Consider the following 288,358-nt stretch of genomic DNA (forward strand, 5'->3'; position numbering starts at 1 on the left):
CCTCCATCATCCAAGCCTGCGAAGAAACTATTGGATACCAAGCCAAGAAACATCAAGACTGGTTTGACGAAAATGACATCGAGATCCAACAGCTAATCGACAAGAAAAGGAAAGCCTTCCAAACATGGCAGAGAGACATCAACTGTGCTGCTAAGAAAAAGATCTACGCCAGTGCAAAAGCTGAGGTCCAAAGAAGGACAAGAGAACTCAAGAACATCTGGTGGACAAAGAAGGCTGAAGAAATCCAACACCTGGCAGATACCCATAATGCTCAAGGATTTTTCAAAGCCACAAAGGTCATCTATGGGCCAAGAAACCATGGCATACAGCCTCTACGCTCATCAGACGGAACCAAACTCCTGAAGGACCAAAAGTCAATTGCACTACGTTGGAAAGAACACTACCAAAGCCTCCTAAACCGCAGCTCCAGTGTGGCCGAAGAGGTCCTCTCACAAATCCCGCAACAACAAACCAGGGATGAGCTTGCAGCATTGCCTAGTTTGGAAGAAGTCAGCAATGCCATCAGCCAACAAAAGAACAACAAAGCCAGCGGACCGGATGGGATCCCTGCTGAAATCTTTAAAGAGGGAGGACCTGCGCTGACACACCAACTCCACCAGCTCATAGTAAAAGTGTGGGTGACCGAGAAAATCCCAGCAGACTTCAAGGATGCCACCATCATCACCCTCTTCAAAAAAGGGGAAAGAACAGACTGCGGAAACTATCGAGGTATCTCCCTTCTAACCTCTGCTGGAAAAATCCTCGCAAGAATCCTTGCAAACCGCCTTCTGCCCCTCTCAGAAGACACCCTCCCAGAATCCCAGAACGGCTTCCGCCCCTCCAGAGGAACTGTGGACATGATCTTCACTGCACGACAGCTCCAAGAAAAATGCAGGGAACAAAACCAACCTCTGTACATGGCATTCATCGACCTTGCAAAGGCATTCGACACAGTGAATCGCAGCGCTCTCTGGACCATCCTCCAAAAAATCGGGTGCCCAAGCAAATTTGTGAACATCCTGCGGCTCCTCCACGATGACATGATGGCAACAGTCTTGGACAGCAATGGCTCCCAAAGTGACCCATTTAAGGTGGAATCGGGTGTCAAACAGGGATGTGTTATTGCCCCAACTTTATTCTCCATCTTCATCGCCATGATACTACACCTTGTTGATGGGAAGCTTCCCACCGGAGTGGAAATCATCTATCGGACAGACGGCAAGCTATTTAACCTCAGCAGACTGAAAGCCAAAACCAAGGTCACAACAACATCTGTTATAGAACTCCAGTATGCTGATGACAATGTCGTCTGTGCGCATACAGAAGAAGATCTACAAGCCACTCTCAACACCTTTGCAGAAGCATACACAAAGCTTGGCCTGTCACTGAACATCGAGAAAACCAAAGTGCTGTTCCAGCAGTCACCAGCCGCCCCCTCTCCAATGCCAGAGATACAGCTTAATGGTGTAACATTAGAAAATGTCGACCATTTCCGCTACCTTGGCAGCCACCTCTCCACCAAAGTCAACATCGACGCCGAAATACAACACCGCCTGAGCTCTGCAAGTGCAGCATTTTCCCGAATGAAGCAGAGAGTGTTTGAGGACCGGGACATCCGTAGGGATACTAAGGTGCTTGTCTATAAAGCTATTGTCCTCCCAACCCTGCTATATGCCTGTGAGACGTGGACTGTCTACAGACGTCACATGCAGCTCCTGGAACGATTCCATCAGCGCTGCCTCCGGAAAATCCTGCAAATCTCCTGGGAAGACAAGCGGACAAACGTCAGCGTGCTGGAGGAAGCAAAGACCACCAGCATTGAAGCAATGGTCCTCCAACATCAACTCCGCTGGACAGGCCACGTTGTCCGGATGCCTGACCACCGTCTCCCAAAGCAGTTGCTCTACTCCGAACTCAAGAACGGAAAACGGAATGTTGGTGGACAGGAAAAGAGATTTAAAGATGGGCTCAAAGCCAACCTTAAAAACTCTGGCATAGACACTGAGAACTGGGAGGCCCTTGCCCTTGAGCGCTCCAGCTGGAGGTCAGCTGTGACCAGCAGTGCTGCAGAATTCGAGGAGGCACGAGTGGAGGGTGAAAGAGAGAAACGTGCCAGGAGGAAGGCGCGTCAAGCCAACCCCGACCGGGACCGCCTTCCACCTGGAAACCAATGCCCTCACTGCGGAAGAAGATGCAGAGCAAGAATAGGGCTCCACAGCCACATGCGGACCCACAAGGAAACCCATGATGGAAGACCATCTTACTCGTCCAACAAGGGATCGCCTAAGTAAGTAAGTAACCCCGCCCTTCTCACCCCGAAGGGGACTCAGGGCGGCTTACACATCCAAGGCACAATTCGATGCCCATAGCATACATCAATAATAAGCAATAAAACAAAATAACAAATTAGCAAACAACAACAACAACAATACATTGCATCTAAACCCGTTAAAACCAATAAAACCAATAAAATTTCATACAAACCGATACAAACCGCTTCTTCCTTATTGCCAGTCAATGTTCGCTATCTCATGGTTCAGAGTTTTCTTCCACATTTATCAGTCCACATATATCAGTCCTGCCAGTCCCAATTGCCTGGTTGTCCTATCTAGTTAGCAGATTGCCCGAAGGCCTGGTCCCACAACCACGTCTTTGCCTTTCTCCTAAAGGACAGGAGTGATGTCGATGCCCTGATATCCACTGGGAGTTATGAATATTTGGAAGTATTTCAAAGCCTCCCTTTCTATCTGTCTTTGGCTGCATCTAAGCTTTTATGGTTTGGACTGCATTAGATGGTCAGTGTAGACCCCTATGATACAGTTCAAACTACATTAGATGGCAGTGTAGATTCAGCATTTGGAAGAAAATATGCAATTCACGCCAGCCCACTTTCCAAATTCCTTTAATCCTCCCCAGCCCCCAAGTTTAATGGGTGTGCACCCAACTACGTGGTCCTTAAATCCTTCAAGGATGTTCTACAAGTTGTATTTTTGCATGATGATGAGCTTTTTTAGCTTTACTCTATTTTTTTAAATTTTATATTTTACTAGCTGTCCCCTGCCACGCATTGCTGTGGTCCAGTCTGTTGATCTGGAAAATAAAATAATGAGAAAATATTGGTTTCTAATATATGTAATTTCTTTATGTGTTGATGTGGAGAGTGTCTGGTTTGCCCACCCTGGAACATGAAAGAGACCTTTCTTTAAGGGTCCCTTTCAAGTCTATGATACTATATCTGTGTATGTATGAATTATATCTATCTATCTATCTATCTATCTATCTATCTATCTATATCTATGGCTTGATGGCTCTTTGTCAGGAGGGCTTTGATTACGTTTTCTTGCCCTGATGAAGGGAGTTGGATTGGATGGCCTTGAGTATTTTCTGATAGTCATGGTGTTCTGTGTGGGAAGGGTTGCCCCGATTCTGTTGTTCGTGGGGTTCAGAATGCTCTTTGATTGTAGGTGAACTGTGAATCCCAGTGACTACAACTCCCAAATGTCAAGGTCTATTTCCCCCAAACCCCATCTGTGTTCATATTTGGGTGTATTGAGTGCTTGTGCCAAGTTTGGTCCAGATCCATCATCGTTTGAGTCCACAGTGCTCTCTAGATGTAGGTGAACTACAACTCCCAAACTCAAGGTCAATGCCCACCAAACCCTTCCAGTATTTTCTGTTGGGTCATGGGAGTTCTGTGTGCCAAGTTTGGTTCAATTCCATCGTTGGTGGAGTTCAGAATGCTCTTTGATTGTAGGTGAACTATAAATTCCAGCAACTACAACTCCCAAATGACAAAATCATAATTTTTGAGTGATGGTCACTCCTTGTATAGCGAGACATTTTGTTGCCAAATTTGGTGTGATTTCGTTTATTGGTTCTTTTGTGCACTCATTATGCACAGAACATTTATATATATTCTAGGAAATATTGCTAGGAAATATTGGCTCTTTCCAGGAGTCTGTTAAATATTCGCTGCCTGTGCTCCATTGTTAAGCAATATCCAATAGCATTTTCAGTTTGCTGAATTCTTTTAAGGAATTGGCACCCATCCCATGCAAGTTCTTCCCAGGGTCTTTTACGATCTTCCTCACTACTTATATAATACTCAATAACTTCTTCAAGGAAGGTCACCTTTTTCTTCCTCTTAACACTTTTCTCTAGAAATAATGTCACACTTCACAGTCTCTGTAGCTTCAGAATTGCTCTTATCAAGCAAATGGACCTGACAGCTGAACAAGATGCTACTTTGAGAGCCTGGTGGCCCTTTCAAGTCACATCTTCCTTTCTTTTCCACAGACTGAAATTGAGTTGTGAAATTGAGAGGGTTATGGGGATCTCCCAGGTTACAGAAGGTGTTCCCCAATTTCAAATTGGCCGATTTGTCTATGCTGGCATCGCACTCCCATTCTTCGTCCCCCCAAGAACTTTCTGTCCACGAGGAAGAGTCATCTGCGCCCACCTCTACCTCAGGCAGCTCAGAGAAAGGCCTAGTCCAGTGATGGGCAACCTTTTGAGCTTGGTATGTCAAAATTTGCTTTAAAATCAAGCATAACTCAGTTGGTGTGTCACTTTGAGGGGAAAAAAACATATAATTTTGTGGTATTTATAGTTTAAATTAAAAAAATGTATAATTGTAATATATAACTGTATTTAATAAACCAAAAAGTAATTATTTAACTTACCTGCTTTAACTGATGCTGTACGTTTGCGTTCAGTCTCATTTTTCGCACTTTTATGATATTTCTACTGAGTGGCAACTCAGAATATTCTCTGAATAATTGCATCTTTATTCTGCATATCATGAAATAGAACTGGTTCACATCTTAGGAGAGTTTCTTTAACACATTCTCCCTCACTGAGTGCTTTTCCATGCTGAGCAACGGAGTGAGCAATGCTCAAACTTGCAAATGTTAAATTTATAGAGTATTTTACAAATTTAAGGATGGAATTAATTTGGCTCTTATAAAGGTGTAGCTTCATGAAATGTATTCCTTCCTTAAATCCTCCCTTTTTTCAAGAGCTGGGAATGATTAGTTTCACAATGTCTATTTATATTCCACATTCAGCTTACTACTGTTTCAGTACATAGAACGCAAAATGATCTGCCATTTTTTCTCTATAATGCTATACATCTTGGTCCATGTCTCTTGAAAGGGTTGGCTACTGCTACTACCACTTCCTTTACTTAACCTTGTTTTTTTTTTAATTGGGGGAAGGGGTCTCCATCAGGGGGGCAGTGACAGATGATAGAATTATAGATAGCCTGTTAGTCCTGCAGGTAATTAGTGGTTAACTAGCCTGACTACAAGATGGCACTGTAACTGTCTTTTAGGAAACTCTGCAGTTAATAAGCAGAAATAGGGGTCAATAAGGATGCACAACGGTAATAGTGGTGAAATGGAGTCTGCACTATGCTACAAGATGGCATTCCTTATGTAAATTAAGATGGTTGCATTCCGCTGCTCCCTTATCCGCCAGCCGAAAGTGAGGTCAAAGATCCCCTAATGGCCTAACTCAGTGGTTCTCAACCTCCCTAATGCCGCGGCCCCTTAATACTGTTCTCATGTTGTGGCGACCCCCAACCATAACATTATTTTTGTTGCTACTTCACAACTGTAATTTTGCTGCTGTTATGAATCGTCATGTAAGTATCTGATATGCAGGATGTATTTTCATTCACTGGACCAAATTCGCCACAAATGCCTGATACGCCCAAATTTGAGTTTTAGTGAGATTGAAGGGGAGATTGATACTGTCATTTGGGAGTTGTAGTTGCTGAGATTCATAGTTCATATACAATCAAAGAGCATTCTGAACTTCACCAGCGACTGAATTGAAGCAGTTTTGGCACACAGAACTCCTATGACCAACAGTAAATACTGGAAGGGTTTGATAGGCATTGACCTTGAGTTTTGGAGTTGTAGTTCATCTTTATCCAGAGAGTACTGTGGACTCAAACAATGATGGATCTGGACCAAACTTGGCACGAATACTCAACATGCCCAAATGTGAATACTGGAGGAGGTTAGAGAAAATAGACCTTGACATTTGGGAGTTGTACTTGCTGGGATTTATAGTTCACATACAATCAAGGAGCGTTCTGAACCCCACCAATGATAGAATTAGGTCAAAGTTCCCACACAGAACCCCCATGACCAACAGAAAGTACTGTTTTCTGATGGTCTTTGGCGACCCCTCTGACACACCTTCACGACCCCCCCAGGGGTCCCGACCCCCAGGTTGAGAAACACTGGCCTAACTGGATGTCACACCAGGCGCTCTGTGCCTGAGTTCTGTTGTTTTGGCCTACAGACCTCCAGTACAGAGTGTCTACACTACACTACAGCAAATGTTTCATCCTCGGCTATTGCACCTGGCTGTCCAGGAGCCAAGGATAAAACGTTATCCTCGGCATGCGGCCCTATACTTCTCTATATGCGGTCATATGTGGCTGCGTGTCATCGAAAATGGCTATGCGTGTCAGTGCTGACATGCATGTCATAGGTTCACCATCATGGGCCTAGTCTCTGGTGCCCTAGTCTGAACAGGGGCAGTAAAGTTTCCAAGGTCGTAAGGATCCAAGCTACAGAAAGAGTTCCACAAATGAAGGCTTTCCCCATCCTGGCTGGAGATATCGGAATCTGGGAGAGATCCTTCACTATCAAACCCATCTTCTTCCTCCTCCTCCTCCCTGCTATCCCAATCTACTTCTTCCTCCTCCTCCTCGCTACAAGCATCCCCCAGTTTGTTACTACAGGCAGGCCAGGCCTCAACAGGTAGATCTTGTTCTATGTCAGAGTCTTCATCATCGCAGCAGGACTCAAGCTCAGGCAATCCCTCCTGGCAGGGACTCCCTCTAACACGGTCTTCCTGCAATTCCTGGCCATACTCCTCCGCCTCAGCGGCGTTTGTATCCCATGAATCCGGCTGTGTCGGTGCCTCCTTTACTCTAATTTTTGATATCAGCAGTTTATGATCTGTGCCACAAACTGTTCCCATTCTTCTTTTTTTTTTCCAGAAAGAATGGAACTTCTCCATATTCTGCTTCTAATGATATAGTCTGACTTCCACATTGCCTAAAGAATGTGTCTACAACAGAATAAATTCAAAATGAACAATTTAGACTAAAGCCAATAATATTAAGTCCATCACTGAGTCAAACTTGAACTTGAAGATCAGCTCTGTAGAATTTAAAGACAATGCAAAGCCAGATTCCTACTACTAAATCTGACTGAAAGAGAACCAGAATTTTGGATCAAAACCAGGAACGTTGTCATGAAAAAAATGGCACCTTGTGGGCCATCCAATCCAACCCCCTGCTAAGAAGCAGGAAAATCGCCTTCAAAGCACCCCAACAGATGACCATCCAGCCTGTTTTAAAAGCCTCCAAAGAAGGCACCTCCACCACACTCTGGGGCAAAGTGTTTCATGTTACTGTATCACAACTCCCATCCGCTCTAGTCATGTCTACTGGTTAGGACATGTGAAATCATCTGGATGCTTGCTCAAAGATTTATCTTGAACTCAAGCATTACCATGGCTGATGTGCTCTTTGTGAAAAGGGACTCACAGTTTTGATGTATAGAGAAAAATTGAGCCACATAGAATCATAGAATCAAAGAGTTGGAAGAGACCTCATGGGCCATCCAGTACAACCCCCTGCCAAGAAGCAGGAATATTGCATTTAAATCACCCCTGAGAGACGGCCATCCAGCCTCTGTTTAAAAGCTTAACTGACTGGATCAACACTTCTATCAGATGAGTTGCTTATGCTAGGAGCAAGCTATGCTTGAGATCAGACATCAAACTCACTGGTGAGAAAGGTTAAAGTTTACCTAGCTAACGGTTACCTTGCTTTATTTACTTTTGTTGGCATAGAAATAGTCTAAAGAACGACACAAACATGGTATTCTGATGTCATGTATGATGTTACAAACAGACTATGTCCCAAGCCTTGATAGTTAAAAACAAAGTGAGACATAATACAGACGGTGATGCTCCATCTTCATGATGGGTAATAAAAAAAATTTATTTTAGAGCTATCTGAACTTTCAATGTAGAGGGAATATTGCAGGTTTGTGTGGTCCTGATTAGAATTTTTGGTAATGAAAACTTCAAACTATTTTTCTACTTAGTTTCTTCTGTATACTGTACTGCAAACTGGAACTTGTGAATCTATAAAATCCATGTTTCCTCCATCAAAAATATACCTATAGCAAAATTACTATAAGGGAGGAAACATGGGTTAAAAAAGTGATCAGGTATTTGAAGAAAAATCTGCAGAAATAAATACTGATATATTAGGTATGATAGGAAGGCCAGGAAGTACTCTTAGAGCACATCTCCAATGACACTGATTCCCATTGAGGAGAGAGGGCGGTCTAGAAATAAAGATGTTGACGATGATGATGGTGATTGTTGTTGTTGTATTCTATATACTGTATTCTACATGCACCCTTCCTGTGCCCTTAATGAATTTAGAGAAATTTCGAGGGGTTTTTAAGTTTTCAAGGTTTAGATTATGCAGTGTCTCTTGATGCTTTTTCTGTTTTGTCCTGGTGCATACAAAGTGAGAGAATAACAATGTATTCAGAAGCAATGAAGGAAAAAAAAAGGATGATCAAGAACAACAGAACTCAGGACTACTAATGTTCAGAATGAGAAGAAGCAGAATCAACATGGCACTTTTTCCCCATTTTTAAGGTACAGGTAGTTTTTATTTGCCAACATCTAAATATGTCTATAAGAACAGCAGAATGAGCATCAGGTTCCTAGAAGAAAACAGGCAATTCATAGCAGACCTTTATGGAGATAGTTAACAGGCAATTCTCTCTTTCAGATTATTGGGTTTGCTCCTCTGTCAGAAAAATAGGTTTGTACTTCTCATCAAAAAGTTTCTCATTGGCTTCTGAGTGTAAGTTATGAAAAGAAATTGTCCGGAGATGCTCTGGCAGATGCCGAAATTCCTCCTCATTGATGTCTGAATCCTGCATTTTGGAGTGCAAAACCCACCAGCGCCCCCAGAAGCCCACATCAAGGATGCGGCCCGGAAACTCAGCCCAGCGGGGCTCCAGATACTTGCAGTGTACCTGGTAAAGGTCCGCGCCTTCGTCGAAAGGGACCTCGTAGATGAGGGAGAAAAAAAGCAGGTTCTGGAAGCGCAGCTGGCCCTGGTTCCTCAGCTTCAGCAGCCGCTGGACATGACTTTCGGCGGTGGTGCTGCGGTTCCAGGGCGAGAGGAGTAGGAGGACGCCCGAGGCTTCCAGCAAGCTGGACTCAAAGGAGGTGTCACAGGGGCTGCGGAGGCTGCAGCTCACCGCTCCGGCCAGAAGCGAGGCGTAGAGCCCAGCGCGTCCTGGACGGTTCCGGATGCCTTGGACTACCTCTTTGCAGGCCTCAGCGTAGTCGTGAAGGAGGCTCTTGAACCACAAAGCTAGGAGGAGAAAGAAAGTGAAGTGTCAAAGGCAGGGTGCAGGAAAGTTAATTTGAGAACTGCACCTCCCAGAAACCCCACCCTTCTTCTTTTGTGTCACTCACTCACTCACACACCCTCCCTCCTTCACTCACATACAGATATTCTCACACACATTCCCTCTTAGGGCCCTTCCACACAACCCTATATCCCAGAATATCAAGGCAGAAAATCCCACAATATCTGCCTTGAACTGGGTTATCTGAGTCCACACTCAGATAATGGATTTCATGCCTTGATAATTCTGGGATACAGGACTGTGTGGAACGGCCCTGAGTCCACACTGCCATATATCCCAGTTCAAAGCAGATAATGTGGGATTTTATTCAGCTGTGTGGAAGGGGCCTCAATCACACCCAACCCTTTTATGGCCCCATCTACACGGACAATTTAATGCACTTTCCTTTTTTAAAAACAATTCATTTTCATTCAAAAGTACAGAAATACAAACATATGAAAATCAAAAAACAGATACAATAACAGAGCCACATAAAGCAAGAACAATGTTCCCCCATGAGAACTAAAAAAAATGTTTTCCTTGAAATATAAAACTAGACTACAACTACCGAAACTATATCTAAAACTATCACCCTAAACGATACCACTCCACACTAAATATATTCTAAACATATAGATAGAACCAATCTACAAGCCTCACATTCATTTCCTGTTGCACTTTACTTTATTTTGTTCCCTTAAAATATTGCTATACATTCACCCTTCTATTTTTAATAACACCTTTCTAAATTAGAAAAAAATGAAGTTTGTACCCATAATTTCTGTAAGAAAATGACATTTATATAGACTGTACTATACCATTATATTGTAATATTATCTAACTATATAAATAAAAATGTAATGTTTGTTTGTGGGATTAACAGAACTCAAAAACCACTGGGGGAATTCACACCAAATTTGGACACAAGACACCTAACAACTTAATGTATGTCCTTCACTCAAAAAAATGATTTTGTCATTTGGGAGTTGTAGTTGCTGGGATTTATAGTTCACCTACAATCAAAGAGCATTCTGAACTCCACCAACAATGGAATTGAACCAAACATGCCATACAGGACTTCCATGACCAACAGAACACACTGGAAGGGTTTGATGGGAATTGACCTTGAGTTTTGGAGTTGTAGTTCACCTACATCCAGAGAGCACTGTGGACTCAAACAATGATGGATCTGGACCAAACTGGTCTGGGGCCGATGTACCTAAGGGACGGTCTCACCCCCTACCAACCTCAGAGATCCCTCCGTTCTGAGGACCAAGATCTATTGGAAATTCCCAGTGTCAAGACCTTGCGTCTAACAGCAACCAGACGCAGAGCCTTTACAGCAGTGGCACCATCACTCTGGAATACTCTGCCACCTGAAGTTCGTGCCTTGCGGGACTTATCAGCTTTCCGCAGGGCATGTAAGACGTATCTGTTTCGACAGGCCTTTGATTTTTGATATTGTTGTTTTTAAATTGTTTTAAATTGTGTTAGATTTTAGCCATTCTTGTAAGCCGCTAATGGCGGCATATAAGTTTGAATAATAAATAAATAAATAAATATACAGACTGAGCCACAGCAATGCGTGGCAGGGGACGGCTAGTTAGTAATATCATGTAAATCTTTTAATGTAAAAATATTATGTCAGAAATGTAAACCTGGCCGCCTGCTGCTCACCCACGCGGCCGTTCCGCAGCCGTTGTCCCAAGGGCCGCTTCTCGCCCGCCGGCCCCGCGTTGGAGGGATCCGACATCGTCGCTGGGGAAAGAAAGGGCTGAGGAAGCGTTTCCAGCCGGACGGCAAAGCGCGACGCGCCGACCTTGGCCCCGCCCCTTAGGTGAGGCCGTCGAGGGCGCCTCGCGCGAGTAGAGGTAGCCATGCGAAGAGTGATGCGTGCGCATGCGCAAAGACATACACCTTCCCTCTTGGGCGCCTTTTGGGCCTGTGGTGCCGCCTGACGCCTGTTTGATGAAACTCGAGGCAAGTCCCAAAGAACTGGAAAGGGAATGGCTGCTGCAGGACTTTGAAGCATTATTTCATGTAATTTGGGCCTGAAACGTTCGACTGTAACTGTTTTTCTATACCTTCTAAGTCTATGGCCGAAGGAAAGGCCGGCCACTGTGAGGAGGAGGAGGAGGAAGAAGAGGAAGGGCACTTCCGGGGCTTCCGTGGCAGCCACCCTTAGGCCTTACTCGGTTATTGGCTGCCCTTCCGCCGCTCCAAGAGGCTGTGAGGCGGGATAAAAGGGGGTCGGGGCAAGCCAAGCCGGCCCCCTCAGTTCCTTTGAGGTGTGGGCGCTTTGAGGCCAACGCTTCCCAACCTTGTGGGCCTGCCAAGCCCTTTGGACTTCGACTCCCAGAAGCCCCGGCCTACTTTCAGGAATTCTGGGAGCTGGAGTCCAAAGCCCTTGGGGCCCAAAGGGTGGGAAGCACTCGCTTAGGCCACGAACCCCTTAAGACTCCTGTCAAAACCAGCTCCACCCCTTTCCCTTTTCAGGATAATCCGTCTCCGGCATGGCTGCTTCCGAGGAGCTCAAGTTCCACGGTGAGTTGTTGTTTATGTTTTAAACACGTAACTAGAATTAATTCAAGTTGAGACAACCTTTAACGGTCAAGGGGCCCTTCCACACAGAATATAAGGGCAGAAAATCACAGAATATAAGGGCAGAAAATCCCACATTATCAAGAGTGTAGACTCAGATAATCCAATTCAAAGCAGATATTGTGGGATTATCTGCCTTGACATTCTGGGATATAGGGCTGTGTAGAAGGGCCCAAGGTTCAATGCTATGGAATCCTGGGAGTTGTAGTTTGGTAAGGCCCTAGAACAGTGGTTCTCAATCTGGGGTCCCCAGATGTTTTTGGCCTACAACTCCCAGAAATCCCAGCCAGTTTACTAGCTGTTGGGATTTCTGGGAGTTGAAGGCCAAAAACATCTGGGGACCCCAGGTTGAGAATCACTGCCCTAGAACTCTGTGGCAGAGAAGGCTAAAGGCTTTAATAATAATAATAATAATAACAACAACAACACTTTATTTGTACCCCGCTACCATCTCCCCAAGGGACTTGGTGCGGCTTACATGAGGCCAAGCCCAAATACAACAATACAGGCAATAATAACAACAATACAAGCAATTAAAAAACATAGACAATAAAATACACAACATTATCAATAAGACAACACACAATAAAAAACAGTAGAAGGGCCAAATGTAGAGTTAAAATTGGAAATAATGCTGGGACATGGACGAAAGATGATAGTGGAAGGGCATATGAGCAGACCTAAAGAAATGTAAAATGCTTTGGAGGACAAATGAAAAGTGTTTTGGAGGATAAAGTGCTATGGGATCATTATTCCGGGAAGGCACAATGGAACAGCCACATCTTCAAGCTCCTCCTGAAGACTGACAGAGTTGGGCCCTGCCTGATGTCCTTAGGGAGTGAGTTCCAGAGTCGAGGGGCCACCACCGAAAAGGCCCTCTCTCTCGTCCTCACCAATCGTTCCTGCGATGCTGGTGGGATCGAGAGCAGGGCCTCTCCGGATGATCGAAGGGATCGTGTGGGTTCGTATACAGAGAGGCGGTCACGCAGGTAGGCAGGTCCCAAACCGTTCAGGGCTTTGTAGGTAAGAACCTGCATCTTGAATTGGGTCCGGTAGATGAATGGCAGCCAGTGGAGCTCCTTGTCAAGTTATACAGGGTGAGCCAGCATGACTTCCTTTTTTCAAAACGTAATAAAACCCATTGTATGATACAGAATTTTTTTAGATATAATGTAAGCGCATACCTAAAGTTTTGTTTTACGTAGCTTTGAAGATCAAATTAGGTCGGTGACGTCCTCCATTCTCCATACATTGAGTAAACCGATTTCTGGCGTTTGTCACGACTCTTTGCCAGCATAGCAGTCATTATGTTGGCAATTTCTTCCTGAATATTGGTCTTCAAATCTTGTAGGGTCCTTGGGCGGTTCACATAAACACGGGATTTCAAAAAACCCAATAGCAGTTTAAATGGGTCCGAAGTTTATTTGTGCACTACTTTAGCCTACCTGCAAGTCTGTTTTTATTTTGTGCTGTACCAACAGAGTCCCTTGAGGGCTAAATTGGTAGGCTAGTAGTGATAACTTGATGTTTTAAATGCAGAATTCGACGAGGCTATGGATTTGCTATCGGTGAATGCCAATGCCACCACTTCTAGTGTTGGTGAAAAGCAGAGCCACACAACTCTGGATATGTCTTCCAGCTATAATGAAGAGCCTGAGCCTGAGGAAGAGGATGATAAAACTGAGGTGAGTCTCTGCCAGATGCTACCCTAGCTGCTGATGAATAGCTATGCTTGTTTCTGTCATTGGATAGGGAAACTGGGGGCCTGGTTTCTTGGCTATGAAAATAGTGACAATTACCAGGACTGCTTTACTCAAAAGAGTCTTACAACACTTTCTCCTGACCAAAGGCAAAACAGTAACCTACGCTCTTTTCTTTGCAGCTACTGAGTTTCCAGAAGAAACAGTCCAGTTTCTGGACATTTGAATATTACCAAGCATTCTTTGATGTTGACACATATCAGGTAACATAACTTCTTTGGCTCTGATTACAAAAAGACAAGAACCAAACGTATTTGGTGAGAGACAATAGTGTAGGGCTGAAGCCTGCAAATGTACACTGGGAATTTTAACAGAGTTTTGAGCCAGTGTTTGAGAGGTTCTTTTTTTTTTATTTACATACAATAACAACTTACAGAATAGACAAAACACAAAACAGTGAACATTTTACAAACACATAACCCCACCACCAAGGCCTAAACATGTATAATTTCCTTCACCATGTATTCATAAAGCAACCCTTAATCAAATGCCATCTCCAAAATTCCTGACCAACCAAATTCTGTTGTTTTCCATTTTCACTCTCTAAGACATATTTAATAAAGACTGACCAGTATGCCTCAAAATCTGACCTGTTAATTTCCCCCCTGAATACCCTCATTTCCATTGTTAGTTTGTCATTTAAAGCTACATTCCAAACTTCCCTGTACCATGCGTCCAGTGTTAGATTAGTTATTATTTTCCAGTTCTTTGCTATTATAATTCTTCCCACTGTGAGCAAAATAGTCACCAATTCTTTCTTTCTTGTTTCTACATTCAGCTTCGTGGTATCCATTAATAGTGCAACCCTAGCATCCAGCGTAATATTTGATCCTATAATGTTGTTTATTTCAGTAAATATATCCTTCCAAAAATTCTTCACTTGGGGGCATTCCCACCATAAATGAAAATATGTCCCTTTGTGTTTGCCACATCTCCAGCAGAGGTTACTTTGCTTACTATCCATCTGATGTTGTTTAACTGGCGTGGTATACCATCTCCATATCACTTTGTATACATTTTCTTTTAATCTTATTGATAGGTTCTTAGCCACTCTCCACTTCAGGACCCTTTTCCAATCAAAATCTATCAGAGGCCCTAGGTCTCTCTCCCATACGTTTTCTAACATCTTCAGCCCTATTTCTTCGCCAATTAATCCATTATATATTTTCCTGTTTAATCCTTTCCCCATTATTTCTTGATTTTTAAGCTTACTTAACCATTCCTCATATTTATTCAGTGCTCTACATCTGGGATTTTTGCTTAACCAGTCCTTTCTCCAATTATACAGCTGTTGTCTCTCAAACCAATTCAGGGCACCTTGTTCTTCTAAGTTATTAAACTTGCCCTTCGAGTTTTGTGTCCACTCCTTCCAGGAGAGAGCAGTTTCCCCCTCCACTATTTTTTTATGTTTAAGTTTAATTCTCAGGTCTTCTGGAAAATTTTCCAGTAAAAGTATTGGAGTTAGGGGGAAACTCCTGGAAATATCTTATTTTTTAATTTAACCCATGTCTCCATGACTTCTTTAGCCAGGTTATTTTTACACCCCTTAATTTCTTTGCCTATTTTTGACCTAAAAAACATTTCTGAGGCTTCAGTCAATCAAGAATGGGCAAAGGGAAGTCCCCTTTTCCAGCTGTTATTTCAGTCTCCAGAGTTTCACAGATGCTCCAAATGCTAGGGCAATAATTTCTTGGTTTTAAAACTGCTCTTCATTAGTTGCATGAACGGGGGGAATCACAGGGCTGCACCAAAGCCCCCTTACTTACTTACTTACTTAGGCGATCCCTCATTGGCCGAGTTAGGGTCTTGTTCAGCCACCTCTAGTATGTTTAAAACCATTCTGGTTTAACTGTCTGCTTGGAAGGAAACCTCCTTGGTTTCCATGTAGAATTTTTCCATGCCTGAACACGTTTGTCTAGCGCAAGGCATGGAACATGGGTTTGCAACACCCAGTAGTTCTTCTGTCAATTGAAAAGAAGATAACCCTGGATCAATGAGTATTCATCGCACTGTCCTTGGGAGTCATGTTGCTTACTAAGGAGTCCCCGGTGGCGCAATGAGTTAAACCTGAAAGGTGGGCGGTTTGAATCCAGGGAGTGGGGTGAGCTCCTGTCTCGCAGCTCTAGCTTCTCATGCAGGACATGAAAGGAGCCTCCGTGCATCCCCTGGGTAACGTCCTTGCAGATGGCCAATTCTCTCACACCAGAAGCAACTTGCAATTTCTCAAGTCACTCCTAACACAAAAAAAATGTTGCTGATGCATGCTCTTCCAATTTATCAGGTGCTGGACAGGATAAAGGGGTCAGTTCTTCCAGTGCCGGGGAAGAACTTTATATGGCACCGCTTGCGGCACAACCCTGACCTGTATGGTGAGTATGCAGAAATTCTTACTTTAGCAGAACTCGCTCTCCTGATTCAAAGGCTTTCCACCTAAGGGTAGTATGAGGGCCCAAGACTAAGAGTGCTCCTTACTCCAAAACTGTGCAGCATGTCATTATCCTGAGCTGTCAGAAAAACAGGCTCTCTTAATGTAGTTCTTTTCCTTTTAGTTCCTTCATAGCTAGCCTAGAGCCTCATCAGAGGACATCTGCAAACAGGGATAGAAAGGGTCATGGACATCTGTTGCCATTCAAGGCAGACAATATAGGATGGATGGAATAGTGGTCTAGTTGTAGGATGGCTTCATCTTTCAAACACCATTGGGACAAGGGAGAGGGCCTTCTCGGTGGTGGCCCCCCCGACTCTGGAACTCATTTCCCAATTTACATCAGACATGCCCCAACTCTGGCAGTCTTTAGGAGGAGCCTGAAAACGTGGTTGTTCCAGTGTGCCTTCCCAGAATAAGGAAAACTCTCGGCAATATGCCCTCAACATGCACTTTACCACTGATTTAGGACTGACTGCGTTCCCCTCATCTCTCTTTGAAAACCCTATACCAGTTATATCCTGCCTTGTTCATGTCCAGCGTTATTTTTTAAATTTTATATTATTACATAGGTTATTAAATACTTGTGTGTTACTGTTTATTGTTTATTATTTATGTGATTTATATTGTATTGTATTGTGTTGATTGTTTTTGTTATTGCTTTTGTTATTGATGTACTGTGGGCTTGGCCTCATGTAAGCTTCACCGAGTCTCTTGGGGAGATGATAGCGGGGTATAAACAAAGTATTATTATTATTATTATTATTATTATTATTATTATTATTGAAGGATATGGATTTTCTTCGACAGCACCCTTAAATGCTATGCTGCGTTGTCTTCCCTTGTAGCTTTCCTCATGTCTGGATGTGATGAATGAATCCAATAATGCTATACCTTTAAGTGGCGACATTCTGTATTCCTTGTCTTTTTCTATGGGGAAGAATCCTTCACTCCCTCTTTTTGATCTTCTGAGCTTGTCCTTCTACCTGTTTACAGGACCCTTCTGGATCTGTGCCACCTTGGTCTTCACACTGGCAATCAGTGGCAATTTATCTAACTTCCTGGAGAAAATGGGCAGTCCTTCCTTCCACTACAGCCCCCAGTTCCACAAAGGTGAGGGTTTTGACATTGAAACACTTTGTACATAGTCTTTAATTTCGTGTCCAGTTTAGCCTCTTTAATATTGGCTGTTGTAGACACAACAGGCAGGGCATTAACTTGCAGAAGATCTTTTTACAAGGAGGAAATACTAATACTGTATTTTTTCAGTTCTAAGATATATTTTCTTTCCTATGTAAACATCTCTAAAAATGGGGCATGTCTTAGAATCACAGGTGTATCTTCTGTAGTTTTATTAGTGACTAGCTGTCCCCTGCCATGCGTTGCTGTGGCCCAGTCTGTGTATATGTGTTTTGTGTGTGTACATATGTGTATCTGTGTGGTTTTACGCATGTGTTGTAATGTATTTTTTATTTTTTGGTTTTTTAAGTCTCTTCCGCTGTGTTTTTCAGTATTTTTATGAGTGATGGTCATTTGTTGGCCTGATAAGTGTACTGTATCCAAATTTGGTGTCAATTCATTCAGTGATTTTTTAGTTATGTTAATCCCACAAACAAACATTACATTTTTATTTATATAGATGTTACTGAAATGAGGCTGTGTTTTACAATCAATTATGTCTTACAAATGAAGAAATATGGTAGTAATGACTTCCTTTCTTCTCTGGGATGTGATAGAGAAAAAACATATGACATTGAGATGTCAAAGTCATAGAATCATAGAATCAAAGAGTTGGAAGAGACCTCATGGGCCATCCAGTCCAACCCCCTGCCAAGAAGTAGGAATATTGCATTCAAATCACCCCTGACAGATGGCCATCCAGCCTCTGTTTAAAAGCTTTCAGCCTCTACTTCCTTTATTTCATTCTCACATAGTTAGTAGAGATATATGCACATACACCTACCTGCTCTTCGCCTTTTGTATCAGATGACTGCTTTAAAGGTTTCTGGACATTTTATGGAGTAGTTTTAGGGAATGCCTATGCTTGCCCCCTCCTGGAGTCTATGGAAGGTTGCAATAGAGTATTTTTAAGCCATACTACACTTTAGTACCATCTAGTGCTACTCATCTAGTTCACTTTTTCTTACACTGTGGGTCCTGACTCCAAATGGGGAACCCTTAGCTTAGTGTTGGAGGCTGTTTCAGACATTGACAGGAACCTTTTGTGCAGTGTTTACAGTGTACTCTTGGATCTTGGAGTCATAGAATCATAGAATCAAAGAGTTGGAAGAGACCTCATGAGCCATCCAGTCCAACCCCCTGCCAAGAAGCAGGAATATTGCATTCAAATCACCCTTGACAGATGGCCATCCAGCCTCTGCTTAAAAGCTTCCAAAGAAGGAGCCTCCAACACACTCCGGGGCAGAGAGTTCCACTGCTGAACGGCTCTCACAGTCAGGAAGTTCTTCCTCATGTTCAGATGGAATCTCCTTTCTTGTAGTTTGAAGCCATTGTTACGCGTCCTAGTCTCCAGGGAAGCAGAAAACAAGCTTGCTCCCCCCTCCCTGTGTAACTCTATCGAAAGAAGAGATCAGATTAGTCTGGCATGACTTGTTTTTGATAAATCCATGTTGACTATTAGCAATGACCGCATTTGTTTCTAAGTGTTTGCAGACCACTTCCTTAACAATCTTTTCCAGAATCTTGCCTGGAGTCCTCGTGGACAAGTTAAACATGTGCCAACAATGTCATGCGGCAGCAAAAAAAAAGCCAATGGGATTTTGGCCTGCATCAATAGGAGTCTAGTGTCTAGATCTGGGGAAGTAATGCTACCCCTCTATTCCGCTTTGGTTAGACCACACCTGGAATATTGTGTCCAATTCTGAGCAACACAATTGAAGAGAGATATTGACAAGCTGGAATGTGTCCAGAGGAGGGCGACTAAAATGATCAAGGGTCTGGAGAACAAGCCCTTTGAGGAGCGGCCTAAGGAGCTGGGCATGTTTAGCCTAAAGAAGAGAAGGCTGAGAGGAGATATGATAGCCATGTATAAATATGTGAGGGGAAGTCACAGGGAGGAGGGAGCAAGCTTGTTTTCTGCTTCCCTGGAGACTAGGACGCGGAACAATGGCTTCAAATTACAAGAAAGGAGATTCCTTCTGTATACGAGGAAGAACTTCCTGACTGTGAGAGCCGTTCAGCAGTGGAACTCTCTGCCCCGGAGTATGGCGGAGGCTCCTTCTTTGGAAGCTTTTAGACAGAGGCTGGATGGCCATCTGTCAGGGGTGATTTGAATGCAATTTTCCTGTTTCTTGGCAGGGGGTTGGACTGGATGGCCCATGAGGTCTCTTCCAACTCTATGATTCTACTCTACAGAAGATGCTCCATAAAAAGGAAAATCAGCCTGTTTAGCAAGCCTTGCATATGTTGATTTGTTATCAGTAAACGTTTGGTTTTTATACCCATTTTATTTATTTACATAACTAGAGTCACATACAAAATTCTTGGTGAAAAGGGTTTGCAAATGGAAAAGTTTAAGGAGCCTGGAGTAGTTTTAGTGAATGCTGGCCTTTGTATTGACAACTTGCCCTTTCTGCAGTGACAATTGCAGCAATAGTTATCTACTGCTATGCCTGGCTCGTTCCTCTTGGCCTGTGGGGCTGCCTGCAGTGGCGGAAGGGAGCTCATGTCCACACAGACGCCTACACCTTTTTGGAGATGGTGTGCATCTACGGCTACTCCCTGTTTGTGTATATTCCCACAGCGGTGAGTAAGGAAAGGAAGTGTGGAATGGAAGCATGAGGTATTTATGAATACTATATTTAAAAACCCTGCTTTGAGGTACTTCCCTCAATGTTTCCAGTTTTCTATAGCCTGAGTATGAATTCCTGAGAGGTGTGATTTCCTTTTAATACGCACCGGGATTGTGGCGCAGCTGGCTGAGTGTCAGCTGCATTAAGATCACTCTGACCAAAAGGTCATGAGTTCGAAGCCAGCCCGGGTTGGAGTGGGTTTCCAACCAATTGTGTGTAGCCTGTTGTCGACCTTTGCAACCCGAAAGACAGTTGCATCTGTCAAGTAGGAAAATTAGGTACCACCTTAAAAAAAGTGTGGGGAGGCTAAATTAACTAATTTATGAGGCCATAAAGACTTCAGCAAAAGCATGCGGGGAATGCGGAAGTACTTCATGCAGATGGACGATGAAAGCGACAGCTCCCCTGGTGGCCAGAAAAAGTTAAATATAGCCTCTGTCTATGTCTGTATATGTTGTATGTCAAAATTGGCATTGATTGTTTGCCATATATGTGTACACTGTAATCCGCCCTGAGTCCCCTGCGGGGTGAGAAGGGCGGAATATAAAAGCTGTAAATAAATAAATAAATAAAATATTTTGCAGTGAGTTTTACATTCAAGCTGACCGTATCCCCACAGATCCTGTGGCTGATCCCAGTCCCGTGGCTGCAGTGGCTCCTAATCGTATTTGCAATGGGGCTGTCCGGCTCAGTTCTGGTTCTCACGTTTTGGCCAGTTATCCGTGCGGATACGAAACCTGCTGCCTTTGCCATATTGGCTATCATTATTTCGCTGCACGTCCTCCTGGCCATTGGCTGCAAGGTATGCTTTCTTTTATTTCACCTATGTTGGGATGGGCAACTGTTAAGCCTAGAGCAGGGGTGTCACACTCATTTCCACCAAGGGCCACATCAGCCTTGTGGTTGCCTTGGCATTGAAAGCCTCTTGGGCTACATAAAATGGTGTGGTGGTCGGATTTGATCTGTAAGCCTAGGTCAGGGGTCCTCAAACTTTTAAAGCCAAGAGTCAGGTTGTGGTCCCCCAGACTGTTGGGGGCTGGACTATAGTTTGAAAAAAACAGAAATAAATTCCTGTACACACTGCACATATCTTATTTGTAGTGCAAAAAAAATGAGGAAAGCACAATACAAGATTTAAAATGAAAAACAATTTTGATCAACACAATCAAACCAGGATTTCAATTAGACGTGTGGGCCTGCTTTTGGCTGATGGGATAGTCAAGTAAAATAGAATTGTTGTTGTGTGCCTTCAAGTTGTTTGAAGGCACACAAGAGAGAGACAAGTTCTTACCTACAAAGCCCTGAACAGTTTGGGACCTGCTTACCTGCGTGACCGCATCGCTGTATACGAACCCACACGATCTCTTTGATCATCTGGAGAGGACCTGCTCTCGATCCCACCAGTATCGCAGGTGCGATTGGTGGGGACGAGAGAGAGGGCCTTTTCGGTGGTGGCCCCTCGACTCTGGAACTCACTCCCTATTATTACCATTATTATTATTATTATTATCATTATTATTAACTTCATTTGTACCCAGGCCCCAACTCTGGCAGTCTTTAGGAGGAGCTTGAAGACGTGGTTGTTCCAGTGTGCCTTCCCAGAATAATGATCCCATAGCACTTTGTCCTCCAAAGCACTTTATATTTTAGGTCTGCTTGTATGTTTTCCACAAACGCCACTACCACCTTTTTGCCCATGCTCCAGCATTATTTTCAAATTTAATTTTACATTTGGCCTTCCCATAGTTTTAATTGTGTTGCCTTATTGTTAATGTTGCATATCTTATTGTCCATGTTTTTTTAATTTTAATTGCTTGTATTGTTGTTATTATTGCGTGTATGGTTATATTTGGGCTCGGCCTCATGTAAGCCGCACTGAGTCCCTTGGGGAGATGGTAGCGGGGTACAAATAAAGTGTTGTTGTTGTTGTTATTGTTATTATTATTATTATTATTATTATTATTATTAAGTCTAAAGTCTGAGGTGGGGGAGCACCAAATGACCTTGGGGACCTGCTGGACTCTCTAAACGAAATGTTGAAATCTTTTCCCCCAGATGTACCATAAATGTACCTCGGTGGTGCAGTGGGTTAAACCCCTGTGCCGGCAGGACAGGTTGCAGGTTCGAATCCGGGGAGAGGCGGATGAGCTCCAGCTCTTCATACGGGGACATGAGAGAAGCCTCCCACAAGGATGATAAAAACATCAAATCATCCGGGTGTCCCCTGGGCAACGTCCTTGCAGACGGCCAATTCTCTCACACCAGAAGCGACTTGCAATTTCTCAAGTCACTCCTGACACGACAAAAAACAAAACAAAACACATTGTTGGCTAGCTTTGTCCAAGGACAGGTCTTTTCCAGAAGTCTTTTCTTTTTCTTGACCTAAAAGTCTGGTGGAAGGGCAAAAAGTGGCAGAATTGTCTGCCACATCTCCTAGGGCCAGTTAGGTTGGTAGAATATATTTTTTCAGACATACATTTGACTATGGAGGCCACATACAGCCTGCTCTTTTCTCATCTTTAGTCAGGGGAAAAATTAGTCAGAGTGAAATGCTGCTTACACTAAATGGCTGCTTAGCTCCACTTGTTGGTGCTGAGGGAGAATGTCCCAAAGGAATATTGACAGCTGCCGGTATCGTTTTTAATGTCTGCTAGGGAAGATTTAAAAACAGGTTAGCAGGGATGCGTTATATTAAGAGTGATGGCAAAATACTCCATGTTGGAAGTAAAATGACATTTAAAAAGATGTATACCCTCCTCACTTTTAAATTAGATGTAAATGGGCTGTAAAATAAGGACCAGAATTTCAGGGCTATGAATGGTTGGTTAAACTCTTAAAATAGTCACTGATTTAAAATAATATTGTTATTTTCAGTATGACTTCTTGTAGAAACATCCAAATGGTTAATATTAGACATGTGCATAAAACAAGTCAAATAAACTAAGGAAATAGAGACAAAATCTGAAAAGGCAGAGGAACAATAAGGGGGGGGGGGGAGAATAGGGAGTGAAAAAAACAGCTCTCGTCTGGGTGCAATCAAGAAAAAGAACGGAAAGCTAAGATGGCCAAGCTGGGAAGGATCAGTTTAGTCTTTTATTCAGATATCACAAAACTTCAAACTGCCCCCCTCCCCGGTGGCACAGTGAGTTAAACCCTTGTGCTGGCAGGACTGTTGACCCAAAGGTTGGCAGTCCGAATCTGGGGAACAAGGTGAGCTCCTGTCTGTCAGCTCCAGCTTCTCGTGCAGGAACATGAGAGAAGCCTCCCACAGCATGGTAAAACATCTGGCCGTTCCCTGCACAATGTCCTTGGAGATGGCCAATCCTCTCACACCAGAAGTGACTTGCAGTTTGTCAAGTTGCTCCTGACACCAAAAAAAACCCCCAAAAAAACCCACCTTCAAATCATTCCCTTCATTCCTCTGGGCAATGGAAGACATCCTTAATTCAGAGAAGGCCTGGAGCATAATTATAGCATTATATTACTGTTCCCACTTTGTCCAAAGATGAAAACTGAAATTTGAATTGGGATTCTGCATACTATTCACACACACCCCACCCTCCATTATCCAACAAAAACTGTGTATTCCTTAGACCTTTTGGGTGAAGTCATTATCCAGTGAATAGGAAAACAGTGTAGTCTGTTGGGAGGCAGCATAGATTAAATGACCAAATCGGAATTTCAACCTTTTTTCCTTTTTGGACTTCAGTCAGCTCCTAGAAGGGATATATTAATTGTACAATGTGGTGATTGTGTTGTCCTAGAAGACAAGTTATGTTCTGTAAACAAAGCTATTTACTTATATTGGATGTGATTCTGGATGATCTACTTTATCACCACACTATCTTAGTTATTAGGCTAGATAGCAACTCCCAGCCTTAATCACCCATCTGGATTTACCAGTAAGTAACAGGGATCTGTTCTTCTGTCAACTGGGATGCAGCAGATTCCTGTTCACAGCCCCCCTCCCCCCTTACAAGCAATCTCCCCTGCAAGTCAGTAATTAGATAGTATTTTTTTTTCTTCACACCACTTGCTGAGGTGTAGAAACATAATTGTGCTGCATTCTGATCAGTAGGACCAATTCTGGTCATCTGCAGTGGCTGCTGTTCAGTATCTCCCGATTGGCTTTTGTGATCCCTACACTATTAAATACTTAGTGGGTAATGAATAAGAACCTTTCATGAATGTATAACTCCAGGTTACACATTTGTAATGGTGAATTCCAGCTTTATGTATATTTATAATGGCACGCTTTTTTATTGTATCAAACTGGAATAGGATGGCAACATGTTAATTAGTTGTACAAATGGAGAAAAAAACCATTTGTACAACTAATTAACATGTTGCCATCCTATTCGATGTGTCCAGAGGAGGGCAACTAAAATGATCAAGGGTCCGGAGAACAAGCCCTATGAGGAGCGGCTTAAGGAGCTGGGCATGTTTAGCCTGAAGAAGAGAAGGCTGAGAGGAGATATGATAGCCATGTATAAATATGTGAGAGGAAGCCACAGGGAGGAGGGAGCAAGCTTGTTTTCTGCTTCCCTGGAGACTAGGACGCGGAACAATGGCTTCAAACTACAAGAAAGGAGATTCCATCTAAACATGAGGAAGAACTTCTTGACCGTGAGAGCCGTTCAGCAGTGGAACTCTCTGCCCAGGAGTATGGTAGGGGCTCCTTCTTTGGAAGCTTTTAAACAGAGGCTGGATGGCCATCTATCAGGGGTAGTATATCTATCAGGGGTAGTATGCAATATTCCTGCTTCTTGGCAGGGGGTTGGACTGGATGGCCCATGAGGTCTCTTCCAACTCTTTGATTCCATGATTCTCCAAAGTGCTGTACTACTTTTATTTGTAGCGCATGAGTGAAAAACCTTCCAGAAGCAGAAACTGGAGTATCTCTCCATAAAATGGGAAATACGGGGTGATGCTCCATCATCCTTTTAAAACTGAGTAATTTGCAGAATTTGGGACATTGGCACTGAAGTATGGGCTGCTTACCTGTAACCATGTTTCTCCAAGTGGTCACCTTGTCTCTAGAATTTTCCGAAACACAAGCACGGGAGTAACCATATGTGATTTACACTTGATCACGAGGGAGAACCTACTACTTCTAATGACATATCTGAAAATATCTTTTGAAACCTTAGTCTCTCGCTGACACTTATGGGGATGCATCAGAATTTTTTCCAGAGGCCTAAATACATGTGTTTGGGTTGTTGTAGGTTTTCTGGGCTATATGGCCATATTCTAGAGGCATTTTCTCCTGACATTTCGCCTGCATCAAAAAAATGCCTCTAGAACATGGCCATATAGCCCGGAAAACCTACAACAACCCAGTGATTCCGGCCATGAAAGCCTTCGACAATACATGTATTTGCTTTTTTGTTTTTTGATCAGTCACTTCCAACTCTTCGTGATCTCATGGACCAGCCCATGCGAGATATCACATATTTTAGAAATGTAGACTTTGCTTTTATTTTTTGATATTCGAGGTTTTTTCTTACTCCAATGAATTCTTCGAACTGTTTGGAAATTTCTGAAAAACTGACATTAATTGTTCTGGGCGGGTGGCATCTGTTCTATTCCGAGTTCAGCTCTAGCCCATCTTTTTTTTTTCTCTTCCAGCTGTATTTCTTCCAGAAACCAAACACCACCATCATCCCCCCTGTCCCCCAAACAACAATAGCCCAGCATAGTAGAAGCACACATCCTCACCTGAACACCTCAGCCCACCTGTCGATATGAAGGAGGATGCTGGCAGGAGTCTCAAATGGCATACAGTACGTTCTGAAAAATATTGTGACTCTCAAATGCTGTCTTTTCCTCTAAAGCGTTCTAAGAAATAGCAGAACCAGAGTAATGGGTTTCTTTCCTCTAACCACTACGCAACTTACAACCAGAGAGCAACACCCTGAGAAGCTGTTGAGGGAGACAATAAAGCTTCTACCTACATAATGCTCTACTTGTGTTCCAGGTTTGGATTGTGAATGTCCAGCCTCAGGGGAAAGCTCATGGACAGAGGAGAGTGCACAAATGCTTAAGCACTCCATCTCAAGGGGCATGAAACACCTGGCCTGGGATAAGGAGACTCCAGTGGACCGAGAGATGTCCCACTGCCATTTATTTCCAACCAGAGCAGCAAGGTGTCCAACTTAATTCAGCAAAAGGCTCTGCGAACTGCTACTTGACTGGGTCAGCAGTCCTTTGCTCCCCTATAGCAGCATGGGACTGTAGCAGCAATATGCGACTAAAGAATGGAGCTGTGTGGAGCATTGGCTGCCGTGCCCCTTTGAGGTAAACCTAAGATGTTGATGTAGTTGGTCTCTTAATAGTAAGGAACGAGGTGACAGTCTTCAGATAAATTTGTGCACATCTTGCTGTTTGGTGAGGAATGACAGATTGCCAACTGCAGAAGTAACGGCATGTCTGCGGGTGTTTTTCTCCCCACTGATGGGAAGAGGGGTGATTACTATAAGGATTACTTTAATGAAGTGTTTTGATTTTTGTTTTCTATGCAAATCTAATTTAAATTAAACAGTTCTGAAAGCAGATGGCCTTTTCCCTAACTTTCAGATAAGTACGTAACGGGGCTTACGACTTGGGAAATTGCATACCTATTCAAAACTTTGTACCCTGTCCTCTAGCCAGGTCTTCTCTGTGAGAGAAAGCAAACACATTTTCATCCTGCTGGGCTTTTCCCAATCTTTGAATGGCCATAAAACACACACATTTATTTAGAGGACTGGACTCTGTAACCAATTCCTAGGACTGGAGAAGACTTGGACAAAATGCAAACCTTTTAAATACACCTCAAGAGCACGTTTGTCTTGTGCAGTGAGTGGAAGGGAAAAGAGATTTGTGCTGTTCCATCCCATCTTGGGAATGGGGGAAACCAGCCACTGCAAACAAGTCTTCAAAACCCTCCCAATTTTATTCAATAGTCACAAATTCAATGATCAGTCAGACCTAACAATTGGCTCTGTGTAGCCCTCACAACTGAGCCCCCGCAGAACTTTTTCCACCACGTCCCTCCCGCCTCCCCCCAGATTCAGCCCAGCAACCCCATATTGGGAGCCAAAGGATACTGCCTAAGTAAAACACACTTTTTATCCATAAAATGGGTCCCTGCCAAGTCCTTTCAAAAATGCCAGTTCACGGCCCTTCAAAAGGAAAAAGAAATACCATAATGGTTACAGGTTACACATACAAATACAAAGGGGCTTCCATAACAGATGCCAGACCCATCTACTCTATAGAGTCCCTGGTAGCTACTGCAGGGAGCAGGCAAGTCTACATACTAAGCCACTTGGCACCCAGTACCACTGCCTACCCAGGTGAGGAAAGGGACGAGAGACAGCAGCAACAGCCTAAAGAACACAGGGTGGAGAATAGGGCTTGGACTGGGCACAGCCATCAAGATGAGCAACAGGAAACCAGTACACAAAATGTTCACTTTTAGCCAGCAACCTTTTTTTGGTACATTCATGTTTCAAATTTTTCAACCCTTTGATGCTACATCAAGATTTCCCAAAAGACAGGCAGTCATCAGACCTGCTGATAAGATGCTTGTGGCACAATAGTCCCTCTTGTCTCAGATGGTCTTCCAAAGGCTCTAAGCCGACTGATAAGATGCCAGAGCTCCTCCAAACAGACAGGAGGGGTTTGGGTTTCCTCTTCCCTCGTAACAGGAGTGGCACCTCCTAAGTCTTAGGCAGGAAACAATCAGAAGCTGGAGTGGATGGGAAATCAAAACGGGCATGAAGGATCTGCTGCTGGGCTTTCCCCCCACCTGTGCCCACTCTACAGCCAGCTGCAGCCCCGTCATTTAAAGCGCTGGGAGCAGGGATGATGGCTCCGCTTGCTGGTGCTGCTGGTCTGCCCAGAGCGTGCTAGCAGCCCTGTGACAGTTTTGCTCTACAGCCTGTGCCTAATGCCGACCAGTCACAGAATATTGACGAGGGATACCATTAGCGACATGATTGGTTGTAAGACACAGTGAGTGCAGGACCTCAGTCATGGTTGAGCAAGTTGAAATTGTCAACATTTCATAAAAAAGTGTACAAGTCTGCTATCAAAGAACCAATGGGGGCGGACTTCTATGGTACAAGGGTTGGATCATCTCTGGCAAGCCAAATTGGGGCGGGCGGGTTGAAGAGATCCAGAGAAGCGATTGCCAAACTGTTGAGGTGCAGCAGGCAGATGGGCAAGGAGGACTTTTCTTCATTTGGTTTCCTGGTGCTGTCAGTTCAGAGAGGATCAGGCATGGGAGTCTCTTAGCTCCCATAATGCATTGTGTTGGTGGTGATGGACATAGGAGATGCCATGGAAATGGCCGGCCCTCCCATAGTGAACTGACTGTTGACAGGGTAGTGAGTGCTTGAGGTTCCTCCACTCTGACCACTGGATGAGCCTGGAAAGTAGAGAGGAAGGAGTCAGACTCACCTTCATATGAGCAAAAAGAGCCACCACAGTCATAAAAGAAAGCATAAATAGAGGCCCCAATAAACATAGCATATTTGGAAACAGGATTTCAGTACTATTTGATTTGGAGAGAACCCAAATCAAATTGGTAGAAGTCAAAAAGTAAAGAGACTGTGCTGTGGCTCCTGAGAACAGGCCTTCGCACAACCTATGGCCCACCAGATGTTTGGGACTCCAACTCCCAAAGCACTAGCCAGCTTGTCCGATTGCCAGGAATTCTAGGAGCTAAAGTCCCAAATCCCTGGAGGGCCACAGATTCTGCAAGTCTGCCTCTTACCTACCTACAGCCTAAAGCTCCAGGTAGGCAGGAGCCACATCCTCCAATTGTCTTGATAAGCAGCGTCAACATCTTTTCTTTGTCCACTTTGTGAATCAGAGACAGTAAGGCGATTGTGTATGGAAAGCTCATATGATAGTTAGGTAGCTAGTCACCTCTCTCAGATACTCACCTGTTAAAAACAGGAATCTAAGCCATCTCAAGACATAGTCCAATATCTAAATTAATTGCTGTAGATATTTACTACTCACATCATCTGTACTTTTGGGATTTCAAGCTTAATTTTAATTTGCACCACAAAAGCTGGATTGCATATAAGCCCAAATCATCACAAATAGTAATCAGTTCAACATGTGAAATTAGGAGCTTTGTCTTTTCTCAGCTTAACTACATGTAAAGGTGAGGTGCCGACTACTGTCACAGCAAAGCTCTGACAGTAATAATAATAATAATAATAATAATAATAATAATAATAATAATAACAACAACAACAACAACAACAACAACAACACTTTATTTGTACCCCGCTACCATCTCCCCAAGGGACTCGGTGCAGCTTACATGCGGCTTACAGTAGTCTCAATTCCCACCAAGGCTCAATTCCCACCTCAATTCCCACCAAGGCTCAATTCCCATCTCAATTCCCACCAAGGCTGGAGCAAATTTACCTTGGACAATTCCTGTGCTCATGATGGATCCCATCCGGGAATGGGTGTGATTGACAATCCCAGTGTTGGCTGCTTGAGAAAAAAGAAAGAAAAACACTCAGATAGGCCTAATCTCCCCCAAAAAGCTACTTACTCTTAAAATCTGCCAAGCCCCTTAAGTACATTTTAATTCCTTCGCTACTTCATCTTTCCATAAGGATGTCTGATACACTGTTCCTACTGGTAGCTCTCAAATGGACGACATGCTTGGAAAATACCTGCCTTTGCATGCAGTTGCTAGTACTTTCGTAGAGGTAGGAACCTTCAAGTTCAACTGAAGCATCCAGTTCAAAAGTGCTTTGAAAAGAAAACCATATTGCACACGAACCCAACCACATGGGTACAACAGGCCACTTTTTGCATGAGGAAAGTAACAATAGAGGTGGAGAAAGCAGTTCCTCATTGGTGGGAGAACACATGCTTCCCAAAACCCTGAATGGTTAAATATACAACAGAACACTTGAGAGGTGGGAGGCAGGTTAGAGGCAACCAGAAATTATTTCCTGTTATGACAAATACGGATGAAGCACATATTTACAAAACCTTTTGATCAAATTACATTCTGTAGCAGCTTTTAGTAATTCTTACACAGACGTAACTTATCATGGGAATTATGTGTATGCTCTTATGAAAGAAACCAGTTTTGGATCATCTGTCTGCATTTTGTTGATTGATGAGCAAAAATGCCTGGATTTTTGTTAATGCAAAGTTCAAGTACCAAAGAAAGATTTTTCTGTCCCGTGTGTGTATATGTATGTGTGTGTGTGTGTATGTATAATGTATATATGGTGTATTTTGGGGGTTTTAAGTCTGCTGCACTCGGGTTTTGTGTGTGTGTGTGTGTTTTAGAGGTGATGGTCCCTCTTTGGCCTGATAGGTGCCTTGTGTCCAAATTTGGTCTCAATTCATCCAGTGGTTTTTGAGTTATGTTAATCCCACAAACTAACATTACATTTTTATTTATATATAGATAGATAATATTACAATATAATGGTATACTAGTCAATATAAATAAAAATGCAATATTCGCTTGTGGGATTAACATAATCCCAGCAACTACAGCTCCCAAATGACAAAATCAATTTTTTTTAGTGGTGGTCACTCTTGGGTTAGTAGGTGTCTTGTGGCCAAATTTGGAGTCAATTTGTCCAGTAGTTTTTGAGTTATGTTAATCCCACAAACGAACATTACATTTTTATTTATATACTAGCCGTCCCCTGCCATGCGTTGCTGTGGCCCACGTGGGGGTTCTGTGTGGGAGGTTTGGCCCAATTCTATCGTTGGTGGGATTCAGAATGCTCTGTGATTGTAGGTGAACTATAAATCCCAGCAACTACAACTCCCAAATGTCAAGATTCTATTTCCCACAAACTCCACCAGTGTTCACATTTGGGCATATTGAGTCTTCGTGTAGAGTTTGGTCCAGATCCATCATTGTTTGAATCCAGAGTCATCTTTCGATGTAGGTGAACTACAACTCCAAAACCAAAGTACACTGCCCACCAAACCCTTCCAGTATTTTCTGTTGGTCATGGGAGAACTGTGTCCCAAGTTTGGTTCAAATCCATCATTGGTGGGGTTCAGAATGCTCTTTGATTGTAGGTGAACTATAAATCCCAGCAACTACAACTCCCAAATGACAAAACCAATTTTTTGAGTGAAGGACATACATTGGGTTGTTAGGTGTCTTGTGTCCAAATTTGGTGTCAATTCCTCCAGTGGTTTTTGAGTTCTGTTAATCCCACAAACGAACATAACATTTTTATTTATATAGATGGCACTATTCTTTCACAATTGAATAAGGCTAATACAATCTGCAAAAAGGAACAGGAAAGAGGATTCGGTCACGGCAATTGCACCAGACAGTCAGGGCGTCCAGCAATCAGATGAAGCAAGGGTGTCTCTCTTTCAAAAACCTCCTTTTAAGCCCTGAGCCCACTAAAGGCACACCCCCCAAAAACTGAGTGCTTAGAACAAAACAGGGCCTTCATCCCAATGGAGAAGACTGTAATCCATTGGGATACAACCGGCTCCGTCCTGCAAAGACACTCACCTAGAGGAATAAGGTTGTTGTGGCCAACATTGGTGCCACCAGCAATCACACTGCTGAGGTCATAGGCTGTAGGCATCCCTGCAACACAAAGTAGAAAGGGAAAAGGTGAACAAGGAAGGCACGATCCAAGACATACGCCCTTACTAGATCAAGAAGGACCCTGCCCAGCCCCTCTACAGCAAAAGAATAACAGACACATGAGACTCGGGGTGAATACATGCAATGTGTCACTTCTCTCCCCACACACAGCTTCTCAGAAGGAGCAGTTGGCTCCCAGATTTTGCTTTCATTAGGAAAGACTAAGATGAACTGGGTCACAGAGGCTCTTCCACTTGCTGCTGCTGTAAGCTCAGGCCACACTCTGGTTCATATGTAAGAGCAGAAGAGGTGCTTCCTCACTTTTGCCCATAATAACCGGAAGTTTTCCCTTTCTATATGTATCTGTGTGTGTGTGTGTGCGTGTGTGCACGCTCACAGGCAGGAGAAAAAGGAGGGAGGGAGATACTGGATTTCCCCCATGGCAAGATTATATTCGAAGATCACGGGACATTTGTAATAATGAGTAAATAAGATGAGAATATCCCAACATAAGGTCATCTTCAAGTTACTCCCTCTCAATAGACCAGGAGATTTGATGCAGGACTGCAGTGTTAATTTTTACTGCACTTCTATTCAACATTTCTTCCAAAAAGCACAAAGCATCTTAGTTCTTCGAATTATCAGATCGCCATGTTCTTAATGTCTCATTTTCACCAATGCCTCTGAATCAGATGCTCCCTGGACTGGGGCAAAAGGATAAGACAATGGCTGAGAGAGGAGATTCCATCTGAACATTAGGAAGAACTTCCTGACTGTGAGAGCCATTCAGCAGTGGAAGTCTCTGCCCCGGAGTGTGGTGGAGGCTCCTTCTTTGGAAGCTTTTAAGCAGAGGCTGGATGGCCATTTGTCAGGGGTGATTTGAATGCAATATTCCTGCTTCTTGGCAGGGGGTTGGACTGGATGGCCCATGAGGTCTCTTCCAACTCTTTGATTCTATGATTCTATGAGAAGGTCATGAGTTTGAAGCCAGCCCGGGTTGGAGTGGGTTTCCAACCAATTGTGTAGCCTGTTGTTGATCTTTGCAACCCGAAAGACAGTTGCATCTGTCAAGTAGGAAAATTAGGTACCACCTTAAAGTGTGGGGAGGCTAAATTAACTAATTTATGAGGCCATAAAAAAGACTCCAGCAAAGCACTCCAGCAAAAAAGCATGTGGGGAATGCGGAAGTACTTCATCAGTGTCGCAGATGGACGATGAAAGTGACAGCTCCCCTGGCGGCCAGAAAAAGTTAAATAGCCTCTGTGTATGTCTGTATATGTTGTAAGTCAAAATTGGCACTGAATGTTAGCCATATATGTGTACACTGTAATCCGCTCTGAGTCCCCTGCGGGGTGAGAAGGGCGGAATATAAATTCTGCAAATAAATAACGTTACATAAAACAATCCATTTGGTGGAATGCCATGAGCAGCAGCCTTTAGAACAGGGATCTTCAAACTTTTTAAACAGAGGGCCAGGTCACAGTCCCCCAAACTGGTGGAGGGCCGGATTATAATTTTAAAAAAGCATGAATGAATTCCTCTGCAAACTGCACATGTCTTATTTGTAGTGCAAAAAAACCACACTTAAAAGCAATCTAATAATGAAAATGAAGAACAATTCTAACAAATATAAGCTTATTAATATTTCAGTGGGAAGTGTGGGCCTGCTTTTGGCTGATGAGATAGGATTGTTGTTGTTGTGTGCTTTGAAGTCGTTTCAGACTTAGGTTGACCCTGAGCGAGAGCCGGTAAATGACCTTGGAGGGCCATATCCGGCCCCCAGGCCTTAGTTTGAGGACCCCTGCTTTAGAATGTGGATATAGCGGGGACTCTCAGCATTACTTTAAAAGGGCTTATGGCCCAATAAAAGGGACTAAACAGCCCAGATCATGTTCCTGTGTGACAAACCAGAAGAGAGACTATAGTAAGACTATTTACAATTGAAAGAATACATAGGAAAGTGTTGGTATCCCCCGTGAAACAGGGAATCTTTGGGCTCCGCATCCCAAGCAGAAGAATGTGGCCAGTAGTCAATCGCCACTGTCAACGTGAAGATGGAGGCTACTTCACTTATAACTCCCCAACTGCTCACATCTCAATCCACAAAGAGACTGAGGAAGGGGAGAGCCCAGGACCTGAACCCAGGAGTGACAGACATGAAGATACAGTACCAGCAACGCCCATCCCTGTGCTCATGTTGTAGGTGCCACCTGTATTCCACATATTCTCTGAAGGAGAGGTGTAGTGCGAGCCTGGCGGAGGTGACGGAGTTGTACCTGTGTACCTAGAAAGCAGACACACACACACAAACACTACTAAACCCCAGTCCCAAAACAATATGATGGCAAGTACTGCCCCAAGCAATTCACATCACAAATATCCTTTCGGCATCCACATGAGGTGTCACAAAAGAATTAGCTGGCACCTTGGCTACACACTATGGAATTCCCTTTTGTGGGGTACAGACTATTTCAGATCCACACAGATATGCACACACCCAGGAAGGGGGGGGGGGGGGAGTAGCCACATAGAACCCAAAAGTCACTTAATGTCATTTATTCTGTCTGTGACATTTCTGCATAATCTTTTGAGTTTATTATAGGGTCAAAACCTATTTGAGAGCACAAATTCATATGCCAAAAAGCACAGAAACTATACATTATTGTCAGGCAGCAGCAAAAGAGTAGCACGTGCAAGGATTGCTTAAACAGACTCATTTCCTTTTTGTAGAGTACAGCTGAAGCATTTTCTGCACAGTCCACTATAAATATTGCATGTTACTGCTAACAAATATGTGTAAAAGGGTAGCTTTCAGAAACCTATAACCATTGCCAGATTTTTCATGCCCCCAAAACTGAGCTAAGTGGACCCCATTTGGGGACAGGACCCATACTTTAAGAAGCCCTGCTCTAGAGACCAGGGGACAAGTTCATGTTTTTATACACTCTTAGGGGAGCCCTTTTTAAAAAAAAACCCAAAACTGACCTCCAGTAGCTTTAAAAAAAAACTATCCTTGGATTACAATGGCCTGGGAGGCCTAACAAAGTAGCAAAAACCCTTCCACAGACCCAAAAAACATGGTTTTTTAAGCTTTTCCCCACTTGCGACTCCTTTTCGACCCTTTTTTTTCTTTTTTTGTCGTGTCGGGAGCAACTTGAGAAACTGCAAGTCGCTTCTGGTGTGAGAGAATTGGCCGTCTGCAAGGACGTTGCCCAGGGGATGCCCAGATGATTTGATGTCTTTTTTATCATCCTTGAGAGGCTTCTCTCATATCTCCGCATGAGCTGGAGCTGATAGAGGGAGCTCATCCGCCTCTCCTCGGATTCAAACCTGCGACCTGTGGTCTTCAGTCCTGCCAGCCACTGAGGGCTCCAGTGGCGCAGGTAAATTTTTTCATGCTCCAGGTAAATAGGTATATAAAATTGGCATAAAAATCAAACATTTACTGATAATAAATCAGCATTTGCAAGGCTTGCTAAACTAAGCCAATTTCCCTTTTTTATGAAGTACAACTGGAGCATTTTCGGCAGAGTCCACTTTTTTTTTTTTTTTTTTGGTCGTGTCAGGAGCATCCTGTTGTGAGAGAATTGGCCGTCTGCAAGGACATTGCCCAGGGGACGCCCGGATGATCTTGATGTTTTATCATCCTTGTGGGAAGCTTCTCTCATGTCCCTTCATGAGGAGCTGGAGCTGATAGAGGGAGCTCATCCGCCTCTCCCCGGATTCGAACCTGCAACCTGTCAGTCTTCAGTCCTGCCGGCACAGGGCTTTAACCCACTGCGCCACCGGGGGCTCCAGCAGAGTCCACTGTAAACACTGCATGTTGTTGCTAAGATTCATACAAATATCTAGATGGCGTTCATAAACATTACGTGTTGCTAATTTTTTGGGGACTGCAACATTGAGCTAAGGGGATTTCATTGGGGGTCAGGGTTTTTTTTTTATTTTTTATTTTTGGTTTTGGGGTTTTTTTTGCACTTTACCACAACCCTGGAACACAGTACTTGGTAACAACTTCAAAAGGCAGGGATGTCAAAGCATACAGAGTAGATTGTGTCCATGTGCTAAACTCAAAATTACATCTGAATCTGCAAAAGGACTTATATACTTCCCTCCAAAATATTCTATGCACAGACACTAGAGCACCTTTTAATGCAAATTAAACCTGGGTTAAAATATAAACGAAACAGCAACTTAATAGCAGAAACAACCCATCACATAAGACAAATGCAAGGGGAGACTGCAGCATGGAACTGATGAAATCAGAATTATATAACCTTAAGTGTAATTTTACTTATTTAAATTTCACTGGGACCAGCATCTGGTCTCCCATTGCTGATGTTTACTTGGTTGTGTTGCTGGCGTCTTTGGTCCCACTATTTCATTTATTTGTCCTCTATATCCAACCTGTATATATCCTATACAAAAGACTTGCCAACCAAAGTTGTGCACAAAAAGTTTCTGCCATGAAAAAACTCTTGGTCATAATGCCTTTGGAGGATGTTGCAATACAACACAAACATTTCAATGCTGGCAAAGTACACAATTAGGGTAGAAAGAAATATCATGGCAGACTCTGCAAAACTACTTTCATTATAAAGTCAGTGACACAGCCTCGAAGTCTCTAACCAAGCTGAGCGCGCAGACAAGCAAAGGAGAGAGAGTAGGTATCGCTATCTTGGATGTGTTTTACACAGAGAGATTTCATCAACATATTTAGAAAAACAAAACCATTCAATTCATAGCCCACAGAGACAGTCATACTACTGCCTTGCTAAGGCACCAGCTGCCACTAGGTGCCTTCAAATTGTTTCTTGCTTATGGCAACTCCAATGCAATATTGTGAGGTTTTTTTGGCAAGACTGATTCAGAAGAGCTTTGTTATTACAGGTTGAACAACTCTTGCGTATTTATTTATTTGCCGCCCTTCTCACCCCAAAGAGAACTCAAGAGTGGCTTACTTCCATCTCCAAGATGCCCTATTACTTTTATATGTGCAAATACAAATATTTCAAATCTGAAAAATTCCAAAATATGTTTGGTCTCGGACATTTCAGAGATCTCTCCTGATGTAGTCAAAATTCCTTCAAAAACAGGTAAACAGCGGGAGGGAGCAATTATGGATCAGTCAAACACAACTGTTTACACTTAGGAACTTTTACAGCTAGGTATAGGGTGAGGCAGCATAACTTCCTTTTTTAAAATGTGCGCCATTCAATCAGTTGAAGACGTAGCGGAGCGCTAGTGCTCTCGTTCGAGAGGCGGGAGTATAAAGTTTTGTCCTGACACAGTTCAGTCGCCATCATGCGTTGGAACAGTAAGGAGCGTGCTTTTGCCGTTGAGGCCTATTTTTCGAGCAGATTTGGAGTGGCCAGCCCACTCTCCAGATTTGGCCCCTTGTGACTTTTTTCTATGGGGTTTTTTGAAATCCCGTGTTTATGTAAACTGTCCAAGGACCCTACAAGATTTGAAGACTAACATCCAGGAAGAAATTGTCAACATAACGCCTGCTATGCTGGCAAAGAGTCATGACAAACGCCATAAATTGGTTTACTCAGTGTATACTGCTACTAAGGAGGCTGTTCAAGCTTGGCCGCTGTAACGGGCTGGATGAAGGACAACAGATTGAAACTAAATCCAGACAAGACAGAGGTACTCCTGGTCAGTCGAAAGGCCGAACAGGGCATAGGGTTACAGACTGCGCTCGACGGGGTTACACTCCCCCTGAAGGCGCAGGTTCGCGGCGGCGGTCAGGGGAGCTTTTGCACAATTAAAACTTGTGCGCCAGCTGCGCCCGTACCTTGGGAAGTCTGACTTGGCCACGGTGGCCCACGCTCTGGTTACATCCCGTATAGACTACTGCAACGCTCTCTACATGGGGTTGCCTCTGAAGACTGCCCAGAAGCTTCAACTAGTCCAACGAGCAGCAGCCAGATTACTAACAGGAGCAGGGTACAAGGAGCATACCACTCCTCTGTTGCGCCAGCTCCACTGGCTGCCAATTAGCTTCCGAGCACAATTCAAAGTGCTGGTGTTGGCCTATAAATCCCTAAAAGACTCCGGCCCAGTTTACCTGTCCGAACGGATTCTCCCCTATGAACCATGAAGGTTGTTAAGATCTTCTGGAGGGGCCCTGCTCCCGGTCCCACCACCCTCGCAATTGCGTCTGGTGGGGACAGGGCCTTCTCGGTGGTGGCCTCGGCTCTGGAACTCTCTCCCACTGGAGATTAGAATTGCCCCTTCTCTCCTGACTTTTAGAAATTTGGTGAAAACCTGGCTCTGGAATTTAGCATTTGATGAGTGAGTCAAGAACCTCTGACCACACAGACGGATGGTAATGAATTGTGACTTCTTTTTGGACAACTTGGCTTTATGTAATTATATGATTGTTTTTAATGTATTTTATGTATTAGCGTGTTATAGGGTGTGATGTTTTTAAACTACTGTTTATGAACCTTGTTGTAAACCAGCCTGAGTCCCTCCCCGGAGGTCGAGAAGTATATAAAAGTTCTAAATAAATAAATAATAAATAAAATATGGAGAATAGGGGATGTCACCTACCTAATTTGATCTTCAAAACTACGTAAAACAAAACTTTAGGTATGCGCCTACATTATAATTTTTTTTCTGATTCATACAATGGGTTTTATTAAGTTTTGAAAAAAGGAAGTTATGCTATAACCCTCACCCTGTATCTGCCATAAAATGCAGCACAGGAAACAAGACACAATATAGTAGAAGGATGGCAGTAGTATATTTCAATTGAGTCAGCACAGTGTAATGGTTTGTTGAAAGACGTGTTCTTGAACAATGTGTCTGAAGGCTGGGTTTTGAATCCCAGTTCAGCCATAGAAGCTAACTGGGTGATCTTCACCATCTCATAATTGTCTCAGCCTCTGAGAAAGCAGAGGCAACCCCCATCTGAAGAAATTTTGAGGGAGGGGGGAATCCACCCCATAATAGGTTCACCTTGGTTTTGCCATAAGTCAGAAATAACATGAAGACTCACAAGAACAGTTGAAGTTAGGGTCATGCCATTTGAAACTGAAGTGCAAGAGACTTTCCTCACATATCCTCGCATGTATCACACTTCTCATATCTTGTTACAAGCCTGGAGAAAAGGTTTTTAAGGGTCAGGCTAACATACCTGAAAAATGGGTTCTTCAGGTCAAGGAGGTTGCTAGATTTGGAGCCTGTCTGATCCACTTGAGCAACAATACTGATGTCATAACTCTGCCTGAAAGAGATGGATTAGAAATGCCAGTTACACCGCTGCCCATTCTCTCTGACAGTCCAGACTGCCCTGCCTGGAAGGAGGTGCAGCACACCATATCCCAGTCACTATCCTTCTCCCACCACATTGTTGCAGCAACTTCAACGTCTCTGCCAGCAACATCTTGTCAACAGGAAGCTTATTTCAAAGTTGCTTTCAAGGTGGATTACATTTTTTAAGAACCAATCTAATATATTGTCGAAGGCTTTCATGGCCGGAATCACTGGGTTGTTGTAGGTTTTTTCGGGCTATATGGCAATGTTCCAGAGGCATTTTCTCCTGACGTTTCGCCTGCATCTATGGAAAGCATCCTCAGAGTAATGAGGTCTGTTGGAACTAAGACAATGGGTTTATATATCTGTGGAATGACCAAGGTGGGACAAAGGACTCTTGTCTGTTGGAGTTAGGTGTGAATATTTCAACCAGTGGCTACCAGTATTAAAAAAAACTCTAAAATTACAACAGCAAGACAACAGAGAGGAAACAATCAGGCACTAATCTAATCACCTCTCAACAAAAGAGTGCCTACAAAAGGAGAAAAAACTAATAATACTTTATCAAAATTATTAGAATGGGATACGGAAAAGGACTTAATAAAAGAAATTATGGTCAAATGGGCTATAGACCTTGGACATCCCATTCTTTTTAAAGAATGGGAGCAGGTTTGGAAGATCCAATCAAAATACACAAGAGCGGTTAATATAATTGAAAGTTGGTATAAAACATTTTACTGCTGGTATATAACACCTTCGCAATTATCTAAATATTACAAATATAATAATAATCAATGCTGGAAATGTGGCAAAGAATTAGGAACTTATTTCCACTCGTGGTGGAGTTGCAAAATAGTTAAGAAATTTTGGACATTAGTACATAAACACACTCAAAAAATCATCAATTACAAATATGATATGAAACCAGAATATTATTTAATAAATGTAATAAATTTTGAAATGGGAAAAATGAAGAAAAAATGTTACTTTATCTATCTGCTGCTGCAAGAACTAGTGGCACAAAAATGGAAAAAAATGACCCCCCGCTAATAGAAGACTGGATATTTAAGATAGTTGAGTATAGGAATATGGACAAACTATCACAAATATTAAAGAATGCAAACAAAAAGAATCAAATTAACTGGGATCCACTTAGAAGATATTTGCAGAATGAAGTGAAACTCCAAAGTAAATAAAATAAGAAGGGGGGAAAAATGAACCAGAAATATTTAGTGAAGGAATACAAAGAAGAAAAACTCAATTCAAAATTGTCCCTCTGCAGATCGAGCCAGAAGAAATTTCAATCCTTTCTCTTCCCTTTTCCCCTACTCCCCCACACTCCTCTCCTCAAAACCCCTTTTCACCTCAACCTACCCATCCTTTCCCCCAATTATTGCTCCCCCAATTCCTCTCTAGATTTTCTTACTTCTTTCCCTCCAACCTTATTGTTCCTCCTCTTTCATTGTAATTTGAAAAAGTCTATAATAAAGATGATTAATTAAAAAAAAAGATTGCTTCAGGCACTGCCAGGCCATCAAATACTAATCAAGGTGGTCAGTCGAAACATTCACACCTAGCTCCAACAGACAAGAGTTCTTTGTCCCACCCAGGTCATTCCACAGATATATAAAACCATTTTCCAATTCCAACAGACTTCACTACTCTGTGGATGCTTGACACAGATGCAGGCGAAACGTCAGGACAAAATGCCTCTAGGACATGGCCATATAGCCCAAAAAACCCTACAACAACCCCATCTAATATAGCCATAGAGTGAGCAGGCAATAAAATGATAGCTGAAAAGGATAAAGACCTAAACAAACAATCGTTTTGAAGAACCCTTTTCCTAGATTTTTCACACTCGTTTCATAGCTTCGTGTCCATTTGGTGGTAGCAATCAGTATGACTGATGGCCATCTGTCAGGGGTGATTTGAATGCAATATTCCTGCTTCTTGGCTGGGGACTGGACTGGATGGCCCATGAGGTCTCTTCCAACTCTATGATTCTATGATTCTATGACTGGTCTGCAAGCAGACCGGCTAAAAATCAACTCTGGTTCTCATATGGTCCATCCCCTTAGCAACAGATAGACAAGCAGGGAAGCGAATGACCCCTAGGAAGGACTAAAGGATACAGCCCAAAGGAAAATGATCCAAACAGATCACTCCTGAAATGCTGGCTATGCACTGAGTCTAAAAAGTTGCACCACGTACCACCAAGGCACCCATGACCAAAATAAGCTGGGCAAAAGGAAGAGTCCAATATTGTTCACAATATTGTTTGAAGTGAGAGAGGGTCAGTGTACTTTGGAGTTCAAGAGGGCTAGGCCTGGATTCTGCTTACATTTGCTTTGAACCAAGTTGCACCCTTTCATCACGTAACTATTGCTCCCACTTTACATATAAAAGCACAGGCTGAGTAAGGAGCTCATGGCAAATATATCTTAATGAATCATTATGTGATTGAAGCTCAATCTGCTGTAAAACCTGACCCTGAATGACTGGAGAAAACCTTTCCCAACATAGCTGAGAAAGACACAGTCCCTCAGATCCTTATTTATTTACAGTATTTCTATACCGCTTTTCTCACCCCTTGGGGGACTCAAAGCGGTTTACACATAACTGACAAAACTTCAATGCCATACATTGGACACTGACACGATGCCAAACCATAACAACCACAATAATAAAACCACAATTAAACATAAATCATAATTAGACAGTACATAAGCAATCATTTAAACAATCTCCTTCCTTCTTCCTTTCCTTCTTTTCCTCCCTCCCTCCCTTTCCTTCTTCTTTCCCTTTCTTCATTTCCTTCACCTTCATTTCCTTCCCTCCCTCCTTTCTTCATCCCCCCTCCTTCCTTCCTCCTTCCTTCCTTCTCCTCCCTCCCTTCCTGTCCCTTCTTCTTTTTTTCCTTCCTTCCCTTCTTTCCCTCCCTTCCTTTTTCCTTCCTTCCTGTCCCTCCTTCCTTCTTCCTTTCCTTCTTTTCCTCCCTCCCTCCCTTTCCTCCTTCTTTCCCTTTCTTCATTTCCTTCCCCTTCATTTCCCTCCTTTCTTCATCTCCCTCCTTTCTTTCCCTCGTTCCTTCCTCCTTCCCTTCCTGTCCCTTTTTTTCCTACCTTCCCTTCTTTCCCTCCCTCCCTTCCTTTTTCCCTCCTTCCTGTCCCTCCTTCCTCCTTCCTTTCCTTCCTCCCTTCCTCCCTCCCTTTCCTCCTACTTTCCCTTTCTTCATTTCCTTCCCTCCCTTCTTTCTTCATCTCCCTCCTTTCTTCCTCCTTCCTTCCTTCTCCTCCCTCCCTCCCTTCCTGTCCCTCCTTTTTTCCTACCTTCCCTTCTTTCCCTCCCTCCCTCCCTTCCTTTTTCCTTCCTTCTTCTCCCTCCTTCCTTCTTCCTTTCCTTCTTTTCCTTCCTCCCTCCCTCCCTTTCCTCCTTCTTTCCCTTTCTTCATTTCCTTCCCCTTCATTTCCCTCCCTCCTTTCTTCATCTCCCTCCTTTCTTTCCCTCCTTCCTTCCTTCTCCTTCCTCCTTCCCTTCCTGTCCCTCCTTCTTTTTTTCCTCCCTTCCCTTCTTTCCCTCCCTTCCTTCCTTTTTCCTTCCTTCCTGTCCCTCCTTCCTTCTTCCTTTCCTTCCTTCCTCCCTCCCTTTCCTCCCTCTTCATTTCCTTCCCCTTCATTTCCTTCCTCCCTCCTTTCTTCATCCCCCTCCTTTCTTTCCCTCCTTCCTTCCTCCCTCCCTCCCTTCCTGTCCCTCCTTCCTTCCTTCTTCCTCTCCTTCTTTCTAAGATAGAAAATACAATATTAAATGGAAGGGACAGTCAAGAAATAACGAGAGAAGGAGGGGAAAAGGGAAGGAAGGAGAGAAGCAGGGAGGGAAAGAAGGAAAGAAAAAAAGATAGAGAAGCAAGGAAGGAGAGAAGGAAATTAAAAAGGTGAAAGGAAAAAGAGGGAAGGAGAGAAGGAACAAAAGATAGGGAAGGAAGTAACCAAAGAGCAAAGAAAGGGAGGGAAGAAACAGGTAGAGATGGAAGAAACATGAGAGATAGTGAAAGAAAAAGAAGAAAGGAAGGAAAGAGGGAAGGAAGGAGAGAAAGAGGGAGGGAAGGTTGGCCACAGCAATGCGTGGCGGGTACAGCTAGTAAATAATAAAAACAGTCTCGCCAGTCGTATTGTCATTCTAGTCCATGTCCTTTAAATTCTACAAACATCTACTGTCCGAAGGCCTGATCCCAAAGCCATGATTTTAATTTCTTTGTAAAATCCTACCTCTTGTTGGCAATAAGCAAGCATGTCCCTGAGAGGGTGTCACCAGCCTTAGCAAAAAGTGGAGACTGAAAAAGGCACCGAACTTGGTACCAGTGAGTAAGAGGTTCTGTGGGAGCGGTTGACAGCCAAACGGTCATTCTAGTGGAAAGAGGGAGGCAACAAGGTTACGTTCAGACACAGAAATTGGGTTTCACAAATCTACAAGATCACTCTTTCCCATCGTGGTCAACTATGAATCGCACATATGGTAGTTTCTGCGCCTGAGCAGACAGCTTTGGAACCTTCTAGATCAGTGGTTCTCAACTTGGGGTCCCCAGATGTTTTTGGCCTACAACTCCCAGAAATCCCCGTTTACCAGCTGTTAGGATTTCTGGGAGTTGAAGGCCAAAAACATCTGAGGACCCCAGGTTGAGAACCACTGTTCTAGATAGATTTGAAAAACTTTGACGGTTGGCCCCGCCCACTCTCCTCTTGCAAGTATAAGTAGCAGGTGGGCGGAGCCACCGCCTCAGTTCTTTTCATCCGCCGCTTATGCAGCAGTTATGGAACCTCCCTTTGACTTATTATTATTATTATTATTATTATTATTATTATTATTAAACTATGTTACTGTATCAATTGACCTCACGTATAAGCTGAGGAAAGGTTTTGAGGTCAAGAGCATGGACATGTGTATAGGTTGAGGGTCATTCTGCAGAGAAGGAAAAGCCCTAGCATCGCTTCAACGGGGCAGCTGACCACCATTTTTTTTAATATAAATGGGTTCCTGAATAAGTACATACAACAAAAATACCACTTATATATAGAGTAAACAATAATAGAATTCAACAAACAGTTATATAGGCATGTTGTACTGTACAATTTCACAGTGATGCCAAACAATATTGTGTAAATTTTGGTACAGTCTCTTTAGAATAATATCAAAACAATAATGGAATTCAACAAGCAGTTATATGGACATGTTGTACTGTTCAATTTCACTGTGATGTCAAACACTATTATGTAAATTTTGGTACAGTCTCTTTAGAACAATATCAATGTCGTATCTTCTTATGTTGAGTAGCTTATAGATCAGCCATCCATGACCGGTTTTGGCCTTACTTCAGGCCTTCTTCTGGTGGACTGAAATTAATGTATAAATCAATATTTTGCTCCAGTTGCATACATATAGAACATCTTATACTAAAATGTACTCAAAGAAATTTGTTAAGTCTTCACACTTGTTATTACAACAATATTTGTTGAGCATATCCATTAAACACCATGAGTTACAACACATTTAAGTACTTACAAAGTTATACCCTTGAGAATTTGTTCTCCTCAGAAGATACAGATTTTTGGCTCAGTGGTATCTACATCAAAGGAACGAAATGTGGCTATGAGTGTTTGAAAATTACTATGTTAAAAATGATTATTTTGTAAAAATATTAAAGTATTTTACACATTAAGAGGGTACTCACATATCACTGAGGAGAACAAATTCTCAAGTGTATAACTTTGTAAGTACTTAAATGTGTTGTAACTCATGGTGTTTAATGGATATGTTCAAGAAACCCCAGATTGGGACAGCTGTGCATCCGGGCGGGAGGCAGACTGCGTTGGATAATACAGAACGTTGGATGAGCAAAAGTTGGATAAGCGAGACTCTACTGTAGTTTCTGGAGTATAACAACCACTTTCAAAGTAACTACCTCACAACTGAACAGGAAATAACACTTTCAAACCAGGAAAAGAATTTTTTTTAAAAAAAATCTTGTTTACACTAGGAAATCTATTAGTTAAAGCTTCAATTAATTAACAAGAGAGAGACAATTTTAACTAGTAAGTCAAGAATCAAGTACATACTTGTTATTCTTTGATGTTATAGTAACTGGACGTTTTTTAAAAAGTTCATTTTCTCTACAATGGTACCTTCTTTTATGTATCAATAGGTCTTGAAAACTATCGCTCCCCAAATGCATACATATTCAAGTTTAAACTAAATCATAAAATACACAAAATTGAAGCCAGAACAGCTGATTTCTATAGAAAGCTCTCCAAAATATCCAGCAGAACAGAACGGTCTGCAAAGCAAGTAAATATCTCAGGTGACTTCCTGAGATCTGGGGCAATGGAAAAAAAGATTCAGCTGTAACTCGGTACCCACAATGGGGCCTATTTAGCTGACCAAATCTGATATTGGAGCTAGCTCTGTGCAGGCAGGTACTCCAGGATCAAACAATACAGAAGTTTAAAACTAATCACAAGTTTAATTAAGTCTAAAAATAAAAGAATAAGAATGGTGCCAGATTCCTCTACCAAGCTGTGCATTCTCCAGCTAAGTAAATATAATTGTGGTTTGAGGAAGAGCCAAAAAAAATCCCACTTTTTTCCAGATTTTTTCCTAATTGTTCGATGGCACTAGCAGAGGTAAATATTTGACTATTACTGTATATAGAGACTGACATTAGAAGAAAATGGACTGTATAGAATAAGTGTGATACAGAGTTATTTTCTACAATCCAAACTCAAGAGCATTTCATCCCCACGTACATTGAACCGATGAAGGCTACATCAAACCAGAAAGCCAATCCATGGACTAGACCTGAATGCAGCATGTGGAATTTGAACGGGATTTCTATCCTAGAAAACAAAGGGAAAATATAAGCCACACAAAGCCATGCGTTTTCTTATCCATGGTTTCCCCATGCAGTAGGTGTGGACAGCTAAAACAGCCCCGTCAGACAAAACGTTAGCAGAGGTAACATATGCTATCTAGGACCTTCAGAGCCAACTTATTAGCTGCACCCAACACTTTAGGCTCATTTTTACTCCAATTGCCATTGCAACTTAAGTGTGTCAACAGGACAGGTTGGTTTGAGTTTTAGGGGTTTTTTTTGCAGAAGGTGATATGATAGCCATGTATAAAAATGTGAGAGGAAGTCACAGGGAGGAGGGAACAAGCTTGTTTTCTTCTTCCCTGGAGACTAGGACATTTATTTATTTATTATTCGAACTTATATGCCACCACTCCCCTGGGGCTCGGAGCGGCTTACAAGAATGGCCAAAATCTAATACAATTTAAAAACAATTTAAAACAATTTAAAAACAGCAATATCAAAAGTCAAAGGCCTGTCGAAACAGGTATGTTTTACATGCCCTGCGGAAAGCTGATAAGTCCCGCAAGGCACGGACTTCAGGTGGCAGAGTATTCCAGAGTGATGGTGCCACTGCTGTAAAGGCTCTGCGTCTAGTTGCTGTTAAACGCAACGTCTTGACACTGGGAATTTACAATAGATCTTGGTCCTCAGAACGGAGGGATCTCTGGGGTTGGTAGGGGGTGAGGCGGTCCCTCAGGTACATCGGCCCCAGACCATGCAAGGCCTTAAAGGTGAGTACCATCACTGCAAGATGCCAAGCAGCTGTATTTTGTACCAACTTGAGCTTCCGGATCACCAACAGAGGAAGGCCAATGTAGAGGGCGTTACAGTAGTCCAGTCTTGAGATGACCGTAGCCTGGATCACCGTAGCTAGGTCGTCCCTGGACAGATAGGGGGCCAGCCGTCTAGCCTGCCGCAGATGAAAAAAGGCGGTTCTGTTAACGGCGGAAACCTGGGCCTCCATCGTCAGCAGAGGGTCCAAAAGGACTCCCAGACTCTTTCCCAATGATGATGGGCGTAGTGCCTCCCCATCCAGGGTAGGCAGCTGGATATCCCCACTGGAACAATGACTTCAAACTACAAGAGAGGAGATTCCATCTGAACACGAGGAAGAACTTCCTGACTGTGAGAGCTGTTCAGCAGTAGAACTCTCTGCCCTGGAGTGTGGTGGGGGCTCCTTCTTTGGAAGCTTTCAGAGGCTGGATGGCCATTTGTTAGGGGTGATTTGAATTCAACATTCCTGCTTCTTGGCAGGGGGTTGGACTGGATGGCCCATGAGGTCTCTTCCAATTCTATGATTCTATGACCAACCCTAATCTCAACAGATGGACAATGAAACAATATGCGACAATAGAATCATAGAGTTGGAAGAGACCTCATGGGCCATCCAGTCCAACCCCCTGCCAAGAAGCAGGAATATTGCAATGATGAGTTGTGGCAGACTCTGGCATCATTATTAAGGACTTAACATGATCATCCACAACTCATGCACATCTTGCAGTAGCCTATATAGTAGGGACAGGACAGGAGGTGTCTGTCTTGGAGGTAAGAAAAAATGATCACATCAAATTGGGAGCTCCTTGAAAACCCCACTTTTAAAGCGGCAAGAAAACAAATGAAAAATATACTTCTGTTTTAGGGAATGAAACAAATTATACACTGCCATATTACAGCAAAGATTCTCTCCATTCTACATAGGACAAAAGGTCCAGAAAGAAAATAATGAGCACAGATTGGAAATCAGAAATGGGAATAATATGAAAATCAATGGATGAACCATAGTTGCCAGACTATCACATCACAGTTTTGTTTTTTGTCATGTCAGGAGCGACTTGAGAAACTGCAAGTCGCTTCTGGTGTGAGAGAATTGGCCGTCTGCAAGGACGTTGCCCAGGGGATGCCCGGATGATTTGATGTTTTTATCATCCTTGTGGGAGGCTTCTCTCATGTCCCCACATGAAGAGCTGGAGCTGATAGAGGGAGCTCATCTGCCTCTCCCCGGATTCGAACCTGCGACCTGTCGGTCTTCAGTCCTGCCGTCACAGGGGTTTAACCCACTGCGCCACCGGGGACTCCATTGCACCACCGGGGACATCACAGCGACCATTCTTGAAGTGGGAGACAGGCATAAGAATGCATACAAAAATTGCAACAAAACCTCCTATGGCGTAAACATGGATGATGCACTTCATTGCCTGTTCTCATTCAATGCGAACATTACACTTCACTGCATGTTTTATTTCTGCAATGAAATAATGTCTGTACTATCTCCTAACGGCTAATCGGTAATGACTCCTATCGGGTAATTATCAGTTTCTTACATCTGCATTTGAATCTCTACCCTCCTAAGGACACCCCCCACCAGTTCACCAAAGCAAGCGATGTGTAAATAATCTGCCAATTGAGTCAATACTCCATGTGCTTGATGAACGTGGCTGTAGTTCACAAAACACAAAATAAAAAGGTGTTAGTTTTCAAGGTGCCATGAGACTTTTTGTTGCCTTTAATGCAGACCTGATTGCTAGCACCTGAAAGAAAGGGAACAGAGTTTTTGGCTCCTCCTGTTCCTCGGGACACACAGCTAAGAACTGAAATATGTTAATTCTGGCTGATAGAGAAAAGTGTTACCTGTGCAAATCCGCTTCTTTGGCGTCTAAGAAGTTCACTGTGTATTTAACAGATTTGGCCATTAGAATCCTAATATCAAAGGTATCCTAGAACCAAAACAAAGCAGAGCAATGAAGACCTTTAGTTGAGACAATACTCAAAACTGGAAGCTGAGTTACAATCAACTTAGCTCTACTTTCAGTCAAATGTAAGAGAAGAAACAATATAATGAAGAGCCAGGTTTTAAGGTTCTTTTTAAAGGTTTCTAGGGTAGGGGCTTTCCTAATATCTCCAGGAAGTGAGTTCCAGAGTCGGGGAGCTACAGAGGAAAAAGCTCTCTCCCTTGTACTCATCAGGCTGGCCTGTTTAACCATATTAAACTAATTGAAATGATGTCACACTGTGAAAGGGCAAGCTTGTTTCCTGCTGTTCTAGAGACTAGGAGATGGAGCAATGTATTTATTTATTTATTTATTTATTTATTTATTTATTTATTTAGAGTTTTTATAACCCGGTCTTCTCAGCCTCCGAGGTGGGACTCAGGTCGGCTAACAACATAAGATTCAATACAATAAGAAACATTATAAATCATCCATATAAAATACATTAAAATACAATTCATACAATTCATACAAGTTACAGCAAAAAATCAGTTCGTCAAAAAGAATCCCAAATTCATCGCCATCCACCAGAAGGGTCAGCAGTTATTGACTCTACAAATGCAGTATCCCAAAGCCATGTTTTTACCAGCTTTCTAAACATCAGGAGGGAAGAGGCAGATCTAATCTCCATCGGAAGGGAGTTCCAAAGCAGAGAGGCCACCACCGAAAAGGCCCTGTCCCTCGTCCCGACCAAACGCGATTGCGAAGGCAGTGGGACCGAGAGCAGGGCCCCTCCAGAAGATCTTAACAACCTTGATGGTTCATAGGGGAGAATCCGTTCGGACAGGTAAATAGGCCCAGAGCCGTTTAGGGATTTATAGGTCAACACCAGCACTTTGAATTGTGCTCGGAAGCTGATTGGCAGCCAGTGGAGCTGGTGCAACAGAGGAGTAGTATGCTCCCTGTACCCCGCTCCCATTAGCAATCTGGCTGCCGCTAGTTGTACTAGTTGTAGCTTCCGGGCAGTCTTCAGAGGCAACCCCACGTAGAGAGGGTTGCAGTAGTCTATACGGGATGTAACTAGAGCATGGACCACTGTGGCCAAGTCAGACTTCCCAAGGTACAGGCCCCCTGACGGGGTTACACTGCCCCTGAAGGCACAGGTCTGAGCTTGGGAGTGATCCTGGACTCATCGCTGAGCCTGGGACCCCAGTTCTCAGCAGTAGTCAGGGGAGCTTTTGCACAATTAAAACTTGTGTGCCTGGCACACAAGTTTTAATTGTGCAAAAGCTCCCCTGACTACTGCTGAGAACTGGGGTCCCAGGCTCAGCGATGAGTCCAGGATCACTCCCAAGCTGCGAACCTGTGCCTTCAGGGGCAGTGTAACCCCGTCAAGCACAGGCTGTAACCCTATGTCCTGTTCGGCCTTTCGACTGACCAGGAGTACCTCTGTCTTGTCTGGATTTAGTTTCAATCTGTTAGCCCTCATCCAGTCCGTTACAGTGGCCAAGCACCGGTTCAGGACTTGAAATGGATTCAAACTGCAGGAAAAGATAATATTCTTAAGCATTAGGAAGATCTTTCTGACAGTTAGAGCTGCTCAACAGTAGAATATGCTGCTTCAGAGTATAGTGGAGGCTCCTTCTCTGAAGACTTTTAAGCAGGGGCTGGGTGGCCATCTGTTGGGAATGCTTTGATTGTGTTTTCCTGTATGGCAAGAAGGCTAAACTGGGTGGCCCTTTGGGGGCCTCTTCCAACTCTATGAGTGTATGATTCTAAGCCGAAAACTAATCAGTGCTCATGCCTAGACCAAAATCACCACACTTCTTCCAGTGAAAATGGCAGTAAGCTAATTTTTTAGAATGAATGGGTTTGCCAAAGTGCAAAACTGGATAGGTAGAGTTTATACGAGGGGTATTTTTAAAGTAAGGTCCGTTTTGTTGTAGACACTAGTAGTTCGCACGCATACCGCAACGAGCGCATGCGTCGTGTACACTTCACAAATCTGTCGATGAATTTCTGCAGCAGGCAGGTTCCTTGCTGCCAAAAACCGTATCACTGAGCATACCTCACATGCGGCGGGTGAGTTGATAGTCTTAAACATTTTTAAAGCACAAAACAGAACCGTACAGGTTAGCTACAGAGCGGAAACTGAGCACAGTTGTTCCCGAGGCATGCCGATATACGACGCACGCGCTCATTGCGGTATGCGCACGAACTACTAGTGTCTACAACAAAACAGACCTTACTTAGAAAATACCCCTCGTATATGGCTGTCCAGATGTTCCATTCACACTACTGAATCACATTTCATTCTTTCCTCTCACTGTGCCCTTGTTACCACCCCCAAGTAATACTGATCTCTGCTAAAATTGATGTGAACTTTATGGGAAAACTTACCACAACAGGCTGCCTAAAATATTCATCTACTGCTGCTCCTCGAAGTGCTGACAAATCTACCCCATGGAAGGACGGCTGATACCTGCAAGACAAAGCAGAGGAGTCTGGATGACCTGAGATAGCATGAAGAACAGACATCTGGTGCAGCAGTGTACAAAAAGGAATGCCTTGGCCTCAGGTAAATTATTCTTGCTTCAAAAAAAGCCCATTACACATCTCCCTAGATGTGTGTCTTACTCCGTTCTATGCAATGAGACAGGTCAAACCTTGGCATGGAGAGCTATAACATTCTGGCTGCATGTACATTTTCAAGCAGACCCCGACAGCTATATTTTCTCTCTGCTATCAGATTTCATTTCAAAATGGTATTTTTTGATTATCAGAAATATTGAAGCAATTGCCCGGCCATTGGAAGCATTCTTAATGCTCACAAATGTGGAATTCTGCAAGTCAGTCAAGAGTCAGATTATGAATCTTGACATTCATAATCTGACACTTGCAGCAAAACCAACCTATTCCCCTACCACATCACAAATTCCATGCAAGCGTGGAGTCATGGGAAAATATCTTCACATTTTAATTAATCCCACCCAGAGGAGAGCATTGGTGACTGCAAGATGTAATGTGTTGCCATCAGCTCTTTTGGATGGGAAATATAAAAAGTAGAATTTTCCAAAAGAGTTTGTTCTTGTGACTTAGTCTATGTTCAAACACTTCATCATTATCTGTTTGTATGCCCCAAATATGATAAGATATGGATGAAATACAGGAATGCCATTTTTTCAGTGTTCTAAATAGAATCATAGAATCATAGAATCAAAGAGTTGGAAGAGACCTCATGGCCCATCCAGTCCAACCCCCTGCCAAGAAGCAGGAATATTGCATTCAAATCACCCCTGACAGATGGCCATCCAGCCTCTGCTTAAAAGCTTCCAAAGAAGGAGCCTCCACCACACTCCGGGGCAGAGAGTTCCACTGCTGAACGGCTCTCACAGTCAGGAAGTTCTTCCTAATGTTCAGATGGAATCTCCTCTCTTGTAGTTTGAAGCCATTGTTCCGCGTCCTAGTCTCCAAGGAAGCTTGCCCCCTCCTCCCTGTGGCTTCCTCTCACATATTTATACATGGCTATCATATCTCCTCTCAGCCTTCTCTTCTTCAGGCTAAACATGCCCAGTTCCCTAAGCCGCTCCTTATAGGGCTTGTTCTCCAGACCCTTGATCATTTTAGTCACCCTCCTCTGGACACATTCCAGCTTGTCAATATCTCTCTTGAATTGTGGTGTCCAGAATTGGACACAATATTCCAGATGTGGTCTAACCAAAGCAGAATAGAGGGGTAGCATTACTTCCTTAGGGTAAATGGCAAGGATGCTATAAAATCTTCTTAATAACCCCGATGCATTCTTTTGTGAGACAATTGCAAATTTTATTCTTGAGATTACTAACTTTTAAATATGTTTTCTTTTTGTCTGTGACTTCCTCTTGTTGCATAAACCTGTGTAATTATTTTGTTGTTATATGCCAATAACGGCTCTGTGCGTGTGCTTATTACACTATGGAACATTATTTTTGTTCCCGGGTTATATATGTAATTTCCTAATTGGATAAAAGTGATGACATCCCACAGCACAGCACGGGATTGTGGTGCAGCTGGCTGAGTGTCAGCTGCATTAAGATCACTCTGACCAAAAGGTCATGAGTTTTTAAGCCAGCCTGGGTTGGAGTGGGTTTCCAACCAATTGTGTAGGCTGTTGTCGACCTTTGCAATCCGAAAGACAGTTGCATCTATCAAGTACGAAAATTAGGTACCACCTTGTGTGGGAGGCTAAATTAACTAATTTATGAGGCCATAAAAAAGAAGACTCCAGCAAGCACTCCAGCAAAAAGCATGCGGGAAATGCAGAAGTACTTCATCAGTGTTGCAGATGGACGATGAAAGCGACAGCTTCCCTGGCGGCCAGAAAAAGTTAAATAGCCTCTGTCTATGTCTGTATATGTTGTATGTCCAAATTGGCAGTTAATGTTTGCCATATATGTGTACACTGTAATCCGCCCTGAGACCCCTGCGGGGTGAGAAGGGCGGAATATAAATACTGTAAATAAATGAATAAAAATAAAATATGCCAATAACGGCTCTGTGTGTGTGCTCATTACACTATGGCACATTATTTTTGTTCCCGGGTTATAAATGTAATTTCCTAATTGGATAAAAAGTGGTGACATCCCACAGCACATTTTGCTATAACTTTTCACTGAATACTTGTAGACTCTCAAGCAATTCAACATCGTTTGAGGCAGCCACAAAAATGAAGTTTCTGTAGTATAACAACTACTTTCAAAGTATACCGCACAATTAAACAAGAAATAACACTTTTAAACAAGGAACAGAATTTTTTTCAAATATTACATAGTGTTATAGAAAGCAACAATGTCATTACAGAAGATTACAGATGTTCTTAATGCCTCCTAACTGGAATAGATCCATAAAGGGTTCTTGCTGCTGAAGTCTAAGCAATCCTGAGCCTTTTTTGCAGATATCAAAATTAGAGAGTGCTTCCCCTGCAACTGTTCCAACAACTAGTCTTAGTGTCTTGAATTCATGAGCCAAATGACTCACCAAAAGTTAGCTTTGGTGAACTGTTCCATGTAGAGCTGTTCATCTGTGAATGGTGCTAGGTGGACATCCCCAATTGTTGGAAACATATTTCCTGCAATAGAAAAGAAGATGGAAATAGTTCACACACACACTTTTTCATTTCACATATTTGTATCCCATCTTTCTCACCCCCAGAGGGGGACTCAGAACAGCTTCACAAAAGATATTCATTCAATGATATAAAGATGTTTAACCCATCTGTTCGCTTTAACAAAACATCCAAGGAGGATCTTTAAAAAATTAAACAACTAACACATTTATGAAAAACATAACGATTAAAAGAAAAGCTGGCCAGACTGCTTAGAATTCGGAGCATTTTAAAGACCAGACAAATATAATGATAAAAACACAAGTTAAATATGCATACCACCTGCTATTCCCAATAATAACTGACCTATCGAATTGCCAGTAAAAGATTTCATTGTGTTTATTTATTTATTTATTTATTTATTTATCAATCAATTTAATATACCGCCACTCCCCGAAGGCTTGGAGCGGTTCACAATATACACATGTAATACATAACATTAAAATCAAGGAAAAATTCGATCAGCAAGATTCAAATGCCAGCCTAAATAAATAAGTTTTACAAGCTCTACGAAAGGATAATAAATCTCGGAGAGCTTGTGTCCCCGCTGGCAAGGCATTCCACAGGTAAGGAGCCACCACCGTAAATGCTCTACGCCTAGTAGACATCAGGTGAAAGGTCCTAAAATTGGGAACTTCAAGTAAATTCTGGTCGTCTGAATGGAGTGATCTCTGGGGTTTGTAGGGGATGAGGCGGTCCCTCAGGTATTCCGGTCCCAAACCATATAAGGCTTTGAAGGTTTTGTTTTGTTTTGTCATGTCAGGAGTGACATGAGAAACTGCAAGTTGCTTCTGGTGTGAGAGAATTGGCCGTCTGCAAGGACGTTGCCCAAGGGACGCCTGGATGATTTGATGTTTTTTATCATCCTTGTGGGAGGCTTCTCTCATGTCCCCGCATGAGGAGCTGGAGCTGATAGAGGGAGCTCATCCGCGTTCTCCCCGGATTTGAACCTACGACCTGTCGGTCTTCAGTCCTGCCAGCACAGGGGTTTAACCCACTGCGCCACCGGGGGCTCCTTGCCTTGAAGGTAAGAATCAGCACTTTGAAGGTAATCTGATACACAATCAGCAACCAGTGCAGTTGCTGCAGGATTGGAGTGATATGACACCTCGCTGAGACCCCTGTGAGAAGCCGGGCAGCAGCATTTCGCACTAGTTTAAGTTTCCGGATCACCGATAAAGGCAAGCCTATGTTGAGAGCGTTACAGTAGTCCAACCTTGAGATGACCGTAGCCTAGATCACCGTGGCCAGGTCGTCCCTGGACTGATAGGGAGCCAATCGCCTAGCCTGACGCAGATGGAAAAATGCGGCTCTGCTCACAGCAGAGGCCTGGGCCTCCATAGTCAGCATAGGGTCTCAAAGGACTCCCTGACTATTTACCAAAGATGACGGGCATAATGTCACGCCATCCAGGGCAGGCAACCGGATCACCCCTCCGTCCGGGCGACCCAGCCAAAGGATCTCCATCTTTGCTGTATTCACCCTCAGTCTGCTGGCACACAACCACCCAGTAACAACCTCAAGGCATTGATGGAAATTATCGGGTATGGAGTCTGGTCAGCCTTCCATCCTCAGAATGAGTTGAGTGTCATCAGCATACTGATAGCATTCAAGCCCAAAGCCAAAGACAGGAATCATAGAATCAAAGAGTTGGAAGAGACCTCATGGGCCATCCAGTCCAACCCCCTGCCAAGAAGCAGGAATATTGCATTCAAATCACCCCTGATAGATGGCCATCCAGCCTCCACCACACTCCGGGGGAGAGAGTTCCACTGCTGAACGGCTCTCACAGTCAGGAAGTTCTTCCTCATGTTCAGATGGAATCTCCTTTCTTGCAGTTTGAAGCCATTGTTCCGCATCCTAGTCTCTAAGGAAGCAGAAAACAAGCTTGCTCCCTCCTCCCTGTGGCTTTCTCTCACATATTTATACATGGCTATCATATCTCCTCTCAGCCTTCTCTTCTTCAGGCTAAACATGCCCAGCTCCTTAAGCCGCTCTTCATAGGGCTATTGGGAAAATTGAGATCGCCCAGTCAAGGGAGAACAAATTGACAACCTTTTGTACCGGGTAAGACTGCTGCCACATAAAAACACTCTCTCAGCTTTAAGCTATCTAAGACTTACAATCCTTACAAACTTCACAGAATCACAGAAGCAGAGAAACAAGGCCCACCCAGTCCAACCTTCTGCCATGTAGAAACACACTTCTTGGTTTTGGGTGACAAAGGAAATCTTGGAGAACACTCTGATGCTTCTGCTACCCCATAAGTGCCCCACTATCATAAGCAGATGTCACTTACCACCAGGCTTTAAATACTTCTTGGCGTGCAGGTAACTCTCCAGCATACGTTCATTGAAAAGCATGTAACCCATTGGCTCAGAAATAATGATGTCCACCTGTTCTGGGAGTGAGATTTCTTCTACCTTCCCAGGAATGACCACAATCCGGTCAGTGAGGTTGTTACTCTTCACTAAAACCTGGCCAGGAAGTGGGAAAAGCCAAAAAAACCATGATCAACCCCAAACATTTCTACCCAGTCAACAGATATTGGTTAATTAGAAACGGATTGATGTTTTAAGTGGTACAAACTTTTTAAGTTTGTACCAAACACCCAGCCACCCACCCAAAACCCAATCCTACAGGACACCGAAAGATAAACATGCCGCTTATGTTACTGTCAGGGGTGATGACCTGCAAACAAGCCAATGGTTTGGCAATGGGTTGCATAAATAGTTCACACTCTGAGCTTAAGCAGTAAATTGTTATGGCAGCATCAAGGGTTTTGTTGTCTTTGGTCACCTAATTCCTGGCCGTGGTAGCACCACTTTTTGAACATTGGTAGCATTGATTCTGCTGTGGCATACAAGCTGTCATGGCCTCACCGGGGAATAAGACCCCAATTCAAGAACCTGGGAGCTTACAAGTTTGTTTTATTCTGGGCAGCAATGGCCCAAGTACAAAAAAGATACACAATATGGCAGTTTATGGATGCAGTGTGTAGAATATGTGATTTTGTTACTGTTTGTTAACATCCATTCATTTATATCCTGCCTTTTCCCCAGTACTGGGATCCCCCATTCTCTTTTAAAATAAAGGTAAAGAAAGACAACTATTATGCATTAAAATAGTTCATTGTTAAATGTCCTATAGGGATATAAGCATATTATTTTGTCACAGAACGAGCTACGACAAAATTGCATCAAAAAGTTGGCTGGCTGAGGAGGGTTATGAAGCACGGCAGTCTTAAATATACTGTATATAGTCGAGTATAAGCCTAGTTTTTCAGCCCCCTTTTTAGGCTGAAAAAGCTCACCTCGGCTTATACTTGAGTCAAGGTTATTTATTCTTTTGCTCTGTTATTAATATTATTTTATTACATTTATTATTTTACTCTATTATTATTATATTTACATTATTTTGCTCTATTATTATTCTATTTATTATTTTGCTCTATTACTATTACATTTACAGTATTTTACCCTATTATTATTACATTGATTATTTTAATCTATTTTATTATTATTATTATTATTATTATTATTATTATTAATATTATTACATTTACAGTATTTTACCCTATTATTACTACATTTATTATTTTACTCTATTATTTATTTATTTATTTATTTATTTATTTGCAGATTTTATATTCCGCCCTTCTCACCCCGCAGGGGACTCAGGGCGGATTACAGTGTACACATATATGGCAAACATTCAATGCCAATTGACATACAACATATACAGACATACACAGAGGCTATTTAACTTTTTCTGGTCACCAGGGGAGCTGTCGCTATCATCGTCCATCTGCGACACTGATGAAGTACTTCCGCATTCCCCGCACGCTTTTTGCTGGAGTGCTTGCTGGAGTCTTTTTTTTTATGGCCTCATAAATTAGTTAATTTAGCCTCCCCACACTTTAAGGTGGTACCTAATTTTCCTACTTGACAGATGCAACTGTCTTTCGGGTTGCAAAGGTCGGCAACAGGCTACACACAATTGGTTGGAAACCCACTCCAACCCGGGCTGCTTCGAACTCATGCCCTTTTGGTCAGAGGGATCTTAATGCAGCTGCTATTTATTATTTTGCTCTATTACTATTATTACATTTACAGTATTTTACCCTATTATTATTACATTTATTATTTTAATCTATTTATTATTATTATTATTATTATTATTATTATTATTATTACTATTATTATTATTACACTTACAGTATTTTACCCTATTATTACTACATTTATTATTTTACTCTATTATTACTGTTTTTATTGCATTTTCATTATTTCACTATTTTATTTTTATTATATTTATTATTTTAATAATAAGTACATTTACATTGAAGTAGGTTAGCATAATGGTTTAATAAGAGTTGGACAGTCTTATCTTAAATTACAGTTTTATGTAAATATTCAAAAACATTTAGCCTATTGATGCCTCAATTAATGTAATTCTATTGGTATCTATTTTTATTTTGAAATTGACTCATAATGGATGCATTTCCCACCCTCGGCTTATACTCGAGTCTATGTTTTCCCAGCTTTTTGTGATAAAATTAGGTGCCTCAGCTTATATTTGAGTCGGCTTATACTTGAGTATATGTGGATTCAAGTTCAACTGCAATATAATGTAACTATAAGACAGTTACAGAACTCTGTCCTCACAAAATATTAGCCGATACTATTCATCATCGTGCTCCAAAGAATTTAGAAATACTGGAGTCTCCCAACAAAATTTTCACATTCACTTTGGGAGTGAACAACTATTCCAGAACAATAAATTCCACACCCAATGCCCTTTCAATGTGTCAATTTTTCCCTATCCTGAACTTTAGGGATACTTTGACCCAAAAGAGTAAATGCTGTACACATAAGCACAGCAACAGATTGGGTCAAAGGCTTATTCATTCTAGCCTTGTTTACATGCCTTAACTGACAGTATATTTTCTTTATAGATAGAAAAGCACAAGATAGGGAAGGCAAACATTCTAATCGACCGTAACATCTAAATATTTGTGGCCCAGGGAAGGTTGGGACCTGACAGAGACCATCCTCCCCCAGCCCTGCAACTTCACTGACCTCTGCATGTTGAGCCATTGTGCTGGCTTCCACTGCATAGATTTTTCTTGCCCCAGCCTGGGCAGCAAAAAATGACAGGATGCCAGAACCACAGCCAACATCTAATACAATCTGGAAAGGAAAATGAAAAATCCCACCCACCCCCCAGGAAAAAAAAAATCAAGTCAGTTTGTCATAGATATCATAAATGAAGAAATAACATTCCACACTCAAAATAATCACTTACTTATTAAATCACTAATCATTTAAATGGGAAATGATAATCAAGTTACTTTGGTAAGCAAACTACAATATACTGAAGAGTGGAACTCTTCCAACCTTGAAACCTGCAGTTCCAACTCTCAAAGAGTTTTTTTTTAGATATGTATATATATATACCTTACTTCCAGGCAATGTCAGTTCAAGACACTTTATAAAATTAAAAGAAAAAAAATACTGATTGTCATTTTGTTTGCCATTTATAATCTTATAAACAGGACACCGTAAGTGTTTAAATTAATGTTTACAGTAACTGCAGCCAAGAGTGTCTCCCAAAACTCAGGTTAGAAGGCAGGTAGTGCTACCAAAGTAGAGATTTCAAAGGAACTGGGGAGTGAGGCAGTGTATGAAGAAGTGTCCACCCATCTCCTAAAGCAGTAGGTCTCAACCTGTGGGTCTCCAGATGTTTTGGCCTTCAACTCCAAGAAATTCAAACAGTTGGTAAACTGGGTTGGATTTCTGGGAGGTGTAGGCCCAAACATCTGGGGACCCACAGGTTGAGAACCACTGTCCTAAAGTGAGATGGTTTGTGACAAACAGTTGTAGTAGTTGCCTTTGGGGTTGCCTTTGAAGACTGTTCGGAAACTCCAACTAGTCCAGCGGGAGGCAGCCAGATTGCTCACCGGAGCGTCATACAGGGATCACACCACCCCCGTGTTGTGTCAGCTCCACTGGCTGCCAATCCAATTCCAAGCACAATTCAAAGTGCTGGTTTTGACCTACAAAACCCTATACGGTTCCGGCCCAGTGTATCTGTCCGAACGGATCTCCCTCTACGTCCCACCTCAGAGTCTAAGATCTTCTGGGGAGGCCCTGCTCTCGACCCCACCTCTTTCACAAGTGAGATTGGCGGGGACGACGAGCAGGGCCTTCTCGGTGGTGGCCCCCCACCTGTGGAATTCACTCCCCAGGGAAATTAGATCAGCAACATCCCCCCTTTCCTTTAGGAAAAAAAATTGAAAACATGGATTTGGGACCAGGCATTCGGACAATCTGGCAGATAAAGAAAGGACTTTGACGATGGACAGGAATTGACTAATGGAATGGAATTATGGAGCTCTGAAAGACGAACACTGAGCATGAGATTAGTTTTATTGATGTGTTATATACCGACTGTTTTAACTGTGATAACTGTTTTAACTATGGTTTTGTATGTTATGTGTATTTTGTGTAGGCATCGAATTGTGCTTTTTTGTAAGCCGCCCTGAGTCCCTCCTCGGGGGTTGAGAAGGGCGGGGTAGAAGTACTCGAAATAAATAAAATAAATAAATAGGCCTCTGTGGCTGCCTGTCTGAAGATGCCTTGTTGCTGGGAATGCGGGTGGCCACTTTTAACTCACAATCTCACTACCCAAAGCATCAGAAACCCCTATAATGGGTAGCACTGTATGGCTTCTAAGATGTGCTCTAGGGCAGGGGTCTTCAAACTTTTTAAACAGAGGGCCAGGTCACAGTCCCTCAAACTGCTGGAGGGCCGGATTATAACTTGAAAAAAAAATGAATGAATTCCTATACACACTGCACATATCTTATTTGCAGTCCAAAAAAACCCACTTAAAACAATACAATAATTCAAATTAAGAACAATTTTAACAAATATAAACTTATTACTATTTCAATGGGAAGTGTGGGCCTGCTTTTAGCTGATGAGATAGGATTGTTGTTGTTGTTGTTGTGTGCTTTCAAGCCATTTCAGACATAGGTTGACACTGAGCGAGGGCCGGGTAAATGATCTTGGAGGTTCGTATCCGGCCCCTGGGACTTAGTTTTAACTATGTGTTGCTTTCTTGATAACGTTGTTTTTTATTGTCTATGTTTTTAATTGCTTGTATTGATGTTTTATTGCTTTTGTTGTTGTGTTTGGGCTCAGCCTCATGTAAGCCGCACCGAGTCCCTTGGGGAGATGGTAGCTAGGTACAAATAAAGTTAATAATAATGATGATAATAATAATAGTTTGAAGACCCCTGCTCTAGGGGGTTGCATCAAGAGACCTGGCTACAAAAATGGAGCTCCACTGTCATGCTTGCATCCTCCAATACAGGATCACAGTCAAAGGCAGCAATAATTTAAATTCCTCAACTACAATTCAATTAAAACAATTTAGATTAAACATATATTCAAATAGGCCTTTAGATCGTGTTTAAAAGCACTTGAGGGAGTTAAACACAATTCCCAAGTTCCGTAACAAGTTCCATCTCCCTTATTTACCAGATCTCATTGATAGATAAGTAACAGCCTTCATGGTCAATTATAAGACTCAGGCAGGTTCATACAGGTGTAGATGGGTCTCCAAATAAAAATTCCCAGGCTATTTAGAGCTTTGAAGGGGAAAAGCTGAACTTCAATCAATTGTGATCAGAAATGCACCAGCAGCCTAGGGAGTCAGCATACAAACAGTATTCTATAGACTTACCACATGATATCCACAGGTAACGAGGCAGCTACATTATTATCAACAAAATCTTACAACTGATCTTCAACTCTTAAGACCTGGCTTTTTACTAGAACTTTTGATCTATGTTAATTTCATCAATATCTGTATGTATGTATTTTTATCCTTTACAATTTAGCTTGTAAATCGCCTAGAGCATCTTGGATGGAGGGCGATTAATAAGTAATTAAATGATGGTGGTGATGATGAAAAACTGCCCCAAAAACTCCATTACAATGGTCCAATTTTGATGGACTAAGGTCCCGAATAAGCGTGGCAGGGTCTGTCCTTTCCATAAAGGTGGTGGAAGACATGAAATGCATACAAACCATTTTCAGCCACCTGTATCACTTGTGGTTCCACAGAGAGAACCAGATGCAACTGGCCTTACATGGAAGTTCAAATATTTAAGATCAGCCGCACAGCTTCTTCCAAATCTACAACAAAATGTCCACCTCATCTGCAGTAATAGTTCCTTTGCTTTTACATCCATTGCTATACTGGGTCCTAATTAACAGTGAACACGTGGATCAAAGAACATGACGCCCTGGAAGCTTATACAAGGGTATGACACCATGCTATGACCAACTTTGAGGTCAGAACTAATGCCATTTGACATTTCTTTGCTGATCATTCTAGCAGTATCCAGGCTGAAAATCTTGAGACCATGTGTGCAAGGACTGCATACTAGAGACATGTACACAAATATAATTTATGCTCATTTTGTTAACATAAAGAAGTTTACATATAGCAAGACCTTTTCTTGTTGAATTCTATTACGATTTTACCGTTTTCATTGCTCTTATTTGATTGAATCCATATTTATCACTGCAAATTGCTTTCCAAACTGAGAACTCCTTTCAAAATATTCTAAATCAAAGCACAGATGCGAAACGTACACACACATTTTCAAGGAGTAAGTTCGGCCTTTGCCTTTTGCAATCTGTTAGGACAAACCTGTACTGTTTGGACTTGCTTCACAATACAGAGTGCACCCCAAAAGGATCATTAGATTACCTTATCTTTAAAGTCACTATGGTTTTGCAGGATCGCTCTCTGGTATGTGCCTGTTCTGACATAATCCTGCATCATGTTTTGTTGCTGGGACAAGTATCCATAAAACTGAAAAGTAAAACAAAAAGCCTCTGCTAAAGCCCATGCATTTTCACATCAGAGAAATAGCAGACATTCTTAAGCATCCTTAATACTAACAAAGCCTGTAAATATTCTGTTTCTGGCTAATGCAAAATCTTTCCACAGCATTGTGGAATTCATTTGGAAATATTAAATTATAATATGGAACCTTACCCTAGAGTTTCTGTAAATGGTTAGGCATGCAACTAAAAATCTGTACAACTCCCAGTAAAGCCTATGATTTCTTGATTTCACAGAAAGCCTTGCGTACTCCTTGAAAATATCTTCACAGGTTTAATGTACAGCACACCAAGGATCTCTTTGAGACATTAACAGACACAGCCCATCCAGTCCCTGAAGCATTATTGCTACCCTCTGTTTTCCAGAATTTAAATTTCCCAACATCTAACAGTAGGGAGCAGTATTACATACCAATATATTATTTCTGTAGAAGGAAGGTGCCAAGAATCGTTTATAGTATACTGTTAGTTGTATACTCAATCATAAATTAAGCTTATATCAGCACATGCATATTTGTGGTTGTTAAAGAGGTGGTATTCCCTTCCTCCACAGCACCTCAATTGCTCTGAACTAACCATAAACCCAAAGAAGCCCCTAAATTCATGGTCATTGCATGCTACATGCAGAAGAGGGGAGATCACAGAAGTATCTGACTATGTAGCCATAACCAGATGCTGTGAGCTCTGGAGAACCCTTGTAGATGATGTGTCCAGCTAGGGGGCATAGTCACATGTGTTCCTCACCACCGCCACCAGCCACAGAAGGACCATGAGCAGTAAGAGGCTTGAATGACTACACAGTAGGCCCCAGGGTGGTAAATGGCTTAGGACAGCAGCAGTGCAGAACCATACATGATGGCAACCATGATCTGCGGAACACAGATTTAACAGTCTGGAGCTTTTTACGGTCTCCAAGTTGAAGAAAAAGTAGCCTAGGCAGTACATACAAGTGGGTTTCCATCCCTGATCACTGACTTCCAGGGAGAACCTCAACTATGATCCCACCTACCTGGAAATACTGCACAGCAGAGGATTCTTCTGTGCGCTCACTGAACACTGATTGCTCCACGTTGTGGCCCCGGCAGTTTTTCAAGATATTATAAAATGAGCAGAAGTCTAAAAATAAAGCCAAGCATTTCCCCTTTAGCATTCAAATATCTTTGTTCAAAACCCACCCAAAAAAGGGAGAACGCAGGAGAATATTTGAGTAGCAAGCAAAACCCTTTCGGATGAGAGAGACCGGAATGGAAGGAAGAGAAAAACAAAACCATCCCATTGCCACTAGGGCTGTATATATATTTCTGGACAGAAGGACCTCTTTCTCACACTTCCACCTTTTAGTACATGAGATATATTAGCAGACCACTAAGGTGTCTGGACTATGTAATTTCCACAGCCTCAGTGACAACTGTGTCAGATAAACCCAGGGCTAGGCCATGATGCATCCCAAAGAGCTGTGGCTGAGAGGCCCGTGGCAGTCTACAACAAGTTAAAATATTGTTATGCAAAACTTCAGAAACAAGTAAATACACAATTGTATTAAAAGTGCCTAGTTAAAACCATTTAAACAGATTTTTTTTGTCGTGTCAAGAACAACCTGGTGTGAGAGAATTGGCCGTCTGCAAGGACGTTGCCCAGGGGACGCCCAGAGGATATGATGTTTTTATCATCCTTGTGGGAGGCTTCTCTCATGTCCCAGCATGAGGAGCTGGAGTCGATAGAGGGAGCTCATCCGCCTCTCCCTGGATTCGAACCTGCAACCTGTCAGTCTTCAGTCCTGCCGGCACAGGAGTTTAACCCACTACGCCACCGATAAAAATGCAGGACACTAAAACATCCTTTTGCTACATGAGCAACGGGCCTGCCTTCATAAAACTATCTTTTCTTCCAGCAGAAATACAACAGAACAGAGGCCAACCAAACTCTATATGGAAGGGCGTTCCACAGTCTGGGAGCATTCACTCTCACACTCTGTCTCCTACTTTAAGTATATGTAGACTCCTGTCACACTCTCCTTAATATCATTAATTTTAGCATATTTGCCCATTGTGTTAGCAAATAAGCAGCTTCCTGGGCTAGCAGTATTAAAATACGTTTATGCCCATTCTACACAACTGCTGGACAGAACAAACAAATCTGGAACACTGGAACATAATTTACACCATGGAAACCTCAGTTTTCAATATAAAAATACCTAGGCCTCAATATGACATTGAAGTTAAAGGCAGGGATTTCAGTGCCCAGAATGGGTTCAAGATAACCCAGTTACGTTTTCTTCGCAAAACCCTTCTCTTCTACAGGTCCCATCAGAAAGAGCAAAGCCCAAGGGTGGGAGTAATTTCTTTAAAACCTCATGAAATATTAGTTTTATAATGTCTAATTAACTGCATTATCACAGGGACTATTCCTTTGAGATTGTTCTCTATAAAAGCTGAACTTTGTGATAATTCCTCAATCCAAGAAATGTGATTTTTATTGGGTATCATCATTTTCACACTGTTTTTAAACTCAGCAGCAATATTAATTAGTTTGCAAAGCTGTTTGCAGTACCCTACTGGATAGATAGATATGATTGAACATTAGATATCTGTATTTATCCTTTTACACCAGGAAAAACATGCATTAAAGTTGTATAGAGGTTAGGTCTAGTGTGTTCTATGGGGATTACTCCAAAGATCGCAGCCTAAAACCTTACATAAAATGTTTCATCATTTTAAAGAATACAGAAAATGTAACACAAATAATTATATATTTAAATAATAAAAGATTAAATCTGAACATTATATAACTCTGTTAATTCCAACAGCTGGTAATATTCAATCTCCAATGAGAGCTGCTGGGGATATATTAGATATAAGTGGTGATCTGGCCTAAGGACTGGATTATTTCACTGGCAGGCTCTCCAACTTCAAAATGTAATGTATTGGCTGGACACACCATTATCTCTAAGAGTCCAAGCAATGCAATCAGTTCACAATACCCCCAGAAGCATTTCTCTATAAACCAAATAAAAACCTTTTGGTACCTACCACTCGGCGTTGCAAACTGTATAAGGACACTATTACATCCCAGCGTGATAATGAAGGACTGTTTGCCCACTCGACTGCATTCTGTCTCCTTTGATACAGAACACTTGAACACACAAACATCATCTTCTGTGGAAGGAAAGAAAGAAAAGAGCATCAATGACTCAGCCAAGATCCTGAGACTTTTTGTTTAATAGGTGTGAGTAGGAAGAATTTTTTTATCTTAAAAGCAGGCAGGCAAATCTATGTCAGTGCAACACACAATACTAAAGTAGATTGTAAACAAACCCCAAAACCAAAATACTGAAAGTTCTAGAGAGAAGAAAATTGATATTCATGCCCAAGATAGTAGATGGCTAAACAGATCAAGTATCCTGCTTCTCACAATAACTAATCAGATCTCCCTGGGAAGTTCACAAGCAAAATTTAAGGCCAACAACTACCTCCCACTGGCTTCCCAGCAATCGGAATGAGAATGCATATCACCTCTGCACCAGCATACAATATAAGACCATTATGACTTCAGTAGAGGAACTATATATTTCCTCTAGGTCCCTATTGTGCCTCAGGTTGAGTTTTTTACACCAGTCATAGTATCTGGCAAAGTTAGTGACTTCTGAACAAAACACAAGCATATAGTTCCAACAATAAAATCCTTAATATGTACTTATTGACATTATTGATATTTCAGATTATTTTCTTTGGAAAGCTGAGTAGGCATCTATTTACTATGTCAGTATAAACTTCTACATGAATTGATCACAATAAATTTTTTTGCATTCCTTGCATATTTATTTATTTATTTATTTATTTGGCTTGTATACCGCTACTCCCAATTTGGCTTGGAGCAGTTTGCAGCAGTAGATTAAAACAATACAATTAACTTTAAAATACAATAAAAACAAGAACAGACATAGTCCCGAGTTATTCACCCATCAAAAGCTTGTCAGAAGAGAAAGGTTTTACAGGCTTTCCGAAAAGCAAGTAGGTCTCGGATAGTTCGGGTTTCAACTGGCAAGGCATTCCATAAATAAGGGGCCACAATCGAGAAGGCTCTCTGCCTAGTTGAGGACAGATGGTAAGTCCGGATGTTGGGGACTTCAAGCAAATTTTGTTCTTCGGACCGAAGTAATCTCTGGGGTTGGTAGGGGGATAAGCGGGCCCTCAGATACGCCGGCCCCAGACCATATAAGGCCTTAAAGGTTAGTACCAGCACCTTGAAAGTAATCCGGTACTCAATCAGTAACCAGTGCAGCTGTTGTAGAATTGGGGTGATACGACACCTCGCTGGCACCCCGGCGAGAAGACAAGCCACTGCATTTTGCACCAGCTTCAGTTTCCGGATCACTGACAAAGGAAGGCCAACATAGAGGGTGTTACAATAGTCAAGCCTCGAGATGACCGTCGCCTGGATCACTGTAGCCAGGTCGTTCCTAGATAGGTAGGGAGCCAGTCGCCTAGCCTGACGTAGATGGAAAAACGCAGATCTGCTCACAGCAGAGACCTGGGCCTCCATTGTGAGCAGAGGGTCCAATAAGACACCAAGACTTTTTACAGAAGGTGACGGACGTAGTGTCTCGCCATCCAGGGTAGGCAGCTGGATCTCCCTCCCACCCGGACAACAAATCCCAGATTTTTCCTCATCTAGCTCACCTGCAATGCCAGTTTACGCCTTAGGTAAAGGTAAAGGTAGTCCCCTGACATTAAGTCCAGTCATGTCTGACTCTGGGGTGTGGTGCTCATCTCCATTTCTAAGCCGAAGAGCCAGCATTGTTCGTAGACACCTCCAAGGTCATGTGGCCGGCATGACTGCATGGAGCGCCGTTACCTTCCCACCAGAGCAGTACCTATTGATCTACTCACATTTGCATGTTTTCGAACTGCTAGGTTGGCAGAAGCTAGGGCTGACAGCGGAAGCTCACGCCGCTCCCCGGGATCGAACCTGCGACCTTTCCATCAACAAGCTCAGCAGCTCAGTACTTTAACCCACTATGCCACCGGGGGCTCCAGTTTACACCTTAAGTGTCTCAATTCCTACATTACTAAGGAGGTTTTAGGCTACTCTTTGCTTGAGGTAGAGGTAATGGGAGTGGGTAAAGCAATGGTTCTCAACCTGTGGGTCCCCAGGTGTTTTGGCCTACAACTCCCAGAAATCCAAGCCAGTTTACCAGCTGTTAGGATTTCTGGGAGTTGAAGGCCAAAACATCTGGGGACCCACAGGTTGAGAACCACTGGGGTAAAGGAAGGAGGATGTTCTCTCCATATTCTCTCAACGAGCCCCCTTCCATTTGCTGTGTCAGAACCAAGAGTCTGAAAGGTTTCTGGAGCACTTAGGCATCACCACTGCAGGCCTACAGCACTTGATACCATGAGGTCTCCTAAACAAAAAAAGAGTTATCTTCAACTATTTGCTCTTTATTGCCTTTTCTTGTTACCTATCTCTATTTTGAGCTCAGGGTTAGGCAGCCTTGTTTGCAGAGATCAAACTTGAAGAACCTCTTTTCACTGACATCTAGAGCTTAAGCTAGTTATTCCTGAACTGTGTGCCAGGGCACATTAGGACACCATGAGAGAAGTACATGTGCATCACGAGAAAGAAGAGCAAGGCTATGAGCCTAGAATACTAATCAACGGTTGGATGATTCACTGATCTAGCTTTGCCACCTCCAATTAGCCTACACACAACAGAGTCAACCATTTTTTGACATCTGCCCCCAGCCTTCTCAGGCATAACCTACAAATACTTTTTTTAAGTAAGAGGGAGCAGTCATCTTTAAACATTATGAAAAAGTATCTCATAAAGGCTGCGCATCATGTTAAGTACTTCCATACCCACTGAAAGTTTCTTAAAATGATCCAAGTAGTAAGGCATTACTGGTTTAAAAAAAAAACACACAAATGCCCAGACTAGCTCCTAGAACTAGTCTCTAACAGTAGTTTTCAGAAAGTGTCACTTGTTTCCTTTAACACGTATCGATAAATTATTTAAATGTCTTTGAAGAAAAATATTATAAATTGGTTTGGAAATGGTACTTAACACCAGTAAAGATTGCGAATATTAACAGGAATGCCACAAAAAATTGTTGGAGAGGTTGCCAGGAGGTGGGTACATATATACACATGTGGTGGCAACGTAAATATGTAAATTAATTTGGGGGGAAGGTATTTGGAGAGATAGAAGCTATAATGGATATGAAGATAGGGAAAAGTGCAAGCATTGCACTGTTGTCACTAAATAATGTTAGGAAATTGAAAAGAACAGAGAAAGATGCAATAGATAACATGTTAACTGCAGCAAGATTACTGATAGCAAAGAATTGTAAAGGTAAAATAAATATATCAATTGAAGAATGGTATATAGAACTATGGAAAATAGCGATAAATGATAAATTGACATGTAGGTTAAGAGTCAGGAAAGGGGTATGGAAGGAAAACGACTTTGATGAAGTTTGTGGAAAATTTATTGAGAATTTATTGAGAAGATGGGAAATTACCTCCACAAGAAGAAATGGTTTTTGGAAAGAGAATGTAAATTGAAGTGACTTGGAAGGGGGGGGGGGCACAGAGGCAAACGCTGAGCACTACATTAATTTTATTGATTATGATGTATAATTGATAGTTTTAATTGTTTTAATTGCTGTTTATATGTGTTTTATCTTATTGTTTGTGTTGGCATCGAATTGTGCCTTTTGTAAGCTGCCCTGAGTCCCCCCCTTGGGGGTTGAGAAGGGAGGGGTAGAAATGCGTGAAATAAATAAAATAAAATAAGAGGTGAAAAAAAGTATACAAGATATTTATACATTTATAGTTGATGTAATAAAAAAAGAAAAGAAAAAAAAGAAAGTGTCACTTGTATTGTCGAAGGCTTTCATGGCCGGAATCACTAGGTTCTTGTGGGTTTTTTCGGGCTATAGGGCCATGTTCTAGAGGCATTTCTCCTGACGTTTCGCCTGCATCTATGGCAAGCATCCTCAGAGGTAGTGAGGTCTCTACTGACCTCACTACCTCTGAGGATGCTTGCCATAGATGCAGGCGAAACGTCAGGAGAAATGTCTCTAGAACATGGCCCTATAGCCCGAAAAAACCCACAAGAACCTAAAGTGTCACTTGTTTCCTGTACTTCGTGAAGCTGACCTGTTAGGTAAATTCTAATTTTCCTGAGACTATGACTTTTAAAGTCTCTCTTTGTGACACTTTGTGCCTTTTCCACCAAATAGCATCCATTCTTGTCAGATCTGCTCTCATACCTTGACTACATATAAGTACAGTTGAAATAATCTGGCAGACAAAACAATGAATCTAGACCCATGTGAATACCAGAAGAAGAAAAAAGATTAAAACAAACTGGCTGCAGTGCAGATTACGAGACAAAAAAGCACTATTAACTGCCCCCTCAGAACTGGTGTTAATGCAGCACCAAGATGTTGCTACCTTCATGACATGAAGCCGTTCAGCAGTGGAACTCTCTGCCCCAGAGTGTGGTGGAGGCTCCTTCTTTGGAGGCTTTTAAACAGGCTGGATGGCCATCTGTCAGGGGTGATTTGAATGCAATATTCCTGCTTCTTGGCAGGGGTTGGACTGGATGGCCCATGAGGTCTCTTCCAACTCTTTGATTCTATGATTCTATGAGCATACAGGGCTGAATTCCTTGCTTGTGTATAGAATATGACTGTATAGTTTCTCTCAAGTGCTACTCCATATCAGTACGTAATGGTTTTTGTTTGTGATCAGATCCAAAGTTTTGATACTAGGGTACAAATATCAAAGCAACCTAGAAATAGGAACTTCATCACGCGCAAGATCCCCTGTTTCCACACACTTCTAAAGCAGTTCGCAGACAACGCAACACATGTCCCAACACAAGGGAACTTCAGCCTCTGCCCGTGCTGTCTGGTCTGTGAACTGTCTTCAAAGTGTAGGGAAACAGGGGGAGACTGGAACCAGTTAGAAAGTGTCTTCTGAGCTCCCGATGCGATGCACAGGGAAATAGGAGAACACAGGGGAAAACACATGGGATGGAATCTGTCAAATTTGCCCATGTTGAATCATAGTGCCTGCTAGGTTTTGGACTTTCATGATTAACAGTGAGGAAAGGAAAGAAAGGAGGAGAGGAAAAAGAAGGAGCCCATGGAAAGAAGTGGTGTCTGACTTAAAAGCGATGCCTCCTGTCTCCTTGAGAATAATGAGACTGGGAGGGAAAAGGAGGAGTCCATGGAAAGAAGTGGTGTCTGTCTTAAGAACAATGCCTTTGGACTCCTTGAGAGAAAGGAGATTGGGAGAGAAAAAAGAGCCTATGAAAAGGTGTTAAGAATGATGCCTCCTGTCTCCTCTAAGCAGATGTGTGAGAGGGGTATATAAATTCTCCGTCTTCTTTAAAGACGGAATGCCATGCAAATAAGATTCCACACGTAAAGAAGACCATTTCTCCCATTTTCCTGTTTTCCCCAGCTCTCATGAAGTCCTAGGTTACCTGAGAGCATGGCTTCTCATAGAATCAAAGAGTTGGAAGAGACCTCATGGGCCATCCAGTCCAACCCCCTGCCAAGAAGCAGGAATATTGCATTCAAGCCACCCCTGACAGATGGCCATCCAGCCTCTGTTTAAAAGCTTCCAAAGAAGGGGCAGAGAGTTCCACTGCTGAACGGCTCTCACAGTCAGGAAGTTCTTCCTCATGTTCAGATGGAATCTCCTTTCTTGTAGTTTGAAGCCATTGTTCCGCGTCCTAGTCTCCAAGGAAGCAGAAAACAAGCTTGCTCCCTCCTCCCTGTGGCTTCCTCTCACATATTTATACATGGCTATCATATCTCCTCTCAGCCTTCTCTTCTTCAGGCTAAACATGCCCAGCTCCTTAAGCCGCTCCTCATAGGGCTTGTTCTCCAGACCCTTTATCATTTTAGTCGCCCTCCTCTGGACACATTCCAGCTTGTCAATATCTCTCTTCAATTGTGGTGCCCAGAATTCTCACTTATCATCCAGCCAGATCAGTTCTGAGGCACCAACTGTTGGTAACACAGAGGTCTGAAATGCACTCTCCACAAAGAGGAGAGTCTTCAGTGCATTTGCCTAAACAAATGTAGCTCGCCTTTTAAATTAATGTATCCTGTTTGTATGTCCTCACGATTGTTCACCCCACTGAAATCTCCCTTCTCAGCCATGGAAACCTAGATAATGACTTTCAGCGACTTACACTCTCAGCCCTAGGAAAACCTGTTATAGGGTTGCCATATGACAGAAATGACTTGAAAGCACACAACAAAACCACATTCAGAAAAATATAAAAGGCTTTAATTCTTAAAATCTCTGGAAATCAAAATTAAGCTTCCTGAGGGTAGGACATGTGTATCAAAGGAGTTCAATAAAACTCAGGAGAAATCACAGTAGTTACTAGCCAGGCATGTTCTCCCTGATCCCTGGTAGGCTATCAGCCTAAACTATCATATATGAGAAATTAAAAAGTGAGAAATTAAAAGAATAATAGAGTAATAGTGTATTGGAGGGTAGAAGGAAAGATGGGGTAGGGATGGGGAGGTGGGATCTACAACATGACTTGGCACCAGGATTGCGGCACAGCTGGCTGAGTGTCAGCTGCATGAAGATCACTCTGACCAAAAGGTCATGAGTTCGAAGCCAGCCTGGGTTGGAGTGGGCTTCCAACCAATTGTGTGTAGCCTGTTGTCGACCTTTGCAACCCGAAAGACAGTTGCATCTGTCAAGTAGGAAAATTAGGTACCACCTTAAAGTGTGGGGAGGCTAAATTAACTAATTTATGAGGCCATAAAAAAAGACTCCAGCAAAGCACTCCAGCAAAAAGCATGCGGGGAATGCGGAAGTGCTTCATCAGTGTCGCAGATGGACGATGAAAGCGACAGCTCCCCTGGTGGCCAGAAAAAGTTAAATAGCCTCTGTCTATGTCTGTATATGTTGTATGTCAAAATTGGCATTGAATGTTTGCCATATATGTGTACACTGTCATCCACCCTGAGTCCCTTGCGGGGTGAGAAGGGCGGAATATAAAAGCTGTAAATAAATACACCTCACTACCTCTGAGGATGCTTGCCATAGATGCAGGCGAAAAGTCAGGAGAGAATGCCTCTAGAACAGGGGTCCACAAACTTTTTAAACAGAGGGCTGGGTCACAATCCCTCAAACTGTTGGTGGGCCGGATTATTTTTTAAAAAAACATGAATAAATTCCTAGGCAGACAGCAAATATCTTATTTGTAGTGCAAAAAACATTTTAAAACAATACAATAATTAAAATTAAAAACAATTTTAACAAATATAAACTTATTAGTATTTCAATGGAAAGTGTGGGCCTGCTTTTGGCTGACGAGATAGGATTGTTGTTGTTATTGTGTGCTTTCGAGTAGTTTCAGACTTAGGTTGACCCAGAGCGAGGGCCGAGTAAATGACCTTGGAGGGCCGCATCCGGCTCCCGGGCCTTAGTTTGAGGACCCCTGCTTTAGAACATGGCCATACAGCCCGAAAAAACCTACAACAACCCAGTGATTCCAGCCATGAAAGCCTTTGACAATACACTGTAAATAATAATAAAATAAAATAAATAATCCAGCAACCCAGCTATGAGACGTATGGAAGAGAAACTTCCCTCTATTGTTCCAATTAAGGCAAGAACAAATCAAATCCTTACTCAGATAATTAAAACAGATATAGTACCTGTCGTTTTCTTATAAAACAAGGTTTCAGTTGTTTGAACTCCAAAGAAAAAGGCTAGCCCCTTTTCTGTGTGTTCAAGAGGAAGCAAAAGAGATGTTTCTCCAGGTCATTGTATTTCCAGGATTTCTTAATGTAATGCTGGGACACCAAAGATTTGTCATGCTAAAGTACAAAGGCATGCTGCAAACTGGGAAAATCTACTCACCATTTCCTATGCTGTTATGGAAGAAAGCCTTTGGGCATATAATCCCAGATGGCTCCCCACAGTCCTCACTAGCATTCAGAACATGAGCAGAGAATGGTAGCGCTTCCAGCTTCATCAAAAAACATACTATTAGGACAAAGTGTAATACTACCTTTTTATATAAAAATGTGATTACAGGGGCTACTTCAAACTGTTTGCAGTTGAACTGCCAATGAATAATGCAACTCAGTGGAACAAAAGTCACAAGGGTCCAGCAATTTTGAGCTTTAATTATACAAAAAATCTTCTTTCTATCTCCACATCCCTTTTCTCTTGGGCAGTATATGACTCATTTGTGCTGGGTGCAGAGATCTAGAGGACATGATGGAGAAGATCAAGAGTTCCACCAAGCAATATTCCTGTTCACCAAGAGCTTGCAATTCAATGATGGGTCAAAGACGAGGCCATGAGCCCAGCGGGAATCATTTTACTACAGAAAATTAACACAATGAGCCTTTGTCTCCTGAAGACATAAGCAGCTGGACCAGACACGAACAATGCCCGAGACTGAATTTGATTGGAAAAGCAAGGGTTAGCCCAACACCAGGAGGGGATAAAAAATCCCACAGCATTTGTGTGCCTTGCAAAGAACACAATTCAGAACCTAGAAAGGAGACCCCTGCCTTTTCAAGATAGTGCTTTTGAAAGCTATTCAATGCAAATGTCTCCCATGCACATTAATTAGGCTGTCAAGCTTGGGCCTCCGAGTCCTTTGTAAGTAATAAAAGGGAGAGCAGATGTGCCTTGGCCTTCCATACACACAGCACAAAAAGGCTGAATGCCTGGTGAATTCAAGGGATTCAAAAAAGCCGCCGGAGCAGGGTTGTCACATCAGAGCTAGTTTCATGAGCTGAGAGATGCTTCCCTCAGTTCTGCAAAGTTAAGTTTTCCAAATGTACAGCTAATACAAAAATACCTGATTAGTGGTATACACAAAAGACATTGCAGCAGGGGAACATATTTTGTCTATGATATTTTCTATATATACTGAATAATCATTCAAAAAGATTTCATAGAAGACTTAATCCTTATGAACAACAGGACAGAGTTTTCCCTCCAGATCATATTTTATTTCAGAATCCAGAAAACTAGACCCACTGTTTCTAACTTACACAGTTGGAAACAGTGCTTCTAAATAGAGCTACTTATGATACAGTTTTCCCTAAACATATGAGACAAAAATATATCCTAATATTTTGATTTTTCTCACCACTGGGATACTTTTTGGTCCAATCAATGAAATAGAAATAACAAAAAAATCTATATAAATAAAATGTAATGTTCATTTGTGATATTCACAGAACTCAAAAACCACTGGGGGAATTGACATCAAATTTGGACACAATACACCTAACAACCCAATTTATGTCCTTCACTCAAAAAGAATTGATTTTGTCATTTGGGAGTTGTAGTTGCTGGGATTTATATTTAATCAAATATATTGTATTATATACAATTGTAGTATTATATACAATCAAAGAGCTTTCTGAACACCACCAATGAAGGAATTGAACCAAACTTGATCACACAGGACTCCCAGAAAACACTAGAAGGGTTTGGTGGGCATTGCCCTGAAGTTTGGGAGTTGTAGTTCACCTACATCCAGAGAGCACTTTGGACTCAAACAATGATGGATTTGAACCAAACTTGGCATGAATATTCCATATGCCCAAATATGAACACAGATGGAGTTTGGGGGAAATAGACCTTGACATTTGGGAGTTGTAGTTGCCGGGATTTATAGTTCACCTACAATCAAAGAGCATTCTGAACCCCACCAGCAACAGAAATGGGGCCAACTACCCACACAGAACCCCCATGACCAAGGGTCCACAAACATTTTAAACAGAGGGCCAGGTTACAGTTCCTCAAATTGTTGGAGGGCCGGATTATCATTTGAAAAAAAAACATAAATGAATCCCTATGCCCACTGCACATATCTTATTTTTAGTGCAAAAAACACTTAAAAACAATACAATAATTAAAATGAAGAACAATTTTAACAAATATAACCTTATTCGTATTTCAATGGGAAGGGTGGGCCTGCTTTTGGCTGATGAGATAGAGTTGTTGTTGTTGTTATTGTTGTGTGCTTTCAAGTAGTTTCAGACTTAGCTTGACCCTGAGTGAGGGCCGGGTAAATGGCCTTGGGGGGCTATATCCAACCCCCGGGCCTTAGTTTGAGGACCCCTGCCCATGACCAACAGAAATACTGAAGGCCATCCAGCCCAACTCCCTTCACCAGGGCAAGAAAACGTAATCAAAGCCCTCCTGACAAAGAGCCATCCAGCCATAGATATAGATAGATAGATACAATTCACACACACACACAGATATAGTATCATAGATTTGAAAGGGACCCCTAAAGAAGGACAATTATATGTTGCATGTTCCAGAGTAGGCAAACCAGACAATCTCCACATCAACACTGACAAAGAAACAGCAAGAAATACTGTTTACCCACAAGGATAAAGAAATTACATAGATTAGAAACCATTACTTTATTTTCCAGATCACCAGACTGGGCCACAGCAACGTGTGGCAGGGGACAGCTAGTAAAAATAATAAAACTTTATTTATACCCCGCCACCATCTCCCCAAGGGATTCGGAGCGGCTTACATGAGGCCAAGCCCAACAGTACATCAATAAGCAAATGCAATAAACAAAACAATAAATACAATACAATTAATATAAATCACATATAAACAATAACCAAAAAACAGTAACACAAAAAAGTTAAAAACCTATGGCCGGACCAAATGTAATATGTAATGCATCAAATGCCATTCCACTATAAACCAGAAAGAACAAGAATTTGTCAAAGCCACAAAAGTGCATGTTTATAAAGAATGGTGTCACTGTCCAACACCTGGCGTCATCCACCCTAACACTGTAATACAGCCATCCTCAAACTGCAGCCCTCCAGCTGTTTGGGCCTCTAACTCCCAGAAACCCTAGCCAGCTTGTTCAATGCTCAGGAATTCTGGGAGCTGGAGGCCAAAACAGCTGGAAGGCCCCATTTTGAGGATGCCTGCTATAATGTAACAATGACTTCCTACACACTTTCAAAACCAAGAGGACTTTTCCAATATTCAGTTTTAGTATAAAAAGACAAAAATAAATTCAGTAGCTCTTCTGAGACAAACCAGGGAACAGAACATTGTAGTGTAGGTTTTCATGTACTACAGTCCACTTGCTACATCTCAGGAATTGGACTGTGGTTCACAAAAACCTATCCTAGGATTCTTCTGAATCCATTGACTGAAAAGCATTTTTTTCATGCTACCCAGAGTAGGCCTGCAAGTAAACCTAACTGCATTCCATGACATCAAAGCTTGGCCGAAAACAGAAGTAAACTTATGTCCTTGACTATCTATATAAATAAAAATTATACCACAATTGAAGAGAGATATTGACAAGCTGGAATGTGTCCAGAGGAGGGTGACTAAAATGATCAAGGGTCTGGAGAACAAGCTCTATGAGGAGCGGCTTAAGGAGCTGGGCATGTTTAGTCTGAAGAAGAGAAGGCTGAGAGGAGATATGATAGCCATGTATAAATATGTGAGAGGAAGCCACAGGGAGGAGGGAGCAAGGTTGTTTTCTGCTTCCCTGGAGACTAGGACACAAAACAATGGCTTCAAACTACAAGAAAGGAGATTCCATCTGAACATGAGGAAAAACTTCCTGACTGTGAGAGTCGTTCAGCAGTGGAACTCTCTGCCCCGGAGTGTGGTGGAGGCTCCTTCTTTGGAAGCTTTTAAGCAGAGGCTGGATGGCCATTTGTCAGGGGTGATTTGAATGCAATATTCCTGCTTCTTGGCAGGGGGTTGGACTGGACGGCCCATGAGGTCTCTTCCAACTCTAGGATTCTATGATTCTATGAAATGTAATGTTAGTTTGTAGGATTAACATAACTCAAAAACCACTGGACAAATTGGCACCAAATTTGGACACAATACACCTAACAACCCAATGTATGTCCTTCACTCAAAAAATTGATTTTGCCATTTGGGAGTTGTAGTTGCTGGGATTTATAGTTCACCTACAATCAAAGAGCATTCTGAACCCCACCAATGATGGAATTGAACCAAACTTGGCAGACAGAACTCCCATGACCAACAGAAAATACTGGAAGGGTTTGGTGGGCAGTGTCCTTTGGTTTTGGAGTTGTAGTTCACTGTGGACTCAAACAATGATGGATCTGGACCAAACTCTACACGAATACTCAATATGTCCAAATGTGAACACGGGTAAAGTTTGGGGAAAATAGAACCGTGGCATTCTGAATCCCACCAACGATAGAATTGGGGCAAACCTCCCATACAGAACCGCCATGTGGGCCACAGCAACACGTGGCAGGAGATGGTTAGTATCTCAATAAATCTTCTATAGGCTCAATTGCTAGTAGACCCCATCCATCACTTACCCACCAGCTGTCACTACAGAGCCAGTTTACTAAGCAGCTGACTTAAGTCTGGCAAAACCAAATCAGTGACTAATGAGAACCCAAGTGGATGTAGACAAACGGCGTGAATCCTGGTTTCACCCTCAACTGAGCCACTCAGTGATGGAGCATTTCTATACCATCCCCTTTCCTCATATGCCATGTTTTTAGATTGTAAGCCCAAGTAAATAAATGGCAATAATAATATGTCAGTAGTGAACAAGCATACAAATGCATATTGCTCATATTGTTGTTCATACAGGTTTATATAGACAGTATGCATTTATATAGAATGTAAGCATTACACATAGAGAAGAAAAAAGAAAGTGAGTGAACCAGTCTTCCAACATGGCCACACAACAGTCAACCATCTACTCTTTGCCCTGGGATTCTTTTAAATATAAAAACACAACATTCACTGTGTCACCCACAGTTGAAGAAGGAATGCTGGAAGGCACTGTACAGAGAATAATAAGTCATAAGTACTGTAATACCCTTGTTATCAGTTTTAAAGAATATCTTGTCCTTTTTATTAGTTAGCAGGCAGTCTTTACACTAGGCCCTAGTATCCAGACTTAAGCTTGCTAGGCAACCACAAACCTAATTACCTACCCCCAAATGTCATATTCTATTATCCCTCCATTCCAATGTACCTCGCAGTATTTTGCAAAAGAAAAAGGAAACATTACACAAAAACTTCAAAGAAGCATGTAGATTGACAAACACATATTTCATTTAACATAGCTGGCATCTAGACTATTTTTAAATCCTTTGTTCAAAATACACATTATTCTACATACAAGCATCCATAAGCTTGATTTCACGGCATAAAATCACGAGGCTTTCTCAACAGAGAATATTAAGCAATAATACAAAGTAGTAATCTCATATACCAGTCAACTGACTGCCTTCAAGGAAGCGGTCAATTACTGAATGAAAGGAGAATGTCCTTCCTTAGGTTGCTTAGATTGCATCATAAGACCATCTAAATTTAGATGACTGGTAGAAGGAATTCCTTGCTTCTCATCCATGCAGAATTATGGCTATCCAGATGACCTCGCAAAACTGCATAGATAAAATTAAATACAGGGTGAGGCAGCATAACTTCGCTTTTTCAAAACTTAATAAAACCCATCGTATGAATCAGATTTTCTTTATATTTTTATAATGTAGGTGCACACCTAAAGATTTGTTTTAGTTTTGAAGATCAAATTAGGTAGGTGACGTCCCCCATTCTCCATACACTGACTAAACTAATTTTTGGCGTTTGTCATGACTCTTGCCAGCATAGCAGGCGTTATGCTGGCAATTTCTTCCTGGATGTTGGTCTTCAAATCTTGTAGGATCCTTGGATGGTTCACAAAAAAAACAGGATTGGAAAAAATCACAAGGGGTCAAATCTGGAGAGCGGGCTGGCCACTCCAAATCCGCTCGAAAAGTAGACCTCAAAGGCAAAAGCACACTCTTCACTGTTCCAACGCATGATGGCAACTGAACTGTGTCAGGACAAAGCTTTATATTTCTCGAACGAGACCACTAGCGCTCCGCTACGTCTTCAACTGACTGAATGGCGCGCATTTTAAAAAAGGAAGTTATGCTGCCTCACCCTGTATATGTGTCTGTATGTCTTTTAAAAGGGTTGGTTTAACTTCTGGGTTGCTAATAAAGCTGAATTACTGTGTCGCGAAATGCTGCATATAAAAAAATGTGTCATCCACATGAAATGTTTGGAAAACTGTACTCTACAGCATTGGGCTGCATGATTCATATGCACCAATTCAATCCATCGTCTATATAAGCTTCAAATAACCTGTGTTAACAGTATACATAAATATAGGTCTGTCAATTCGTTATTCTTCAAAGTGGACAATTCTAGTTAACACTTTTGTACATTCAATGGATTTAATAATTCTACTCTAGTTTAGACAAACACGTTTTTGGGAAAGATACCATTCTCTGATTTTCTTCCTAGACATGTATGATTTATTCCAGAGCAATTATTTTAGAAATGAACTTCTGTACAGAAACTCATGCAAGCAATTCTCAGATCCTTGAGGTAGGAACTCATTATTTATACATGTAGTAACTTATCTGGAACATCTGTTACATCTGCTAAATGTCTGCTAGGATATTGACTACACATGCCACTGTGTTGAGTTTCTGCCTGGGGAGTTATCATGTTTACATTCCTGCTTCAATCTTTAATCTGTCCTCTTAATATAAAACTGGGGGGGGGGGGATCACATGAAAAATGCACTTAGAAAAATTTACATCATGATACTGTAAAGACACACAACAATGATGACTGTAAGGACACACAACAGACACAAAAGGAACATTACAATCCAGGGTTCATTTGCAGATTATATGTGGTGGTTCCATAAGCATGGATGGTGGCATTCACCTAACATATAGATGCAGTAGAAGTTCAAGTTTGTATTTTTTCATTTTTCAAATACAATTTTAACTGCTATTTTTATTTTTAACAGTCTGAGTTTTTGTCATACCAAATGTCATCTTCAGAGAATTAATAATTCTTTAAAAAGGAAAATACCAGCAATAGTTGCACCTTGATTACACCCCTGCTCTCTCATTTGTATGGTCAGTGAATAGCCGAGCAACATGAAACTGTCTGGATTTAACAGCAGTGCTTAGTTCAGAGGACAGCATCCTTAAACATGTGTCATAACTCTAGTGATTGCTAGGAACTGAATGCTTCATATGACTAGGAAGAATTAGGAGAAGCTTCTCGGGGTGAATGTATGCTTGAATCATCACTGCACATCATTTCTCTTTTGAAACATCAGCTACAAAGGCAATGGGCAAAATGCACCCCAGATAGCCAGTTCTACCATTCCAGATTTCATCTCTTCTGGCAGACAAGGACACCCCAAATTGCTCCGCTGTCATTCAATCTCTACACATGAAAATGAAAGGAAAAGAAAAGTGATATATTCTATATAGTAGCTGAAAAGCTCAATTAATAAAGAATTTAGGATGATGGAAATAGATTGAACAAAGAGGATAAGTCTGCATACAAACAGAAGGGACTCTATTTGTTCATTAACTGAAAATGAATCTGAAAATAATGCAGAATAATTGCTTAGTTTGCACCAACCTTCCAATAAAGTCTACATCTCTGAGCAGATATTAAGATGGCATAAACAATGACTAAAAGTGATGTTTGACTATAATCTTCCTCACTACTGACCCAAACTATCATTAAATCACTACTACAGGGTGAGGCAGCATAACTTCCTTTTTTCAAAACTTAATAAAACCCATTGTATGAATCAGAATTTTTTTTATAATGTGGGCACATACTAAAGTTTTGTTTTACGTAGTTTTGAAGATCAAATTAAGTAGGTGATGTCCCCCATTCTCCATACTCTGAGTAAACTGATTTCTGGCGTTTATCTCTTGCCAGCAGAGCAGGAGTTATGTTGGCAATTTCTTCCTGGATGTTGGTCTTCAAATCTTGTAGGGTCCTTGGACGGTTCACATAAACACCCCATAGAAAAAAATCACAAGGGGCCAAATCTGGAGAGTGGGCTGGCCACTCCAAATCCGCTCGAAAAGTAGGCCTCAACGGCAAAAGCATGCTCCTCGCTGTTCCAATGCATGATAGCGACTGAACTGTGTCAGGACAAAACTCTATACTCCTGCCTCTCAAACGAGACCACTAGCGCTCCGCTACGTCATCAACCAACTGAATGGCACGCATTTTAAAAAAGGAAGTTATGCTGCTTCACCCTGTATCAACCCTTCATATACGCAATTTAAAATCAATTTCACATAACTCAAACCATCCTTGGTGTTAAGTACTTCCAGTGTGATGATGCTAGACATGGTAGGAACCTGATCTCCAGCACAGAAATAAATCTGTATGTCAAAATATACTTGAGAGTCCCTACACAACTGTCAGAACAACAAATTGGTCCCAAAAGGAGAAAAAAACTCTATTTTAAAATTGACCCTTTTTACGCAAAAAGCACTAGCCATCCGTGAGAAGATGGAAGCAGAGAGAGGTGACCTTGCTGCCATCAACAAAATTCAAACTTAAAAACTTAATATAGACATGCCACTAGTTTTACCTACCTGAGCTCCTGCCCAAACCCTACTTTAAGGAATTAATCAATTTTAATCTTTTAATTTTTTTATCTTGTAGTTGCACAATCATTTAGGAGTGGGTTGAAAGGCCAGTAGGCCGGGATGCCTTGTACTCATATATGGTTTTACTGTATGTATGGGCAAGTGTGTATGTTTTGTATGTTTTGCATGTTTTGATATGGTCAAAATTGACTAATCAATAAAGAATTGTTGTTGTTGTTGAAGTGTACTACTTCTTATCTTTAATCTTACTAAACCTAGAAATTTTACAATTTTAATAACTTGCTTGGTTGTACCTCTGTTAAAGGATGTTTGGTAAAAGAAAGGAAAAACAAAATTTGTCCGAGTTCAGAAAGATTTTGAGGCCACACTTTAAACGCCAAGAAAGAGCTTTATATCTTTTTGAAGAAAGACAAGGGCTGATGATCAAACTGACATTCATTCCTATGCTCTTGGCCAAGCCTTTCCCCAGAATCTAAACCAGGGGTCTTCAAACTAAGGCCAGGGGGCTGGATACAGCCCTCGAAGGTCATTTACCTGGCCCTCGCTCAGGGTCAACCTAAGTCTGAAACACCTTGAAAGTTCACAACAACAACAATCCTATACCATCAGCCAAAAGCAGGTCTACACTTCCCTTTGAAATACTAATAAGTTTATATTTGTTAAAATTGTTCTTCATTTTAATTATTGTATTGCTTTTAAGTGTTTTTGAACTACAAATAAGGTATGTGCAGCGTGCATAGGAATTCATTCATGTTGTTTTTCAAATTATAATCCAGCCCTCCAACAGTTTGAGGGACTGTGACCTGGCCTTCTGTTTAAAAAGTTTGAGGACCCCTGATCTAAACTTTAGAATAGCCTCTCAGTAGATCAATCTTTAAAACCCACTGCACAAAGAAACAGGTCACTACTGCAGAAACCAACATTTTTAAACTGCTTTCTGGCATCCTGTAGCAAAGACCAAAACAGCATTCCCAAGGGCCATTCTGATGGCTCCTTAGTCCTTCCAGAGTCTAACAGCATTTTACTTTGAGGTCAGATCCTGTTATAATAAAAACCACTGGCCCAAAATGTGGCAAAATTGTCCCCATTTCCAAAAGAGCATCTGGTAACCAAAAACATTTGAGGGAATGTGGGGGAATGGGGACAAAGTACCCCCCCCCCAATTCCTCAAGAGTTGTTCTCATACAGGGGTCCTTAAACTAAGTCCCGTGGGCTGGATGTGGCCCTCCAAGGTCATTTACTCGGTCCTTGCCCTAAATTTTAGACTTAGGTTTGATCTAAGTCTGAAATGCCTTGAAGGTCCACAACAACAATCCTAATTCACTTGATGATCTCATTGCCCAAAAGCAGGCCCACACTTCCCATTGAAATACTGGTAAGTTTATGTTGGTTAAAAGTGTTCTTCATTTTAAATATTGTATTATTCTTTCAAGGTTTTTTTTCTGCACAACAAATAAGATACATGCAGTGTGCATAGAAATTCATTCCCAAACTACAGCCCACCCCTGCAACAGTCTGAGGGACTAAGACTTCTGTTCTAATATATGACTTTTAGTGGTGCTGTTCACATTCCCCGCTTTTCATTTTTCTTTGTTGCTTTTTTGAGGCAATAATTTATCGTTTATGTATCTTTATATACTTTACATAAATATAACCATTTTGAAGACAGCATGGTTGAAGATGAAAACTATAAATGACTGCATGAATAAACAATGGCAATCAATAGCATAGTATGAGGTTTGCAAGATGGCGTGGTAACTGTCTTAAAGATCTGCTAGCGAAGAGGAAAGGACAGAGAAGGATACAGACTTAATTTTTAAAGGAAACAATTTCTTCTTTTAGGTTCTTTTGTCTGCATCCTTTTAGCAGGATACCGGCACACTAAAAAGAAATGTGGATGAATATTAGAAAGACAAGGAATCTGAAAGAACCATAGCAAACTGACTACACTGACTACACAGAAAAGATCAAGACATGCACTGTCAGTTTTCCAATATTGCAAACATGCAATGTTTTCTGTAGATTTATGTTACATATAATCTATATATATATAAAGGCTCTGTGCATAATTAGTACCTTAAAAACAAAAGAACCAATGAACAAAATCACACCAAATTTGGCAACAAAATGTCTCACAGCACAAGGAGTGACCATCACTCAAAAATTATGTTTTTGTCATTTGGGAGTTGTAGTTCCTGGGATTTATAGTTCACCTACAATCAAAGAGCATTCTGAACCCCCCCCCTCCCCCAAAACGATGGAATTGAACCAAACTTGGCACACAGAACACCCATGACCAACAGAAAAAACTGAAAGGGTTTAGTGGGCATTGACCTTGAATTTTGGAATTGTAGTTCACCTCCATCCAGAGAACACTGTGGAGTCAAACAATGATGGATCTGGACCAAACTTGGGACAAGCACTCAATACGCCCAAATATGAACACAGATGGAGTTTGGGGGAAATAGACCTTGACATTTGGGATTTGTTACTGGGGTTTATAGTTCACCTACAATCAAAGAGCATTCTGAACCCCACCAATGACAGAATCGGGGCAAACTTCCCACACAGAACCCCCATGACCAACAGAAAATACGTAAGGCCATCCAATCCAACTCCCTTCACCAGGGCAAGAAAACGTAAACAAAGCCCTCCTGACAAAGAGCCATCCAGACATAGATGTAGATAGATATATATGATCCACACAAAGAGAGATAGAGGATCATAGATTTTATAGGGACCCTTAAAGAAGGACAATGGTATGTTGCATGTTCCAGGGTGGGCAAACCAGACAATGTCCACATCAACACTGACAAAGAAACAACAAGAAATGCTGTTTAACCACAAGCAGAAAGAAATTACATATATTAGAAACCAACACTTTCTCATAACTTTATTTTTCAGATCAACAGATTGGGCCACAGCAACGCATGGCAGGGAACGGCTAGTATTTAAATAAACCAACCACAGTCTATCAAAATAATAAGCTGCCTTTGGAGACTATCAGTTATGTTTCAATAAACTAGCATTTTACAATTTCGCAAGGTGGACTGAGTACTCTATTAAAATAAGATACAACTGTGGTGAATCAGCTTATGGACAATTTTTCCAGAGTATGTGCAGAAAGGGAGGAACATATTTCATGAACATCTCTATGGAAGACTGACTCTTCAAAAGTATTTTTTTAAAGGACCAAGATTTTTATAAAGATAAAATCTGCTTATGTGACCACAATTTGTAACCTCAAATATCACTGCAGCACAAATATGCATGTGAGCATTATGTGTGTATACGCTCCCATCATTAGATGGGCCTGCTCCATACATTAGCTTAGTAATGTATCCCTCTTGCTTTTTCCTACAACTCAAAAAAGCAACCCTCTAACTTCACTCAGACTTTTGTTTCCATTTCTATTCAGCACTTTCCCAAACCCTGAGGCAGTTAACAGACTGGCTGTCTTGGACATTATACTGCTCCAAGCCATCACTAAAGTGTGAGCTTGTACATCGCATTTTCCCACAACCAGCTTTCACATAATTTCTCAGACAAGCTCAACCAGTTTAAGCAAGCTCTCTGTAGTTAAGCAGAGTGTCCAATTATAAACCAGTTGAACCCCCTTGCCATACTACTTCTGTTGGGGATAGCTGCACCCATTATGATGAACACGTTTAATAATAGCTACATGCACCCAATAATGAGTAGATGGCTCAACAAAGTTTGAAGCAAGGGGAGGCTGGCCCTCTTTTGTTCCAACGTTTACTTCAAATTTCACCTAATTCATTATTAGAATGGCCATCCGCCAATAGTGAAAGGACCAAAGCAGTGACATCTCCAGCTCATCCCTTGTTTAAGTATCAGCCAGCATGTCAACGACTTAAATCAAGAAATAGTTCTCAAAGATCTACAGAGACACTCGCTGGAACACTCCAGCAAGCGAGAGTCCAAAAGTGGCAGGCTCAAACCCAGAACCTCAATCAATGGCTGATACCAAATGAGAGACTCTCTCCTGGGCACACAGAAAACTGGGCGACTTGGAAGGCGCTGAACAGGCTGCGCTCTGGCACCCCGAGATGCAGAGCCAACCTTAAGAAATGGGGCTACAAAGTGGAATCCACGACATGCGAGTGTGGAGAAGAGCAAACTACAGACCATCTGCTGCAATGCAACCTGAGCCCTGCTACATGCACAATGGAGGACCTCCTTGCGGCAACACCAGAGGCACTCCAAGTGGCCAGATACTGGTCAAAGGACATTTAATCAACTACCAAGCTTGCAAACTTTGTGTTCTGTCTGTTTGTTTGTTTGTTTTGTTAAAAATGTAATACAACTGTCTGGTTGCTCCTGACACGATAAATAAATAAATTAGAACGGCAAGGCTGTATCTGTTAACAATGTGGGGATAACATTGGCTAGGCTGTCCTTAAAGTCCGGGGTTTCGAAAACCAGTGTAGCATAGCAATACTGGCAATGGGTTCCGATATTCACATTGGTAAAGCAGCATGTAAGCAGCAGATGTTACAACACATCTGGTATCAAATAACTTACACTGCAATATTTATTTATTTATTATTTATTTATTTCATTTGTATACCGCTCTTCTCAGCCCATAGGCGACTCAGAGCGGTTAACAGCAACAGTTACGGCATACACAGTGCAAAATTATTGGACATTTAAAAGCAATAACCTAGCAAATTAATTAAACAGTAAACATCAATACAACAATATTTCCATAATAAAGCCAATGGCTTCTCTTCACATTTACCACAAATAGATATAGAACTACTTAAAGTCTCCCAGTGAATTGTCTCAGGATGCATCTACACTGACAAATGAATGCAGACTGACATAACTTTCAGTATCATCATGCAATACTATGGAATCCTGGGAGTTGTAGTTTGGTAAGGCACTGGCAGTCTTTGGCAGAAAAGGCTAATGACTAAGAAAACTACAACTCTCGTGGTTTCATAGCACTGAGTTGTAGCAGAAAAAGCAGTGGCAAAGTGCATTCATTCCAAAGTGTGGGTGCACCCTCTTTGGGAGACATTTCCCACAAGCAAGTGACACAGAAGGCCCTTCCAGGTGTTCTGCTTTAAACTGGATTAAATGAGTCCACACTGCCAGTTAATCTGGGAGAAACAGAAAACCTGGGATCTGATTCTGGGATATAGGGCCTGTCTGGAAGAGCCTATAGACTCAAATGTAAACAGTGAACCAGCCCCCCCCCCCAAAAATGCCAAGACTACCCATTATAGTTATCTGCAGCTGCCAAGCCTTCCCTTCAATCAAAGGAGCTGTATGAAAGCCTTCACATAGCAAGCAATAGCTTTTGCTAACTCTATAGAAACAAGACTTCCTCTTTGTGACACGTGCCCAGGTTTCTTTCCACTTTCCCTACAGTGCTGGAAGCCCCTCTTGTCTAAGCAGCATGCCTAGAGAACATGTTGCATTTGAAGTTTCAACTGCCTTGCCTTTATGCTGATTTAATGCAATTTGATACCACTTTAACTGCCATGACTTAATGCTATGGAATCCTTGGATGTGTAGTTTGATGAAGCACCAGCATTCCTTGGCAGAGAAGGCTACAGACCTTGCAGAACTACAATGCCCATGGTTCCACAGCATTGAGCCACGGAAGCTTAAGTGGCGGCAAACTGCATAAATTCTTCAGTGCAGATGCATCCTATAGACTCTTGGCAGCTTGGTGCCACAACCAAGTCTCTCCAATTTGGATGATGTTCCTAAATATCCCAAATTCTATACAATTTGGCTGGAATTGGCAGTGATTTAAACCTCACCGAAGACATAATCCATTCAGTGACTTCTGACTCTCACTCTCAGCTTCAGAACAACAGTACTAACAGGACCACATCTTAGTGAATTGTCATCAGGATTACAGGCAGTGATAAAATTTCAGTAGCGACACCAGTGATAACTTTCAGGAGTGAATTTCCCGATCTCCTCCATTCTTAATTATGTCGGTTGTAAGTCGGGGACTGTCTGTACTGAGATAATGCACTATGTAGCTAGGCACAGATACTATTACTTCTTACAAGAGTAGTTTTCCCTTGGCAGTTACAGCACTACTTGCATAAATAAGCACAATTTTAAAAGGCCATTTTGTAGCAAGGGTAAAAGTTCCACATCCCAATTCTCCAGTTTACAAATGGCTTTGTAGTACCTGCTTCCAATGTTCAGGGAAAGGCAGGTGAGTCCAAAGGTAACACTGAAGGATTTTTTCTAAAGGTGTTGGTTTACCATATTTTTTAAAACCCACCATTTCAGTTCTCACCTCATCTATCTGCTGACTCCATTGTATTGTTCTACTTTTATTCCATTCTCATCCTAACTCTTCTTAGAGTTACCTGTCTACTCCAATCCATTTCAACACTGTTGTATTGCTTTCTCTTCTAGCATTACAACAGGGATTCCCTACAGCCTTCACACCCTTGTAGTTTTATTTATTTATTTATATTTCAAACGTATATGCCGCCACTCCCCTAGGGCTCGGAGCGGCTTACAAGAACAAACTAAAATCTAACACAAATTAAACAACATATCAAAGATGAAAAGCCTGTTGAAACAAATATGTCTTACAAGCCCTGCGGAAAGCCGATAAATCCTGCAAGGATTCTGCCACTTCTGGTGGCAGAGTGTTCCATAGCGATGGTGCCACTACTGTGAAGGCTCTGCGTCTGGTTGCTGTTAGACACAAGGTTTTAAAACTGGGGACTTCCAATAAATCTTTGTCCTCAGAGTTGTTGTGTGGCTTCAAGTCATTTCCCAGCCATTGAGACCCAAAGGGTGATGTGGAGGCCGAGAGTGTATGACTGGCCTAAGGATTCGAACCCTGGTCTCCAGAGCCAAAGTTCAACACTAAAACCACTGCATTGGACCTTTCCAAACTGTGCATCGCAACACGTTATTGTGTTGGCCACATTGTGTAGGAGTCACGTGGAGCAATAATTTCATTATCTAACAAAATTTGAAAAATGTTCTCTTCCTGGCTTGAAAGTGTTATTCCTGTTTAATTGTGCGGTACTTACTTTGAAAGTAGTTGTTATACTCCAGAAACTTCATTTTTGTGGCTGCCACAAACTATGTTGAATTGGTTAAGATTCTCACATATTCATTGAAAAACTGTAATAAAATGTGCTGTAGGATGTTTCACAAAAACAAAGTTTTTGCAGCTTAATAAACTTTCTCCATGATTTTATGATATAATCAATTAGGAAATGACATTTATAACCCAGGAACAAAAATCCTGTTACATAGTGTTATTCATTAAAATAGAAATGAGGTGTTTGTGAGATGTGTTGTGTCCTATACATTTTGTCATTAAAATGTGTTGCCAAAACGACGCATGCCCCAAAAGTGTGCCACCAACATGTAGGGTATGGAGAAGGGCATGCACTACAAACCCTGTAGCAATCAGATAGTGACATGATGATTTAAAAAAATACCCTATTTACTCAAATCTAATGCTCACCTTTTTTCGCTAAATGACCTTGCCAAAATTAGAGTGTGGATTAGATTCACCCAATACAGTAATCTCAACACTGAGCCAACTGGGAAGCTGCTTTAGAAGCTGCACCTGGAGCTCCTCTTTGAGGGACTTCATCTGTAATTTAATGGCCACGGCTCAACGCTATGCAATCCTGGGATTTGTAGTTTGGTGAGGCATCAGCATTCTCTGGCAGCTCAAGATCTTGTAAAATTACAGCCCTCATGATTCTGTAGCATTGAAGGAAGGCAGTTAAAGTGGATTCATTCTACAGCACAGATGGAACTCAAGTGTTTCCTTTCCTTTGCTGAACGCTTTGGTGTCCTCGCACTTTTGTTTATAAAGAGGGAAATCTTAAAAGGCAGCAACTGTCGTGGTCCAATGACAAAGGGTGCACTTTCGGCCGCCGCAAATTACATTTGGCAACTACTCTTGGTCCCGCCTTCGTCTCAAGTACGTTTGGCAGGGACGAAAGACAGGGCCTTCTCAGTGGTGGCCCCTCAGCTATGGAACACCCTCCCTAGGGAAATCAGATCTGCTTCCTCCCTCTTAACGTTTCGGAGGCAAGTTAAAACATGGCTGTTCGAACAAGCGTTTACAAATGCAGAATAGCTAATATAGGAAATCGAACGATTTGACAATGGAACTGGACAATGCTTGATAATAATGAGACGCTAATGATGTTGTTTTTATTGCTTTTGTGGTGTTTTATATTGTTTAATGTTTTAATATGTATTATGTTTTTATATGTACTGATTTGTTGGAAACCGCCTTGAGTCGCCTATTGGCTGAGAAAAGCAGTATACAAATACAATAAATGAATAAATAATATATATATATATATATATATATATATATATATATGGATGGTTTCAGGGTTTTGAACATTGGGGTGCGCATTAGATTTGAGGGCATAAAATATGGGAAAATTGGGAGTCCCCAAAGGGGAAGTTTTCACACGTGTGGCATCACAAAGCACCGCAAAACCTCACCCCCTACCAACTCCAGAGATCCCTCCGTTCTGAGGACCAAGATTTATTGACCTTCCTCTGTCGGTCATCTGGAAGCTCAATTTGGTACAAAATGCAGCTGCTCGGCTTCTTGCGGGAACTCCGATGAGATGCCACATAACACCAATCTTACTACAGCTGCATTGGTTACCAATTGAGCACTGGATCACTTTCAAAGTGATGGTACTTACCTTTAAGGCCTTGCATGGTCTGGGACCGATGTACCTGAGGGAGCGCCTCACCCCCTACCAACCCCAGAGATCCCTCCGTTCTGAGGACCAAGATTGATTGGAAGTCCCCAGTGTCAAGACCTTGCGTCTAACAGCAACCAGACGCAGAGCCTTTACACCAGTGGCACCATCACTCTGGAATACTCTGCCACCTGAAGTCTGTGCCTTGCGGGACTTATCAGCTTTCCGCAGGGCATGTAAGACATACCTGTTTTGACAGGTCTTTGATCTTTGATATTGTTGTTTTCAAATTGTTTTTAAATTGTGTTAGATTTTAGCCTCTTCTTGTAAGCCGCTCCGAGCCCCAGGGGAATGGCAGCATGTAAGTTTGAATAATAAATAAATAAATAAATAAATAAATAAGAAACGCCTGATTGTGGGACATTTCTTAAAGAGTATAACGCTTTATAACGCTGTATGTATTGTTATGTTGTTGTTTTATTGAGGCCTTGGCCTTTGTAAGCCGCATCGAGTCCTTCGGGAGATGCTAGCAGGGTACAAATGAAGTTAATAATAATAATAATAATAATAATAATAATATAAACTGTTTTGGGACCAGACTTGGCGTCATATGGACCGGAGATCATTTTAATCTAACAAACGCGCCAGCTGCGCCCGTACCTTGGGAAGTCTGACTTGGCCACGGTAGTCCACGCTCTGGTTACATCCCGTTTAGACTACTGCAACGCTCTCTACGTGGGGTTGCCTTTGAAGACGGCTCGGAAGCTCCAACTAGTCCAACGTGCGGCAGCCATGATACTAACAGGAGCGGAGCGCAGGGAGCATACAACTCCTTTGCTGCACCAGCTCCACTGGCTGCCGATTTGCTACCGGGCTCAATTCAAAGTGCTGGCGTTGGCCTTTAAAGCCCTAAACGGTTCTGGCCCAAGCTACCTATCCAAACGTATCTCTGCCTATGAACCCACCAGGACTCTAAGATCTTCTGGGGAGAGGCCCTGCTCTCGATCCCGCCTGCATCACAGGCACGGCTGGTGGGGACGAGGGACAGGGCCTTTTCTGTGGTGGCCCCTCGGCTGTGGAACGCCCTTCCCATGGACATTAGATCAGCCCCTTCGTTAATGGTGTTTCGAAGAAAACCAAAAACCTGGCTGTTCGAACTGGCGTTTAGTTAAACAATTGCAATGTACACGATTGTACATTGCACGATTCTAGTTACAAGACGTTAATGTGTTGTGATGGATGTGTCATTTTGTATATTATGCTGTTAATGGTTTTTAAATTTTGTATGCTGTTGGATTTGACTGTGTGGATCATAATAAATTGTGGCAAGTTCTTGGTGGGATGGGCATCCCAAGCCACCTTGTCTCTCTCCTGAGGAATCTGTACAAGGACCAAGTAGCAACAGTTAGAACTGACCACGGAACAACAGACTGGTTCAAGATTGGGAAAGGCGTACGGCAAGGCTGCATACTCTCACCCAACCTTTTTAACTTGTATGCAGAACACATCATGCGATGTGCGGGGCTTGATGAATGCAAAGCTGGGGTGAAAATTGCTGGAAGAAACATTAACAACCTCAGATATGCAGATGACACCACTCTGATGGCTGAAAGTGAGGAGGAGCTGAGGAGCCTTTTAATCAAGGTGAAAGAATAAAGCGCAAAAGCTGGGTTGCAGCTAAACATAAAAAAAAACCAAGATTATGGCAACAAGAATGATTGACAACTGGAAAATAGAGGGAGAAAATGTGGAGGCCGTGACAGACTTTGTATTTCTAGGTGCAAAGATTACTGCAGATGCAGACTGTGGCCAGGAAATCAGAAGACGCTTACCTTTTGGGAGGAGAGCAATGTCCAGTCTCGATAAAATAGTAAAGAGTAGAGACATCAGACTGGCAACAAAGATCCGCCTAGTCAAAGCCATGGTATTCCCTGTAGTAACCTACGGATGTGACAGCTGGACCTTAGGGAAGGCTGAGCGAAGGAAGATTGATGCTTTTGAACTGTGGTGTTGGAGGAAAGTTCTGAGAGTGCCTTGGACTGCGAGAAGATCCAACCAGTCCGTCCTCCAGGAAATAAAGCCCGACTGCTCATTGGAGGGAAGGATACTAGAGACAAAGTTGAAGTACTTTGGCCACATCATGAGGAGACAGCAAAGCCTAGAGAAGACAATTATGCTGGGGAAAGTGGAAGGTAAAAGGAAGAGGGGCCGACCAAGGGCAAGATGGATGGATGGCATCCTTGAAGTGACTGGACTGTCCTTGAAGGAGCTGGGGGTGGTGACGGCCGACAGGGAGCTCTGGCGTGGGCTGGTCCATGAGGTCACGAAGAGTCGGAGACGACTGAACGAATGAACAACAATGCTGTTGGATTGACTTTTGCTCTTGTTGTAAACCGCGTTGAGTCGCCTACAAGGCTGAGAAGCAAAGTAAATAAATAAATAAAATGGGTTCAAATGGGATTTGAGGGGAATCGCCTCCTGCCATAAAAGGGTGGATCTACACTGCCATATAAACCAGTTCGAAGCAAATTATTTGGATTGTGTGGGGGGCCAAAGGGAGGACCACCCAGAGCCTGGGATTGCAGGAGGCGTTTCTGAGGAGAAAGAGGATGGTGAAGGGGGAGGGAGGGGGCTGAAGGCCTAGCAGCTCCTGAGCCGCACTCTGCACATGCTCAGAGGCTCCCCACGCGCCCTTTGTGTGGAGAAGAAAGAAGCGCCGAGGAGGGCGAGGCGGGAGGCTCCCACCCAGCCGCCCTTCCTTCCCTTCTTCCTGCCTTCCTTCCATTCATTCTCCTGCTTGCCTGCCCGGCTCGCACGCTGCCCTGCCGGCCTGTCCCCGGGAACCTGGGGCTGTGGACTCACGGCTGTAGAGGGCGAGGCAGGCGGCTTCGGGCGCCGTGCGGGCCTCGAGGCGGAGCGCCTGCTGCTCCTGGTGCCGCTGGATCTCGCCGTTGGCGTCGCCGATAGTCAGGAGCCGCACGCCGGGGAAGACCGACACCGCCGACGCCATCTTGGCATCCCAGGCCCGCTCCTCCGCGGCGAAGGCGGACCAGGCAGCAGCAGCAGCAGCGGCGGCGGCGGCGGGAGGAGGACGAGGAGGAGCGGCAGCCGGAAGCGCCTCGCGCCGCTACTTCCCGGCTGCGCCGCCTCAGCCCAGAGGGGCGCCCTCTGCCGGCCGGGAGGAGCAACACAAGGAGGCCGCAAGAGAGCGAGGCAGGGAGGGAGATAAGGAGGCACGCGCCTCGCTCCTGCTCTCCCGTCCCGCGAGCGCCCCCTGGCGCTGGACAGGAGCACGGCGTTTCCGCCAGAGCCTGAGCCACGCTCAGAACTCACCCACCCTCTCAGTGAATGGAAGGCAGGAGAAGGGACAACACACGGAAAGATGTGATCATGGACTCATCACAGAGCCTGGAACCTCAGGTTTCAGCGGTGACCAGGGGAGCATTATTATTATTATTTATTATTTATTTATTTACCTTACTTATATACCGCTGTTCTCAGCCCGAAGGCGACTCACAGCGGTTCACAACAAATACGAACAGCAAAAATTCAGTGCTACAGTATAAAAACAGCCAACAACCCAACACATTACACAATTAATAAACAGTTACTACAATACCCATTCACTGTCGTCTCGTCATCAAAAACATGTTCCAGATTCATCATCCATTGTTCCATTCCAGTGTTCATTAACCAATCATTTGCACTAATTATTGCAACGCCTGCTCAAACAGCCACGTCTTCACTTTTTTGCGGAGTATCATTAGAGATGGTGCTAGTCTAATGTCCGTAGGAAGGGCGTTCCACAGCCGAGGAGCCACCACCGAGAAGGCCCTATCTCTCGTCCCCGCCAGCCGAGCTTGAGAAGCAGGCGGGATCGAGAGCAGGGTCTCCCCGGAAGATCTCAAACTCCTGGTGGGTTCATAGGCAGAGATGCGGTTGGATAGGTAGCTTGGGCCCGAACTGTTTAGGGCTTTATAGGTTAACGCCAGCACTTTGAATTCAGCCCGGTAGCAGATCGGTAGCCAGTGGAGTTGGCGCAACAGAGGAGTTGTATGCTCCCTGCGCTCCGCTCCTGTTAAAATCATGGCTGCCGAGCGTTGGACTAGTTGGAGCTTCCAAGCTGTCTTCAAAGGCAACCCCACGTAGAGAGCGTTGCAGTAGTCTAAACGGGATGTAACCAGAGCGTGGACTACCGTGGCCAAGTCAGACTTCCCAAGGTATGGGCGCAGCTGGCGCACAAGCTTTAGCTGTGCAAATGCTCCCCTGGTCACCGCCGAAACCTGGGGTTCCAGGCTCAGCGATGAGTCCAGCGTCACACCCAAGCTGCGAACCTGCGTCTTCAGGGGGAGTGCGGCCCCATCCAACACAGGCTGTAACCCTATGCCCTGTTCGGCCTTGCGACTGACCAGGAGTACCTCTGTCTTGTCTGAATTTATTTCAATTTGTTCGCCCTCATCCAGACCGTCACAGCGGCCAAGCACCGGTTCAGGACCTGGACATTATTAACTTTATCATTATTAACTTTGTATTGTCGAAGGCTTTCATGGCTGGAATCACTAGGTTCTTGTGGGTTTTTTCGGGCTATATGGCCATGTTCTAGAGGCATTTCTCCTGACGTTTCGCCTGCATCTATGGCAAGCATCCTCAGAGGTAGTGAGGTCTGTTGGAATTAGGACAATGGGTTTATATATCTGTGGAATGGCTGGGGTGGGGCAAGGAGCTCTTCCCTGCTGGAGCTAGGTGTGAATGTTTCAACGGATCACCTTCATTAGCATTTGAAGGCCTGACTGAGCCTGGGAAAATCCCCTGTTGAGAGGTGTTAAGATGTGCCTGGTTGTTTCCTCTCTGTTGTTTTGCTGTTGTAATTTTAGAGTTTTTTAAATACTGGTAGCCAGATTTTGTTCATTTTCATGGTTTCTTCCTTTCTGTTGAAATTGTCCACATGCTTGTGGATTTCAATGGCTTCTCTGTGTAGTCTGGCATGGTGGTTGTTGGTGTGGTCCAGCATTTCTGTGTTCTCAAATAATATGCTGTGTCCAGGCTGGTTCATCAGGTGCTCTGCTGGACCACACCAACCCCCCCCCCCCCCCCCCCGAATCGAAATCCTGGCTACGGGCCTGATGTAAGGCATGGCATCCAGGCAGGAGGAGAGGGGACAACACACGGAAAGGTCAATTGGGTATGCCTTGACAACACTCCCGGTGAAAAGGCTCAAGGAGACATTCCACTTTCTTACGTTGAGGAATTTCCCCCTGTAGGAGATTTCAGCCTCTTATTTGTTTATTTAAAACTTTTGAATCCCTTTTGAATCTTCTCTACCTCCATGTTGTGGCTGTAGCGTACCTGGATTTCAGTAAGGCCTTCGACAAGATCCCCCTTGACCTTCTGGCAAACAAACTAGTCCAATGTGGGCTAGGCTAAACTAGGTTAGGTGGATCAGTAATTGGTTAAATGGACGAACCCAGAGGGTGATTCTCCCCAATGCTTCCCCTTCATCCTGGAAAGAAGTGACGAGCGGAGTGCCACAAGCGGGGTTCCGTCCTGGGCCCGGTCCTGTTCAACATCTTTATTAATGACTTAGACCAGGGCCCTCCAAGGTCATTTACCCGGCCCTCGCTGAGGGTCAACCTAAGTCTGAAACGACTTGAAAGCACACAACAGCAGCAGCAGCAGCAGCAGTAACAACAACAATCCTATCTCATCTCATTACACGCCAAGAAAAAGAGCTCTATATCTTTTTGAAGAAAGACAAGGGCTGATGATCAAACTGACATTCATTCCTATGCTCTTGGCCAAGGCCTTCCCCAGAATCTAAACCAGGGGTCTTCAAACTAAGGCCCGGGGGCCAGATACAGGTCATTTAACTGGCCCTCCCTCAGGGTCAACCTAAGTCTGAAACACCTTGAAAGCACACAACAACAACAATCCTATACCATCAGTCAAAAGCAGGCCCACACTTCCCATTGAAATACTAATACGTTTATATTTGTTAAAATTGTTCTTCATTTTAATTATTGTATTGTTTTTAAGTGTTTTTGTACTACAAATAAGATATGTGCAGTGTGCATAGAAATTCATTCATATATTTTTCAAATTATAATCCAGCCCTCCAACAGTTTGAGGGACTGTGACCTGGCCCTCTGTTTAAAAAGTTTGAGGACACCTGCCTTAGATGAAGGGCTAGAAGGCAGGATCATCAAGTTTGCAGACGACACCAAATTGGGAGGGATAGCCAATACTCCAGAGGACAGGAGCAGAATTCAAAACGATCTTGACAGATTAGAGAGATGGGCCAAAACTAACAAAATGAAGTTCAGCAGTGACAAATGCAAGATACTCCACTTTGGCAGGAAAAACGAAATGCAAAGATACAGAATGGGGGACAATGCCTGGCTCGAGAGCAGTACGTGTGAAAAAGATCTTGGAGTCCTTGCTGGATAGGAGCATGGCGTTTCCGCCAGAGCCTGAGCCACGCTCAGAACTTACCCACCCGCTCAGTGAATGGAAGGCAGGCATGTAGCCAGTGGGGGGCTTGAGGGGCTTCAGCCCCCCCCCCCCCCGAAATTCTCATGGTGGTTCGCGAAAAGACCTTACTGGTGCATTATTTAAACTGTTATGTTTATTCATATCATGATCTGATCACCATACTCAATATATCCCATATGGATGGGGGTATTGGGATAATGATACAAAAGGTTTGCTAGGGTAGACACTCTTTCACTCAGACTCAGCCCCCCCCGAACCCCCCCTGAAAAAAACTCACACCCCCCCCCCCCCCCCGAATCGAAATCCTGGCTACGGGCCTGATGTAAGGCATGGCATCCAGGCAGGAGGAGAGGGGACAACACACGGAAAGGTCAATTGGGTATGCCTTGACAACAGTCCTGGTGAAAAGGCTCAAGGAGACATTCCACTTTCTTACGTTGAGGAATTTCCCCCAGTAGGAGACTTCAGCCTCTTATTTCTTTATTTAAAACTTTTGTATCCCGATCTTCTCTACGTCCATGCCGTGGATGTAGCGTACCTGGATTTCAGTAAGGCCTTCGACAAGGTCCCCCATGACCTTCTGGCAAGGAAACTAGTCCAATGTGGGCTAGGCAAAACTACGGTGAGGTGGATCTGTAATTGCTTAAATGGACGAACCCAGAGGGTGATTCTCCCCAATGCTTCCTCTTCATCCTGGAAAGATGTGACGAGCGGAGTGCCACAAGCAGGGTTCCGTCCTGGGCCCGGTCCTGTTCAACATCTTTACTATTGCCTTAGACCAGGGGTCCTCAAACTAAGGCCCGAGGGCCGGATCCGACCCTCCAAGGTCATTTACCCAGCCCTCGCTGAGGGTCAACCTAAGTCTGAAACGACTTGAAAGCACACAACAACAGCAGCAGCAGCAGTAACAACAACAATCCTATCTCATCTCATTACACACCAACAAAAAGAGCTTTATATCTTTTTGAAGAAAGACAAGGGCTGATGATCAAACTGACATTCATTCCTATGCTCTTGGCCAAGGCCTTCCCCAGAATCTAAACCAGGGGTCTTCAAACTAAGTCCCAGGGGCCAGATACAGGTCATTTAACTGGCCCTCGCTCAGGGTCAACCTAAGTCCGAAACACCTTGAAAACACACAACAACAAGAATCCTATACCATCAGTCAAAAGCAGGCCCACACTTCCCATTGAAATACTAATACGTTTATATTTGTTAAAATTGTTCTTCATTTTAATTATTGTATTGTTTTTAAGTGTTTTTGTACTACAAATAAAACATGTGCAGTGAGCATAGAAATTCATTCATATATTTTTCAAATTATAATCCAGCCCTCCAACAGTTTGAGGGACTGTGACCTGGCCCTCTGTTTAAAAAGTTTGAGGACACCTGCCTTAGATGAAGGGCTAGAAGGCAGGATCATCAAGTTTGCAGACGACACCAAATTGGGAGGGATAGCCAATACTCCAGAGGACAGGAGCAGAATTCAAAACGATCTTGACAGATTAGAGAGATGGGCCAAAACTAACAAAATGAAGTTCAGCAGTGACAAATGCAAGATACTCCACTTTGGCAGGAAAAACGAAATGCAAAGATACAGAATGGGGGAAAATGCCTGGCTCGAGAGCAGTACGTGTGAAAAAGATCTTGGAGTCCTTGCTGGATAGGAGCACGGTGTTTCCGCCAGACCCTGAGCCACGCTCAGAAATTACCCACCCGCTCAGTGAATGGAAGGCAGGCATGTAGCCAGTGGGGGGCTTGAGGGGCTTCAGCCCCCCCCCCCCCCGAAATTCTCATGGTGGTTCGCGAAAAGACCTTACTGGTGCATTATTTAAACTGTTATGTTTATTCATATCATGATCTGATCACCATACTCAATATATCCCATATGGATGGGGGTATTGGGGTAATGATACAAAAGGTTTGCTAGGGTAGACACTCTTTCACTCAGACTCAGTCCCCCCCCCCCCGAACCCCCCCTGAAAAAAACTCACACACCCCCCCCCCCCCCGAATCGAAATCCTGGCTACGGGCCTGATGTAAGGCATGGCATCCAGGCAGGAGGAGAGGGGACAACACACGGAAAGGTCAATTGGGTATGCCTTGACAACAGTCCTGGTGAAAAGGCTCAAGGAGACATTCCACTTTCTTACGTTGAGGAATTTCCCCCAGTAGGAGACTTCAGCCTCTTATTTCTTTATTTAAAACTTTTGAATCCCGATCTTCTCTACGTCCATGCCGTGGATGTAGCGTACCTGGATTTCAGTAAGGCCTTCGACAAGGTCCCCCATGACCTTCTGGCAAGGAAACTAGTCCAATGTGGGCTAGGCAAAACTACGGTGAGGTGGATCTGTAATTGCTTAAATGGACGAACCCAGAGGGTGATTCTCCCCAATGCTTCCTCTTCATCCTGGAAAGATGTGACGAGCGGAGTGCCACAAGCAGGGTTCCGTCCTGGGCCCGGTCCTGTTCAACATCTTTACTATTGCCTTAGACCAGGGGTCCTCAAACTAAGGCCCGAGGGCCGGATCCGACCCTCCAAGGTCATTTACCCAGCCCTCGCTGAGGGTCAACCTAAGTCTGAAACGACTTGAAAGCACACAACAACAGCAGCAGCAGCAGTAACAACAACAATCCTATCTCATCTCATTACACACCAAGAAAAAGAGCTCTATATTTTTTTGAAGAAAGACAAGGGCTGATGATCAAACTGACATTCATTCCTATGCTCTTGGCCAAGGCCTTCCCCAGAATCTAAACCAGGGGTCTTCAAACTAAGGCCCAGGGGCCAGATACAGGTCATTTAACTGGCCCTCCCTCAGGGTCAACCTAAGTCTGAAACACCTTGAAAGCACACAACAACAACAATCCTATACCATCAGTCAAAAGCAGGCCCACACTTCCCATTGAAATACTAATACGTTTATATTTGTTAAAATTGTTCTTCATTTTAATTATTGTATTGTTTTTAAGTGTTTTTGTACTACAAATAAGAGATGTGCAGTGTGCATAGAAATTCATTCATATATTTTTCAAATTATAATCCAGCCCTCCAACAGTTTGAGGGACTGTGACCTGGCCCTCTGTTTAAAAAGTTTGAGGACACCTGCCTTAGATGAAGGGCTAGAAGGCAGGATCATCAAGTTTGCAGACAACACCAAATTGGGAGGGATAGCCAATACTCCAGAGGACAGGAGCAGAATTCAAAACGATCTTGACAGATTAGAGAGATGGGCCAATACTAACAAAATGAAGTTCAGCAGTGACAAATGCAAGATACTCCACTTTGGCAGGAAAAACAAAATGCAAAGATACAGAATGGGGGACAATGCCTGGCTCGAGAGCAGTACGTGTGAAAAAGATCTTGGAGTCCTTGCTGGATAGGAGCACGGCGTTTCCGCCAGACCCTGAGCCACGCTCAGAACTTACCCACCCGCTCAGTGAATGGAAGGCAGGCATGTAGCCAGTGGGGGGCTTGAGGGGCTTCAGCCCCCCCCCCCGAAATTCTCATGGTGGTTCGCGAAAAGACCTTACTGGTGCATTATTTAAACTGTTATGTTTATTCATATCATGATCTGATCACCATACTCAATATATCCCATATGGATGGGGGTATTGGGATAATGATACAAAAGGTTTGCTAGGGTAGACACTCTTTCACTCAGACTCAGCCCCCCCCCGAACCCCCCCTGAAAAAAACTCACACCCCCCCCCCCCCCCCGAATCGAAATCCTGGCTACGGGCCTGATGTAAGGCATGGCATCCAGGCAGGAGGAGAGGGGACAACACACGGAAAGGTCAATTGGGTATGCCTTGACAACAGTCCTGGTGAAAAGGCTCAAGGAGACATTCCACTTTCTTACGTTGAGGAATTTCCCCCAGTAGGAGACTTCAGCCTCTTATTTCTTTATTTAAAACTTTTGAATCCCTTTTGAATCTTCTCTACCTCCATGTTGTGGCTGTAGCGTACCTGGATTTCAGTAAGGCCTTCGACAAGATCCCCCATGACCTTCTGGCAAGGAAACTAGTCCAATGTGGGCTAGGCAAAACTACGGTGAGGTGGATCTGTAATTGCTTAAATGGACGAACCCAGAGGGTGATTCTCCCCAATGCTTCCTCTTCATCCTGGAAAGATGTGACGAGCGGAGTGCCACAAGCAGGGTTCCGTCCTGGGCCCGGTCCTGTTCAACATCTTTACTATTGCCTTAGACCAGGGGTCCTCAAACTAAGGCCCGAGGGCCGGATCCGACCCTCCAAGGTCATTTACCCAGCCCTCGCTGAGGGTCAACCTAAGTCTGAAACGACTTGAAAGCACACAACAACAGCAGCAGCAGCAGCAGTAACAACAACAATCCTATCTCATCTCATTACACACCAAGAAAAAGAGCTCTATATCTTTTTGAAGAAAGACAAGGGCTGATGATCAAACTGACATTCATTCCTATGCTCTTGGCCAAGGCCTTCCCCATAATCTAAACCAGGGGGTCTTCAAACTAAGGCCCAGGGGCCAGATACAGGTCATTTAACTGGCCCTCGCTCAGGGTCAACCTAAGTCTGAAACACCTTGAAAACACACAACAACAACAATCCTATACCATCAGTCAAAAGCAGGCCCACACTTCCCATTGAAATACTAATACGTTTATATTTGTTAAAATTGTTCTTCATTTTAATTATTGTATTGTTTTTAAGTGTTTTTGTACTACAAATAAGACATGTGCAGTGAGCATAGAAATTCATTCATATATTTTTCAAATTATAATCCAGCCCTCCAACAGTTTGAGGGACTGTGACCTGGCCCTCTGTTTAAAAAGTTTGAGGACACCTGCCTTAGATGAAGGGCTAGAAGGCAGGATCATCAAGTTTGCAGACGACACCAAATTGGGAGGGATAGCCAATACTCCAGAGGACAGGAGCAGAATTCAAAACGATCTTGACAGATTAGAGAGATGGGCCAAAACTAACAAAATGAAGTTCAGCAGTGACAAATGCAAGATACTCCACTTTGGCAGGAAAAACGAAATGCAAAGATACAGAATGGGGGACAATGCCTGGCTCGAGAGCAGTACGTGTGAAAAAGATCTTGGAGTCCTTGCTGGATAGGAGCACGGTGTTTCCGCCAGACCCTGAGCCACGCTCAGAAATTACCCACCCGCTCAGTGAATGGAAGGCAGGCATGTAGCCAGTGGGGGGCTTGAGGGGCTTCAGCCCCCCCCCCCCCCCGAAATTCTCATGGTGGTTCGCGAAAAGACCTTACTGGTGCATTATTTAAACTGTTATGTTTATTCATATCATGATCTGATCACCATACTCAATATATCCCATATGGATGGGGGTATTGGGGTAATGATACAAAAGGTTTCCTAGGGTAGACACTCTTTCACTCAGACTCAGCCCCCCCCCCGAACCCCCCCCTGAAAAAAACTCACCACCCCCCACCCCCCCACCCCCACCCCGAATCGAAATCCTGGCTACGGGCCTGATGTAAGGCATGGCATCCAGGCAGGAGGAGAGGGGACAACACACGGAAAGGTCAATTGGGTATGCCTTGACAACAGTCCTGGTGAAAAGGCTCAAGGAGACATTCCACTTTCTTACGTTGAGGAATTTCCCCCAGTAGGAGACTTCAGCCTCTTATTTCTTTATTTAAAACTTTTGTATCCCGATCTTCTCTACGTCCATGCCGTGGATGTAGCGTACCTGGATTTCAGTAAGGCCTTCGACAAGGTCCCCCATGACCTTCTGGCAAGGAAACTAGTCCAATGTGGGCTAGGCAAAACTACGGTGAGGTGGATCTGTAATTGCTTAAATGGACGAACCCAGAGGGTGATTCTCCCCAATGCTTCCTCTTCATCCTGGAAAGATGTGACGAGCGGAGTGCCACAAGCAGGGTTCCGTCCTGGGCCCGGTCCTGTTCAACATCTTTACTATTGCCTTAGACCAGGGGTCCTCAAACTAAGGCCCGAGGGCCGGATCCGACCCTCCAAGGTCATTTACCCAGCCCTCGCTGAGGGTCAACCTAAGTCTGAAACGACTTGAAAGCACACAACAACAGCAGCAGCAGCAGCAGTAACAACAACAATCCTATCTCATCTCATTACACACCAAGAAAAAGAGCTCTATATTTTTTTGAAGAAAGACAAGGGCTGATGATCAAACTGACATTCATTCCTATGCTCTTGGCCAAGGCCTTCCCCATAATCTAAACCAGGGGGTCTTCAAACTAAGGCCCAGGGGCCAGATACAGGTCATTTAACTGGCCCTCGCTCAGGGTCAACCTAAGTCTGAAACACCTTGAAAACACACAACAACAACAATCCTATACCATCAGTCAAAAGCAGGCCCACACTTCCCACTGAAATACTAATAAGTTTATATTTGTTAAAATTGTTCTTCATTTTAATTATTGTATTGTTTTTAAGTGTTTTTGTACTACAAATAAGATATGTGCAGTGTGCATAGAAATTCATTCATATATTTTTCAAATTATAATCCAGCCCTCCAACAGTTTGAGGGACTGTGACCTGGCCCTCTGTTTAAAAAGTTTGAGGACACCTGCCTTAGATGAAGGGCTAGAAGGCAGGATCATCAAGTTTGCAGACGACACCAAATTGGGAGGGATAGCCAATACTCCAGAGGACAGGAGCAGAATTCAAAACGATCTTGACAGATTAGAGAGATGGGCCAAAACTAACAAAATGAAGTTCAACACTGACAAATGCAAGATACTCCACTTTGGCAGGAAAAACGAAATGCAAAGATACAGAATGGGGGACAATGCCTGGCTCGAGAGCAGTACGTGTGAAAAAGATCTTGGAGTCCTCGTGGACAACAAGTTAAACATGAGCCAACAATGTGATGTGGCGGCAAAAAAAGCCAATGGGATTTTGGCCTGCATCAATAGCAGTCTAGTGTCTAGATCCAGGGAAGTCATGCTTCCCCTCTATTCTGTTCTGGTTAAACCACACCTGGAATATTGTGTCCAATTCTGGGCACCACAATTCAAGAGAGATATTGACAAGCTGGAATGTGTCCAGAGGAGGGCGACTAAAATGATCACGGGTCTGGAGAACAAGCCCTATGAGGAGCGGCTTAAGGAGCTGGGCATGTTTAGTCTGAAGAAGAGAAGGCTGAGAGGAGATATGATAGCCATTAGACCTGGGTAACAACGGAAAAATTTGTTTCTAAAATCGATTCGTTTTTTGGGGGGTTTTGCGTTTCGATATTTAAAAGAATTCCGAAATTTTTCTTTTAAAAAGTTCGATATTTACGAAATTTCGTAAATGTAAAAAAATTACGAAACATTAACAAAACAAATACGAAACAATAACGAATCGATTCGTTAATGGCGGACGCGACCGCGCAATACGCTAAAAAACCTCCAAATGGGACAGGGGGAACTTCTGAAGCTTCCCTCTCCCTCTGTTGTTGACTGTTGGTGTGATATTATAATTTTTTTTCACTAATTAAACAAAAAACAACTATAAAACTTGCCCCAGACATGCGGAAATAATAACGAAACGACCTCAAACCGATAACAAAACGAATACATAACAAATCCGAAGCATTTACGAAACGAATTTAAAAATTCATTTCGTTTTTAAGTTGCTCCAGAATGGTTCTTTATTGCTTCGTTATAAAAAAAATAATGATTTTTTAACGAATTACGAATTAACGAAACGAAACCGCCCAGCCCTAATAGCCATGTATAAATATGTGAGAGGAAGCCACAGGGAGGAGGGAGCAAGGTTGTTTTCTGCTTCCCTGGAGACTAGGATGCGGAACAATGACTTCAAACTACAAGAGAGGAGATTCCATCTGAACACGAGGAAGAACTTCCTGACTGTGAGAGCCGTTCAGCAGTGGAACTCTCTGCCCCGGAGTGTGGTGGAGGCTCCTTCTTTGGAAGCTTTTAAACAGAGGCTGCATGGCCATCTGTCAGGGGTGATTTGAATGCAATATTCCTGCTTCTTGGCAGGGGGTTGGACTGGATGGCCCATGAGGTCTCTTCCAACTCTTTGATTCTATGATTCCATGGAGGGACTCTGTTCTGTCGCGCGCTGGGCCTGTAATCGCTGTACTATTTATAGGACGTATACTTTAAGCCCAGCGGGAAGCCAGGGGCGCCTCAAAGAGAGATTCTCAGGGATTTTTCTGAAGTGATGGTCTTTAGAGTCTTGATACAACAAAGTCTTTATTAGGGAACAGACAATAAATCTTCAATGGTTCATATAATAATATAATTGACTGGTTGCCCTGACAAAACAAATATATAATGGTTCAAACAACACTTCAAGGCTCTCTTAGTCTACTCCTCAATGGACTGGTATCTGACTTTGATTAACTAAACTTTTTCTGTAGGAAAAAAACCCTATTTAACCTCTCCCAGGCTGCTTACTATCTATGCCTCATCGGTGTGGGTCTTACTACCGATTCCAAATGCGTCTGGGTATCGAGTAGACCTACCAGCCGAGGCTTGAAGATATTTCAGCTGGAGTTCAGTGGATCTGTAATGCTGTCCTCCCTCTGAGAATTCTTTGAAACTTCAGGGCTGTTTTCCCTCTGATGCTGTGAGGCTGAGAGGCTGTGAGCTCTCAGCCAGAGCCTTGGCACCTTTTTTCCTGGAATTTCTGTTTCCCCGGATGTTACTGAGAAAGGATGTTTTTCTACGGGACGAGCAGGTCTACGTCCTATAGCTTAGCTTCCTTATGTGAGACTGCCCAAAAAAAGGCTCCTTTCCCTCCCAGAGTCCTGAACAACGGGTGGAACCAAAGCTTAATTATGACTGACAGGTAGCCTGCCCTATGATTGCAAACTTTAACAGAAAGAAAATAAAGTTGGAGCTCCTGGTGCAGCCGTACCAGCACAGACTCAGACCGGCTCACAGCAAGAATTCAATGCCAACAAAAATCTGAAATATCATACATCAACAATAGAATAAAATATATATAAGCCATTCGCCAAGATAAAATAATGTCCAACTCAGTCCTTATATTGTAGTCAATAACTTTGGTCAGTTGCCATTATTCTGGGAATGCTTCGTTCCATAGCCAGGATTTCACTAGCTTCCTGAAGGTTAGGAGGGAGGGGGCAGATCTGATCTCAATTGAGAGAGAGTTCCATAGCTGAGGGGCCACCACCGAAAACACCCTGTCTCTCGTTCCCACCAGACACGATTGCAAAAGTGGTGGGACTGAGAGCAGGGCCCCTCCAGAAGATCTTAACAGCCTTGATGGTTCATAGGGGAGAATATGTTCAGACAGGTAAACTGAGCCAGAACCATATATTTATTTATTTACAGTATTTATATTCCACCCTTCTCACCCTGAAGGGGACTCAGGGTAGATCACAATGTACATATATACAGCAAACATTCAATGCCGTTTTAGACAGACAGACAGATAGCCAGACAGAGGCCGTTCAGCAGTTCTTCCATTTTGGATCCTAGAGGTTGCTCGATTCATCGAGCCTTTTTGATCATAGCATTTCCTCCTTGCGCTCCGGCATTTTTATGATGTCATAAATTAGCTTTAATCTGTCCCCAATTCCTCTACTCACAGTTCACAGCTGGGCATTTTTTAAACAACTAATTTTTTTAGCAGCTATTAACAGTCGGGCACTCAACCCTGACTCGGGCTTCGAACTTGCCACCTTTCGATCGGTAGTGATTTATTGCAGCTGATTAACTAGTTGTGCTACCAGCCCGGCCCAGCTCAGGGTTTTGTAGGTTAACACCAGCACTTTGAATTGTGCTCGGAAGCTAATTGGCAGCCAGTGGAGCTGGCACAACAAGGGAGTTATGCGCTCCCTGTACCCCACTCCCGTCGGTAGCCTGGCTGCCAAGCATTGGACTAATTGCAGCTTCCGGGCAGTCTTCAGAGGCAACCCCACGTAGAGAGTGTTGCAGTAGTCTATACGGGATGTAACCAGAGTGTGGACCAAGTCAGACTTCCCAAGGTACGGGCACAGCTGGCGCACAAGCTTTAACTGCACAAAAGCTCCCCTAGCCACCGCTGAGACCTGGGATTACAGGCTCAGCGATGAGTCCAGGATCACTCCCAAGCTGTGAACCTGTGCCTTTAGGGGGAGTGTAACCCCCATCCAACACAGGCTGTAGCCCTATGCCTTGTTCAACCTTACGACTGACCAGGAGTACCTCTGTCTTGTCTGGATTTAGCTTCAATTTGTTGGCTCTCATCCAGTCCGTTACAGCGGCCAAGCACCGGTTCAGGACCTGAACAGCCTCCTTAGTACAGGTGGGAAGGAGAGACAGAGTTGGACATCATCTGCATACAGATGACACCGTACCCCAAAACTCCGGATGATCTCCCCCAACAGCTTCATGTATATGTTAAATAACATAAGAGACAATACTGAGCCCTGCGGGACCCCACAGTACAATGGCCATGGGGCTGAGCAGGAGTCCCCTAACAACACCTTCTGAGAACGACCCTTGAGGAAGGACTGGAGCCACTGCAAGGCTCCAGTACCTCCAAGGCCCATTCCAGTGAGGCATCTCAGAAGGATACCATGGTCGACGGTATCGAAGGCCACTGAGAGGTCCAGCAGAACCAACAGGGACACACTCCCCCTGAGTTGTCACCAACTAAGCATTGAATCCTTGCTGTAAGCCGGTCTGAGTGAACCAAATACATCAATCCAGCAAGGCTTCTCTGAAGATTCAGGCTACCAGAGCAAATGAACCAACCTGCATTGATATTAAAACCTATTCCTACACATCGTATTGACTGTGGGCCTTTCCCCCACAAAGCAGTTGTCTCTGGAAACCATATTATGATATAACTGTGGCACTTCCAAGTGAGCTGGTAAAGTTCTGTTCCTCCTTGAACCTATCTGTAGAAGTAGACATGCTTCATTCAGATAAGGTCAAAAGCAAGGAGTCTCCACTTTCTGATTTAAAGGATAATGATTCCATTGTGTCCTTTTGACTGAGATAAACAAGACCTTGAGAATGTACGCCAAGGCTAAGTACACCGGCAAGTGGTTTTTGTTGCTTCCATACCACTTCTTGAGTCAGATATAACTGCAAAAATTCTCCAAAGGGAATCTGAGGCACATGGAGTACAGCAGACGAAGGCAGTGAAGGCCCCTGTCTCTGCTGCCACCAGCACACTAGTCTCTGTTGTCATTCGCAGCATCAACGGTCCTGGTGACATCACAAGACCATGCTCACTTCCTACCAAAGTAAACAAACATAATTTCAAATCCAAAAGTTCTTTGAAGAAACAGCAGATACCTAGTTAGATTCAGAACCAAAACACAGAGATGGTATTCAGACACAAGCACCAGTTGCTGGCAAGCCACAGTCTACAAATTATGAAAATCTCCACAGTAACCTCTGCATCCCACAATTTGTGTGAAGTGAATTCAACACTCTCTGATCCTATAATTACACCAAATGCCTACATAATCTCTTTCAAGGATCACCAGATGCGGATAGCATTGTGCAAACATAGTTCCATGCTTTAAGATGTTAACAGTGCAATTATATACACATCTATTTGGAAGCCAGACCTGTTGCAAAAGGCACAATGTAAGATTGCATGTTTGCCATTTTTATTATACTTTGGAAACTGCCCTGAGTACCTTTGGGGAGAGAGGACAGGGTATAAATAAATTATTATTATTACTATTATTATTATTATTATTATTATTATTACTATTATTCCTTGCAGAATAGGATGCTTTCAGTTTATTGCAAAGTGAGTAAGTCAACAATCTGCTTCTCAATGGCTTTTGGACTTTCTGCCTAAATTCCTGACCAAGAGGCTGTGTGAGAGGCTATGTCAGTGGTGCTATTCCTGGAACAGGTTGCTGCTTTCTTAAACTTTGCAGAGGCCCAGCAGGCCCATTTTAGGCTGCAAGTTCAAACTCAATGGGGGAAAAAACAGTCTAAATTGTACATAATCCTTACAGATGTTTATAAAATCTTATTTCCCACATATAATAATAATCATCATCATCATCATCATCATCTTTGGGTTGTTGTAGGTTTTTTCGGGCTGTATGGCCATGGTCTAGAGGCATTCTCTCCTGACGTTTCGCCCGCATCTATGGCAAGCATTCTCAGAGGTAGTGAGGTCTGTTGGAACTAGGAAAAAGGGTTTATATATCTGTGGAATGACCAGGGTGAGGCAAAGGACTCTTGTCTGCTGAAGCTAGGTGTGAATGTTTCAACTGACCACCTTGATTAGCATACAATGGCCTGACTGTGCCTGGAGCAAACTTTTATTGAGAGGTAATTAGATGTCCCTGCCTGCTTCCTCTCTGTTGTTGTGCTTCTTCTTCTTGCTTGCCTGAACAACACAACAACAGAGAGGAAGCAGGCAGGGACATCTAATCACCTCTCAATAGAAGTTTGCCCCAGGAAAAATACAAGACGTCACTGATTTTTGTCTCCTTTCTGGAAGTGACTTCAGAGCCAACTGCTGGCATAGTCACATAGGTTAAAGAAGAAGTTATTTTATGAGGATCTGCATTTGTCATTGACTGTAGTCTCTCTTACGTACGTTACTAACTACAGCATATATAATATATTTTAATACCTAAGATCTGTTACCTAGGAAATGCAGTAACAGTAGATCAGTAAATTCCATTATCCCAATTAAAGTGGTATGGAACTGCATTATTTACATCAGTGGTTCTTAACCTGTGGGCCATGGACCACCAGTGGGCCGCAAGGACAGAAATCGGGTCCACGACCCTCTTTCTTTTCTTTTCTTTTCTTTTCTTTTCTTTTCTTTTCTCTCCTTTCATGCCACCTGCCACTCCCTCCTTGTCGCTGACCATGGCATATGTTCTGTATCAGAAACTGGACCTGATGTGGTCTATCCAATGCAATTCTCTGAATCAGCGCACCAAACTGGATCTAAACTTGACCAAAAACTGATTTGTAATCCTTTTGGTATTAATGTTGGAGAGAGGTTCCTTGTCAGGTTTAACAATGTATTGTAATGTAATATATCTGAGCCATGCACTGCTAATAGGCTTCTATTGGAAATGTTGAGTCATGCATTAACTGTATATAGAACTCCATTTGGGGAATGTGTTCTGGCCTGGTCCAGGTGATTGTGAATGATGTAATCCTGGGTCTGAGTTAAGTTAATGATTTGGGAACCAATCAGAGATTGCTATGTGTAATTGTATAGAATTGTATATAAGGAAGTCATGTAGAGTGTATACTCTCTCCTTGTGCTTTGATGCTGTTCGTCGAAGGCTCTCTGTAATTGATTAAAAGAACCTGTCTGCTAAGACAAGATATAACTGTGTGCTGTGGTAAGTTTGTAATGTCATCTAGACTGGGGGAAAGACAATGGTAAAACTGACAATGGCCGGGCATGTGCTCAAGTGTCTATAAAAGAGTTCCAGAGTGGCTGCAGTTTGTGGGAGCAGTTGACTGAAAATACTGTGCAGGAAGAAGCTACTGGAAAGCACTGAAGTTGTGCAACTGATCTGCTGCTGAATTGTGAAATTAATCTCAACATTCCTGGTCAAAGTGGTCCCTGGTAAAGTGGTCCCTGGTCAAAAAACGGTTGGGAACCACTGATTTACATAGTTCATATTCACCTCAAATCTGCTTTTAACAGAATCAATATTGCTGATACGTTAACGGAACCAGTCCTGTTGATATGCACTCTGATATTTCTAATTTCACTTCTTCCCAACTTTTTCCTCTGTATGCATGGATTACTGTCACCTGTGGATAACCATGCTGTTGTATGTTCAGAAGAAGAGCGCTTTTAAAACACAACTACAAGGGAACATGTTTTCTTAATTCTTAAATACCACAGAATTCTTCACTGCTTTTGAGTCATTCAGAACTTCCACCTGCAAGGGCAGATCAAAGCATCTGATTGTGAACATTTAAATAAAGTGTCAAACAGGATATGATCCAAATTATTTTATGTCTCTACCAAATGTAGTAAAAACTATTTTGCCTCCTTGGACATATAAATATATGAACAATGGTGATAATTACAGAGATTCAATCACCAGTTTCCTGTTTAGGTCCTCCTTCCTTCCTGTCTTTGTTGCCACCATTCCAGAAATGAAGGACTTTTGGAGCTATATCCATTCTACTAAGTCCAGCTAAGGACACAAGGGAATTATTATAGAAACTGATAGAAATGGACAGAGCTTCTCTTTTCTTCAGGTGATTCAAGTTCAGAGAATCTGGTGAGGAATGCTCTCAGGAGCACCGCAAAACATGATGGCTGCATGCTCCATGGTGATGACCAACAAGTATCTGGTCCAAAATGCCAATTGTTGGTGGTGGTGCTCTGAGAGAAAAGGCATAGCAGTCAAGGATGTAAGAGAACAAGAAGTTACTCTGAAGCTCTGAATGTAAAGAAGTCTGGTTTTCCCATTGATTTGATTGACGAAAATCTTGTGCCCATGGCTCGGGACCTCCAGGTACCTTGGTTCTCTACAGCATCTTGACCGGAGTTCTTGCATGATGAAAAAGTCAAGATGGATGAAAATGAAGGAGACGAAAAAATACTGGTGAGGGGAGTAAAGCATGAAGATGAGCATCACATTTAGCCAATTCTCATGGACACTTTCTCCTACTTGCATTATCTGGTGTGCCATGATATTTACCTCCTCCACAACATTTTCATGAATGCCTTTGAGTGGTCCCCATCTGTGGAGCAACCTGTGCACAATCATCCACAGGTCCTCCATTACCACTGGATAATAATAATATAACTTACCACGGAAACAGTGTACATGCTGTTATCAAAGGACGTCTCTGTGAAAGAAGCCATATGGATACGGTGACTAAGACGGGCTACACAAACATCTTAAGATCTAAACAGATGCACACTGTCTTTATACATATTTTCCAGGAATTGTTACCAAGGAAGTATTCATGCCACAAAAATGCAGAAGTAAGGTTAGCATTGAAGACAATGTACATTCAAAGTTTTTTTTGCTGCCGTGAGCAGATGAACAGCTGGCAATGAGACTTGTTGCAACAGCAAGTTTTCAATATAAAATAATTTTTAAAATTCTTTGTTTCTTTTTAGCATTCCCAGTCTCTTTACTGCCCCCAGCTAGCCCATATATCTTCTTATTATAGGTCTGGAACTCATTTCCAGACCTATAACAACTGCCAGAAGACATCTACATTTTGGGTTGTTGTAGGTTTTTTCGGGCTATATGACCATGGTCTGGAGGCATTCTCTCCTGACGTTTCGCCTGCATCTATGGCAAGCATCCTCAGAGGTAGTGAGGTCTGTTGGAACTAGGCAAAATGGTTTATATATCTGTGGAATGACCAGGGTGAGACAAAGGACTCTTGTCTGCTTGAGCTAGGTGTGAATGTTTTAACTGACTACCTTGATTAGCATACAATGGCCTGGCTGTGCCTGGGGCAAACATTTGTTGAGAGGTAATTGTTCATTTTCATGGTTTCCTCCTTTCTGTTGAAATTGTCCACATGCTTGTGTATGTGGACAATTTGTGTATGTGTACACAAGCATGTGGACAATTTCAACAGAAAGGAGGAAACCATGAAAAGGAACAAAATCTGGCTACCAGTATTAAAAAAAACTCTAAAATTGCAACAGCACAACAACAGAGAAGAAGCAGGCAGGGACATCTAATTACCTCTCAACAAAAGTTTGCCCCAGGCACAGTCAGGCCATTGTATCCTAATCAAGGTGGTCAGTTGAAAAAAAAGTTGAAACATTCACACCTAGCTCCAGCAGACAAGAGTCCTTTGTCTCACCTTGGTCATTCCACAGATACATAAACCCTTTTGCCTAGTTCCAACAGACCTCACTACCTCTGAGGATGCTTGCCATAGATGCAGGCGAAACGTCAGGAGAGAATGCCTCTAGACCATGGCCATATAGCCCGAAAAATCCTACAACAACCCAGTGATTCCAGCCATGAAAGCCTTCGACAATACATAGATCTACATTTTACATACCTGTTGCAGGGTAGCTTGTTTCTGTCCAGCAGGAATCCAACACCCTGTGCAAACCAAAGCATATATCTAATTAATGCAATTCTTTCACAAAATTAAAATACGTGCCTCTTCTAAAGCTCAGCTGAGATACTGCTTATATTAGCCTCTTTAGGACCTAGAGAAGAATAAAGATTATCCTCTCACAAGATGATGATGGTGATTAGAGTTAACATACCATTATTATTATTATTATTATTATTATTATTATTATTATTATTATTATTATTAGCTGTACCCAGCCACGCATTCCTGTGGCCCATTGTGGAGAAATGGGAAAGAAAGAAAAGAGGAAAACTGTCAACCTAATACAGGCCCATTTCAGTTTCCTCGAGGCCAAAGGGTTATATGGATGTGTGGAAGGGCCCTGGGTTACCTGAGTCCACACTGCCATATAACCCAGTTCAAAGATTTTATATAGGTATTGTTGTCATTATAGACATATAGATATTATTATAGACATATAGATATTATTATTATAGATGCAAATATTATTATTAAATTTATATAGGTATTAGTATTATAGATGTTATTTTTTATGAATTTCATATCAAAAGCATTGCATAAATTAGTATAAAACTGACAAAAAATAGAAGGAGCATAGGGCTCAATATCTTTCGAGCAAAAACAGGCAACAGATATATGGATATTATTACAGACCTATAGATATTATTATAGACATATAGATGTTATTATTTTTATTGTTATTTTATAGATATTATATAGCTATTATTATTATAGATGTATACATATTATTATACATGTATATAGATGTTATTATTATTATAGACATAGATATTATAGGCATATAGGTATTATTGTTATAAATGTTCAGATATTTTTGACAGATAGATATTATAATTATAGACATATGGATATTATTATAGACCTGTAGGTATTATTATAGGCATATAGACATTATTACAGGCATATAGATATTATGATAGAAATGTAGATATTATTGTTAAAGACATGTAGATATCATAGACATATATATTCTTATAGATTGCTAGATATTATTATGATAGATATATAGATATTATTATTATTATTGTAGAAATATTATAGCCCAGGGTTGCTATAAAGTAAAAATGGATGGCCATCTTTTGGGAGTGTTTTGATTCTGCCTTCCTGGACAGTCTTTGCTAACTCACAGAGCGTGCCTTTTTGTCCCTTCTTTGAATACTGGACTTCATTTCCCAGAATGCCTTTCCATAACTCAGTATGGGTGAGGTTTCTGAGCACACACACACACACACACACACACAGAATCCCTGTGAGTTCCCAGCAGCCCAGCGGAGGCAGCGAGGCAAGAAGGAAATGATCTCTCTCTCTCTCTCTCTCTCTCTCTCTCTCTCTCTCTGAATCCTTTGGGAAGAGAGAGGCAGGGAGTAGCCACCTTTCCCTCTCTTGTGCCACCTCTCTCTCTCTCTCTCTCTCTCTCAGCGGTTGCAAGGGGTGGGGGAAGGGGTTCTTTTAACACAGGCTCTATATAGACATTTAGCCTTGTGAGGGGTAAGTTCTTGCCAGTTAATTATTATTTTAAAAAATTGAGTGGAGAACATAAATGGGGTTGTTAGGTGTATCGTGTCCAAATTTGGTGTCAATTCCCCCAGTGGTTTTTGAATTCTGTGAATATCACAAACAAACATTACATTTTTATTTATATAGATTAAACATAAGAAATAAAATTATAATCATTATAATCACTATAATTATTATTATTTGTCATCAGCTCTCCTTGCAGCGCTCAAAACGGGGTATAACACCGTTAAAACAGATAGGCACATTATTAAAATTCATATACTGAAGACCTATCAGTATAAGACAAACACACCAATAAAATGCATGTTGAAATTCACAGTTTAAAATTGACTGGGTTGGCCTGCCAGAAGAGATAAGTCTTCAGATGAATCTTGATTTCTGACAGTTTAATTAGCTGACAGGTCATTCCACAGTTTTGGGGTGGGCGATGAAAATGTTAGATTACAGGTGGACATGAAGCCCCTATTCCATGGCAGTCATAGATAGTAAAAACATACTGGGATGAGAACCTTTCACATTGCGCCTCTCTTCATTCATCCAATTGCATTGATTTGACAATCAGTGGCCCTGTAGTCATACTTCTGGATACCCTCACAATCCCACCTTCTCGCTGCTTCATAATTTCAGCAACAAAAAACAAAAAAGGACATATATAACTGTAAAATAGAAATTAAAACAAAACAGACTTCTCGGGAAAAATTATGGGAAGAGGAAGGAGACATCCTCCACCCCCTGAGATCACTTTACTATTGGCATGCTATCACTGATGGAACAGAGACATTGCAGGATTGTGAGCTATTAATGGGTTTTCCCCATCAATAGCAAGGGAGGAGTTGATGATGGAGAGGAGGTAGACCAGCACTGGGATGCATACAGTGTCTTGTGATAGGGATCATCAACGAAGGTGCTCTAACCAGCTACTCAATTAACTTTTGGCCTTAACTGCTCTAAGTGGAAACAGTCCTGCCTGATGTTGAGCTCTCACCTTTTTTTCTGTCTTCTTTCTTTCACTGTCAAAAACAAAGATACATAAGTGAACAGGTCTGGTAGAAAAGGAAAGGCACTCGTAGCTTTACCAGGCATAATGAAAGCCAATGTCTTACTTGTCCAGTGAAACCCAACAGTTTTATTGATCAACTAGCCGTCCCCTGCCACGTGTTGCTGCGGCCGTCTGTGTATATGTGTTTTGTGTGTGTATATGTGTGTGTGTGTATTTCTGTATACATTTGTGTGTGCGTGGGTGTGTGTATATATATATATATATATGGTTTTGCACATGTGTTATAATGTAATTTTTGTTTTTTGGCTTTTTAAGTCCCTTCCGCTGTGTTTTTCAGTGTTTTTATGAGTGATGGTTACTTGTTGGCCTGATAGGTGCATTGTGTCCAAATCTGGTGTCAATTTGTCCAGTGGTTTTTGAGTTATGTTAATCCCACAAACGAACATTACATTTTTATTTATATACGAGGGGTATTTTTTAAGTAAGGTCCATTTTGTTGTAGACACTAGTAGTTCGCACGCATACCACAATGAGCGTGTGCGTTGTGTACTGGCATGCCTCAGGAACAACTGTGCTCAGTTTCTGCTCTGTAGCTAACCTGTATGGTTCTGTTCTGTGCTTTAAAAATGTTTAAGACTATCAACTCACCCTCCGCATGTGAGGTTTGCTCAGTGATACGGTTTTTGTCAGCAAGGAACCTGCCTGCTGCAGAAATTCATTGACAGATTTGTGAAGTGTACGGTGATACTGTTATGAGTGAAAGCAAAGTGCGTAAGTGGGTACGACAATTCAAAGATGGCCGTGACAACATCCATGATGAGGACCGCTCCGGTCGCCCTTCTTTGATTACAGACGATTTGGTTATCAGAGCAGGCGGCAAGTTTTTATGAAGAGGGTATTTTAAAATTGGTTCAGAGGTATGATAAGTGTTTGAACAAACTTGGGAACTATGTCGAAAAATAGAGTGAAGTATGTACTTTCTGAAAATAAATTTACTTTTTTGAAATAAACTTTCGTTGTGTACTTATGTTCTTAAAAAATACCCCTTGAAGATAAGAAACAAGAGGGTTCAGAATGCATCTATACTGTAGAATGAATGCAATTTGACATCACTTTAACTGCCATGGCTAACTATTACGGAAGTGTTAGGACAAGGATTTGTGTTTATTGTGTCTCTGTATGCTTGTTAGATGCATTCTCTTATTGTGTCTCTGTATGCAGTATAGATGCATTCTGAACCCTCTTGTTTGCCTTTTACTTTTGATATGGTCAGAGGACTAATCAATAAACAAATCTAGCTATCTGTCCCAGATCCAAAGTTTGGAAAAGGATGGCAGCTCTAAATAAAAGAGGTATTGAAAAAAGGCAAAAAAGAAGCATTTACCTCTTTACATTTTGCACCCAAAATGGAGATCAATTCCTTTTACTATTCCCCAAAGAAATTCATACAGCACAAATGTATATATGCTGCTAAGTAACAACAACAGAGAAATGACTCAAAAATATTTTTCTTTGCACAAATAAAATCCAAATCATTCCCCCTCTCCCCAGTGGCATATTGTTACGTAATTTTATTGCACCCAATTTTATTGCAGGAGCATTGAATGCAATATTCCTGCTTCTTGGCAGGGGGTTGGACTGGATGGCCCATGAGGTCTCTTCCAACTCTTTGATTCTATGATTCTATTGACATGATTTATTCAGCACAGCTTTGCCTTTGCCCTTCTTGAGGTCAAAAGGGTATGACTTGCCCAAGGTCACCCAATGGACCTGCATGTCTGCACAGGGAGCCAAACCCGTCTCCAGAGTTGGCGTTCAATGCTCAAACCACTACACCATGCTGGCTCTCATGGTAATGTTCGCTGAGTCTAATTAATGCTTTCCTACCTAACAATATAATCTTCAGTAAACAACAACAATATTCATAGAATCATAGAATCATAATTGGAAGAGACCTCATGGGCTTGGCAGTCCAACCCCCTGCCAAGAAGCAGGAATATTGCATTCAAAGCGCCCCTGGCAGATGGCCATCCAGCCTCTGTTTAAAAGCCTCCAAAGAGGGAGCCTCCACCACACTCTGGGGCAGAGAGTTCCACTGCTGAATGGCTCTCACAGTCAGGAAGTTCTTCCTCATGTTCAGATGGAATCTCCTCTCTTGTAGTTTGAAGCCATTGTTCCACGTCCTAGTCTTCAGGGAAGCAGAAAACAAGCTTTCTCCCTCAACCCTGTGGCTTCCTCTCACATATTTATACATGGCTATCATATCTCCTCTCAGCCTTCTCTTCTTCAGGCTAAACATGCCAGCTCCTTAAACCACTCCTCATAGGGCTTGTTCTCCAGACCCTTGATCATTTTAGCTGCCCTCCTCTGGACACATTCTAGCTTGTCAATATCTCTCTTGAATTGTGATATTCATTTGATTATTCCTCTGAACTCTCTAAATCCCCCTTATCTTGTTATAACCGCACATCTTTCATGACTATAGTGTCTACGGAAATATATCTCATCTGACAAGACAGTGTCACTGAGTCATAGATAACTGAGACAGATACTCAGTCATTTTGACAATCGGACTCTTGCACAACTACACATTGAGGATAAAACATTTCTCTTTACTTGCAATGGAAATATGCTCTGGGATCTAGGCGGGCCTGTAGCCAGGATTTTGATTCCCCGGGGGGGGGGGGCTGAGTTTGATTCGGGGGGGGGGGGCTGAGTCTGAGTGAAAGAGGAGCTACCCTAGCAAACCTTTTGTATCGTTACCCCAATACCCCTATGCATATGGGATATATTGAGTATGGTGATCAGATCATGATATGAATAAACTTAACAGTTTAAATAATGCACCATTAAGGCCTTCTCGCAGACCACCATGAGAATTTCGGGGGGGGGGGGGCTGAAGCCCCTTCCACCACCACCCCCCCCCCCCCCACGGCTATATGCCTGGATCTAGAGAATTGTACTTTGGTAAGAAGTAACAGGGGAGGATCCATTGCTTTAGGGTTTGGCTATTCAGGAGGATGTCCCCTCCTAAATAACCAACCCCAGGTTTCTATTGGATGGCACCAGGGCGGTCAAAGCAGGATCATAACACTATAATTCTGTAGAGTGAAAGGCCTATGGTTACTTCAAGTGAAATGAGTCCTAAGTATTCCATCCTAGAGCTAATCTGTGCTCTTAAGCAGAGCGATGAAAGATCCTCCATATATTAATTCTACATACATCGTCCAACTGCGATCACAGCAACCACCAGGATCAAAATCAGCAGTAATACTCCAGTCACACTCAAGGCAGTGGGAAGAACCCAAGCTGAACCTGGAAGTGATAGCAGGAAATCATTTGGTGACATTCAGCAAAATATTAAGTCAGCAAAATATAAAGTAGCAAAGCAGTGCATAAGTAGACTAGTTCGAAAGGGTCATCAGTTCGAAAGGGCTTGTGGGTCATCAGTCAATGAGGGCCACAAAATGTGGCCTCTTTCCCCAGTCCCAATCACAGCAAGGAGTAATTTTTCTAGCGGTTTAATTATTATGATTATGGTTATTTGTATGTCCCCTGAAAGCTAAGAGAGAATGGCATCAGCCTTGTCTCTCTATAGAGAGCGGCTGTAATTGTTGTTTTTGAAGAGTAGAGCATGCAGCACTGGCTACCAACTTTCTTTGGGGGTTTTCACCTTTCCAGAATGATTCAGCCCTCAGCCCTCTGAATTATTTCCTCAAATGCTTTCTTAAAGCTGAATGCTACTCACCTTTTGAGCCAGAATTTGGAGGATCAGTTGGAACTGAAGTGGTTAAACTGTACTCTAAAACACAAAAAGAGATGACGACTGAGCAACTTAATCTTTGGAGAAAATGAACAAATGCAAGACAAAAAGTGGGTGCACCAGAGGCAGCCCCAGATAATTTTCAACAGTAAGCAAACAGTATTCCCCCCCCCCCCCCCCAACCAATCACTGATATATATTTTCTGTTCGTCGTGGGAGTTCTGTGTGCCATATTTGGTTCAATTCCATCATTGGTGGAGTTCAGAATGCTCTTTGATTGTAGGTGAACTATACATCCCAGTAACTACAACTCGCATATGTCAAGGTCTATTTCCCTCCAAGAGCACCTCAAGAGCGCCCCTGGGCAAAATCAACTATACTGCAAATGCTTACGTTGTGTAATGGGTTAAGCCGCCCCTGGGGTGCACTGAAGATGCAAGAACAAGCGTAAGGATTGCTAGATCAGGACTATCCCAGAAATGTATAGCCCAGAGATAGCCCCTGCTGATATCATTTAGATGAGTCTTATTTAGTCATTATCAAATACTTGTCACCTACGGACCCCCCAGTACACTTATCTTGGAAGACTATCCTACTCGGACAATGAGGGATCACCTAAGTAAGTAAGTAAGTACGTAAGCAAGTAAGACTCATCTTATCTAAACAATGATCTAAGCCTTGCTAATTGTTGTACTGGATATATATGTGTGTGCAGTTCCGTAGCCAGGATTTTGATTCCGGGGGGGGGGGGGGGGGCTGAGTCTGAGTGAAAGAGTGAAAGAGGGTCTACCCTAGCAAACCTTTTGTATTGTTACCCCAATACCCCATGCATATGGGATATATAGCACCGGGATTGTGGCGCAGCTGCATTAAGATCACTCTGACCAAAAGGTCATGAGTTCGAAGCCAGCCTGGGTTGGAGTGGGTTTCCAACTAATTGTGTGTAGCCTGTTGTCAACCTTTGCAACCCGAAAGACAGTTGCATCTGTGAAGTAGGAAAATAAGGTACCACCTTAAAGTGTGGGGAGGCTAAATTAACCAATTTATGAGGCCATAAAGAAGACTCCAGCAGAGCATTCCATCGGGGAAGCATGTGGGGAATGCGGAAGTACTTCATCAGCGTCGCAGATGGTTGATGAAAGCGACAGCTCCCCTGGCGGCCAGAAAAAGTTAAAATAGCCTCTGTGTATGTCTGTATATGTTTGCATGTCAAAAATTGGCATTGAATATTTCCCATATATATGTGTACACTGTAATCCGCCCTGAGTCCCCTGCGGGGTGAGAAGGGCGGAATATAAAAGCTGTAAATAAATAAATAATAAATATATTGAGCATGGTGATCAGATCATGATATGAATAAACATAACAGTTTAAATAATGTACCAGTAAGGCCTTCTCGCAGACCACCCTGAGAATTTCAGGGGGGCTAAAGCCCCTCAAGCCCCCCCCCCCCCGGAAATTTCAGATGATCCAACGGGCGGCGGCCAGGTTGCTAACTGGAGCGGCTTACAGGGAGCGGTCAACCATCCTGTTCAAGGAGCTCCACTGGCTGCCGTTCATTTACCGGATCCAATTCAAGGTGCAGGTTCTTACCTACAAAGCCCTGAACGGTATGGGACCCACCTACCGGTGTGACCGCATCTCTGTATACCAACCCACACGATCCCTTCGATCATCCAGGGAGGCTCTGCTCTCGATCCCACCAGCATCGCAGGCGTGGTTGGTGGGGACGAGAGAGAGGACCTTTTCGGTGGTGGCCCCTCGACTCTGGAACTCACTCCCTAAAGACATCAGACAGGCCCCAACCTTGGCAGTCTTTAGGAGGAGCTTGAACACGTGGTTGTTCCAGTGTGCCTTCCTGGAATAATGATCCCATAGCACTTTGTCCTCCAAAGCACTTTACACTTATTAGATCTGCTCGTATGCCCTTCCACAAACACCACTATCACCTTTCATCCATGTCCCAGCATTATTTCCATTTTAACTTTACATTTGGCCTTTCCACTGTTTTTAATTGCGTGTTGTCTTATTGATAATGTATATTTTATTGTCTACGTTTTATTTTAATTGTTTGTACTGTTGTTGTTTTGCTTGTATTGTTGAATTCGCGCTCGGCCTCATGTAAACCGCACCGAGTTCCTTGGGAGATGGTAGCGGGGTACAAATAAAGTGTTATTATTATTATTATTACTATTATTATTATTATTAGGGACATAGGTGGGGGGAATAACAGGAAAACAAGGGGAAATGGTTTTCCTCCTTCAACCCATAAAATGAAGTATCCTTCTCTCTCTAGCGTACCTTAGTGGCTTCTGCCCAAATAATGGAACATTACTTTTTGTATGTGTAAGGTCTTGTTGACACATTTTACCAAATATAGAATGCAATTAAAAGCCAAATAAAATTCAGGAACTGAATCACCATTTGGCAGTAAGCGTGTATGACTCTTCTTCTGTACCATTTGCAATCAACATATTATGATGAATCATGATGAATTCTAAATAGTGAAAATGAGTTGGATATATGCTTACCTTCCACTGTGATCTCCAGAACAAAGCTGAGTTCAGACATCTGCAACTGGCTTCCATTATAGAGGCCATATTGACACCTATATTGGCCCCCATCTCCAATAGTGATGTTCTCCAGATGAAAGGTAACAGCGTGTTGGGCTTCTGCAGCTGGCTGAATCTGAACTGGCTGGGCTTGTTCCCCTTTGAGCAAATAGAACCAGGCATCCACATAGGCCCTGGGTGCTGCACATACAATCTTGATGGAGTCTCCTTCTTTGATGCCATCAGAGGGCACATCCAGGACAATAAGTGGATAAGGAAAAAGTCTGGAAGCCCCCAAAGAGCCTGAAAAATAACAAGGTGGGAGGTGTAAAGAAAGGAATTTTTGCAATGGACACAAGGCTGCAATATCGGTTTCTGTCATTAGAAGTTATGTAAATATGCATGTTTTAACCTTGAATGTATTTTAATTATGTTTATTTGGCCCAAAGCATGTCCCCCTTTTGCTATTTGCGGACGACGCAGCCCTATTATCCCTCTCTTATGTGGGCTTAAAAAGACTCCTGCATAAATTTGTTGATTTTTGCGAGGCGAACGAACTGCAGGTGAACTACGACAAAACCAAAATCTTGGCGTTTGGGAAAAGCAACAAAAGACAAGTCTGGAAGATAAAGGGCCACTATATTGAGCAAGTAAAACATTTCAAATACCTAGGTCTCTGGTTTAGCAACAACTTGTCATGGTCCACCCACTTAAAATATACACTGGCCCGGGCCAAATCGAGTGGCATTGCGACCAGGAGGTTCTTCCACTCCAGGGGAAATCAATATATCCCCCTAGCTCTGCAAGTCTTCAAAGCAAAGGCGATGTCACAACTTCTCTATGGAGCACCCATCTGGTTAACCCCCAATAACAGCGCCATCAGATCTTTTCATTCGAAATTCCTCCATAAACCATATGGTGCCCCCAACTGTGTCCTGTATGCAGTTCTTTGTCTTGAATCTGGGCAATATTCTATTGAGGCTACTATCTGGCTAATCGTCATTAAATTTTGGCTCTCTATACACTATCAAAGTCCCAGCGACTCTCTGACTCAACTCACCTTGAGCGAACTCCACCACTCCAAATGGTGCTCAACTGTCCTAGCAAAGATCGGGGAATTGGGCTACGACAGCGATTTCCTGACTCTACTATCTTTTTCCGAGATTTTTACTCTCATCAAAAGGAGGCTGCTAGAAAGGGACCATAACCAATTGTTGAGCTTGGCAAACAAATCCTGCTCACCTATTAACTTGGCAATTCCATACACACAGGGAAATCCAGCCTTCTACATCACAGAGCTCACCAACCCCTCTTACAGAAGAGCCTACATGCTGGCTAGATTTAACATCATGCCATCGCCGCTCCATAGAGGAAGACTCAACGGCCTCCCGAGCGACAAGAGGGTCTGCCTCTGCAGCACAGGACAGCTAGACTCCATACCGCATATTCTCCTGCACTGTCCACTCTACCAGGAGCTAAGATCCAGTCTGCTAACACAAGCTATAGATTCACTGAAGAACCGCAGCGATTCTGACAAAGTGATTTTGCTTTTAAATTGCCAGGACTTTAGCTGCTGCCTTTCAGTGGCAAGATTCCTGAATGAAGTCTGCAAACTGAATGTGTAGCAAACGAGAAGCCCTTTTTATTACGTGTACTATGTTTTATACTCTCTGCCATGTTATGCCAATAATGGCTTATTGTATTGTTGTATTGTTGTTAATTATGTTTATTTATTTATTTACGATGTTTATTATGTTGTCATTTTAATCCAAACCATTTTAGGTGAATTTTGTATGTTTTGAGACACTGTGTAAGTGTCATGCCACCCCGCTACCCCGGAGTAAAAAAAAGGCGGGTTATAAATAAGGTAAATAAATAAATAGTTTCTACAGATGTTTCTATTGCAGGGATCACCTCTTGTTTTGTAAATTCTTAACAGTAGGTTCTTGATTAACTGTACGAGTTGTAGGCAATTTAAAAAAAATATCTTTATTATGATTTTACTTACATATAGTTTTAAAAAAACAATCGAGGAGGGTGGGGATTGGTTAGGTATGAGCAAACCAAGGGGTGGAGGGGTTGGGGGCATTCAATGGGGAGAAAAAGAAAAACAATTGTGTGGAAGAGGGGGTAGGGGTGGGCAGACACAAACGAAAAAGAAAAAAGGGGGGGAAACCAATGGACAAATGGTGGTGACTTCCATCTTCATCTTCCCTACGCCGTGATCTTCTTGTTCTATCTCAGTTCCATTGGTTAACTATGGGACACTTCTCTATGTTTCTTGGCAGAGCCTAGACCTGCATGATCCCTTTTTGTCTTGTAGTTTGGCGTCATTATGAGCTTTGTTGGGCTTTCATGTAGTCTTTGAATAATATCCAATCGGTAGGATTCAGTGGTTTTCCCCCCGAGTCCATTATTTCCCATAATTTGTTCTGCCTTTTCTTTCATTTTCCATTTTCTAGCTAATACTATCCGAGCAGCAGCAGTCAAATAGGTGAACAGTTTGTCTTTGTTTTTATCAAACTCAATGTCTTCATCTGTAATTCCAAGTCAGAAATATTCTGAGTTGAGTTGAATTGTGGTTTGTAAGATCTTCTGGCTGGCTTCCTGTATCATTTTCCAATATCTTCTTAGTTTAGGGCAGGACCACCACATATGATACAGTGTTCCTACCTGCATTTTGCATTTCCAACATTTGTTTGAGGTCTCTTTATACATTAGGCCCAATTTCTGTGGAGTGATGTACCAACAAAAGAACATCTTGTACCAATTTTGTTTTAATTCAATTGCATACGTATATTTTAGTTTTACCTTCCAAATCTATTTTACCTTCCCTCAACTTTGATCTCTCTACATTCCTGGACCATTTAACCATGCACTCTTTTACTAACTCAATCTCCATGGACCATTCCAATAGTTTGACATAAATCTTGGTTATGTTTTTCTTGTCTTTTTGTATTAGGGGTTCCCAAAACTTGTGTTTTTCCATAAAACCTACTTGAGAATCTTTTTTGAAAAAGTTGTAGGCAAATTTTCAAAGAAATATAATTTGGACAATAAGTCTATACCAAGATGTCACAAATAAAATTGGGTCCTGTCACCAAGCTACATCAGAAAGTGATCAAGATGGCGAAAGTTATTAATGAAGATGAACATACAACACCTAAGACAAGGTTGTAGCAGTTTGGTTTTTCTTGAGAAAAGGGCAAGGTTCTGTTCTCTCCTCTTCCTGCTACTGAGTTAATTAAATGTAAACTACTTTAGCTCCTTAAACTGTGAAACAAGTGGAGGGCAAAAGGAGAAAATCAAAATGGGGTATAACAGAGGAATAACTGGAATTCCCCCTACCAACTAACAACAGTTGGATGTATTCCTGTTTCTTGGCAGGGGGCTGGACTGGATGGCCCATGAGGTCTCTTCCAACTCTTTGATTCTATGATTCTATGATAGTCCAGCTAGTTATTATTGTAAGGATACATCCAGAGTGACATCTCCCACTAGCATCCAAATATTACTCTTGCAATGTAAGAATAATGAGAAATTGTAATTAACTTTCAATGTTTTGGAAAACGTATTCTAATCCGTCCTTCTCCATCCTATCAACAGTATAGTAAACCATGAAGCTGAGAATGGCACAATTCATCTAAGCATGCCATTTTAACCACTTCTTAGAACCATATGTTTGAAGTACTTCTACAATCTAGTATTGTGTCAAAGACAACGAAAAATGTGAAATGTGAAAGGCAGAACTACTTAATGCCTTCTTTGCCTCGGTCTTCTCACAAAAAGAGTCATCTTCAACTTCAGCAAGGTGGAGTGGATGAGGGATTAGAGGATTTTAACACTTCATAGTGTTGTTTCATAGTGTTGTTTCATTGATTTTTGAAAGCGTGTTCTCCCTTTTAATTTAAAATGAATTAAACTCTGTAAATAAATTGTTTTCTAACATATATACGAAAAACGAAAAAAATATTTTTGTGTGCTTTTAATCAGTACTGTGCTTTTAATAAAGCACAGTACAGATTAGAGGCTCCCATATTAGGAAGAAAGTAGAAATAAAATCACTATCACAATATGACAGAAATATGTAAAGCATGGTAGATCTTAAACACAGGGTTCTGACATGTTACTGGCCTTGTTTTTGTAGAGAGAATTAATTTCTCAATCTACTGCTTCCAATTAATTGATTTCTATATCTGTCAAGATGTAATGTTTATGTATATAGTCATTTTGGTTGCTTGAAGAATTTATACAAATAAACTGCTGGCCTTTAGACAGACATTCTCCTGCTTCACTTCTTCTTCTTAAGTCAATTTTTCTTACAAGCTTTGCTTCTGTGATGTTTCCTACTCTCACATTCCAATTGCCTATGATTAACAAGACATTCATTTTGGGTCTCAATTTCCCCATGGACCCCAGCATATAACCAGAGGCGGCCCTAGGTAATTTTCAACAGTAAGCAAACAGTATTCCCCCCACCCAAAACCAATCACTGATATATATATTTTCTGTTCATCGTGGGAGTTCTGTGTGCCATATTTGGTTCAATTTCCATCATTAGTGGAGTTCAGAACGCTCTTTGATTGTAATGAACTATACATCCCAGTAACTACAACTCTCATATGTCAAAGTCTATTTTCCCCCAAGAGCGCCTCAAGAGCGCCCCTGGGCAAAATCAATTGTACTGCAAATGCTTACTTTGCATAATGGGTTGAGCCGCCCCTGCATATAACCAATTTCGTTCTTCTTCTCCACTGTAGATGGAGCTACATCTTGATTTATAGTTATTTAAATAATTTCCCTGAAGTTTTATTGATATTCGATCAGATTTTGTAGTACAAGCAGTCCCCGAGTTACAAACATCCAACTTACAAATGACTCATAGTTACGAACAGGGGTGAGACAACAGGAAATGAGAGAAGTCTACCCCTCGGAAGGGAAATGCACTCCTGAAAGAGTTATTACAGGGAAAAGGTGTCTCCACTGAAGCTTTATCACTGATCCTTGTTTCCACAACAAGCCAATTTTTTCAGGATCCAGTTCTCACAGAGACAGAAAGTGAGGTGAAATCTTCGGAACAGGGGTGTTAATACTTCCCAGTGCTATCCAAAGCACTATATTACAAATTCGACTTAAGAACAAACCTACAGAACCTATCTTGTTTGTAACTTAGGAACCGCTGGCATGTGATTATCTCTGTTCTAATAAGACAGATCATAAATGTCATCAGTGCTGGATTTAGGACAATGAGGCCCTGGTATCCGTAGGGATAATAATAATAATAATAATAATAATAATACCAACAACAACAACAACAACAACAACAAGACTTTATTTGTACCCTGCTACCATCTCCCCAAGGGACTCAGTGCGGCTTACATGAAGCCGAGCCCAAATACAACAATACAAGCAAAACAACAACAGTAAAAGCAATTAAAATAAAAACATAGACAATAAAATATACATTATCAATAAGACAACACGCAATTAAAAACAGTGGGAAGGTCAAATGTAAAGTTAAAATGGAAATAATGCTGGGACATGGACAAAAGGTGATAGTGGCCTTTGTGGAAGATACAATAGCATGATACCAAGGTGCTTGTTTAAAAAACTATTGTCCTCCCAACTCTGCTATACGCCTGTGAGACGTGGACTGTCTACAGACATCACATGCAACTCCTGGAACGATTCCATCAGCGCTGCCTCTGGAAAATCCTGCAAATCTCTTGGGAAGACAAGCAGACAAATGTCAGCGTGCTGGAAGAAGCAAAGACCACCAGCATTGAAGCAATGATCCTCTGACATCAACTCTGCTGGACTGGCCATGTTGTTCAGATGGCCAACCAACGTCTCCCAAAGCAGTTGCTCTATTCTGAACTCAAGAACAGAAAACGGAATGTTGGTGGACAGGAAAAGAGATTTAAAGACGGGCTCAAAGCCAATTTAAAATCTCTGGTATAGATACTGAGAACTGGGAAGCCCTGACACTTGAGCACTCCAGCTGGAGGTCAGCTGTGACCAGCAGTGCTGTAGAATTTGAAGAGGCACGAATGGAGGGTGAAAGAGAGAAACGTGCCAAGAGAAAGGCGCATCAAGCCAACCCTGACCGGGACCACCTCCCACCTGGAAACCAATGCCCTCACTGCGGGAGATGATGCAGATCAAGAATGGGGCTCCACAGTCACCTACGGACATACCGCTAGCACACTGATCTTGGAGTACCATCATCCTTGGACAACCCTTGCAGACGGCCAATTCTCTCACAACAGGAGCAACTCCTGACACGACAAAAAAAAATCCATGGACAACGAAGGATCGACTAAGTAAGTAAGTCTTGTCTGATGTCAATTTCTTATTTACTCTAAAATCATTTTGATTTTTGTCTCATGAATTTTAAACCCATTCCAATCACATCTAAAGCTCCATTCTGTAGTTATGACAACTGACCTCTAATGTCCCTCCACTTTAACTCTCCTCTTGTGGAAATAGGTCTTCTTAGAACCACAGCCTGTGATCCAAAAACACAGAAGAATTTGCTTTACCCCAGAGGTTGAACTTAACAATAAACAGAACAGTGTGATTTTCCCCCCAGAAGCACTCTATAAATAACACTCCTTCCCCTGAAATCTTTCTCTTTGTTTTATCCAGAAATGTCTAGCAGGTGATATAGAAGAAAAGAGAAAACATACCAGCGAGAAGAAAGAGAATTTTCAGATTCGTGCTACCGTGGAACATCTTGCATCTTTTGCAGACAATGGAGAAAAACCAACTATTCTTAACAAATTACATTCAAGATGTGGACAACAAAAAGGAGAAGGTTCTTGCTTAATGTTGAGTTTCATGTGCAATGAGGAAATTGCAATTCATCCCTTAATGGGGAAACAGAAATTTTCCATTTCCTATTGCACATTTCAAAGGCGCTGCTTCAACAAATGCCAAATTCGGGGGGTGCGGGGCGGGGTTGGCAACTACAGTCCAATCCAAAATAAGCTAATCTAAAGGAAAGTATACATGCTGACATATCATCTGTATCTGTCTGCCCATCCAGCTTACTCTTTGGACTGAAACCACTGAGAAATCTAGGACTAGCTTGATTGCAGAGGACTTTCTGGGCCTAATTTGGACCCAGTTCTGGGGCAAAAGTGCATTTTCTTGGCACTCGTCGGTCATATCATTAAGCCAGAAAGGTGAGAACGCAGTAGAGTTACTTATTTATGGCAACTTGCACTTATGGTATCAGGGCTGTCGCTGGGTTATGTGTATTAATATTTCATTATGTGTATTAATACTTCATGATACCTTACAGGCTGCGGTACAAGATTACGCAAGAGTCAAGAAACACTTGTACATTGTGTACATATGACATCTGCTAAGAAAGCCCCTCCTAGTGGTGTATTTACATTAATGGGGACACACACGATGTCTTCTTTTTCCTAGGTTCTTGTGGGTTTTTTCGGGCTATATGGCCATGTTCTAGAGGCATTTTCTCCTGACGTTTCGCCTGCATCTATGGCAAGCATCCTCAGAGGTAGTGAGGACTGTTGTGCCCCACCGCAGTCATTCCACAGATATATAAACCCATTTTCCTAATTCCAACAGACCTCACTACCTCTGAGGATGCTTGCCATTGATGCAGGCGAACCGTCAGGAGAAAAATGCCTCTAGAACATGGCCATATAGCCCGAAAAAACCCACAAGAACCTAGTGATTCCAGTCATGAAAGCCTTCGACAATACATCTTCTTTTTCCTGTTTAAGCTCTGGAAACTAAGTGTCCAAAAATCATCCCAACTTTCAATGAAACATAATAAATTGCCAACTGATTCCCAGATTAGCTGTATTGTGGTTATAAAACAAGAAAAATCCAATTTCCCAACATTTCATTGAAAAGGCAGTAAGATTCTTCATTAATGACTTAGATGAAGGGTTAGAAGGCATGATCATCAAGTTTGCAGACGACACCAAATTGGGAGGGAGAGCCAATACTCCAGAGGACAGGAGCAGAATTCAAAACGATCTTGACAGATTAGAGAGATGGGCCAAAACTAACAAAATGAAGTTCAACAGGGACTTCAAGATACTCCACTTAGGCAGAAAAAAACAAAATGCAAAGATACAAAATGGGGGACAATGCCTGGCTCGAGAGCAGTACGTGTGAAAAATATCTTGGAGTCCTCGTGGACAACAAGTTAAACATGAGCCAACAATGTGATGTGGCGGCAAAAAAAGCCAATGGGATTTTGGCCTGCATCAATAGGAGCATAGTGTCTAGATCTAGGGAAGTAATGCTACCCCTCTATTCTGCTTTGGTTAGACCACACCTGGAATATTGTGTCCAATTCTGGGCACCACAATTCAAGAGAGATATTGACAAACTGGAATGTGTCCAGAGGAGGGCGCCTAAAATGATCAAGGGTCTGGAGAACAAGTCCTATGAGGAGCGGCTTAAGGAGCTGGGCATGTTTAGCCTGAAGAAGAGAAGGATAAGAGGAGATATGATAGCGATGTATAAATATGTGAGAAAAAGCCACAGGGAGGAGGGAGCAAGTTTGTTTTCTGCTTCCATGGAGATTAGGACAAGGAACAATGGCTTCAAACTACAAGAAAGGAGATTCCATCTGAACATGAGGAAGAACTTCCTGACTGTGAGAGCCGTTCAGCAGTGGAACTCTCTGCCCCGGAGTGTGGTGGAGGCTCCTTCTTTGGAAGCTTTTAAACAGAGGCTGCATGGCCATCTGTCAGGGGTGATTTGAATGCAATGTTCCTGCTTCTTGGCAGGAGGTTGGACTGGATGGCCCATGAGGTCTCTTCCAACTCTTTGATTCTATGATTCTAAGCCTGTGCTTCCCATTTTGGGATGTCCTGAGAAGATGCCTTTCTGTGGCTTTGTTTAAAAATGCAAGCTCATAATTCCTGAAGGCTGCCAGTGCTCTTACATGTGCTCCAATAAATTATGCTTCTTGGAAGAGGTTTGGACTGAATGGCCCATGAGGTCTCTTCCAACTCTATGATTCTATGATTCTTCCAACTCTATGATTCTGTGTGTCATGAGATGCATGCCCAGTGTGGAACACATCTCACCATGCTAAAACAGGGGATGTGGCTCTTAATGAGACATGGTGCATTATCAGGGGGTGTCTGCGCCCTACACCACTGGAGAAATTACACTGTTTAGCCGGTATTGCACCACCTGACATCTGCTGGGAAGTAGCAGCCAATAGTGAAAGGACCAAGGCAGAGACATCTCCAGCTCATCCCTTGTTTGGGTATCAGCCAGCATGCCAACGACTTAAATCAAGAAATAGTTTTCTAAGATCTACACTCGCTGGAACACCCCAGCAAGCGAGAGTCCAAAAGTGGCAGGCTCAAACCCAGAACTTCAATCAATGGCTGATACCAAATGAGAGACTCCCCCCTGGGCACACAGAGGACTGGGCGACTTGGAAGGCGCTGAACAGACTGCGCTCTGGCACCACAAGATGCAGAGCCAACCTTCAGAAATGGGGCTACAAAGTGGAATCCCCGACATGCGAGTGTGGAGAAGAGCAAACCACAGACCACCTGCTGCAATGCACCCTGAGCGCTGCTACATGCACAAGGGAGGACCTTCTTGCAGCAACACTACAAGCACTTCAAGTGGCCAGCTACTGGTCAAAGGACATTTAATCAACTACCAAACTTTACAAATTTTGTATTTTGTCTGTTTGTTTGCTTTATTCTGGGTTTTTTTGGGGTTTTTTTGTCGTGTCAGGAGCAACCGCTCTTGTTGTGAGAGAATTGGCCGTCTGCAAGGATGTTGCCCAGGGGACGCCTGGATGATTTTTGATGTTTTATCATCCTTGTGGGAGGCTTCTCTCATGTCCCCACATGAGGAGCTAGAGCTAATAAGAGGGAGCTCATCTGCCTCTCCCTGGATTCGAACCTGCGACCTGTCGGTCGGTCTTCAGTCCTGCCGGCACAGGGGTTTAACCCACTGCGGCACTGGGGGCTCCTTTATTCTGTTAGAAATGTAATATATTTGACTGGTTGCCCTGACACGACAAATAAATAAATAAGTCCCTAACATCCAGATTTATCATTTGTCATCCACTAGGCAGAGAGCCTTCTCGATCGTGGCTCCTTATTTATGGAATGCCTTGCCGGTTGAAACTCGAACCATCCGAGACATACTTGCTTTTTGGAAAGTCTGTAAAACTTTTCTTTTCCGGCAAGCTTATGATGGTGAACAACCAGGGCTATGCCTGTTCTTGCTGACTATTGTTATTGTTATGGTCATTTTAAATCTGTTTTTTAATCTGTTTCTGTAAACCGCCCCGAGCCAAATTGGGAGTAGCGGTATACAGGGCCGTAGCCAGAAAAAAATTTCGGGAGGGGTTGAAATTTTCGGGGGGGGGGGGGTTGAAAATTTCACGGGGGGGGGGGGGGGGTTGAAACCTGCCTCCTAGCTCACGCTGAAGCAAAGAGCACATCTGCAGGGGGCAGAGCAGCCTTCAATAGCCTGCAGCTCTGCCCTTGTCAACCACCTCCACCAAGTCTGGCCTCCTTAATGAGAGCATTCAACATCCCCCCACCCCACCCCAACTTGGTTGCTTCACTACTGTTCAGTCGTGGGCTGGGCCTGTAAGTAATTGTCTTTAGAACAGGATGTGCAACCTTTGCCCAGCGGGAAGCCAGGGGGCCTAAGGAGAAGTTCTCAGAGGTTTCCACCACAAACAGACTTTAGATGGCTTGAGAAGTACAACAAAGTCTTTTATTAATGAACAATCAAATAGAAACTTCTCTTGTCTTCAGTAAAGTTAAACAAATGATTCCAAGCTTTTAGGCAACTGGTGAATTCCTAATCTTGCCCACAAAGGACAGGCATCTGTCTTCAATAACTTCTTATTTAAAGGAAAATCCCTGTTTTAACTTCTCCCTGGCTGACTGTAATCTAACCCTTACTGATGTGGGCTCCGCTACTGGGTCGAACTGCGTCTGGAATGCTGAGTGGACCTACCAGCAAGGCAGTAGATGTTCTCCATCTGGAGTTCTTTGGTCTTTAGGGCTGTTTTCCTGGAAATTCTTTGGAGACTCTTAAGACCTTTCTCCCCCAGAAGGTCTTAAGGGTTGAAGCTTTTGTACAGGGGAAGCTTGCACACATCCTATACATAAGCTTACTTTGCTGAGACTAACTAAAAATGGCTCCCTTCCCTTCCCAATTGCCCTGAGCAAGGGGCGGGACCAAAACTTAACAATGATGGACAGGTGACTTGCCCTATGACTGCAACCAAAGAAGCCACCTATCTGCAGAGTCCCTGAAACCTAGGACTGCAAACAAACATTTAATACAAAGCAAATAAAGTTGGAGCTCCTGGTACAGCTGTACCAGAACAACTACATGGGCTATTGCTGCAAGTAATGACAGTGTGAATAAATTGCTAATATTTGCTTGAGATAATGCTTGCAGTTCTGGAGGGACTCTTGATTTTTTGCATCTCATAGACTTAGCAGCATGGGGATTGGGTTAACCAGTTAAAATTCATGAGTAAACCAGGTTTTTTTAAAAAAAAATCTGAAACATTTCGGGGGAGGGGGGTTGAACCCCTAACCCCCCCCCCCTCGCTACGGGCCTGGCGGTATACAAGTTGAATAAATAATAATAATTATGAAAGCCTTTGACAATTGTTGTATTGTTTTTAAGTGGGGGTTTTTTTGCACTACAAATAAGATATGTGCAGTGTGCATAGGATTTTGGCCTGCATCAATAGGAGCATAGTGTCTAGATCTAAGGAAGTAATGCTACCCCTCTATTCCGCTTTGGTTAGACCACATCTGGAATACGGTGTCCAATTCTGGGCACCACAATTCAAGAGAGATATTGACAAGCTGGAATGTGTCCAGAGGAGGGCGACTAAAATGATCAAGGGTCTGGAGAACAAGCCCTACGAGGAGCGGCTTAGTGAACTGGGCATGTTTAGCTTGAAGAAGAGAAGGCTGAGAGGAGATATAATAGCCATGTATAAATACGTGAGAGGAAGCCACAGGGAGGAGGGAGCAAGCTTGTTTTCTGCTTCCTTGGAGACTAGGACACGAAACAATGGCTTCAAACTACAAGAAAGGAGATTCTATTTGAACATGAGGAAGAACTTCCTGACCGTGAGAGCCGTTCAGCAGTGGAACTCTCTGCCCCGGAGTGTGGTGGAGGCTCCTTCTTTGGAAGCTTTTAAGCAGAGGCTGGATGGCCATTTGTCAGGGGTGATTTGAATGCAATATTCCTGCTTCTTGGCAGGGGGTTGGACTGGATGGCCCATGAGGTCTCTTCCAACTCTTTGATTCTATGATTCTATGAATTCATTCATGTTGTGTTTTTTCAAATGATAATCCGGCCCTCCAACAGTTTGAGGGGCTGCGACCTGGCCCTCTGTTTAAAAGGTTCAAAGACCCTGTTCCAGGACGAAGGTTCTTCCTTCCCTGAAGCCTCCCTCGGGCAGGGCGGAGGGGCCACTCAGGAGGCAGGCCCTTCTTCCTTCCAGCCGGGGCCTTCCTTCCCCCAGCCAGGCGCCCTCCTCTCGCCTCAGAGGGCGGCGGGGCGGGCCTCCCCTTTTCCGGGGAAGGCAGGGCCTACAGGATGGCGGCGGCGGCGGCCTGGCTGATGCTCCCTTTGGCCCTCCTCTTGGGGAGCCCGGCTGGGGAAACGGCGGCGGCGGCGGGCCTCCCTCAGGACGCAGAGTTCACCTTCTTGCTGCCGGCCGGGCGCCGCGAGTGCTTCTACCAGGCCGCGCCGGGCAACGGCTCCATGGAGGTCGAGTACCAGGTGAAGGAAGGAAAGGAAAAGCAGGCGGGAGGGAGGGAGGGAGGCCAAAGGCCGCCGCCGCCTCCGCTCTCCGTATCCGCTGGGGTTGGCTCTCTCTCTCCCCCCCCCCCTCCCAATCGTGGATACCAAAACCAAAGCCATTCTCCCTAGTGCCCTGGCCACATAGGGAGGGACCTCTGGTCTGAAATGACAAGGCTCGCATGTGCTGCTCTCTCGGAGCGCGTTAGGGTCGCCTTCACTCCTTCTTTCCTTCCTTCCCTCTCTCTTTCTCTCTCTCCCCTTCTTTCCTTCTCTCTCTCTCTTTCTCTTTCTCTCTCCCCCCTTCTTTCCTTCTCTCTCTTTCTCTCGCTCTTTCTTTCACTCTCTCCTTCTCTTTCTCTCTCTTTTCTCTCTCTCTCCTTCTCTCTCTCTCTTTCTTTCTTTCTTTCCTTCTCTTCCTTTCTCTCTCTCTCTTTCTCATTTTCTTTCCCTCTCTTTCTCTCTTTCCTTCTCTCTCTCTCTCTTTCTCTTTCTTTCTCCCTCTCTCTTTCTCTCTCGCTCTCCTTCTCTTTCCTCTCTCTTTCTCTTTCCTTCTCTCTCTCTCTCTTTCTCTTTCCTTCTCACTCTCCCTCTCTCTTTCTTACTTTCTTTCTTTCCCTCTCTTTCTCTCTCTTTCCTTCTCTCTCTCTTTCTTTCTCCCTCTCTCGCTCTCTTTCTTTCTCTCTCTCTCTCTTTCCTTCACTCTCTCTTTTTCTTTCTCTCTCTCCTCTCTCTCTCTTCTTTCTCTCTCTCTCTTCTCTCTCTCTTTCCTTCTCTCTCTTCCCTTCTCTCTCTCTTTCCTTCTCTCTTTCTCATTTTCTTTCCCTCTCTTTCTCTCTTTCCTTCTCTCTCTGTCTCTCTCTTTCTTTCTCCCTCTCTCTCTCTTTCTCTTTCCTTCTCACTCTCCCTCTCTCTTTCTTTCTTTCTTTCCCTCTCTTTCTCTCTCTTTCCTTCTCTCTCTCTTTCTCTTTCTTTCTTCTCTCTCTTCTTCTTTCTCTCTCTCTTCTCTCTCTCTCATTCCTTCTCTCTCCCTTTCTCTTTCTCTCTCTCTCTCCTCTCTCTTTCTCTCTGTCTTTCCTTCTCTCTCTCTTTCTTTCTCTCTCTCTCCTTCTCTCTCTTTCTCTCCATCTCCCTCTTTCTTTCTCTTTCTTTCTTTCTTTCTCTCTCTTTCTTTTTCTTCTCTTCCCATGCTTTGCTTTTCCTTTCTCTTCTGCTCCCTGCCTGCCTTCTTCCCTTCCCTTCCTTTACCTTTTCTTTTGCCCTTCCTTCCTTCCTTCCTTCCTTCCTTCCTTCCTTCCTTCGTTCTTTCTCTTCCATGACTTTGCTTTTCCTTTCCTCTTCTCTTCCCTTAGAATCATAGATTCAAAGAGTTGGAAGAGACCTCATGGGCCATCCAGTCCAACCCCCTGCCAAGAAGCAGGAATATTGCCTTCAAAGCACCCCCGACAGACGGCCATCCAGCCTCTGTTTAAAAACCTCCAAAGAAGGTGCCTCCACCACACTCCGGCGCAGAGAGTTCCACTGCTGAACAGCTCTCACAGTCAGGAAGTTCTTCCTCATGTTCAGATGGAATCTCCTTTCTTGCAGTTTGAAGCCATTGTTCCATTGGGTTGTTGTAGGTTTTTTTCGGGCTATATGGCCATGTTCTAGAGGCATTCTCTCCTGACGTTTCGCCTGCATCTATGGCAAGCATCCTCAGAGGTAGGTAGCAAACTTAGGCATTGTCAGGCCATCAAATGCTAATCAAGGTGGTTGAAACATTCACACCTAGCTCCAGTAGACAAGAGTTCTTTGCCCCACCCTGGTCATTCCACAGATATATAGTCCCTTTTTCCTAGTTCCAACAGACCTCACTACCTCTGAGGATGCTTGCCATAGATGCAGGCGAAACGTCAGGAGAGAATGCCTCTAGACCATGGCCATATAGCCTGAAAAAACCTACAACAACCCAGTGATTCTGGTCATGAAAGCCTTCAACAATACATTGTTCCATTGCATCCTAGTCTCCAGGGAAGCAGAAAACAAGCCTTCTCCCTCCTCCCTATGACTTCCTCTCACTTATTTATACATGGCTATCATGTCTCTCTCAGCCTTCTCTTCTGCAGGCTAAACATACCCAGCTCTTTAAGCCGCTCCTCATAGGGCTTGTTCTCCAGACTCTTGATCATTTTAGTCACACATTCCAGCATTTCAATATCTTTCTTCAATTGTGGTGCCCAGAATTGGACACAATATTCCAGGTGTGGTCTAACCAAGGCGGAATAGAGGGGGAGCACGACTTTCCTGGATCATAGAATCAAAGAGCTGGAAGAGACCTCATGGGCCATCCAGTCCAACCCCCTGCCAAGAAGCAGGAATATTGCATTCAAAGCACCCCTGACAGATGGCCATCCAGCCTCTGTTTAAAAGCTTCCAAAGAAGGAGCCTCCACCACACTCCGGTGCAGAGAGTTCCACTGCTGAACGATTTTTGTTTCCATCAATGGTTTTTGTGTCCTCTAGGTTATTGGTGGAGCCGGTCTGGATGTGGATTTCTCCTTGGAAAGCCCTTCTGGGGCCTTGCTGATCGATGAGTATCGGACATCGGACGGGGTGCACACGTGAGTCCGTCTCTCCCTCCCCCCCCCCCCCCGGCTTGTGTCCCCAGGTCTGCAAGCCATTTCAGGCAAATAGTCGCACTTACAACTACAACAATAATAATACATTTTATTTATGACCCCCTCCCCTCTTAATGGCTCGAGACAGGGCACAACAAAGTCAAAAATCTACGAACATAAAATATATGCGATACATGGCATAGGTTAAAAAATAGAAATATTTTTGAAAACAACACAGATACAAAATTGACATACATTAGCAACAGAATGCATATCAAAACTTATGATTGAAAGTTGATTGGATTGGGCTGCCAGAATAGATGGGTTTTCAATTGCGTTTTAAATTCCGAAACCTTGTGGATTGTGCCGGAGAGGTGATCCTATAGGTAAACTGGACACAAACCATGCAGGGCTTTAAAGGTCTAAACCAGGGGTCCTCAAACTTTTTAAACAGAGGGCTTGGCCACTCTGAGAATGAAATACTGTCTTGGATGAGAATTGGATCTGATACAGTAGAGTTCTTACATTTTAATGTTCTTATAGGTAGCTATAAGGGGCTTGACGAATGCAAGGCTGGGGTAAAAATTGCTGGAAGAAACATTAACAACCTTAGATATGCAGATGATACCACTTTAATGGCTGAAAGCAAGGAGGAGCTGAGGAGCCTTCTAATCAAGGTGAAAGAAGAAGAAGCTGGGTTGCAGCTAAACATAAAAAAAACCAAGATTATGGCAACAAGAATGATTGATAACTGGGAAATAGAGGGAGAAAACGTGGAGGCCGTGACAGACTTTGTATTTCTAGGTGCAAAGATTACTGCAGACGCAGACTGGAGCCAGGAAATCAGAAGACACTTACTTCTTGGGAGGAGAGCAATGACCAATCTTGAAAAAATAGTGAAGAGTAGAGACATCACAGTGGCAACGAAGATCTGCATAGTTAAAGCAATGGTATTCCCCATAGTCCCCTACGGATGTGAGAGCTGGAACTTAGGGAAGGCTGAGTGAGGGAAGATAAATGCTTTTGACCTGTGGTGTTGGAGGAAAGTCCTGAGAGTGCCTTGGACTGTGAGAAGATTCAACCAGTCCATCCTCCAGGAAATAAAGCCCGACTGCTGTAGGGAAGGATAGTAGAGGTAAAGATGAAGTACTTTGGCCACATCATGAGAAGACAGGAAAGCTTGGAGAAGATAAAGATGCTGGGGAAAATGGAAGGAAAAAGGAAGAGGGGCTGACCAAGGGCAAGATGGATGGATGGTATCATTGAAGTGACTGGATTGGCCTTGAAGGAGCTGGGGGTAGTGATGGCCAACAGGGAGCTCTGACATGGGCTGGTCCATGAGGTCACGAAGAGTCAAAGCAACTGAACGAATGAAAAACAACATGTTGTTCATTCGTTCAGTCGTCTCCGACTCCTTGTGACCTCATGGACCAGTACACGCCAGAGCTCCCTGTCGGCCGTCACCACCCCCAGCTCCTTCAAGGTCAGTCCAGTCACTTCAAGGATGCCATCCATCCATCTTGCCCTTGGTCGGCCCCTCTTCCTTTTGCCTTCCACTTTCCCCAGCATAATTGTCTTCTCCAGGCTTTGCTGTCTCCTCATGATGTGGCCAAAGTACTTCAACTTTGTCTCTAGTATCCTTCCCTCCAGTGAGCAGCCGGGCTTTATTTCCTGGAGGATGGACTGGTTGGATCTTCTCGCTGTCCAAGGCACTCTCAGAACAACACCACAGCTCAAAAGCATCGATCTTCCTTCGCTCAGCCTTCCCTAAGGTCCAGCTCTCACATCCGTAGGTTACAACAACATAGGTAGCTAATAAATGTAGAGTTAAGTAATGCATTAGAATTGGCCATATTGGTTGGGGTGAACAGAAATGGATCTAAACTTGCCGGAATCAGGATCTCAAATAAATGTGATCATAAAAGGGAGTTTCAAAGAATTGACATTGTTGGAATCGGTGTGTCTTGTACTCTTTGTGTTCTCTAATTGAGATGGAAATACACACTTTTTGTTATGCTGTCTTCTTCTCTGCAGCGTTGAACCAACAGAAAGTGGTGATTACAAGCTGTGCTTTGACAACTCCTTCAGTACCATCTCAGAGAAGTTGGTGTTCTTTGAGCTCATCTTTGACAGCCCCCAAGATGATGAAGACTTGAATCATTGGGCAGAAGTGGCTGAGCCAGAAGAAATGCTTGACATTAAGATAGAAGATATTAAGGTGGGCAAAGAGGCAAGGGGAAGGTGATTCATGCAGATTAGCACAACAAACTCCCCATGGAATAAGAGAGACTGCATTGGCTTTAGATAGGGAACAGAACCAGATACAGGAAGCCCCCAAGTTACGAACAAGATAGGTTCTGTAGGTTTGTTCTTAAGTTGAATTTGTATCTTAAGTTGGAACAGGTACATTTTTAGTGTAACTCCAGCTCTTGTCTGTCTGTCTGTCTGTCTGTCTGTCTGTCTGTCTGTCTGTCTATCTATCTATCTATCTATCTATCTGTTTTGAAAGCATAGGGAAGGGCTAACACCCCTGTCTGTGCCCCTGTTCAGAAGATTTCACCTCACTTTCTGTCCTTGTGAATTGGAGTTTTTAAAATGTGGCTTGTTGTGGAAACGGGGCTTGGTGAGAAACAAACTCCCATCTCACCATCAGTGATGCTTCCAGGGACTTGCCAAGGCAAAGCTGTCACAACCACACTGAATACTTCACTCAAGAGGAAGGTTATAGAAACGGTTTTGATTTCATTTTTGTTATATTTGTTTGGTGGCCAAGTAGCTATTTGTTAAGTCCTGATTTAATTTTCTTGACAAAAGATTCCAACTTGTGGGTGGTTGAATCTATGGATACAGGATCTGTGGATAAGGCTGGATGACTATAAATAAGTCAACAGGAAGTGAGACCTACCACATGCGATCTAGACCCCTGCCCGATAAAAGAAGCCAGAGGGGGTTTGGCAGAGTGGGTAAAGGTGGTGGTAAATGCCTCCCTACAGGAGGGAAAGTTTCCAGCGAGCTTAAAACAAGCTATTATAAAACCACTAAGTTCTTGTGGGTTTTTTCGGGCTATATGGCCATGTTCTAGAGGCATTTCTCCTGACGTTTCGCCTGCATCTATGGCAAGCATCCTCAGAGGTGAGGTTTGTTGGAACTGGGAAAAAGAGGTTTATATATCTGTGGAATGACCAGGGTGAGACAAAGGACTTTTGTCAGTTGGGCTAGTTGTGAATATTTCAACTGACCACCTTGATTAGCATACAATGGGCTGACTGTGCCTGGAGCAAACTCTTCTTGAAAGGTAATTAGATGTCCCTGCCTGCTTCCTCTCTGTTGTTGTACTGTTGCAATTTTAGAATTTTTTAATACTGGTAGCCAGATCTTGTTCATTTTCATGGTCTCCTCCTTTCTGTTGAAATTGTCCACATGTTTGTGTATTTCAATTGCTTCTCTGTATAGTCTGACATGGTGGTTGTGAGAGTGGTCCAGCATTTCTGTGTTCTCAAATAATATGCTGTGTCCAGGTTGGTTCATCAGGTGCTCTGCTATGGCTGATTTCTCTGGTTGGAGTAGTTTGCAGTGCCTTTCATGTTCCTTGATGCGTGTCTGGGCGCTGCGTTTGGTGGTCCCTATGTAGACTTGTCCACAGCTGCATGGTACATGGTAGACTCCTGCAGAGGTGAGAGGATCCCTCTTGTCCTTTGCTGAACGTAGCATTTGTTGGATTTTCTTAGTAGGTCTGTAGGTGTAGGTATTATAAAACCGCTGTTGAAAAAGCCATCATTAGACCCCACTCAATTAGACAACTTTCGGCCAGTTTCCAATCTCCCCTACTTGGGCAAAGTCATGGAACGTGTGGTGGCAACACAACTCCAGGGATTTCTGGTGGACACTGATTATCTAGATCTGGCACAGTCTGGCTTTAGGCTGGGACATGGAACTGAGACAGCCTTCGTCACCTTGGTAGATGATCTTCTACCAAGCAGAACTGAGGAGTGTGTCCCTGTTAGTTCTGCTGGACCTCTCAGCGGCTTTCGATACTGTCAACCACAGTATCCTTTTGGGACGCCTCGCAGATATGGGACTTGGGGGTACTGCTTTGCAGTGGCTCCAGTCCTTTCTTGAGGGACGGTCCCAGTAGGTGTTACTGGGTGACTCCTGTTCGGCCCCACAGCCTTTGTTGTGTGGAGTCCCACAGGGTTCAATTCTGTCCCCAATGTTGTTCAACATCTACATGAAACCGCTGGGGGAGATCATCCGGAGTTTCGGAATGCGGTGTTATCTCTATGCAGATGATGTCCAAATCTGTCACTCCTTTCCTCCTGTCACCAAGGAGGCTGTCCAAACCTTGAACCGGTGCTTGGCTGCTGTGTCGGACTGGAAGAGAGCTAACAAATTGAAACTGAATCCAGACAAGACAGAGGTCCTACTGGTCAGTCGGAAGGCCGAACAGGGTATAGGGTTACAGCCGGTGTTAGACGGGGTTACACTCCCCCTGAAGACGCAGGTTCGCAGCTTGGGAGTGATCCTGGACTCATCGCTGAGCCTGGAACCCCAGGTTTCGGCGGTGGCCAGGAGAGCTTTTGCACAATTAAAACTTGTTCGCCACTTGCGCCCGTACCTTGGGAAGTCTGATTTGGCCACAGTGGTCCACGCTCTTGTTACATCCCGAATAGATTACTGCAACACACTCTACATGGGGTTGCCTTTGAAAATTGTTCGGAAACTTCAGTTAGTCCAATGGGCGGCAGCTAGATTAATCACCGGAGCATCATACAGGGAACATACCACCTTTCTGCTATGCCAGCGTGGCTGCCGATCCAGTTCCGAGCACAATTCAAAGTGCTGGTTTTGACCTACAAAACCCTATACGGCTCCGGCCCAGCATACCTGTCCGAACGTATCTCCTTCTATGTCCCACCTCGGAGTTTAAGATCTTCTGGGGAGGCCCTGCTCTCGGCCCCACCTCTATCACAAGTGAGGCTGGCAGGGACGAGGGACAGGGCCTCCTCAGTGGTGGCCCCTCGCCTGTGGAACTCACTCCCTGGGGAAATTAGGTCATCAACATCCCTCCTCTCCTTCAGAAGGAAGCTGAAAACATGGAAATGGACCAGGCCTTTGGGTAATCTGGCAAACTGTCAAGGTAATGATGACCAGAATTTGGAGAGGACTATGGAAATGCTGAATGGACTTACGGATTTTAGAACTCGATGAACGTTGGCTACTAGATTGGCTTTTAGTTGTTTTTATATTAATTGAATGTTTTAACTTGTGGTTATTGTTGTTATGTATTTTATCTGTTGAATTGTTGGCATCGAATTGTGCCGGTTGTAAGCTACCCTGAGTCCCCCCCTAGGGGGTTGAGAAGGGCAGGCCCTGAAATAAAATAAATAAATAAGTAGCTGTCAGCGCCTACTCTCTTCAAGGCCCCAGTAAGACCCAAGGTCTGTGCTGCGCTCCAGACAATGTAGGGGAGTCACACTCATCTTCATCAAAGGCCATGTCGGCCTTATGGTTGTCTTCAAAGGGCCATTGACTCCATCAGGCCCGTAGGTGGGGGTGGGGGGCTTGAGGGGTTTCAGCCCCCCCCCCAAATTCTCAGGGTGGTCCACGAGAAGGCCTTACTGGTACATTGTTTAAACTGTTATGTTTATTCATATCATGATCTGATCACCATGCTCAATATATCCCATATGCATGGGGGTATTGGGATAATGATACAAAAGGTTTGCTAGGGCAGATCCTGAGCCCCCCCCCGAACCAAACTCACCCCCCCCCCCCCCCGGAATCCTGGCTATGGGCCATTGACTCCATAAATGGAGAATCCATGAGTGCAGAGGGCCAACTACAATTTTGTTAATTAGTGGTTGGCTTTTTTAGTTTCTGTAGTTTTTACACAATTTGGGTGCGCAGATGTTAACAGCTGCCACAACTTTTGGTCATCTGCCTGGAAGACTGGGGATAGAGGAAATTACAACCCAACAGCACTTGTGGCTCTGAGGTCATTTCAAAGAGGTATCGTATCCACAAGCCTTGTATCTAAATCCATGATGTCTAATAAAGAATTCAGGAAGTGTAGTGCAGCAACATAAAATGACATGGATGGTCATATTTAGGCCACAGGCCTTAACACATGATGTAAGGCATCAGATGCCTAGAAGAGAGTAGGCGCTGACAGCTATTTCCTGTTGACTTATTTATAGTCATCCAGCCTTATCCACAGATTCTGTATCCATAGATTCAACCACCCACAAGTTGGAATATTTTAATAAATCAGAAAGAAAAGTTAGATTTTGCCATTCTATCTAAGGGTCACTATTTTAGTACTCCAAAAATAGTGGAGTATCCTTTGGGATTCCTATGTAACAAATCCCAGTGTAACAAAGGCCCACCACATTTGATGTATATCATGCCTTTCTTCAAAAATGGGAGTCATAGTAAGACTGAGTTTGTGAAAAGATAGTTTAAAATATAAAATATTGAAATAGGATAATCCCATTGATTTTTGCTGTAAATTTTTACTGATAGAAAAGAAAAACCATAATACTAACTGGTGCGACTTACAGGGAGCGGTCAACCCCCCTGTTTAAGGAGCTCCATTGGCTGCCGTTCATCTTCCTGTCCCAATTCAAGGTGCAGGTTCTTACCTACAAAGCCCTGAACGGTTTGGGACCCGCCTACCACGTGACTGCATTTCTATGTACGAACCCACACGATCTCTTCGATCATCCGAAGAGGCCCTGCTTGCGCTCCCGCCTCCCTCGCAGGCGCGATTGGTGGGGACAAGGGACAGGGCCTTCTCTGTGGTGGCCCCCTGACTCTGGAACTCTCTCCCCAAGGACATCAGACAAGCCCCAACGTTGGCAGTCTTTAGGAAGACGTGGTTGTTCCACTGTGCCTTCCCAGAATAGGAAACTCCAAGCATCATGTCCCAAATGCACTTTACTAGAGATTTAAGATTAATTGCATACCACACCTATCTCCAAAAATCTATCCATTTCACTTGATCATGTCCAGCATTTTTTAAAATTTTAATCATTACATTTGGCCCGGCCTTAGATTTTAACTGCATCATGGTATTATTGTTTAATGTTTATTCCTATTGTTTAATGTTTATTCCTATTGTTTAATGTTTATTGCTTTGTTTTATGAGTTGATTTATTGTTGTATTTGTTATGCTATTGTTTTACTGTTGTATTTGGCCTCAGCCTCAGTCTCTTGTAAGCCGCACCGAGTCCTTCGGGAGATGTTAGCGGGGTATAAATAAAGGTTTTTATACACACACACACAGGACCACCACAACACGTGGCAGGAGATGGCTAGTTGAATTAATATAATAAACAATAGTTGCTGCCAGGCACCTCTTCTGTTTAGAGCTAGAAAAGAATAAAATAGTCTCTCTCTCTCTCTCTCTCTCTCTCTCTCTCTCTTTCCTAGAAGCCCTTGATTCCTCAGCATGAGTCCATGACTCCCCACAGTGACACCAATAACCTCCACTGCTATTGTTTTCTTACCACTATAGGAATCTATTGAAACGATGAAGAGCCGCCTCGAGCGAAGTATCCAGATGCAGGCACTGCTTCGTGCCTTTGAAGCACGAGATCGCAATTTGCAGGAGCACAACCTGAGCCGGGTCAACTTCTGGTCTGCTGTCAACCTCACTGTGCTGCTGCTGGTGTCCTTTCTCCAGGTGTATTTGTTGAAAAGCCTCTTCGAAGACAAGAGGAGGTTCTGGACGTAGCATAAAAAGAAACAACAGACTCCCCACCCCCCTTTATGCCTGTTGGGTCCAGGAATAGGGCCAGCATCCTTATTGCCAAAGCTTAGTACTGCCAGAATTAGCGATCGATTTGAGCTTGTTCCCTGCAGGAATTAGGGTTTCAAGAAATTAGGGTGGGGGGCATGAAATGTCCACATCTGGTGCAATGGCAGGGCAAAGCAACAGCATGTGGAAACTGAAAACCGGCAAGTGGGATTGGGGAGGTGGAGCTGTTGGGTTGAAACAGACATTAATAAGGACACCAACTTCAGTGCCACCTCCACTTCAGTTTTCCTTCTGTTGACAGTGAAGAGTGGACAATATCCTAAAGGATTATAGCTTGTCTCTGGGCCCTAATCTTGAATATTCTGCAGCTGACCGGATCCATGTGTGCCTTAGCCAGAGGTGCTAGATTGACTGGAAGTAGGTATGACTGCTTCCTGCACTCAATAGGTTTGTCGTGCTTCCTCTCTGTTTTGACTTTCCTTGCCTTAAAGAGGTACCACAATATTTCAAAATGTTAATAAATCTCCCAGGGTAAGTTTGATCATCTTTGCTCGCCATGGTTATCTTGGCATGAAAACACGAGGAATATGTGCAATTGCTGAAGGGATTGTGGAAAGAAGCTTTGATTCCACCAATGTACGAGGGGTATTTTTAAAGTAAGGTCCGTTTTGTTGTAGACACTAGTAGTTCGCGCGCATACCGCAATGAGCACGTGCGTCGTGTACCGTCATGCCTTGGGAACAACTGTGCTCAGTTTCCACTCTGTAGCTAACCTGTACGGTTCTGTTCTGTGCTTTAAAAATGTTTAAGACTATCAACTCACCCGCCGCATGTGAGGTTCGCTCAGTGATACGGTTTTTGTCAGCAAGGAACCTGCCTGCTGCAGAAATTCATCAGCGGGTGAGTTGATAGTCTTAAACATTTTTAAAGCACAGAACAGAACCGTACAGGTTAGCTACAGAGCGGAAACTGAGCACAGTTGTTCCCAAGGCATGCCGGTACACGACGCACGTGCACGTTGGGGTATGCGTGCGAACTACTAGTGTCTACAACAAAACGGACCTTACTTAAAAATACCCCTCATAATAAAGATAAAGTGCAAAGGGGTACTCCTTTGAGTTATCCACCTTCCCCTTTCCAGTCTAGAATTCCTAATTCTATTCGGAAGGCACACTGAATGTGAAACATTTGCTCCCCTGACAGGGAAGCCTCCCTTGCCTTTCAAGATGACTTCTTTGGGGGCCTGTAAGTGTTGGAATTCAGTAGCAAATAGCCTGTCTTTGGGCTGATGCTCATTGTTTATGAGTCACGGATACAGTCTAGTTGGTTCCATCTTTTTTCCCCCCTTGAGTTAAGACTATGGTGCTTTGAATTATTTTATGGACCCTAGGATAAGCGATCCCTTTTACATTACATACTATCTGTACAGACAGTATGATTCACCTTTAACTGCAATGGCTGCTTCCTATGGGATCCTGGAGATTATGGTTTAGTCCAGTGGTTCTCAATCTGGGGTCCCCAGATGTTTTTGGCCTACAACTCCCAGAAATCCCAGCCAGTTTACCAGCTGTTAGGATTTCTGGGAGTTGAAGGCTAAAAACATCTGGGGACCCCAGCTTGAGAACCACTGGTTTAGTCGGAGGCACCTGAGGAAGAGCTCTTTTCCTTCAGCTGACATTCCCAGAGTCCCATTGCACAAAACCAGGGCCATGGAAGTGCAGCCATCGTGCTATAACTAGTGTAGAAAGGCCCGGGAATATTTCAGTTGGTGAATATATATGATGGTAGCCGATCCCTTTATATATAACCAGAAGAAATTTGTGTTGAAAATAGAGGGTGGGGATTCAATCCCTATCACTCCTACTGCGCTCCTCCTGTAGCTGGCCCCAATTCAAGAAATAAGGCAAGCTAGAAGTGTATTTGGGAGAAAGGTGGAGAGGTGTGTGAGCAAAGGAAAAAATTGAGCACTCCTTTGCATTTGACATAACATCACCACTCTCCCTTCACAGGATAGATTTCCTATTGCTTCAGCCTTGATTTTTTCCCTCTCGTTGGCAATGAATTGACTGAGCAGGAGTAGCAGGTGTCTTGTCCCAACAGCTATTTTTAATGTGCTGTTGCATTTCACTTTTTCCTATGTAGACATAGTATGAGGTTTACTTGTCTATAGCAATATGTGAGCCTAAGCTGGCTGTTCATGGTACTGTGCCTTCAGCTGATCAAACTCTCTGTAACCTCATCCCAGGTCAGCCGGTGGCCGGACAATGCAGTGTTGAAATATGGCTGGTGTAGTATTAATGGCAGAGACTGCCAACACTGACCCTTATGAGTGGATCTAAGAATGTGTGTAAGTCTATGTTTGTTCAATAAATTGTCTTTGAATTAGAGTATCTGCTGTCCTAAATCTGTTACAGAGTGTGGGTGGCATGGCGTTCCCTTCAGTAAGAATTCATCCGCCTAGTGTACTAGGGTGGGAAACCTCTGCTGTGCCAGCTCCACTGGCTGCCAGTCTGCTACCGGGCATAATTCAAAGTGCTGGCTTTAGCCTATAAAGCCCTAAGCGCTTCTAGTCTGGCTTACCTATCTGAACGTATCTCTCCTTATGAACCATCTAGGACAGGGGTCCTCCAACTTTTTAAACCGGGGGCCAGTTCACTGTCCCTCAGACTGTTGGAGGGCCGGACTATAGTTTTTTTTAAAAAAAAATCAATAAAACATTCCTATGCACATTGCACATATCTTATATTGCTGTGTGGAAGGGCCCTTAGAGGGGGTTCTTTCTAGCTCTCTTTAGGCAGTAATTCCAGGAGCACAGAATGGGAAATCTTCCTATTTCTAGTCTGAACAAAATCTGGCTACCAGTATTAAAAAACCTCTAAAATTATAACTGTAAATAAAGAACAACACTCAAACACAGGGGAACTCCAGACAAGAAAAAATCAGGGCCAGCTAATCACCTCTCAACAAAGGATTCTCCCTAAAAACTGTCCAGGGACAACCTAGCTACGGTGATCCAGGCCATGGTCATCTCAAGACTGGACTACTGCAACGCCCTCTACATTGGCCTCCCTCTGTCGGTGATTCGGAAGCTCAAGTTGGTACAAAACCCAGCTGCTCAGCTTCTTGCAGGAATTCCGATGAGATGCCACATACCACCAATCTTACTACAGCTGCATTGGTTACCAATTGAGCACCAGATCACTTTCAAAGTGATGGTACTCACCTTTAAGGCCTTGCATGGTCTGGGGCCAATGTATCTGAGGGATCGTCTCACCCCCTACCAACCCCAGAGATCCCTCCGTTCTGAGGACCAAGATCTATTGGAAGTCCCCAGTGTCAAGACCTTGCGTCCAACGGCAACCAGACGCAGAGCCTTCACAGCAGTGGCGCCATCAGTCTGGAATGCTCTGCCACCTGAAGTTCGTGCCCTGCGGGACTTACCAGCTTTCCGCAGGGCATGTAAGACATACCTGTTTCGACAGGCTTTTAATGTTTGATACTGTTGTTTTTAAATTGTTTTAAATTGCTTTTAAACTTTGTTAGATTTTAACTATTCTTGTAAGCCGCTCCGAGCCCCAGGGGAGTGGCGGCATATGTTTAAATAATAAATAAATAAATAAAAACTGTCAGGCTATGAAATGGTAATCAATGTGGCCAATTGAAACATTCATACCTACCTCCAACAGACAAGAGTTCTTTCTCCCACCCTGGATCTTCCACAATTTTTCTAGTTAAAGGTTTTCCTCTGACATGAGGAAAACCTCATGTCAGAGAAACCTCTGACATGAGGTTTTCCTCTGACATGAGTGTCTGACTCTGGGGTGTGGTGCTCATCTGCATTTCTAAGTCCAAGAGCCAGCGTTGTCCGTACACACCTCCAAGGTCTACATGACTGCATAGAGCGCTGGGGCAGCCTCCCTTGGCTGGCTCACGCTGCCCATCGAGGCACCTGCCTAGCGAGGTGCTTTACGGGCAAGTAGGCTGCGCGCAACAGCTGCCCTTGGCTGGCTCATGCTGCCCATCGGGCCTAATGGATAGCATGAGCCAGCCAAGGGAGGGGCACTGTGTGTGAGGGTTGCTCCTCCTCCGCGGGCTGGATAAGTGCCCTTGGCGGGCCGGAAGTGGCCCGTGGGGCGTAGTTTGAGGACCCCTGATCTAGGACCTTAAAGATCGTCTGGGAAGGCCCTGGTCTTGATCCCGCCTTCCTCACAGATGCGTTTGGCGGGGACGAGAGACAGGACCTTCTCAGTGGTGGCCCCTCAGCTATAGAACGCTCTCCCCAGGGATATAAGATCAGCTCCCTCCCTTCTGTTGTTCATTCGTTCAGTCGTTTCCGACTCTTCGTGACTTCACGGACCAGTCCACACCAGAGCTCTCTGTCGGTCCGTCACCACCCCCAGCTTCCTCAAGGTCAATCCAATCAAGGATACCATCCATCCATCATGCCCTTGGTCTTCTTTCTAACATTCTGCAAAATGTTTAAGACCTGGCTCTTCGAGCAAGCTTTTTCTACTAGAGCATAATTAGGTGTAAACTAATATATGGAATGACTGACAATGCAACTGGACAATGATTTTAGTAAGGAGACACTGAAGATCTTGTTTTTTGCAGATATATTTGCTTTTTATATTCCATTTTAAATGTTGAATTGTTTTTATAATTGTTTTAACTGTATTTTGATATTTGTTATGGCATCAAATTGCTACTTTAATGTTCTGCTGATGTTGTTAAGAGTGTTGTTGAGGTTCTTTGTCAACAGGGGGCGGACTAAAAGATCTTGGAACGTACTGATGGTTCTAATGTTTAAGCTTAGGAGATATGGCTTCATATCAATTCTTTGGGATCATGGGGTCCATAAAAGTGATGATTATGCGAGTGGCGTTAAATGTATTATATGCCACTCCATCAATTTAATATCACTTGTCCTCAGCAAAAGCTGTAATAGTTTATTTATTTATTTACAGCTTTTATATTCTGCCCTTCTCACCCTGCAGGGGACTCAGGGCAGATTACAGTGTACACATATATGGCAAACATTCAATGCCAATTTTTGACATACAAACATATACAGACATACACAGTGGTATTTAACTTTTTTCTAGCCTTCCCTTGCCACGCGTTGCTGTGGCCCACATGGGGGTTCTGTGTGGGAGGTTTGGCCCAATTCTATCATTGGTGGGGTTCAGAATGCTCTGTGATTGTAGGTAAACTATAAATCCCAGCAACTGCAATTCCCAAATGTCAAGGTCTATTTTCCCCAAACCACCAGTGTTCATATTTGGGCATATTGAATATTTGTGCCAAGTTTGGTCCAGATCCATCACTGAGTGCACCGTGCTCTCTGGATGTAGGTGAACTACAACTCCAAAACTCAAGGTCAATGCCCACCAAATCCTTCCAGTATTTTCTGTTGGTCATGGGAGAACTATGTGCCAAGTTTGGTTCAATTCCATCGTTGGTGGGTTCAGAATGCTCTTTGATTGTAAGTGAACTATAAATCCCAGCAACTACAACTCCCAATTGACAAAATCAAATTTTTTGAGTGAAGGACATACATTGGGTTGTTAGGTGTCTTACGTCCAAATTTGGTGTCAATTTGTCCAGTGGTTTTTGAGTTGTGTTAATCCCACAAACGAACATTACATTTCTATTTATATAGATAAATACATTGTGTGTTTAGAATTGGGTCCCATCTCCAAGATATCTAATTATGTATACATATGCAAATACAGGTATTCCAATATCTAAAAAGCTAAAAATCCCAAACAATTCTTGTTCTAAGCATTTTGGATAAGGGATACTCAACCTGCTTTACCTGTGACAGATGTCATTATTGAAGGGACACAGTAAATGTAATAGAATCATAGAATCAAAGAGTTGGAAGAGACCTCATGGGCCATCCAGTCCAACCCCCTGCCAAGAAGCAGGAAAATTGCATTCAAATCACCCCTGACAAATGGCCATCCAGCCTCTGTTTAAAAGCTTCCAAAGAAGGAGCCTCCACCACACTCCGAGGCAGAGAGTTCCACTGCTGAACGGCTCTCACAGTCAGGAAGTTCTTCCTAATGTTCAGATGGAATCTCCTCTCTTGTAGTTTGAAGCCATTGTTCCATTGCGTCCTAGTCTCCATGGAAGTAGAAAACAAGCTTGCTCACTCCTCCCTGTGGCTTCCTCTCACATATTTATACATGGCTATCATATCTCCTCTCAGCCTTCTTCAGGCTAAACATGCCCAGCTCCTTAAGCCGCTCCTCATAGGGCTTGTTCTCCAGACCCTTGATCATTTTAGTCGCCCTCCTCTGGACACATTCCATCTTGTCCTCTCTCAAACAAATTATCCAGTGGAATGCCAGCAAGATACAAAAAAAACCAACACCACAAGCTGCCAGAGACCTTCCACCAGCAGAATTTCCCTTTATTTTAGTTTATTAATAAGATACATAATGGAGGCACTTATCTCAAACTTCTGGGAGCTTTTCTCATCTAAGACGAGTGAGAGAAAGTCTCATAGCCCCTTCACACATGGTAACAGGAAGAATCAAGAGGAAGCAAATCGGAACAAATGAAGTCCATGTTACCAAGCAAATGCCAGCTTTCAGAGAAGTGATGGGCACAAGTGGCAGGAGGTCACAAAATGCATTGGAAGACGGGTCAAAGTTCTTGCTAGTGACTTTGGAGGCAGAGGGACATTTGCAGGAAGGCAACATTGGTTATTAGGGCAGACGGTATAGATTTCAAGCAGTAAAGGCACAAAGGTAGCACTGTTTGTGGAAGGTTCATATCCTCCAGGACATGAAACAAGCAACTACTGCTCCAGCTCAGGTAGAAAGGGAAGAGGCCACTGGAAGAAAACATTTAAGGCAGATGGTGTGTGTTATTGTTCCTTACATCTTGTCTCAGGAAGGGCTGAGGAATCCCTGATAGGCTTGTGCATGGGGGGCCATTTTTAAAAAATCTAGAGTTTATACAAGTATTAATACAGTCTGACTTTATGAAAAAAAATATATACAACCGCAGCCCAGGGAGGGCAGAGTGCTTTACTAATCCTGCTGAGAAGGTTCCAGTGTTGCTTCATGAACCATTGGGGAAAGGAATGGCTCCACAGATAGGACAGCCATTGCTGAGATCTCTTCTCAGAGAAGCGGAGCTTATATTAGGCAGTGGTCCTTCCAGCACTACAGTCCCACAATGTGTTTCTGAACATAGTTTGCCATGAAAAACCTTCCTTGCCCTAAAGACAGAGACAAGCTGCACTGCCAAGGATCTAAAAAATGAATTAACTGTATGGGACAAAGTCACTCTTCTGGATAGAATTTGGGGGGGGGGGGGGTTTCCACAGAAAGAAATCAGGCTGAAGAGGATCATAATCTGATAAAACCCCTGACAACCTGCACCACTTCTCCACATGGGGTTGGGAACCTAACAATTAGTTGTAGCGAATCAGGGCGTGCTGGCATTACCCAATAAATGATTGACGTTCCTGCAATTGGTTATCGGGATGTTTCTCTCGCATAAACAGGAAGCCCCGCCAATCATTTTTTATCCATGCCAAAATTGGAACGTTGAGTTCAATGCCATTGCTTCTGTTTTAAGCACAAGCACTGGCAGCAGAGAGGATAACCTGGCGTGAGCATTAAACCTGAGACCCAAAAGCAACCCAATGTCTTCCTTGTTCCATTTATTTTGCTTGATACAGTCTGACTCCAGTTCAGTGAATTGGGTTTATGAGCAATGTGCTCTCTGTAGTCTGATCATTTTTCCCCTCTCCTTCTAATATATATAACGGAAATCGAGTGATAAATTCTGCGCTGAAATTTAAAGGGGGGGGAGGGGAGTTAAGGCAATCTAAGGGGGAGATTTTTTTAATATATATATATATATATCTTATAGTACAAAGAAACCCATTGCAGGATGGGTGGGGCAAAGGAAGTGGACAAGTTCTATGAACATGAATGGCAAAAGGAGATTCAATGTGCTGAATGCAGAACTACAGGTGGAAACACAAACTTTCCACTCGTACACATTCCCAGGTAATCCCTTGGCAATCACTCAATTCAGGGTTTCATTTCATATTTTCAACAAAGTGCAAAACAACTCCACAAAACAGAATCCTCCACGTTCCCATGTGGAACGGGTCTGGTGTGGTCACTGCAAGGAGGATGAGGAAACAAGCTCCCCTTCTGTCTAGAGAAGGATCTGATCCCCAAATCGCTCCCAAGCCAAGACCCAGGACAAAGAGAGGGAACTACTACAAGGAATGCTTGGCCTCTCAGAGCTATTTACAGGTCACTGTCCCACAGCACCCATCCCATTGTGACTTCTGCCGTGGTCGGCTATGGTAGCAGGGGGAGGAGGGGGAAGAGGAAGAGGAAGAGGAGGAAGAGGAGATGGGGAAATGGGCCTTGGCTACAGCTGATCAGTTGCAAAGAGCAGTTTTACATGAGATTAGGCATGAGTTTTGTCCACAAGATAGTTAACAAGCAATCATCCCTGCTCAGGGTAGTGGTCATGGTTAATCTAATAAGGAGGGCTCAGCTGGTCTGATAATGGTGGGCCGGTTCGGAGCTGCTGGGGGTCTTCTGCTGCAGAAAGGAAAAAAAAAAAGAAATAGTGAGCGGTGAAGAGTAGGAAGGGGGGAATCACAAATTATTAGTAGGTAAAGCCAATGCTCAGAACCCAAGCCAGTTTGAGCTAGGGATCTTCTCTGTCCTGAAAGACAAACAGCCACACGTTGGGGCGTATTTTGCCAATAAGGGATGACTACAAGAATGTTTCCATTTACTGGAAAAAATCTGGAGCTTTGACACCTTGTAAAAGATAATCAGCCCCCAATGGCACAGTGGGTTAAACCCCTGTGCCGGCAGGACTGAAGACCGACAGGTCGCAGGTTCGAATCCGGGGAGAGGTGGATGAGCTCCCTCTATCAGCTCCAGCTCCTCATGCGGGGACATGAGAGAAGCCTCCCACAAGGATGATAAAAAACATCAAATCATCCAGGCGTCCCCTGGGCAACGTCCTTGCAGACGGCCAATTCTCTCACACCAGGAGCGACTTGCAGTCACTCCTGACACAACACAAACAAAATCAGCTCTAGTTTATTTCTCTATACATGCTCTGGTCAAGCAGCAGGGAGCCTAGGCAAGGGAGTGCTTGTTCAGGGCCACTTGACAGACCTTGTGATAATTTATAAAAACACAGAGTTGTCGAAGGCTTTCGTGGCCGGAATCACTGAGTTGTTGTAGGTTTTTTCGGGCTATATGGCCATGTTCTAGAGGCATCCTCTCCTGATGTTTTGCCTGCATTTATGGCAAGCATCCTCAGGGGTAGTGAGGTCTGTTGGAACGAGGAAAATGGATTTGGGCTCTGCGTTTGGTGGTCCCTATGTGACTTGTCCACAGCTGCATGGTACACGGTTGACTCCTGCAGAAGTGAGAGGATCCCTCTTGTCCTTTGCTGAACGTAACATTTGTTGGATTTTCTTGGTGGGTCTGTAGATAGTCTGTATGTTTCCTCATCAGCTTCCCTATGCAGTCAGTGGTTCCCTTGATGTATGGCAAGAACACCTTTCCTCTGGGTGGATCTTTGTCTTGACTCTCGTGGCTTGTTCTCGGTTTTGCAGCTCTTCTGATGGAGTGGAGTATCCATTGGCCTGTAGAGCCTGTAGAGCAGCTGTGGACAAGGCTACATAGGGACAACCAAACGCTGCATTGCCCAAACACAAATCAAGGAACATGAAAGGCACTGCAGACTACTTCAACCAGAGAAGTCAGCCATAACAAGAATACCTGATGAACCAACCTGGACACAGCATATTATTTGAGAACACAGAAATGCTGGACCACTCTAACAACCACCATGTCAGGCTGCACAGAAAAGCCATTGAAATCCACAAGCATGTGGACAATTTCAACAGAAAGGAGGAAACCATGAAAATGAACAAAATCTGGTTACCAGTATTAAAAACTCTAAAATTACAACAGCAAAAGAGAGGAAACAATCTGGGACATCTAATCACCTCTCAACAAAGGATTGCCCCAGGCACCGCCAGGCCATCAAATGCTAACCTAGGTGGTCAGTTGAAACATTCACACCTAGCTCCAACAGACAGGAGTCCTTTGTCCCACCCTGGTCATTCCACAGATATATACACCCTTTTTCCTAGTTCCAACAGACCTCACTAACTCCGAGGATGCTTGCCATAGATGCAGGCGAAACGTCAGGAGAGGATGCCTCTAGAACATGGCCATTTAGCCCGAAAAAACCTACAGCAACACACACTGAGAGTTGTGTTCAAACTCTCATCCTGCTTTCCCCCATTGTCATGTGAATAGGTGAATCTTACAAAGGTCTGCTGCAATCAATATTCTCAAGAGTAGGGCACAAATCACACAAGTTAATTAAGAAATGCAGCCATATTTGTGGCTTTAACCTTCATGGGTTTGATGATTCACAGATTTTTTGCTACACCTCCACTGGTGCCCTATGCCATCTTAAAGGGGTCATTGATAACACTAGTGTCTAGGTTGAGCTGTGTTAAGTTAGATTTAGTTATCAGGCAAATATTTGGTCCGTGGAGGGAAATCAAACTGATTGTATGGCTGGGCCTGGCCATGAACATGATCCCATTTACTTGCTTAGGAGGGTGAGGGGAAAGGGGATGAGAGGGGGAAACACAAGGAAGGAGATTGTGTGTGCACTCCCTTGCACAGTTGCTAACTTGGGTGGCAGTCAGGGAAGTGTAAGAAGGAAGGCTGATGATGCACAGGTTTCTAGGGAGGATTGAGGGCAAGGGATGGGGAGAGGGAAGGAACAAAGAGCTGGGTCAGGGTGGCAGTGGGAAGAGGCTGCAGCAGTTACTCTTACAGCGGTACCCATATACTAATGCCATCCCATCTCGTGGTCAATTCATCCCATGCATGCATCCTCCCTCCCTGCGCTCCCTCTTCATCCCCTTCACTGTTGAACAAGTGAATATGTGATGTAACGTGTGCAAGGCTAGGCCCAGCCACCTTGCCAGTACAGGTATCTTTTTGTGTGTTTTAAATATAGTTTGAGTGGTCAAAGATATATTTTTCAAATATATTTTCAAAAGACTCCCTCGCCAAAGTAGGGGGCCAACCTCACCTTTGCAAAATGGTAATTTGAATTTTGAAGAAAAAAAAATCCCCACTATATTACATACATTTGCATAGGTCTGTTTTAAATTAACTGGGGTAACCTATTCTGCTGATTTTATGCAAATGGCTATCTAAGGGTCAACAGAGCTATTTCAGCTGAGACCAGCAACTAATGTTAAAATCCAGTGCCTGATGACTGGAACACTTTATCAGCAACCACATACTGATAATTCAATGGATGCTGAACACATATTTTTTAAAGATACCTCGGCATCACAACAATTAGAAACTTATATTGCAACTCTGAAAGCTGTAATTCACAGAGAACTACATTTTATGACTTCTCTGCCATATTCTGCACCTTCTTCACATTTGTGCAGAATGGTGGTCCCTCTTTGTCCTACATATGAGAAGGCTTCCAGAACAAATTTTGGCCCCCTGCTAACATTCTGATAGGATGAACCATGGCAGACTTGCTCAATTTGCAACCTTCCAATGCCTCAGGCTGTAAGGAGAGATAGGTAACTAATTTATTATTACTATTATTATTATTATTATTATTATTATTATTATTATTATATAATACTACTACTATCACTATGATGACTACTAGACTGCAGTTCATGTTCTCCCCAGCCAGGATGACTACATTTGGCCAAAATGATGGAAACTGCAGTCTGAATGGCATGAAGCTGAAGAACTAGGAAAACAGCTTCACAGGAGTCATGACAAAATATTTCTGTGCTGATTAGACAGTATGGTAAACATGGCAGCTAAAAAAACATATGAGGGAGCATTGGGGCACTTTACAATAACTACAAAAAGTTTAGCTAACATCAAATTCCTGGAACAGCTATTAGCCAGAATGAATCTGCAGGCTGGTTGCCTATTCACATAATTTCTTTTCATCATGGAGAAGTACAAAGCACACGGAGGCCCTGTGCTTGACCACATCCTTGGCTTCTTGGATATCACCAGCCTTTTCCTACATATTTTCAGCTTCTTTCTGCAGACCTAAGAGACACATATTTAAAATGAAAGTTGTAACACCTAGGCAACTAAAAACTACACTCGGCATATTCACGTTTTCTTTTTCTTTTTGCTAATCCATTTTTCTGGCACTGATGTCTCTGAATTTAGAAATAATTCCTACGGTACCCCGTACTAAGTTCTAATAACTTTTGAAATGGAGATATTTTTTCTCTAGCCTGAAAATGATTTCTCTCTAAAAAAAGAATCTGCTGTTTGTAAAGGGTGGTACTTCAAGAGCGGTGAACAAAAATGTAGAATGTTACATCTAATTCTCTTTAAATATATTCTGCCTATTCTAATGAAGCTGCACCAAATACATGTTGCATATGCTGTTCCCCAGTTTTCAGTTCTGAATTCTCTTATATTACCCTCTATTTCTAATGGGGACATTGTTATACAGAAAAAAAGATAAGAAAGACACGTAAGTTTGGAGGTCAACTGACATGGTGTTTCCTGGCGCTTTGCAAAGCCAAGAGGAATGCTGTGGAAAGTGAGGAACCTGAACTGGCCTCTACCTGGGCACGCCTGGAGGGACGCCGGGTGGAACGCGCGCTGGCCGCGAAGGGATCTGAGGAGGGGCTGCAAAGGGGTCATTATTAGCCACAAATGCACTCTGAGGCCCAGGGCGTGAAGGAATGGGTGGTGCCACAAAAGAGGAAGGGCCTGATGACAGTACAGGGAGCAAGGGAGGGCCTGGCATGGGGCCCCTCACAGCTGGAGGTCTCCCTGGTGGAAGCACAGTAGACGCCGGCCTGCGTTGTGGCGTTGGGCTGCAAAAGAAAGGAAGGAGGACAATCAGAATAAATAAAACAGGCTGCTACGGGTTAAAATAGCAGGATCATAAACTCAGCCAGAAGTCCAATGCCAAAATGTAAACTGTGTGCCACTGTTTCCAGAGCCAATCAATGTGATCTAAAAATCCTATTGAATTGAAGAATTTAAAAACTACCAAGAAACTCAACCTAGATCAGTAGTTCTCAACCTTTCTAACACCTGGACCCCTAAATATGGTTCCTCATGTTGTGGTAACCCTCAACCATGTTGTGGTGACCCCCAATCTCGCCTGCCTCACGCTCTCGGATGTCAAGAGCGCAACGCAAGCAAGGCTGGCTTTGCGCGAGGTCAGGCCTCGTGCGGAGGACCCCTCGCCTGCCCCGCGCCCTCGCTGGATGACTAGAGTGCGAGGCAGGCAAGGTGGGCTTTGTACAAGGCCAGGCCTTGCGCGAAGGAGCCCTTGCTTGGCCCGCACGAGGTGGCCTCGTAACTCCTCCCAAATGGCCAGGAGACCCCCCTGGTTGAGAACCACTGACCTAGATCATTCAGTGCTGAAATGGTATGGGGTGTTGTTTTAATGAAAAGCTTCTGAAACGTTCCATGTGCAACCCCTTTCCAATTGGGAAATGTTTACATGACTCCAGGTACATACATATATAAATATATAAATTAGATATAAAAATCAAACATTTACTGGTAACAAATCCGCATTTCCAAGGCTTGCTAAACAGACTGTTTTTTCTTTCTATGACGTAGAGCTGATGCATTTTTTGCAGAGTCCACTGTAAACACTGTATGTTGTTGCTAACAGATCTGTGGAAATATCTAAAACAGTCACTAGGGTCATACTCAGAGAAAAAGTTTTGTGTCTCCAACATTGAGTTAAGGGTTGGGACCCACAGTTTAAGAAGCAATGGTCTAATTTAGTCTCCAAATACCTTGCTGCAGGTCTGCGAAAAAGAAGTTTCTGCCCATGTCATTTTCACTTTGATTTGACCCTTGCACCTTCTGGCCTTGCTGGTTCCCCCCACAACTCAACTAATATTTACCTCAGATCCAGATTAACAATTCACTGCAACTCACCTATGCCCACTACCCGCTGCCTGGAGCCATGTGTCATCCACAGGAGGAGGGACTGGTGTGGAAACCGTGCTGGTACTGATGTCTCCAATTATGTGTAAGGCTTCCTTCAGGGCATGGTACATTCGCAACATGTCATCCCTGCGTTGGGCCTGGTCCGCAGACTCCTCCATCAAGCTGTTTTGGTCTGCGGAGGAGTACAGGTAGGCCAGCAGTTCCGAGTGGATGAAATCCTTGGTCTGTGGGGATGGAGGAAGGCAAATCACACAAAAGAGACAATGTTTTCTGCATGCACTGGATCAGATGTGATGACTGAAATTGTGTTCCAGTCTCAAGTAGAGAAAATTCACTGAATCTATGCCTCATTGATGAATTAACATGTGTGAAAAATCCTATTGATATAATGAATCTACTCTACTTGGAATTTCTGATTGGCTTCTGGCTGGATGGCCATCTATCAGGGGTGCTTTGAGTGCAATATTTCTGCTTCTTGGCATGGGGTTGGACTGGATGGCCCATGAGGCCTCTTCCAACTCTATGATTCTATGATCAGCACTGGATTTTTATGAATGAGAGTCACCATAGACTGTGACTTTGGATTAACATGCAGGATATGTATATATCATTCATTTACTAATTATAATTCAACCTCTTCCAAGGATTATTTTTAAACAAATAAAAGTGATGTATGGGTAATATTTAACTCAGATTTTTAACTTTGACAGGGGGAAATACTGAAGCAAAATTCCTTCACATTTTGTGGCAGTTCCTTTTAATTAAGAATTCTGAAAAAAGTTACCTGCTATGTAGAACTATTTCAAATGGAATATTAAAACATTTTTGGCTCAACTTGGTGAAAATATTGTCATGAAAAAGTCTCAGGAGCAGAATTAACAACACCTCATGATAGAATCATAGAATCAAAGAGTTGGAAGAGACCTCCTGGGCCATCCAGTCCAACCCCCTGCCAAGAAGCAGGAATATTGCATTCAAATCACCCCTGACAGATGGCCATCCAGCCTCTGTTTAAAAGCTTCCAAAGAAGGAGCCTCCACCACTCTCCGGGGCAGAGAGTTCCACTGCTGAACGGCTCTCACAGTCAGGAAGTTCTTCCTCATGTTCAGATGGAATCTCCTCTCTTGTAGTTTGAAGCCATTGTTCCGCGTCCTAGTCTCCAAGGAAGCAGAAAACAAGCTTGCTCCCTCCTCCCTGTGGCTTCCTCTCACATATTTATACATGGCTATCATATCTCCTCTCAGCCTTCTCTTCTTCAGGCTAAACATGCCCAGCTCCTTAAGCCGCTACTCATAGGGCTTGTTCTCCAGACCTTTGATAGGCTCACTTTAGGGTTGTCTTAGAATCATTATAAGGTGGAAATGGTTTGAAGGCAACACAAAAACATGTTTTCATGAACATAAACAAGACACATGTATGACACCTATTTTCCTGGAAAAAAAACTTGAGGGGGAAAAGAAAGTCAGCAACACTACAAAATATCTTTAAAACCTATGCAAACAAAAAAAAAATCCACACATTCCATGCCTATTAAAACTTTTAGCAAAATGTCTTTACAAAGAGCCGAGTTTTACTTATGTGTCATATAAACAGTACTATGTTAGGAGTTTGATGAATTCATTAGCAGATGAAGGAAATGTCTGGTCAGGTGGAATTGGAGGCCCATTGATACTACTGATAATGTCACAGGGCCACATTATCTGAAACATGGCTGATAGGTAGCCAAAAACTAAGGAGGGAGGAAATTTGAGAACCTTCAAAGGTTTGTACAACTCCTGGAAGCTTCCAGGAGAATCATTCTGACCAATTCCACCCATCAGAATTGAGATAAGTCAGAGGTAGAAGGGGTGGGGTGGATGGGGGAGTCTTCAGAGCTTGCAAAAGAGTGCTGTATGTCACATCTCTGCTTCAGTTTGAGAATTTCTCATTCAGATCTTGAGGCAGCATGCTGAAGCTTGTAAGGCTTGGGGAATGGATTCAAGCAAATCAGAGAATTCACTGCTAAGGCCAGGTGTATGTGTGTATATTCTGAAGTGTTCACTCTTGGCATCCTAAATTGATAGCATATTACAATAAAAAGACATTAGGAGCACCAAATGTGACAAATGGGATGCAAAACTACTTTGTGTTTCCTAATCTCCAGGGAACTCAGTCTAACCAGTCTTGCACATTCTGGTGGGGATATGCACAGGATTTCAGAAAAGTCGTAGAAACATAAGAATTACTGTCAGCTAGAAATTGCTTGAAATACAAAGACAGTAGCTAAAAGATAAGGCTGAAACTGATGGACAATGTTAGTTGTGGGTGGAACACTCTGCTTCACTTCTGTAAGGGAACAAAAACACCTCAATACGCACATTGTTTATCATTAGGTGCATTATTGTCTTTGGCATCAGGTCCCGGATAGACTTGTTGATGATACCAACATAGGAGTCAACAAGATTGCGGATAGTTTCCACTTGTCGCTCCAGCTGAGGATCCATGGAAAAGGTGTTCTCCTGAGCCCCTTCCTCATTCTCTACCTGCTCAGAGGAAAAATAAAAGATACTGTTGGAATGATAATTAAAGCTTTCCTTCTTTAATTTTCAAATTAAAGTTCCCCAAAGGAATGAATGAATGGGAGGACTGCTGACCTGATTTTTGCAAACATATGTTCAAATCAGTTTCGCTCAAGCAAGACTGCTCATTTGTGTTGCCACTCTTAACCCGACGGGCACGATTACATTCAATTTTGAACCAGAGTTCGGACAAAGACTTGGGCTACCACTCCCACAAATTTGCCAGTCGTAGACCAAGAGGTTACTTATTCTAACTCTGTTTTGAAAACAGTTTTGAGTACTAACTCTGAAGCTAAATGGCTCATTTTCTAACTGAATAACCAAAACAACAACAACCTCTGCACCTACAAACTGCAGGGATTTAGCAACGCTTACATACTGTTCAAAAAGCAGTGTAATATAGGAAACTGCATATTGCTAAGCAACAGTATTGAAACTTTGGGAAGCTTCCCTAGAGCAAGAATGAGGTGTGTATATTCATTCATCGCCGCAACTAATGCACTTTCTCTTCCTGTAAAAAAATCAAAACACAAACCAACCACCTGTGGCGTTATGTATATTTCTATATCTATATATATATTCAAAGGCGGCCTTTGGGCACACTTGGCGAGCCAACTCCTTCAGTGTGCAAAGGGACTGTATTATGCAATGGCCCATAGGAAGGTAATTTGTGGTGCAATACGTTTTGGATTATAAATTAAAGTTACAGTGAAATGAACGAAGTGTGGTAGTAGCCATTTTGGCAGAAGCCCCACCCACTCTCCCCCACTGATATAAATAGGAGGGTCCTACCAAAACCCCAGTTCCATGGAGGCCAAACAGCAGCCAAAGTCACTAGAGTGCCAGAACCCCAAGAGAGATGACAACTCAAAGAAACACAATTACAGATAAGCAACCTGTCCTTTTTTGAGGTTCTGTGAATTGCATAAACGGGTGATTAAAAAGCCACTACCTTTAGGGGGTGGCTTTTTAATCACCCGTTTATGCAATTCACAGAACTTTATTGTGTGTCATGACACACAATAAAGGATATATATCCTTTACTGTGTGTCACAAAAGCAGTATCTCACTCAGACCTTGTGTCCACTCTGTAGTGGGAAAGAAGATGAGGGATGTCACCAAAGTAGCAGCCCTACATATGACATTCAGGAGAACTCCTTTCAAGGAGAGAGCATATGCCACCAGTGCACATGTGGAATGACTATGCATGCCCCTAGGGGGCGCCTACCAGTCAATATGAAGACAAATAAATAGTTACAGCCACCCATTTTTACAAATGGTTAGAGCAGGGGTCCTCAAACTAAGGCCCGGGGGCCAGATACGGCCCTCCAAGGTCATTTACTTGGCCCTCACTCAGGGTCAACATAAGTCTGAAATGACTTGAAAGCACACAACAACAACAACAATAACAACAACCCTATCTCATCAGCCAAACCAGGCCCACACTTCCCACTGAAATACCGACAAGTTTATATTTGTTAAAATTGTTCTTCATTTTAATTACTGTATTATTTTAAAGAAGTGGTTCTCAACCTGGGGTCCCTATATGTTTTTGGCCTACAACTCCCAGAAATCCCAGCCAGTTTACCAGCTGTTAGGATTTATAGGAGTTGAAGACCAAAAACATCTGGGGGCCCCAGGATGAGAACCACTGTTTTAAAGTGTTTTTGCTCTACAAATAAGATATTTGCAGCGTGCGTAGCAATTCATTCATGGTTTTTTCAAATTATAATCCAGTCCTCCAACAGTTTGAGGGACTGTGTTCTGGCCCTCTGTTTAAAAAGTTTGAGGACCCCTGGTTTAGAGGATACAGTCCATTCTGAGAGTAACACAATAGTCTCTGTGATTGTCTATGGGTTTCAGTTCTGTCCACATAAAATGTCAGGATGCAACTGACATTAAAATAGTGCAGCTTCATTGTGAAGTCTGAAGACTGGTTTTGAAAGAAAGCAGATAAGACAGTGTCCTGATTGAAGTGAAATATTGAAGCAACTATTGGGTGGAACAAAATGTTTGGATGAAGTACCACTTGGTAGGACTCGTCTATCCAAAGAACACAAGGCTTACTGGCTTGCCTAGCTTATCTTACTGCCACCAAAAACACTATCTTCCATGACAAGAGGCAGAGGTCACATGACACCACAGGCTCAAATGGGTTTCTTGACAACTGGGACAAAACAAGGCTCCAGGCAAGGATATAGATATTTTTGTACCCTCGTCAAAACATTTCAATCAAGGGGTCAGAGAAAGCAGGCTCAGATGTCATCGATAGGTAGATAAGTACCAATACGACTGCAGTCTCTCAGCTGGAGCCCCCGGTGGCACAGGTTCAAATCCGGGGAGAGGCGGATGAGCTCCCTCTATCAGCTCCAGCTCCTCATGCAGGGACATGAGAGAAGCCTCCCACAAGGATGATAAAAACATCAATTCGTCCCCTGGGCAACGTCCTTGCAGGCGGCCAATTCTTTCACACCAGAAGCAACTTGCAGTTTCTCAAGTCGCTCCTGACACAACAAAAAAAAAAGTATCTCAGCTGACTGCAGCTGAGAAGAAAACTCAAACTTCTGTGGAGTAGCATGCATTTTGTGCATATGTTTTAGCTTTGAGTTGCTGTCTGCATTGAAGAGATCCGTCTCCTCAAATGGAAGATCCTCAATAATGGACCTAGCAGAAGCGGAGAGGCCCAAAGATCTCTGTCAAGCGTGGAGGTGCATGGTTATGGCATTCTGGAGTTGATCGGAGCAGTCGTGTATTAAGCCAACTGTATTTGGTGATCAGGACAGAAGCTGGTTTCTGATTCTCATTTGGGAGACACCTGATGTAAGGTATTAAATTCTCCCACAAACATTTTTAATATGCGCCCATGCAGGCAGCATAGTTCAACATTTTTGCTATGAGAAACGCAGATGAATATATCTATCAAGCCTTTTCTGTTCTTGATCCCCTGGAGCAGTTTGGATTTTCTGTAAAGTTTGAGACTGTGCAGTGTCTATTATTATATCGGAGTAGATGAACTGAGATTGCCAAACTGTGTCAGCGTGGGAAGAAACTCATATGAAAGGGTCAGATGGTACCATGGCTGGGGCATGCTAACAAGCTGGCGGAGAGCTGCTGCAGATGACTCTGCAGGGTACTTCTCCTCAATCAGAATAAAAGATTTGTAGGCGCCACGTGAGCAGTCCTGGTATCAACAAAGGGGTTTAGCACAACTTCAAAGTGATGATATAGTGGGTAGTGATCATCATAATATCATCCTCGAAGGTGGTGACACATATCATGAAGACAGGCTACTAGTAGCCATGCTGTCAAAGGCTATGCGATCCACAAATGGGAAGGCTATGAGGTCCACAAGCAGGAAATCAAGTGGAAGCAACGGTGCATTCAACTCATGGTTAAGTGATACCTACGACCATGCAGAGAAGCATCTCTCGATACTGAGTGGCTAACAGATTGAGAGGGCAAAGATCTGCAGAGAGGGGTACAATAACTGAGGCCATGTCAGTCTAGATGGATAGATAGATACTGGTCACCATTACTAGCCTAGCTGGCACCAGAAGCATGTCATGAATCTCACTATTTGAGGAGGGTTCAGGTCCTGGCCAAGGCAGAAGCTCAACAAGTGGAACTGGTGTTGCAGTTTGCATCCTCAATCCCAAAGGGAGAGGAGAGTGAGGGTTGTGGAGACCCCGCTGTGTGTTGTGCAGATGTCACAGACTCTGTTGGGGTCACAGATTTATCCCGGTGCTCTTGATTCTTCTTTTTCTTGTGTTTCTTCTTTGCAATGTTGGCAACTTCAGTCCTCATAGAGTGCTGGGGGAATTGTCTGGGAGACTACAAGTCCCCTTGGACTCGGGTTTCTTGGCCTTTGGTCCCAACAAGTCGTGGAGAGATCACTTTATCGCAAGCTGGTGGTTGTGTTTGGGACATCAAGGCTGAAGGTGTCAAAGAAGTCAAAGGGGCCAGTAGTTGAGGTTGCCAGAGCCTTCAAAAACAATGACCTCATTCAATTCTACTTTTTTTTCTGCTTGTAAGTTCCTATATTTTTCTGGGATATTTCCAAGCCTCCCCTTTAAGAAATCAGCTTCCTTTTCAAAATTATTCTGTTACTGAAGCATCAGAGATTTGCTGCCTATCATTCCTCATTAATATCTAGCTGCAGCTTTTCTCATGATGATTGTGACAGCTTAGAACCCCACATAATACACAGAGAAACAAAACAGCAAAGGAAAACTGGGTTGTTGTAGGTTTTTTTCGGGCTATATGGCCATGGTCTAGAGGCATTCTCTCCTGACATTTCGCCTGCATCTATGGTAAGCACCCTCAGAGGTAGTGAGGTCTGTTGGAACTAGGAAAAAGGGTTTATATATCTGTGGAATGACCAGGGTGAGACAAAGGACTCTTGTCTGCTGGAGCTTGGTGTGAATGTTTCAACTGACCACCTTGATTAGCATATAATGGCCTGACAGTGCCTAGAGCAAACTTTTGTTGAGAGATAATTAGATGTCCTTGTTTGTTTCCTCTCTGTTGTTTGTTTCCTCTCTGTTGTTGAAACATTCACACCTAGCTCCAGCAGACAAGAGTCCTTTGTCCCACGCTGGTCATTCCACAGATATTGCTCTCTTATTAAAGCTAAACTTTATGCATCTAAATCGTTATTACAAGGCCGAAGGATACAGCTGACATTTCTTGCTCTCTCTTCCTCCAAGAAAATGTTAATACAACCTCAAGACGTCGACTACCCCATTCAAGATATGTTGCCTATCATAGCACAGACTCTTAGTGGTGTTTTGGGTATTCACCAAGAGCCAGAATGAAAGACTCTGCCCACCCTTCCCCTACTGATGAAGAGAAAGAGAATGTTTACTTGGTCTTTCTCAGGGTAAACACCAGCACGAAGGAAGGAAGCCTTCCAGCTGTCCACATCTTCCTGGGAGTCACAGGCAAGTTCAATCTGACGCAGATCTTTATACACATTCCTAAATTGAGAGTGAAGGAAATAGGTGAGAATAGCATATGCCTCTGGACCAGTGATAAATATTCTCTATCATACAGTAAGAATCTAATAGTAAGAACGTCAAGTAGATTTGCTCTTCCATTTTACTAAATGTTTTGGAATTTTAACTAATTTCTCTTGACATAAGAAAATTTAAGACTGCAGGAATATACAGGTGTTGGAATATTTGAGTCAGTCAGGAAAGCTGTACTGCTGTAACTAGAACAGTTAGGCACAATACAGGTTGAGTATTCCTTATTCATAAACCTTGAGACCAGATGTGTTTTGGATTTCAGACTTTATTTTTGGATTCTGGAATCTTCTCTTCTTCTTCTTAGGCGATTCCTTGTTGACCGAGTAAGATTGTCTTCCAAGTTCGGTGTACTGACGGTGGGTACGTAGGTGACTGTGGGTACGACAAGGTGACAGTCCATTGAGGGGGACTGTCCATTCTCGAATACCTATATTAGTGTATCTGTACATAATGAGATACCAGAGATGGAACCCAAGTCTGAAAAAAAATCATTTATGTTCCCTCTACATTTATAGATATAAATATAGTGATCTTTAATAATACTGTGCATGAAAAAAGGGTTGTACACACTGAGTCACCAAAAAGCAAAAATATCACTGTCCCAACCAGCCATGTGGATTATTTTGAATTTTGGGAAATTTTGGATTTTGGAATTCCAGATAAGTGATGCTCAACATGTACAGAATGTGCTCTGATCTCCACTGAGATTCTGCTCTCTTAGAGAGCCTTAGTTTGCCTGAGATCTTTCCCTCAGGTATTTACATTTTTCTGTGAAACCAGCATAGCTTCAGGTTTGTCCACATGAACTGAGCGAAGACAATACAATAGGTTCTCAAATGGCCCAAAAGCAAGGGCATGTCCACATTGTCTTGCTATGTATGCCATGACTCCTTACCGTTGTTCCGTGTTAAAGATGGCAAAGACATGTTTGTTGGACATGAAGCCTTTCTCCACATCTCTGATTTTTAGGTTGTCCAGAGGCAGCATGTATTTCTTTTCTTTCTCCTGTGGGGACAAAGCAGGGATAAATGAACTTGTCCTAAATATCTGTTTTATATTCAAGAGCACATTTAATAGTTAAACTAACCTCTGTGAGTTTTTGATTTGGCAAGGCCATGATACTAGTCTTATCAACCATCAAGTCTTTATAAGCAAGGTTTGGATAGCCTAATTCAATGCTTACGCATGCAATTTTTTTCACACTCATCATGGTCTTATATGTGCTACACTGCCATGTGATGTACTGCCATGCTTTAGTTTTATCCACATATCCTAGAATTCAAAAATCCTATGAGCTCCACCACAAATTCCAGCTTTTTATTTTCTTCAGTTCCCCCACCCCCAATTCCCAGCTCATAATATCAGGCAAGAATGATTCTGGCTTTGTTTAGCAGTTGAACACATGGTCCATGAAAGAGGTGAGCTCAGCTACTTTGGGGACTGAGTGCTACATTAGCAGTATGTATACCTGGTAGACAAAGTCCTGGCTTTTTGAAACCTCTCACATCTGGTTAAAATAAACATTAATAGCACAAATATAAGTGGGACAGAAATGAAAAGAAGGTCCACATTTCTCTAAAATTACTGGGTGAAAAATACTGCAGAAACTGAGGAAGGTTACGGATTGTTTCCAGGCTCAATTTAAGCTGCTGGTTTTAACTTTTAGAGTCCTGAATAACTTTTATTGCATTTTAAACAAAAATCGGGCATTGTTGTCTGACTTCACATCATCTTTTCTTTATGTAGACCCCAAAGCAAAGCTTATCATAGAATTGGCAGAATTTGTTCAGATGATGTTTTTCTTTGTCTTCCTCTGAGGCTGAGAGTGAGTGATCTGCCCAAGAACACACAGCTGACAACCATGGCTAAGTAGGGATTCAAATACTGGTTTCCAGAGTCAAATCCAGGGGTCCGCAAACTAAGGCCCGGGGGCCAGATACGGCCGTCCAAGGTCATTTACCCAGCCCTCACTCAGGGTCAACCTAAGTCTGAAATGACTTGAAAGCACACAACAACAACAACAACAACAACCCTACCTCATCAGTCAAAAGCAAACCCACATTAAAATACTAATAAGCTAATATTTGTTAAAATTGTTCTTCATTTTAATTATTGTATTGTTTTTAAGTGTTGTGTGCACTACAAATAAGAGAATAGGAATTCACTCATTTTTTTTCAAATTATAATACGGTCCTCCAACAGTTTGAGGGCTGTGACCTGGTCCTCGGTTTAAAAAGTTTGAGGACCCCTGATCTAATCACTAGACTTTTAGATCTTTTGACTGCTAGATACTGCCTTAATGAAAGGTAGAAAGGCAGAAAAATAAAACAAAGAATGTATCTACAAGAAGTCAGTACATAGAAATTGAAGTCTGTTCATGGTGAAATTTGATTTAAAGGTGAAAACAGAACTTTTTCACCGTTTCTAATGGCTCTTTTTACTGCCATTAAATGCAACACTTTCTCCTGGCTGAGTACAAAAGTTAGTGGATAATTTTGCCTGTGCAAACCAGTTGCCTGTTTCCTACAGGATATTGAGTGGATGGGGGTGCTGTATGAAGAACGGATTTGGAAATGTTAAAAGCATTTCTGGCCACAAAACTCTGCTTTCCTTAACAAGCTGTGGCCAAGCTGGTGAGTGCCCCCTCCCCATGACTCACACAGAGCTGCCTCTGCAGAAAAACCCACATCTGGAATTGTTTATAGCTCCAGATGCTGGTCCCCTCCCTCCCTCCTTTTCTGCACGCACTCACAGAATCCCAAAAGTTATGTTTCCTTTGTACGGAGGCCACAAACCTCACACCCCCCACCCCAGCCTGTGATTTCCTTGAAGGCCCCAACTAGTTTCCAGACTGGATTCAGCTGCAGACGTTGCCACGTCAGACAACGCCGAGATGATTTTTTCACAGAAGAGTTTCACTTACAAAACCCAGGAAAGGAAAACAGGAGAGGACTGCACAGAAAGGAGTCTTCTGGGGACCAGCCCCGCCTTCCCAGTGTTCAGACTACCTGTTCAGGAAGCTACAAAGGTGTACAGTAGTCTGCACATTGGTTAGACTGGGTTTGGGTGAGCAACGTTTCTAAGGTCTTTGACTTTCAGGTAAGTTTTTGCCTCTGCTTCGGGTAGCAGGAGATGGGGAGAGCAGCTTTTGCCAAGTTGCAAGATTAACAAAATCCTTAATTTGGTAACAAACAATTGGCTAATTGCAAGCGCCTGGCTTATGTCCCTTTTTTCTAATCACAGACAATGACTTGGTATTCAGACAAGCCACTTTGAGACTCCTTTGTGGAGAGAAAAAGCAGGGTATAAATAAAAATAATATAATTTCCAAATACAGGTAGCTTTGATAACTGAACCAGGAGTCTTAATGCAATGTATTCCAGGAATTTGTGCTTAAGGATCATTTCCTAGGGAAGTAGGGTGTCCCCCGTAAATTTAGTGCAAGCAGAAGCTTGGTTTTGTAAATTCATTTTCCCTTGAAGAAAGTGCCATGTTTACACTGGGCCTGCTGGCTCTCATCTTCCAGACAAGCACTCCCCAATAGAGGCCTCCCCATCTCTGGGTTGTCTACGATACCGGGCGAGGGAAGAAGGAAAACATTTGTACTGACTCAATGTGCCTCCTAGTTTTCTTTTTTTTTTTTTTTAGGGTAAAAGTTTTTAGTCATAGCGTTAGAGATCCCATTTGCAGCTGCTTGGGAGATATATACAAAGATACAGCTACTTTGGGTGACTCTATGGGTGCTTTTATGTGGATAGGAGAATGCCTTGATGGAAGAATAAAAACTGTTCAAGGAACACGTGTTGCACTCGAGTAATTCAACTATCATTGCTGGAACCAAGTTCTATCAAACACGTACTAGTAATTCTGAAATGGTATCCACATGTATTCCTTGCCAGAAGGCACTTACTACACTAGGGGTGGCCCCAAAAAGACCTCAGAGGAACACATTGTTCAGCCTCTATGTCAACCTTTTGCCCCCAAATGCCTTCTCACAGCAATTTTTTGAGAACTGATCTGGAAATCAATTCCTAATATACTTCCTACAAGGAAAAAAAATCCCTGGGTCTAACATATCTCTAGAGAGTATTGAGGAGCATTTGGAGGTAACACCTTTTACAAATTCAATGGTGGTGGTTGGGACACAGGGAATTAGAAAGCCAGCTTAGACCTAGCTTTCCCCACCCTGATCTAGAGCTAAAAGAAAGCTTGAGATCCTAAATCTCTCTTCTCCCACCACCAGGCATGTGTTAAACCCCAAGAGGGCTCCTTGCTGGTCTCATTTACTGGGTGAGGCAGAGGTGGAGGAAGAGGCCAACACAGACCATGGGGAAGCATTTAGCCTCAGCTTGGCTGGGATGTCACAAAAAAGGAAGACGGTCTTTCAAATGGAGGGCACCCACTTCCCACCTATTTTCAGGAGCCTAGAGTAGGCAGATCTCCATAGTCTAAAATATCTCCCCTCTCCCCTTGGCTAAGGAATTAGTGGCAGTAACCACATCTACCAACTTGACACTGAGTATGAGATGCAAGAAAATGGCCCCTTGCACCTTATCCAAAAGCGGATGTACTCACAAATGGCGTCATGAACTCTCTATAAGGTGTGCTTTATAACATTCAGTCTTCCCTAGGCTCACAATGCTTTAGTGTTGACAGATTAGAGATGCAAAATATTCCTGGAAAACACCAATACTGTCTGAGGTTTGCTGGTTTCTAAGATACAGTATTCAAAAAGGCTTTGAAAAGCTACCTGTGTGAATACCTTTCAATTGTTATGGTTTTCAACATGCTATTTAAAATTTTATTGCTGCAACTTTAGAAATTGGGTTAAGACACACTAAATTATATTATGGGGGGTGGGGGTTGCACTGTTACTTGAGACCAGAAGTGTTTTGGATATTGGATTTTTAAATTTTTTTTGGAATATACTGACTTTTTTTTTTGCTGCCTTGAATGGACATAGTCCAAAAAGGCAGCGTATATGTATTTTAAAATAACGGTATCCAAACCAGAACAATACAATTCATTCTTAAGAATAACAACTACAGACTGACAAAATGGTTTGGCGGACAAAGATTAATTACCACCTCCTCATTCCTTGGCTTTTTAAAAACCTTAATATCTGTGACAAAAGGAGGTCAAAGAATAAATCTCCATAAACAAAACAAAGGATCCATTCCGAGTCTTGTTTTCATTCCGAGTCCTGTTAAACCGTACTTTTCAGCTCTTCTCTATTCTTCCCACAACAGAGGTGGTTAGGCTTTCCGGAAATATGGCAAAAGTGCTGGAACCAGTTCCACAGCTAAACACAATCTCTGGCATAAAATTACTTGCTAATTATACAACGTATCTCCAGCACCTAGGATCAGGGAAGGCCGGCATGCAGGCAAACTCTAACCATTGGAAGACCACTCAGTTGGTTCCAGAGTTCTTGTCTGTCATGCTCCTGGCACTTTCTCCAACACCTCACTTAATTCATGAAATAATTTGCCACCAGTTTACTGGCTGCTGAACTCACTAAAGGTTTAGTTGGAAGTCAACAGGAAGAAACAGGAAAATGCTTCCATTTGCTTCCGAATTAACAGGAAGCACTGGGAAATACTTGGGTGATTTTTAAGTAATTAGTCACATGACATTTCCATCAACTTTCAAATTGTCCCTGACGGTTGTTAACACTTACAAACCTAGTTGATATCAATCTGGCACTAAAACATATGGCTGACCCCACTGTACTTCAATTTGGTGTGCTAATAGGAACACTCTAAAGACAATAGGAAGAAATTAGGGACAGGGATAACCTATCACCTTTGCTGTCAAAACAGATGCAATATTTCATCCAAATTAATAATTCCTCATCCTCCCAAGTGCTGTAGTTCTCTCTCTCTCTCTCTCACACACACACACACACAACCCTTAATTAATTAACCCTTAAACATAGTCCGGAGACTTTCCTCAAATGTTGCTCAGTGTTAACACTAATGTCTTTTTTTGGTTCAGGTATATTTGGAAGCAATTTGCTTATTTGTCTGTTCTTGAATTTACAGATGAATTTAAGGAACAAAAATACTGATTTATTTGTTGTAATTACCATTTGCAAATCATCTAACGGCATACCAATACCCACTTCTCCAAGACCATCTGTAACATCTTTCTAGCAGTTCATAATTTTTCTATTTTAGACGTCTTCCTTCATGTTCCTTTGATGGCCACAGGAGAGCACTTTCTTTGTGTGGTTCCAGACTAGGTAACAGCTTGTTGGAAGTACTTTGCCATGTCTGCCTTTTCACAGTGAAATGTATTTTGTTCCAATAACTCTTTTGGAAATCTGTTCTCTCATTCTTCTAGAATGCAATATTCCTGCTTCTTGGCAGGGGGTTGGACTGGATGGCCCATGAGGTCTCTTCCAACTCTTTGATTCTATGATTCTATGATTCTACTGCTTGACATTGTTTTTAATATTCTGATGAAATTTCAAATAAAGTGAAACTATAAACTAATTCCTATCTTCCTCTCATTCCAAAATATATTTCATAAATGTGCTCTTTCACTGATGAAAAATACTCTAGCCTTTCCTTATGATTTTAGTTATAGTTTAATTATAGTTTTAACTAGTTGCACCCACTCCTTTAACAGAGAGAGATTAATCTAAAATAGTTTAAATAATGTAGAAATATTTCAGTTTTTCAGCAATAATATCATCAAATCCTTATGCTGTATAAGCTCTGTCAGGACTCCCTACACTTTAGAACAGGGGTCCTCAAACTAAGACCCGAAGGCCGGATGCAGACCTCCAAGGTCATTTACCCGGCCCTCACTCAGGGTCAACCTAAGTCTGAAACGACTTGAAAGCAAAACAACAATCCTATCTCATCAGCCAAAAGTAGACCCACACTTCCTATTGAAATACTAATAAGTTTATATTTGTTAAAATTGTTCTTCATTTTAATTATTGTATTGGTTTAAGTGTTTTTGCACTACAAATAAGATATGTATGTGCATAGGAATTCATTTATTTATTTTTTCAAATTATAATCCGGCCCTCCAGCAGTTTGAGGGACTGTGACCTGCCCTCTGTTTAAAAAGTTTGAGGACCCCTGCTTTAGAAGTTGCATTTATGAAAACACATTTGTTGCTATTACTATATCTCAGAAGGCATACTATTCATAAATAATGTAGAAATCTTTGACTTAAAGAGAGAATTAAGTGCTTACAATTTTATTCATGCATAAACACACACAGAAGTTACAAGTTAAGATGCCCACTTTAACTTCTGTGTCACATAAGGAGTAAATGTGTTCCACAGTCTCACATACTGTGCTTGCTTACAACTTCATGCACTTGCCATTGGTTTTCCAGCTTTAATTGTTCTTTTCCAGTTGAGGGAAGACTGAAGCTCAGAATGCCATGGGAGCCATGTCCACTTAACTGCACCATGACTCCCGCTATTTGTTTATTTGGGTCAGAAAGGGTTATCTGGGTTAGTTGTGATAGGCTGCCTATCGGGATAGATGAACTGGACATGGGGCCGACAGGAGAGAATCCCAGGCCCAAGGGTAATTTGCATGCAGACAAATGAAAATTAAGGTCTCTCCTCCTAGGAAAGACCTATACGTGGCACAGAATCCAAGTAAAATGGTAACTCAACACACAACTGGGCAGGGGTGTGGGAAAGAGCTGGAAGTCTCCCAAAAAAGTTCATGGTGAGAAAATAGAAGTAGCTCAGTAAAATAAGTCACTGACACGCATTGGGCCAGAGAATCCAATAGCTGTACATACCTATTTTAGAAAAGGCAAGCCCTAATGTGAAAAGCAAGCAATGACACCCAAAATGGAAGAAATGGAAGTTCCAAACCAGAGTCTGGAAAAGTTATTTTTAGACTACAATTCCTAGAACCTCCCCAGTGCATTTTGGGTATTGCAATTCAAAAGCAAACAATCAGTATTCTACAGCACAGGATGGTGACAAGAAGTTTCTTGGGTGGCAGAGGGTGGCTGATGTGTGTTTTCAAGCCAGCTCTGAATTATGACAACTCTATCCTGAGATTTCTTGAGAAGATTTATTCAGAGGACATTTGCCATTGCTTTTCCACTTAAAGACAGTGTGATTTGTCCACGCAAACTTGGGAGAGTTTCCATCATTGAGCATGGATTTGAACCCTGGTCTCCCAGAGTTCCAGTCCAATACTGAAATCACACTGACTTTCTTGCTTTAGGGACACAAGGTCAATAAACAGGAGGTTGGTACTGGGAAATGTACTTCTATCACAAGGAGACACACAAGCCAGCAAGCTTTGTTGGTTTGATGTTGGGTTAAACATGCGTAAGACTTGCAAAAAAATCTTAAGCTTCAGAGCATAGCAGCTGGCAGTCAAAATGACAAGTTTAGAATTTCCGGGCACATGATTGACATACCACTGAGCCCCGCTCCAATGTTCCCTTAACCTGCAGAGGAAGAAGAACAGGATTGGGGCTGAAAGACCAAAGGATTGGTGTGAGCACAATGTGTGAGGCTGTAAAACATGTTTACATTTATATGCATGTGGAAGTGGTGATCTAGTGAGAAATTCATACTAATCTGGTGGAAATTGCCAAAAGAAAAATGCATTAGATTACTATAATCCTGAAAAAGGGATTTCCTCATCATAATTTAAAATTAATATTACAGCCTATGCATTTTTTGTGCTTCCATGTTCTGCATTCCTCTGGTCGGGTGCTCAAAAAGCTATCTATGTTGGTTCACGTTTGTAGATGACTGGAGCCACCATGAAAGACCCCCCCTCCGGCCCCCAATGGACACACTAGACCCCTATGCTGCGGCTTCACCAATCAATCTGGCAGAAATATCCATTACAAAACCTCACATAGGCTCCAAAAGAATAGGAGAACCTCTGAAACATTGCTAGTACAAATGATCGGTAGGGAGGAATAGTGAGGAAGAAACAGCCCCTCCCTCAAATAAGGGAAACACTGCAACCTTTGTTCATCTACCTCTCTACTTGCATTCCTCATTCAATTTATACATGTAATCTCAAATTACAGTGGTTGGAGAGTGGAAGGGGGCTGCAAGTGATTTGCCAGAATGTGGCTTGCAGCCACCTTATAAAGCAACTCATGTTTTAGACACACATATCCCTCAACTCCATAAGCAGCACAGTACCTATCTATGCATCAATACAATCTCCATATCAACCTGCTCTTTCTCACCAACTACCACTCCTGTTGTCACTTACCCAAGAGGAATACTTAACAGAAGCAGAAGGAGGCACACAACAATAAGTGATAAAAACATGTAAAGAAAAAGCAATGCGCAGTAACCGACTACTGCAATTTCTGGTATTATTTTCCTTTTTTAGCTCTTCCTGGGGAATACATTTGCGCTGACACTCTTGAAGATTGGAAGAGATTAATCAACTTTCTTTGTATTACTAATATTGATAGTTTTTTCTGTGTTTCTTGTGATGAGCTTGCTCTTCATAGGTTGGGTGATCCTTACAATTCAGGACTTCATAGCCCCATTGGTTCAAACATAAATGTAATGGATAATTATTTTCTAAATAAATAGTACTTTTAATATACTGAATATGAATATATATATATATAATCTCAAAACAAAGGTATTGTACATTATATATTCTAGGTTCCTAATGTAACAAAAGTGACTTTCAATTTGGAAAAGGTATTAATATCAGATGCCCCTCCTCCATGCTTTCCAAATTTTGAAAAATCATATTTCTTTAGATGCCATTCATCTTACAGGAAATACCGCTATTGATGCCCCCCTGTCTACTACAGGTACTGCTTAGTTTCTCCTCCCCAGTTTCATGTTTCTCGCAATTAAGTGCTGTCATGCATAGCCTATATAAAAGTAATAGGGGGTGATTTATGTTTGTCTACTTAACAAACTGCCCCCCCCCATCATTTCAAAGAGACATTGAGAATACATGTATGTATTCTGGAACCACACAAAGATAATTATGTAGTCATTGCACACTCAGACACATTTTTCTTGATTGTTCTCTGATGACAGTCGTATGTTAAGTTCAAATTGAAGCCAATGGAATTTGCCCACTTCTGCAATTCTGCTAACACATAAGTTATTTTTATAACAAAGAAACTTGATATTACAAATGTATTATTTTAAAAAGCAAATCCACTGAGGTACAATGGACCCCTCTGTATTTAGAAGTAGAAGAGCTTAAAATAATTAACGTTGCAACAAGACTAGAGTTAAGGTATGGATGTGTTTTCTTCTCTGTTTTTATCACTCATGTAAACAGAATGCATATGGATAGCTGAGGCACTTCTCAAATTGGGCTTTTGGGCTGTGAAACCATACTTGCTATACAAAGTAAGCACAAACACAACCCTCCTACTCAAGAACTCTAAATAAAATTTGAATTTGGAACGTCTAAGGTGCCAGAAGTCTTAAATAAGTTGCTAGCTGCCTTGAGACTCATTACTGGGGGGAAAATCATCATCATCAGATCAAAAAATATTCCCATTCTATTCCCCTATACAGAAGGTTATCTGGCTGTTATTGCACCTGATATACTATTTGCACAAACTATCACCCCAAAAATATCTGGAAACACTAAATAAATTCTAGGCCAGGAATGACTTGACTGAATAATGAATTCAATTCCTTTAACTCAGGGGTAAAGAAAGTATGGCCTGTAGAGAGAATGTAGCCTGCACAACCATTTTTGTGAGGTTTAGGATCACTGAGGGTCAAAAATTTATTGAACTCTATTGGTCCCCAAATACTGTCTAGACAGGCATGTAGCTGGAGGGGGGGGGGGGGGCTTGAGGGGCTTCAGCCCCCCCCCCCCCCGAAATTCTCATGGTGGTCCGCAAGAAGGCCTTACTGGTACATTGTTTCAACTGTTATGTTTATTCATATCATGATCTGATCACCATGCTCAATATATCCCATATGCATGGGGGTATTGGGGTAACAATACAAAAGGTTTGCTAGGGTAGACCCTCTTTCTCTCAGACTCAGCCCCCACCCGAATCAAACTCAGACCCCCCCTCCCCCTGAACCGAAATCCTGGCTATGGGCCTGTGTCTAGAGGATGTGGGGGCAATTCTGCCAAGTCTTTGGCCCTGGAAAGGCCTTTTTGTAATCAGGAAGTGAAACAGAATGGTTGTTTTTTTAACCCATAAAGGTGAGGTTTTAAAACAAGAAATACAAGAAATAGAATACAGCTGTTGTGGGGTTCCTTCTCTTATTATCACCTACCTTACTTCTATTTAGTTCTTCTATATGACATTCCTGGGTGACATATATGACATATCTTTTAGACTGGATTTTAATTAATTTTAATTAAATCAAGAAAAAAGTGACAGAATGCCATTTTCTATTTAGCCCAGAAAAATGTCTATTACCAAGATAATCAGGACATTATGTGGGTTGAATGGCCATCTGTCGGGGTGCTTTGATTGTGCTTTTCCTGCATGGCAGGGGGTTGGGATGGCCCTTGTGGCTTCTTCCAATTCTATGATTCTGTGAGGACTTGAGTACTGCATGGCACAGACCTTGCAATTTCCCAACATGCAATTTCCCAACATGCAGACACTTTTCTCTGGGTTTGGATGGTTATATTTTGCCCTTTTCAACTGGAACCTGATTCTGAAATTGGGAGCGAGAGAGCAGCAGAAACTTTCTTCTTTGAACTCTCTAACCACCAATCTCTGCCAGACCTATTAAAGATGAATACCTAACCCTGCGTTTGTCCAGTACAGGCAGTAAATGAGATGGAAGGAAGATGGCACACAAAGGAGAAATTAATAGGCAGATGTGGAAGCAAGGGGAATCATAAAGTAGAAAGGGAATGGTTTTCTCCTCCTCCCCCCCCCCCCCACCAATCCATTGTATTTTATGTATTTGTAACATACTCTCCACAACATGCAAATGATTAAGTAAACATTTGTTACAGAAGCTCATGCTACATTAAAAGTACTACAAGATGTCTTGATGTTAGCATATTTCTTCTGAAGATCAGTGGCAGAACACCTATACATCAAGGACAAGCTGTTGCTATAAAATCCATCAACAAGGCGTTAATTTTGACATGTAAGCAATACGGTGTACTTAAGATAACATTATTCCAATATGTATGTAATTTCAAGGATTCACCTTAAGACTGTGCAGTGCATTCACTCTGTTCAACACAACAATAGGCCACACATGAATCACTCACCTCTTCATCTTTGTACCAAGATAAACTCTCTGCTGTCAGGATGAACCAGTACTCCTTAGAGCCACCTTTCATGATGCTAATATTGTTGATGGTCAACCAACCACGTCGTATAACCTGGAGGAAATCAAGGAATGGGAAGGAAAATGGAGGAAAGAAGAACAGATTACAGGATATCTTGAAGAACACAAAGTGGAAGAGATTGCCTCAAGATCTAAGAAATGTGTTTAAGAGGATTCTAGCCTTAGCTGCAGCAGAAGCCCAAAAGAAAAAGCAAGAATTGACCTTCGCTTAAAGCTCCTTCATGGTTTTGGCAACCTGGCCCATGACTATAAAAGTGAGCAATATCACCAAAGTTAAGCAAGGAAGCATAAGACGAAATACAGATATACCAAGACTGCACTGAAAGCACACATTAACACCATTTTACCAATGTTTATGTATAGAGCAATCTAAGCGGAAAACCAAAAAGCAATAGTCTTGAAAGACAGGTTGTCATGTATCCACAACCAGGGCTATATGTAGCAGTTGGTAAACCAGAAATAGCTAAGATGGACCATTAAATTATTTTATACATTACCCTAATGTATATTATCCAGACATACCCATATATTGACAACTAAAATAAAAATCAGGTCAAAACTGTTTCTTTTAACAGCAACAAGTAAAATCTGGTCTGTAGTCCATCTGCGCAGTGAAACCCATCAGTATGAAGAGAGGAAGAAACATTTACAATTTTGATCTGATCTCAAGAAAACACTGGAAGAAGGGACAGCACTCATATATGGAAAGCTCCACATCTCAAGGGCACATGTTTCGCTTTCAGGAAAATACAGTTGCAATATACAGAGATGCTACAAAACCAGCAACAAATTCAAGATGAAAAGGAAACTCCTGCATCGAGGTCTACTTATGGGACACTCCGTGGTTCAGGTCCATTGTTTCCAAAACTCCAGCATGGTTGCTCCTATCAACAGCTTCAAGTAGATATCCAGTTAATGAACTTGTATAGATCTGACACTTGCAGGTAATGAGACAATTCACCTGAAAGGACAATTCTCTTATCTGGCATGGTGATATCAACATCACAAGCAACTCCTGCTTGAGTTATAAACAAACCTCTGAGTGTCTCACTATCTTGTCAGAGAAGCACTTCTTGTCATTTTACTATGATCAGTTCAACAACATGAAAACTGCTGTACCTCTTATTGACATTTACTTTTTAGTATGTGCTAGTCTCCAACTTCAACCACATAAACATAAATGAAAACATAAATGAGAATAATCTCTAAAATACCAGTATCTTCTGTTCTCTGCCTCTTGGAAGGACCATTCTCATTGCTTAGAATTGCAGTTGGCTCCAGGGCAACAGCATTCTTTTATTCTGGAAAAAAATTTCAAGCCACCTCCACTCCCTCCAAATGAGACAACAAAGAATGGTTTATTATTATTTGTTACACACACAGAAATGTGTGTGTCTCAGGAGTAATGGGTCTCTGATTACTAATTAGGTGAAAAGTATGCACGGTTGGTCCTGCATATTTGCAGGTTTTTTATTATACTTGGTTTTGATTAAAACATTCCCTCTAGAAATATCTAAGTCCTTCAGTAAGCCCAATATATGTAGGTCTATAGGACCTAGACATAAAACCTCTTTAGGAATCTCTAGGTTCTCCAGTGTGATTCCTGTGGTCATCTTCCAACAAAAGTTGACCATGACCACAGAGTTGTGCTGGAGACCTAGAAATTTTTAAAGAGATGTCCTCTCAAGTAAAATCTATTATTTCAAGCATATTGCTTCTTGGTTTTCTGCTTTTTAAACTGATGTTTCTAACAGCAAACAACAGCAAATGCGGAAGACTGATTGTAGCACACAGCGTCTCCTTAGATAAGATGGCTGATGTAGAAATATTCCCTGAAAGACGTCTGAAACTGTTTTACGAAACTAAGAACCATCCTACAACATGCCTATAGAGCACCATGTTTGAAGAGATGTTTGAACCTGAATGCCATGGCACCATACTATAAATCCTGGGCATATGAAATCTTTAAGGCAGGCATCTTCAATCGGTGGCCCTTCAGGTGTCTGGGCTTCCAACTCCCAGAAGCCTTGGTTAGTTTGTTCAATAATCAGGAATTCTGGGAGCTGAAGTCCCAAACTCCTGGGAGGCTGCAAGTTAAGGAGGCCTGCTTTAAGGTAAATCAAATTCCATTTGGCAAACAGAGAAGCCCAATTCCAGAAGGATTTTAGGCTTTCCTCCATGGATGTAACAAAATACCACCCAGCTTCACTGTAAACTCCTGAATAATAATCAGCAAAGCAACTCCAAGTAGAGAGAGACACAAAATACTAGATTGGCAATCTAGTTGCTCATCCTTGAGTGTCTCCATCACAGTCCTACTTTTCCATTTTGCTTCACACATCATATGTAGTATTAATGACTTCCTCCCACCTCAAACCATGCTTTAAATATTTGAATGGGTGACATACACTTAAGTGGTAGTAAAAACCTTGGCTGCATAAAAAGCCGCTGGGCAGGAGAGTTCTTAATTTCATGAGACAATTGAAATGAACCAGCAAGTAGCCAGTGTGCTAGTTAAAACGATGAGAACGCTATCTTTCATATCTATATTTATATCTATCTATGTCTCAGCATCCCACTTTCTGGGTGGGACCTCCCGCAAGAGACCTGTAACTAAAGTTGACGAACCCAGCCTCAGGAACCCAAGGGTAGCTGGTCAATGTCATGTTGGCAATTCTTAATATTCTCATTAATTTGGTTCAATGTTCATATCAAGCTCTTCCTTCTAAAAAGGAAGCCTAGAGAGCTAAAAGCATGATAGAAAACTAATTTTACTCAAGCTAGTATCTCTATGCTGGTTAGCAATGAGCAGATTGAAAAGGAAACAGTCTATGTTTTGAGGCACTCCAGAAGCTTTGTTAAACCTACAGATTAGAAGACGAAAGCAAATCTAAAGGCTACAGCTGAACAGAGTTAAGACACAATAACTACAGATGTTATAGCAAGACTTTGAACAATTTGGAAAGGGGTCATGAATTTGGCCTGGGTTACATTGCAGTTAAGCTTTCCAACCAAGCTTTGAAAAGGTATGTGCATCAGTGCATACCAATCTGGCGCATCTTCATCTTTCCAGAACTGCTCAGGTTGCTGCTAACGTAAACATCAAGGCAGCAGACAGACAGAAGTGGAGCACTGGTGGGCATGGGCTTGTACAAATGGTGATTTAATTTGTTTGTTTCACACAAAATAGTAGGGAAGGTGCTATGAATGCATGACATTGGAAAGGAAACCTGGCCAGAAAAAGAGCAAAAGTTGGGAATTTGCAACTTGTCGGTCATATATAGTTTTTCCAGGCCCTCCGCCCCCCAGCCTCAGTCTACACCCTCAAAAAATCCACTCTCACAAAGGGACTTTTTATTGGAACCACCCATGACAAAACATTGGTCTTGGTGGTCCAAGGATGAGTTGCACGCCTGCCAATTAAACAACAACATGGGCAGACAAAACCCAGAAGGACATTTTCAGCTTCACGTTGATCAAACTGGAGGGGGTATTTTATTGTGCCACAAAAGCAAAAACTGCCCCTCAGATCATTTTAGTCAAATGTGTGTGAATCAGAAATCATTCACATTTTAAATATAATTTAAGGAAATGGGTATGGAAGACTGGACCCAAAGGTAGAAATCTTGAGACCTATATGGAAGAAACAGATCCAGAGAAAGAAGAATTTGAGGGGAACAATCAAGTGGCACCTGTCTAGAGGAATTGGAGTCATTTTTAGTGACCAAGTAGGGACTTAAGTCAGTTGTCCTTCATAAGAGCTGGGAATATTTACATATTTGAGAAAGAAGAAGAGGAGAGGGGGGGGGGGGGAAAGGTATGTGACAGGACATTTTTTAGGCAAAAATAACAGATGTTCTTCCTGGGTGTCACTGTCTTTTATCCTTAGCTTGCTACTTCCTATCCCGATCCTAATATAGAAGTTGAAAGAACTGAGATAAGAAGCACAGGTTTCCATTAAGGCTTTCCCACTTTCAAATACAGCAAGATGTATTTGAATCTAAATATAGCCTAAGAAGCAAGTTTCACCTCCAGTTCCTATGAAAAGTAAGACACAGCCCAGCCAGTCAGATTTCCAGCTTCCTCTTAGCGTAGCACAATCCACATTCCTGCAGTCAGCAATAAAAAATCCCTAGGGTTTGCATTGGAATTGGAGTCATGGAGAACAGAAAAGTCCTTGTGAAGCTTTATGCGTTACTCAAATGCCAGATAGTTGGTAATCTTTTTTTTTTCAAATTAAAATTGAAGAGATGCTCCACTTTTGAAAGAGGTTGCATGTGTTAAGAGTAAGAATTAATCAACTTCAAAGGAAGCCTGATCTATATTTCTAAATGAGTTACAGTTCCAAACATGCCTTCTGTGTGGAAAATAAGCCCAAAGCTTATCATGAAAATGGACTTGGATGGATGCGTTGGCCTTAATGCCAGTTTCTAATTTCCTGCAGCACACAAGAGCGCCACAACAGTATGCTTGGAAAGTAATGTTTTCATGTGTGCTCAGAGAAATCATGAAAACGAATATGTCAGAATTTTCAGGTTCTTCTGGAAAGTCAGAATTTCTTGGTGATTGGAGCAAAGATAGAATTGGTAGGGAGCAGCAATATTTAGTAAAAATATTGCACGGCCAGGAAACCTTCAATATCTCAAATCTAAGTTGAACAAAGATGTAAGTATTTAAAATGTGTCAGTGAGCATGTCAGTTTCATATGTAAGTAGTATTGTTGCATCCATACAGGAAAAAGCTATCTGCAGAGCAAAGGTGGGTGGAGCAATTTCTTGTTATTAAGGCAACACTGCCGTCACCCATATAACCAAGTTTCTGGCAATGCAATTTTCTTGCCAAGCCAATAAGGTGTGCCAATTTGATTTCTGACTCCAAGACCATCCGCAACACCTCTCTCAGGGAAACCTGAGTTGAAACCGTTTCTCTAATCAAGTAGCAGTCCAAGCCAAATCCACCAGTCTAATTGTCACAGGAAAAGGCACTCAAAGGAAAAGCATGGGGCAGCATTGCTCTCACCAGACAAGGGAAAGTGGTGCAAAGGAGTGGTGGGACATGCAATCTCTTTGCCTAGGGACAGAAAGATGCCTGCATAGCAGGTGATGGCCACATAGTGGTAACAGTAGCAACTGCCAAGCAAAATAGGCAGATGGACTCAGAGTTAGCCTTTTGAGCCTCGGTAGACAACTCTAGATCTGAAGGAGTCCCTGTTGTTTGGCAACATTCTTGGATGTCTTTCTGAACTGCATGGGGCCTGTAGACATTCCTTTTATTTGGAACTTCTGTCACTATTCCAGATGCAGACATGATTGTCAAGCAACTCCTTTTGACTAGGCTAGACACCACGTAGACTGCAAGTGGTTCTTCCTAGGGTCAGTTCTATTTATTAGAATGTGGCTCAGAAAACAAATGATGGTAACAAAGCAACTGTTGATAATATACAAGTCTAAAATTATTAGCCAACTGCTATTTTCTTCGTTCACTTGGAGCCTGGGACTCTTCTCTCATACCAGTGGTTCTCAACTTGTGGGTCCCCAGATGTTTTGGTCTTCAACTCCCAGAAATTCTAACAGTTGGTAAACTGGCTGGGAATTCTGGGAGTTGTAGGCCTAAACACTGGGGACCCACAGGTTGAGAACCACTGTCTTATACCATATTCTAAGGTTGTGAGGTAGCACTCCAAAGAGCAAACTAGTATCTACAGTGACATTGCAAATAAATGATTAAATGTAATTTTGGAGAGGGAAAAAGGTAAAGAATTGGTGGAGAAGGCAGTCTCTATGGAAGTAGTTGGTAGAATTTCATTTACCAGCTAAAGTTCTCCAGTACACAAGGCATCCACTGTTAGCCATAGGTCTGTTTCTCAATCGTAAATGACGATAGAGCTGAGGGATTCATCTGCAACTGAAGTCCATAGCCTTAGCAATAGGGTTTACAGAATAGGCATGGCACTTCAGCATACCAAAAAAATCACAAAGGAAGGATGGGAGGACACAAAGCCAAGCATGAAGAAAGGCTTTTCAGTAAAAACATATCCAGTCCATTTTCAAGATAGAAAAATGTTCGGGCAGTGCCAAGAAGGATGCAACTAGTGCCAACCTTCTACATGCTGAATAAAGGTTTATAAAGCCACTATCCTTCCCTAAAAGCCACATTTATAGGCAAGTTGATAAATCCAAGATTTCAGCACTAGATAAGATTGCAATTCCCATGTCTGGGTTTCCCGGAATGCTGTTTGAAATCACTTGCTTTTCTGTGCAATTAGAAAGATGCTCAATTTAGAGACTTCTATTTTTTGGGAGAAAACAAGTCTCCATCACCAAGGTTTATTTATCAGTCACTAGCATAGTATACAGGTACTTACCAGTATCTCACCCTTTAGAGGTTGGCAAAATTAGTGGTGCAGGTAAATAAAGAAAAGCAGGATGAGGGACAGAAGAGTGAAGAAAACCAAATAATGGAGTGGAAGGGGGAAGGGGGAAGCGGGAAGCACAAAAATGATAGGATAAAAAAGAAAAAGCAAGAAAAAAACAGTAAAAGAAAAAAGTTACATGCAATTAATTATAATTGTACAGTGTTAATGTTTCATTACAGTCTTTCCAAACAAAATTCAACATATTTAGATGCATTATATACACATTAACTTCATGCAAAAAGCTACATTTACAGTCTTCTGCTCAAGCCCTGCCTACCAGCAACAGGAAAAGACTCAAAAGAGACAACTTCCTTTCAAGGGTTCAAGACGGCATGATTCTGACTTGGAGATTTTCCTCTTCTACCATATTACAACTGGCATAGTGTGAGGGCCATTTCTAAAGGAAAAAATAAAGGCACACTGCAGAACTTATTCTGACCTAAACAATTAAGAAGCAATTCTATGGACACACTATACTTCCTGCAATTTGTAGACTCTACCATGTCATTTTCCTTTTTCAAATGATGCATGTGAAGAGTGTCAACTGCTTTGTTAAACTGGTGCTATGCTCACAAGCCAGGTCAACGTCCTGATCCATACGTGTGATCAGGTGTCTGATATTAAGTCCTATCAGAAGGAAGAAGACATCAATCAGTACCTGATTTGGTATTGCTCTTTTCTTATTTGCTTGGGTGTTTCTTTGCTGTGCACTGAAATAAAAAAAGGATAAAAAGATGATTTTACATTAAGCATGTCTATTATTATTATCATCGCACCTCCAACAAAGTAAACCTGCATATTAACAACGCTCAGAACTAGCAATGCATTTATTCCTATTCAAATCAAGCAAAGTTAAAGAAATGCAAAAAGGAGGTTCCAATAGCTGCAGGAAAAGTCCAAATATCTAGAAGTAACACAATAGATTTCTCCAACACCAGAAGTCTCATAACAAATGTGGTTGCAAAAGTTTGGGTCCTGAATGAATCAGAGAATAGATTTTAGATCTCTGCCATATTTCCAACAGCTGTCTCTCAAACTAAAAAGGGTAACCATAAGCATGAAGTAGGTTTTGAAATTAGGTTTAGAGAAAAATGCTATGTAATTTTGTTTTAAAATCAGTTTTTAGGGGTTGTTTGTATTTTTGCAACAAGAAATATTGATCATGCCTAAGAAAATGCTACTTCAAGACTTCCAGAAGAATGTTTGTACACTCTGTGATCCTGCTGAGAATAAAGAAGTCACGTTTTCAAAGCAGCATGCGAAGATATTTGTCCTCAATTGCAAAAAAAGTGCCATGCAATAGGAAAGCAGTGCTACAAAACCGTAGGTCAACTGCTTAAGCTCATTCCATTACTTTAAGGGCATTTTTATTCCAAAGAAGCAAAGTTGAAAGGGTTATAGAATATCAACTTCCACAGATCTTATTCTATTATGTAGTAAAGAAAGTATAATCCACAGCATTGCCTGACACTTATTTTGCGGTTCACCTATGTTAATTAGTCTGGACCCCCTCCCCCCAAATATAACCTAAATCAGTGGTTCTCAAACTGTGCTCCTCCAGATGTTTTGGACTTCAGCTCCCACAATTCCTGACAGATGGTAAGCTGGCTGGGAATTCTGGGAGCTGAAGTCCAAAACAACTGGATCAATTTGCTGTCATTTGAAAACACCAACTTCCTTTGGGAAGGCATCAATGAAGCAAGACGATTTAGAATATTTATCCTGACCAGTATATTACAAATCTTTAGAGCCTGCAGTGATATGGCCCAGTTGGCTGGATGCAACTCACCTTACACTACTGAATACATGTACACAAAATAAGCAATATAATCTTCTAGCTCAGTGGTTCTCAACCTGTGGGTCCCCAGATGTTTTGGCCTTCAACTCACAGAAAGCCTAACAGCTGGTAAACTGGCTGGGATTTCTGGGAGTTGGGAGGCCAAAACATCTGGGGACCCACAGGTTGAGAACCACTGCTGAGTCTAGCCCAGTGGTTCTCAACTTGTGGGTCCCCAGGTGTTTTGGCCTACAGCTCCCAGAAATCCCAGCCAGTTTACCAGCTGTTAGGATTTCTGGGAGTTGAAGGTCAAAACATCTGGGGACCCACAGGTTGAGAACCACTGGTCTAGCCGATGGAAACATTTCTACCATGCAGCTTTGTGTTGAAAAGGGTTAAACATAGCAATCCAGTTCAGCCCATCTTGCATTAACCAGATCAATTTGCATCTTTCTTTTTGAACCTGAGTTCTTTCGGTAATAGAGAAAAAGTCAGGTTAAATGAGGAGAATAATATATCTGAAAGCATTGATGGAAACTATAGAGAGCACCAAAAGTTATACACTCTCCCTATTGAAAACTTTTGATGAAAGCAGACTTGGAAAGAGGTAGTTCCACAAGCATAGAATGTTAACGACTATTGTATTTCTGATTATATCAACTTTTGATCACAGTGGTCATTCAAAGTCTGTTTCAGAAGTGGTACAGGCTTCATGATCACACGTCTATCTGTTATAGATCTAGCATCTCTCTCAGAGCCTCCTCACTCAACTCCTGAAAGGAGGAGCTCCAGAAATGTTCACTAAGCTTAAAAGTCAGTCATTGTTTGTGGCCAGAAACTGCAGAGGGCTTTGGAGAAAGGATGGTTCTTTCTGATTTGTGATGGAGAACTGAGAAAGTAAGGAACAAGAAGAACTTTTGCCCACAACTGAAAAGATGTTCTTGCTTTCTTCTCTTGATCTACAGAACTAAGGAGATTGGCAATGAGAGGATCCTTCTACTGTGAAATGCAGTGATAGCTTGCTGACTTTCTAATTTCAACTTTCTTCCCAGTCTTTCATAAAACCCCTTCAATTAGAGCTCCAAAGGTTAGTCAAGCTGGAGGGCAGTCATAATAGTGATGCATTCTCACAGGCAGATACGCACCCAGCCACCACGTGCTGCTCAGTGTAACAGCTGGGGACATTGGGAGAAGTTTCAGAGGCATCCATAGTGAAAAGAAAGATTCAAAGCAAAACCAAGAAAGATTAATGAAAAGAAGAATCAATGATTTCAATGTGGAAGAAAGAAATGTGAAGTAGCAGACTGAACATAGTGCACATCTGGGCAACATTAGAGACGGGGGGGGGAGGGGAAAATGAGCCATACAAACACAAAGCTTTGGAGATTTGATAATTAAAAGCACAGACATATTCGATAACTTGGTTTGTGAAAGGTATGTGGTCTGCAAGACCTTAAGACTGTGACTAGAAACTACTGAAACAGACCAGAGAAGTTGCTGGTAATAGCTTATCGTAAATGGAAGTACAAATTACCTTAGTAAACAGAGAGGACATTCTGGATTCTAGGATATAGTTATTTCTAACTGGGTCCATCATGATAGCTTAAAAATATTGCCTCATCCATGGACAACACAAAGTTCAGATTATGGCATCCAGCTAAAATATATGCTCAGAAATTAGTGCTGTTACACCCCAGGATCACTCTGAAGTAAGATGTTAAGTGAAGTAAGACAGGGTCTTCTTGACCAATGAAGGAATTAAATTGCTGCTACTAAAAAATCTTATATCTTGTAATGCAGCACTTAAAATGATTCTGTCAAAAACATCATAAGCTTTTCTTTGGAATAATTCTTCCATTAGAGGTTATGGGATAAATTAGTCATACAAATTCAAAAGAAGTATCAAAGGAATGTCAAAATCCTCAAGAAGTTGGATGATATTGTTGCTTTAAACAGCACAACCCTGTTCTAAACTATAGAATATTAAAACTTTATTTTTAACCCGCCCTATCTTCCCGAGGGGACCCAGTTTAAGCGGTCAATGAGGCTACAAATACAAGATTTCTTCCCTTAAAATATAGAAGCATTTCTCCCATAAATATGAGAAAAAGAAAGCTGACTCAGAGACATGTTTTGGGGAAAGAATGTCAAAACATTTTGGAGAAGCCTGAAAGACAGTTGCATCTGTCAAGTAGGAAAATTAGGTACCACCTTAAAGTGTGGGGAGGCTAAATTAACTAATTTATGAGGCCATAAAAAAGACTCCAGCAAAGCACTCCAGCAAAAAAGCATGCGGGGAATGCGGAGTTACTTCATCAGTGTTGCAGATGGACGATTAAAAGCAACAGCTCCCCTGGCGGCCAGAAAAAGTTAAATAGCCTCTGTGTATGTCTGTATATGTTGTATGTCAAAATTGGCATTGAATGTTTGCCGTATATGAGTACACTGTAATCCACCCTGAGTCCCCTGCGAGGTGAGAAGGGCGGAATATAAATGCTGTAAATAAATAAATAAATAAGCCAGGTGAAAATATTGCAATTATACATGGGCATTTAAACACAAGAAGCAAGAAAACTAACTGAAAGGACTGTGCAAATGCTGGATACCATGGAAGAACAACAGCATTAGAAGGCAGAAATGAAGTTAGTTGATCCTCCTCCCACCCTATTTTAAGAAGAAATCTACATTACAGATGAAAATTTACCTAATTCCACACAGACTTGTATTCCCAAAGAGTGAGTGTAAAAGTTACAAGGAATGACTTCTTAAGCAATAATCAGCAAGACATAAATGAATCATCTAAGCCAGTGGTTCTCAACCTGGGGTCCCCAGATGTTTTTGGCCTACAACTCCCAGAAATCCTAGCCAGTTTACCAGCTGTTAGGATTTCTGGGAGTTGGAGGCCAAAAACATCTGGGGACCCCAGGTTGAGAACCACTGATCTAAGCATTTCTGAGTTCACAAAATGCTGTGGGTCAGCTGTTGTATACAAAAACCCAGACTGTACTCAGGCCCGTAACCAGGATTTCAATTGGGGGGGGGGGGGGCTGAGTTTGTTTGGGGGGGGGGGGGCTGAGTCTAAGTGAAAGAGGGTCTATCCTAGCAAACCTTTTGTATCATTACCCCAATACCTCCATGCATATGGGATATATTGAGTATGGTGATCAGTTCATGACATGGAGAAACATAACAGTTTAAACATAACAGTAAGGCCTTTTTGCGAATCACCATGAGAATTTCAGGGGGGGGGGCTGAAGCCCCCCAAGCCCCCCCCCCCCCCCCGGCTACATGCCTGACTGTACTGCAAAGCTAGGAGTGTGTGTTAGTTTGTTTCCACATACCACGAAAGGCTGCATCTCATCATATGATTTATTAATGTGTAGCTGTGCAGCTAAGCAACTATAACATACTGCTCTTTTTATTTTAAAATATAATTGGTGCAACATTGGCAGGTACCACAAACTCACTGTCAGTCTCTTCGTTTTCTTAAGGTCTCAAATCCAAGAAATTGTGTTTTCCCTTCAAAGATCTCGTGCTAAATATGCCTGCAACTGTACACCACATCTCAATAGTACCATACTCAATATTATTTGTACACAAAATAGGACCTTTTCTCTCAAGCACAGGCTAGATCTACACTGTCATATAATCCAGTTTCTGAATCCAGATTATCTGCTTTGAACTGGATTATATGAGTCTACACTGCCATATAATCCAGTTCAATTTAGGAATTTTGCACAAACTCAGAGCCCTCTGAACTCAGCACTTTTATTGCTCTGAATAGTACTGTTTTTATGATGTTATGTTTTATTGTGATATGTTTCTATTTGGTTTTGTTTTGATTTGATTTTATTGTATTATGTTTTTAACTCTGTGCTCTCTGGGCTTGTCCCTTTGTAAGCCGCCCTGAGTCCCTTCGGAGAGATGGAGGCGGGATATAAAAATAAAGTTATTATTTTTATATTATTAAAGAAGATAAATTGCATTCAGAAACTGGATTATATGGCAGTGTAGATGGGCCACACACTCATATGGAGAGGCACTCTGAAGGACTGCACTGCAGATCACTTTCCTGAAAACTGGTCAAAGCATTTTTCCTGAATGTGCTATAATACTTCCCTATTTTGGCTGGCTCTAAGGATTTTTCATTTATTTATTTACGATATTTCTATCCCGCCTTTCTTGAACCCGAAGGTGACTCAAGGCGGCTTATAAGAACTTCCTGACTGTGAGAATCATAGAATCAAAGAGTTGGAAGAGACCTCCTGGGCCATCCAGTCCAACCCCCTGCCAAGAAGCAGGAATATTGCATTCAAATCACCCCTGACAGATGGCCATCCAGCCTCTGTTTAAAAGCTTCCAAAGAAGGAGCCTCCACCACACTCCGGGGCAGAGAGTTCCACTGCTGAACGGCTCTCACAGTCAGGAAGTTCTTCTCGTGTTCAGATGGAATCTCCTCTCTTATAGTTTGAAGCCATTGTTCCGCGTCCTAGTCTCCAGGGAAGCAGAAAACAAGCTTGCTCCATCCTCCCTGTGACTTCCTCTCACATATTTATACATGGCTATCATATCTCTTCTCAGCCTTCTCTTCTTCAGGCTAAACATGCCCAGCTCCTTAAGCCGCTCCTCATAGGGCTTGTTCTCCAGACGCTTGATCATTTTAGTTGCCCTCTTCTGGACACATTCCAACTTGTCAATCTCTCTCTTGAATTGTGGTGCCCAGAATTGGACACCATATTCCAGGTGTGGTCTAACCAAAGCGGAATAGAGGGGTAGCATTACTTCCCTAGATCTAGACACTATACTCCTATTGATGCAGGCCAAAATCCCATTGATTTTTTTTGCCGCCACATCACATTGTTGGCTCATGTTTAACTTGCTGTCCACGAGGACTCCAAGATCTTTTTCACACGTACTGCTCTCAAGCCAGGCATTGTCCCCCATTCTGTATCTTTGCATTTCGTTTTTTCTGCCTAAGTGGAGTATCTTGCATTTGTCCCTGTTGAACTTCATTTTGTTAGTTTTGGCCCATCTCTCTAATCTGTCAAGATTGTTTTGAATCCTGCTCATGTCCTCTGGAGTATTGGCTATCCCTCCCAATTTGTTGTTGTTTGCAAACTTGATGATCATGGCTTCTAACCCTTCATCTAAGTCATTAATAAAAATGTTGAACAGGACCGGGCCCAGGACGGGACCCTGTGGCACTCCACTTGTCACTTCTTTCCAGGATGAAGAGGAAGCATTGGGGAGAATCACCCTCTGGGTTCGTCCATTTAACCAATTACAGACCCACCTCACCGTAGTTTTGCCTAGCCCACATTGGACTAGTTTGTTTGGCAAAAAGTCGTGGGTGACCTTGTCGAAGGCCTTACTGAAATCAGGGTACGCTACATCCATGTTCAGCAGTGGAACTCTCTGCCCCAGAGTGTGGTGGAGGCTCCTTCTTTGGAAGCTTTTAAACAGAGGCTGGATGGCCATCTGTCAGGGGTGCTTTGAATGCAATATTCCTGCTTCTTGTCAGGGGGTTGGACTGGATGGCCCCAATTCTATGATTCTATAACCACTGAGCAATTTGATGCCTAACAATATACAATTAACAGAATTTAAAAATTACATTCAATAAAACATATAAAACCAATGCCTTCATTGTTAGTCTCATTGTCCATAAATTGTTGTCTGAGCCGTTCCAATGTTCACTTTCGTCTAATACCATGTTTGACTGTTCCATTAGATAATAATGCAACATTATTATTAACATAAGTAGCTAGATATAGGCCTTTATTGGAGGAAAAGACAGTGCTCCATTAACATTTCTGAAATTTCAATGCATGCAATTTGCATTTCACTTCAGTATTGCTTGAAAAAAATCTCTTCAGAATGGAGGACACAAGCTAAAGCAATATATGTGTTATGTCTGTTCTCATTCATTCCCAGGCTATTGTTGGAAACATAATAAAAAGACTACTTAGGCAACCCCGGCCTTCAGTTTTGAACAGTATGCTGATCCTTCCTTTCTGAACCTAAAACAAACCCCCATTTCCTTTTCTTGATTACTGGGAGAGAAATAATCAAGAAAAGACACTGTGCTAAGCAAACTAAAGAGCTTTGCTCCATGGTTTCTTCAGCAATTTCCATTCTAAGTAGAGGCAAGTGAATAACAAGTACCCAGTAAAGCACTTATCTTAGTAGAGCCATATCTTCTTCTACCAATTACCCAGGTCACTCTCTTCTATTGGGCCCTGGAAATGTACAGCCATAGACTCTACCTAATTTCCCGGGCCCTCTAAAATCGCACTAGCCCGGCCCGGCCTTTTAAACTGCCTTGATCAGACACGATTATTTTAAATATATGTGCTACTGTGGTTTTGAATGCTTATATTGTCTTGTAAATTTTATGTTTATGCCATTTTTTTTCTTGTATGTACTGTTTATGTTACTTGGAAACTGCTCTGAGTCCCCTTGGGGAGATAGAGTGGTATATAAATAAAGTTTTGTTGTTGTTATATGTGGTAAATTAGGCTTTCTATGATTCCTTGGCATCCTGTGTTATCTGAATCCTTACTACTCTAAAGAACCTTAAAGTCACTATCTTTCAGAAAATTCAAGTTTGATCTCAGCTACATATAGCTAGTTTTAGGCAACCAATCCATATCCCTGAATCCCAATACTGGGATATGTGCAAACAGTCAGAATCTCTGGGGAAGAAAGCTATTCAACCACACTTCAACTTTAGTTTGAGCATCTGAAAGGCATCCAGTCACAAAATGCTGGTTAGCCAGGAAATTCAGCAGTCATGCACAACGCTCCCCAGGCCACATACTGCTTCCCAGAATCTCTTCAGACTTTACTTTGCAGCAGATACTCACTTTGCAAATCCAATGAAGTCCTCATGGTTAGTATTGATGTACGACAGCTCTATGTCAATCAAGAGGAGAATCTAAAGAGACAAAAAATGAAAAGTTCCCCCAAAATGGCAACCAGTCGAAAAACTTATCCCACCGAGTATATAATTAGGAAATCAGTAAGGCTTGCTTGAATTTCATGCATAATATCTTGCCGGTATCAGTCCATCATTGATTGGGGTTCCACAAACACCAAGAAAGACCCTTAGATTAGAAATAAAGATATGACTGATTTTTAAAATGACATTAATTTAACATTAATGAAAGATCACACTTAATATTGAACAAAACTACTTTTCCCTCATGAACTCTGAAGATCAAAAACATTTTTGTCATAAAATTATATTATGTTCGTTTGGCTTTTGTTCCTTCTTCAAAAGAAATCACATTTCATATCCATGATGAAATTTGCAATATTTCCTATACATAAAAAACCTGTTATCTTTATAAGATATTTGTTGTCCTATAATCTATATATATATAAATGCTCTGTGCGTAATGAGTACCCTAAAAACAAAAGAACCAATGAACAAAATCACACCAAAGTTGGCAACAAAACGTCTCGCAACACAAGGAGTAACCATCACTCAAAAATTATGATTTTGTCATTTGGGAGTTGTAATTGCTGGGATTTATAGTTCACCTATAATCAAAGAGCATTCTGGACTCCACCAAAGATAGAATTGAACCAAACTTGGCACACAGGACTCCCCTGACCAACAGAAAACACTAGAAGGGTTTGGTGGGCATGGAGTTTTGGAGTTGTAGTTCACCTACATCTAGAGAGCACTGTGGACTCAAATAATGATGGATCTGGACCAAACTTGGCAGGAATATTCAATATGCCCAAATATAAACACAGATGGAGTTTGGGGGAAATAGACCTTGACATTTGGGATTTGTAGTTACTGGGATTTATAGTTCACCTATAATCAAGGAGCATTCTGAACCCCACCAATGACAGAATTGGGGCAAACTTCCCACACAGAATCCTCATGACCAACAGAAAATACTGTGTTTTCTGGTGGTCTCTGGCAATCCTTCTGACATCCCCTTGCAACACCCCCAGGGGTCCCAAACCCCAGGTTGAGAAATGCTGCCTTAAGGCTACCCAGTCCAACTCCCGTCACCAAGGCAAGAAAACATAATCAAAGCCCTCCTGACAAAGGGCCATCCAGCCATTCACACACATACATATATGTATATGACAGATGCAGTATCAAAGATTTGAAAGGGACCCCTAAAGAAGGACAATGATATGTTGCATGTTCCAGAGTAGGCCAACACTGACAAAGAAACAGCAAGAAATACTGTTTACCCACAAAAGGAAAGATATTACATATATTAGAAACCAACACTTTCTCATTACTTTATTTTCCAGGTCACCAGACTGGGCCACAGCAAAGTGTGGCAAGGGACCACTAGTATAATATATAAAGTCTACCAGTAAGTATCCATTACTTTTGTACTGATATAAAAGTCAGCTTGGAGTTAAGATACAGAAACAACCTATTGCAAGGTGTTAAGATCATAAAAGTGAGCCCAAGATGGAAATGGTATGAATGAACTGGTGGAATTCAAGAAGGAAATGAAACAGAAAAAATTCCAACTTTCTTCCTGTAGTGTTGGGTTTTCTTTGAGGCAGCAAAACAAACTTCAATCCTTTCCATGGGGGACATGGCAGAAATGTACAAAGCTATAATTAGGATGGTCAGTTAATACATACAACTATATTCAGTTAAGTCTTTAATTTTGCGTGTGTGTGTGTTAGGAGTGATTTGAGAAACTGCAAGTTGCTTCTGATGTGAGAGAATTGGCTGTTTGCAAGGACGTTGCCCAGGGAATGTCCGGATCTTTTTGATGTTTTGCCATCCTTGTGGGAGGCTTCCCTCATGTCCCTGCATAGGGAGCTGGAGCTGACAGAGGGAGCTCATCCGCGCTCTTTCCGGATTCAAACCTCCAACCTGTCGGTCTTCAAGGGTTTAACCCATTGTGCTACCAAGGGCTCCAAGTCTTTAAATGAAAAAAACTTTGATTACTTCTTTGTGTCAGGAGATGTCTTTCAAATATTTGTGCTTTCCTTGATTTGGTTCTCAAGGAAATAGTTATTCGTGTATTTCTAGTTGCTTGCAAAAGTTGGCAATGCAGCAATAAAGTAGTTATGCATTTCCTGTTTCTTTTAAAATAAAAGGTCATTTCCTAATGCAGTGGTGGTGAGTGCGTTGTGAAAGAGAAGCTCTGTGTGTACACAAAGTCAGCTACTGAGAGAATTTCAGTTCTCTTTTAGAGTTGAGCTCCTCAGTTGAGATCAACTCTCCAGGAGAAGGAAGAGACTGGGGACACTCCTGTAATGGCTTTTCCTGAATTTTATAAGTGAAACTGTCCTATTGAGTGGTGGCAGCATGCAATCCTCTACTAAGATGTCCTTGGTCTAACTACCAGGAAGTGAGGAAGAAGTCAGTTTGAGGCAGACTGGGGAATCAGCCAGAAATCTCTTCCCAGAAAAATACACAGCATGCCAGTCAGAAAGGCCCTACAAGAGAAATAAAAAGATAAAATGGCTGAATTGGACTTAAAACAGATCCTGGAACATGTCCAATGTGTTCCAAGAGGGTGTAAACATGGGTTGTTGTAGGTTTTTTCGGGCTATATGGCCATGTTCCAGAGGCATTCTTTCCTGACGTTTCACCTGCATCTATGGCAAGCATCCTCAGAGGTAGTGATGTCTGTTGGAACTAGGAAAATTGGGTTTATATATCTGTTGAATGATTAGGGTGGGAGAAAGAACTCTTGGCTGCTGGAGCTAGGTGTGAATGTTTCAACTGACCACCTTGATTAGCATTTGATGGCCTGGCTGTTTTTTTGGTGTGGCTTGTTAGTGCCTGGGGGAATCTTTTGTTGAGCGGTGATTCGTTGTCCCTGAATGTTTCGTCTCTGTTGTTTGCTGTTGTAATTTTAGAGATTTTTTAAATACTGGTGGAATTTTTGGTTTTGTCTGTTGGTGTGGACAGCTATCTTTTTCTCCATTTTTCTGTAAGTGAGGTTGTCTATTTTGTCCCAGTCCTGGGAATTCATCTTCTGGCTGATGTTGATATGGAGGTGCAACAGTTCCTTGTCTGCGTTTGCGAGTCCTTTGCGGATGGTGTGAATTCTCTCTCGTAAGAGGTTGCGCTCCAGGTGATCATAGATCCGGCAAGCCTATGGTGTTTTGAAGGTCCTTATGGCTGCAAGAAATCTGTGTCTCTGCAGCGTAGAAGGAAAGTCAGGGAGCACAGTATATGTGCTTTCCTGGTCCTTAGTTTTTCCAATTTTCGTGTGTCTTGGAACAGTTTCTCCCCGTAGAGTTGTTCAATGTATTGTCGAAGGCTTTCATGGCCAGAATCACTGGATTGTTGTAAGTTTTTTTGGGCTATATGGCCCCTGTGCCGGCAGGACTGAAGACCGACAGGTCGCAGGTTCAAATTTGGGGAGAGGCGGATGAGCTCCCTCTATCAGCTCCAGCTCCACATGTGGAGACATGAGAGAAGCCTCCCACAACGATGATAAAAACATCAAATCATCTGGGTGTCCCCTGGGCAACGTCCTTATAGATAGCCAATTCTCTCACACCAGAAGCAACTTGCAGTTTCTCAAGTCGCTCCTGACATGACAAAGAAAAGCTACACTGTAGCTCAAATCCAAATCTGTTCTTAACTACCCAGTACCTTTTTTGCAGGATTTTACAAGACGTTTAATATTAGGATTGACCTCTCCTCACTCAGTCCCACCCAGGTAAGAGTGAAACACCGGGATTGTGGCGCAGCCGGCTGAGTGTCAGCTGCATTAAGATCACTCTGACCAAAAGGTCATGAGTTCGAAGCCAGCCCGGGTTGGAGTGGGTTTCCAACCAATTGTGTGTAGCCTGTTGTCGACCTTTGCAACCCGAAAGACAGTTGCATCTGTCAAGTAGGAAAATTAGGTACCACCTTTAAAAAGTGTGGGGAGGCTAAATTAACTGATTTATGAGGCCATAAAGAAGACTCCAGCAAAGCATTCCAGCGGGGAAGCATGCGGGGAATGCGGAAGTGCTTCATCAACGTCGCAGATGGATGATGAAAGCGACAGCTCCCTTGGCGGTCAGAAAAAGTTAGATAGCCTCTGTGTATGTCTGTATATGTTTGTATGTCAAAAATTGGCATTGAATGTTTGCCATATATGTGTACACTGTAATCCGCCCTGAGTCCCCTGCAGGATGAGAAGGGCGGAATAGAAAAGCTGTAAATAAATAAATAAATAAGTAAATGTAAATAAACAACTAAGACTGCTCACCTGGTCCTTGGTTTTCCCCTCACGTTCTCTGATGTACGTAGTAACAATTCTCTCAGTTTCTTCTCGCAGTCTGGGATAAGAACCAAGCTGAGGACAAGGGGGAAAGAGATCAGATCTCTGCGGCATCACACATTAATTCACATAGATACAAAGGGACAGAGGAAGGGAAGGAACGGGTTGTCTCCCAGCTATACCATTTACAAAGTAAAGAATCAAGGGGGGTGGCAACTTCAGTAAAGATCCCCCAAAATATGGGTGTCTTAATATATACCTTATGCTCCCCTATGGTCTTTTTCTGGGAAACAACCCAAGATCCCTGTGATGTTTAGAGGAGAAAAGGAAGACACAGGTGGCTGGATATTAGTGCTACAGGAGGAAAGAGAGCTACCTGTGTTTTTATTAAATATAAAAGGCTACTATAAGTTCTTTGATTACATAATGCCAGAGTGCTCCTTCATCTTAAATAGTATTGGAGCTCTTTACTCAGTATGTATGTACAACTCTTCTGGCACGCAAGAGTCCAAAAGCAGTGTCCTCGAGGCTGCTCCACTAAAGCTGCTCCAGTCCAAGCAATATCTGTGCAGTGCTACTGAAGGACCTTGCTATGAAGCCACTCCAAGGATAGAAGCTCATAGGAAAGGTAATCCAACAACCATAAAGCCAAATGGGCAAATGAGCATTCTGGTTAAGGTCCCCTGAAGGGGACACAGCCTGAGTGTTTTAAGGAACAGCAACCTTTAGAGGAGTCCAGCTGGGCACAAACACAGCTTGGCCTTACATAAATACAGGGCATGTTTTCTTTTACATAGGCATCACAAGCAGCCATATTCCAGGAGATAGGAAAACGTAGGGAGATGAGGAAAAAGAGTACAGACTCATTACCTTCTCTGCACACTTTTTAATGACCATGGCCAGCTCTGAGACCACCAGATCAACACACTTCAAACTGGGCTCTTTGAGCTTTATAATCTGTTTTTTCACTATGGCTTCAAAAGCCATGTCAGGTGTGAAGAGCCCCGTCCTGTACCATGCAGAAAGCGCGAACAGAAAGGCGAGAATTCGAAGAACAGGGAGAAAAAAAAGTAACAGAGAGATTCAACAGGTTAGTAATGTGCAAATGAAAAAGCAGCAGCACTTCCTCAGGAAGATCTTTCTTATGCTGTAAACTACTAACAAGGAATTAGCCCTCCAAGGATCTCTTGAGTCGAGCTGCTCAGTAGCACTCACAACAGCCCCAAGACTTGGCAAAGGAATGGTGTCTTGGCTTCCTATTACCTGAGAGGCCTTTCAAATGATAATAGGAGGGGTTTGGCAAAAAGAATGAAAATGTTCTTGCTGACAAAGGCAAAAAAAAATACCACTGCACAGAGAGAGAGGAATTGGATAATGGCTTTAGCTTTTTCCTGTAATCATTAGTTTGATCAGGAATTGCCAAACAGTAAAGCAGATCAGGACTTGAAATGATGGGCCTGCTCCTGACCTTTTATGCAGTCACCGAACTCGCTGCAAAAATGTGAACATTGTTTTTTCATTTTGTTTTTAAAGACGCAGGCCAACCTCACCTCTGGGAGTATCAGTCACATCTGTGAGTATGACAGCTCCTCAATCCTCTAACAACAAATCCATTCTTTAAAAATGGAAGTGAGATCTTAAAAACCAGATGTGACCTTCCAGTCATTTCCTGTTTCATTCTGAGTAACTGGTATAGCTCCTGAAAAATCTAAGAACCAGAAAGAATGGCTATCTGACCCTGAAACTTGTCCATTCCTGACAGAAAAGTAATGGGTGATACAGTCAAAAGGCATCAATCAAACTTCTAAAGGATTGGAAAGGCCAAAAAAGCTCAGCTATGTTTGAATGAGACACATATTTCTGCTTTCCTCGAGTGCTATATTGCTGCCTACTTGCCTCTTGAGAGGGTTATTGAACATGGGCTGGGGTAGGGACTGCATTTATACTACAAAACATAGTTGAGTGGAACTAATTTATATTTTGGATGTTATTTGGAGCAAGTGCGGTAAAAAATCCTTATTCAGCAAGACTCAATCACATGCTGAGTGCAAATCCTTTTCCATGTGGCAAACAGATGTGAGGTGGTGGGGTAATGGGGTAGTGGAGAAGAAGGCCATAATAAAAATATTCACAATTTTGGATGCCATTAGGTTTTTAAAAACTGGTTTGCACTCTTGCTGCAGTTCTTGCCAACACAGAAAATCAAATCCCAAAGATGCTGGAGTCCTTTGGTGTGGATATGGCCTATGTGTTTCCAGGCAGTATGAGGAAAGAGGGTTGACATGATTGGATGCTGATCTGTATATAAAAATATTACCCTAATGTATCTGTGGGAATGTCAAGCTGCAGTCCTTCTCCAGAACATGTTAGGTTCCATAAGCAGAAAATATTCTGCATGGAGCATCACAGCCTTCTACATGTAATCTGAAGTGGTATTTATTTATTATTTATTTATGGGCATTTATATGCCGCCCTTCTCACCCCGAAAGGGACTCAGAGCGGTTCCTCAAGCCTCTAACAACAAATCCATTCTTTAAAAATGGAAGTGAGATCTCAAAAACCAGATGTGACCTTCCAGTCATTTCCTGTTTCATTCTGTAACTGGTATAGCTCCTGAAAAATGTATTCATACAATATATTATATTATTAGCATAGCACAATATCAGTATTATATATTACTATATTGCACTATACCATTATATTGCAATATTATTAGTAATATTACATGTAATGTAAATATATAATTATAATATTGTATTATTACTAGTATATGTGGTACAAGCCCACAGGAAGGCTGACATCAGTAAAATGTGGTTTGCTTTGGTAGTCTGTCATTCATGTTAATGTTTACAGACTACCCATCTTGCCCCACAATGTCGAGATATTTAGTCTGCAAAGAATGTCCCTTCCCAATCTCTGATATTTGTCTGTCATTGTAGTGTCTTTGTAGTGCCGCCAAACACTTCCATTTCACAGCTTTCTCCTACACCCAGCTCTTTTGAAGGTCAATAGGAACTCAAGTGTTAGATAAGTGTTGCCTTTGGCTCAGTCTAGGAGTATGAGTATACTAGAGGACTGGTCCACTTTAAATATTCCTTTGGCATATTAACTCAAGAAAGCTGCTCAACATCTGCTCAGACACCTTGCAGGGCAAAAGACAGCAGAAGATCCCGTTACATTTGGACAGATGGAAACTGAAGGACCTTGGAGAGCAAGTGCTGGCTTCTTCACATTACATCAACAAAAGCACACAATTTCTCTGTCAGAAACAGACCCAAGGTCCAATCTATTGCATACACCACTGCAACAAGCAAGCAATGTAAACCGCTCTTAAGGGGAGCATTTTCACTATTTTTGTTAATAACAGGTTTTTGCCAAGGTCAACATACAGGCAACATGAATCTGAGGCTTCAGTCTGAACACCTTGCTTTTCAATCCCGAAAAGAGAGCAAGGAGAAGTCAGTTACCTATGGTGTCAGCTTTTCAATATGTAAATAACCATATGGACAAGACGACTGCATAGGAACATTGCTGCTCTCAACAGATGAATGCCTTTACAGTGATTGTGATTCATTACTTCAACCAATACATTGGAAACAAATTTGCACAAGTGACATCTTTGCTCCGTGAAAACTTACATTTTGCAAAAAACTTAAGGAAGCGGTTTAAATGGCAAATCAAGAAGCCATGCACTTAGAGAGGGGTCAGGAGTCAAGAAGGATCTGCCCACTTGCCTGAGTAACCTCCAGAGAGCTTAGAAACACTTATGTTATGAGGATGAAAGCAGGAAAGGCTGTGGCCCAGAGCAGTCCTGCTTGCATTGACACACAATACAAAAATTGCAATCTGAATAATATAGATGTTGTACGGTAGCACCTCGTCAGAAGCTTGTGAAACAGGACAGTGTCTCCCACTGAAAAAAACCCTAGCTTCCGTTTCTGCACCAACCAATCAAGATTTCAGAAGGTGCCTGCAAGCAATGCTGGGAGGTTGCTGAAGGCAAGATGGGCAGATTAGAACAGTGCAGTTTGGGCAGATTTCCCCACCCCAGTCAAAAAGAGCTAGGTTGCCTCCAGCTAGTTTCAATACCTTACTGGTACATTGTCTAACTGTATTGATTAACTCCTGAATAACCAGGTCGACACACTTCAAACAAGGCTCTTTCAGCTTGACCACCTGCTTTTTCACAATGGCCTCAAATGCCAAGTCTGGTGTGAACAGCCCCGTCCTACAGTCATCCACACGCAGGAGGGAAGGAGGGCACAGACATGGCAGAGAAGAAGAAAAAAACAAGGGGGAAAGAACACAGTTTAAAGACTGGAAATATTCTACATTGCAATTCCCATCGGACAATAATTTTGCGATTTAAAAAGTTCCCTCTCACCAGTAACACACTTCCATTAAATAATACAGGCCCCAAAATCATCAGAAAATGAAAAGGCTGTTGAGGGCAAGGGAGAAAATAAAATGTGTTTCTGCTATATGGCAACATTCTGCAAACTGAATACAGTAATGGTTGATTGACATGGATGTAGAAGGGAAAGAAGCAGTTGACATTCTAAGGATACAAACTTTATGGGAGGTAGTAAAAGATAACTCACAACAGAGGCCAGAGAAAAGTAAAGGATGGAGACCTGGTAAGGTATCATTATTACAGATATTTTCGCCAAAACAGATAAAGGAGAAAAGGGGCATAACATCTTTTGTTCTGGAAGCAATGAACTTCACATGAAGTGATAATCTTCTCCTCCCCGAGCAGAATTTCAGAACCTCCTGGCCTATATATTAAATCTTTGACCCATTTATAGAGATAAACAGATGTATTTATAAGTTTATATTTAATTATTTGCAGAAGCAGACCACCATATCTTGAATTTTTATTTGCATAACAAACAAAACAAAGATGGCTGAGAGGCACCACTCAAAAGTGCTGAACTATTTTCACTGCTCCCCTGTGTGATGGATGTGGTACAATTACTTGCCAATAGAAGGCCAGCCCTAGGCTTTTCTTTTCCCTCCTTTCTTGATCAAACATCTTCAAGGAGGGGAGGAATGTAAAGCTCCATGCATGCTGAAAGGAGATCATCATTTTAGTTCCCTGCATCTTCTCAGTAACATATTCCTTTGTGGGCAAAATGAGAGACACTATCGGTAGCAGAGACTTCCCAGCCTGATGGCCAATAAGCCTTAGAAGTCCAATATATCACAAAGCACATATCCCAAATGTGATGTTGCACTATATCAAATCAGCTAACTGTTGCAATACTTGCCTTACACCATGGATGTTTTTGATCGCATAGCTGATTTCTCGCCTCAAATCCTTCTCATCAAACTCCATCTAAAAGGAAAAGAGCCCAATACTAAAGCAGGCTGAAAGACAATTTTTCCGTGCATTCCTAATCTTTTTTTTTTCTTACTTACTTACAATTGCCAACATAGCGATGAACCATGATCACAAACCATCTTTAGAGAGAACTGAGGTCTTGTTCCAGGAAGCAAAGATATACAGGGTGAGGCAGCATAACTTCCTTTTTTAAAATGCGCGCCATTCAGTCGGTTGAAGATGTGGCGGAGCGTTAGTGGTCTCGTTCGAGAGGCGGGAGTATAAAGTTTTGTCCTGACACAGTTCAGTCGCCATCATGCGTTGGAACAGTGAGGAGCGTGCTTTTGCCGTTGAGGCCTACTTTTCGAGCGGATTTGGAGTGGCCAGCCCGCTCTCCAGATTTGGCCCCTTGTGATTTTTTTCTATGGGGTTTTTTGAAATCCCGTGTTTATGTGAACCGTCCAAGGACCCTACAAGATTTGAAGACCAACATCCAGGAAGAAATTGCCAACATAACGCCTGCTATGCTGGCAAGAGTCATGACAAACGCCAGAAATTAGTTTACTCAAATAATGGAGAATGGGGGATGTCACCTACCTAATTTGATCTTCAAAACTACGTAAAACAAAACTTTTAGGTAAGTGCCTACATTATTAAAAATAATTCTGATTCATGCAATGGGTTTTATTAAATTTTGAAAAAAGGAAGTTATGCTGCCTCACCCTGGAGTAGGCAAGAGCAGGTTACTTACCCATGAACATTGGCCTCAGTGAAAAGAGGGCATCCCTAAAGCAGTAGCTCCAGAACATTTTTTCTGATACCTCTCTCAAATGTGACTACTACTCACACCATTCCTTAAGCAGCATGGCAACTGCAGTGAAATTAATGTGGAGGACATTCATGTGGGGAGCATGAACATAACAGGCAATATTAACAAACTACAGTAGCGATCCAACAACATAAAGAACAAACAACTAATTTCCCTCCCCCCTTTCTTTGTAGGAAAGATTTGGCAACTCAGAAAGGTCTTAATCAGAATGAGACTAGTTTCCATTTGAAGTTCCATCCACCAAAAGTCATGTGCAGGTATAGGACACACAACCAGACTAGGGCCCTATAGAAGATGCCTTTTGTCATCAATCAAAAGCCATGTGCAAGTGTAGGACACAACAACCAGACTAGCTTCTCTTTGAAGATCCTTCTATGACTGGAGCCATATAGAAAATGTATTTTGTCATCCACCAAAAGATGTAGCCATGTGCAAATGTAGGACACACAGCAAATTTCCCAATCATCTTGTAGAAGAAAACAGTATTTACAAGTCTGTGCTTTGAATGCATACATCTCCTATGACAACCTACAGCAACAGATGAAGTAAACATATTTGAAAATTATCTAATCCCTCTGGAGAGCACTGTCCCCATCACTTTTACCTTGACTAGTTCAAAGGGGAACCTTTCATGGAAGATGCGATTTATTCGGGCTCCACCTGAGAGTTCAAGGGTATCCACCTGGTCTCCAGATCCTTCGATTCTCTTCTCAAAGTCTACAGCAAACTGCTGGACCATCCTGCACACAGAGATAAATGGAGGTGAATAAAATATTTCCACCACCCTAAAATTGTCTGTATCATCAAAAGCTCTGACCAGCCAATCAGGGACATATATTCAAACTAATGTTTTATTGGATCAGTATTTGTTGATCTATATGTCCAAAAATAATGCAACACAGAAAGAAGAGACAAACGTCTTAGTAAAGCTGTTCTTAATGCACACGTTAATTTTTTTAATGTATGTATCATTGTTACAACATAATTTTATACATTTTCTTTATAATGGAAAAAACAGCAAAACAAAAAACCAACTCCACATAAAAAGTAATAGAATTAGAACCCAGAGGTTTTATTTTTAAAAGGACGTGTCTTACCCTATCTGAACGTTACAGTAGATCAGAAGTGGATCCAATAAGAGTAATAAACACACACAACTGTATATGTAACCTACACATTCAGCCTATGCAGTCTGTGCATTCATAAATATATCAGTTGTGAAAACTCAGCTGTTCTTTTTGATTAGGAATTACCTTAGCACAATGAACACAGCCTAGACTTTTCCTCATCAAAGAGAATTCAAACAGGCCGGTTTACAAAAAATAGATTTATTCCTGAACATCGAAGTTTCCCTCCATACTAGGTGACTAAGAAAGCCAAGCTGGAGAGTTTCATACTGACATGGCACTGGGGGCTGTGCGGTGGTGGCTGGAGTGTGGAGGGATGGGTATGTTGTTTTTGTGATGTGTGCTGGGGAAATAATTTAATTACATTGTACAATATATAATGACAATAAAGTTATTCTATTCTGGGTTGTTGTAGGTTTTTTCGGGCTATATGGCCATGTTCTAGAGCAGTGTTTCTCAACCTTCCAAATGCCGCGACCCCTTAATACAGTTCCTCATGTTGTGGTGACCCTCCCAACCATAACTTTATTTTGCTACTTCATAACTGTAATTTTGCTCCTGTTATGAATCATAATGTAATTAATTATCTGATAAGCACGATGTATTTTCATTCACTGGACCAAATTTGGCACAAATACCCAATATGCCCAAATTTGAATAGTGGTGGGGTTGGTTGGGGGGGGGGGGAGGGGGTTGATTGATTTTGTCATTTGGGAGTTGTAGTTGCTGGGATTTATAGTTCACCTACAATCAAAGAGCATTCTTAACCCCACCAACAATTGAATTGGGCCAAACTTGGCACACAAAGAAGCCAACAGAAAACACTGGAAAGGTTTGGTGGGCATTGACCTTGAGTTTGTAGTTGTAGTTCACCTACATCCAGAGGTGGACTCAAACAATGATGGATCTGGACCAAACTTGGCACAAATACTCAATATGCCCAAATGGGAACACTGGTGGAGTTTGGGGGAAATAGATCTTGACATTTTGGAGTTGTATTTGTTGGGATTTATACTTCACCTACAATCAAAGAGCATTCTGAACCCCATCAACAATCGAATTGTGCCAAACTTCTCACACAGAACCCCCATGACCAACAGAAAATACTGTGTTTTTTGATGGTCTTTGGTGACCCCTCTGACACTCCCTGGCGACCCCCGCAGGGGTCCCGACCCCCAGGTTGAGAACCACTGTTCTAGAGGCATTCTCTCCTGACGTTTCGCCTGCATCTATGGCAAGCATCCTCAGACATAGTGAGGTCTGTTGGAACTAGAAAATGGGTTTATATATCTGTGAAATGACTGGGGGGGGGGGGGACGACAAAGAACTTTTGCCTGTTGGAGCTGGGTGTGAATGTTTCCACTAACCACCTTGATTACCATTGGTAGTTTTTTGGTGTGGCTTGTTAGTGCCTGGAGGAATCTTTTGTTGAGAGGTGATTAGATGTTCCAGATTGTTTCCTATCTGTTGTTTTGCTGTTGTAATTTTAGAGTTTTTTAATACTGGTAGCCAGATTTTGTTCATTTTCATGAACCTACAACAACCCTGTGATTCCGGCTATGAAAGCCTTCAACAATACATTATTCTATTCTATTCTAAAAGCATCTTCCACTCGAAACTGTTTGCACACCAACAGAAGCAAGATACGCGCACTGTTCCTTTATAAGCAAGGTGATCCACAAATACCAAGAACTACTATCCTGATGCTCTGATAAGGGAGAGAGCAATATCAGCAGAATGTGAGGCCTCTGGACATTTCAGCACATGAGGAGGCAGGGCAAAGCAAAAGCACCCCATGAAAGACACCCCCCCCCCCAACTGTTCTGTGGTCTTTGAACAGCTGACATAAAAATCACTTGTTGTGGTACAGCACAAAACAAACTTCCAAAATTTAGCTTTCAAACACAGTGGAACATTCTGGTGAGTTCATGGGGGAAGGAAGATACTTTGCAATTGATATGCAGGCCTAAAAGCTACATTCTCTAATGAAGCCTGCCTCCACCTAGTGGTCAGCCAGAAGCTTTTTTGCTCAGTTCCAAAATTGTAAATCAGTAATTGTATTTGTTGAAAAATAAGTTTAAAATGCAGATCTGGGTGCCAGACTGCACAGCAGTGTAGGTATTCTTTAAGTACAAATGGAAGGTCCAAAACCATTTTAAGGCCACAAGACAGTGCTTTGTCTTTATGCCATAGACCTCAGACTAAGTCTCTTTCCATAGTTATCTTCTGATGCACAATGCTCTTTCTCTTCAGACACATAAACATGAGTTGTATAAGATCTGTGATATATCAAAAACAGTGTTGCCCTGGATTCCTCTGGCACTATACCTCCCTCCCTTTTTAACACTCTTGAAAATCTTCCTTATCATTACGACGTTTAACTCTCACACCCTGCTCCAACAAAACCCAGAAGAAATGTCACTGCATTATTTTACATACATCCCTTGCTATCTTTATCTTCTTCCCACTCTCCATTGAAATGCTTTAGCATTCTTCCAGGATAAAAGCCCATCATATGGGAAGTTATAAAATAAAAAGTCATATAAGAACAAAAAGAACTTCTTGATGTTTGATATGACATTTTCCCCAATAAAATTAAATTTTCTTATTTCTTGGAAGCTATATTCTATACCAGGGGTTCTCAAACTAAGGCCCAGAGGCTGAATATGGCCCTCCAAGGTCATTTACCTGGCCCTTGCTCAGGGTCAACCTAAGTCTGAAACAACTTGAAAGCTCACTACTACTACTACTATTACTACTACTACTACAACAACAACAACAACAATCCTATTGTCGAAGGCTTTCATGGTCGGAATCACTGGGTTGTTGTAGGTTTTTTCGGGCTATATGGCCATGTTCTAGAGGCATTCTAGAACATGGCCATATAGCCCGAAAAAACCTGCAACAACCCAACAACAATCCTATCTCATCAGCCCACACTTCTCATTGAAATACTAATAAGTTTATATTTGTTAAAATTGTTCTTCATTTTAATTATTGTATTGTTTTTAAGTGTCTTTTGCACTACAGATAAGATATGTGCAGTGTGCATAGGAATTCTTTCATGTTTTTTTTCAAATTAAAATCCGGCTCTCCAGCAGTTTGAGGGATTGTGACCTGGCCCTCTGTTTAAAATGTTTGAGGACCCCTGTCCTATACAGTCTAGAAAGTTCAACCAAAAAAAAAAACCAATTAAAAAAACCTGGGACAACTTATTAATTTGGGATCAGTGTAACTACTGTACCCTGCCTCTTATTAAACAAAAAATTACCTCTCTAAGTAGAGCAGCAAAAAGCAAGAGATTCATCCATACTGGCAAACCCCAAAAGAAGTAAGACTCAATATACTTTCCCCCCACAATGCCACTTTTGGCCTTTTTAAATGCCTAGATAGGGAAACAGCAGAAAAGGCAACAATGTGAGACTAGACCCTTTGGTGACATTAATGCCTAAATTCCATATTAAAATCCATACATTTGGTCCCAAAACCTGTTTTCGACTTATACATGAGGTAATTTCATCCATGAGTATATACAATGGGTGCAATCTCTTTAGCACTCTATAGACATTTTCTTCTAGGAAATTCTTGCATCATCCATCAATTGATGGTGGACAGTGGAGAAGTAGGTCAAGAACAACTATGGGGACAAAGGTTTCCCCTCCTTTTTCCTAAAGCCTAACACAAGGAGGAAGGAAGCAGCGCAAACAAAAGGCAGAATTTAGTGTAAATTTTGACCTACTGCAACAAGGCTTTGGTTTTTCGTGTAGGGTCATCAGGGCGAAAATTCTTGTATTCTTCCACCTCTTTCTCTAGAGACAGCAGCTGACTTTGGAGTTTGCTACGCAGGGATGGCAGTGTTTCTCGGATATGGTTTGTCAATTGCTTTGGTGAAAAGTACACAGAAATATACAGTAATTTAACATTGGCATCTTTACAAGCGAACAGACCCTTTCTAGCAAAAATGGGCCCCTCTTTTTTTTCAGATACTTACTAGTCTCATTTGCTTTCAAATAGGTGAGGGGACAAACCTCTTATCAGGTAGAGGGGGTGAGAAATTGCCATACCTAAATACACTGTTTACGATAAGTATACCACCCAGGGCCATAGCTGGGGGGGGGGGGGGTGTTAAAAGATCAACCCCACCTTGAAATGTGTCAGGTTAAAAAAGAAACCTGGTTTACACGCAGATTGGTTAATCAGTTTAAATTCATGAGTAAACCAGGTTTCGGGGAGGGGGGTTTAGAACCCTTTCGGGGGTAAGCCCTTAACCCCCCCCCCCCGAACCACCCCCCAGTTCCAGCCTTGACACCACCCTTTCTGCATATGAGTAATTAGGAACAATTGCGTACATATTTCACACTAAGTACTATGATTCTGTCAACTCTGCAAGAAGTAGAGGTGAGCTAGAAATCAAGGCCCTTTCTTTTGACTTACCCTGCGTATTTGAAGCTTAAACCAATTCTGAACTGAATCACACTATAAACTTGTGAAAATTGGGATTAGCAGAAGAAGAAAAAAACCTTATAAATTTGTGTTGAGACTTAAGAGCCATCTGCCTCCCTGATGCGGCACTATTTCAAGTTGACAGAGTTATTTATTTAATTTATGTCCCCACAAATAAGATCCAAACTAGTTAGAAAGCATCAGAAAAAAGATCCACAAGGACAAACCTACCTGATTGAGAACCTTCTGCAAGTGCGGAGTTCCCATACGGTCTGCCATGTGTCTGTAAGCAGGATGGGAAAGGAAGAACTTGCGCTCAGCTGCCAGCGCTGCTCTGATGTCCTTTTTGCCATCAATGTCCTTCTGGCTCCGGTTTACAACTCCAATGTAGCCTATAGGTGAATATTACCCAAAGTTAGTTTCTGTCATACAGCTTGTTCAGTGTTAATTCTGAGAGGGGAGGCTTGATCATATTAGGAGCCCCTGGTAGCGCAGTGGGTTAAACCCCTGTGCCGGCAGGACTGAGGTCGCAGGTTTGAATCTGGGGAGAGGCGGATGAGCTCCCTCTATCACCTCCAGCTCCTCATATGGGGACATGAGAGAAGCCTCCCACAAGGATGATAAAAACATCAAATCATCCAGGCGTCCCCTGGGCAATGTCCTTGCAGACGGCCAATTCTTTCACACCAGAAGCGACTTGCAGCTTCTCAAGTCGCTCCTGACACGACAAAAAATAAATAAATTAGAGAAGCAACTAAAGGAGACCAAATCACCGTGACAGCACAGAGAATGGAACATAACCCATTTCTATTACAGAACTGTGACAAATCACACACTTTGAGTTTCCTTGTCAAGAGAAAAATGGAAAATAATAAACACAACAAAAACAATAACAATAATCCATACTTCAAAATAAATGAGCACATGTGAGGAGGGTGCAGGTTTCAATTGGCAAGGGCTTAGATCTCATCATTTACCATAGGATCTTCCCCATTGTTCCTGGACTCACATCCAATTTCTCAGACTGCCATCCTTAGCACATGAAAGTATTGGAACTCAATATTTACAGAAAACTAAAGGGTTTTTAATTTTTAAAAAGGCGTGAATAGGCTTCTTTTGCTTATTACCATTTAAAGAAGATGGCAAGAGACAATCATAGAATCATATAGTTGGAAGAGACCTCATGGGCCATCCAGTCCAACCCCCTGCCAAAAAGCAGGAACATTGCATTCAAAGCACCCCTGACAGATGGCCTCTGTTTAAAAGCTTCTAAAAAAGGAGCCTCCACCACACTCCAGGGCAGAGACTTCCACTGCTCAATAAAACATCAATGTCCGACTCTCAGTTCAATTGTCAAATCATTTTTGGATCCAATTCCAAAAGAACATGGAACTTACAACAGCCTACAAAAATAACTACAACAGTAGTTATTTTTGAGCAAAAATGTAATAATGTGATTGTTTCCAAGGAAGTACAAATTGAATGTCCTTTATCTGAAATGCCTGGGACCAGAAATGTTATGTATTAAAGTTTTTTCGCCAGATTTTGAAATACTTGTACATATATTATGAGATATCTTGGAAATGGGGCACAAACCGAAACACAAAATTCATTTCTGTTTCATTTACATATAGCCTGAAGGTAATTTTAGGCAAACCACTTTTGTGCATGAAACAAAATCTATGTACACTGAACCGTCAAAAGGCAAAGGAGCTGTAATCACAGCCACCAATATGGACAATTTTGGACTACTTTTTTTCTGGGTCCAGATCCACTCTATCTCTTTTTTCCATTCCCCAGGCGCCCCGCAAGCCTGCAGTTTGCAGCCATTGCCATTTTTGAGCTTCCCCCACCATGTGTGGCAACCACAGATTCTCCAATCCAATTGGAAGTTTCAGCACCCATTCTATATGACGACTCCTGTGTATAAGACTACTCCCGCATATAAGACTACTCCCATGTATAAGACTACCCCACATATAAGACGACCCCTGACTTTTGAGATTTTCTTGGGTTAAAAAGTAGTCTTATACACCAGAATATATGGTATATTCACTTACTATAGGACTGCTGGGCACAACATAACTGCATACACATTAACTGTATATTGCATGATCATTGTGGCATATATTTAGAAACATATAATTAATCTACATGCTTCCTTCATCCAAGCTTCTTTATGAAACTCTTCCTTTACAGAAGACCAGAGATGAGAGAAGGCTGAATTCAATCTATAAAATAGTCCTTGGTTCGAAATTTAAATCAGGAATCTACCTCTCCGCAAAGGTAACAGTTTGTTCTCCAGGACATCTCTAGCATCCGTGCCTTCATCCATCAGATCTAGCTTGGTCATCACCCCAATTGTCCGTAAGCCTGAGAACAAAACAGAACCGCCGGTCAAACGGGATGCAAAGACATAGGAGAGCAAATAAGGACATCACAGAAATGACATCACACACTATTATTTAGTGGATAAATTTGCCTCAACAAAATACCATAATCGAAGCTGTGATAATGAGAAGTAGGGTGCAAGGTTCATCTGGCACCCTATACAGTGGCAGAAGTAGTATAATAAATTACAAAATACTAGGCATCTCAGGGTCATTAAGCTATTTTTTTCTGTTTTAGCAAGTTCCCAATCCTTTACACTGCAATACAATATAGGATAGAATTCAAAGTCATTAAAACTGAGGGTGACAACGACTTTGTCTTATTCTGCTTTGTATTTGAAAGTTATGAGTCATCTTAATTTTATGACTTCTTCCACTACATTCTTTCAGCTTCCAGTTCTCAACCAGGAAATTCCTTTGAAAGATCAGAATTGTACTTCCAATATGTGACTGTAGACAGTCCCTCAAACTGTTAGAGGGTCAGATTGTAATTTGAAAAAAACATGAATGAATTCCTATGCACACTGCACATGTCTTATTTGTAGTGCAAAAAACACTTAGAAACAATACAATAATTAAAATGAAGAACAATTTTAACAAATATAAGCTTATTAGTATTTCAGTAGTGTGGGCCTGCTTTTGGCTGATGAGATAGGATTGTTGTTGTTGTTGTTGTTGTTGTTGTTGTGTGCTTTCAAGTTGTTTCAGACTTGGGTTGACCCTGAGCGAGGGCCAGGTAAATGACCTTGGAGGGCCATATCTGAGCCCCAGGCCTTAGTTTGAGGACCCCTGCTGTAGAAGATCACTTTAATATTGATCTATTCAGTTTTGGGCAGGCCTCCTATTTGAGGAGAGTACCGTTTCAAATTTCCACATTGTCATGGGACTAAGAGAGAGAGAGAGAGAGAGAGAAAGAAAGAAAGAAAGAAAGAAAGAAAGAAAGAAAGAAAAGACTACCACTTTACCTTGTGGGTCCACTTCTTTCGCCATTTTGAGAGCATCCGAGTTGGCCAAATCCATGTTAGCTGGAGTCACAGCAAGAATCAAGCTGCTCTCTCTGCTAATGAACTGCAAGATCATATCTTTGATCTGGTACTCGATGTCTTGGGGTTGGTCACCCACAGGCACCTTAGTGATACCCGGAAGGTCAATCAAAGTCAGATTCAATACTACAAAAATAAATAAATAAAATAAAGAGTAAAGCACAAAAAAAACCCTTCAAGATACGCTTTGCAAAACCTTACCACACAAGGGACGGAAAGCTCTCATCTATTAAAAATCAGAACCGAATATTTAAACAACAGTTTATAAATATTTTTTTCAATATGTAAAAGAAAACCAGAAGGCAAGAAGATTTCATATATGTTCCTCACCATAATTTTGTGTTTTACAAGGTATAGTTATGGCTACTACGTTTACAAAGAGTTCCAAGAGCATGCCATTTTACCACATCGTATTTTACCAAACATAATGTACACCATTCTTACTGCCAATATTGGCAGAAAATATTGTAATAATCCACTCTGAACTATCTGCTCCCCCCCTCCCCCCCCCCCCAATGTACTTTCAAGTACTCTCAACAATTCTGGTATGTATCTAATTAGCTATACCCATTTTTAAAGAGGTTTCCCCAGGAAGCACAAAATCATACCTACCATGCGGTGAATACACCCTCAGGTTAATGGGAATGGGAGAGATGCCTTTGTTTGTTCCTGTGACCCTGTCTGTTTCCGATTCAATCTCCTGCCGGACTTCATCAAAATCTGTAAACTTCTTGGATTTACAATGTAAAAATTCTGCATATTCTGAAAAAAAAAACAAAAAACCAGAAGCCTCTAAGAAGCCTTTCTTTGGGGAGAGGGGGAACATCCCCAAGAGCCTTCTACTATCAACACTTTCCTTACCATCCTCTCTTGATTTTAGGGTTTAGAATCATAGACTTGGAAGAGACCTCATGGACCATCCAGTCCAACCCCCTGCCAAAAAGCAGGAAAATCGCATTCAAAGCAAGTTGCCCATTTCATTTTTGAGACCAAAAAGTTCTGGGAAGATGAGCATTATTTATTTATTTATTTATGTCCTGCTTCATCTCTTCATACAGAGACTCAAAGCAGCTCACAATCAAAACATTATAACCTAAAATATACAAATATCTATATAAATAAAAATGTAATGTTAGTTTGTGGGATTAACGTAACTCAAAAACCACTGGATGAATTGACACCAAATTTGGACACAATACACCTATCAGGCCAACAAGTGACCATCACTCATAGAATCACTGAAAAACACAGCAGAAGAGACTTAAAAACCCAAAAAATACATTACAATGCATGCGCAAAACCACATATACGAGGGGTATTTTTTAAGTAAGGTCCGTTTGAACATAAGTACACAACGAAAGTTTATTTCAAAAAAGTAAATTTATTTTCAGAAAGTACATACTTCACTCTATTTTTCGACATAGTTGCCAAGTTTGTTCAAACACTTATCATACCTCTGAACCAATTTTAAAATACCCTCTTCATAAAAACTTGCCACCTGCTCCGATAACCAAGAGTTCACTGTAATCAAAGAAGGGCGACCAGAGCGGTCCTCATCATGGACGTTGTCACGGCCATCTTTGAATTGCCGTACCCACTTACGCACTTTGCTTTCACTCATAACAGTATCACCGTACACTTCACAAATCTGTCGATGAATTTCTGCAGCAGGCAGGTTCCTTGCTGACAAAAACCGTATCACTGAGCGAACCTCACATGCGGAGGGTGAGTTGATAGTCTTAAACATTTTTGAAGCACAGAACAGAACCGTACAGGTTAGCTACAGAGCGGAAACTGAGCACAGTTGTTCCCGAGGCATGCCGGTACACGACGCACGTGCTCGTTGTGGTATGCGCTCGAACTACTAGTGTCTACAACAAAACGGACCTTACTTAAAAAATACCCCTCATAAATACTTTTTTATACGCAGATGACATGATTTTGATGTCAAATACACAAGTAGGATTACGAAGATTACTGAGCAAACTTAACACCTACGCCCACAAAAACAAGCTGACAATAAACAAAAATAATGGTGTTCGGAAATCGCCCTTCTAGACACCAATAGGTTCTTGATGCAAAGCGAATAGAACAGGTTAGCTTTTTTACATATCTAGGCTTGGTATACTCAGAGACAGGCTCATGGCTTGCACACTTTCAATCTTGTGCGATCATAACTAGGGCACATTCTAACACACTGGCAAGATCGTTATCCCATAAATATCCTGGATCTTTATCCCCGATAATCGAAGTTTACAAAGCAAAAATTGTCCCTATGATACTATATGGAGCTGAAATCTGGGGCCTAAGCAAACTACCAATACTGGAACAAGCACAATCAAAATTCCTAAGACAGATACTTGGTGTTGACATCAAGACTACCGCTGCTGCAGCCAGAGCAGAGCTAGAAATATATTCTATTGAAAGACTTGCTAAAATCAGGGCCTTTAATTACTGGTCTAAAATAAGAAACCTCGAAAACAATAGGCTTCCAAAATTGTGCTTTCTAGAACAATCTAATGGTCAAAACTAAGCTTCCTGGTCAGAACAACTAACAAGATTCCTCCGCACCTGCGGATTACAAATTGCCTCCTTAGGCCAGAATAGGGATGCTGAAAAAAGGACAGTAACTCAAAGGATCCTAGATATTGAAGCCCAGAAAGATATCGCCACCCTGTCAAACACAGGACCCTTGAAGTGGTTAGGGCGCTTTAAACATAATTTCCAGAGGGCGTCGTACGTAAAAGCTGACATGCCAAAACACCTAAGAGTCACTTTTACCAGGGCAAGATTTGAACAAATTGAATCCATGGAGAGACACAGCAGATTCAATCATATCCCACATGAACAAAGACTATGTATCTGTGGTGCCCCTGAAGTCAAAAATCTGAACCACACTTTACATCACTGCAATCTATATGAAAAAGAAAGGAAACAGGAAGGGAAAGAAAGGGGGGGAGGAAGGGAAGGGATGCGGAAGAGAAGGAAGGAAGGCGAGAAGGAAAAAGAAAAGGAAGGGAGGAAGGGAGGGAGGAAGGGAGGGAGGGAGGGAGGGAGGGAGGAAGGGAAGAAAGAAAGAAAGAAAGAAAGAAAGGAGGGAAGGTTGGCCACTACAATGAGTGGCGGGTACAGCTAGTTTAATATAATATCCTTCAAATCTGAATCAAATATGTGCACCTAAAAACAAAAGAAAACTATCCCCCCTTAGACAAAGCAACAATCAAAATAAAAGAAACACATTTCCCTATCTAATTATTCATTTGATAGGCAAAAAAAGTGCTAATTTGCAAACATCATGGAACCACATGGAACATAACAGCAAGGAGAAATTCTACCATTTTTGATTGAGCCGTTACTTTTTAGAGTGTAGCTCTCAGAGCCTTTCCAGCCAAAGGTGCTACTGGTCATGCTGTCTAGGGGATCTCGGGACTTCTAGGTCGAAGGTGTAACTTTTGAAAGCTCTGATTCCAGGGAAGGCCTGCACAACTGGTAGTCTTTCAGGTATTTGGGACTTCAACTCCCCAAAGCCCTATCCAGCTTGTCCAATTCTGGGAACTAAAGCCCAAAACACCTGGACGGTTCTAGGAGAATCTCTGTTCAAGCAGAAATTCTGTATGATCACAATGCTGCCTAAACAAAAGATCTGGAACACTTATTTAAAACACAATGAGAGAATTCCATACCTGTTTTAGAGAAGATAAGCTGAAGGATAAGTGGTCGCCTTGTGACAATTCCAGAGCCACGGGGGAGGAAATCTCTGTAAAATATTTTTACAAGATAGTATTAATTTACTGACTTAATTAATGATTGCAAAATATCACAATTAAGAGGTTTTACAAATAAAATGTTTTAAGCAAACTTTCCACAGAATCTTAAGTCCACAGTGTATAAATAATAATTTTTTTGTAAGAGCACAGTAATGAAAACAAGAGGAAAATCATTGTGTAGAAAAATGCACCATTTTAGCATGCACTGGAATGATAATAATAATTAATACAATTCATCATTTTCAGTTTTCACTTTTAATGATAGCCCTTTCCATTAAAATAGTTAATATTAGTAAGAGTTGATGAGACTGATTCTCCCTTAACTATTCATAAAAGTAAACTGAGCCTTTACAAACATATATATGGAGCTAGATAGAGTAAAGAAGTCCTTGAAATATCCATGACACATAGTTAGTTACCACTTAGAGGCCTCTAACAGCAACTGACTTCCTGATCATTTTACCAACTACAACCTATAATCTGTACTCCCTCTTTATTTTCTCAAATGTTCAAATATTGCATTTGGTACTTTCATAGAGTTGGAAGCAATTACAGAGGTCACTGACCCCAATTCTGCACCATACATTAATACACAATTAAAGTACTGCTAAAAGATGCCCAACTCCACTTAATTACCCCCAAAGAGCCCCACTATCCCAAAGGCAACCTATTCCATTTCCTAGGATCTACGCAGCCTTATTCAGAAGCACTACCTTCAAGGCTTCAAAGATCATGGCCTTTCTAGTAATAAGAATAAGAATAATAAAACTTTTTTTGAAAAAATGATGCATGACCTTTTGGGAAATGGAAATCTCCATAACCTTTTGGAAAATGGCATTCATAACCATTTGGGAAAATCACGAATCTCCCTGATAAGAGTTAAAAACTCGCTTGAGTCAACCTTCTCCTTAGTGGTAAATAGCCAATGCACAGAAACATAGAGAGCGAGCAGAGTTTCAGAAGTGTTTCTTTCAGTTGCCCCCCAAAAAATCTACTCTCCCTTAAAACATCTTGGTTGAAATCATGCTCAAGAGACAAAAATAAGCAGACTTCTTTAAAAGTAACATATCTGGTTAGGATTTGAAGTATGGTAGTTTCTCTGTGTAGGTAATCAACAGTCCATAATCTAAGCATCTCTCTATTCTGAGAGTCTAATAGGAGTCTATGTCTAGTCTGAAAGTCCAGTGCAGTCTCTGTTCTCTAAAGCATTCTCTTTCAACTGACTTCTAAAAGCATACTGTTTCTAAAATGGAGTCTGAGTCCTATACAGTCCCAGTCTACATTGCCTTTTACTCCTTTGAAGAGCAAACATCTCTAAATATGAGGAACTCTTCTTTCTGTGTTATAATTAGGGGAGGGTGGAAGGAAGAGTAATTTAGATTAGGAAAAAAAAGAATTGATTTTCTGATTGTTCAATGAACACAAACTTTGTTTCTTACAGAAAAAGTATCTGTATAACATTAACGACAGGCTATTATTATAGACAGGACTCCCTGGTGGCACAGCAGGTTAAACCACTGAGCTGCTGAACTTGCTGACCGAAAGTTCAGCGGGTGGGGTGAGCTCCCACTGTTAAACCCAGCTTCTACCAACTTAGCAGTTTGAAAACATGCAAATGTGAATAGATCAATAGGTACCGCTTCTGCAGGAAGGTAATGGTGCTCTATGCAGTCATGCTGGTCACATGACCTTGGAGGTATATAAGGACAATATCGGCTCTTCGGCTTAGAAATGGAGATGAGCACCTCTCCCCCAGAGTTGGACAGGACTAGACTTAATGTCAGGAGAAACCTTTACCTTTACTTATGTTTATACAATATACAGGGTTAGTCAAAATGCATAGGCCAATAAGCCATTGAATTGAATGGCTTATTGGCCTATGCATTTTGACTAACCCTGTATATGAAACACATATGAAATTTGTATTAGATTGTGTCCCATCTCTGAAATATTTCATTACGTATTTCATTATGTATAAAGCCTGACTGCTCATTGGAGGGAAGGATATTAGAGACAAAGTTGAAGCACTTTGGCCACATCATGAGGAAACAGGAAAGCTTAGAGAAGGCAATTATGGTGGGGAAAATGGAAGGAAAAAGGAAGAGGGGCCGACCAAGGGCAAGATGGATGGATGGCATCCTTGAAGTGACTGGCTTGACTCTGAAGGAGCTGGGGGAGGTGACGGCCAACAGGGAGCTCTGGCATGGGCTGAACCATGAGGTCACAAAGAGTTGGAAACAACTGAATGAATGAACAACAACATAGGCAAATATAAAAAAAGAACCATTCTCTTCTCTGAGTGATGGGAAGAGCTTAATCCATCCCGAGATAAAACACCAAGCCCTCCTAATCTCTCCACTTTTTTGAATGCCTTCTACCAAGGGGGCCAAGGATGGCTGCCCCTCTGAAGCAATATTGGTGTTTTCTCATCTCCATAAATGACCTTCACCTTATCCATGGAACATGTCAAAATTCATAATATTGCCCCCCAAATCAGCTCTTGACTTATACATGAGGTCAACTTATATATGACTATGAACAGTAAATTAATATACAGTTTAAAAGTATACTCCAAGCACTCTCATTTCCTGTTACAGGACCACATCAGACTAAAAAAGCCACACAAAAACAAATCCATACCTACAGCTTCCCTATTAAATCTCCCCGTTATTTCAGTGACTTCAACTTCAGCTCATTGATCAAAAGAAACTAGAGGAATTCTACCAAACTCTGTGATGAACAACAAGAGGTTGTCAGCAAGTGATGACATTACAAGACAGGAAATACAACCACACTGATTCAGCAGAAGAGGACCAGACCACACCATTACACAATCTCCAAACAATAAAGCTTTACAACCCAACTAGGAGACTACTGCAACCACGGTCAAAGGGTAATTTGATTTGGTCATACAAATGAGAACACAGAAAGACATTCTCTATTAAACTAAGCTTCAAGGCATATTACAGAGTGGCGACTTCATAGAGATAGGAGGAAAACACCCACTGTTCAAACAAGATAAACAAAGCTGTATGTAGCCTGGAACTCATTTCCTGCACCAAACAGAAACAACAGCGCCTGCGTAGCTGACAAACTGTCGGCATTTCAATAGCCATCTCATATCACACATCTCACACAAAACACCAAACAGAAGGAGATCTGTACTATCTACCAAAAGCAGTTTCTGCATGTGGATTTTTTGGTTGTAAAAATGGCACTGTCAATATTTAAGAAAGAAATGGTTCGTAAATAGTCAAAAAGGCTTCAGGGGAAAAATATCAAGCGGTTATCCTAAACTAGTTAAATAATTTAGTATGTTAAGGACTCAGATTATTAGGAGGGGCAGAGTGAGAGTACCCTAGAAGAGGGCACGGATCTTACCAATACTTCACATGGTAAGAAGCTGTCTTTTACATTCCACGGGAATTTCAGCTGAGCTCAGGGTCATATGACACCATAGGCCAGGAAATCCTGGCTTCTCATGTATGATCAAGGGTACTGATACTTGATTGCTTCTGCTTGTAGCAGTTAACACATAAAGTAGCCATGGATCTTTTGTGATTTGCTGCACAGGTTGCATTCTTTATTTAGTTACTTTATTGACTTTGTTGCAAATCTGGCCACAGCTGCTGCTCTGATCTATTTCCACAGTTACCTGACTTGTGTTGTTAATTGAAAGACCCAACAAAATTAAATTCCCAGTATTGAAGCTGCTTCATTCATTAGAGAGAGAAATAATTCAGTACTTGCAGTGACAGATGCCAGACGAATAAAAAGGAATTATAGTACAACATTTTTATCTGCAGGCCAGTATCTGTTGTTTAATTTATCCACTTTTGAAAAGTGATATGCTCTCTCAACATTTATTCTTGTGCTGGATGTCCTTTGTTTCAACAGTGTTCACTATTATCTATGGTCTCATGTACAGTATCCATGCATATCAATGATATCCATGGATCATATTATACTGCCCAAAAGGATTTAACACTATGTATAGCAGAGTTTCTTTATTTTTTTCTATTTGTGATCTCTTTCTGCCCAATAATTTTATATATGTATGTATATTATTAAAAAAACCAAAGTTTTACTGATAACAATTCAGCATTTGCAAGGCTTGCTAAACATTGTGATTTCCCTTTTTGTGGCATACAGCTGAAACATATTTTGCAGAGTCCACTGTAAACATTGCAAGTTGTTGCTAACAGATTGTTGTAAATGAGTGGCGTTCAGAAATTACTTACTGTTGTCAATTTTTTGTGACCCAAACACTGAGCTAAGGGAACCCCATTTATGGTCAGGACCCACAGTTTAAGAAGCCCTAAATGGCTAATTTCTGGAAGCCTGTGGCCCTGGCTAACCAAACTTATTTACTTTGCAGTATAATATGAATTTCCTTCTCCACTTCCTCACTCCCACACCTTTCTCTTAGCTATCTGAATGCTCGCCTAGCTTGTTTGTTTCATCTCTCATTTCCTGAACTCAAAAAAACATATATATTTTTCATTTTTAATATAAAAAGTTAATGGATTTGCTGTAGGGAAGACTGGGGGAAAAACATGGAGTAAACATATTCTGTAGAAGAAAGTATTGTATTCAGTAGGTTAAAAATGAAAGTCAATTTCCATTAAACACAAATGAAGCTCCTGTAGTGGTGAAGTAAGTGCATAAAACAGAGAGCCGGCCTATGGCAAGAAATAGCTAGAGGGGGCACCTTTTAACTGTCAAAAGATGTTGATGAAAGGTCTAATCTGTTTTTATAATTGCTGTGTTTGCTTGTAGTGCACTTGGGAATTTCAGAATAAAACCGGCCTGTACTTTATAGTAAAGTCTTTGTGTAGATCACAAAAAAACCTATAGATCATTCTGAAAGAAACTGCAAACCACAACATCTGATTGTCCTGATCTCACGACAAGAGGCCATTTTGAGAACAAAATATTTTAAAAATGGTTTCCAATTGACAAAGGATCAAGCAAAGCTACATTTTCTCAATCTATCTGTGTAACCTATTCGCAGAACATATTGTACAGTAAGCTAAGCTGAATTAGGCCTGTGGTAAGAAGGTGTAAAAATTGGAGGATAAAACATTAATAATATATGCAGATGTCACCACATTACCAACAGAAAATAGCAAAGACCTGGAACTTGAGGACAGTGAAGGAAGAAAATGCAAAACTGGGAATCCCATTGAAAATTAAGGAAAGAGAAAATGAGGGAAACAATGACCACATGTTAGTTACAGAATTTCAAAGTGGGCAATAAAGCCACCAAAATAGCCAAAGGCTTTCTATATCTTGGCTCAATCATAAATAAAAATGGAGACAAATTAATGAATCCTGGAGAAAATAAAGCTTGATATTCCTAGAAGCAAGAATGACTCGGCTAAGGCTAACAAAAGTTGGCCATATTAGGAGACATGACTCTTTAGAAAAGTCAGTAAGTGGAAGGCCATAGGAAAAAAGGAAGCATGTGTTATAGGTGGACAAATTCAATCAAAGAAGTAACTAAGTTTGCAAGCCATAAGCGGGACTGTTGATGAAAAAGTACCTTGGAAGTCTCTCATTCTAAGACCTCCGTAAGTCGAAACCAACTTGAGGACAAATAGCAAGAACAATGTTTGCTAGGGAGATGAAAGTGGTATTTCATTTAAATAGCAATGTGGAAGACTCAAGACGTGTGGATAATCAATTTGCCTTCATCCTTTACTACTGATATATATTGCAGTATAATGACCTCTCAAATGTAATGTGCACCTTAATTACAAAGGTGCACATTACAGAAAATAGATGGATAACAAATTTATTTGTTAATATTTTCACTTTCCCCTTTCCTCAGTTTGGAACTCTTACATTCTATTCGTAGTCAGTAAGATGTTTTTGTATCCTTCCTGCACAATAAGAACAGGAAATGAAAGAAATTATGCCTGGAACTCTGTTGTGGATTTATAGGTGACATTGAAATAGCAGAAATTGTGGATATTGGCCCATGTCTTAAGACCCATCTTGAGAGAAGGTGAAAATATGAGACTCAAAAGGGTGGAAGAGGCAGCCTCAATCAGTTATTTCTGGCCTTTAGGCTGTTCTCTCCTTCATGAGTGGTACAGGCAAACTTTCTGCCCAATATTAACATGAAATTTTATTGTAAACTCTTTTCTCTCTGGGAAACTGTTCCTTTCCTTTTACTTTGGTTAGTATACATCTCAAGTAACTGATCTGCAATCATACTCTTAACAAAGTATGATTATGCAGTACCATCAAGTGTATATGTGCACTAATGTATAAGGTCACATGAAGCCATTTTTTTCCATGTCAGGAGCGGCTTGAAAACCTCTGACCTGTCAGTCTTCTGTCCTGCCGGCACAAGGGTTTAACCCATTGCACCACCATGGGCTCCTACATGAAGCCATGAATCAGAGGAAATAGATCAAAATTGCCAAAGGAATAGCTAGAGATGTGAGTCATTTAGCCTCAGCTCTAACAGTTCCTTGCTAGTCTAGCACGGGGACTATTGTGCTGACTATGTAACGCCACATCCTAGCCAAAGTCACTAAGTTTCTTATGAACAGATTTTCAGGATACAGGAAGTTGAGTAACAGAGATGTAGCAGAGCCCTTATTCACAAACTCCAGTTGAAACTTTAGTTTTCAGCAAGACTTTTTCTGAGCCCAGTTAATTCAAGCCAACTTTCTCCCAAAAGCCTGAGAAGGACCCCAGCCCCTCATAAGTGTTATAGCACATAATAATAATAATAATAATAATAATAATAATAATAATAATAATAATTAATAACACTGTATTTGTACCCCGCTACCATCTCCCCAAGGGACTCGGTGCGGCTTACATGAGGCCGAGCCTGAACACAACAATATAAGCAATAATCACAACAATACAAGCAATTAAAATAAAACATAAACATATAACATTATCAATAAGACAACATACAATTAAAACTATGGGAAGGCCAAATGTAAAATTAAAATTGGAAATAGTGCTGTCGTGAAACTGTTCTACAACATTCTGCCAGGCACAAGAACCTGTTCTTACAGGGCTGAATCAACCCCAATACTCATAGTCTTGACACAGTCATCAAAACATGTACACAGACATGATTTACAAGCTCTTAATAGTAATTAGTCTTAAGATTAAAGATTACATATGAAGATGCTTAATTGAAGTATCTGTCGTACGCTTCAACTTAACATTAAAATGCTGCCAATGTCTCATAGCGAACATAACCACAAGACTGCTTCTTTCACATCCCAACCAGTTAAATGTATGTGGGTCATATTTCATTAAATACCACAATAATAATTTTCTGAGTGGGTTGACTGGGATCCTCTGGTCACTTTCTGCAGTTGTGTCAATTCATTCCACAACAGATTGGCAATTACTGTTACTGACCCACTCTGAATGTAAGGCAGGAGACATGGAATCACAGTTATTTGTCTATAACAGTAAGTCTTCCCTAACAAATGATTAGGGAAGGAGATACCATTTTCAGGTACCTTATAATGGTAAGCAACAGCTTCATTAAGTACCTGACAAAAAGTGGCCTAAAATTAAAAGCATTAAAAAATTAAAGGATGGATTTTAATGGACTGAGAGGAGCCAGCCCTCCGTGATGTGATGAGTCAAAGAGCAGTATTTTGAAACGTAGGAATCAAGTGTGATGGGGTCAGTATGCATCTCATTTGAATATAGAATACATCTGGTCGCACAAAAATACAGGATGTATACCGATTCAAACAGAGTAAAACCCAATGTGATAAGGTCCATGAGCATGGTTACACCCTAAAGTGTATATGTTATCTCTTCCCCCCTCCTTCTTACTCTGAAATGAAGCAGACATGTGAAGGAAACTGGTAGAAAACCAGTGATGATCTTGCTTTTAAGAAAGAGGAAGGGAAAGAAGACTGCCCTACACTTCTAAATCTATCACCACCATGCTTTCTAATTCGTCCACTTCATGAAAACAAAAAGAGAACCAAATGCCTTCCTATTCCAAAGATCAGAATTTTGCCCCCCAAAACAGCAGATAGAACTATTATTTTATTTCCTTCTAGAATGTAGACAAATACAAAAGAGGTAGTTTTTTTGTTATCAGTCTTTACGGAACCAGAAAGGTTTATTTAAGCTTCCAAGAGGGTTTACTGGTTGCTTCAGGATAACTCTTGTTCGCCAAAGGTGACTACTTATTGCTTTTAGTAAGTATGGGAACTTCAAGCTTGGAGGATCTACTCTGACTTTTACAAGAATTGTGAGGTGCACCAACAAGGGCTAGATGCAAAATGGTGGGAAGAGACGGTGGAACTAATCACCTCTTATGCTACAAGAATCACTTTAGGATGAATCTGCCTATAGTACTTGACTACAGTGTCTGCAAACTAGGACAGGCACCTGCTAGGGTTTGGGAGCACTGGCTGGCACCAAGGAACTTGAATGGCCACACATGCATACCCCCCTTCATAATGATCTCTCATGAATTTATTGAGGGAATGGGGAGGGAGCTGAAAAAGGTATTTCTGTTATTGATCTGCAGGCATGGCAGGCATTCTCAGAGGTTGTGAGGTTCCAACAGACCTCACAACTTCTGAGGATGCTTGCCTTAGATGTGGGCAAAATGTCAGGAGAGAATGTTTGTGAAATATGGCCATACAGTCCATAAAACGCACAGCAACTCAAGTGATTCCAACCATGAAAGCCTTCAACAACACATTATTTAGACTAGTATTCTGGAGTATAGTATTAAAGTCAACAGTATGAATGGAAGATTCCACACTAAAGAGATCACAAGTCTCAGAATTAATTACAAGTAAGTAAGAAACACAATGCTAATTTCTCTATTAAATGCCTCTCGTGAAGACTTAATAGCTTTGAAACAAAAGCTAAACATCTTAATGGCAGAGCAATTTGATTACAGATTAAAGCCTGTCAACATTTGTATTAATAGAGTTTTTTTAAAAAGAGAGTGATGTGGGCTTCTTGATCATTTGTTTTGTTCAGAAAAACAAAAAGATTTCAGCAATTTGAAAGTGACATTTAATTAGTATATTCAATTGGTGATTCTAATAACTGAACCTGTCACCTCATCATTGTATCTATGAGTTTTTCATTTCACCTGTTTTTCACACATAAGGCTTGCTTCTTTATAGCCATAAAAGCTTGTCATTAGATACTTCATTCCACATATTTGAAGGAGTAGACTTCAATCCATGAAAGCTTATGGTACCACATTTCTTATCTGAGTTAGTCTCGAAGGTGCTGCAAGGTCCTTTTTGCACACAGCTTATTCAGACTGAACAATTTTGAAACTCTTAGAATTAAAGAATGTTGGATAACTGCTCTTTTGACAACTCAGTACCTGTGTTTTGCCCAAGGCAAGAGACAGATCTGAATTACAGGTGGTTTTAGATTTTCAAAAATGGAGGTCAGTTATTCAGTTATTCCTTCTAGAAACTATCTCTTTCAACCTGTATCTTTCCATTGCAAACTGCCTCTAAAATGCTGACCATGTGGCACAATTTTTAGACTTTTCCTTTTCTTCTTACTTCCTCCAATTTTTGCCAATTTTTATGAAGACATAAAAGTTTACAGTTCTGTGAACTTTTAACAGGTTCAAATAACCTGCATGACATTTCACTTGAACCACTGCAGGTATATTTGGTTCAAATGGTCTCTTTATCCTAGAAAATGTAAATGTGTTATATATACAGAACTCAACAGCTCTGCAGTGCTACCAGCATTATCACTGATCATCAATGAGTAATATGATATTATTGGCTAAAGTACTATGGTTTTGTTTTTGTTTTTTTGTGTCAGGAGCACATAGTTCAAGATTCATAATCTTAAACAGACATCTCTTCCAGTAGAAAAGATTAAGATATTCACAGCCTTTCAGACACCATGAGGATAAACTACAGAATGAACCCTGCTCACCAATTTATCAACGAAAGAAGAGGAAGGCCCAATTGTTGTAAGAATCAACAATATACTGACAAATGCAGGCATCCCACACTTATTCAACAGACTAGGGAACAGAGGATTGTTAAAAAAAACTCTTTAGGTGGCAAAACCTGAATTGTCTGCTTTGCTGTACTTTGCAATACAGATCTGAATGGATTGCAGGAGAGCACTTTGTCTGGTCTACTTTAAACAAAAATGTGATGAACTAGATCACAAAATAGACAATTTCTCTTCTGCTGCTATCCATTCAAATCTATATTTTATTTTAAATCTGCTGTACTTAAAATGGTTGAATTTTAAGTCAGTTTCATTTTAACTCATATGGATTTTAAATAAGTTATATTCTAAGTTTGTATTAATTTGCACCAAAATGAGTTCTGATTATAAGCGGAAAATAATAATCGAAAAGTGGGCAGTCAAAAACCAGGGGCTGTCTGAAGAGATTTTTTATTTATTTCCTATGAGGAACATCTCAATAAATTCTTGTCTTTCAGCTTATCAACTTGGCACACGAGATACGCAAGTTGTTCCCTGGTATTTTTGCTGCCATGGTTATAATCATTTTGTTAAGAATACTTGTAAAGACAATATGTTGTCTTTTTCATTGCTGTTTTTTAGATCTTAGCATCTATTATAGGGCACTACCCATGCCAATACAGACATGGTTGTTACATTTGGATTTTAAATAGCTTGAGACTAAGTTATCTGAAAAACTTTCTATAGCCTTATAAACACACTTTACCCTATCACGAGGCAAAGAGACCCAGGTTGTGCCTTCCAGCAATGTTTATTAGACTGAAAGATTCAAGAGATGGGTCTGCTTTGCTATGCCCATTCTTATGGAAGTCAAAACCTGAGGCTTCCTACTAACTGGGATTTGTTTGGACCTTACAAGACAGGAGCTGAAATCAGTTTGACGCTCATTTACAAGATTTAGTTTGTGATATGATCTGTCAATTCAGAGACAACTGTCCAATTGCTAGGCCACTGGAAACTTAAACATTTACAACATTTGCAAAACTGGGCAAATGGAAACACAAGCAAACAGTTCTAAACCATTATTCATCTTAATATCCAGAACCTCAAACTGTGACGTGCATTCTTCACTAAGATTAGCACAAGCCACAGTTTCATTATGTCATACGTGCATTGAGCTTTTTTTTTTTCAAAGCTGTATGTCAATAAAGAAACCCAATAAAAACTAAAGCTTTAAAGTAAGGACTTTGTAACAACCATATAAGAAACAAGTATTTCACTTGTTTCAACTTAATGTTGAAGTTAATACTGCTAACTGTAAATGACTTAAAGATCAGAGATTGATGAGACTCTGAGAATACGCAGGGACCAAGCTATACATCAGGTTCTTGTGGGTTTTTTCGGGCTATAGAGCCATGTTCTAGAGGCATTTCTCCTGACGTTTCGCCTGCATCTATGGCAAGCATCCTCACCTCACTACCTCTGAGGATGCTTGCCATAGATGCAGGCGAAACGTCAGGAGAAATGCCTCTAGAACATGGCTCTATAGCCCGAAAAAACCCACAAGAACCTAGTGATTCCAGCCATGAAAGCCTTCGACAAGCTATACACCTTTAGCAAACACAGTCCTTGGTCAACACAGAGGGAATGTGAATAGGGCATTTACTCCATGTAAAATGAACTGCATAGAATTATTCCACTGAAAAAGAAGCAGGTAGACCTAGGCAGCAGGGAAATGAAATGCCAGATGCATGTGAGACTGTCTCTTGCCACATCGAGTATAATGTCTGAGGTCTACTATACTATTCTAGATACACTACACTAATCTGATCAAGGCAAAGCTAGAGCAGCAAGTGTGCCAGGTGTTGAACCTTTGTGTCACAAGAAATGACAACTTCAATTAAAAATGAAAATATCTAGGTATATAATAAAAGTCAAAGTTTGTACGCGGCGGAAGTGTGGAGGAAGTGCGGAGGACGTAGGGTGGAGGATTTTGTGCCAGCTTTCTGATTGGCTGCCACTGTGGTGTTATTTGCATATGGTCTCTGATTGGCCAGCCTCAACAGGAGCCCCTGATGGCGAAGAGGATAAATGAGAGAAGCAGGGACATGAGAGAAGGAAATTTGCATATGATCTCTGATTGGCCAACCTCAATTCCAAGATTCCAAGATGACAAAGAGAGGAAAGGAAAAGGCCAGAGGCTGTGTCAGAAAATTACCAACACAGACCAAACTTGGCACACAGAGCCCGCATGACCCACTCTACATCCTACTGCAGTTTGGAGGAGGATGGACCATGGATGATGGGACTTGCAGTACCATCTCTCACTTTCTGAGACCGCTGTTAACCTCATCCAATGACTGATCAGGACCAAACTTGGCACATAGACCTCTCATGACCCACTTTACGTCCTGGTGTGGTTTGGCCGGGGATGGACCATGGATTATGGAACTTGCAGTACCTTTGCTCAATTCCTGAGACAACTGCAACCCTCATCCAATTACCGACAAAGACCAAACTTAGCACACTGAGTCTCCATGACACACTCTACATCCTGCTGCAGTTTGGAGGAGGATGCACCATGGACGATGGGACTTGCAATACCTGCACTCCCTTTCTAAGACCATTACAACTCCCAACAATCATGGATCAGGACCACAATTCACACAGAGAGCCCGCATGACCCACTCTACATCCTGGTGCGGTTTGGAAGAATTTAGCAATGGATGATGGCACCTGCAGTCACTTCACTCACTTCCTGAGACCACTGAGACCCTCGCCAATGACTGATCAAGACCAGACTTGGCACACAGAGAACCCATGACCCACTCTACATCCTGGTGCACTTTCGAGGAGGCCAGACCATGGATGAATATCAATCAAAAAGTGGGTGCTAGAAACAATATTATACAAAAGCTGACTGGCACAACCTGGGGATCACAACCAGACACAGTGAAGACATCTGCCCTTGTGCTATGCTACTCTGCTGCTCAGTATGCATGCCCAGTATGGAACACATCTCATCACGCTAAAACATTAGATGTGGCTCTTAATGAGACATGCCGCATTATCACGGGGTGTCTGCGCCCAACACCACTGGAGAAATTATACTGTTTAGCCGGTATTGCACCACCTGACATCCGCTGGGAAGTAGCAGCCAATAGTGAAAGAACCAAGGCAGTGACATCTCCACTCATCCCTTGTTTGGGTATCAGCCAGCACGTCAACTACTTAAATCAAGAAATAGTTTTCTAAGATCTACAGAGACACTCGCTGAAACACTTCAGCAAGCGAGAGTCCAAAAGTGGCAGGCTCAAACCCAGAACCTCAACCAAGGGCTGATACCAAATGAGAGACTCTCTCCTGGGCACACAGAAGACTGGGCAACTTGAAAGGCGCTGAACAGACTGCGCTGTGGCACCACGAGATGCAGAGCCAACCTTAAGAAATGGGGCTACAAAGTGAAATCCACGACATGCGAGTGTGGAGAAGAGCAAACTACAGACTACCTGCTGCAATGCAACCTGAGCCCTGCCACATGCACAATGGAGGACCTTCTTGCGGCAACACTAGAAGCACTCCAAGTGGCCAGATACTGGTCAAAGGACATTTAATCAACTACCAAGCTTGCAAATTTTGTGTTTTGTCTGTTTGTTTGTTTGTTTGTTTGTTTGTTTTGTTCTGTCAGAAATGTAATACAATTGTCTGGTTGCCCCTGACACGATAAATAAATTGCTTTGTCCCTGAAAGATTAGACAGAGGCTATAAAGTAAATTGCCTTTTTGCCAGTTCTAGCTGATTTATCAACTGCATGTGTTGCAAGAAGACAAAAACAACCTATTGTTATTTACCATTTGGTGATTTTCAGATTAGTCTATTGTATGTTGTTCCTTTCCTGATAAACCATGCAGAAATTTGATCTAATTCAGACAGCAGAATTGTGTCTATTTGTGGGTTGAATACACCACAGTTTTTAACCATTTTGAAATCTCTTCACAAGTTACTAGTTTGTTTCCAAACATTCCTAAAGAATTTTGGTTAGCACCAACATTCAAAGTTGAAGTGAAATCCTAAAATTCTACCAAATTTTTACTGATGGTAAAGTTCTGTCTTCCTGTTTTGCATTTTGAAAGGTTTTATCATACTCTTGGCTAATTTTATGGAAATAATTTTAGTAAGCTGTTTCATATATGTACCCTTTTGTAAGTTGCCTTGGGTAACTTTTGAATGGTAAGTTATAATAGCTGTAGTGACTCAATATGCTGGTCTTAACTTTTATAGCCCTAAACAGTGCAAGCCCAAGTATTATCCAGTTTTAATATCTGCTAAGGAACTCATGCTCTGAACACTATTTGACTATAATGGATCTCAAGAAGTGTACACTAGCAGTAACGAGGTATGTGTGAATAAGACTGAAACCTTCTTTGTGCAAATTTTAGGACTAGTTGGGTATGCAACCTTAATTTGGAATCTCCTTTCTATAATAAAGACCAGCTTTTATAGAATTAAAGCAATGTACACATTATACAAAAGGACAAAAAAAAGCAGGAAAACATAAACATTAAATCATATTAAATTAAACAATTTCATTTCCAACATTTCATCGAATCACAGAATCCTAGAGTTGGAAGAGACCTTGTGGGCCATCCAGTCCAACCCCTTGCCAAGAAGCCAGAAAATTGCATTCAAAGCACCCTCAACAGATGGCCATCCAGCCTCTGTTTAAAAGCCTCCAAAAAAGAAGCCTCCACCACAGTCTGGGGCTGAGAGTTTTACTGCTGATCCGCTCTCACATCCAGGAAGTTCTTCCTAATGTTCAGGTGGAATTTCCTTTCTTTGAGCCATTATTCTGCATCCTAGTCACCAGTAGAAAACAAGTTTGCTCCCTCCTCCCTATGACTTCCCTCACACATTTATGCATGGCCATCATGTCTCCTCTCAGCCTTCTTTCAGCCTTCAGCTGCTCCTCATATGGGTTGTTCTCCAAGCCCTTGATCATTTTTGTCACCCTCCCAGCTTGTCAACATCTCGCTTCAATTGCGGTGCCCAGAATGGGACTCAGTATTCCAGGTGTGGTCTGACCAAGGCAGAATAGAGGGGGAGCATGACTTCCCTGGATCTAGACCAGTGTTTCTCAACCTGGGGGTCGGGACCCCAGGGGGTCACAAGGGGGTGTCTGAGGGGTAGCCAAAGACCATCAGAAATCACAGTATCTTCTGTTGGTCATAGGAGTTCTGTGTGGGAAGTTTGGCCCAATTCTATCATTGGTGGGGTTCAGAATGCTCTTTGATTGTAGGTGAACTATGAATCCCAGCAACTAAAACTCCCAAATGTCAAGGTCTATTTCCCCCAAACTCTGAATTTAGGCATATTGAGTATCCATGGCAAGTTTGATCCAGATCCATCATTGTTTGAGTCCACAGTGCTCTCTGGATGTAAATGAACTACAACTCCACAACTCAAGATCAATGCCCACCAAACCCTTCCAGTATTTTCTGCTTGTCATGGGAGTTCTGTGTGTCAAGTCTGGTTCAATTCCATCATTGGTGGAGTTCAGAATGCTCTTTGATCCCAGCAGCTACAACTCCCAAATGGAGGAGCCATCCTCCTCAGTCCCACCAGTGTCTAAATTTGGGCGTATCGGGTATTTGTGCCAAATTTTGTCCAGTGAATGAAAATACATCCTGCATATCAGATATTTACATGACGGTTCATAACAGCAGCAAAATTGCAGTTATGAAGAAGTAACGAAAATAATGTTATGGGTGGGGGTCACCACAGCATGAGGAACCGTATTCATTAGGAAGGTTGAGAAGCACTGATCTAGACACTACACTCCTATTTATGCAGGCCAAAATCCCATTGGCTTTTAAAGCTGCTGCCTGACATTGTTGGCTCATGTTTATCTTGTTGTCCACGATAACTCCAAGATCTTTTTCACGTGTACTGCTGTTTAGCCAGGCGTTCCCCATTCTGTATCTTTGCATTTCATTTCCTCTGCCTAAGTGGAGTATCATACCCTCTTCAAAACTGGGTAAGATACTTGCTAAATGAACAACTAAGTAAATGATAACCAAACCAGCACAAAATCTCAGCCTATCAGCCCTAATTATTCCAACAAAACAGAATGCCCTCTATCGGTTGTGGTGAATCTATGGAATGCTGGTCAGAAGGGGCATGCAGCAGCCTCTCTCCTGGCAGGTGCACCATCCCTCCCCCCCCCCCCCCACTCATTTGCCTGACCCCTGCTCACTCACCCCCCCACCCAAGTGCTCAACCTTCCCCCATAAACCCGGTTTGGGCACTTGGGCTCTAAAAGGTTCGCCATCACTGCCCTAGAACCCCTGGTGGCGCAGTGGGTTAAACCTCTTTGCCATCAGGACCGAAGACCAACAGGTCGCAGGTTCGAATCCGGGGAAAGGCAGATGAGCTCCCTCTATCAGCTCCAGCTCCTCGTGCGGAGACCTAACAGAAGTCTCCCAAAAGGATGATAAAATATCAAAAACATCCGGGTGTCCCCTGGGCAACGTCCTTGCAGATGGCCAATTCTCTCACACCAGAAGCGACTTGTAGTTTCTCAAGTCGCTCTTGACACGACCAAAAAGAAAAAAACCCTGCCCTAGATATTTTAACATGATACACCTAGGACGACACTTATTGACTGAGTGATACAGTTGGTATTAGTGCACACAACAATTTGGAATAATGAAAATCAGAATTTGAAAAAGTATTAAAAGCTACTATAACAGCCACATTTCTACACTCCCCTGCACACACAAATGAATTGGGGGGGGGGGGGGGGAACAATCCTTGAGGTATATGTCTGCAACCACACCTTTAACAGCAATTTCCAAATTGCAGGTTGTAAAGGCAAAGGAAAAGAAAACATAAAGAATTAAGAAATCGGAGAGCCTGTCCTTAAAAGTTTAGAAGTTTAAATCCCTGAAATATAATGTTTGCATGAAGAGGTTTTTACTTTATAATTACTAGTTTGTAAAAAAAAAATCAAACCACAGGTATCATGAAAGGAGATGGAAAGTTTTAATTATAGAAACATATTTTAATGAAAACACACATCTTAAAAATGTCTACCTGAAACTGCCACTAATATTACAATCTGCAAACTGACTATCTTTATGAAGTGGGAAAAGGTGGCAATAAGGGAAGTATTTCCACAAGGTATATGCCATGGCATATCTTAAAATACAAAATAAATGTGTTTGAAGTAGAAGTACCTATTATTAAAAAATCATCTTTCAAACAGATTGACTTATGACTAATTATATATACTGTGTTCATTTCTGGGCACTACAATTGAAGGGAGATGTTGACAAGCTGGAATGTGTCCAGAGGAGGCCGACTAAAATTCTCAAGGGTCTGGAGAACAAGCCATATGAGGAGTAGCTTAAAGAAGGGAAGGCAAAGTTGTTTCATTTTAAGTTCTTCAAATATTCCACACTTTGAAATGTGATGGTTTGAGCTCCTGTTACATTTAATCCTGTATTTTTATTTTACAGTAAGCTTACTTATCACCCAAGCTCTACGAATGCAGTTTCATTTATACTTGAAGAGTTCTGAATATCATAAGACCACTTTGGAGAACATAGAAAATGGCATAGGTGTCCAGCATGCTTCTATTGGATATTCTGTTGGAAGCTGACCATAGGCCAGTGGTTTATTTATTTATTTGCTTCATTTGTATACTGCTCTTCTCAGCCCTAAGGTGACTCAGAGCGGTTAACAACAACAATTCAGTATACACAATAGAAAATCATTGGACATTTAAAAACAGTAGCATAACAATTAATTAGACACCAAACATCAATACATCAATATAACAGATCCATCACGTCTCATCTATAAAATCAGAATCCAGTTTCATTATCCATTATTCCGTGTTCCAATAATCAATTATACTCAATTACACTGCTTGGTTGAATGCCTGTTCAAACAGCCAGGTCTTCACTCTCCACCGGAATGCCAATAGGGAGGGGGCCGATCTGATATCTGTAGGAAGGGCGTTCCACAGCCGAGGGGCCACCACTGAGAAGGCCCTGTCTCTCGTCCCCGCCAGGCGTACTTGTGAAGCCAGCGGGACCGAGAGCAGGGCCTCCCCAGACTATCTTAAGGTCCTAACTGGTTCATAGGAGGAGATGCGTTCGGACAGGTAGGTCGGGCCAGAACCGTTCTCAACCTGTGGGTCCCCAGATGTTTTGGCCTTCAACTCCCAGAAATCTTAACAGCTGGTAAACTGGCTGAGCTTTCTGGGAGTTGTAGGTCAAAACACCTGGGGACCCACAGGTTGAGAACCACTGCTCTAGACATTTTCTAGCCCTGCAGAGCAATTTTATGGTATGTTTTGGCTGGAAGCCCAATACATTGTTCATTTCAAGTAAGGTTACATGAAAATTGTATTACCCAAAGGACCTTGAAATGGATCCCGGCCATAGTATATGAACCTTGGATATCGTTGAAGTTTTAAGTTTTATTTTACAGAATATTACTGCTATATTTGAAATTGGCATATATTTAGGCAAAAGCTCTCTAAATGTTGCTGCTGCTGCACTTATAGATCACCATCATGATACACTGTGCTTTACAAATAAAAGAATAACAAAAGAGTTCCCTGCCCTCAAGCTTACAATGTAATTAAGACATGACACAAAAGAAAAAGAGGATGGCAGTGTGGGAGGGGATTAAGCATAGCACATACTGCCTCAATTCCTCTCTTCTTCTGAGGCCACGGTTTTAAAACAACTACAGGTGATGATGCTTTGCTGAAGCTTTGTTTCTTGACAGATAAATCACTGCCTGCTACATAGTGAAAATTATATAGATTGAGACAAATCCTGCCTTCCATACCACTCTTTGTAGTAATGACTAAAATAAAATAAAGTGGAAAGACAAAGCAGAAAATTGGGATGTCACTTCCGATTTTCACACTGTACAAAGGACACCTCCTTCTCATTCTGTCTCAGGCAGAAAAGATTTGGCCCATGGCTTCTCCCTTGAAACCCAGTCTGTGTACATACCAACACAATGCTTCATGTCAAAAGACATACTTTTGTGGGAAGAGACTAAGATGACTATGCCACTGAAGACTGCTACCTGGCAGTAATAATCACTTCCCAAAGGTGGTGAGGTGAGTATAATGGAGTGACAAGCCCCTTGATCTCTCTCTTTTTCATACACTTTATATCCACTGTTTTTCCTCCTCTACTGGATAAGGTACTGTGCAAAAATGGGACAAAGGGCCAGGTCACAATCCAGGAAGAGTCAGCCAACAAGTTAATGTCATAAAGTGTTTTATGTTACATGTTTTCATTTTATGCTTTATGTGCTATAACTGCAACCCTCTAGAGCAGAGGTTTCCACACATTTCATGGCCATGCATATTTCACAACACAGAAATTCAGTTTTAAAAGAAACCCTTATAAAGGGTTAAAGCAACCCTTTATAAGAGATACAGACATATACATAAATTGTAATAATGAACTGTACAGGGACGCAATGTTACTCAAGAAAACCTTTTCTTTATATTTTTAAATATATATGATTTATAAGAAGATAATGCACATTTTGTCATTGCTCATTACATTTGTGACATACCTACACACAGCAGCCAACACACTAATGTGTTGCAACACAGTTTGGAATGCTAGAAAATAATAGAATGTGGAGAATTGATTGACCTCTCCAAATAGAAATTCTGTCAATACAGCTGTGAGATACAATGCAGAACAAAACGCCTTTAGAAATGGATGGACAGTTTTCCCCATTCTCACAACCTCATTAAAGCAGGTTCTGATGAGAACATCCTTTGCTTGGGGAGCAAGCACAACTTAGATATGAGGATATAGTTGCCTGTGACATTCCCCATAAAGGAAAACATAAAAAGCTGAAACTTGATGGCCTTTCATGCTGGGAGAAGAAGATCTCACATGGTGTATCAGTCACCTGGTCAATGGAAATTATCTATTTATTTATGAACTGGGAGGGAGGGCAGAGCTATTCCACTGATGGCAGGGAGTTCCCACCCCCTCCAGGGTAGCATTTGGACCTATAAAAGTTGCTTTAGTTCATGCTGAGACAACCTGTGACCCTCCAGGTTGTTTGCAACCAGAAGCCTTAGCCAACTTGGTCAGGATTTATGGGAGCTGTAGTCTAACATCTGGAAGGCCACAGGTTATGCAGGGCCACCACCGAGAAGGCCCTGCTCCTTGTCCCCACCAACCTCACTTGTGATAGAGGTGGGGCCGAGAGCAGTGCCTCCCCAGAAGATCTTAAACTCCGAGGCGGGACGTAGAAGGAGATGCGTTTGGACAGATACGCTGGGCCGGAACCGTATAGCGTTTTGTAGGTCAAAACCAGCACTTTGAATTGTGCTGGGAATTAGATCGGCAGCCAGTGGAGCTGACATAACAGAGGGGTGGTATGTTCCCTGTATGATGCTCCAGTGAGTAGTCTAGTTGCCGCCCGCTGGACTAACTGAAGTTTCCGAACAGTCTTCAAAGGCAACCCCACGTAGAGTGCGTTGCAGTAATCGATTCGGGATGTAACAAAAGTGTGGACCACTGTGGCCAGATCAGACTTCCCAAGGTACGGGCGCAACTGGCGCACAAGTTTTAATTGTGCAAAAGCTCTCCTGGCCACCGCTGAGACCTGGGGTTCCAGGCTCAGCAATGAGTCCAGGATCACTCCCAAGCTGCGAACCTGCATCTTCAGGGGGAGTGTAACCCCATCTAACACAGGCTGAAACCCTATGCCCTGTTCGGCCTTACAACTGACCAGTAGGACCACTGTCTTGTCTGGATTCAGTTTCAATTTGTTAGCTCTCATTCAGCCCAACACAGCTGCCAAGCACCAGTTCAACCTATAAAGCCCTAAACGACTCCGGCCCAATTTAAAGTCCAAACGTATCCTCCCCATGAGCCATCAAGATTACTAAGATCATCTGGAGGGGCCCTGATCTCAATCCCACCAGCCTCACAGGCGCGGCTGGTGGGGACGAGAGACAGGGCCTTCTCGGTGGTGGCCCCTCGACTCTGGAACTCCCTCCCACTGGAGATCAGAACTGCCCCTTCGATCTTAACGTTCAGGAAACAGGTGAAAACCTGGCTTTGGGGATTGGCATTCAACGAATGAGCCATGATCCTGTGATATGGATGGATTACGACGAATAATGACTTTGATGATGACTGACCACTGTAATCATATGATTGTATTTTTGCCATTTTAATTGTTAATGTTTTAATGTTTTAGTGTGATTTAGAAATATGATGTTTTAATGACGGTCTGTAATACTGATGTTGGAAACTGGCCCGAGTCCCTCGAATGGAGGTGAGAAGACACTACCAAATAAATAAATAAATAAATTCAAGGTTTGGACAGCCTCCTTGGTGACAGGTGAGAAGGATCATAGAATCATAGAATCAAAGAGTTGGAAGAGACCTCATGGGCCATCCAGTCCAACCCCCTGCCAAGAAGCAGGAATATTGCATTCAAATCACCCCTGACAGATGGCCATCCAGCCTCTGTTTAAAAGCTTCCAAAGAAGGAGCCCCCACCACACTCCGGGGCAGAGAGTTCCACTGCTGAACGGCTCTCACAGTCAGGAAGTTCTTCCTCATGTTCAGATGGAGTCTCCTCTCTTGTAGTTTGAAGCCATTGTTCCGCATCCTAGTCTCCAGGAAAGCAGAAAACAAGCTTGCTCCCTCCTCCCTGTGGCTTCCTCTCACATATTTATACATGGCTATCATATCCCCAGGGAGCCCCCGGTGGCGCAGTGCGTTAAAGCACTGAGCTGCTGAGCTTGTTGATCGAAAGGTCGCAGGATCGATTCCGGGGAGCGGCGTGAGCTGCCGCTGTCAGCCCTAGCTTCTGCCAACCTAGCAGTTCGAAAACATGCAAATGTGAGTAGATCAATAGGTACCGCTCTGGTGGGAAGGTAACAGCGCTCCATGCAGTCATGCCGGCCACATGACCTTGGAGGTGTCTACGGACAACGCTGGCTCTTCGGCTTAGAAATGGAGATGAGCACCACACCCCAGAGTCAGACATGACTGGACTTAATGTCAGGGGACTACCTTTACCTATCATATCCCCTCTCAGCCTTCTCTTCTTCAGGCTAAACATGCCCAGCTCCTTAAGCTGCTCCTCATAGGGCTTGTTCTCCAGACCCTTTATCATTTAAGTTGCTCTCCTCTGGACACATTCCAGCTTGTCAATATCTCTCTTGAATTGTGGTGCCCAGAATTGGACACAATATTCCAGATGTGGTCTAACCAAAGCAGAATAGAGGGGTAGCATTACTTCCCTGGACCTAGACACTATGCTCCTATTGATGCAGGCCAAAATCCCATTGGCTTTGTTGGCTCATGTTTAACTTCTTGTCCATGAGGACTCCAAGATCTTTTTCACAAGTACTGCTCTCGAGCCAGGCATTGTCCCCCATTCTGTATCTTGCATAGAGATAACACCTCATTCCGAAACTCCAAATGATCTCCCCCAGCGGCTTCATGTAGATGTTAAACAACATCGGGGACAGAATTGAACCCTGTGGGACTCCACACAACAACGGTTGTGGGGCCGAACAGGTGTCATCCATATCCAAATAGCGCTTTGGATATGGAATTTGACTGGAATGGTGATACGGTGGTTAATATTGTTTTTATTGTTTAAATTAATGTTCTAAGTTTGCAGATGACACCAAATAGGGAGGGATAGCCAATACTCCAGAGGACAGGAGCAGGATTCAAAACGATCTTGACAGATTAGAGAGATGGGCTGAAACTAACAAAATGAAGTTCAACAGTGACAAATGCAAGATACTCCACTTTGGCAGGAAAAACTAAATGCAAAGATACAAAATGGGGGACGCCTGGCTCAAGAGCAGTATGTGTGAAAAAGATCTTGGAGTCCTCGTGGACAACAAGTTAAACATGAGCCAACAATGTGATGTGGCGGCAAAAAAAGCCAATGGGATTTTGGCCTGCATCAATAGGAGCATAGTGTCTAGATCCAGGGAAGTCATGCTACCCCTCTATTCTGCTTTGGTTAGACCACACCTGGAATATTGTGTCCAATTCTGGGCACCACAATTGAAGAGAGATATTGACAAGCTGGAATGTGTCCAGAGGAGAGCGACTAAAATGATCAAGGGTCTGGAGAACAAACCCTATGAGGAGCGGCTTAAGGAGCTGGGCATGTTTAGCCTGAAGAAGAGAAGGCTGAGAGGAGATATGATAGCCATGTATAAATATGTGAGGGGAAGCCACAGGGAGGAGGGAGCAAGCTTGTTTTCTGCTTCCTTGGAGACTAGAACAATGGCTTTCAACTACAAGAAAGGAGATTCCATCTGAATACGAGGAAGAACTTCCTGACTGTGAGAGCCATTCAGCAGTGGAACTCTCTGCCCCGGAGTGTGGTGGAGGCTCCTTCTTAGGAAGCTTTTAAACAGAGGCTGGATGGCCATCTGTCAGGGGTGCTTTGAATGCAATATTCCTGCTTCTTGGCAGGGGGTTGGACTGGATGGCCCATGAGGTCTCTTCCAACTCTTTGATTCTATGATTCTATTGTTTAAATTAATGTTCTATTTATTGTTTTAAATGTGGTTATATTGCTTTGTTATATTTAATAATATAACGTACCTTGGGAAGGCTGACTTGGCCACGGTAGTACACACTTTGGTTACATCCCGCTTAGATTACTGCAACGCTCTCTACGTGGGGTTGCCTCTGAAGACTGCCCGGAAGCTGCAGCAAGTACAACGCACGGCAGCCAGATTACTAACGGGTGCTGGGTACAGGGAGCACACCACTCCACTGTTACACCAGCTCCACTGGCTGCCGATTAGCTTCCGAGCACAATTCAAAGTGCTGGTGTTAACCTATAAAGCCCTAAACAACTCCGGCCCTGTTTACCTCTCCGAACGTATTCTCCCCTACGAACCATCAAGACCACTAAGATCGTCTGGAGGGGCCCTGCTCTCGGTCCCACTGCCTGCACAAGCACGGCTGGTGGGGACGAGGAACAGGGTCTTCTCGATGGTGGCCCCTCGACTTTGGAACTCCCTGCCATTAGAGATCAGAACTGCCCCCTCCCTCATGACGTTCAGGAAACTAACAAAGATCTGGTTATGGAACGCGGCATTTGACAACTGATTTAATTCTTTGCTCACATGAAAGGAGGATGATGAATGGTATTGTGATGGTGTCGGACGATTTGGCTCTTTTAACTGTGATGATAATGTTTTAATCGGTGATCTCAAGACTGGACTACTGTAACGCCCTCTACATTGGCCTCCCTCTGTCGGTGATTCGGAAGCTCAAGTTGGTACAAAATGCAGCTGCTCGGCTTCTTGCGGGAATTCCGATGAGATGCCACATAACACCAATCTTACTACAGCTGCATTGGTTACCAATTGAGCACCGGATCACTTTCAAAGTGATGGTACTCACCTTTAAGGCCTTGCATGGTCTGGGGCCAATGTATCTGAGGGATCGTCTCACCCCCTACCAACCCCAGAGATCCCTCCGTTCTGAGGACCAAGATCTATTGGAAGTCCCCAGTGTCAAGACCTTGCGTCTAACAGCAACCAGACGCAGAGCCTTTACAGCAGTGGCACCATCACTCTGGAATACTCTGCCACCTGAAGCCCGTGCCTTGCGGGACTTATCAGCTTTCCGCAGGGCATGTAAGACATACCTGTTCCGACAGGCTTTTAATGTTTGATACTGTTGTTTTTAAATTGTTTTAAATTGGTTTTAAACTTTGTTAGATTTTAGCTATTCTTGTAAGCTGCTCCGAGCCCCAGGGGAGTGGCGGCATATAAGTTTAAATAATAAATAAATAAATAAATAATGTGTATGGTGCTGATATTTTAATCGTGTTATGAAGTGCCATTGTGTTGTTATTGTATATTCTTTGTATGTTAACACATGTTGTGAACCGGTCCAAATCCCTCTTTGAAGGTGAAAGGGTCGGTATATAAAACCTCGAAATAAAAAAAATAAAATAAATAATGACATCAAATTGTGCCAAATGTAAGCCGTCCCGAGTCCCCCTTCGGGGGTTGAGAAAGACAGCGTAGAAATGCTGGAAATAAAATAAATAAACAAAATAACCTCAGAAACAGGCCTAAAAGCAAGATATCAAGAAAAGAATGTTGTTGTTGTGCTGTGAATATGCAATGACAAGTGTCATTATTGTGTGTGGGGGAGTTTAAGCAGAGTGGCGTCGAATGAGGAGGAGGCCCAAACTGCACCTGCTGCTGAGGGAGGCACAAAGGTTGCTGTAATCCTCGCCCGCCCATTCCACACACTCACAGACCCACAGGGCGCGAGGACGAGCCAGAGGCCGGGAGAGCATCCCCACAAAGCTTGCTTCTCCCGCGCGCGCCCCTCCCTGCCCGCCTGCCTCGCGCGCCCCTTACGCAGCTGACGCAACTGGCGCACTGAGACGCCCTCACTACGGCGGAGGGGGCTATTCACAGACGGTGCGTGTGCCCAGCTCCGCAGCAGGCGCGCGTGCGCGGCATTCTCGGCAGGCATTTCCGTAAACTGCGCCGCATTCTGCTCAGAGCCCTTTCCCACTCACCGGCCTACGAAGTTCTCCAGGACGGAGCTCTTGCCCGCGCTCTGTCCGCCGACGACGGCGATCTGCGGCAGGTCGAGGTGGCAGCTCTGCCCGATGGAGCTGAAGGCATCCTGCAGCTTGTTAACAAGCGGGATCAGCTCCTCCATCCCTCGGTTGCCCATGGCGACGGCCTAAAAGAAAGCGGGGAGGGCGCTCCTCCGCTTCCTCGCTCAGCCCCCGGCAACAAGCACCAAACTTCCCCCTCGGAGTCTCCTCATCCGGCCTCAGCGACGCCCCGCTCGCGCCTCCTACCGCCCCGACTCCCTTCCCATTGGTCAGCGCAGCCATCACTCCGTAGCGGTAACCAATAGGGAACGAGGATCTGGCGGACTCCCGCGCTGATACGGCGCTGTTGCATCGGCCCGCCTCATTTCCGGTTGGCGTTCTAATTGGACGAACTCGCCTGTCATTCGGCGCTCCCTCTGCGGCTCACCCAGCCAATAGCCGCCTCCGGAAAGTGGTCAAACTGCATTAAACCCCGCCCCTTTCTCTCGGGCGCTGCTCCCCATTCGTAACCCTTGCTCTCCTCTTCAAACAACGAGTTATCTATCAAAGCGGCGAGCCCCGCCCGCTGCGCCTTTTTCGCTTTCTATTGGCCAATGTTTCTGTCACTCAGAGCGAGCAGCCAATCGCTTCAGTAAAGTTAACTTTTTGGAAAGGCGAATGTAATGCTGAACTCAAAAACCACTGGACGAAAGACACCAAATTTGGACACAATACACCTAACAGTCCAATGTATGTTCTTCACTCAAAAAATGATGTTGTCATTTAGGAGTTGTAGTTGCTGGGATTTATAGTTCACCTACAATCAAAGAGCATTCTGTACCGCGCCAACGATGGAACTGAACCAAACTTGGCACACAGTTCTCCCACGACAAACAGAAAATACTGGAAGGGTTTGGTGGGCAGTGTCCTTTGGTTTTGGAGTTGTAGTTCACCTACATCCAGAGATCACTGTGGACTCAAACAATGATGGATCTGGACCAAACTCTACACGAGTACTCAATATGCCCAAATGTGAACACTGGTGGAGTTTGGGGAAAATAGAATCTTGACATTGTAGTTCCTGGGATTTGTAGTTCACTTACAATCAAAGAGCATTCTGAACCCCGCCAACGATGGAACTGAACCAAACTTGGCACACAGTTCTCCCACGACAAACAGAAAATACTGGAAGGGTTTGGTGGGCAGTGTCCTTTGGTTTTGGAGTTGTGGTTCATCTACATCCAGAGATCACTGTGGACTCAAACAATGATGGATCTGGACCAAACTGGGCACGAAAACTCAATATGCCCAAATGTGAACACTGGTGGAGTTTGGGGAAAATAGAATCTTGACATTTGGGAGATGTAGTTCCTGGGATTTGTAGTTCACATACAATCGCAGAGCATTCTGAACCCCACCAATGATAGAATTGGGCCAAAACTCCCACACAGAACAGCCATGTGGGCCACAGCAACGCGTGGCAAGGGGCGGCTAGTATATTATAAATATTATATGTATATACAATATATTATATTATGTTATTAGCTTAGCACAGGAGACAGGAGAAGAGAGAACTTGTAATTCAAACAGGATATATCATATTTACTCAAATCTAATGCTCACCTTTTTGGGCTATATTACCTTCCCAAAATTAAGGTGCACATTAGCTTTGTGTTATACAGTAATTTTAGTGCTGAGCCAAAGCAAAATGGGAAGCTACTTCCGAAGCACCTGGAACTCCTATTTGAGGGACATGATCTCTAATTTAATTGCCTGAGTTAAATGCTATGCAATGCTGGGATTTGTAGTTGGTGAGTCACCAGCATCTTTTGGCAGAGAAGGCTCAAGACTTTGTAAAACTGTGCTGTTCCAGCAGACACCAGCCAACCCCTCTCCAAAGCCAGTGATACAGCTTAATGGTGTAACATTCGAAAATGTTGATCATTTCCGCTACCTTGGCAGCCACCTCTCCACCAAAGCCAACATCGACACCGAAATACAACACCACCTGAGCTCTGCGAGCGCAGCATTTTCCCCAATGAAGCAGAGAGTGTTTGAAGACCGGGACATCTGTCTACAGATGTCACATGCAACTCCTGGAACGATTCCATCAGTGCTGCCTCCGGAAAATCCTGCAAATGTATTTATTTATTTATTTACGGCTTTTATATGCCGCCCTTCTCACCCTGAAGGGGACTCAGAGTGGCTTACAATATATATTTTCATACAATATATTATATTATTAGCATAGTACAATATCAGTATATATTACTATATTGCACTATACCATTATATTGTAATATTATTAGTAATATTACATGTAATGTAAATATATAATTATAATTATAATATTGAATTATTATTACTAGTATTATATTGTATTACATTATAATATTATAAATATTATATGTATATACAATATACTATTATTATATTATTAGTAAAGACAAGATGGAAGTGTCTTCTGCTCCCTTCTGTCTTCGCTGTGGCCAGAGCAGCCGTTGGGAAGACAGGCGGACAAACGTCAGCGTGCTGGAAGAAGCAAAGACCACCAGCATTGAAGCGATGGTCCTCCGCCACCAACTCTGCTGGACCGGCCACATTGTCCGGATGCCCGACCACCATCTCCCAAAGCAGTTGCTCTACTCCGAATTCAAGAATGGAAAACGGAATGTTGGTGGGCAGGAAAAGAGATTTAAATATGGGCTAAAAGCCAACCTTAAAAACTCCGGCGTAAACACTGAGAACTGGGAAGCCCTGGCCCTTGACCGCTCCAGCTGGAGGTCAGCTGTGACCAGCAGTGCTGCAGAATTTGAAGAGGCATGAATGGAGGGCGAAAGGGAAAAGCGTGCCAAGAGGAAGGAGCATCAAGCCAACCCTGACCGAGACCGCCTTCCACCTGGAAACCAGTGCCCTCACTGCGGGAGAAGATGCAGAACAAGAATAGGGCTCTACAGCCACATACGGACCCACAAGAATATTGGAAGACAATCCTCCTCAGGAAACGAGGGATCGCCTAAGTAAGTAAGTACAGCCCCCATGACTCCAAAACATTGAACCAAGGATTCATTCTACAGCACAGATGCACCCCAAGGTTTTCTTTTCCATTGCTGAAAGCTTTGGTGTCTTAACACTTTTGTTCTTAAAGGAGGAATTCAAAGCAGGCAGCCACTATTTTTTTGACCAAATTACAAAGAGTGCACCTTTTGTTACTGGATATTACAGACACCAGCAAATACTTTTTTTAGTTTTAAGGTTTTGAACATTGAGGTGCAGGTAAAATTCGATGGCACATTAGACTCGAGTAAATACGTGTAACCACAGTGACATGATCAGTCATTTTCAGGAGCAGGCACAGCAGGTGCACTAGTTTTATTATACAAATGTACTCCAGATCACCTTTGAAACCTATATATCCAGGCTCAAGGTTGGGTTCAGGAGTACGGGCGAGCTGCAAACACAAGTTTCCAGGGAGAGTGTAACCACACCCAGAATAAGTTGAATATTTATTCTCTGGTGTGCTTTTGTCATGTCTGCATTTCAGCATGAATATATTGACCCTTTTCGGTCCACTGCATACACCACTGGTTTAGCACCAAAGCTGCTTTCCTTCAGTGAAATACTGATAGCTCTGGAGAGGTCATGCTAAACCAACATATCTCTTTGTGTTTCCTTCCAGCTGTTTATTTATTTACTCAATTTCCATCTCACCTTTCAAACCAGAAGATTACATTTTTAAAACCAAGAAAATATAATCTGCCACTATGAAAACAGAACTCCTAGCTGCCCAAGCACAGAAGTGGGGGGAGCCTCATGAAATAGCTGGGCTTCACATATGTGTTTGAGCAGTGGCAGTTAATGCACCTGTATGTCTACTTTCATCAGCTGAACCTCTAAACGTCATGGTGGTATTGCATATTCATTTCATATTCAGGAGGCTAAGATTGAGGTCAAACTCCCTGCCTTCAAGCTGATCTGACCTGCAGCAGGGAGTTCCTCAGTTCTCCATTGCCCCGCTTGGGCCAACCTGCATGAACATGGCCACAGCAGCAGCTGCAATTCAGAAACCTTCTTGTTAGTTTCGCTTTCTTCCCCTTCCTAACATTGTAACTAATCCCCCCAATAAAAAGTATCAATTAATTGTACAGTATATTCTGGCGTATAAGACTACTTTTTAACCCAAGAAAATCTTCTCAAAAGTCAGGGGTCGTCTTATACGTGGGTGTAGTCTTATGCATGGCAGTCGTCTTAACTCTACATTTTAACTGGAAAAGTTGGAGGTCGTCTTATACGCCGAGTCGTCTTATATGCCGGAATATACGGTAACTTTGAGAGCTGGACCTTAGGGAAGGCTGAGCGAAGGAAGATAGATGCTTTTGAGCTGTGGTGTTGGAGGAAAGTGCTGAGAGTGCCTTGGACTGCAAGAAGATCCAACCAGTCCATCCTCCAGGAAATAAAGCCCGACTGCTCATTGGAGGGAAGGATACTAGAGACAAAGTTGAAGTACTTTGGCCACATCATGAGGAGACAGCAAAGCCTGGAGAAGACAATTATGCTGGGGAAAGTGGAAGGTAAAAGGAAGACGGGCCGACCAAGGGCAAGATGGATGGATGGCATCCTTGAAGTGACTGGACTGACCTTGAAGGAGCTGGGGGTGGTGACGGCCGACAGGGAGCTCTGGCGTGGGCTGGTCCATGAGGTCATGAAGAGTCGGAGATGACTAAACGACTGAACAACAACAAAGTGTTACTTTGTGTCCTTTCATTGCCTCTAACTTCGCTCTATATCAGGGGTCCACAAACATTTTAAACAGAGGACCAGATCACAGTCCCTCAAACTGTTGGAGGGCCGGATTATAATTTGAAATAAATGAATGAGTTCCTATGCATGCTGAGCATATCTTATTTGTAGTGCAAAAACACTTAAAAATACAATAATTAAAATGAAGAACAATTTTAACAAATATAAACCTATTAGTATTTCAATGGGAAGTGTGGGCCTGCTTTTGGCTGATGAGATAGCATTGTTGTTGTTGTTGTTGTTGTGTGCTTTCAAGTCATTTCAGACTTAGGTTGACCCTGAGCGAGGGCCAGGTAAATGACCTTGGAGGGCCGCATCCAGCCCCTGGGCCTTAATTTGAGGACCCCTGCTCTACATAAACCTTTCTTCTCCCGGGCTGCAGATGGCTGCCGGCCCGCCCGGGATGCGATTTTTGCATCCCGAGGAGGCTGAAACTGCGTTCCCTTAAACCGCGGATATGGAAACCCATTGGGTCCCCATATCCGTGAGTCAATGGATCGCTTCAAAAATTGTGTCATTCTTCTTGGGAGAATTCGAAGACTAATGGCTATCTCGGTATCGCTCCGCTAACCCCTCCGCCATGGGAATAACCCTTTTTGTCCCCCAAACCTTGACCTGGAGCCCAGCTGGCTTTATGAAGACACTGCCTCACTGCCACCATTTTGTAGATGCCCAGAAAGCCTGCTGATCTTGGGAAACTGTCGCGGTCACCCCATAGGATCCCCAAGGTGTCAGCGGGCCACCCTGGTCCTTGGCAAGGAGGGATCTGTAGTTCTCTCTGTGGATCTTGATCTCCAACACTGGCAGCTGGTTCATAAGAACTCTATGGACTCTGGGGACACCTTTGCAATTTGCCTGCCCTGAATTTTACAACTTTTATCAACTTTCTCCAACTTTTAAGGACTTTTGAAAACTTTCTGGAACTTTTCCCCCAAAACCCCAAGGATTCCCCATCATAATTTGGGGGCTATATGATTTCATAATATTGGACTCTCTATGGACTTTGGTGGGTGGATGGGTTTGTATGAATTTCCTTTTCCCCCATTTTTCCCTTGTGCATGCCTTATGAATCCCACGTCTGTGTTTATGTGTAAAAATTATGGAAAGCCACCTTTCGCGACCCCAGCAAGACAAAAAAACCTCAGGAAATTCTATGGGCTCCCCTCTCCTGGGCAGGAGCCTCTAAATTCTAGCTCAATATCAAGATGTTTAAAAAAAAAAGTTTAATCCTCCTGATCACCTACAGTACGATGGCATGGCAGAGAGTAATGTTTCTGGATACTGACAAAACAGATAATAGAATCATTGAGTTGGAAGAGACCTGTGGGCCATCCAGTCCAACCACCTGCCAAGAAGCAGGAAAATCGCATTCAAAGTTCTGATCACTTTCTCCAAACATTCTCAAACCCTAGGATACTCGGGGGATTCCAACAAATTCTAGAGCAGAGTTTTCCAAACTGTATGTCATAACATGTTAGTGTGTTGGCTGCAGTGACTTGAACATAATGAGAAACCTCTGAGGATATGTGAAATAAGCAATGCCACCTTGCATGTAGTACAGACAGCAAAGGTGCCTATTAGTATTAGTAACATCTCTATAAAAGTCAAAGTCTGGCTGTACTACAAAGGTTGTTGCTTGATGTGTGATGTTGCTTCTGACCTTTCTTGAATACTTGGGGAAGGATGGCACCAGCCAGGGGCGGCTGGCCTCCTGCAGCGATGCTGGTGCTTTTCGTTATCCACAGAGTTACCCTCGCCTTTCCACAGATCATATCAAAATCCAGAATTTTGACCCCAAATCTTGCCCTATACGTATACATGAGGTTGACTTATATACAAGTATAAATGGTTTTTTCCATGCCTTGCATATATTAATTGCATTGTCCTGGAATATAATAATCCTCTCCTAGTCTGTATGAACATATATTACACAAAACCCTGAACGGTTTGGGACCCACATACCTGCGCGACCGTATATCTGTAAACGAACCCACACGATCCCTTCGATCATCCGGAGAGGCCCTGCTCTCAATCCCACCAGCCTCGCAGGCACGATTGGTGGGGACGAGAGAGAGGGCCTTTTCGGTGGTGGCCCCTCGACTCTGGAACTCTCTCCCTAAATTTATTTATTTATTTCACAGTTTTGTATACCGAACTTCTCAACCTCATTGAGGGACTCAGCCCGGTTTACAGCCATAAAAACATATACATTCATTAAAATATCATATATCACAAATTACAAAACAACTTTAAAATACACTAAATATAAAATTACAGTGGCCAGTCGTCCCATTAAGATGGATCTATATCCACTTCCATCCAGAGTCCTATGGTGTTGTCTCATTCCTCGAAGGCCTGACTCCACAGCCACGTCTTCACCCGTTTCCTAAATGTTAGGATGGATGAGGCGGTTCTGGCCTCCAGAGGGAGAGAGTTCCAGAGTCGTGGGGCCACCACCGAGAAGGCCCTGTCCCTCGTCCCCACCAGGCGTGCTTGTGAGGCTGGTGGGACCGAGAGCAGGGCCTCTCCAGATGATCTTAGTAATCTTGATGGTTCGTAGGGGAGAATACGTTCGGAGAGGTAAACAGGGCCGGAGTCGTTTAGGGCTTTATAGGTCAACACCAGCACTTTGAATTGTGCTCGGAAGCTAATTGGCAGCCAGTGGAGCTGTCGTAACAGCGGAGTGGTGTGCTCCCTGTACCCAGCACCCGTTAGTAATCTGGCTGCCGCGCGTTGGACCTGCTGCAGCTTCCGGGCAGTCTTCAAAGGCAACCCCACGTAGAGAGCGTTGCAGTAATCTAAGCGGGATGTAACCAAAGCGTGTACTACCGTGGCCAAGTCAGCCCTCCCAAGGTACGGACGCAGTTGGCGCACAAGTTTTAATTGTGCGAAAGCTCCCCTGACCACTGCTGAGACCTGGGGTTCCAGGCTCAGCGATGAATCCAGGAGAACTCCCAGACTGCGTACCTGAGCTTTTAGGGGAAGTGTGACCCCGTCTAGCACAGGCTGTAACCCCGTACCCTGTTCAGTCTTACGACTGACCAGGAGTACCTCTGTCTTGTCTGGATTTAGTTTCAATCTGTTGTCCCTCATCCAGTCTGAGACAGCGGCCAAGCACCGGTTCATGACCTGAACAGCCTCCTTAGTGGTAGGTGGAAAAGAGTGATAGAGTTGGACATCATCTGCGTACAGATGACATCGCACCCCAAAACTCCGGATGATCTCTCCCAACGGCTTCATGTAAATGTTAAACAACATAGGGGACAGTATTGAGCCCTGCGGGACTCCACAGTACAATGGCCGAGGAGTCGAGCAGAAGTCCCCTAAAGACATCAGACAGGCCTCAACTCTGGCAGTCTTTAGGAGGAGCTTGAAGACGTGGTTGTTCCAGTGTGCCTTCCCGGAATAATGATCCCATAGCACGTTGTCTTCCAAGCACTTTACATTTTTTTAGGTCTGCTCGTATGCCCTTCCACAAACGCCACTATCACCTTTTCGCCCATGTCCCAGCATTATTCCCAATTTTAACTTTACATTTGGCCTTCCCACTGTTTTTAATTGTGTGTTGTCTTATTGCTAATGTGATATATTTTACTTATGTTTTTATTTTAATTGCTTGTATTGTTGTTGTTATTATTGCTTGTACTGTTGTATTTGGGCTCGGCCTCATGTAAGCTGCACCGAGTCCCTTGGGGATATGGTAGCAGGGTACAAATAAAGTGTTGTTGTTGTTATTATTATTATTATTATTGTTCATTTTATTCATACAGATGTTCAAATGCACAGTTGACCTAAAGACTTTAAATCAAACTGAATGTTTTCTACATATTCTGAGTTTAGAATGTGTGCCCTTCATTATACTAATTGTATTGTTTATTTTGTTTACTGCTTGTTGTTTATTATTGCTTGTTGTTTTTGATGTGTTGTTGGGCTTGGCCTCATGTAAGCTGCTCCGAGTCCCTTGGGGAAATGGTGGCAGGGTATAAATAAAATTTTATTTATTTATTTATGTATTTATTTATTATTATGTACCATAAAAGACCAGGATTCTAATTATAAGTACTTTGGGATAAAACCTGACTGAAAATCACGATATAAATAAAACTTAAGAGATGGCACATTTTTGCTAATGAAACCCAAAACCTTTTGCACATAGCCGAATTTTTATTTATTTTCTCTGGAATGGTTGCATAAAGAATGGAGATACCAGCATTGCTGAAACAGGCAGAACTATATAACAACAACATTGTCTAACGAAGGGCAAGTCACATGCCAAGCCATTAATTTTGGAACAAAACAGAGTTAATTAAATCCCTGGCTCAAATAAACAAATCAATGAAACAGAGACTTTCAGAGGCATCTTTCTGTGCTAACAGCAGACTTCCTATGAAAACCTCTCACTTGATTCTTTATGCAAGCACACTGGCAAATGGGATCTCTTTCAAGCACGCCTGGCAGGGATTAGCTAACTGAATATAACTTCAGACTGTTTCTAAAATTTCAGTGTAGCTATAGAACACACTGGAAGTTAATACCAAAAAGAAGAGAACTATTCCTTATCTGGCAGGTATAGAAAAAATTTCCTTACTGAGTAATTACAGCCTGTATCAATAACATTTAATTGTTTTGTTCAGAAAGTCAATATGTCTATGTTTTGCCTCCTCCCTCCCTCCACCCTCGGCCCTGGGGTAGGCTTTTTGAATGGTTGCAAGTTTGAACTCTGGGTTTGGCGTGAGCTGCCAAATGACACCCTAGCTCATTGTTTACCTAAGCAATTCGAAAACAGCTTTAGCTGTAATTAGAGAAATTAGGTACTGCTAAAAAAGCTGGGGAGGTGTTTTACGACGCCATAAAGAGAGATTAGAAAATGCTAGGTGACCAAGAGGAAGGAGGAAGTCCTGACGGCTCTTCAAGTCCTGACGGCTCTTCGTCATAAAGGATAGAGCAACAGCACCCCCTGGACTCCAGCCCAATCTTCAATGGCATCAAAAACAGCTGGACACTGAATAGAAACAAACCACCTCCTTCTGTTGTCTGTCTGTCTGTGTATTGTTTATACAAAATGGCATTGAATGTTTGCCAAGTATATGTACTGTGATCCGCCCTGAGTCCTCTTCGGGGTGAGAAGGGCGGAATATAAATAAAGTGTTGTTGTTGTGTCTTCTTCTTCTCCCAAACCCATTGGTCAATTTTAAATGTCGCAAAATCCAGACAACCTCACCAGCATCCCATCATTTCTAGATAATAGAAGAAAGTGGCAAAGTCAATAGAAGACAAGGATAAGTACGTTAGGAATGCACATAACAATACAAAAAAAAAGAGAAGGGCAATTAATTTTAATATTTCAGAGAAAGGCAGGGGAAAACCACCACTGAATATTCCTTCCCTCAGAAATGGTATCCTTGAAGTGACTAGCTTGACCTTGGAGGAGCTGGAGGTGGTGACGGCTGACAGGGAGCTCTGGCGTGGGCTGGTCCATGATGTCACGAAGAGTCGGAAGTGACTGAAGGAATAAACAACAACAGAAATGGGTATGAAATGCACTAGGTTGTCATAAATTGACAAAAAACCTGAAGATGCTTAAAGACACAGTATTGTTATCAGACTGTTCTTTCCAAGTTTCCAGGCTGGTCATTTGTCTGTTTACATGAGAAACCTATGGAAACTCACTTGGCCACATTTTTCTGCAGACTTAACTGATGTTTGAGTTTTTCCATAAACAGCCACATTAGTCATTGTTCCTAACCATCAACAGAGCATTGCTGAAATGAATTTAGTGTGATCACTATTAAATTGCGATCAATTCTTTGTTTGATTCTAGTTCTAATATTCAATATTCAAAAATACTGAAGGACAAAGATTAGAATCTAACAACATATTCTGATCAGTTATTTGTAATCTTATCCTATCTGATTTTGTTGTCGATCCACTCCTTTGGGCTTCACGCAAATCTACCATTTGCTAAAATATACGATCCTGTGCTTTTAGTTATTTGTAATACCACCCCATAAATCTATTAACTATAGTAATTGTCACTGCTTTACAGTCTCACCACATGCACGACCTCTTTTCAGGCCCCTTCTACACTGCCTTGGAATCCTAGAGTTGGAAGAGACCTCATGGGCCATCCAGTCCAACCCCCTTCCAAGAAGTAGGAAAATCGCATTCAAAGCAGATGGCCATCCAGCCTGTTTAAAAGCCTCCAAAGAAGGAGCCTCCACCACACACCGGGGTAGAGAGTTTCACTGCTGAATGGCTCTCACAGTCAGGAAGTTCTTCCTAATGTTCAGCTGTAATCTCCTTTCTTGTAGTTTGAAGCCATTGTTCTGACCCGGAATGTGGTGGAGGCTTTTAAACAGGGGCTGGATGGCCATCTGTCAGGGGTGCTTTGAATACAATATTCCTGCTTCTTGGCAGGGGGTTGGACTGGATGACCCATGAGGTCTCTTCCAACTCTTCCCTCACCAAGCCTCCATGTTCTCCATCAGGCCAGACCTTCTCCTTCCCTCTTTCCTTTCCTCAATCCCTCCCCTCCCCAAAAGAAAGAGGACTCTGCCTTCATGCATGGAAAGGGACTCCATGGCAAGGCTTCTCTTCCCTCACAACGGTTGGTGCATCATTCTTCTTGTGCATTGGGACTCCCAATGCACATGCTCTGTAAGGTATTTTTCTTTTTGGAGAGTTTTACGTTATTTCCCCTTCATTTTTTAAACTGTTGTTTGTTTGAAAGACATAGATTGGATTAGTATGTGTTTTGCTGCCAAATTTGGTGTCAATTCATCCAGTGGATTTTGAGTTATGTTAATCCCACAAATGAACTTTACATTTTTATTTATTTAGATGATTCCAGGACCTGGAGGGCAACGTAAAATGACATGGTGGGCTGAATTTGCCCCAGAGGCCTTAAATTTGACATGTGTGAAACAAGGGATGCGTTTTTTTCCTTTCCTGTTAACATTTAAATAATATTTCCAGTATCAGTAAACATCAATTTACGATTAAGGTATTTTTTTTCTGTTTTGATGTTGTTTTCAAAGTTATACAATGGTTGGATATTGAGGGGAATTGGTAGAGAAATGACTAATTGTGAAAAACAGGAAAGTAAAAAAAGAAAAAGAAAACCTCTTTGCTAGCCCACAGTAGCTTGAAGACATTTTTTGTTGTTGAAGACATAATAAGATTGGATTGCCTAACAAGGAAAGGATATACAACACATTTCTGGAAGTCACATGGGTTCCAAACTTCTGAAACCTTCCTTTGTGGCAACGGTGCGTATTCATGGCAAAAATGGATGCAGTTTAACACTATTTGAACTGCCATGACACAATGATATGGAATCTTGATGTCGTCGAGGGCATCCCAGGACCCTGCCTTCAAGCTGGTGTGACCAGTTGCAGGGAGTTCCGCAGTTCCTGGATGCCAAATTGGGCCAAACTGATTAAATGTGCCCCAACAGCAAGCTCAACCAGGGACTCTACACAGCCATGTGCTCTCTCCTTTCACTTACCTGCTAAGCCCCAACTATATAACCCAATAAAAATTACCCAATAAAAATTAATGAAATTGCAACTTATAACTCTCTAGCTTGATACTTTGTGTCTCTTCTTTGCCTGGAACTATCTGAATGCATGAAACTAACCTTTTCCAGGCCGCGGGAGACTGCAGGCCTGCCCGGAATGCCTTCCAGGTGTTCCGGGGAGGCCGCATCTGCGCTCCTCCAAACCGCAGATACAGAAACCCCCAGGGGGCCCCCGTATCCGCGAGATGGTGGATCGCCTCCATTTTGATGGCATATTTTTCCAAGCGTAATTCTAACACTATCTGCTATCTCGCTTTTTTGCATTTCGGGCTTCTATGCTCGGGGAATAACCTTTTAAGTTTTAAGAATATAATTTCAAGAAACAGCTGATTGTCAAAAGACCGGCCTCACTGCTGCTGCGCTGCTGCTGCCTTTCACCATTTCATTGCCTCTGCCAAGCCCCTGCCCCGGAGACTCGATGTGGTTACCCCATAAGGCTTTCAGGAAAGAGCCTGGCCTTGGGGTCCCAGTCCTTGGAGGGAGTTATAGTTTCCCAAGGACCAAAAACCAGCTTGATTTCGGCACTGCAGGAATCCATTCTTTGGCTCAGTGGAAATCACCAAGCTACTTTTGTGACTGTTGGACTTTCTACAAAACATTTTAGACTCTAAGGAACTCATTTTCACATATAAATTTCCCCCATGAAATCCTATAATCCACTCATAAATCTATTGTTTCTTCTTCATCCCGCCCCTGTCTATAAATAACCAGTACTTTCTATTTTACCCAGAAGATAACAGGATAGAATGGAGCCATGTAAGGGCCCTTCCACACAGCCCTATATCCCAGAATATCAAGGCAGGAAATCCCACATTATCTGAGTGTGGACTCAGATAACCCAGTTCAAAGCAGATAGGCCCTAAGAGATTGCTGAGTCAAAACAGCTCAAATTCTGAAGCGTGGCTCCACCTTGTGGCTTCTTTCTATAAAGCACTAAGGATTTCAACCTGCCCACTGTCGCTATTCTTGAAAGTCCATATTCGCATATGCCTCTACCCTTTTCAACAGCTCTAGCACTACAACGCAGTCAGGCGTAATGACGTCACACGGGCAAGGCTGCCACAGTGACACCATTTGCTCAACTCGCGGGAACGCTTGGGGGGTTAAGCCCCGCCCTCCGAAGGGGGGGGGGTCTGCGTCACGTGACACTGGGCCCCTGTCATGGCGGCAAGTTCGACGGCGCCGGCGGCTTTGTCGCTGCGGGTGGTGGCGGAGTGCGGGCGGAGCCGAGCCCGGGCTTGCGAGCTGCGCCTGCCGCATGGCACGGTGGAGTGCCCGGTGTTCATGCCGGTGGGCACGCAGGGGACCATGAAGGGCCTCACCGCCTCGCAGCTGGATCGCCTCGGGTGCCGCCTGTGCCTCGGCAACACGTACCATCTGGGCATGCGCCCCGTGAGTCCTCTTCCTCTCTTCCTACATGCCGCCTAGAGCTATGCAACCTGTGGAACATGTAGAGGAAGACGCTGGGCGCGATATTCCGAGTACTAAAGGAATATAGCTTTCTTTCGCTTCCTGGGAGGAAATGAGAGCCCTCTCTTTAAAATCTACAGCACTCCAGTTTTGAATCCAGGGGTCCTTCCAGACAGGCCCAATATCCCTGGGTCTGATCCCAGATTATCTACTTCTCCCAGAATATCTGGCAGTGGGGACTCATAAAATCCAGTTTAAAGCAGAAAACCTGGGATCAGATCCTGGGATATAGGGCATGAAAGAAGAATTCATGCTCTTTGTAAATGTAAAAGGATTTGTTGTTCATTCGTTCAGTCGTCTCCGACTCTTCGTGACCTCATGGACCAGCCCACCCCAGAGCTCCCTGTTGCCCGTCACCACCCCCAGCTCCTTCAAGGTCAGTCCAGTCACTTCAAGGATGCCATCCATCCATCTTGCCCTTGGTCGGCCCCTCTTCCTTTTACCTTCCACTTTCCCCGGCATCATTGTCTTCTCTAGGCTTTGCTGTCTCCTCATATCTCTAGTATCCTTCCCTCCAGTGAGCAGTCGGGCTTTATTTCCTGGAGGATGGACTGGTTGGATCTTCTCGCAGTCCAAGGCACTCTCAGAACTTTCCTCTAACACCACAGTTCAAAGGCATCGATCTTCCTTCGCTCAGCCTTCCCTAAGGTCCAGCTCTCACATCCGTAGGTTACTACAGGGAATACCATGGCTTTGACTAGGCGGATCTTTGTTGCCAGTCTGATGTCTCTACTCTTTACTATTTTATCGAGACTGGACATTGCTCTCCTCCCAAGAAGTAAGCATAAAAGGGTAGGCAGGTGAAATCAGTGGAACAGGCTACATTTGGGATACAGTTTAAGTGACAGATAATTATAATAACAATAATAATGGGTAATAATAATTCTTACCTGGCTCGCCTCATGACAGGTTGCAACACAGCTAAAACACACACACACACACATATAAATGCTCTGTGCATAATGAGTACCTTAAAAACAAAAGAACCAATGAACGAAATCACACCATATTTGGCAACAAAACATCTCACAACACAAGGAATGACCATCACTCAAAAATTATGATTCTGTCATTTGGGAGTTGTAGTTGCTGGGATTTATAGTTCACCAACAATCAAAGAGCATTAAGAGCTCCACCAACAATGGGATTGAACCAAACTTGGCACACAGGCCTCCCATGACAACAGAAAATACTAGCAGCATTTGGTGGGCATTGATCTTGAGTTTGGGAATTGTAGTTCACCTACATCCAGAGAGCACTGTGGACTCAAACAATGATGGATCTGGACCAAACTTGGAACTAATATTCCGTATGCCCAAATATGAACACAGATGGAGTTTGGGGAAAATAGACCTTGGCATTTGGGAGTTGTAGTTACTGGGATTTATAGTTCACCTACAATCAAAGAGCATTCTGAATGAACCCCACCAACGACAGAATTGGGGCAAACAGAACCCCCATGACCAACAGAAAATACTTAAGGCCATCTAGTCCAACTCCCTTCACCAGTGCAAGAAAACGTAATCAAAGCCCTCCTGACAGAGAGCCATCCAGCCACAGATATAGATAGATATATATGATTCACACACACACAGACAAAGTATTATAGATTTGAAAGGGACCCCTAAAATAGGACAATTATATGTTGCATGTTCCGGAGTAGGAAAACCAGACAATCTCCACATCAACACTGATAAAGAAACAGCAAGAAATACTGTTTACCCACAAGCATAAAGAAATATATTAGAAATCAACACTTTCTAATTACTTTATTTTCCATATCACCAGACTGGGCCACAGCAACGCTTGGCAGGGGACCACTAGTTCATTATATAAAAGTGACATATTCCAATGTATTTAAAATTCATGGTTTGAAATTCCAGGGTTTATTACTACCTAAAATGTTACAATCGGATTATATTGTAGAGTTGCCACTAATTACTTTGTTTAGCTTCAGGTCTCCAATTGACCTTGGAAATTTGTACAATCAGGTCTTGTTTAGCAGTTGATCATCTCAAAAGATGAGCACGCAATAGAAAATGTGAATCAGGAGAACACAGATACTTATCCACAGGTTCTGCATCTGTGGATTCAATCAACTGCAGCTCGAAAATATTCAGGGGAAAAAATTCCCAAAGGCAAACCTTGAGTACTACACTGTTGTGTAGGAATATCATGCTGCAGCCTCCCACCCTTTGATAAGTTCTCCTACTTTCTCTGGCACTAATTTTGAGTTGTTAACCATTTTATATTTTTTACGACATGGTGTATATGTACTCCTGAAAGATGGCCATCCACCCTCTGCTGAAAGACCTCCAAAGAAAGTAACCCCACCACACTCTGAGGCAGCATATTCATCTAGCTGGCAGGAAATTCTTCCTAATGTTTCATGTTTAGTCCTGCAGTTTGAATCATTGCTCCGTGTCCTAGGCCCCTTCTACGCTGCCCTATATCCCAGGAATCCGACCCCAGATTATCTGCTTTATACTGGATTATATGAATCTCCACTGCCAGATAATCTGGAGTAATCAGATAATCTAGGATCAGATCCTGGGATAGAGGGGCAGTAGTCTCCAGAGCAGCAGAAAACAAGCTTCCTCCCCTCTTCAATGTGACATCCTTTCAGATATTTAAACATTGCAATCACATTCCCTCTTAGCCTTCTGTCTCCAAGCTAAGCATACACAGCTCCCTCAATGAGATTCCTTTCCCTCTCTTTTTTTATCTGCTGCCCTATGTATGCCCAGTGTGTCTTAGGTACAGGTAGGAGTACCAGAAATTGTGTGGAATGCCTTTCCATAGCCCCCAAACCCACAGAACCAGAGCTTTAGAGAAGCTTGAGGCAGTACCTACTTTTGTGAATTTTGTCATTGGACAGAGACAGAAGCCTCTGCTTGGAAAATTCCCGTTTTCCTTAGGCCCTTTCTACATTGCCATGTAATCCAGATTATCAAATCAGATAATCCACATTACCTGCTTTGAACTGGATTATATGAGTCTACACTGCCATATAATCCAGTTCAAATAAAATAATCTGGATTTTATAAGGCAGTGTAGATGAGACCTTAGAGTCAAGTGCCGTTTACTGGATCGGAGGGATATCTGCTCCCACGCTCTTCCGCCTGCCGAGTTGATCCACACAGTGATGTGGATGTAATGTCACAACCATATGTGCCTTGAAGGAAAAGGATAGTGAGAAAAACGTGAGGAGCGGTACCTAAAAACATTGTTAAAATGTCCTCAGAAACGCTTCTACAGACATTTGGTGACAATTTTGTATGTATTTTTATGTGTAGGCTGCAGTGTGGGTGTGTGGATTGAGTGGATGTTGGGAATTGCACATATTTCAGACAATGACAATAATCTTTTCTCCTTCGCTAGGGACCAGATCTTATCAAAAAAGCCAATGGACTTCATGGCTTTATGAACTGGTCACGGAACTTGCTTACAGTGAGTACAAGGGAGTTATTAATCATGGTGGTGGAGAATGCTTTCTTTGATTAGACTTTGGCTGTTGACAAAAACTGCAAAGTGTGACATATGAGGCAGGCATGACAGTAAAGTTCTTGCTCCAGCATAGCATACCTAATTATTGTTTTTTTAATCACTGCTTAAACTGAGGGTTTCAACCCCAAATAGGGTCCCCTTAGCTCTGTGTTAGGGTCATGACAAGTTTGATAACAGTAAGAGTTTTCTTACTGCCACCCATTTACGCAAATCTGTTAGCATCAGCATGTAATATTTACAGTAGAAATGCTTCAGCTGTACTCATGAAAAGGAAAACCAGCCTGTTTACCAAGCGTTGTAAATGCTGATTTATTATCAGTAAATGTTTGATTTTTATATCTATTTAATATCCTTATATACCTGGGGCCATATAAAAAGTTCTCAGGCAGAAAGAGGTCATGAGTGGAAAAAATTTAAGAAGCCCTGTTTTAAGTGATAATTTAATAGCATAGACATCAAAGTATGGCTATTTTGCCAGACATGGGAGAATTTTTAGTACTTTCTGCACCTCATAAAAATCTAGACAGACAGGGATGTGATAAAATTATCGCCATTTACCAGTTAACTTCTTTGCCAATAATCATTTGTGTTTTTAAGGGTTTGAAGGATTGATAAACCTTATATTCAATAGAAATCCTTTGTATTAGTTAAAAGGGAAACCTTTGTAAAGATAAGTTCTTGTGGGTTTTTTCGGGCTATATGGCCATGTTCTAGAGGCATTTCTCCTGACGTTTCGCATGCATCTATGGCAAGCATCCTCAGAGGTGAGGATGCTTGCCATAGATGCATGCGAAACATCAGGAGAAATGCCTCTAGAACATGGCCATATAGCCCGAAAAAACCCACAAGAACTTAGTGATTCCAACCATGAAAGCCTTCGACAATACATTCTTTGCAAAGATCTTTCAGTGTACCGACGACTTAAAAGGGTATATAGAAGACTTCTTGTGCCCATGGCGGTTAGTATGGATAAGATTGCAATCTAGATCAGTTAGATACAGAGGTGTCAAGTTAGATATGTTCCAACAATTGCTCTGGCCAGAGCAAAGACAGAGGGGAACAGAAGACATTTCCATCTTGTCTTTACTAATAATATAATATTATAATTTATAATATTATAATGTAATACAATATGATACTAGTAATAATAATACAATATTATAGTTATAATTATATATTTACATTACATGTAATATTACTAATAATATTACAATATAATGGTATAGGGCAATATAGTAATATATAATACTGATATCGTACTATGCTAATAATATAATATATTGTATAAAAATATATATTGTAAGCCGCTCTGAGTCCCCTTCGGGGTGAGAAGGGTGGCATATAAATGCCATAAGTAAATTTATTTATTTATTTATTTACAGGTTTTATATTCTGCCCTTCTCATCCCGCATGGAAGTCAAAGCGGAGTAGTGTACACATATATGGAAAACATTCAATGCCAAATTTTGACATATGAACATATACAGACATACACAGAGGCTATTTAACTTTTTCTGGCCGCCAGGGAGCTGTCGCTTTCATCGTCCATCTGCGACGCTGATGAAGCACTTCTGAATTCCACGCATGCTTCCCCGCTGGAATGCTTTGCTGGAGTCTTCTTTATGGCCTCATAAATCAGTTAGTTTAGCCTCCCCACACTTTAAAGTAGTATTACTTGACTTATGCAACTGTCTTTCGGGTTGCAAAGGTCGACAACAGGCTACACACAATTGGTTGGAAATCCACTCCAACCCGGGCTGGCTTCGAACTCATGACCTTTTGGTCAGAGTGATCTTAATGCAGCTGACACTCAGCCAGCTGCGCCACAATCCCGGTGCTTAGATACAGAGGATAGATGTAGAGGTGCTCTCCGGATGTTTGGGCCTCCAACTCCCAGAAGACTTAGCCAGCTTGTTCAATGGCCAGAAATTATGGGAGCTGGAGGGCCATAAGTTTGACACCACTGAGTTAGACGAATAACAGGAGTATATATTCCAGTAGAATGGTTGCTGTATGCTGCATATAGAAGAAAATCATAATGCTTGGAAGACCCGCGAATGCTGTAAAACTTGGAAATGCATGTTCAGCATGCATGGAAATATTGCCAAATTTTGTGCCAGTTTTGATAACCAGGTGTCACCCACACAGAGATATAAAAATTGCCCTTGCTAAAGGTAATAAGAGAAGGAATTCTGTATGTTGTTTTTCCTTAGGTTATTCATTGATCTGATGAGCAGTAGTACTGTAAATAAATTCATGGGAATTGTAGTTTTACAAGGTCTTTAGCCTTCTCTGTAGAGAGTGCTGGTGCCTCACCAAACTATAAGTCCCAAGATTCATAGCATTGAGCCATGGCTGATAAAGTGGTGGCAAACTGCATTAATTCTATAGTGTGCATGGACCTTGTATCAATCTTCTAGTCAAGGGAACCTAGTGCTTCTGGTGTTAGGTGCAGCAAAGTGCCACATTAGATGACCCCTCTTTCAGTTCTCTTTCGGGTGTCAATCTTTTTCTGCAGGACAGTGGTGGGTTTCAGATGGTTTCCTTGGTGGAGCTTTCCAAGGTGACTGAAGAAGGAGTACAGTTCTGCTCTCCTTATGATGGCACAGAGATTCTGCTGACTCCGGAGAAATCAATTGAAATACAGAATGCTCTTGGTAATATTGCATCTTGTATAAATACCAGCTAGTAAGATGACTGACTCTGTTTTTTAGTCAGGGAGTACGTTTCTTTCCTGCTACAACTATTTCATTGCTGTTTTCAGGCAACACAAAAGGTATATTTTAGTGTGTTGAGATCTCTTTACAGAATTACTGCTGAATCTTCACTGAAAATAAAACTCAAATAAGAAAACAAGAGCTATAATAATAATGATGATGTGAAAACCTAACAGTTGTGGTTCATGTTAGTGTCTTTTTCAGCCAGTATAGCACCTATTAGTATAAATCTAGTGTAATAAGGATATGCTGGAGCATGCACACCAAATTTTCAGCACTACAGGGAATAATCTACATTCTGTGTGCCCTTGCAGATTTCAGGTTACACCTAAAGCTGTTGTGACAAACAAACATATATTTTCACTGTTTGCTTCACCCTAATACAAATATATACATGTACATTTAAATATGTATATATACATATGCTAGCTTAGGCATTTAGGTCTTTTGTAATGCTATTTATTAGAAGTAGTCATTGATTATTTTTGGATTTTGTGAATGGTCCTATTAGAAAAAGCAAAAGGGCGTTGGTTAACTATAGCTCCCAGCATCCTGGGTCAATTCCCCCCAACCCCCAGCATTTTAAATTGTTCATGATGAGTATATGTCCCAAGTTAGGTCCAGATCCATTGTTGGTTTGAGTCACATGGATCTCTGGATGTAGGATGAACTTTAACTCCCATTATCCTGTATCAATCCTCTCTGAAATCTTCCACTATTTTATAATGGGTATGTGTGCCAAGTTTGGTTCAGATCCATCATTGGTACTCTCTGGATGAGATGAACTACAGTTCCCATCATCCCGCCTTCCCTCAACCCCTGTAGTATTTTCAGTTGGTAATGTTGGGTATACATATTAAGTTTGTCTATGTATCGTTGGTGGGGTTCATAGAGCGCTCTAGATGTCGGAGCCATCTTGGAAAATACATACAAACATAGATACATACATATTTTGATTTTTATTTATATATATATATATATATATATATATATATAAAAAATACAGATATATACAGATATGTTTTAAAAGTAGTAATGCTTACTTGCTTATTATTGTACTTGAGTTCTTTTGAGTTAGAATATAAATTACTTGAAATCTAGTATGAAAATTCAATTACACTATATACCCAAATTTTTGTTCCTGGCGTATAAATGTCATTTCCTAATTTGTTCTATCACAAAAAATGGCAAAAGTTTATTAAACTGCAAAAACATTGTCTTCGTGGGACATCTTGCTATAGTTTTTCAATGAATATCTCATAGAGTCTCAACCAATTCAGCATAGTTTGTGGCAGCCACAAAAATGGAGTTACTTTCAAAGTAAGTACTGCACAATTAAACAGGAAATAACACTTTCAAGCCAGGAATAGAATGTTTTTTTTTTCTTCAAATTTTGTTACATAGTGTTTCCATCCAGTCCCAAATTAATTCTATATTTCTTTTCAGGCTCTGACATCATGATGCAGTTAGATGATGTGGTCAGCAGCACAGTCAGTGGTCCCCGTGTAGAGGAGGCCATGTTCAGGTTTGTGCAGCAGATGTTACGTCTACCTGCTTTTAGACCCTGTTGACAAGCCCTGTTCAGTGGTTGTATGCGGTGATGCTTGCTCATGTGGTCTGCCTTACTTCTCCAGTTACATAGCTTTGGCTTACGCCTAGTGAAACTTTCAGATTCCACATGTTTAGTTTGAGCAAATGAAAACCTAAACAATAAAACATCTGCATTGATTTACAGAAAGTCAACCGAAGTTCACAAAGGCAAGTAGGTTGGTTGTGAGGCCCCTTCTACACTGTCATATAAAATCCAGATAGCTTTGAAATATTTATTTATTTACTTACTTTATTTATATACCGCTTTTCTCAGCCCTCAGGCGACTCAAAGCAGTGAACAACATCAATACAAAACATCACGAGACAACTAGATTATATGGTAGTGTAGATTCACATAATCTAGTTCAAAGCAGATCATGTGGATTATTTACTTTGATAATCTGGATTAGATGGCAGTGTAGAAGGGGCCTTAGTCTCATTTGGGCGATTAGTATTAGTATACTTGATGCAATGTCTGATTGTGGCCTCTGTACCTTGCAGATCCATTCGCTGGCTGGATCGATGTATTGCAGCACACAGCCAGCCCAGCAAGCAGAATCTATTTGCTATTATCCAGGGTGGGCTGGATCCTGCCCTTCGGACCAAGTGCTTGGAAGGTAGGTTTACTTCTGCGTCTCATCTTTTCTTTTCAGCAACAGAAATGTTTACTCTGCTAGATATTTTGAGGAGGGAACCAGAGGAAATTAAGTTGAAACTCCTTTATTTTGGTAGCTTTCAGTTATCACTTGCCATTGGTTACAGTTTCTCATATAGTCCTTGACTAAAATACAGGGTGAGGCAGCATAACTTCCTTTTTTAGAATGCGCGCCATTCAGACGGTTGAAGAAGTAGTGGAGCGCTAGTGGTCTCGTTCGAGAGGCGGGAGTATAAAGTTTCGTCCTGACATAGTTCAGTCGCCATCATGCGTTGGAACAGTGAGGAGCGTGTTTTGCCGTTCAGGCCTACTTTTTGAGCAGATTTGGAGTGGCCGACCCGCTCTCCAGATTTGGCCCCTTGTGATTTTTTTCTATGGGGTTTTTTGAAATCCCGTGTTTATGTGAACCGCCCAAGGACCCTACAAGATTTGAAGACCAACATCCAGGAAGAAATGGCCAACATAACGCCTGCTATGCTGGCAAGAGTCATGACAAACGCCAGAAATCTGTTTACTCAGTTTATGGAGAATTGGGGACATCACCTACCTAATCTGATCTTCAAAACTACGTGAAACAAAACTTTAGGTATGCGTCTACATTATAAATTTTTGTACAAATGTCTGATTCATACAATGGGTTTTATTAAGTTTTGAAAAAAGGAAGTTATGCTGCCTCACCCTGTAGTAAAGCTTTTCTTTCAGATAAGGAACACTAGAACCAGAGCTATAAGTTTTAACTCATAGGTTAATAAACCAGTGTTTCAGTTGTGGTAAATTCTGATTTTATTCAGCAGGCCTGTAGTTTAAGGGCATATTTGCTTTTTTCAGAAAAGCTAGTTTAATCACATATTTTAAACTTGCGTCTTATGTTTAATTTATTTTATTATTTATTTATTTATTTATTTGACTTGTATACCGCTACTCCCAATTTGGCTTGGAGCGGTTTACAGCAGTAGATTAAAACAATACAATTAACTTTAAAATACAATAAAAACAAGAACAGACATAGTCCCAAGTACACAGACATAATGTTTGTTCTGTGTATTTTAATATGTATTTTGTAGGCATATGTTTTTAATAAGTGTATTTTGTAGAATTTTTTAGATCAGTGGTTCTCAACCTGTGGGTCCCCAGGTGTTTTGGCCTACAAATCCCAGAAATCCCAGCCAGTTTGCAAGCTGTTAGGATTTCTGGGAGCTGAAGGCCAAAACTTCTGGGGACCCACAGGCTGAGAACCATTGTTTTAGATGATTGTGTGTTTTTAGTAATGTTGTAACCTGCCTCGAGCTGCTATTATTGTTGTTGTTGTTGTTATTATTATTATTATTTACACAAAAGCACAGTCTGTCACAGCAAACGAGATCTATATGCTGGATTTCGTATCACAAAATCACAAGTCGAACACTTCCCAATCATCTAGGACTGTGTATTTATTATTATTATTATTATTATTATTATTATTATTATCATTATTACTATATTTGGTTCTTACATAGTTTTATAGCAGGTAGCAAAAGTATTAAAGGAACTTTGTTTCTAATTATGAGTGATAAGTCCTTCTTTACAAAAAGCATGATAAGATAATTGCTGCAGAACTTTTCCACCCATTTATCCTTTGTTTATAGAGTAGTGGGTGAACTTTAAACATACAGGTGCATACCAGTTCCACCAGTGTTTGAAAGCAGCCCTCACAATTTATGAAGGGAAAAGGTGAACTTGTAATTTGCTTTCTTGCATGGTAATAAATGACAGTAGCAGCTCTGGAAATTCTTGCATTGTAGCTTCCAACGGTAGTTTTATTTTCTATGTGGGTATTCACATCTCTAATAGCTGTCCTCCCTTCCTCTGCTAGAAATGAGTAAACGAGATGTGCCGGGATTTGCCATTGGGGGCCTAAGTGGTGGTGAAGCCAAAGATCACTTCTGGAGGATGGTGGCCCTCAGTACAGATCATCTCCCCAGGAGCAAGCCTCGCTATCTTATGGGAGTAGGGTATGATTTTTTTTTTGTCGTGTCAGGAGTCACTCCTGTTGTGAGAGAATTGGCCATCTGCAAGGACGTTGCCCAGGGAACACCCGGATGATTTGATGTTTTTATCATCCTTGTGGGAGGCTTCTCTCATGTCCCCGCACAAGGAGCTGGAGCTGATAGAGGGAGCTCATCCGCCTCTCCCCGGATTCGAACCTGCGACCTGTCGGTCTTCAATCCTGCCGGCACAGGGCTTTAACCCACTGCACCACCGGGGGCTCCAGGGTATGATAAATGCTACACATACTGCACAATGCTGCCTCGTGCAAGTTAATGGCCGTTTCCTCTGGGTTCCAGGAGGAAACACTTCAGAGATGGCTGTAAAGTGGCAAACTACAAGGTTACCACCAAATGGCCCCTCGAGGGAAACAACTGAGTTTGGGCAGAAATTGGGCAACTTATTGAGCAGCTCCTTCATCACCTGAATTGTGTCTGTTCACCTCTTTTCCCCTAAAGGTATGCCACAGACCTGGTAGTGTGTGTGGCCCTTGGCTGTGACATGTTTGACTGTGTCTTTCCCACAAGGACTGCAGTAAGTAGCTATGGAAGAAACTGGGAGTGGCAGCCTGGGAGGGAGGAGAGTGTCATTTTTTTTGCAAAGGGTGAGATAAACTGGGATGCGGGGGATTTATTATACCCAAAAATGGGCGTTGTAATTAGGAAGTCACTTGAGAAGGCTAGTGAGCCAGGAAAAGAAAATGAGTGCTGTAAACATTTCCCCAGATCTTTAGACCTCTCTGCCTTTTTTCACTTTCAGCGTTTTGGTTCAGCCTTGGTCCCCTGGGGCTCACTACAGCTAAAGAACAAGCAATATGCCAAGGACTTCCGACCCATTGATGAGAACTGTCACTGCCCCACCTGTCAGAGGTTTGTGCATTTAAGCATGGGAAACTTCCCTTTCTTTTCCCCCCTTTAAATATTTCATTTTGTCTTCCACCTAAGTCGCCAATGTGCATTTTCAAGGCAGATTGTTTACCCAGAAGGCAGAGCATTTCTCATCCATGTTTGAAGGTCCTATTTTTGATTTTAAAGGTGGTCAGAAAGGCATGGTGTAATGAATCCCTTACCTTAGTTAGCTGCCTGATAGCTTAAGGGAGTGGGCCTGGCGATGCTATGGCATCCATTTTAGGAAAGGGAGACAGGGAGAAGCCATCTTAGGTTAGGTTTGCTTAAGGGGGCGTGTTCAAGTCTAGGAGAGAAAATCAGAAGGCTAGGGTTGGTTAGGAAGATGGGGGCAGAGCCTAAGTGGTCTGAAGGGAAAAGTGTCTTTTAAACTGTTTGAGGTCTCAGTTTTGTGAGTGGGAATTTGGAACGGGTAGAGAGAAGAAGCGTGGGTATTAGTGAGAGCAGTTTGGGTTTTGAAGAAGAAGTTTGGGTCAGTCTTTTGTAAAGTATTCAGAGTAGCTATTGAAGATAGCTAGAATACTGTTTGGAGGAGCAGGACCCCGTTAGTGATCTGTTCAATTCCTAAGGAAGGCTAGTTCAGGGTTTTGGCTAGATTCCTGAGGGGGATTTTTGGGAGTTACTTTCAGAGATTCATTTCCTGAATTAATTTTCTGTTTTGAAACTTTTAAGACTTGTAACCCAGAAGGTTTTAAGATCTTTACTCAAACACAACCACAAGCTTTTTATGCCAGTATTTTACTGAAACCATTAAGCATTTGTACCTGAATATTTCGAGCCTGTTCAATAAATGTTCTTGTTATTTTTATCAACTTATACCAGCCTCAGTGTGAATACCTAGGTGGTGAAAGCATTATTCAAGTCGGTTTTCAGCAACATTTAAGAAAACTATAGTTACATAGAGTGTGTTACTGAACAACCTCTCAACATAAACTGAGCCCGTTTATTATTAATATGGTGGCAGCAGAAATCTTTTGAAAAATCATTCTAAGTCTCTCAGTTCCAGTGGTTCCCAGTTCCTAACTTTAAATAGACAGTTGGTTCAGCAACCATACTCCCTCTATATTTTGGTGAGCTAGTCTGTAGTGAAGGTGTGTTATCATTATAATCTGGCTGAGCAGCGTTGGAATTATTATATATATATTTCCCCTTATCTAAATTTTAATTTAAAATCTTCTCTACTATCTGCTGCATTGTTATACATGGTGTATTATATCAGTAGGCAAAAACACCTATTGCTGAATAAAATAATGGCTTACTTTGTACCCAAGGCTTGGAAACAACATGCATCAGTGATCTGGATATACTTCAACAATCTCTTTTATTCCTTGCAAAACAGAGTATTACTGGAAGGAAAGAAAAATAATACTTTATTTCTTAAATTCTAAGATGTACTTTTTTCTATATAAACATCTCTAAAAATGTGGTGCATCTTAGAATCACAGCTGTGTCTTATGCATTTTTGTTAGTGGTGGTGGTAATGAAATTAGCGTATAAGCCATAGTAATTAGGATATCAGACTAGATCCCTGGTAGACTCATGTAGAAGTCATCCCTAGACGAACTTAGATCATTTAAATTACTGGCTGCAAAATGTAAGTGCGAATTAAGAATGTGGGAAAAGCATGAACATTCTTAATATGTTTACCTAGAGTGGGATAAACATATAGCAAAGCATTTAATTCATTGTAGAATAGTTAGGCATTATCTTGTTTGTTTTACAGAATGTCTAAAGACATCTTAGGGTAGTTTCAGACAACTTCTTCTGTAGGAAGACTGTGAGTTATAGTGGCTAGTTACAATTTCAGAGATAGAAGTTTTTTGTTTGCTCCCCAGGAGGTGAGGTTTTCAGGAGATGCAGGAGTTCTAGTCCAGTGTTTTTCAGAGGGTGTGGAAGAGGCCATTGTTTGGCTGTGAAACAAATTGAAATAAAATGACATATTGTTAAAGTCCCACAGGATTTTGTTGCTTTCAACTTAACAGCTAGACCCTTACTGCTTCTCATTGTTTTTCTGTCTCCCCTGTAAAAATATGTGTTGTTGTGCCAACCAACAAACTTACAGAACCAAAGAAGAATACATTTTTTACTAAAACAACAGTGTACTCAATGTGCAAAGAGAATCAGCTTCCCAGCTTCACCTGCACCTTAATTGCACTTATGTCTGGCCCGTTTCTTTTCCTGGAAAAGGAAAGAAAAATACAATTTCCCTCTTTTACTTTTCTTAACTTGCCCTAAATTGCCTCCTTGGCTATAAGCAGATGACTTTGTTCTTCTTTGTCTTGTGACAGGTATAGCCGAGCTTTCTTGAATGCTCTTTTTCGTAGTGATACAGCTGCCATGCACCACGTGACTGTCCATAATATTGCTTACCAGGTTGGTCTGTCTTTCTGTAACCTTAGGACTTTCTTCTACTCAGAGGGTGGCTGTAGTGGAAGTGGAGAATTTTCTTTTGCATTCTGACTCTAAATTGAGGGTGACACAGCAGGATACAGGCAGTCCCCAAGCTATGAACAAGATAGATTCTGTAGGTCTGTTCTTATAATAATATACCCATATATTCCGGCATATAAGATGACTGGGCGTATAAGATGACCCAAAACTTTTCCAGTTAAAATATAGAGTTTGGGATATACTCGCCATATAAGACTACCCCTCTTCCAACACACACCAAATAAAATTTTTAAAAGCATCAGCTTTGATTTCAATATAGTAATTTTCCTATTACTGTAACTTCTTCTCTGCCTCTCAGATCTCGCACCTGCGCACCTGCACCGCTTCACTGCAGTCTTCAGGAGCGAGATCTGAGAGGCAGAGGAGGAGGTACAGTAATAGGATTCAAGGGCGGGCCAGACAGGTAAAAGAGTTGTGTTTTTCTTGGCCCAGAGCCACTCTTTATCTCTTTTTTTCTATACCCCGGGCACCCCAGAGGCCTGCAGCTTGCTCCGCCCTTCACTTACACCTTCCCGGTGAGGCGCCCCTTTACCTCACCATTGGGACCGCATTAAGTCCACGAATCCTGATGAATGGATTTTCTTCTACCGTACTTGTACAGTGTTGCCCTTAATCCTTTCATACAGTCTCTGCATATGGCAGGGACATGGCCACTGCCATTTTTGAGCTCCCCCCACAATATGCAGCAACCACAGATTCTCCAATCCAGATTGGAAGTTTCAGCACTCGCTCTATAAGACGACCCCCAGCGTATAAGACTACTCCCACATATAAAACGGCGCCCATGCACAAGGCTACGTCAGCGTATAAGACGATCCCCATGTATACTCCCGCATATAAGACGACCCCTGACTTTTGAGAAGATTTTCTTGGGATAAAAAGTAGTCTTATACGCCAGAATATATGGTACTTTATTTATATTCCGCTCTATCTCCACGAGGGGACTCATAGCTTATTACAAATACATATATGACACACATTCAATGCCATTATACAATTGACAGGGACAGACAGTACATAAACAGAGGCAAGGCTTCCCTCTTTTCATCTCTGGCAACCGGCTGTGTTCAACTCGGCCACGGGGAGGTGCTGTTGTTTCATTTTCTATGCCAAGGAGCCTGTCCTCCATGGACTCCTTTCCTGGTTGGATTTTTGCTGGCATGTTTTTCAGGGTGCCTTTTACCTCCCCGCCATAGCAGTACCTATTTATCTACTTATATTGTTGTTTTCGAAGTGCTAGGTGAGCAGAAGCTGTGCTGATGGTGGGAGCTCACTCTGACCTGGGCTTGAACTGCCAACCTTTTGGTCGGCAGGATCTTCTATAGCAGCCGGTTTAACCTGCTGTGCCAGGCTTTGGATATTATAGGGAAGGATTAACACTCCTGTGGAGTTTGTTTTGCTGTCTGTGCCTCTGTTCAGAAGGTTTCACCTCATTTTCTGTCAGTTACAAACATCTGATTTACAAATGACTCCAGGTTAAAAATGAGGGTGAGATAACAGAAAGTGAGACAAATCTACCTCTAGGAAGGGAAAGTCACTCCTGAAAGAATTGTTATCGTGGGGAAAAGGTGTCTGCGCTGAAGCTTTATCACCAATCCTTGTATCCTCAACAAGCCAAACTTTGAAATTCCAATTCTCAAAGGGACAGAAAGTGAGGTCAAATCTTCTGAACAGAGGCACAGGCAGCAAAACAAACACAACAGGGACGTTAACTATCCAAACTATCCCTATGCTTAACTATCCCTATGCTATCCAAAACTAAATATATATGTATCTTTTTGGCTGAAGTTACACTTAAAAATATACCTGTTCCACCTTAAGTACAAATTCAACTTAAGAACAAACCTATCTTGTTCATAACTTGAGGACTCCCTGTATATTTGACCTGCTGATTCCAAAAATGGCAACAGTTTCCCCCTATCAACTCTAGTTTTTGAGAACATATGCCATATACCAGTCTTTATCTGTTCTCCCATAGAAAACCATGAGAACCATATTTAGGAAACTAAAGCAGATGCAATGTTCATATAACCAATGCGATTTTCAGAATCAGCACCTCAAATAACCCCAGCAATAGGCCTAAAAGCTGAGACACTAAGAAAAATGTTTTGGTTGGGCTGTATTATTATTATTTGGGTCCCCCCCCCCCTTACTGATTGCAATTACTTTTTCTATGGCTAGTTGTGCCTCTTGGGAAACTGACGTTGTTGAAAATGTGCTTGCTGAAGGGACTATTTTTATTTCTTCTCTAGCTGAACCTGATGCGCTCAATCCGAGAGAGTATTATTGAGCAGAGATTTCCAGAGTTTGTTCAGGATTTCATGAAGACCATGTATGGGAACTCAGACCGCTACCCTCAGTGGGCCAGGGAGGCCTTGGACTCAGTTGGAATTACTCTGGAATAAGGAGAACAGAATAATGTCACTGGTGTGGCTGTCAGCAAGCAAGGTGCCACTTGTGCTTCCCAAACCCCAGAGTATCATGTGGACTGATGTCCTTGCTTCTTTAGCATTCCTAGAATTTTCACAAAAGTTGTCTGGGTAAATATGGCATGGAATATTTTTTCCAGGAAATTCAGAGGCTCTTGAGTTTATTTTTATATTTTATTAAAATTCTTATTTTCTTCTGTTATTAAACTTCTAAAACTCCTGATTATTTTCTAAGCAGTATCACTTGATTCTATAAAAAGTTTGTACAGAGCAGTTCTACAAATTCTGAGGGAAGTAATTCTGGGCCTGTGTTCAGAAGTAAATTAAAATATAGAATGTGGGAGCTGCCTTTACTATAGAACCAACAAAAAAATATGAAAGGTATGGGGAAATCAGCAAAGAAGGTGGGTGGAGAAGAGTTTAAGGATATGGATATTGAGGAAATAGCCAGCACTGTTGGGTTAACAGAGGGTGATCTAATGGAGCTGACTGTTCCTGAAGCAGGAAGCTGATGATAATGAGGAAGAAATAGAGGTGGTGGCGGTGGTGCAAGAAGACAAGTTTAAATTGGATACTATTGCAAGGAGTCTGATTAAGTTCAGCAACTGCAACTAATTATTTTATGACATCAAATTGTATATGACATGGTCCTTGAAAATGAACAAATAGGTATTTATTTATTTATCGTGTCATCAGCAACCATTGTATTACAATTCTAACAGAGCAAAACAAACACAGAGATTAAAAAGAAAAGGAAAAAGAAGAAAGAAAGAGAAAAAAAACCATACAGATTTTGCAAAATTTGGTATTTGGTTAAATGTCCTTTGACCAGTATCTGGCCACTTGGAGTGCCTCTGGGGTTGCCGCAAGAAGGTCCTCCATCGTGCATGTGGCAGGGCTCAGGGTGCATTGCAGCAGGTGGTCAGTGGTTTGCTCTTCTCCGCACTCGCATGCCGAGGATTCCACCCTGTAGCCCCATTTCTTAAGATTGGCTCTGCATCTCGTGGTGCCAGAGCGCAATCTGTTCAGCGCCTTCCAAGTCGCCCAGTCTTCTGAGTGCCCAGGGGGGAGTCTCTCATCTGGTATCACCCATGAATTGAGGTGCTGGGTTTGGGCCTGCCACTTTTGGACTCTCGCTTGCTGGGGTGTTCCAGCGAGTGTCTCTGTAGATCTAAGAAAACTATGTCTTGATTTAAGTCGTTGGCGTGCTGGCTGATACCCAAACAGGGGATGAGCTGGAGATGTCTCTGCCTTGGTCCTTTCACTATTGGCTGCTACTTCCCGGCGGATGTCAGGTGGTGCAATACCGGCTAAGCAGTGTAATTTCTCCAGTGGTGTGGGTCGCAGACACCCTGTGATAATGCGGCATGTCTCGTTAAGAGCCACATCTACTGTTTTAGTGTGGTGAGATGTGTTCCACACTGGGCATGCATACTCAGCAGCAGAGTAGCATAGCGCAAGGGCAGATGTCTTCACTGTGTCTGGTTGTGATCCCCAGGTTGTGCCAGTCAGCTTTCGTATGATGTTGTTTCTAGCGCCCACTTTTTGTTTGATGTTCAGGCAATGCTTCTTGTAGGTCAGAGCACGGTCCAAAGTGACTCCCAGGTATTTGGGTGTGCTGCAATGCTCCAGTGAGATTCCTTCCCAGGTAATCCTCAGAGCTCGGGATGCTTGTCTGTTCTTAAGGTGAAAGGCGCATGTCTGTGTTTTAGATGGATTAGGGATCAGATGGTTTTCCCTGTAATAGGCAGTAAGAGCGCCTAGAGCTTCGGAGAGCTTCTGTTCTACCATCTCAAAGCTCCCTGCTTGAGCAAACAAATAGGTAGAATAGATAGAATAGGCATTGTCTATGTACAATATAAAAAAAAAATAAAATCAAACCGAACTGAAATTACAATGAATTTCAAGAAGATAACACCACATATCCCTGCCTCTGCTTTCACCGCTACTGTCCCTGAGGCATCCCCATCCTCTCTCTTCATCCTCATGTGGAACACATAGGCCCCTTCCACAAAGTTGTTAAATTCATGTTGAACTGGACTATATGGCAGTGTGGACTCAGATAATCCAGTTCAAAACAGATATTGTGGATTATCTGCCTTGATATTCTAGGTTATATGGCTGTGTGGAAGGGCCCATAGAAGGTGACAAGGGTAAAGAACCTGGAGATACGAGGGGTATTTTTTAAGTAAGGTCTGTTTTGTTGTAGACACTAGTAGTTCGCGCACATACCGCAACGAGCGCGTGCGTCATGTACCGGCATGCCTCGGGAACAACTGTGCTCAGTTTCCGCTCTGTAGCTAACCTGTACGGTTCTGTTCTGTGCTTTAAAAATGTTTAAGACTATCAACTCACCCGCTGCATGTGAGGTTCACTCAGTGATACGGTTTTCTGCCTGCTGCAGAAATTCATCGACAGATTTGTGAAGTGTACGGTGATACTGTTATGAGTGAAAGCAAAATGCGTAAGTGGGTACGACAATTCAAAGATGGCTGTGACAACGTCCATGATGAGGACTGCTCTGGTCGCCCTTCTTTGATTACAGACGATTTGGTGCCTTCAGTTGAAGCGAGGATTCGTGAGAACAGGCGCTTCACAATAACAGGTCTCTCAAACAAATTTCCTGACGTGTCGAGATCAGTGCTTTACAACATTGTTTCTGAACACCTAAAGTTTAGGAAACTGTGCTCCCGTTGGGTCCCGAAACTCCTAACAGAGGACGACGACGTGAAAACGGCAGTGAACCCTTGGTTATTGGAGCAGGCAGCAAGTTTTTATGAAGAGGGTATTTTAAAATTGGTTCAGAGGTATGATAAGTGTTTGAACAAACTTGGCAACTATGTCGAAAAATAGAGTATGTACTTTCTGAAAATAAATTTACTTTTTTGAAATAAACTTTCGTTGTGTACTTATGTTCAAACAGACTTTACTTAAAAAATACCTCTCATACATTTCCTTCTTTGAATGAATGACAGTAATGTCATACTATGTAACTGTGTTTTATAAACTTCAAAAATATCTATTTACCCATTGCTTTGCTCCCTCTTACGCTCATTCTCTCTTTCTCTGTGTTAGCCTGCATTCTTGCTACTGTAATTTTTCAGTTAACTTACATACTGTTGCAGTGTACAGTGTTCCCTCACCACTTTGCGATCTGCTAACCGCAGACTTGTCATTTTGCGGCTTTTAAAAAAAATTGATTTAAAATACAAGTAGCATACAAGTAGAGGAAAAGAGAGAGAGAGGAAGGGGAGAGAGGAGGGGGCAGAGCTATACTTTACATATACAGTATAGCAGTGGTTCTCAACCTGTGGGTCCCCAGATGTTTTGGCCTTCAACTCCCAGAAATCCTAACAGCTGGTAAAGTGGCTGGGGTTTCTGGGAGTTGTAGGCCAAAAACCCCTGGGGACCCCAGGTTGAGAACCACTGCAGTATAGTGTCCCTACATTGTGGTTTTTCACTTATCGCGGGGGTTCCTGGAAGTCTTTGGCTTTGTGTTCTTTTTTTGTTTCTATGGTAGCAAATGTTACATTACATGAAAGTCTTATGTGTCTAATATACTGTATGTTTTCAAAATTTTGTGTTTGTAGCTTAGTCTGCTTCTGCAATAATCTTTGCACCTATTTTATGGGTAGAAAGTAACAAAAGTCTGCCTAGTATGCATATTTGTAGGAGAAACATATTACTATAGTCATCATCGCCATCACTGTACATGGCGATTTACACAGCAAATAACAAAATAGTTGTCTGTTTGCAATCTAGCTTTGAGGTCATAAGGGTGGCTAGTAAGAATTCAGAGCTCCTGGTGTAACCATAGCCTAAGGAAATGAAAAAGCAAATTATAGAACAAAGAATTTGAATGCTTCTAGAAGAAATGGAGACACTATTTGCATTGAATGTAAGTGTAATGAACTCTGGAACTTATCACAGGAGGCATTGCATCACAACCTCAGCTAGATAGTAGTATCTTTGGTTAGGATTTTTCTCATGACGCTGATCCTGTTGTTCTCCTCAAGGTGACAATTCAGAAAATGTTTCTTTTGCCAACACAAATAATCCATTAATGACATTTTTTAAAATAACTACTTCCTTGTGAAGCCAACAATCTTCCATTGGAAGAACAACAGAAGAGGAAAGATCTTGTAAGATAAATAATATTTGCTCATGTAAATCTAAGGACCTTATCTCATGAGGCTGGTGAAATGCCTACCTCATAAGATAAGGTCCTTATTTAGATTTACATGAGGAAATGAAAATGGAAAGCCCTTACTGCATGAGGCGTGTAATGTACAATGATTGTAAGATAACAGCAGGAATTCAGCCAAGTGCAAGACGGGGTAGTTCTTTGCTCAAACACATTCCTTTAAAAGGAGAAACTCTACCCTTTAGAGCCAGAGTGGGATTGATTCAGCTATTTCAGATGTTAAACTGCAACTCTTAGGATTCCTCGCCATTGACTATGGCAGAAAGTATTTCTGGGAGCCATCTTTCTTTCTTTTGTGTCAGAAGCGACTTGAGAAACTGCAAGTCATTTCTGGCATGAGAGAATTGGCCGTCTGCAGGGACGTTGCTCAGGGGACGCTCGGATGTTTACCATAAGAACACACAATTATTTTATTTATTTATTTAAAACACTAGCTGTACCCGCCACGCGTTGCTGTGGTCAACCTTCCCTCCTTCTTTCTCTCCTTCCTTCTCACTTTCCTTCCTTTCCTCTTTTTCTTTCCCTATCTCTCTTCTTTCTTCCATCTCTACCTGTTTCTTTCCTCCCTTTCTTTGCTCTTTGGTTACATACTTCCTTCCTTCCCTATCTTTTGTTCCTTCTCTCCTTCCTTCCCTCTCTTTTTCCTTTCACTTTTTCCCCCTTCTCTCCTTCCTTGATTCTCTTTCTTTCCTTCTTTCTTTCCCTCCCTGCTTCCCTCCTTCCTTCCTTCCCTCTTTCCCTCCTTCTCTCGTTACTTCTTGACTGTCCCTTCCATTTAATATTGTATTTATATCTTACATAAAAAGAAGGAAAGGAAGAAGGAAGGAAGGAGGGACATGAAGGAAGGAAAAAGGAAGGGAGGGAGGGAAAGAAGGGAAGGAAGGAAAAGAAAGAAGGAGGGACAGGAAGGGAGGGAGGAAGGAAGAAGGGAAAGAAAGGAGGGGGATAAAGAAAGAAGGGAGGGAAGGAAATGAAGGGGAAGAAAATGAAGAAAGGGAAAGAAGAAGGGGAAAGAAGAAGGGGAGGGAGGGAGGGAGAAAAAGAAGGAAAGGAAGAAGGAAGGAGGGACAGATTGGAAGGGAAGGAGGGAGGGAAAGAAGGAAAGGAAGGAGAAGGAAAGGAAGGAAGGAAAGAAGGGAAGGGAGGGAGAGAGAGAAGGAAGGTCCTTCATTCAAGCACCGTGGACCTTCCTCACCTCCTCCCCCTCCTCCTCCCCTTCTTCCTTGTTCCGTTGCTGCTGCTGGCACTCATCCGCCTTTCCTCTTCCAACAGGGAAAGGAGGAGGAGACTGCCTCCACCTCCTCCACTCCACTGTGTGTGTGGCCTTGCACGTGCGCCTGGCTTTAACCGCCCGGCTGTTTCCCCGTGAGGAAGGGGGCGTGGCCATGGGTCTCTGTAGACATGCCGTTTCTCCTTTGTGGACATGCAATTTAGAAGTCCTTTCTGCTTTTGGTTTTCGTTGGTTTTTTTTGAGTGGAGAACATACATTGGGTTGTTAGGGACGTAGTGTCCAAATTTGGTGCCAATTGCCCCAGTGGTTTCTGAGTTCTGTGAATAGCACAAACGAACATTACATTTTTATTTATATAGATTTCTATCCCATCCTTCTCAACCTTCATTGAGGGGCTCAGAACAGCTTCCATCAGGCAAAGATTCCATGCCATACAATGTAATCACACACAATTTCCACTGATGTCTTCCTGGGCATCTTAGAAAAAAGTGATTGGAATTATTGCTAATGCCACCAATGGATTTCACATTATCTGATGTGAGGAATTAGTGATTTTATTTCCCAGTATACTAGGAACCACTGCTATATTGCAAACAAGGACTATAGCTCTTTCTTTTTTTTCTTTCCTAAAAATCCTCTAGGATTTGGTAGCTATGTCATTGTGCACTTATACCAGTCCTCAGACCACCACATTGAATAGTAAGTATAGCATCTGATCCATGTGCTGGATCACTGTAGAAAAAGAAATGAACAGAAAATGGTGTTAAGCACAAAAAATGAAATGCAAAGATGCAGAATGGGGGAAACCTGTCTCAAGAGCAGTACATATGAAAAAGATCTTGGAGTCCTTGTGGACAACAAGTTAAACATGAGCCAACAATGTGATGTGGCAGCTAAAAAAGCCAGTGTATAGATCCAGGGAAGTCATGCTATCCCTCTAGTCCAGTGTTTCTCAACCTTCCTAATGCCGTGACCCCTTAATACAGTTCCTCATGTTGTGTTGACCCCCAACCATAACCCTAACATTATGAATCGCCATGTAAATAATGATCTGCAAGATGTATTTTCATTCACTGGAGCAAATTTGGCACAAATACCCAGTATGCCCAAATTTGAATACTGGTGGGGTTGGTGGGGGGATTGATTTCGCCATTTGGGAGTTGTAGTTGCTGGGATTTATAGTTAACCTATAAACAAAGAGCATTCTGAACCCCACCAACAATGGAATTGAACCAACAGAAAATACTGGGTTTGGTGGGCATTGACCTTGAGTTTGGGAGTTGAAGTTCGCCTATATCCAGAGAGCACTCTAGACTCCAACAATGATGGATCTGGACCACACTTGGCACGAATACTCAATATCGCCAAATGTGAACACTCGTGGGGTTTTGGGAAAATAGACCTTGAGATTTGGGAGTTGTACTTGCTGGGATTTATAGTTCACCTACAATCAAGGGGCGTTCTGAACCCCAACAACTTCCCACACAGAGACCCCCATGACCAACAGAAAATACTGTGTTTTCTGATGGTCTTTGGCGACCCCTCTGACACCCCTTCACGACCCCTCCGGGGGTCCCGACCCCCAGGTTGAGAAACACTGCTCTAGTCTCTCTTGGTCAGGTCGCACCTGGTTTCACACTGTGTCCAATTCTGGGCACCGCAATTGAAGGGAGATATTGACAAGCTGGAATGTGTCCAGAGGAGGGTGACTAAAATGATCAAGGGGTTGGAGAACAATCCCTATGAGGAGTGGTTTAAAGAGCTGGGCATGTTTAGCCTGCAGAAGAGAAGACTGAGAGGAGACATGATGAGGGCCATGTATAAATATGTGAGGGGAAGTCATAGGGAGGAGGGAGCAAGCTTGTTTTCTGCTGCCCTGGAGACTAGGACGCGGAACAATGGCTTTAAACTACAAGAAAGGAGATTCCACCTGAACATTAGGAAGAACTTCCTGACTGTGAGAACTGTTCAGCAGTGGAACTCTCTGCCCTGGAGTGTGATGGAAGCTCCTTCTTTGGAGGCTTTTAAACAGAGGCTGGATGGCCATCTGTCGGGGGTGCTTTAATACGATTTTCCTGTTTCTTGGCGGGGGGTTGGACTAGATGGCCCTCAAAGTCCTTGAAAGTGGGTAAAGAAAGCTGTTAATCAATCAATCAATGATTTATTACGGTCTTTGACCAGCACAGTATAGAATGGGGCACCGGTGCCCAAGGAAGGGAATCGCAGTTCCCAAGTAGGTCAGGTATAAAAGCAGATTAAAAACATGTTATAAAAGAGTGTAAAGTGCATGTATGAATCTAAAATAGGGGGGTGGCTAATAACAAATATCAGACAACTGGGAAGCTCTAAAAAGGGATGAGAGGGGAACATTTACAGCATTTCAGTTATTACAAATCATTCTAACTATATTCCTGGCAGGAAGTTGCCTGGTGGAATCGGTCATCAGCCGTCTAATGTTAATTGCTGCTGCACAGAACTTGGCAACACTATAGGTTGTTGCAGAGCAAGAGTGGAGGTGTAATATCTTTCACTGCGAAAGAAAGCTGTCAACATTTCAAACACGCAAAGCTACATTAAAGCTGATTTCCTAGCCAAACTACAAACTGCCACAACCTCCCAGAGAACACCATCTTAGTCACTATGGATGTGGAATCCTAATACACTAGCTTCCAAACCAGCAAGACTAGGAGAGTAGCTTATTGAATTTTTGAAGCCAACAGTTCACAAACATAAGTTTGGTAAAGTCTAAGGCAGTAAAAAAAATGAAGAAGACCACATTACAGGTTGAAAGACTCCATCAAGGAAGCTATGGCGTTGAATTTGCACAAGATTAAAGTGTGATTTGGTTTGGAGGTTGTTGCATGAGGGAGGTTTTGAATTCCTCCGTCTACAATGACTAATAAATGACACAAACCAGTGACATGCATTTTATTGCCTTGCATCATTAACAGGGTGGTAGCCTATATTTGTATTTCTCAATCACCAAATGAAATAACTAAATCAAAACCCTCCCTTCCTCTCCCATCTGCTTGTTGTTGTTCATTTGTTCAGTCGTTTCCGACTCTTCGTGACCTCATGGACCAGCCCACGGCAGAGCTCCCTGTCGGCCGTCACCTCCCCCAGCTCCTTCAAGGTCAATCCAGTCACTTCAAGGATGCCATCTATAGTGAATCTTACCTAGTAGGCCGGAAAGGAAGTCTGGATAACAGTATGGCAATCCTCCATTTTGAGAGTGTATGTCAGGGAAGCAGCCATCTTGAGGGAGGATAGATAGAAGATGGGAGGAGTTTGGAGTCTCCTGGGATTGGCTAGCGCAGCTGGGAGGAGCCAAGTCTTAGGAGGGAAAAGATTTCAGCTTCTGTGGAGTTGAGAACTGGAAGCTGGTGGGAGAAGAAGTTTTTTTTTTAAACTGTGTTTTCAGGGAGAGAGTGTCTGTGTCAGACAGGGGCTGATTAGCTGACAGGAAAGGTCAGGCAGCAGCCAGATTTCTTGTGGGAGATAGTACAAGAGATTAGCTCTCTAGGCTGAGTTAGTTAGCAGGAAGAACTCTGGGAAGAGCTAGCTGATAACTCAGGGGACTACCTAGGATAGGTTAGTCAGAAACACAATACTATTGCTCTGAAGTAGAGTGAGGGATTTTTGTTACTAGCAGTTAGATCTGTTTGATTAGCTCTGTATGTAACCATTGGCAATCATCTTTGAGAGTTCTTGGAGAACGGGAGAAGTTCCAGCAGACTGGAGGAGGGCCAGTGTGGTCCCAGTCTTCAAGAAGGGAAAAAAGGATGACCCAAACAATTAGCCTCACGTCGAAACTAGGCAAGATTATGAAAAGGTTTAAGGAAGTGGTCTGCAAACACTTAGAAACAAATGCGGTCATTGCTAATAGTCAACATGGATTGATCAAAAACAAGTCATGCCAGACTAATCTGATCTCTTTTTTCGATAGAGTTACAAGCTGGGTAGATGCGGGGAATGCCGTGGTTACCTGGATTTCAGTAAGGCCTTCGACAAGGTCCCCCACGACCTTCTGGCAAGGAAACTAGTCCAATGTGGGCTAGGCAAAACTACGGTGAGGTGGATCAGTAATTGGTTAAATGGATGAACCCAGAGGGTGATTCTCACCAATGCTTCCTCTTCATCCTGGAAAGAAGTGACAAGCGGAGTGCCACAAGCAGGGCTCCATCCTGGGCTCGGTCCTGTTCAACATCTTTATTAATGACTTAGATGAAGGGTTAGAAGGTAGGATCAACAAGTTTGCAGACGACACCAAATTGGGAGGGATAGCCAATAGTCCAGAGGACAGGAGCAGGATTCAAAACGATCTTGACAGATTAGAGAGATGGGCCAAAATGAACAAAATGAAGTTCAGCAGTGACAAATGCAAGATACTCCACTTAGGAAGAAAAAATGAAATGCAAAGATACAGAAAGGGGGACTCATAGCTTGAGAGCAGTCTGTGTGAAAAAGATCTTGGAGTCTTCGTGGACAACAAGTTAAACATGGCCCAACAATGTGATGTGGTGGCAAAAAAAGCCAATGGGATTTTGTCCTGCATCAATAGGAGCATAGTGTCTAGATCCAGGGAAGTCATGCTACCCCTCTATTCTGCAGTGGTTAGACCACACCTGGAATATTGTGTCCCATTCTGGGCACCACAATTGAAGGAAGATGCTGACAAGCTAGCATGTGTCCAGAGGAGGGCGACTAAAATGATCAAGGGTCTGGAGAACCAGCTTAAAGAACTAGGCATGTTTTGCTTGCAGAAGAGAAGACTGGGAGGAGACATGATGAGGGCCACGTATAAATATGTGAGGGGAAATCATAGGGAGGAGGGAGCAAGCTTGTTTTCTCCTGCCCTGGAGACTAGGACGCAGAACAATGGCTTCAAATTACAAGAAAGGAGATTCCATCTGAAAATTAGGAAGAACTTCCTGACTGTGAGAGCGGTTCAGCAGTGGAACTCTCTGCCCCAGAGTGTGGTGGAGGCACCTTCTTTGGAGGCTTTTAAACAGAGGCTTGATGGCCATCTGTCAGGGGTGATTTGAATGCAATATTCCTGCTTCTTGGCAGGGAGTTGGACTGGATGGCCCATGAGGTCTCCTCCAACTCTATGATTCTACGATTCAATAAGAGAGTCCCAGGTCTAAAATCTCGTCCAACATCACCAACAGTGGATTCGTACACTTTGAATCTGGAGCCTTCTATAGGCACAATTTTTCTTCTGCTACTGAGGTGTACACATTATCTTTCAAAATAAGGTATTATATATCATGCAATTATGTATAATGAGTCAGTTTTGTTGAGAATGAGGGTACAGCAAAGTCACGTACTAGAGGTAAAAGAAATGTATGGGAACACTTTATAGTGCATCTCAGGCATTTTTCAAGTTATTTTCTTATCTACTCATTCCAAGTTTTTATATATTGCTCTCAGCCCAAGGAGCATTGAGTGATTTCCAACGAGATAGAAAACATTAGAACCTAAAATATACAAATACAAATATTTAAAATAGATTTTATAACCATTTAAAATAGTTTCAAAACCACACAGTTAAAAAAAAGGACTGATGGGCATGTGAAACAATAATCTGAAAGGGCTGAAACCTGCCCGACTTCCCATTTGGAAGGAGTTACACCATCGGGCATGTTGGCTAGTGGCTGCAGTTGTTATTGTGAACCTTAACTTCATTTATGACTTTACATGATCGTACTTCTCAGTGGGATTTGTTGCCGAGATTTGTTCAAAAGGACATTGGCTTTGCCTCATAGAATCATAGAATCAAAGAGTTGGAAGAGAACTCATGGGCCATCCAGTCCAACCCCCTGTCAAGAAGCAGGAATATTGCATTCAAATCACCCCTGACAGATGGCCATCCAGCCTCTGTTTAAAAGCCTCCAAAGAAGGAGCCTCCACCACACTCCGGGGCAGAGAGTTCCACTGCTGAACGGCTCTCACAGTCAGGAAGTTCTTCCTAATGTTCAGATGGAATCTCCTCTCTTGTAGTTTGAAGCCATTGTTCCGCGTCCTAGTCTCCAGGGAAGCAGAAAACAAGCTTGCTCCCTCCTCCCTGTGGCTTCCTCTCACATATTTATACATGGCTATCATATCTCCTCTCAGCCTTCTCTTCTTCAGGCTAAACATGCCCAGCTCCTTAAGCCGCTCCTCATAGTTCTTGTTCTCCAGACCTTTTATCATTTTAGTCGCTCTCCTCTGAGGCTGAAAGAATGTGGCTTATCAATGTGGCTTATCAAAAGGAAGGGAACTCCAGCAAGGCCTGTGGCCAAAGGGGCTGCGGTCTAGGTTGGCAGCAGAGTGTTACTTCCGGTCCTCAATCGACACTTTGAAAATCTATATAAATAAAAATGTAATGTTCGTTTGTGGGATTAACAGAACTCAAAAACCAGTGGGACAATTGACACCAAATTTGGACAGCATACACCTAACAACCCAATGTCTGTCCTTCACTCAAAAAATGTTGATTGTCTCATTTGGGAGTTGTAGTTGCTATGATTTATAGTTCACCTACAACCAATGGGATTTGGGCCTGCATCAATAGGAGCATAGTGTCTAGGTCCAGGGAAGTAATGCTACCCCTCTATTCTGCTTTGGTTAGACCACACCTGGAATATTGTGTCCAATTCTGGGCACCACAATTCAAGAGAGATATTGACAAGCTGGAATGTGTCCAGAGGAGGGCGACTAAAATGATCAAGGGTCTGGAGAACAAGCCCCATGAGGAGCGGCTTAAGGAGCTGGGCATGTTTAGCCTGAAGAAGAGAAGGCTGAGAGGAGATATGATAGCCATGTATAAATATGTGAGAGGAAGCCACAGGGAGGAGGGAGCAAGCTTGTTTTCTGCTTCCCTGGAAACTAGGACGCGGAACAATGGCTTCAAACTACAAGAAAGGAGATTCCATCTGAACCCGAGGAAGAACTTCCTGACTGTGAGAGCCGTTCATCAGTGGAACTCTCTGCCCCGGAGTGTGGTGGAGGCTCCTTCTTTGGAAGCTTTGAAACAGAGGCTGGATGGCCATCTGTCAAGGGTGATTTGAATGCAATATTCCTGCTTCTTGGCAGGGGGTTGGACTGGATGGCACATGAGGTCTCTTCCAACTCTTTGATTCTATGATTCTATGATTCTAAGTCACCCAGTGAGTTTCCATGGGCAAAAGGGGAATCCAATTCTGTTCTCCAGTCTCACATTAGGAGCCCCTGATGGCGCAGTGGGTTAAAGCCCTGTTCCGGCAGGACTGAAGACCGACAGGTCGCAGGTTCAAATCCAAGGAGAGGCGGGTGAGCTCCCTCTATCAGCTCCAGCTCCTCATGCAGGGACATGAGAGAAGCCTCCCACAAGGATGATAAAAACATCAAATCATCCGGGCGTCCCCTGGGCAACGTCTTTGCAGACGGCCAATTCTCTCACACCAGAAGCGACTTGCAGCTTCTCAAGTCGCTCCTGACACGACAAAAAAATAAAGAATAAAAACATTATGTTGACTCTCCAGGAAAAAAACCCATTTATGTATACTGGCCAACTGAGCCTCCCAGGATAGTGGGAGATAGAGATTCTCCAATCAGGGTTTCAGATTTGGGGCGGGTGCATGGGGGAAAAAGGGATCATTCAGCTATTCAGGTCCCAAGGCATTTGGGCTTTCTAGATAAAAACAAACACCTTTGAGGTCGAGTTTATAAAAAGGATTGTGGTTATGGAGGTCCTACCTAGCAATCATTATGCTAAACCTGATTTTCCCCAATTGAAGGCAGACTCACCAAGGTTGAAAGCAGCAACACAGGTTTATTTGCAATCCGGCCAGAAGAGATACATATAAGGTTAGCACCAAAAATACACTCATGTCATGAATATAGAAAATGCAAGACTTTATACATTTGGCAGGCATTCAAACCTCCCACTCTGCCTGCTTCCTTCCCTGATTGGCCAGATGGAGGGCAGTCCTGAATCCGCACTCCCATTGGTCACTGTCCTGATGACGTTGCCACCTCCAGATGGGGATTCCCTTGGGGAGGGTGTTGTCGAGCAATTTAGGATGGCTGTGGATAGACCAAAACCATTGTGAGTTGCCTGGTGAGAAAAGAGAAGCCAATATTCCAGAATAAATCTCATCAAGTTGAAGAGAAAGCCACCGAGATGTTTATTTCGTTCTAGCTGGAACGGATATCAAACTGCAATCATTTGCTCAGAAGCTGACATAACTCACAAGGCGAAATAATACAGTTTTAATAGGAAATACAGAGCTGTCAAAATCATATTTCCCGCTCCCACCCCCCTAGCCAGCTTCACGCTGATTGGTTGGAGTCATCAGCTGGCTGGGAGGCGTGGCCAGCTCAGCTGCGCTTTAGCCAACCAGAGCGCCTTCCCCGCTTCGGCCACTCAGCCAATGGGAAGGCAAGCCAGGCGGGAAACAATGAATGGAATGGAGAAATGATGGGATTAAAAAGCCGTTCATTAGTGGAACTCTCTGCCCCGGAGTGTGGTGGAGGCTCCTTCTTTGGAAGCTTTTAAGCAGAGGCTGGATGACCATCTGTCAGGGGTGATTTGAATGCAATATTCCTGCTTCTTGGCAGGGGGTTGGACTGGATGGCCCATGAGATCTCTTCCAACTCTTTGATTCTATGATTCTATTACTAATGTTTGTCCAAGCGGCCAGCGATAGCTTAGGCCCTCGTGCTGGACACGGCCTATTGTCTGAGACTTTCGAAAATACATTTTTGGCTAGCTCCTTTGTTGTCCTTCCATCCTGGGTATGGGATCCATTGATGAAGTTTAGAGCTGGTTTTGGCCAGATGTGTTGACATAATGGAAAAGAAGCTGTGGTGAATCCGAAATGCAAAGATACAGAATGGGGGGCAATGCCTGGCTCGAGAGCAGTACTTGTGAAAAAGATCTTGGAGTCCTCGTGGACAACAAGTTAAACATGAGCCAACAATGTGATGTGGTGGCAAAAAAAGCCAATGGGATTTTGGCCTGCATCAATAGGAGCATATTGTCTAGATCTAGGGAAGTCATGCTACCCCTCTATTCTGCTTTGGTTAGACCACACCTGGAATATTGTGTCCAATTCTGGGCACCACAATTGAAGAGAGATATTGACAAGCTGGAATATGTCCAGAGGAGGGCGACTAAAATATAAAGGGTCTGGAGAACAAGCCCTATGAGGAGCGGCTTAAGGAGCTGGGCACGTTTAGCCTGAAGAAGAGAAGGCTGAGAGGAGATATGATAGCCATGTATAAATATGTGAGAGGAAGCCACAGGGAGGAGGGAGCAAGCTTGTTTTCTGCTTCCTTGGAGACCAGGACGTGAAACAATAGCTTCAAACTACAAGAAAGGAGATTCCATCTGAACATGAGGAAGAACTTCCTGACTGTGAGAGCCGTTCAGCAGTGGAACTCTCTGCCCCGGAGTGTGGTGGAGGCTCCGGGGCAGAGAGTTCCACTGCTGAACGGCTCTTCTTTGGAAGCTTTTAAACAGAGGCTGGGTGGCCATCTGTCAGGGGTGATTTGAATGCAATATTCCTACTTCTTGGCAGGGGGTTTATTTATTTATTTATTTACTTACTTTGCTTGTATACCGCAGTTTCTCAGCCCGTAGGCGACTCAACGCGGTTCACAACAAGAGCAAAAAAGTCGATCGTACAACATACAATATTTAAAACCATTAACAGCCTAGTATAC

The 288,358-nt window shown here is 42.4% G+C and overlaps 8 protein-coding genes across 16 annotated transcripts; 3 read left to right on the forward strand and 5 right to left on the reverse strand.

Annotated features, from left to right (window-relative positions):
* Nucleotides 1-3,930: 3,930 nt before the first annotated feature.
* Nucleotides 3,931-6,999, reverse strand: LOC137096199 (protein phosphatase 1 regulatory subunit 15B-like). The gene is given in 3 exon segments (XM_067464833.1): nt 3,931-4,159; nt 4,161-4,534; nt 6,511-6,999. Coding segments are annotated over 3 exon segments (1,092 nt in total).
* Nucleotides 7,000-8,695: 1,696 nt separating this feature from the next.
* Nucleotides 8,696-11,230, reverse strand: TIMM29 (translocase of inner mitochondrial membrane 29). Its single transcript, XM_060763474.2, has 2 exons — nt 11,148-11,230; nt 8,696-9,433 (listed from the first exon to the last, which is right to left on the reverse strand). The coding sequence occupies exons 1-2, from the start codon at nt 11,221-11,223 to the stop codon at nt 8,841-8,843; spliced, it is 669 nt and encodes a 222-aa protein (XP_060619457.2). The 5' UTR covers nt 11,224-11,230; the 3' UTR covers nt 8,696-8,840.
* Nucleotides 11,231-11,358: 128 nt separating this feature from the next.
* YIPF2 (Yip1 domain family member 2) lies at nt 11,359-26,620 on the forward strand. 2 transcript variants are annotated; one of them, XM_067464081.1, is made up of 9 exons: nt 11,359-12,014; nt 13,611-13,756; nt 13,954-14,034; nt 16,113-16,200; nt 17,253-17,369; nt 19,855-20,021; nt 20,688-20,870; nt 25,697-25,851; nt 26,046-26,620. In XM_067464081.1, exons 1-8 carry the CDS (start codon nt 11,984-11,986, stop codon nt 25,814-25,816), a joined length of 933 nt encoding a protein of 310 aa, XP_067320182.1. In that variant the 5' UTR covers nt 11,359-11,983; the 3' UTR covers nt 25,817-25,851; nt 26,046-26,620. The 2 variants fall into 2 exon arrangements, with proteins under 2 accessions (XP_067320182.1, XP_067320181.1); XM_067464080.1 differs by having other exon boundaries at nt 25,697-26,620.
* A 363-nt stretch (nt 26,621-26,983) lies between these two features.
* Nucleotides 26,984-93,935, reverse strand: CARM1 (coactivator associated arginine methyltransferase 1). Of its 2 annotated transcripts, none has more exons than XM_060763472.2 (16): nt 93,684-93,935; nt 65,645-65,770; nt 63,625-63,731; nt 62,479-62,583; nt 58,773-58,883; nt 55,991-56,168; nt 53,565-53,655; nt 50,949-51,030; nt 48,469-48,554; nt 45,734-45,823; nt 43,202-43,339; nt 38,815-38,904; nt 33,839-33,951; nt 31,590-31,667; nt 29,498-29,566; nt 26,984-28,481 (listed from the first exon to the last, which is right to left on the reverse strand). In XM_060763472.2, the coding sequence occupies exons 1-16, from the start codon at nt 93,829-93,831 to the stop codon at nt 28,345-28,347; spliced, it is 1,749 nt and encodes a 582-aa protein (XP_060619455.1). In that variant the 5' UTR covers nt 93,832-93,935; the 3' UTR covers nt 26,984-28,344. The 2 variants fall into 2 exon arrangements, with proteins under 2 accessions (XP_060619455.1, XP_060619454.1); XM_060763471.2 differs by having other exon boundaries at nt 29,498-29,569.
* Nucleotides 93,936-105,558: 11,623 nt separating this feature from the next.
* Nucleotides 105,559-128,979, reverse strand: C2H19orf38 (chromosome 2 C19orf38 homolog). Of its 3 annotated transcripts, none has more exons than XM_060763469.2 (8): nt 128,851-128,979; nt 122,141-122,464; nt 119,595-119,648; nt 119,069-119,161; nt 115,832-115,856; nt 113,266-113,309; nt 112,043-112,080; nt 105,559-108,507 (listed from the first exon to the last, which is right to left on the reverse strand). In XM_060763469.2, the coding sequence occupies exons 1-8, from the start codon at nt 128,894-128,896 to the stop codon at nt 108,487-108,489; spliced, it is 645 nt and encodes a 214-aa protein (XP_060619452.2). In that variant the 5' UTR covers nt 128,897-128,979; the 3' UTR covers nt 105,559-108,486. The 3 variants fall into 3 exon arrangements, with proteins under 3 accessions (XP_060619452.2, XP_060619450.2, XP_060619451.2); XM_060763467.2 differs by lacking the exon at nt 105,559-108,507 and adding an exon at nt 110,858-111,830; XM_060763468.2 differs by lacking the exon at nt 105,559-108,507 and adding an exon at nt 111,573-111,778.
* Nucleotides 128,980-134,680: 5,701 nt separating this feature from the next.
* Nucleotides 134,681-147,713, forward strand: TMED1 (transmembrane p24 trafficking protein 1). Its single transcript, XM_060763470.2, has 4 exons — nt 134,681-134,953; nt 137,473-137,570; nt 139,602-139,785; nt 145,084-147,713. Exons 1-4 carry the CDS (start codon nt 134,768-134,770, stop codon nt 145,300-145,302), a joined length of 687 nt encoding a protein of 228 aa, XP_060619453.2. The 5' UTR covers nt 134,681-134,767; the 3' UTR covers nt 145,303-147,713.
* Nucleotides 147,714-151,716: 4,003 nt separating this feature from the next.
* DNM2 (dynamin 2) lies at nt 151,717-243,360 on the reverse strand. 5 transcript variants are annotated; one of them, XM_060763480.2, is made up of 21 exons: nt 243,082-243,360; nt 217,465-217,538; nt 214,394-214,543; nt 213,704-213,907; nt 212,623-212,721; nt 210,580-210,740; nt 209,645-209,787; nt 205,383-205,518; nt 203,897-203,964; nt 199,497-199,635; nt 198,615-198,701; nt 194,271-194,341; nt 186,286-186,337; nt 185,577-185,588; nt 179,133-179,246; nt 167,825-167,934; nt 166,767-166,878; nt 161,702-161,866; nt 159,333-159,568; nt 157,991-158,245; nt 151,717-153,908 (listed from the first exon to the last, which is right to left on the reverse strand). In XM_060763480.2, exons 1-21 carry the CDS (start codon nt 243,240-243,242, stop codon nt 153,839-153,841), a joined length of 2,619 nt encoding a protein of 872 aa, XP_060619463.2. In that variant the 5' UTR covers nt 243,243-243,360; the 3' UTR covers nt 151,717-153,838. The 5 variants fall into 5 exon arrangements, 4 of the variants coding, with proteins under 4 accessions (XP_060619463.2, XP_060619461.2, XP_060619464.2 ...); XM_060763478.2 differs by lacking the exon at nt 199,497-199,635 and adding an exon at nt 202,716-202,854 and having other exon boundaries at nt 243,082-243,359; XR_010909266.1 differs by lacking the exon at nt 199,497-199,635 and adding an exon at nt 202,716-202,854 and having other exon boundaries at nt 153,819-153,908; nt 157,919-158,245.
* Nucleotides 243,361-256,539: 13,179 nt separating this feature from the next.
* On the forward strand, nt 256,540-273,459 carry QTRT1 (queuine tRNA-ribosyltransferase catalytic subunit 1). Its single transcript, XM_067464083.1, has 10 exons — nt 256,540-256,876; nt 260,336-260,404; nt 262,980-263,118; nt 264,625-264,703; nt 265,270-265,385; nt 267,276-267,414; nt 267,907-267,982; nt 268,208-268,317; nt 270,642-270,726; nt 273,057-273,459. The coding sequence occupies exons 1-10, from the start codon at nt 256,646-256,648 to the stop codon at nt 273,207-273,209; spliced, it is 1,197 nt and encodes a 398-aa protein (XP_067320184.1). The 5' UTR covers nt 256,540-256,645; the 3' UTR covers nt 273,210-273,459.
* Nucleotides 273,460-288,358: the final 14,899 nt, after the last annotated feature.

Source organism: Anolis sagrei, chromosome 2, assembly GCF_037176765.1.
Source record: "Anolis sagrei isolate rAnoSag1 chromosome 2, rAnoSag1.mat, whole genome shotgun sequence".
NCBI classification, from domain to species: domain Eukaryota; kingdom Metazoa; phylum Chordata; class Lepidosauria; order Squamata; family Dactyloidae; genus Anolis; species Anolis sagrei.

Excerpts from the sequence above, each read along its gene's own strand:
- TIMM29 (XM_060763474.2), bottom strand. The coding sequence starts at position 11,223 with ATGTCGGATCCCTCCAACGCGGGGCCGGCGGGCGAGAAGCGGCCCTTG. Across the intron at positions 9,434-11,147 it reads GCTGCGGAACGGCCGCGTGG|CTTTGTGGTTCAAGAGCCTC; the intron begins GTGAGCAGCAGG and ends TTCTCCTCCTAG.
- YIPF2 (XM_067464080.1), top strand. The coding sequence starts at position 11,984 with ATGGCTGCTTCCGAGGAGCTCAAGTTCCACG. Across the intron at positions 13,757-13,953 it reads AAGAGGATGATAAAACTGAG|CTACTGAGTTTCCAGAAGAA; the intron begins GTGAGTCTCTGC and ends TTTTCTTTGCAG. Across the intron at positions 20,871-25,696 it reads TCCTGGCCATTGGCTGCAAG|CTGTATTTCTTCCAGAAACC; the intron begins GTATGCTTTCTT and ends TTTCTCTTCCAG.
- CARM1 (XM_060763471.2), bottom strand. The coding sequence starts at position 93,831 with ATGGCGTCGGCGGTGTCGGTCTTCCCCGGCGTGCGGCTCCTGACTATC. Across the intron at positions 53,656-55,990 it reads GAAGTATTTAAAGCCTGGTG|GAAATATGTTTCCAACAATT; the intron begins GTAAGTGACATC and ends TTTCTATTGCAG. Across the intron at positions 45,824-48,468 it reads AAAGAAGCGGATTTGCACAG|GATAGAAATCCCGTTCAAAT; the intron begins GTAACACTTTTC and ends TTTGTTTTCTAG.
- C2H19orf38 (XM_060763467.2), bottom strand. The coding sequence starts at position 128,896 with ATGTTCCACGGTAGCACGAATCTGAAAATTCTCTTTCTTCTCGCTG. Across the intron at positions 119,162-119,594 it reads TCCAAATTCTGGCTCAAAAG|GTTCAGCTTGGGTTCTTCCC; the intron begins GTGAGTAGCATT and ends TATCACTTCCAG. Across the intron at positions 111,831-112,042 it reads GCATGTACACTGTTTCCGTG|TATTTTTTCGTCTCCTTCAT; the intron begins GTAAGTTATATT and ends TCCCCTCACCAG.
- TMED1 (XM_060763470.2), top strand. The coding sequence starts at position 134,768 with ATGGCGGCGGCGGCGGCCTGGCTGATGCTCCCTTTGGCCCTCCTCTTG. Across the intron at positions 134,954-137,472 it reads CCATGGAGGTCGAGTACCAG|GTTATTGGTGGAGCCGGTCT; the intron begins GTGAAGGAAGGA and ends TGTGTCCTCTAG. Across the intron at positions 137,571-139,601 it reads ACATCGGACGGGGTGCACAC|CGTTGAACCAACAGAAAGTG; the intron begins GTGAGTCCGTCT and ends TCTTCTCTGCAG.
- DNM2 (XM_060763480.2), bottom strand. The coding sequence starts at position 243,242 with ATGGGCAACCGAGGGATGGAGGAGCTGATCCCGCTTGTTAACAAGCTG. Across the intron at positions 214,544-217,464 it reads GCTTATCTTCTCTAAAACAG|AATATGCAGAATTTTTACAT; the intron begins GTATGGAATTCT and ends TTTTTTTTTCAG. Across the intron at positions 210,741-212,622 it reads ACTGTTACCTTTGCGGAGAG|GCTACATTGGAGTTGTAAAC; the intron begins GTAGATTCCTGA and ends ATTCACCTATAG.
- QTRT1 (XM_067464083.1), top strand. The coding sequence starts at position 256,646 with ATGGCGGCAAGTTCGACGGCGCCGGCGGCTTTGTCGCTGCGGGTGGTG. Across the intron at positions 263,119-264,624 it reads TGAAATACAGAATGCTCTTG|GCTCTGACATCATGATGCAG; the intron begins GTAATATTGCAT and ends ATTTCTTTTCAG. Across the intron at positions 264,704-265,269 it reads GTAGAGGAGGCCATGTTCAG|ATCCATTCGCTGGCTGGATC; the intron begins GTTTGTGCAGCA and ends TGTACCTTGCAG.